This window comes from Lagopus leucura, unplaced genomic scaffold (assembly GCF_019238085.1).
Source record: "Lagopus leucura isolate 7727_CA_CO unplaced genomic scaffold, USGS_WTPT01 Super-Scaffold_100004, whole genome shotgun sequence".
In the NCBI taxonomy this organism is placed as follows: Eukaryota; Metazoa; Chordata; class Aves; order Galliformes; family Phasianidae; genus Lagopus; species Lagopus leucura.
Window position 1 is genome coordinate 4407830 of NW_024962264.1, and position 288358 is coordinate 4696187.

At 38.1% G+C, this 288358-nt stretch overlaps 1 protein-coding gene across 1 annotated transcript; it reads right to left on the reverse strand.

The window, feature by feature from the left end:
- Positions 1-7029: 7029 nt before the first annotated feature.
- On the reverse strand, positions 7030-167773 carry SPOCK3 (SPARC (osteonectin), cwcv and kazal like domains proteoglycan 3). Its single transcript, XM_042871495.1, has 10 exons — positions 167594-167773; positions 110082-110127; positions 96258-96372; positions 67338-67464; positions 48461-48575; positions 24782-24901; positions 16122-16343; positions 10642-10704; positions 9546-9683; positions 7030-8539 (listed from the first exon to the last, which is right to left on the reverse strand). Exons 1-10 carry the CDS (start codon positions 167771-167773, stop codon positions 8367-8369), a joined length of 1299 nt encoding a protein of 432 aa, XP_042727429.1. The 3' UTR covers positions 7030-8366.
- Between the last annotated feature and the right edge of the window lie 120585 nt (positions 167774-288358).

Here is a 288358-nt window from a genome sequence, read left to right on the forward strand (position 1 = left end):
TTACAGCCTTTGATAAGGTAATGAAAAAGCTCAGTAAATACTGGTATCTTTGATCAGCTGTGTCCCAGCATAAGCATGCTGGTATTCTTACAGCATGCCCAGAAATATTCTAAGAGCCGAGTGCATTTGCAACTCCAAAACTCAAGTGGATCTGAAAATCTTACACCCACTTTCTCTAAGTCTCCAATGACTTTACCACACTCTAACACAACTCCAACTTGGATACATTTACACCAGCACTCAGCGTGCTAGCTTGTTTCTGTCTTCTACAAACACCTCCTACCTTTGAATGGCCTCTAATTTACCTGTAACTTTTTTAGACCCACTCTATCCTTCAGTAACAGGGAGGAGCTGCAAATCAGCACAAAGAAGCAGTATGTAACAAACTGTTCTTTGGGTTTTGCTCTCATTTCTTTTCATTCCCTCCCAAATAATTCCTCATAGTCTTTCTTTGTCATTGAGCATTCAAATAACACTCCTAATGAATTCTGTGTACAGATCTAACTCATTATCCAGTTCTGAATCAGAAATGTTTAATTTAGATCTTGCCACGAGTGTGAAGTCAGTGCATGAAAGAACTGATTCTTTCATATGAATTGATTCTTTCATATGTCTACGTAAACGCAGCAGATATTATTACTAAACATCCCTTAAGCTTCAGTTGGGATAATTTTGAATTTAAATTCACCTTGTTAGTGTGCGTATTTTAGCAACACAACTATGAAGGCATTCAGAGAGCTCTGGAAGTTTTTCCTGCAGTGTTTTGATGCAGTAATCATTTCAAGATCAACATTTTGGCTCCAGGATCCAAGCAGTGGAAGTTACTGAAAATCAGAGCTTTCTGAGGGAGTAGCTGACAAGCTCTAAAGTCAGCATTCCAGAAATAAAGCATTGGCTATGGACAGGTGCAGACAGATGACAGGACTAACAGAGCCCTTAAGAAAAACACTGTGCAGGTTCCATACCTTCACTAGAGGACTATTTTTCAGATTTCTGCCTTGGTTTTTTTTCCCCTTTTATGTCACTTTTTTCCTTTTTCTAACATCTGCGCCAAGAACACTTTGAAAGTGAAGCAGTCAAATTAGAAGCCAGCCTTATAAGCACAACATTTGTTTCTGTTAGAGGTAGACAATCTGATGGGGAAAATGAATTTATTCTTTTTCTACTGACCAACCACAAGAAATGTTAAGTTGGTGCACCTGTCAGAGTAAATGTCTTTGAAGAAAATAAAGAACACAGAGATGCCACAGCTGTGGGACGACTATCCAGTTTACAGCACATTCCTTTTTCCTCATGATCCAGGGAAGTAATAGCAGCAGCAATACCACAAAGCGTCTGGGGTCATGCAACTCTCACTCAGCAAATCCCTCCTCCATGACAGAGCTGATCCCTCCTTAGAGAGGTGACAACACAGTTAAGCGGCTGTGGGGATGCAGTGGGCAGCACAGCACAGAGATGGGACATACTGCTCAACAGGGTTCTGAAAGCCCACACTGCTCACCTTAGTGGCATTCACTCTGATTTAGAGCAACTCTGACTTAAATGGCCATATACACAGAATAAATTAAGGTTGGAAAAGACCTCCAAGATCATCCGGTCCAGTCATCAACCCATAGCCACCGTGCCCACTAACTACACCCCTCAGTGCCACATCTCCACGGCTCTTGAACATCTTTGGGGACAGCGATGCCACCACCTCCCTGGGCAGTCTGTTCCAATGCCTCACTACACTTCCTCAGAAGAAATTGCTCCTAATACACAACCTGAGTGTCCCCTGGCACAACTTGAAGCGAATCTCTCTCATCCTACCTGAGAGAAGAGGCTGATCCCCAGCTTGCCACAACCTCCCTTCAGGGAGCTGTAGAGAGCAGTGAGGTCTCCCTTGAGCCTCCTTTTCTCTAAACTGAACAATCCCAGCTCCCTCAGCTGCTCCTCCTAAGACTTGCGCTCTGCTGCACCCTGCACACCAAAGGAGATGTGGGATGCACAGCAAGGCTTCTATCAGCACAGAGGAAAAGGCCTGTCCTTGTAGTGTAGCAAATAATAGAAATTTCATGCTTTAATTCCTGTTGCTCAAGATTTATAGGCCTTTTCCCAGTTCTTATTTAGTGGTATTTCAACAACACAATGAAAGAGAATTTAACATAAACTGACCTCTAATTAGCAGTAAAAGACACATAATACAGATTTGAAAAGGGGAACAAAAGTAGTTTCTTTCACTCACTTTTTCATTATAATTGGAATCTGAATATGACCAGGGAACAGTTAAGCAGGCACCAGTGCTTGTGGTCAGATCTATGAATCAAAAGAATAAACTGTAAACTGAAGGATCTATTCATCAGCTGCTTGACTTTCAGACATCCCATGTGCCAGAACCATTTCTTTTATCTTTACAAAGCCAATACAGGATACTTACTTACGTGGCTATGTTTTTTTCTGCTACTGCTGGTTGAAATGAAAATTACTATGATAAGAAAAAAATAGTGATGAATTTATACGATGTAATTATCTGTCTTAATGTACACGATACGTGATTTTCAATGGCATTATTTCAGTTCTGCCTCCAGAATTTAAGTAAATCGACATTGATGTAAACAGCACCGGGCCATTCCCTGCACTCGGTCAGGCAAACATTTGTAATGGATGCACCAGGCTACATCTGGGCAAAAGTCTGCTATGTTTTCCTTCTGAGGAACTCCTTGAAGTGTCAGTAACATCTTCAGCAACTGCCCACAGGTACTTTGTGCCACGATGCTGCTGTGGTAGCTGCATTGGTGTCAACAGTCACATGCTATTCTTGACGTGAACGGCATGCTACAGGGCTACAAAGCCTTACAAAATTTGAATGGCCCTTAGCAAAACAACAAACCCCTCATTTACTTGGAGTCTTCAGAGACCTAGGTTCCAACAGAGAGAAGGCAAACCTGTCACGACCCCTCTGGATATTTCTACTCCTGATTAGGACAAAGTGAGGTAAGCTCAACAGACCAGGCTAATGCCCCTTTAGTTGCCCTCCATTCCTCAGACTATGAAGCCACACAAGCTCTTGGCTGCCTATGTGAGATAGCCCACGTGGTTTTATTTATATACATAGCTTAAAAGTCATAAGCTGGTCACTATACTATCTGAACCCTTGAACCTTCTTGCTTGCTTTACTGTGCTTTTTCACTCAAGTTCGCTTGCACATCAGCTACCTGGCATTAACATCCTGTGCTGCTGCAGATGCCATTTCACACAGTGCAGCCAGCCTCTCATCTGAGTTTGCACTAATATACAAACTTGTAAAATCCATTTGATCAGTCAATTGTAACTCGTGACTGCAGCTTTGTACAAATCTTTTCATCACATTCAGCAAACATGAAAGCCTCCCAAGTCAAAACAAATAAATGAACTTAAACATACAGCTCTACTTGCTAGGCAGCTGTCATAGATGAGGTATTAAAGACTGTTAGTTTTTAACCACTTCTTACTTGGTGGGGAAAAAAAAAAAGGAAAAAGCATGCCAAGATTATGAACCAAGATTAATTTTATAGTCATTTTTTGCTTTGGGAGATTTGGCTTGAAATTATCATGGTGACACATTTAACTATAGATTCTGTCTTCATCAAGAACTCATATTTACACCAGAAAACAGATGAACTTCAACACAAGCAGAACACAGATTTTTGTCTTAAAGCCAGTTTTAGTTCCTTATCACCAAGAAGCACTAAGGAATACAAATGTAAGTGTAAAACTGAGCGAGCCCCAAATAAGTTTTACATAATACTTCAACGCAATTGATTCTTAATCACAGTGCACTTCCAAATAACCACATTAGTCTCCACCAGGTAGAAAAAATATTTCAGCATTACGTCTGTAAAACTGTGCTCTTAGTTACAGCTACTGCTTTATTGTCAATTTCTGTTTGACTGTTTTGAAAGAAAACATCAGCCACCTCTGCTAGCTTTGAAACAAGATCAACAAAGTGTCCAACACTACTTCAGTAGTGCTTAAAATTGTGCAAACTGTAGCTTGGCCCTCCAGCCCCATCAGACAACTGGAAACTCATCAGAAAAATCACAGACCCACGGAAGAGACCCAGTCCTCTCTACTTCACACAGACTAAGCCCAGCAGACAACACAACCTCACCAAAACCCATCCTTACCTAAGTGGGTGAGGTAAACAACGAAATAGGAAAGGTGTCTGAGAGTACTCCTAAAAATGGGTATCTCATGCTAATAAAAAGACCTACAGTGCACACTCTCTGCCTTAATGGGTATAAGCAGAGCTTTTAAGTTGTTATTTGCCTGATGAACAATACAATAGCAGGATGTGCTGTTGGCTTTTCTGCAGTCTTGGAAAGAATAATTAACTTGCCCTACTTTCAGACAGTAACTAAAATGGATACCACTCTCTGAAGTTTTAATCATAATTTTCTATGGGGTCATATGGGAAACTGCTGAAGAGATATAAAACTGTTTCATACTACTAATAAAGCATAGAGATTCCTTTTAAAAATAGGGACACTTTTTAAAAAATAGGGCATTTCATTCGTAAAACTCACCTCTGAGACATCAGACAGATGGCGTACTGAAGTCGTCTGTTCAGGAAGCAGTTCAATCTGGAACACAGCAAAGATTTCAAGGCGAGGGATCACCTCTAGTGTGGGAACGTTCCTTTTCTCTTCTTGCTCTGGATCCATAACCTCAAAGAGTCATTTCTTTCTACTGCCATTTCACTAGCTCAACTAACAACTTGGCAAACCGCATCTACTCCTGTACAACCAGTACAATCAGAGTGGAGTTCTACCCGTGACAAAAGTTTACCCTGTTACTTCAGCACACAGGTTGGTCACTGTCTTCAAGAGTGGGATTCTCAGTTGTTTTGCTCACTTTTCAGATATCAGAAATGACAAAACTGTTAACTGTTTCAGCTGAAGATTCTTCCAATCCATTAGACTGTTCTTCACTTCTATTTAGATCTGTTTCTTCAAATGGAAACTTGGAAACAAATGACGCAGCATCCACTAAACCAGTTGAATCAAAACTGTAGACTATTTGCCCATTCTATGTTTAAGTTGGTAGAAAAAGAGTAAAAATGATTACTGCATTTCAAGTAAACTTGAGCTACCACAGCTCTGAATGAAATTTTTAACAGCATTTGGAAATAAAAGAAAACATATGCGTTATTCTAATGAAGAAACTCTGCAAATACAGATGTTTTTAGTTTCCTATGAAACATAAAATAACTCTCTAATTTTATTATTCCACCAGGGCACTTGATTCTTAAATAATTATTAAAGAAATCCAGTTCTTGTAAAAAATTTCACACTATCATCATGGTTCACCTTCTCAGTCTTGCACAGTAATCTGGTTTTGTACAAGTGAATTAATGACAGTAATTCCCTTGCTTCTAAACTAAGCATATATTTCTGGCTTGACCTGAAAAAATAATATTCTCTTGGGTGATTATGTAATCATTTCATTGAACTCAGTATTCCTTTCCAATGAAGATGAGAATTATATTTTCACACATTCCAAGAAAAGCAGAAAGATTAATCACCGTCTGAAAATCCTCCACATTTATATATTTATATTTGCATATCTACGTACATAACAATGTGCACAACCATAAGAAAAAAAGAAATGGCAAAAGACACCATAAAAATCATTTATGAAGTTTTAAAAATCCTGGGCTCCCTATTTCTGCCTGCCTGCACTTGCATACGATAGAAGGAAGCAGCTTTTGATTAGCTTTTCATTTTATATTTTAACTCTCTGCCTTCATTTGTTATACCTGCTCTCGATTTCATGCGTTCCTTTCATGATGCAATGTGGCAGCTTACAGTTCACGAGAGCAGAATCAACGTCGTAACATTAATGCATAGACTCATTTACCTTCCACCCTGCAAAGAAAGATGCCTTCAAATAAAGTCTTGAACTGTACAGCTTTCCCCGCGAATGAGAAAATTCAGATTTTTGTTGTTAATCCCTAAGTTTTGGACCACAACTATTCTTGAAAATTACTCCCCAATCTCCACTGCTCTTTAGTAAATTTAGTTTACTGAGTCGTATTTGTATGACACGCAGTTGTGATACTCAAGGACTAAAATCCAGGTTGATCTCTTCCTTTTCTACGTGGAATTTTCAGGGAAGAAACAACACAAACTTATTTCACGCTCTTTTGTGCAACAGCTCATTTTCAGCCTTCAAACCGTAATTTCATTAGCTAAATAAACACTGAATTTTCTTTTTATGCTTTAATTCCCCGCATCACGGGATTTAAAGAAATGATTTTTGCTTTGCCATCTAATGACGTTTGGTTCTAACAGGAAAAAAAAAAAAAGACAACAAAAACAACAAACAACAGGATTTGCTACATCAGCCAATAATGACAACAACTTATCTTCAGCTTCTTTATTTAAAATCAATTTATATATCAGTTAATTTCATCCATAAGAAACTGTGCTCCGATAAAATCCCGTTGTATTTGACTGGCAAACCCCTAGCTATTTTTATTTTAAGAAAATAATACACCTATGCCCCACAAATTATCACGGAGTTTAAACAAAAGTACGTCTCTCAATTATATAATGAAGACAATGCCACAGAAGTATATAACAAATCTATAGAAAATTCAGAAAAAAAATACAGAAAAATAGAAGTCCATAATGGGTTTTGCCTCAATCCAAAATTATTTACTGGAAATAAAATAATAAAAAATGCTTATTAATATAAATAAATACATGTTTTTATAGATGAAATGTATCTGAAACATGAATTTTTCTGTTTCATAATTTCAAACTATGCAAAAATTCAAAATGATGGGCTGTGTTGGCAAAAAAGTTGGTTACAAGAGTCTTTATTTTGCAAACTATACAGAAACAGTAAAAAATAAAATGCAGTGTACTTTTCAATATCACATAGGATAAACATTAAATTTTGTATTTAATGTGTAAAAATTAATTCAAATAATAAACTGATTTTCCTTTTAATTACTGATGGGAAACCAGTAATCCAGTTTTGAAATCATACAACCTGTAGTATTACATTATACAGGTTAAGTCAACTTTATTGTGGGCAGAAAGCAATAGATGTGATATGAAGATGGTGGAGTCCCAAAGTTTCTACACAATTAATTAACATGCTAACATAAATACAGTGATTAAAGAAATTTTCTCTACAGTCAAATCTTAAGTGCTACTCTACACAATAATTATGATCTAATCCACATGGTAGTTACATAACAGTAGGAAAAAAAATACTCCGTTTTCTTCATTCCAGCAGCAGTAACCTATACTGGCATTAATTTGGTAATTGGGTGTGCTCAGCTATTGCCTAACAACCTATACTGGTATGCATGCTCAAGTCTCTCTATCTCTATTTTTGCAAGGCACCTTTACAATACTTTCGCTAAGTTTCTGCACTAGTAACAGAAAACAACATGAGTTAAGATAAAGATGCAAAACTATTTCCTGAATTTAGAAAATAAAAGGTATAATTATGCACTTCTTAAAAACTATGTTGGGCCAACTGTCAATACTCTGAAACACAGTCATATATAAAAGTAATATAATTTTACTCAATTTTTTCCCCATGTTAACTATTTTATGGTAATCTGATTAGAGAGACATACTGAAAAATAACAAAGGGTGAATTAATGTTTGAGTAAATAACCTTAAAGCCTAGACAACCTCGACGTGAAAAAAAAGAAAAAGAAAGTCAAGGAAATGTTTAATTTACAGAATCAGTGCTCATCTGTGAGACTGCTTTTGAAAAATCCCTTCAAGAACCTAGCCGTATCCTATTAAAAAACAACTCCAAATGCAAACACGAATGAGGACTTTGTTCATTTTTCCCTCCTGTTAATTTTTCTCCTTACCTTTGGTTAATTAAAGGCTGGTAAGATGCTACTTGTGCATCAAAGTTTTTCTCCTGCACCGTGTTTTTCTTGTGTTAAGCAGGCAACTTGCAAAGCCTGCTGTGCCTGACACAACTGAAGTTACAGTAAGTGTCCTGAAGAGGACATGCACAGGGTCCAGGTAAGGGAAATAACTTTTCACAGAAGTTTTAAAAGAACTGGTCTTAATAGTGTATTTTCTACATTATATCATTTATATGTTCAGTAGCACATAACATTTTCTTCTTCAGGCTACGCTTCCAATGTGTTTTCTTCAGCGCAAAGGCATTTAAAAACTCAAAAGCACATAATATAATTACTCTTATTTAAACAAAAAAGTCTATGACTCCAGCTGCAATGTTCGAAATAATCATACAAAATATACACATTTGTTAGAATCCTTTTGATCTTGAAGAGCAAAGGGATTTTGTGAAATGTCGTACTGTGAATTTTAGAAAGATACAATTCATCCACCCTCCTAATATCATCAAATATATCCATCGTGATCATCGTCGTCATCCACATCATCATCTCCTTCATCTTCATCATCGTCATCAATTTCATCTTCATCATTCATTATTTCATCATCATCATCTTCATCATCTGTCCAGTCATGGAAATCACCAGAAGCAAAATCCCCTGACGTCTCTAAATCAATAGCTGAAAAGGCATGAGAGTTACACAAGAGACACACAAACTCTATCATGCATTCATAGAATAATACGTACCATATTTATCAAGTAATATTCATAGGCATTCAAAAGAGATGCAAATTATTTAGTTTCAGGAGAATCACTTACTTTAAAAAAAAACTTTCACACAGAATATAATTACACAATAAAATATAAACACTATCTTTTTCTTTTTTGTCTTACAGGAAATGCACATCAGTAGGGATGAATTCCTCAACTTCAATAAATAGAGATGAATGTCACGGACTTGCAGAAATATAATAAGCTCCAGGAAAAGAAAAAAGGATTTAAGTCCTACTTACAGTTCAAAATAAGGACTAGTGACAAAACAAAGTTTGTTTCTCAGTTCTTACATATCATCTTTAACTACCTGGAACTGTACAACTACCCAGAACTGGATTAGATGGAAAATTGGCCTGAACAGGTATGTCAATTGCTGAAACACTGATATGTGTTTAATTTATCCAGTATTTCAGGCTACGCTCCCTTGCTTTGCAATGGAGAAATGGAGAAATGCAAGGCTTTAATTGCCATTTTTGATGTCTTGGACACAAAATAAAGGTGGAATGGGAATTCCTGGAAGTTGCGGGGCTTTTTAGAGGAAAAAGGAAAGACTTAATGTGCTGAAAACTTCTGGAATTCGTTCCAGCAAAACAAAAAATCTAGCATGCTGATTACCCAAAGAGATGTCACCAAGCATTTCAGGGTATTTGTCTAACACTGTTATAGGTAGTTAATTTTCCCTAAGTTTATCTACACCATGAAAAGCACAGACACGAGGTCTATTAACAACTGTCACAGTCATAGGAGTTACAAAGACCAAAGAAATAAAAATCACAAATTGTATTTACATCAAAACCCACGTAGTTGCATCCCATGCCTGTTCTTTGTGAAGAAATTTTTTTTTATAGCCTGGTTGGCCATCAAAGCACATAACATCTCCAAATCAAGTCCACAGAAGTTTCTTAACTTACCACATTCTGCCACACCGTTTGTTCTGGATCCTGTTACTTCATTGCCATATCTGTCAACGCACCAACACTGCCCTACACTTCCATGGCACTGACTTGGTTTGTAATATCCATCTTCATCACATAAGGGTATGTACTGTCCTGGAATATAAAAATATCAAATACAGACATAAATGCCCCTTGATCAATGTAAAAAAGGTCACTTTCTTCTGCCAGCTTCTGTTAAGCAGCAGTGACTGATAAGCAAGAGTACAGTGGATACCAGCTTTGAACTGGTTAGTCTCATCTAAAATCTTTCATTTTGGGCACTCTCATTTTATTTATTAGCTTAAATTCCAATTATACTGTATTATATTATGTTATCTCACATTCCACTATCATATTTCGTAAATTACTTTTCTCCCTTAGCTCGTTGCTGCTGTTTTCTTTTTAGGCCAATCTCCCTATCTTCTTCCCTTTTTCCCTTCCCCTCTGCCAGGATGTTGGTCTCCAACCCATTACTTAAGGAATCGGGCCCAACCAGCCCAAGAACAGTGACAAGTAGAGACGTGATCATGGACTTATCCTCAAAGGCTGTATAAGTCACTGGCTTTTAATTTACAAGGAAAGACATCTTTTTGAAACAAAGTTAAAAAATGGACAAACAACACTGTACAAAACACTTACAAGTACACAGTTACTTGAAACCATCCTTAGCAGAAATACAGTTTTGACTACTTTGGGTCAAGCCTTTTATTGCAGCTTTCACACTGAGGCTAAGAGCAAAACGAAGATCTTGCATTTTAGTGATATTAATACAATATATACTGATTAACAAGAAAGATTTCAATTGCTTAAAGAAGGATTCAAGTAAGGATCAGCAGAGACACTCTATAACCATAAAAACATACTTCCTGTTAGGTTAATAGAACAGACATTATATCTTTCAGTAGGTATGGTAATAAAACTAAGTTGAATAGCTTTCAAAAATGTCATAAATTTTGTTACTAGAATTTACTGTTCTCTATCTTTGCTGGATTAATATTGATTTTATGTTGCTGTTTCACCAGGATTATTTATGTAAGCAATAAAACCTTCAAAAGAATGATCTATGGCTCACCCAGGAGCTTCTTTCCTCCTTGCTGCTTCTGAATGTTGCTGAGTTCCGTCTGGCAAGGTGGGTCTAAAAGGACATGAGAAAGGTTGAACATATTACATGGTATCTAGGAAGAAAAGCAGATGGCTAAGTTTTCACAGTTTGCTACATTCTCTAACTGCTGATCTTAAAAAACACACAGCCCTTACCTTAGCAGTCACATTCTCAGCTCTGAAAGAGAAGAATTAATCCAGCTTGCCACAGCTCTGGAATTAGGAAACTAAGCACAACCACGAATTAGAGCAGAAAGCAACTGCCAGTTAACCCAGCTGTAAGTGAACATCTGGTCACCAGTACTGACCATTTCAAAATGTTATAACAAAACAGTAAATCTACCACACCCTACTTCATCAGTATACAGAAATCAATCTTACCCTTTCATCTCCGTTACAAGTCATGTTCAAGTTCTGAACTTCAAATACGGCATTAACTACGTAAAAATGTTCTTCACTGAAATTTGCAAGACTGGGGTTCTATTGCAACAATTAAAGACAAATTCCATGGGCATGAAGCTCTTTGTTTAGCAATCTAGTTAAAAACTGTGCCCAAAACTTCAGGTAAGAGGCAGAAGAGGTAATATGATTTCCATTAGTCAGAGAGATAGCTCCGAATCATTTAATTTTCTGCTCTCTATAAAGTCAGAGTACATTCCATGAACGGGAAGGAAATAAGACACAAATACACATCCATCACTGCTGAATAAATTTTGAATCCAGATATTGCATACATTGCACCACTAGCACAAAGGTATTTCTCACTCTGAAACAGTATTAATATTCATGGATTTACTCACATGTGTGTCTTCAGCTCTAAGTGTTCCCAGACTATAGTCTGATAACATCTCTACTAGAATCTCACATGCTGTTAAGTTCATTTTTCATTTGAAGACACTCTGGTTATTTGTAATATATCTTTTCCATGCTATTTACTCAAGGCTTCCTCGTGAAACAACTTCTGTCCACGCACACAGAAAACAAACCTAAGTTACTTCAAGATCAGTAAGATCACCTTAGCTTTAGACACACTAGCAAAAGACCTTCTGAGCAGAAATCAGTCACTGCGTAGGCTAAAAAAAACCCCACTTCAGTGGTCCAAGTCCAAAGCAGCCTTTCCTGAATTCCACCAAAGGAAAACAAGTATTCTCATCATGTAGTCGAGAGAGAAAGAATTTGGAACGCAGCTGGGAGAAGCAGAGGATTCACAAAAGGGTGAAGGACTGACAAAAATGTAATATCCAAAGAAATCTTTCTGGCGGGAATGCTCAAACATTAGTGATAATTACATAGAGTAACTGGATCAAAAATAAATTCATGGTCAATGCAGCATAGCCTGGATACACCAATAGGCTTTTGAAACTATTAATGATGTCTTATCTAACAGAACAAATATAAACTGCAAGAGATCAAAAACCGCTCATTAAGAACCACTTGTTAATTTTTCTTGGCTTTATACTTTAAATGCTCTTTACTTATCTCATACACTAAAAGATACATACAACTTTAGACTGCCCTCAACTCGAATGATTACAGCCATTCACACAAAGAAGTCCCACAGATCAGAAGGATCTATGAAAGAAGATGGGAACATGCAGATGAAGAACTAGCCTAGCAAGAAGATACATCTACTGTGTTCTATGGAAAAAAAAAAAAGTAAATTAGAAATGCATTCATATATTTTATAAAAGTGACAGGCTATGCCTACAAAACCCCTTCAATTACAGCTACAGATCAGGGAGAATTAGAAAAAAAAATACCACTAATCAAAAGGTAACAAGGCCATCATGACAAAGCTACTTACACAAAATTCTTTATAGCAGCTAAGTCTTCAAGATACACATTTAAGTTTTGCTTCTCAGGATAAAAGTGGCAAAACATTCTTAGAAATCAATATTAAAAACACTCTTGTGCTTAGAGCTGTCAAGAAAGCGGCAGGCTGGAAGCTCAACTGGTTTGTTGTAGTTCATAGCTCATAATTTTTCAACCCATCCCGAATGATAATGTTTCCCTCTTCATTTTCTTCCACTTAGATCGTGATTTTTGGAAAAGCTTTCTTCTAGGTTTCTGAACTTAATTCAATACAAAGCAGATTCAGTGGAAAACCAGCCTTGGGAGTCACGACCAAAGAAGATTTATTCCGTACAAAAATTATTGTTGAGTCTTCCTTTGAAATTGAAATGAATCTGACATCAGAAAAGCCTTTCTGATAGCCTGAATGCAAACAAGAGACCTCACCATCTCCATCCTCAACCTATTTCCAGCAACGTGACAGGAATTTTCTGACAAAATCACTGCGTTGTTCTGAGTGATTTATGAACCACTTACTGGCCACCCACGTTTATGCAGTCATCGAAATACTGATGTACACCAGAGTATCTCACGTTGTTAATACTGGACTTTGAGACATCAATATTCAGCTATGTCAAAAGGTGGTGCAGGGCTTGTATGATAAAGCTTTGGTTTACAAAAAGAGGTACGTTCACAAAGCAATGGGAGGAAAATTGATAGATGTGACAAAAAATGTCTAGGATACTTAACAGTAATGCCTCAAGGAGCTGCTGCTCAAATAGTGAGCCTCCAGCTTTCAGATCCTCTATCTTATTCAATTACAAAACAGATTTTCCAAGTATCAAGTAGATAATATTTTGCAGATCCCCTAGTTTTTGACATGAAAGTTGTCACGTTGTGTCTTGTCTCCAATTGCAGTCAAGTATATATAATTGATTATGGACAACTCAGGCTCTAGGTATAGAGATTTGAAGTGGTCAATATTGCACTTCCAGAAACCTTCCTGGGGACCTCATTTATACAGCCCACATTATACCTTCCTCTCAAACCATCTACACTCGTATTTAATACCCTGCAGGCTCAAGAGACTGATGCAACAAATAAAAATCACAACATTTCCACTATTCTGCAAGACAAACTAGTTTGAAGGTCACAAAGTAGTTTTTTATTCCTGATAGGCAGAAGAGCCTGTAGGAAAAAGACATCCAAGATAAATGCCAGACTAACAGACCCACACAGTGGCCTGCAGTAAATAAATATCTATGTTCCAAGCATTAATACTCCCAGCAAAAGTGGTTACTCTCCTACTCTATTTTCAAGGAGCAATGAAAACAAACAAACAAACAAACAAAAACTTGTAATACTGATGAAGTACTAGAAGAAATAACCAACCTGTAAAGAGGCCAACAGTGAAGTGCCTCAGCATTTAGTTAAGAAAGAAGTGTTAAATTAATGTCAAGGACCAAAGAAAAAAAGTTCTGAATCACTTGCATCAATGTTCGTTGAAACCAGAGGGCAAGAGGGACCAAAACAGGTGGGAAGACAGCAGAGCACTAGGAAGTCCAGATTCTGAAGTACTGCAGAAATGCTGAGCTGCATTTACAGCGGGATAAGGCCAAGAAAAAAAGCAATATGCATCGCTGGGCCTTATGTAAGAAATTAAGCAGCAGCCAAAGTGGGAAAGCTTTTACAGGAAGAGCAAGACAGATTAGATTTGAGTACTGAAAAAATTACTTGTATTGACTAGATGTGAGTACTGTGCAGTAATGGGGCTACTGCACTTTGACTTACCATAATAAAACTCGAGCAAAAAGAAAGCACAAAGAATTGCAAGTAATTGTCTGATCCAAACAGTCATGAACTGATAAATTAAATGACACAGTAAGAGGCCTTCTCAAATGATGACTTCAGCAAAGATTATGGAATTCAAAAATAGTAAAATACCATTTCCATCCCAGTGTGATACGTATAATTAACTAAGTTTTGTATTCACTTCAAACTTGGTTAATCAATACTTCTGTAAAACACTAAGTGTACCCAGAAAACACCTATTAAGTTCAATGAATAAGACAGTTGCCTTCATGATCTGAAGCCTTCATCTTATTATAGTGAACATCAGAAAGAAAATACTGAATTTCTCTACCTACCCACTTCCTTACTATCTGCAGCAAAGGCCTAGTAAAGGGCCTTATTTCTATTCTACTTGGGGAGGTAAAAGATAGTTAAACTTGAACATATTAAAAGATGCTACAACACAGCAAATAGTGATTAGATAATTTAGTGAGTCACACATACTGCAAGTTCTAACATTGTGCGAGACAAGAAATGACAAAAGACTACAAGCACTCAGCACTTTTTTCTCCTTACACCTTTAGAAAAAACAGATTTTGTTAAGTGTTAATTAGAAGAATTATGTTGCCTTCCAAAGAATAAAGACGTTTATTTATTAGGCTCATTTGGGGTTCTGTTTATTTTAAAAGACAACCAAACAAAACACTCTATGTTCTTTACTTAAGAACTACTTTGCTTGGGTAATGTTTGATTGACTAATTTTGGTAGCACTGACTACTTACAGAAATTAGTATTATTCTACAATAAAGCAAGGTGCTTGAAAGATTGTTAACTTTTTAGTGGTAAGACTACCAAAGGAAAGAAGCAAGTTACTGTACATCTAAAGAAGTGTAGTTTTATTTTTGCTCAAATCTACTCAACTGCTCAACGTTGCCTGATAGATCTTTATTTCCACAGAAATCAGAGCCAAACCATACGTAGTGAGTGTTAATGGGAATTTATCATGGAAGTTTTAAAAGCATAAGATATTAAAAAAAAAAGAGATATTAAATTTCAAAAGCATTGAACAGTTTCTGAAATTTTCCACTGCATCATCAATCTTCCCTCCTGCACAGTCAACATCTGTAGAGATTGGGATCTGAGTTGCTATTTATCCCTTTGAAAATCTCCCTCATATCAGCAAGAAAACTGAATGGGCAATTCTATCCAGTTTCAGCCAATATTTACTGAGTGAACTCTGTAATTCCTCACAACTTGTTTGAATATAACTCACGTGATGACTCAGCCAAATCTAAAAATCAATACTTACGCACTATGTTTATTTGTTTAAAGAAATCACATCAGGCCATTAAAAAAAAAAAAAAAGATTCTTGCAGACAGTGAAAATCAACTGGTTTTAGGTTCAAATGACTGAAAAAGAACTTTATCCATGATGTTAGTGTAGTTATTGTAATAGGCTTACAAAAAAAAACCCACTAAGATGCCCTAGTTTAGCAATGAAATGTTTATTTTATAACATATGCAAAGCAGATAGGGAAAGAACTAAAGTGAGTGATTCTATTCTTTATTTTGGTCTCTTTCCTCTGTGCGAATACCAGAAATCAGCAGGTAAAACAATACTGCTGTAAAAGCTTTTGCCACTCCTCTGTACTTTATCCTTGAATTTCCATCAAACTCTTCCATTTAGTTTCTTTTTCTCCCCCTTTTTTTTTTAGGTATTCACAATAGATCAAAAAGCTGTACACAGATTGATAGCAAGGCATTTAAAAAGCTTGTAGTTCACCGTAATAATCTTCCTACGTTAAAGAAAAGATGGAGCACTACAGTAAGATCAGTCATACAAATATGCAGGCTGTTCTCATCTTTTACCTTGCTGTCTTTGGAAGCAGTAGCACCACTCATTGTTAGATATCAAACTATCCTTGTATGTGTCACAGGAATTGAAGAACGCCCTTGTGCATGGCTCATTCTTGTCAAGGTAAATGCTTCCAAGTTCTGACTGGTCCAACAACAGGTCGTAGTTCATATCAAGCCTGTTGAACATCCAACCGAGGGAGTCTTTGCAAATTGGCAAAATGCTGGTATCAAATCCTAGAAGCCAAAAACAAAAATAAATCAGGTAACAGGAAAGATAAAGCAGGTACTGAGCTCAGCCACCACAAAAGCATGCTGTATAACAGACATTGCTCCAGTGCTACGAGGATACAGTACACAAGCAGTGGGCACCATTGAGATTCCATGTGTAAATTTCACTTCATCTTCATTTTAAAAAATCATTAAGTTAATCTGCTTAAAATAAATCCTGTCATCAGTCTTGAAACAGTTAGAAATATGAGCCTTCTTGTCAAATATTACACCTATAGCACGCGTAGTATGTGCAGTAATGAACAACCTACGATTTCCTGGGAAGTAATTTTTTGGAGAAATTTAGTGATGTTACACATCAGGAGAGGGAAGCAAAGCTGAAGTGGCATGCAAAGTTCACAAAACTAATAAAAGACTAAATAGCAAGCAACTTAGTGGAGTACACTTGTTTCTTCCCATTACGTATATTCAGCTGAATGAAAATGGAACTTCATATGGTCTCAGCAATGCCTAGAAAGTTCTGGTATCCAAGCCTTATCTGATGCACTCTACATATCAGGGGAGGCATGCAAAAAGGGACTACTAAGAGCAGCCTGTTTCCAGTGTAAGATCTACCTGTACATCTTGCTTAAACTGCTCCCTGGTAACCAGGCCACCAGGAAGAGGTTGAATTAATTACTCCTGTAACCAGATCTCAGATTTCACATACCCTGTATCAGCTGTGAAGTACAAGCAGACTTGCATATGGACATGGAAGGGAAATGCATGAACTGACAGGCCTCTCACTTAGATGTGAGCTGCGTTTAACACAGATTTTTTCTTATTTGTCACGGGTCTTGCCATGGAGAACACGGTAAAGCACTTGACTGTACATCCTAACAGACAACAAGATTTAGCTGAATACAAGATTCTACTGAATAGCTTTTCAGCTAAAACCAAGCAATGAAAAGATGAGACGAGACTGTGGCTATAGAGAAGTTGATGCGAGAGTTCCACTTAGCATACAGGAATTCCCAGCTTCTACTATTGTTAAAAATCGAGCTGTTGTTCTGAAAACAATACAATCCGAAAAATAGTTGTATACTTCTAAAACAAGTCAAACTGGAGAATTCAGAAACCTGACTTAGAAATCAGTTTACATTTCTTTAGATATATATGCATGTGGGAACATCCAGACTGTGGCAGAGCAACCATTTCAGAAAGGAAAATGCCCAAACACAAATTCCCTCTCCCTAAAAATTCTAAATAAATGTTTTTTGCTTCAGTTAATCTTGCTCCCTGTTGGCTTGTTGTATTCACTGTTATTTCTGCTTTACAGGAAAAAAAAAATAAATCACAATCCTTTTGGTACTGATTACATTGATATGTTTAACACAACGTAAAAACAACTATGAAGCATCCAAGAAAAGGACACTCTTCCTTACTCTCCAAGCTTCTGACAAAACAACTTCATTTTTCTGTGGACTACGGAGAGCAGAGACAGACAAGACCAGACCAAATGTCCAAGGGTATCCCAGTACATGTGTTATTCGCCTTCGCCTGTGAAAGACATCAAAATTATTTAACAAGTGTTCCAAATGTTCCAAAAGAACTTCGGAACGTTCTTCCACCTTAAAACATTTTTTTCCAAGGATGAATTTTCAGTATAGTATTATTTACCTCTCAGGCTCTGTTCCTGAAGGCCTCTTAACACTTCCCAGACACTTCTCTTTCCTCTGCTAGTCCTGCTTTCAGCTAGAGATCCTCCACAAGACATTGGATTCAGGAAGTGCTTGATATGAAACATACCATTTCCTATCCTGCCTTTTGTGTACCTGTATGTAGGGAGGAATCATTCTTGTGCTCAAGAATTTTTCTGATTTTGGCATTCTTGCTAGCTCACCAGACTGTAAGAAAAGTTGCAGAAAAAGAGCAACCATGAGGAGAAGACAGAGATTTTATTCAATAAGATGCTGGCAAGAATAGAAGACATAAGTCATTCTAAATGTGTATTCAGGGTTGAATGTTGTTGTCAAACTAGATAACTGTGCAGAAAAGTACATCAGTATGTGGAATTTCTAGCATCTGTCTAGTGAAAGAGGTATCATTCTCAAGTTTAGTACGCAGTATATGTGGTCCATGCTGGAAGAATGAATTCACTCAAGTACACCCTTAAGTATACTGCCTTCTAGGATACTAGGAGCAAGTGTTATATAAGCAAAAGAGCTCTTAAGGAAAACAAAAACAACCAAGCACTCTGGTTATTTCATTTCTAGTAGTCAATTTCAATTTTTATCATAAAAGGAAATAAATTTGTCTGAGGTACGTTGAAAGGCCACTTAAAATTTCAAAGGTTTTGTGCATCACTAAGTTATGGTGTGGAATAAAATTACATGACTTCAAGAGGTTGTATTCAGGAGGTTTTATCCATAAGCTAGCAATTTCAGTTCATCCTCTACTCCAATTCCTCAGAATTTTCTCTCTTCTATACAGCTTTTATATTTTTTTAAAAAAGTGTCCAGTAGTGAAATCTCTCTGGCTTTCCAAGATAATTCTGTGTAACAAAACTTCATAGGTTAGTTCAGAGCCTGAAAAATAACGTTTATTTTACATTAAAGCTGTCATAACCTACCTATTCATTAGCATCTGGTTGAAAAAGACCGCCAAGATCATCTTTTCCAACCATCAACCCATACCCACCACACCTGCTGAATCACATCCCTCAGTGCCACATCTCCCCTTTTCTTCAACACCTCCAGGGATGGTGACTCCACCACCTTCCCAGGCAGCCCATTCCAGTGCCCTCTCCTGGTGCAACCTGAGCCCATCACCTCTCATCCTATCGCTATTACCTAGGAGAAGTTGTCCTCTACTTTGTTACAAAATCCCTCCAGGTAGCGGTACACTATTATTTAAAATTCTTCCTTTCTTTGGTATTTACAAACGTAGCATTTTAAATAGAGAAAAATCATATCTCTTTGCTTTCATTTTGCTAAATGCAACAGGTTGCATTGCAGTGTTGTAGAGAAATGTTTAAAGTCTATGTCAAATACTAGTATAGGTGAAATAAATAAAAAAGGCTGAAGTACTTAGGAGTAGGCACATGTTGACAGAGATAAAAAATGACCAAGTTAAAAACAAGCTGTCCACCTACTCTAGAACTGTTCTACCCCACAAAGATCATTACCCGAGTTTGGTGTTCATAATATCTACTCTTAAAAGATTACTGTGATGTCAAGTAAGCAACTGGGAAAACTTGGGATGATCATTTCATTCTGCAATGATTTTCTACCTCTACTGTAACATTGAGAAATCAATACACCTCTTATTCTCAAAGGTGACAGACTTCAGAAAAAAAGAAGTCAAAGCACTTAAGAACACCTGATGTGGTTTGACGCAAGGTAAATTAACATTAAGTGACCCAGAACGAGAAATAAATTGCTCCAAATCACAGACTACCTATATTTTTACTTCACGAGTCAAGTGGAATGCTGCTCTTACACATTTTTCACAGCTGTGAAGAAAACAAACCGAAGAAAGGGGAAGAATTGCTATAGCAAAAGGATAGTAATTTCTTCCTGTTAATGTTCCAGAATATCATGTTGAAGAGAGCAAAACTGCTGCTCAGATGCCTGAATTAGTGGAAAAACTCTCTCATTTTAAGCACTTATTTGAAATCTATTTCCAGATATGATAATGAAGAGGGCTTTTATGTAGCTATTTCTGAACATTGTGTAAATCTAGTAAAAGTGAACAAAAGAAGTATTAAGGATTTAGCTTTATTTCATCTAATGCATATAACTGCAAAAGAACTTGATTTTTAAAAAATGGGAAGTACCAGCATAAGCTCCTTTCCCCAGCCAAAACAATCCCAAGGGAAACGCTACTGACAAACGTACCCCTCGGTCATGGCTTAAACATCAGCATCCAAAATGTTATTTTGAAAGAAACCAACAAAAACATGATCCATTTCTGATTATTTTTCAGGAGAGAATTTCAACTCACGGTAATCATAATCTGCTTTTCAATGTAGAAATATTATTTGCTTGGTTATTATGCTCATAAGAAATAAATCCTTGTGTATGTTGAGGAAGATAGCTTTTGTAATTGCTTATGTGGAAATCAAAATAGCATACACACGGCTCACGTAGTGCATTATGTAAAGTTGCTTATATGCCAAGGGAAGCAAAAGGCGTGATTCTTTCTGCTACCAGCTCACAGTCCAGCACAGTAAAAAGCACTGCCAAATCACACAAGTGAATAAACTCAATGTGCTCTATGCTTGAGAGCAAACTACTGTCTAAACCACAGTCTTTATTTGCTCAGCTAGCAAGCTGCATAGCAAGGTCCACACTTGTGATTTTATTTTTTTTTATCATATATAGGCTATGAGACAACTTTATGTTAACAGTACCTCAGAGCTGAAGTCTACACTGCACAAGCTGGGAATGACTTTTCCTTCCCAGTCTAGTTTTACCAGAACAGATCTGAGCAAGGACTAAACTTAAGAGAGGTATGGGAACTGTTGAGTCATGGCCTGAACCGCTCATTGAGTACCTGGGGAAAGGATGGGGTCAGCCTTGGGAGTGCAAGCAAAGGCAATTCAGCTGTGTGACCAGAAGGGGTGAAGCCTGGCTGAACCTAGACCTCATTACAGGCTGACGGCCAAACTGTGGAAGGTGCTCTGGTTGGAGATGCCTTCTTAGTGGAGCTTTCCCCTCTGCAAACCTACAACCTTCTGATACAGGTGAGCAATCTTCCCTTCCTTTATGGCACCTTTCTATCACGCCGGTCCTTCTGTCATCACACCTCTGTTCTATCTCCTTTCCCACTGTAATCCGTCCAATTCCTACAGGGGACAATTAAGCAGATTTGAAGGCTTTTTGTCACGTCTGCTGCTCACAAAAAATGCTGCTCTAGTTGAGACTCACCTGGCACCAAGTGGTAGCATCAGGCACGCGCTCTCTGTAGCCTAAAATTTTAGTGTATTCCTGATGACTACAATTACACAGGTGGGAGCAGACTCAGGATTAAAGACACTGGGAAGGTACCAAAGGTACTGATTCGTTTTACAACAAAATGCGGATGGAAAAGAAATAGAGCACTGTTGCAAAGTCCCTTAAACATTTGTGAAAGTTCAAATCCTGAAGTCTCCCCTCTTCCATAAAGTGTTTTAGAGAATTTTACACGGAAAAGGTAAAATTCAAGCTGAAGCCTATTGCGGATAGTTGTAAACATGCTCCAACGTGGATGGCATAGATTAAATGAGTTCTGCTAAGGCCGCATTTTAAATAAACAGACTGTTAAGGAAAAGGTACCTGAGGAGGGAGGAATAAAATTAACAGTGCTACAAAAAAACATCTATATCTGCTTCGCTGTGTACAAGAATAATCTTGCCTGTACATGATTGAAACAAATGCCAGCCAACAGTACAAATTTAGTTCATTTAGAGTCTTGATTTTAGGTGAACATGCATTAATTTAAAATTCCAATTCAGATGAGCTTCTGAGTAGGCTAATCTGACAATGCAGAAGGTCCTTGAAAGAACCTTTTCCCTCCAGGAAACGTAACTGCAACTTCGATTCAGCTCACCAGCCTCAGCGGCTCTGCAGTTAGAGGATATTGGATACTGTCAAAGATAACATCAGAAAGCAGGCAAGCTTACAGTCAAGTCAGTATTTTCAAGACATCAAAAACAATGTTTAAAACTAAAAGCTCCATCTCTTAGAACTACACAATGACTGTATGGGAGACAACCACAGTAGTAGTGGTTTACCAGTCTGCTTACCAGTTCTGCCTATTTACTGAAGTTCTGAAATACGCTTCAGCAAGGAGGTCCAGGGACACTTAATTTCTCTGTATGCCAACTGTATCACGTCTCTTCAAGAAGAAACTTCAGATACTTAAAATGAACTAAAGACCTCCACACAGATACCTGAAATTACTTACTTGCATTATTCTATATGAAATCAGTCAGATACTGCTTTGAGCTTGTAGAGTATTTGGCAATTTTAGTGTAACAATATCTCTTCATACCAGCTTTAGACAAGCCATTTACAGTTCTCTTTCAGATTTTTTTGCTGTTGTTACTTATTTTGCCTATTTTAACCAAATAACCACAATATTACCAACTCCTAAGAATATTCTCTATCATCTGGCCTCTAGTCTTTCAGTTCCCAACATTACACGGTGTACAAGTACTCCTCAGAAACAGACTGCTAACGCAAATATTTATGGGACTATGGTATTTTTTATGCTTTACATCTGCTGCATTAATTCCGCAGAGTTTTATCTCACAAAATTAATACAGAAATAGACTAACTTTAAATCTATGAGTAAAATCAACTCTTTACCTCCCTATGCATAAAGGAAGGACATAATGAGTATGACAGTGCAGTACAGATTAAGCACCCTTTTCCTGCTTACGTCATCTAACCAGACCATGAATGGGAAAAGGGAAAATATCTTCTTCTTATATACCATTTATAATAATGATACTTCTAGGGACATACTATCTGAATACATTTGAGCAGAAAACAGATTTTGGAAATGAAATTTATTCAATTACTACAAACATTCTAGCTTGCACAACTAATATGATACAAATCTAAAAAAAAAAAGTGTCAGTTAAAAACAAACTATGTAAGTCCTGGTAAAAACACAACATTGTAGATGCTTTATGTTTCTTGCTTAGTATCAGAATATTGAAGCTTGTAATGGAACAGTAATTTCAGCACCAGTGTTAGGGCTGTTAGGAAGCAGCAACCATGAATGTAACCATCAATGTGAACTTTAACAGCTGAAATAATTCCAAACAGCGTTATCAACTTTCACCCTCTCTACCTTGGTCGGAAGGACTGTGCCCAAGACTTTAAATAAATCCTCTCCCAAGTGCCAGAAAAGAGACTGAAACAGGTGAAAAAAAAAAAAACCTAAATGGAAACAGACATCCAGGAAGGATGTCACAAATTGCTGTTTAAAATTCAGAATCGTTTCTCAGCAAAGAAGGAACACTGACAAGAATAAAAGCCTGAGGGAGAGCATGCCATGACAGATTTTTAACTCCTCAATGGCAGTGAACAAGTCCAGGGTTCTGCTGAAATAATTAGTACTATGAATGCATTCAATAGCTTTTTTTTTTTTTCTCTTTGTTACTGTTGATATGTATAGGTCCTTAACTCAGGCAACAAGTATAAGGTCTCTACATAAGATCAACAAATTCTTTGCATGATTTGTTTCTAGACGTAGCTGTTACACACCCCTGAAATAAAGGGCTGGACTTTTTAATCCTGACATCGTTAGGAATTCAGATGCCTGATATTTTCAACCTACTAAGACTTTCGAGACCAACTTCTGAGGGACTTGATCAGACCTTATCCAGAGCTTACATCTTGAAGAACAGATGTAAGAATTTCTTAATAGCACCAGAAAGTATATTACCAGAAAAAGAACAATAATCATTCAGTATTTCTTATTTGTGTTTCTACAGGGACACAGAGGCACAATATTTCCTTACAAACTATTAAGTGACCACCTGATTTCAAAAGCAAACCAACCACTCCGGATACAGGTGATCAGGACTTGTCAGGAGCTTCCTGGGGAAACAAATGCCATCGTTCTCCATGTTCTACCTCCTCATTTTTCACCGCAGCTTTTAGTGCTGAGCATGACACCATGTGATACAGGACATCCCTTTGGTCAGTCCGTGTCAACTGTGCTGGTTTTGTCCCTTCCCAGCTCCTTGTGCACCCCCCAGCCCCACGCTGGCAGTGCAACACAAGGAAGACAAACGCTTTTGCCTCTGTGCAAGCAATGCTTGGCAACATCTAAATATTGCTGTGCTGTCACCTCTATTTTAAACAAAATCCAAAACATAGCATTATACAAGCCTCTAGTAAGAAAATTAACTCAATGCCAGCCAAAACCACGAAAGGCTCCTAAACAGTTTAGCTGCACTTTTGACCTCTTGACTTTTTTTTTACCCATCATCATTTTGTGATGATGGTGATTGAGTGAAGACTCAAGTGATTACTCAGCAAAAAATAGAACTCTATGTAGTGCTTGAGCTGAACTTTAACTGAGTGACGTGGTTACACCAGTTATATTATTAGGTACATGTATTACTATACAATAAATGCTTATAGAAGTGTCTCACTTTCTTTTTTTTTCCATTGCTCTTACTCCTAGTTAAGAGCATACAGCAGTTATGTGAACCAATTGGAAATATATGTTATGTTTTTCTCAGGATCAGTGAAGTAACATTCCTCAAACAGCTTTGAAGTTTCAAGTGAGCAACATGTATCTGAACTAAGCCATACAGCTCTGCTTCAGGAATAAGAAATTAACTTTAGAAAAGCACAAAGTTACGGCTTCACGCACATGCCTGTTTAAAACACAATGATAAGGCAAGTGTTGCAAGCAAACACCAAAGACAGCATCAAATAAGGCAAGTAGAAATCTCTTACTGGTTCTTTCAGGCCTTTGAACAATCCTAGTCTTCTTGTTCTGAATTCCGCTTTCATGAAGTGCCTTAAACCAGTCTCTCAACCTGTTTGCGATCTCCCTAAATTCCAGGTCACTGCAAACTGAAAAACAAAATGTGAAATGTTCAACTTTTTTTTTTTTTCCTCCTGCATGCTAAATAGAACTCTTCAAATTAATTATACTTAAAGTAAAACATGTAGAACAATACAGACACATACATTCCAGAGTTTGCTTTCCTTCATAAAACTCGCTTTCATTACTTAGGTCAGCCCTCACAGCCCTATTAGGGTCCTGAGAAATAAAATTATTATGTAAGTGTAAAAATATGTGTGTGTAAAGATGCATGAAATATAAGCTGATAAAGTCATTTGCAAGCTACTGCAAAGAACTGAAACAGCCCTAGCAAGATATTCTCACATCTTACTCTAGAAGGCTGTGTCATGAATCCAGGACAGCCTTTCTGAGGTCCATTTCTACATTCAGTGGGCAATGGTACAGTAAGCCCTACCACAAGATGCTGGACATGTATACAGTTAATGCAGGAACACTCCCCTTGCTTTTCTACATTGAAACGTGAAGAAAAAGAAACAGTGTTGACAGAGAAGGTGCTTCAAGAATGCCCTGAAAGCCTATGTGATTGAATTCAGTTTTAAAAGCAGAAGATCGTGAACACTTACCTGCAAAAGGCAACAGACCTTGGTGACTGAAAGGATGGTTTCTTTGATGAGAAACAGCAAAGACAGAGAAAGCACACAAAACTAAAGAGACAATCTGCAGCAACAAGAGCAAATGTAGCAGAGAGCAAGAGATAAGCAGCAGACTGGCTTGAGGACTGTACAGTAATGGCAGTACTGAGGACTGCAGAAGAAACAGATAACACAGCTTTGCATGGATGAGACCTGTTCCTTCACTATCAAGCTGCTGGAGAAGATGGCAAAGAGAATGTGTGCTTGGAGATGTCCCTTCCAGAAGTCTGCGCTTCCATTTTCAACTGTTTGACAATAAGTGGGTATACATTTCCCTCATCAACAGGTATAATTTCCAAGCGATATCAGCACAAACCCGTGCAAGGGGAAGTTCAGACTGAACACCAGTAACTGACTAAGCTACAACCTGAGGCATCAAGGCTCCACAGCAATGATCTTGAAAGTAAATCTCTCGTTCAGCTTGCCTTTCCTTTATTGTTGTCCCAGTTTTGTCAGTATTGCACATCACGCAACAGGCTGTTTGGGTGTAAAGGCACAGTGCGCTGCAGAGCTATGCTTCTCTAGCAACCTCATGTAAGTTCTGACTCTCCGAGAAGATACACTGGAATGTACTGCATTTTCCAAGAGCCTCCCCATGATTTCCAATTCTGAGCAATTTATTTTTGGGGTGTTTCGATTTACAACTCTTATTTATTCTGTATTATCTCACATTGCTGTCAATAAATTAGCTTCTCCTATCTCACTTTTTTCCTCCTCTTCCTTCCACCTCCTTTCTCTGGAGGAGAGGAAGAGAGAAGTATTGCGTGATTATCTCTTTAAACTGCTATAATTATGTAGCAATCTATAGTTCTTGGTGACATAACTTTCAGCACACTTCAATAAATTAAATAACACCTATTTTATTTGACTAAGATAGAAACAAGTCACCATGCCAGCAACAGAAGGCACCGCTGCACTTTATTTTTAATTTGCCTAAAACATCTCAAGACTTTGATTCTCTCCACCAAAGATTTAGGTGCAATATATGTGCTGAATATATGCAAATTGATTACTAAAACTTATACTGTGCTTTTTTTCTTGTGCATTAGCACCTACCTGTGTATTTTTTTTTTTTCCCCCTTGGATAATTCAACAGGGCACTAGAGAAAGAATTGTTAATGATCTATGGCCCATATATTCAAAGATGTCATCCTGTGACATCTGGATGAAAACGATCTCCTGAGCCAAGATCCACCTCATATGTCAAGCTCGTAGGATTTCCATACTGCTATAATGCCATCTTCCCTTTTAAGTCTCGCATCAGCTGACAGGCCAGAATAAAGAATCTGACTTGGAATACTGACTTCTTTAATTTTCCCTTCCATTGCATCATAACATGGTCTCCACTAATCACCCTTGCGAGGTTTCGCAGAAAAACTTTCAGAATTGAACCAAAGGAACAGCAGTTGAGCCTGGCTATTTTGGTCTACGTCTAATTAAGGAGCTCTGGATTTAAGTTCTATCTCAGTAACATTAACTGAAAGAAGCACATGACAACTGCATGATGGAGAGATGTACAATTTCTCCACTTTCTAGAAGCAGTCAAATAGACATCATTAAGCTAATCCATCTCATAAGTCAATTTAGATGTGAAAATGAAGCATTAGGAAAAGGCAACAGTGCTTCTTTGACTGCTATGTGTAAGATACTGCTCACAGTTTCAGCACCTGACACTTGCCACTGTTGTTTATAATATAACCTAAAATGGCATTTTCTGTGCTCTTGTGAATTGCCTTCCTTTCAAAATGGAATGTACATATGGCACATTTGGGGCATCAGACACATCCTGTATCAGTTCTCAGACTGGGAGCATTTTTTTTAACTTCAGTTTCTTACAACCCTCTTCCCAAACTTTGCTTGAAATTTTAAATTATGAGTTCTAGATCAAAATAAAGACTGAGAAAATGAGAATCTTTTTGTTGCTGTTGTTAATTTTACAGATTTTGGTATCTTGATCATAGATTATTCCCAAAAATCAAGGCAATGCAAAACAAGCTGATTATAACTGTCATTTGATTATTTTACACCCCATAGCTGCTCAAGAGCTGGAGTCAGCTCTCAAACACAGCAGGTAATTACATTTACCCTATTATCAATTTAAATGCACAGTGAATTTTCGGTTCATAACACTTCTAATATGTCAAGTAAAACCAGATGTCTTCTGTAAGTGAAATATACATGAGAGATGCAGCAGAACTACAGTGATATGGACAATTAATAATTTACATAGAGAAAGTGTGCTCTTACCAAGCATGAGCTTATAAAAATCTCATATCTTAATATTTGATTATCACAGGTGCTTTTTTAATCAACCAACATTAATTTAATAACATTTCAGAAGACTACTTCAGCACTTCAGAAATATGAAACAATCTTAAGAAAATATATACACTTATATCATACTAAACTAGGGGAAAATAAAAGCCAAGGCTACTCTAACATGAGAATTATAACATTTTTTTTAAAACCTTATCAGAAAATGACATTTTCTCCCAAAAAATGACAAAGCAGAAAAAAAAACAGATTTACAGAAGTATGTAAGGAACACATAAAATCAATAGAATCAGAACAGGTTGGGAGAAACCACAAAAGATCATCAGGTCCAACACACTGTACTAGGTGGAGAAAACAGATCCTTAGAGTAGCACAGATCATAAATCCCTTTAGGAGAAAGAATATTAGCCACCCAGGCTGACAGACAAATTGAAGATTCTTACTCATTTCTAAAAGCATTTCATCACATTTTGTTCCTGTTTCCACATCCCATGATTGTATGACATATAAGAACCATTCTAAGATTCTAACACATAAAAAAAAGCAGCAAGATCATCTTGAAAACTGCAAAATAAATTCCCACTCAGCATCAAATCAAGCAGTTCTCTTTAGCTTTCCAAGAACATTCAGATTAATAGACAGCACACTTTGAAAAAAAAAAAATTAGTCTAAGAAGTAGCTTTCTGAAGGTCCTGAGGAGAACAAACATGAGACATCATCACAATTACAAATTTGCAATTCTTTTTCACAGAAGTTGGGCTGCACAAAGTAATCTTAAGCTATGCTTAATTAAAATCGTTGTTTTGTAACAAAAATAAAAATAAAAAAACCAGGTATAGTTGCTGAAAACATCTACACTGGTGCGGGGTTTTGTGTCCTGTCTCGGTGCAGTACCAGCCACAGAACTCCAAATTAATCGTAACAATTAATGTGAATAAACTTTGCTCTCCCTGTAAGAGAGGATCAGCCTAATGCTTTATTCACTAAAACACTGCCAATGAAACAGGCCTGCTCAAGGTTAGGCTATACCATGAAAAGTTTTATTAATTAATGCTTTCTAGAATATGCTTAGGGACTTTCTGTCCCAGTGATCAGCTTCCTGAGATACCTGCTGCTGAAATTACTATACGCACTGGTATGTACTGATATAAAATAGGTCAAGATGAGGTAACTCAGATTTATTCAGACTATTATTTCATCTGATAGACTGGGAGATGAATCTTTAATGGCAAAAGACAGACAGTAAAGGTTGTAGAAGGTTAGACAGTAATCAGAAAACGCATATTAAATCACACAAATTCACTCAGGAACCTGCCAGGAAGTACTTCTGTTTTTGTCTAATGTCAATGCAAGGCACTTCTGCTATTCCAATCAATTCCAGCAGCCATTAAGAGAATTAGTATGAGGTAAAATGAAGCCACCAGCTCAGGGGTTACTAGAGCTCCCTATCATCTGAAGTATTAAAAACTGATTGAATTTTAAAAACAACTTACATAGCTAAGCAGAAACATGAAGGGATTTGAAAACTTGTAGATACCCAGTCCAGAAATATCTTTATAGTATTATTTAAACATCACGTGGAAACAACTGTTCCATTTATTTTCACGTACGGTAAATGTTACAACTTGTGTGGACATCTGAATGTATTTTACTGGTTTGAACTCAAATATCATAGAATGGCTTGGGTCGAAGGGGACCTTCTGACACAGCAGAGAAAAAGGTATTTTAACAGTGCATACTTTTCATATAAGTAGATACATATATAAAGTTACCTGGAATTCAACAAACAAATCATTATCATATTGAAAAACGCACACTGAAATACTGTTATATTACAGATAAAGTTCTGTTAAGAGTCCAAAAGCAATCTGAGAGAAAAATAGGGTACATACACCCCACACTACAAGCATCATTCACAATTGGACAAGGAACTATAAACCTGGAGACAGAAGTTGTGCCTCTATTTACTTTAGGAAGATGTACTTCCACCTGAATTTTCAACATAGCATAACTACTTACAAACTCAGTTCTAAGAACACATCAACTGACAGCTGTGAAGGAAGCCATACAAAATTGAAGGCATTATTAGCATACAGTTTAACGTAAATTTGAGTTTAAAACTGATCCACTGATCTGTCTTCTTCAGAGACCAACAGACACAAGTTTTCTGAAGACTTTATAGGATGCAACATAACGCGACTCTCTTCCACTTCCAAATTTGCTAATGGCCAGTTAGTTTAAAATCTATGGTTTACTGACCAAATGTTTTTATTGGTCAATGGAATTATGTTGTAGCAGACAGAGTAAGCTTTGTTTCAGAGTGAGACATGAAGACCCTGCCTTGCAAGAAGGCAGACCTCCAAGATGCAACGTGGCCCTAGAATATCCCATGATGTGGTTCTGTCCACCACATGACTTCATCACGTATTTCCTGGTACAGTTAGAAGTGCAGAAAAACTCATACAATCAATTATGCATTCAAGCAGAATTGTAACTAGAGAATCACATAAATACAAAAATAATCAGAAGTAAATATACACAGTTCATAGAAAACTTGAGAAGCAGGATAACATCTAACACCTCCTCCAGCAAACAAGAAAATACTCCTTGAGATAGCTAACTTAAGAATAACCGTGTACTAAAGCAAGACTTACCATCTCAGCTTCTTCAGTGAGTTGGAATCATTACAGACGATTACAGAATAACTCAGATTGGAAGTGAATTCCAGAAGCATTCAGACTTCTGCAACTCCAAATGTTTTTAGTCAAAAAGCCTTATTGCATCAGGTAGCTCAGGGCAGTGTCCTTACTGATCACTGTGCCATTCACGTGAAGGTTCTTCACTCTATGAAGGACTAACTCGCGTTAAAAGCAATAGTATGTGACCATCTCATAACGCTATAGGGCTTCCCATTTTTTCAAGGGAAGACTGCTACCATGCATCCAGGATCGCTGGACATCCAGCTACTGGCTACAGCAGCCATTCCAATTCAATTGTGAGAATGCTCACTTAGAACAGTTCGGATCCAGTGCTTGGAGAGTCCAATATTCTATCTACTACCTGGTCATACTACTGTATGGCTGCACAGTCAGTCTGAAATACCTTTGCTGCACTAATTAACTGCACATCCAGCACGTGCTTGTAAGAGTTTCTTATCAGGAGAGCCGCTTAAGAAAATACAGTAACCCTAATACTGCAGAGCAGTGCTGCCTTTAAACACAGCAGGTATTAAAGTGGATTATCACATAAAGGAGAACTACCTGGAATTGGTGTTCTGTGAGGCTGCCATTCTGCATAGGTTTATGAATTTAAACGTAAAGAACAGATCGTTCAAATTGTGCTCAGACTGAGGGCTAGGTAACTGAACACCTAAGAATACATTTTAAAAGTGGTATGCAAATGGTCTAACAATTCCTGAATAAACAGCAATATTTCTAGCTCTGTCACAAATGGGAAGCATTACGTATAGCAAAAATAGATGTGTTCACTAATAACAATTTGTCTGAAGGACAAAAAGCCCTTTGAACAAGGGCTGAACAACAGGACAGGCGTTTAGGTCAGCTCTTCACAGTCCCATATGTATAACCAGAACTTTATAAATAATGTAAATTGAAAAACTTCATATATATACTTCTATTTTTACAAGACGATGGAGTTTATTAGCCATCTGTTACCTCCAGGGCCCATGATTTTAAGAAGATACCTTGAAATTAACGAATAAAGGCATTCTGATTTCCTTACTATTTAACTAAACATAATGAATTTTCTACTTCACTTAGTCTGTGTTATGAGATAATTAATATAAATGCTGCAGATACCGTATCAGGGAACTGCAGCTGCTTAGTCCTACTGTCTCAAATTAATGTTCCATACAGACATTCTGCTCATGATTAATGTTTTGTAAAATTTAAAATGATTTCAATTAAATTACGTTTTCAAAAAATAAAACTTACATTTCTGTTTCCTCACAGCTTTAAAGACTCCACAGATTGAAATATAATGACCACTTCACAGTGCAGGAAAAATAGTAGTAACATACAGAATTTACGTATTAAGCTACTATTTTCCACTTAAAACATACAAGCTTTCTAAAGCATCACAAGTAAGACAATAGTACTTTCTTAATCTGTCACAAGTATCATAGCTCTGTTGAATTATCAATTCACTTTCTGAAGACAGTTGTTACATGTGGCCTCCTTTGCTAACTGCCACTAACCTAAAGTGTTGGTTATCATCATGCTCTGGTATTTTGAACAAGTAATTTCTGAGGATGAAGACTATGTTATTGATCTACAGTTTATGTAGCTATACAACAAAAAACCATCAGACAGCCAGGAGATGCTCCAGTATAACATGCTATATTCTAAGACCTTTTCATTCCCAAATCCAGTATTTTTCATCATTTAAGGCATAACAAGTTTCAAAGGATAGAATATCAATCATCTTAGTAGTGAAAGCTTTCTAGTCAACACTACTCTAACCATAATGTACTTTTTAAAATTTAGTTTCAAGTCTCTCTCAAAGCATTACACACCACTGGGAAGAAGTCAGGACATTTTCTTCCTTTCAAGGACAAGACTGACAGGGTCTTATAATGACATTTTTGTATTTGACATAAAGTCATTCCAATCAACAGACAAGGGTAAGAAATGACTGGACAACGACACTATATAGAGAAAACACAAATTCCTACACTGAAAAATCAGAATTTGTCTGAAATCAGATGCATTCTGTGCTTGAAGAGGCTTCAAAGGTCTACCACATTGGGTAGAAGGAGTGGATGGAAAATTGACAGTGTACTTTGATAGAACTATCCACTGGTTTGCTCTATTCTTCTTGCAAGGAAAGACAGCACAAGTGAACATGAGGCTAAAAAATCAACTTTATCAACAATAGAAACATTAACTAAATTCTGTTCTGTGTATGTCATAAAGGAATTTTATATTACATTGGACCTCACTAATGTCAGACAGATTAAGGCTACCATTGCAGCAATTTTGTTGTTTGAGGCCTTCAAAGGCAGATAAAACAAGCTCCTGCCCTACTACTAAAGGAATCCCTTATGCTGACAATATAACAGTAGGGCCAACTTCCATCACGTGCACCACAAGATGCAAAAATTACTACACTGTACCACCTCACTGAGAACAGAACTGTAGTTAAATAAACGTAATCTGCAGCTTGGACTTCACACAAACTTAGTACTCAGAAGTTGAAGGAGAAATGAAAAAAGCAATGATTTTTTTAAAATATATGATTAGTGTACAAATATCCAAAAGGCTCACACACGCAGACACCAAAGACATTAGCAGAGTGTAATTCCACAGCGGAACCAAATAAAGGACTATAAAACTATTGCTTTTCACCCAGTGTACAGAAAGCAGACCGTGGAGACAGCTATTCCCAGAGGCACACCTGAAAGTGGAATAGATAGTTCATGCAAACAGGGAGTCTGGCAATGAACCCACAGCAAACCAAGGAGAAGAGCAGAGAAGAAAGCCAATGAGCTGCAATATCTGACAGTGCATATACATCCTTCTGTGACCTCCAGTGCTCCTCCACCTCAAGTCTGTGTCCCAGAAATGGAGACCACTCACGTTTAGTGTAAGAAATGCTTACAGAACAAGCTAACAGAGAGGCATTCATAAAAGATATTCCCTATGGGTGCTCTCTGATTTTAAGGGACAAATTTAACATCATTCTTCAGGGGAGGTACTGATCTGAACTGGCTATCAAAATCAACTGCTTCATTATCTACCAGTTATGAAATAAATACATAGAAGCTTTCCGTTAGCAAAGCAAGCAATTTTCTACAGAACAGAAAATGAGACTTCCAGAGGCTGGAAACCTTTTTTTCAAAAGCAAAAGTTTTAAGAAGGAGTTAACAAAAAAGAAAAAAAATCCACCATTAAAAGTTTCCTTCTTTCATTTATATATATATATATATATATATATATATATATATGTATTTTTTCCCAATCTGTTCTGCCTAGTAGGCTAAGAAACTATAGGTTTTGTCTGAGCACACTGGATTCTAACAACATTGCTGTTTTCCCATCACAGATCAGAGCCCATGCATGTACTTACAGTCAAGTTGAACCTAGCAACAGCACATGCTCTTAGGAAACTTTATATCCTGCCCTTACATATCCTGTCTGTAAGCAACAAAACAGGATGTTTATATAGCCTTTCCAGTCAAGCTGAATGAAGACTAGAAGGGAAGAAATAAGAAGACATTTGCCATTTGACCTGCAGCGTCGAATAAATCTCAACTCTTTTAAAGGGTGCTTCTTAAGCATTTATAGAGAGTAAAAATTTGTCACCTGAGACACTAAAAAGAGAAACTGACTTGTGTGTTGGCAGCAAAAGATCCCATGTAAATTTAACAAAATGCAAGCAAACAATGAAGTTGATACACAAGGCCATTAAAGAGCTCATTGTTTGCAATGGCAAAGAGAGTACTTCAAAGCTCCAAATGCACATACTTCTTTAACCTCTGCTTGCAGGGAGAAAAAGTTTTGTAGAAGCAGAAGAGAAATTCTGACTGCAGTAAAACAGCAGCTTTCCATCATTATGGATGCCAATTTTATGCCTGTAAGCACGAGTGGCTTCAGATCAGTTTCAGATCAAACTCTATCAAGTCTAACGTCTTGTCTCCAAAAGCAAATTATCACAACTGCTCTGGAAAGAGAGCAGAGCAATATTTTTGTGGATCAGGCAGGGGGATGAAAGCTTACAATGGCTCGTAGACGTATTGGGTTCACCTAACTTAAGTTAGTAGTGAAGAATCTGACTATTTTTGACTATGAGCATGTTTCATGTTTTAAGCAAATACAGTCTTTATTTTCATGAAAGGGTAAGTGAAAAAAAAAAAAATGGATCTGTGCAATAAAGATCCTCCTGAAATCTATTCATTATTTACTCACTATTTTGTAAGGGTAAACTTGCCGTGTACAAGTTGCAAATCCCATTAAGAAAGTGTTTCGCTACCCAGTGATAAAACATCAGTATTTATAAGACACTGCTGTTTACCTGAACCCATCATTTTCCTCTTGTGAATTGGATATGGCCCATAAATATTGGAACCAACTTCTTTACAACTGACTAATTATGAAAGAATGTGACAGTGGCAACAGTATGTCACAAAGGTTCATCTAGCTCAGTACAACGTAGTGAGCACGTAACAACATTTGTCTTATCTCTAACCACTTGTGCATAAGGCCTTTCTTAAGCCAGATACGAATTTCTATAGTTAGCAAAAGTGATCTGGTTTCTTAGTCGAGGTGAAAACCTAGTTGAAGAACACAACATTCATTCTGTTGGCTCATCCCTGACAGCAGTAGTGGAAGGCAGACATATTCAGAACATTACCACTATTTCTGTGCTATAGAACCACAGCGTATGCAAAACCACTTTTAGCCACTTTAAGGTTTTTGCCACCCCTGACCTGTTAAAACATCAAAGAGAGCTGAAAGTGTCATCTGCTGATAACCACATATGAACACGTGAAAAATGAGAAGGGAAGACTGAAGTCTGCTGCAGGACAAAACGCAGCATGGCCAACAGTTGCCATTAACACTGGAACAGCTGCCCACAGAGGCTGTGGATGCCCCGTCCCTAGAGGTGTTCAAGGCCAGGTTGGATGGGGCCCTGGGCAGCCTGGGCTGGTATGAAATGGGGAGGTTGGTGGCCCTGCATGTGGCAGGGGGACTGGAGATTCATCACCCTTGAGGTCCCTTCCAACCCTGGCCATTCTGTGACTACCAGGACCTAGCGTAACATCCTGTGTAAGAAAGCACAACACAACTTCAACCTTTAATTTTTGAAGCTAGCCAGTAACTTCACTTACTACTGATTTCTTTAAATTATATGTATGATGTTCTGAATCATAACAGTTCCAAGTCGAAATGAGAATTTACAATAAGAATAAAGAACTGGAAACATTTCATTTGCAATTGTAAATAGTATAGTAATATAAAAATAAAACATACATTAAACTTCAAATAGTACAATAATAGGGTTTCCTTTTAGAGACTGATTAAAAATATTTTTAAATCACAGAAAATAATTTTACTTTTCTTATCTCCCAGATGCTACAACTACAGGGTGAACTTTCCTAGCAACAGCATGTATTTTTGAGACAGGACTCTGATAAACAAACTGTGATTAAAATGGAGATACTGTTACTTTCCTCCAGTTGGTAAACAAGTATTGTTTCTTCGCCATCTTAAAAACAAGTTTTAAAAGCCCATTTATGAATATACTTTTGCTTTATTCCACTACAGATCTAAAATCCTTCCATTATTCAGAGACAGTTACAAATCCCAGTCCCTTTAAATGGATGTAATTGGGATTTTTGTATGAGAAATCCTCTAAGGAAGAGCTGCCCATGAATCACCTGATCTGGAAGGGACCTTAAAGACCATCTAGTCCAACTCCCAGCAAAGAACAGGGACACCTACAGCTAAAAATTGACTCCATTAATTCTCATAAGCCTACACGTACTCCTCTGAAAGTCACTCCTGGTAGGCTAGAAAGCCTGGAAAGACTTAAATGCCATAAATATCAAGCTTTCTAGGAAATGTACAGATGCACACGGCCATTTAAAAGATGACAAGCAATTTTTCTGTGATAAATACATTTAGAGCTGTAAGTAACATTTTTATGATTACATTTTATGTTACATGCTAAGTCACACGCTTCTCGATTCATGACCACAAAAAGTAAGGCCAATGTACATTCTCACTCATGTGTTCTGGTCAAAGGAAGAATATACCATCCTTAAAATTGCCAGATACAAAAATATTAGATGTCCTTATGCCATAGTTTGGAAACTTTACTCCGATGCTCTTTCCCACTGCTTTCTTTGTTTTAAAATAAAAGAGTGGCATGTGTATTTGATTTTGTTTTTCTGAGCTACCACAGTATCCTATTCACTTGCCAAACAACCTGCCTTTTGTCCTCTCACTTCTGAGGTTAACTCATCAGAAAGAGGTTAACTAAATAACAGTATGTTAACGGACTCTGAAGCATCTTTTAGCATTGTTTTACAGCACACGTCAAAGTACTGCAAGAGAACAACTTCAAATATTAACCTTAAAAGAAAATGCAGAGGAAAAAAGAATCCTTTAAGACACAGTAAACTGGGTTATAAACCTACTTAAAACTTTCATCTACATCTAGATGCAGGTAAGGGTGTCACTGAAAAGACAAAACAGAAAAAAACCAAACACTCTTCAGTAGTCAGTTTCACCAAAAGCAAGGTTTACATTTCTCTTTTTAAATCACAGGAGTTTACAACAGACCTCTACTACAAACATGATACAAACACGATAACGTTAACATTTTTGACAGATTACTATCCAGTACGTATAAATACCTGACCTCTTCTGACTTCTTAATTAATGGTAAACACAAGGGTTGTTTTTTTTCTTCAATAATTACTTTTTACAAACAATATTTCAGCACTGTTAATGGTGTTACAGCTGGAAAGATTATTGTGGTGAAAATAGGAAAAGAAACAAACAGGGCAGGAATGCTCACCTGTATCCAAAGATGCAGGTTCACAGGAAAGACTCCACAGAGGAGGGATCCCCAGAAAGAGAGCCTTCCTAAGGGCAGTCAGCCCTTCAATGGGGTCTACAGCTTCACCTGTGCTCCCACGGCTGACTCAGCCCTTGTCTCAGGTGATCAATCAGTGGTTCAGGCCGTGACTCAACAGTTCCCATACAAGCACTAATAAATCCCAATACAAACCCGTTTTTCAAAGCCCCTTGAATTTAGGGGGTCTTTACGATTTTAACACTGAGTCCTTCTTATTAGCATTCATCATACTAGTGGCATCGTAACAGTGTCACCATGTTAATGAGCCAGAGCTTACAGTTTGATACAACTGAGCAACTGCTGATGCTGCATACAAGGTGACTATAGCACTTGATCTTGCAGTATCAGCAGGAGCAACAGTTAAAACAGATACTGCAGTTAATTACATGGATCTTTGTGCCTTCAGGGCTGAAGTTGGCTTTTTTACTTTTCACAAAGACTTTAATGTTTTATTGATTGGGTTTCTGATATGTGAGGTAGTCTCTGTCTGGGATATAAAATTAAGATAGCAAGAAAGAAAAATAAAACTAATGCTGTAATTCATGAAGCAGGAAAAAAGCATCACAGTTGGGCAATTACAATAATTGAGCCACAAAATACCTAATTATTTTACTAATGTATGTTTTCATAGTGCTGATTCATCAGAGCACACCTTGGTGGTTTTTTTTCCTCTTCTAGAAAGAAAATTTGCCTTCATGACAGTGAAACTCATGCAGATATAAAAAATATGTATCTCAAAGTAGATTTAGACGATGTCAAAATTAGTGCTACTAAAACAATCACTTCAGCAACTTAACAGCAAGCATGCATGATACAACTGAAGTTCTGAAGTAAGCAGGAAATTAAACTACTAAAGACTGAATTCCCCTTCCTGAGAACTATTTGCAAATAGGATGTCACACATTCTGTGAATAGTGGGTTTGCATCTGACTTGAAGACCACTCAGTGAACTCCACTGATCCAACCTTCACTCAGAACACTATCAATACATCACACCATGCCTGAGTTTCCTAATGCTCTCTTGATCACCCAATAAGCTTTGACATGATGACAGCACAAAACAGCTTGGCAGAAGGTTGCACAATTGCTAGCCTAAGTTTTAGCTTCCAAAAATAAGCAGGAGGGATAAATAACCTAGTTTAAAATAATTATCTTATACAGAAAGCATTTTTCTGGCAGTTATTTCTCACTGATGTGCAATGAATCACTTTTAAATGCAACTGCATATTGATGGTATAAAAACAGTATTGGTGAGAAAATGTTACAATCACATCAGTAATTGAGACAAACATAGCTGCACGTTGTTAGTTTATTCATGCGCTGCATGAACAGAAAGATAACGCTGATCCAGATGCTTAGCATATGATCTACATCTCTTTGGTTATTTATTCTCAATAGAATTATTGTGACACACTTCTAAAGCCTTTAATGTATCATAAGACTGTCACGGCCCCTTCATTTACATAATTAAGGCAATTATAGCCATTACAATTAAATGCAACACCATATTAATGGTCTGAGCCATATTTAAGCTTCTAGCTTCATAATCCATAAATGCTGGTTGGCATAGAACAAAAGATAAGGAACATATCCTAAAAAAAGCATGCTCTTATGACTGCCTAACATAGTTTTATAGAGAGATTGTTGCGCAGCACAGCCTGAACTTCCCTAACCATTTGCATGTTTGGGGGACCTCTAACACCAAGATCACTCATCAAATGTTTAATGACCTATATAAAAATTAAACAGCATTAATTATCTTTTTTCATTATGATGGCTTGCCTATCTCTTTCTTAGAACTGCAGCAGCGCACACAAGCAATATACTTGGTTACAGCAGAGTAACATGCTGAAATTAAAACCTTTGCCTTCCTCAAGGCATTCACCATGAGATTTCCCCTTTTTATTTATATAATGAAATAAGAGGAAGGAAGGTTTTTTAAAAAAAAAAAAAAAACATCAACCAGACTCTATAGATGACTTTAAAGCAAGCTATAGAGATGTTTTCCTTTGTGACAAGTGTATGAGCAGAGCATAGATTATTTTAAGTAAAGAAGAAACCAACTCTGAACAACTAATTACTCATATTGCACATAGTAAGTCTTTACCTCAGAAGCACTAGAGTGTCTAAATGGTCCTGTCTGAACTGTCCACAAAAAGAAAACAAGGCAATAAATCCTAAGCCACAAGTGTACTGTCCACTCCAAGTGTATTAGCTCACTCTCACCTACTTTAAATCTCATTTGAAATAAGACAAGCATTTCAACTAAGGCAAAGTTTAGGTCCAAAATTGCTCCCTAAGGTGGACAAGGCATAGAGTAACTCCAGCTATACTTATGTCCTCAAACACATGCATCTGTTGCCAAAGCCCCATTGATAGAGCACACACAAGCTGTTCGCACCTGGGAATTAAAACACCAACATAGTGAACAGAGATGCCGCAAAAACTCTTTGAGGCACTCAGAAAGGAAAAAAGCATACTATTCCAAAACCTTTAACAGAGCACCAGATCCAAAGTTATATCCTTTTGCTGCCAATGGAAGATGTATCTCAATGTGCAGTAAAGGACAGAGAGCCTTTCCCCAGGATTGCTCTCCACAGCTTCAACACCTGAGGAACTTTCCATTTAAATTGAATTGAGGACCAATACCATCCTGGCCTGCATTAGAAATAGCGTGGCCATCAGAGCAGGGAGGTCATCATCTGCCTGTACTCAGCACTGGTGAGGCTGCGTCTGGATGAGGAGCTACGGGATATGGTTTAGTGCTTGTGGTAGCAATGCTGACAGCAGGATGGTTGGACTAGATGATCCTGGAGGTCCTTTCCAACCTTGTGATTCTATAAGTAAATTTAGAACCTGATGTATATGGAGTTGACAAAGCTGCGCAGGTTTTAGTATCAAGGGTTGCCAAAAGCAACCATAATGAGTGGAAGGACTCAAATAACAAAGCAGCTTAAGGAAAAGCAACAGTGAAGTTGTTCTGAGAAGGCTGCTGCTGCAAAGAGGCTTCGAACTGTGAGCGACTAATTATTTCAGTGGTAGGTACGTAATATCTCAGCTTTCCCTTTAGTATTAGCTTGCTGAAATATTGACAACAAGCACTCAGCAAGCATTCTTTTCTAAGGATTTCACTTAATCCTGGCAACAATGAAGTATTCTTTTTCATAGCATTCTCACATTCTGTACTGCAATGGGGGTTATTTTCATAAATACAACAATAAACATCTTGGAATCTGGCTTGTTTTTTGGTGTTGGGTTTTTGTTGTTGTTCTTTTATACAAGTTTTACTATTATTGGGACCATTACTGTTTAATATCTTTATCAATGATGCAGATAATGGGATTGAGTGCATCTTTGGAAAGTTTGCTGACAACACCAAGCTGAGCAGTGCAGTCAACACACCGGAGGGAAGGGATGTCATCTAGAAGGACCTTGACAGCCTTGAGAAGTGTGCACATTTGAACCACATGAAGATAACAAAATCAAGTGCAAGGCCCTACAACTGGGTTGAGGAAATCCACAATATAAGTATAGAGAGAGTGAGGAATTGATTGCGAGCAGCCTGATGCACGTTTGGAACCCAGAAAGCAAACTGCATCCTTCTCTACATCACAAGAAACACGGACAGCAGGTCAGAAGAGGTGAATACTCTGGAGTACTGTATCTAGTTTTGGGGTCCCCAGCACAAGAAAGATGTGGACACGTTAGAACAGGCCAGTGAAAATGATCAGAGAGATGGAATACTTCTCTATAAAGGCTGAGAGAGCTGGGGGTTTTCAGCTGGAAGAAAGAGAAAGCTGCAGGGAGACTACACTGCGGACTTCCAGTATATAAAGGGGGCCTATAAAGGAGACAGGATAAAGTCTTTTTACCCAGGACTGTATTGACATGACAAGGGGCAACAGTTTTACGCTGAAAGAGATTTAGACTGGATATAAGAATTTTTTTTCATGTCACTAGTGCTGCCCAGAGAATTTGTGGATGCCTCATCAATAGTGTTCAAAGTGAGACTGGACAGAGCTCTGAGCAATGCTTATATAGTCTAAGAAGTCCCAGTGCAGGTTGTACTTCAGAAGTCTCTTCCAACCCAAACTGACAGTCTTCCCTTAATCCTTCACTTCTTTCTTCTAACTGTCAGGTTTTAACACGTTACAGGGGAATTACAGGGGAAGGAACTTTCTGAAAGTGCTTTTCTCTGGCACAAGCTAGGTAAGGTGGTCAGGAGACTGTCAGCCTACAGATGAGAAATGCCTTTTCATTCCAAATAAATTCTCTCCTTCCACACAACACTGCTACTATTCCCATTAAATTCCGTTCCTACCAATTGGGATAGAAATACCTCTTTTTAAGAACTCTTAATATAGAGTTACTAAAAGATACTGCTAACAGTTTCAAGTGGTTCCATGTCACTCAAGCAAAAACAAATGCTATTGAAAAAGCACCAAAAGATTCATGCAGAATATTTGTCTTAGCATTGAAGAAATAAAATCTGCACCAATAATTTTCTGTTACTACACAAATACGGTAATGAATATGAAATAAGTCTTTTCCAGATGAAGTAATACAGTATCGCAGTGCCAGGAAATTCCATCTATGTTATATCACAAATAAGTAAATCATTTCTAGATACAAATGAATTCCTGCTGACATTATTACTCTGTTAAGAAAAAACTAAACGCTTATAAACTACGAAGATACTAACGCAATAAAATCTGGTTAGACAATAATGCCTCCTGTTACAGATCAAGTAAAAATTGTCTGCAATGCAGCTTATATACATAAGAGTAAGGATATTCTTAACGAATTTGCATGACCTGGTGTATCAGCATAAAAATCTACCATGCCTCCATTTTCTCTTTACTTTACAATGGCTGTGCTGTGCATATGCTTACAGCTCACAATTATTATAAATGTTTATGATGAAAATAAGCAAAACAAAAAATAGTATTTTTGGTCACGTGGCTGGTCAAACGTAGGTCTAAGATGAACCGCTTTGAGATTTAAAAGTGAGTACTACATGTAAAAAGCAATAAAAGCAAAATGAACATGTACTGCTAAGTCAATACTTTCTAGAGGACTAAAATGGATGTACAGTAACACGTTACTTCCATAGTCTGTTTAAAATCAGCAAAGAACTCAGAATTATTGGCACAATAAGAATACTCACCCGCAAATAATATATCCTCCAGTAAAAACGAAACCGGGATACAGTGCTAGAACTTACTTACATTTAAATTAGTGTTAAGATTCACACTGGTGACAGTAGTTAAGACAAGAGCAGAAATAATAGCTCAGGACTCAATATATATGTGGTTAGACTACAAAGCAACACGTCACTCTCTAACAGTGAATGCCTGCCTAGATGAGACAAATATCTGGTTTTCAGTGCCTCCAATAATAGCTGTTCACTTGTCTTTCTGGATTCATTCAAAATCACTTTGAGAAAAATCAAAGTTTAATGAAAATCAAGTAACTGAAGAAGTATAGAGGTTTTCATTGATTTGATGTCGCACTCCAGGGAACTGCAGTAGCAATTACGTAACAAAGCATTTTACTGAATTATATAAAAATGCAGTTAAAAAGGGTGGACTAGAAATCTGACCATTGCCTAAAACAAACTTAATCAACGTGTATGTAATGCTTCCACAGTGTATACCCCAAAACTAGTAAGAAAACCTTCCATTTTTTCTGTATATGCTTCCGAGACAGTTAACAACTGACAGCAGCTTGTCCATTATGAACAGCACACTTCTCTTAGAACTTCTTTTTATAAGGAATTAGATTTAGTTTTTATTTTCTGAAACAGGTAAGGCGGTGTGAAGTATGATGCTGCGACTCGATGCTTTGTGGACTATTTTAGAACATACAAATTTATTTCTGAGTAAATGCCAAACACTGCAACGTATCAGCAAAAAAGCATTACAGTGCATTTTAACCTGTCAGCCATTTCTCAGGAAGGTTGTTTTTCTCACATTTGAAGTTTGAAAGTTACATTTTAATCCTGACCACACAGCATGAACTTCTGCATCTTTCTGGAGACAATGTTGCTTATTGTCTTTTATAAATGGCTTCTGGCTACTCCATATCTGAGCACCGATAACAGGAGGCCTAACTGGTCCAATATACAGTGCTCTGGTTAAAGATGTTACTCTATTGATAACCTGGAGTTAATATTGAAGAAAAAAAGCCAATTAAAAACACTGTATTTTTAGCTTTCAAGGACAGCAAGTGAAAAGGAGAGGTGAAGGAGTTAACACAAATGTTATTTTTGGTCCTAAATCTCTGAATTTGTGAACACTGGAATGCAAAGAGAAGAACAGCTCTTTTTGGCACCTACATCTTTACTATATGAAGCATGGCTGAGGTCATATATCGAGAAGATGGTGGTATGTAAATAAAATAAGAGGATTTGGGGGGGTGCAGTCTTGTTATTTGTTTTTCAAGCATTGGTGCACACAGAATGTTAACAGATTCTACAATGTCTTTAATCCTACTGCTATTTACCCTCATCTCATCACAGCAATTAACAATTCCGTGGTATTCAGCGTAAAATAGGATGCAGCTGAGAAAGCAGCTACGTTCTAAGATTAAATTCTTTGAAATATGCTAAATGAAAAATATTTTCAGCATGCAGCACTGCCTTTTTTACTTCCTTCCATCCAAAGTATAGACTTGAAGAGCACGGCATTTATAGCAGCTTCCTACATTAGCTATGTTGTACTCTCTAGATGGCCAGAAACAGAGAAGCCCACTCTTTTACATTTATGTCTACCTCTTTTACTTTAGTGAAAATAACAAGTAATCTCTTACTACAGGATTTATTTGAAAATCCCTCACAAAAAAATTTGAGAGCAAATTCATCTATTTTAGTAAAAAATGGATACTGAATATATCACCCACAGCATTGTAGCTTCTTCTGTCTAAACTGAAGGACCTTCAACTAATACTGAGCTTCTCGACGTAACTGTCTCATCTCTGGACTTTGTCTATTGGGACAGAACCCTACCCTGTTCCCAGAAAGAAGAAACCAGGAAGAACCTATAGCACACATCAGTCAAACTCTTAATATAGACTCTTTGGGAGTCCAAGATCCTGAGCATTCTGTGGCACATTTATCAGTGTTAGTGTAGCCTAAGAGAGACATGGAAGATAGGCACTCTGTCTAGGCCTCTGGTTTCCGAGCTTTTTGGATTTAAGGATTATTAAACCTTCCCCCAGTATCTGTAGAGCAAATTTCAGTACAGCAATTTCAAGCCAACTGACAACGGACTTCTTTCATCTCTAAAGGCAGTTTGTTCAGAGTTAGAGCTGTCATCCATATGCTTATCTGCTGTCCTTGGCATTCAAAACTTTCTTTTAGTATTTGTTTAGTATTTAGCTATTTGGTCCAGACAAGAAAAAAAGACCAGTAAAAGTATGACCTCCTGTAGACTTTTAATACTATTTTTGTATTCCTTTTCTTTTTGAACTTATTTAACCAATAGGCCTCCATATAATCTTCAAAAGAAGTAAAGGAGAAACAGAAGAAAATGTCTAACTGTATAAAAAAATTCCTACTGATGAAATGAGTGAGGTTTCATTTAATTTTGTGTAAACACTCCATACCTCAACTTCTAAATCAACATGAAACAATTTTCTTTCATGGACTCCTACATTCCTTCTCTCTTTGCTAGACTAAAGGTCTAGCCAAGAAGCTCTTCGTCTTCCATGATGAGAAAGAAAAGGCCTCAAACTGCACCAGAGCAAAAGTAAGTTGCTTTCTTAAGGAAAAAAAAAAAAAAAAAAAAAAGCCAAGAGGATAAGTCTCCTCAGTATTATAAAAAGCAGAGTGTGTCTGCTTTCTTCCTGTTTTCTAGTCCTGTTTAAATGCTGGGGAAAAAACTTTGAAGAGCTTGCAGAAATGAAGCCCAATAGATTCCAACTCAGTGAAATCCCTATCTGCACATCTGCACAAGCCACTGTGACCTGAATGCCCCAAATCCTGGCACATATTTCAGTAGGATTAGGGTGAAAGTGGGACATGTGGCAATTGATCTACCAGGAAAAGAATGAGCCCTGCAAATGGTTCCTCACTTCTCTCGATTAACACCTCTGTCACTAGAGATGGCGCCTTATCCTTTCACTCCTTCATTCTGGTTTACCTTTCTTCCTTAACTCCCTAACACATCCCACTATTCCACATCTCACACCCACATGTCTGTGTGTGACCCTTCCAACGACACTTCACACTTTCCCCACTCTTATGGCCATACACTAAGAGTCTTTTATTATTTTTTTTAAGCTTGTATCATACTCAGATTCCTTTCTCTAAAGTATAACCACAACAAAATAAAGATGAGCATGATGATATTTTCCTGCCCTTTTTTATTGCTTGTTTTGTCAACTTGTACTTCTAAGCCAAGATCAAGTCTTCTGCCATTTTGTGTTTGGATTCAAGCTAACAATCCCTGCACACAGGGCAGGTTCGCTGTAGCTGAATGCATCACTGGGTTGAGCAAGCTTTCAGAAAAGCGTGAACAGGGCACCCTCACTTGCCTCATACATTGAGCAGAGAGAGAGACTAGATAACCTTGAGAGTTTTCTTCCAACTAAGAGTTTGGTGTGATTTTATGAACAGATTTGCATACACACTGAAAAGCAAATCTTTTTTTTTCCCCCGAATACTGATTTCATTTTGCTTCCCAAAGGAGCATGGCATTTCATACTGAAAGTACGTTGGGTAAGTTCGTAGAAGTACTTGCTTTCTAGATACAAGAAAAGGGAGGAAAAAAAATAAAGAAAATATTCAGAACCTTTGAATAGGAATAAATGATAAATGAAAAAATGTTTTGTGTAGGAAATACGTTCTAGAAAGTCTTCATTTAAGTTATTGCTGAAAGTGGAGTGCTAATCTTCCTCTGTCTGGCTTTGTCAAATTTCTAAGCAATTCACAGATGCACGTGCAGCTAACACTTAATGGAATTCAGTTTAAAGAAAATATCGGATTCTTTTTCAGCACTTAATACAAAATTTGTATTCAAGTCTCACAATAGTGGCTGAAATGTCAGCAGTGATAGTCAACTCACTTCAGTATTTCTCACGTCCCCTGGCCTTTGGCCTTGTAAGGAAATTATATTCAGATTTCAATGTTCTGGTAAAATGTAGCATGTGGAAAAGCCCTGATTTTGCTTGCCCTGACAATCTGTCAGGACAGGATTAGTGCTAATTCCTGTACTCATATAGGCTCTTTCTGCCTTCTCTTTTACATAACTAAGCGTAAGTAATCTTGTTCCCTTGGCAGCACAGATCTTCAAGAAGAGTTCATTCCTACCAGTACTAATTACTAACAATTCTAATTAAAAATAAAACAGGTTGCTTTCAACGTTTATGTAGAGCAGTACAAAAAATAGTTCACTTGAGAAAACACAGACTAAAATAAATTTAAAAAGAAAACAAAACTATCAGGTGAAACAATTTAAAGCAGAGACAATGTCAATTTTTTTTTTTTTTCTATTTTTTTAATGGAGGCAGTGATGTATTCAAAAACTAACATAGAAAATGGCAGGCCTATTACTCAGAGAGATGCTTCTCAACTGACTGTCTGAATTTCACTTCCTACCCACTGTTAGGCTAGTATCCTTACATCTGTGCTGGAAAGCCAGAAATCGCTGCTAGTGCAAACTTCACTTATGCTATACTCTATGGGATGGCATTAACCACGTATGACTGTCTCTTCCATTATGGTTTTAATTTGTGCTGGCAATGTGAGCAAATAACAGATGTGCTTTTTTTTTTTTTTTTTTTTTTTTTTTTTTTTTTTTTTTTTCACCATTGCCACATGAAATTTTATAATAGATGCTTTACAAAATCATTTACAAAATGTAATATTTAATTACATAATCAGTAGTATTACAGAATACCATGAGTGTCCTAAAGGGATGTTTCAGAGCAGTTTTTTGACTGGCTTGATGACTGCACACAGCCCAGTGTTCACAGTGCTCATACCTTCATCCCCTTTAAAAAAAATTCCTTTTTTTTTTTTAAAATAGGAAAAAAAAAAAAAATTGATTTTTGGCAGCAGCCAGAACTTGTAAAAGAAGTGATAACAATGAATTTCTCAATAAATTTACAATGCTGCATCAAGCTTAATAAAAAAGCTTAAAAAAAAAAACCAACAATGTTAACACAAGTCACTAATATAGTTCTGGATTCTTTTGTATTCAAAAGACTGCCACAGGAAAAAAAAAAAACAACAAATCTTCAAACACTAATTCTGGTATTCATCCATTTAGGATACAGAATACTTGTGCTTCACAAATTTAGTGTGACTAAACATAAAGAGCAAAAAACAAATACACCTAGCAAAGTTCACTGCTAACCTCCAGTTTTGCTCTTGGAAAATCCAAGTCCATGGCTGCCTAACACACCATGCTACGATGGCTCTCCTTGCAGGATTACCAAATAATGTTTTGTTTAACAACATTCCAAAGTCACCTGGGAGTCACTGAAATACAAATACGCTTAGCCACAATTTTTTTTGTCAGCTGCATCAGTGGCTAAGCAGCAGCAGAGCAAAGCAACCAAACGTTTCCGTACTCATGAACCAAAAAAGTTGATACATTTCAATCCACTTTTCAAAGAGCTCATTTTTACATGACAGTCTTTACCAGAAGTTCCACAGTTTAAGTGCAACTGCTTTTCCCCATGAGCTCTAATGAGGACTTTTTAAGTTTCTTCCCCCCCCCTCCCCAATCACACTACATTCTCTTGCAAATTCAGTTGAAAACATTAAGGAGCAGAGAACAATTTTGTCTTTGTCTTAAGTACTGCCACAGGTATCATGAGGAATATTAACAAGCAACAAAAGAACAATAACTCGCACTAAAATAAACGCATTTGAAAATTACAGTGGCGCACTGAAGTAGGCGCAATTTCAAAAGAAAAGATCCTTGAATAAAATAAGACTTTTTATTAAAAAATACACAATGTTTGTATTCATCTATGAACAAAACCTGATTTCCTTCTAGACATGAGTCATTGCAAATGGTCATCACTCACCTCTCCTATCGCTTCTGCCTGCATTTGTGGATTTGTCAGAAGGGCAAGGGCAACGTCCTTCACATTTCACTGAGATCTGTTTTCCTGAGACACAAGCTTGATATTCTAATTTGCACTGCAAGAAGAGAGAACGACTGGCATTAATACGAGCATCTTTTACAGTAGAAAGTACAGCTCCTTAGATATTTTGAAGGGATTTTTTGTAAAGTACTTAAATTTTCGTAGACACAAGTGCAAGGAAAAATGTTTGCAGTATATGATAAAGAGTCTGAGTAGATAAACGTATAGGTTTTGCTCCTTAAGCTGCCTACAGTTTCGAATTCAATCCGGGCACTAATGCATTACTGGTTTTAGAGTGATTTGAGTACATGTACCAAACAGAATTAAGCTGCATTGGTTTTATTTATATTACATGAGCAAATAAACAAGGCATCAACATTCACTATCAATAGAAAGGAATTAAGAGAGATCTATTATGGGATTTACAACTTATTTTGCACTTTTAAAATGGCATTATTATGGTAAAAAAAAAAAAATAACAAGTAAAACAGAAAACTGTGGCTGATTTTCTAGTGGCAGTCTTTCTAATACAGAAACTGATTCACCTGTACGGTTCTGATCTGTGGATTTAGAGTTCTGATTCACAAACCTTGCAAAAATTAACTAAATCTAACCAGGATATGGAATTGTCTGAAATAAATAAAACTAATATAGTAAAGATCACATACACAGAAAATAATATTTTGTCAGTCTACTCAAAAAACTGCACTTCTATTTCAAAACAAGTTCTTGACATACAGATCTGTCTGTAAGATTACCAGCATACAATCAAGAAAAATGAAAACAAATAAAAAAAATGTAGTATTTAAAAATGCTCATAGATAAGGAAAGGAAAAGAGCCAAGTGCTTATGTAGAACACTTCATCCTTGAACAAAGGATTGAAGATGCCTCATTAGTCAGATAGAAGACAAATAACAAAAAATTGGAGGACTCAGAAAAACATTTCAAGTGACAAACAAAAATAAGAAATTATTTTTTATGCACCACAAAATTTCAGAAAAAAATAATTTAAGAACTTGTGACCTATATTCCCTGTTCTGTTTAGGTATGTAGCATCAGTTTAATGCAATCATACCATACAAATAACAGGATTTCTGGCAAATCCTCAAGTCCAAGTTTCTCCTGCACAAAAACGAGGAAGGAGTTGGGGCACACACTGCAGCTATATAAAAGATGTTTCTGAAAGGTCTGATGAGGTTTCCACTAGTATGCAGACAGAATGACTTGAACACGGTTCGTTCCTGAGATATTATCAACTTTTAACACTGCTGCACTTCTAATTTTGTCACACTGCCATGCAGTTCTCCCTCTGAACTTCACCACGCTGAAATACCTTTTTGCACCATTCCCAGTATCCAAGAGAGGACATATTAGAACACTGAGAGTATCTCAAATGTTGTGCACCTACACAAAACCATAATCGCAGCCCAGTTCTGAATTTGCTACCTTTACTCAAAAAAGGCACACCTGAAGACAGCATGGCTAAAATAATCTTAAATTCGACAAAACGAAACACGAAAACAGATTTGTATGTTCTCATACAGATTTCTCTGTATGAGAAAGCCAAGGATAGGTTTGCTCTCAGCATCAGAAGATGCTGAGAGGTGCAACTCTTCCAGTTGAAAGTAGTTCCTTACAGGAGCTGACTGTGACTAAACTGGCTACTCTACTGTGTACCTGGAAGTACTGGAAGGTACCACGATGTTCCTTTCAGACAGCACATGATGTAAAACCCACATTTTAATACATGAAATAATCTGCAGTGTCAGTAGAACAGATCATAGTCTGAATTCAATATATATTTCTGCTCCCTGCTTTAAGATCTGAGAATTTTACAGTCCTGTCTTAGTAGATTGGGAAGTCTATAAACACTTTGCTTTCAGGATGCTTACAAAAAAAATGCATCAGGCACTCAGTCCGTTAGCAACTGAATTCAATGAGACCATTTAAAACTGGGCATACAAATTCTGTTTATTTATTTAAAATACTGGCAATCAAACATGAGGAGTATAAAACAAAGAAATACATTTTGATGCTCCTTTGTTTAAGACTCCAGTATTCGCACTTCGTTTCACTCAAGTGTTGCTGAAGAAACTAATGAACACTTCAAAATCACCCCAGCCAACATGATAGGTATGAAGTATGAGTTGAGTCCTCTGAATTAATTTTCTTTAAAGGTGCTTGCTTCATTTCGTTTTGAAAATAACATCGCCCTCTTAAACGTAAGGAAAAATAGTGCCTTGCACCTGTCACGGACACCGATACCTGAGTGAGTGTAAGGTCAATACACACCAGTTCTAACTCAGCATTCCCATTCACAGTTATACCAGAATTTCCATGCACTGAACTCTTTCTATGGACAGGTGGGCAGAGTTACACTCTCCATCTCCAATAACAAGGCAAAATCAAAGTGCTTGCACAAGCCAGAAATAAATCAATAGGCTTTTCCAACAATTTAACAGCAGCAGCTAATGATTGCAGGAGTATGATTCTAGCTCAAAATTAGTGTCTTTGCTCACTAAACCAACAATGCACAGGGATATCACAAAGACAGCTCAGGAAACCAAAGGCAGGATACATATCTCAATGTTCAGCTCAATCAACTGGCAGCAAAGCAGGTAACACACCTGAAAAAACTTCACAAAAGAAATTTATGGCGTAGAGAATAAGAGCACACAGTGAAAAATAGATGTGCACTACCAGCAGAGGAAATATTAGGAACACGACAAAATCGTTTTGAGATTTTGGGGAAAAATATCTGAATACATGAAACAGCAGAGAAACACAGGAACATAACCATGAAGTAAAACATTACAAACAGAATCAAAATAATTTTAATTTATTCACCTTTAATATTGACTTTTTATATGGGGAAAATATATCACTGAGCATTTTTCAAGGAATTCATCTTCCGTAGAATTACTTAATTTGATTTCACGAACAACTATTTGTGCTATTTTCACCACAATCCATCACGTGCGTGAAAAGAATCCATTTTACACTGTAACACACCTAGCTTTTTATTTTTCTATCTTGATTCTCTGCATGGGAGTTTCAGTGTGTCTCATCTGTATGTCTGATTTTAGGGCTGTTTCAACTGTTTGAGTTCTTGCATATCTTGTTTCAAGACAGAAGAATAGCTAGCTATTTCCTACTCGTAAGCACTATACACCAGCATACAGCTTTGAAAACAGATGGAGTCTAAGTACCACGTCAGGGTCTCATAGCAGTGTATTTCAGGATGAAAAGTTCCTCATATCTGTACTCTTAAGTTTCCCATTTGATGATGCAATTTGTTTACTTATATTCTGTTTCAAAACCTGCTCAGTAGTAAATGGACCCAACATTCTTAGATTTACCTTAAGTAGTTGTTTGGTGAACTAGAGACAAGCAATTAAGATCCGTGGGAAGAACATCAAAGAATGTATGTCATCTCTAGACACGACTCATGCAGCTTTACTGTTATTACAGTAAAGATGAGAACAGTTATATTTCTGGAACAATTACTATGTACTTCATTTTGATATACATCAGCTCTGTTGTTATAACTACTCTCATAGAGTTGGAAAGATTAAATGACAGTAATAGATTTCATTAAGCTGTGCTACCTTCCAATCCAAAGAGCTACCTGTCAACAGCTGCCAAACCAACCTCTGTATATCCTGTATAAAAAGACTACTTTTGCCTCAAGATGGAAAAAAGTATTTTCCATGGCAAAACTATAAAATCATGGATATACAGGGAAATTTAAAAACAGTAAAATAAGAAGCATATATTTTGGTGTACATTCAATTGTTATGAATAGAAGAACAACATATATGTATATATATATTTTTTTTTTTTTACAGAGCTCACTGAAGAATCCCACCTTCTCTTCTATTTGTAGGTCAAAGAAGTTCCAGGTAGATATCACAGACTTCCATACATACTTAATTATCTTAAAATACCCCCAAATCAAGTTCCTCTGACCAACTGATGTAATTTTCAAATGTGAATGACAGTATGCATGCACACATACGTGGAAGACTGTGATCCAACCTGTGACTTGGGAAAACTTTTTGACTGAAAGATTGCAGTAAATCTCCACAGAAAGGAGCATTATGTCAATCAATAAACAAGTAAAACCTCTCCGTACAGTGAAAAATGAATATTCTGAGGATATTTTCATAGTTTAGAACATTGAAACTTAGTAGAATTTGAACTGACTGAGCAAACCTGAAGTTGCTGAGAAACTGTTAAGGGTAGAAAATGCACGATTAGTGCAGAAATGAATGAAGAAAAAAAAAGAAATAAGATTATTTCAGAAATTACAATATGATTTCTGGGAAATACACTGAAATAAATACTCAAATAACTTGTAAGCACTCAGAAGATGAAAGGAGATGAACAATGCTACAGAGTTTTGTCAGAGAAATAGTAATTGATCTAGCTTCATTCCATGGAAGCATTTCTAGAAAACAAAGATAAAATAGAATTCAAGTACTTTGATTTTGCCAGCGCTTGTCATGCTCTCTTGCACTGCAACCTTGTAAGCCACACCAGGAAGCACACTCACTATTTGTATAATAGTGCTGAATGATGGTGATAAAACTAGTTGAAAGCGATTTTTAGATAAAGCAATCGATGACTTGCAGTCACGAAAGGCTGCACTGGAAGCAGATTTTCACAAGAGTGTATCACAACCCTAGAACTATTTTGTCCCTTCTTTAATGGCTTAGGAGGTATCCTATAAACATGCAATACATTTTCATAACTTTGGAATACACAAATTTATTAAAAATATTCATAATACTGAAAAAGGCTGAAAATACAATGTAATTCAGAAAATTGCTGTTCCTCTTTCAAGCATACATAGTAATTAACTTGAACATTGAAGCTAAGAGCAACTGGCTAGAATTCCATTCCAAAAGGAGAAAAAAAGAATCAAGTGATCACTGTCAACAATTGCACAGACTTTAAGAAAAATGTCATACTATAATGTATAAACAAGACCGTAGCCTACAAAATGTGGAACAATTCTGTACAGTTCTGGTAAAGACTGAAAGAATGCACCTTATTGCAGCTTCATGACAAGATTTCAAACAGGTCATGAGCCCACATGAAAAAGTCAGAAAAAACCCCCACAAACTAACAGTTATAACCAAAGGCATAGAAAAAAACATAACTGGGAAACCAGCTCCAGCAATAAAGGTGTTCAGTCTTGAGAAAAGAGGACCCATGTAATAGCTGTCAAATAAAAGGTACCTGAAAGGTATTCAAAAAGAGTAGCACGGTAAAAACGTTACAAGAAATAATTGCCTCAAATTGATGCAGCAGAGTTTTAGATTAGATACCAGGAAGACTTTCTGATAATAAAGTAGTGAGATATTAAAATATTCTGTTGGAAAAGCTTATTGCATCTTAAGCATTGGGATCTTTATAACCACGATTAGATAAGTCTGTCACGAATGACACCTGTGTAGCTTACCTTGCTTTGAAAAAAATGGATCAACCAGGCAACGCAAAGCTTGCTGTATGAGAAAGCATAGGATAGGTTTGCTCTCAGCATCGAGAGACATACTTGCATGATGTGCAAAGAAAGAAGAAGCAGGGAGACTGCATTAAATTAGACTAAATTAGTATTTATTCTGGTCCAAGGATGCTTGATAATTTAATTCAGCAAAATTGATTTGTTTAGTACGAAGTCTGTATTTTTTGCTTTTCTGGACTCAAAATAAGGAAAATTCTTCTCTGGAAACTCAAAATATGATTTGAGAACACAGTAGATATGTTTAGATCCAACTAGAAAAGATAATAGTTGAATATACACATTCTTTCCGACGTAAAACGTGAAGAAAATGATCCTTAAATTGCACAGCCTAATCTTATGAATAATTGGCTTTAATTTATCTGCAACACAGTCTTCTGTCTGTAAGACAACACTCATATCACATAGAGGGGCTACGATGAGACAGTGTACGCTGGTTGCTATTTGCAGACTCTCAAAAACCACAGACAATAGAGATACATTACAAGGAATGTAGTTTAACTGTGCAACTACTGTGTAATAAGAGATGTTAGACTGTGCTGAACAAAGCAGAGCTAAGAAATGACTGATTAGATAATGAGACACAAGCCTACTCTTTGTTTTAAGTGAGGGAAAGACTTGAAAAAGAAACAATAACAACTTAAGGTAAGATTGCACTGTATGTCTATCCGAGAAGAAAAACAAGCAGTGCTTGCACATGAGCTTTGGCATTTCCCAGTCTGCTATCAAGCAGCTTTTTCTCATAAATTTAATCCTATCCATCTTCAGAATACTTCCTCAGTGACAAGATAATGTATTTTTCCACAACAACGTTGTTTACTTAAGAATATCTATCAGCTTTTTAACGAATTAATGCCAACTATTAAACATACATACAGTTGTCCTGGAAAGCAAAGAACAGCAACTCGTGCACTTGAGCGGTCTGCAGATACTCCCACCAACTCCTCCTTTTCTTCACCTTATACACACTGGGCAACTAGAGACAGATCTGACACACTGGTAGCATAAGATCCAACTCATTGATGTCATCTGCCAGAGCTTTCACCTCGGTCACCTATACTTATTGCATTCATCACACGCTTCAAGCCATGGCAACACTATTAGTCCTTAGTACTGAAAGCCTGAAGTCAGGTTAGATACGTCAACACACCCTTCTCTAGAATACAAACATAAATTTGCAGTGTAGAATAAGATATAAAGTCTTTTTTGATGCAATGAGGCATACATAACTTAAAAAGAGGCTTTTTACAATACTCTTCCATTAAATGCCAAGCACTTAGTAAATTACCTTTTTGACAGCCTCTAACTCACACAACTGTAAAAAATGTTTCATCTTTGAAAGATAGCTGTCACTTGTAATTGTACCTTATATGAATAATAAGAGCTCTTTAGAAGTCCACGACTCTTCTGTACGTTTAAAATTAAACAGGTTGTGCAATCTAAGAAAAAAATACACTGATGAATAATTAAATTCAAACTCATACGATACTAGTTAGTTCATATGCTAGAAATACCTGAGTACATACACTCACAGAGGGAAACAACAGTTGACAGATTTTTTTTTGCTATTACTACCAATTACAGTCAGGGATTATTGCTCTGACACCAGCCACTGAGAGAACAGAAGAGGCCTTACTTCTGACTCCTCAACTTTTCCACACTCTCATTCTCCCTGAGCTCTAACCAAGATTTTTAGAGCACAACAGGAGAGAATAAGGGAAACTACGGTTATCAACAGGGACTGGAGAATTCCAGAACCTTAATACTGTAGTCTACAAGCTGTAGACCGCAGCATTCAACACCCATCAACTGAACATCCATGGGTCAAGCAGAGAAACGTATCCGTTACAGTACAGACAAATAGAGAGGCTGAAAGGAGTGAATTTAGAATATCTACACATTCCTACAGTAAAAACTTACAGTTCTTCTTTCCATATTTTCTAGATGAACATGAATGGGTGATAGGAAGGAGATTTTTGGTATGATGCAGTCAACAGGATCTCTGAGACAAGATCTCTTGCTGGAATACAACAAAGAAGGCTACTCAAGAATGAAATGTTAAATATTTCTTCCAGCATAATTATGTGTCGTACTAATAGAAATCTCTCCCACAGAACTCCACATTACTCCATCTTCAGAGATCTGTTTTCTCTCCATTTTTAGAACATGAGGTCTCTGTCAGTTGAGCAGATAATTACTCCATACCACTAAGCAGTACTGATGATTTCAACTTCATTTTGTGCAATTTTTTCACCCCCAGAGTCCTATTTTCCGATTTTATCTCAATTTCAGGAAGACTACACTTTCTCAAAATTTTGCTTTTATTGCATTTTGTGCAAATCTCCATTGTGGAATTATGGCCTCAGATTTCAATGTCCTGAAGTAAAATAGGTAAGAAACTACAATGTACTGTAACCGGATTTGTCATTGCTATCTCAAATGGGGTGAGAGGAATAAAAAAGTGCATATTAGTCAGGTAACGTACTAGATGCAGTTCAATATGAAGTGTTACTTGATATGAAATCTGGCAGAGGGGTAAAGAAATTCAGTACTCAAGTGGCAGATACAAAGCAATACAGCTGATACCGCTTCTTTCTATTGTATTATCACACATTAGGTGAACTGAGAATGTAAGTAAAAACATGTCCAGATTTTTTGATATTATAATGGTAGGTCCAACGTGGAAATTGTTATTATGCAAATCTGTAATTCCTTAGGAAGAGCAGCTGAGAAGATATAATTGCAACAGAGTTTCAAACTAAAAACAATCAGCTAGACATAATGCTAAGATACAACATTTTCAAGTAATTCAAGAAACTAGAAACTAACCTGTAAACTTATTTGTGAAGTGTCACATACACATCTACAAATGCTTTCAAATTGTTTTGCCAGCAACTGATCTTTCTATAAAAAGATGTTAATTATTTGTGTTACTTACCCAAGTAATAGGAGTTTGGGTAAAAAAAAAAAAAATTTCCAGCCAATTAATTACTGTTTAAATGAAACTAACAGGAGAAGCACCAATTATGAAATCACGCAACTAGTGTTTTCGCCAGAGAACCAAAGGACTGGTATTTGTTGAACCAAGACTCTGGGCAGAGGAAATCTTCTGTGTTTGAAAGAACTGTTGATACACTGCTTCTGAAGCTATGAACTACAAAAAAGCCATTCAGATAACAAAATGACAATCAGTATATAGTTTTCATTCTTTACTCTTCTATAGCATTTGCCTGTTTTCTACAGCACTATACAGTGCAACACTGTAAAAACAAAAGCGTAAAATTAAGCCAACTAACCACTCAATCCTTTATTGGACTCCTTAAAAATATTAATTCACAGGAAGAAGCAGACAGATGCCTACTGTGATTATTTAAAATTAGATACCTACCTGCCTTTGCTTTCATAGATGCTTCTGAGGCACATGCTGCTCAGGAGCATTTGAAAATCCTTCTACGCATCAATTTGCTATTTAAATGACACACCTTTGTTTTATGCACAGTTCCATGTCAGACATCATTTTGGCAGACTGCCCCTCTGCTGCCATCTGTCACACAGCAGCAAAATGTAACGGGATGTTGTTGGGAAGGTTTTGCCTTTACTGCCATACCACCAACATCTGCCTCTCATCTTGTGGGCCAACTTAATAAAATAGGAGGCATTACTTTTGGAGCAGTCCCTCACCACTTTGTTTTACATGTTTTGCAACCTTTTTACGTTTTGAAAAAAAGAACATAAAGTTTGCTTAATGCTAAACAGCAAAACCACATGATATCCCAATTTAAAACATGCTATTTCCACTAAATAAACTTACAGGTTTTATTATAATTCCCAGAATCAGAATCACACGATTCATTACAATCATTTTCAGTCTAAAACAATATATTACCTAATTTTCACGTTAGCATTTCAATATTCCCTTGAGGACAAATTCTGCAAAAGACGAGATTCTTCAGATTTGTATTAGAACATACTTAGAGTAGTGGTTTTGTTTTCATTTATTTTTAACAAAAGGGGCAAAACCAGATAGCTATATTACTCCCACCTATATTTTCTTCTTCTGTTATTGGCTTAATCTCTATTATAATCTCTGAGAGCTTAAAAATAGACTAACAGCCTACTGTAAACACGCTTGAGGTTAGAAATTTCACTTTCTGAATTATTTCAAATTATTATTTACTTCAAACTCTAATCTCAATTGCTTTCGTCCATATTATCTGTTCAAATTCCAACATCTAACGAGCTCCATTTTTGAAAATTCGCCATAATTCCTAACAGACACAAGCTACAGATCCATGGAATCTCACTCAACAGGTACAGAAGACTCTTGGTCTACCTTCTTTCTGGCATTCATAGTTTAGTGACTTGGAAAAAGTCTCTGGAGAGACTGAAAAAATAAAATAATGCTTTGACAAAGCTAACCTCACATTTACAAGTTCCCACTTCAAATGAAAATGAATATTCAAAGAAAAGATAAAAGCGCAAGTTAATTCTCCCAAATCATCGTAGAAACAAATGAAAATTTGGGTTTAAAACCTACCAAGAAAGACTTTCAGCAATCCTCAGGTGACGTGCAGATTTCTGAGTAAAAGCAATAACTAAGTAAGAATACAGAGAAAGCATGGATTTTGCTTTTTATTTTAAAAAATCTGCTCACAGTTCATTAGCATGCATAATCACTTCATTTTTAATATCATATATTTCCTACTATACTAGCTGATTACATTACTAATTAAACAAGTTGAATTTATCTAATTATATCTAAGTTGAAATATTTATAAAATTATATGTGAGCTAAAATATCATCTGAAGAGTATGCTCATTAGACTTCAATTACAGGAAATATAATTAAATTAACATGTACAGACTTGGTTAGTCCATGTTAGGCTATACTGTCCAAGTCTAAGACATTTAAACTATACTGGGTCAACAGAAAAAAAACCTGTGTACTTATATACTGACAAAATCCTGTGCATTATAGTATCATCCCCTTTCAATCATACTTTTCAATTAGATATTCACAGATTCCGTGTTGTCATATCGCCACCTCAAATCTCCATTCTCTACATTTTGACCACCTAAGAATGTACGCTAAAATTCATACTACTTATTTCAGCCTGAAATATTAGGCTGCAAATGCTTTCATTAAAGGAAATTCCTTCATAAAATTCCATAATGGTTCATTATTATTTTTCATCCAGTCCAGGAAGAAACAGCCTTGTTGTATAGGTGGCAGTTGATTGTCTAGAACACAGCAGCTTTGCTCTAGATGACATGCATCTGCATTTGAACTGAAGGAGATATTTCTTGCATACAGCCACACAAAACTGTACTTAAATCTTTCTATTTCTTGCTGTCAGTACTTCATTTATAAAATACGGAACGTTTTCCATGTTCTAACCTCATCAAATACACTAATTAAAATTAAGACACAAAGCCTGAAGTCACGATCCAAATGAAGAGACAGAGCAGCAAGTCTTTCTAAGCCAACACACTCTCCCAATGAGTCCATGGTAATCTATGAATTTTCCGTTCTCTCCTTTGATACAGAGGATATGCTACTGATATTCAGTCACATTCTTCAGATCCCCATTTCTCAGTTTCACGTGGTGTTCAAATCTGTTCTTCGATTTTTTTAAATTATTTTACTTGCATATTTTCCTTCTGATTTACTTGGGATTTCACCCAAGAGTGCATTTGTTTAGTAAGAAATACTTGGTCTCCCTTGGATCAAGATTAATGTAGAAAAACAAACAAGGGAATAGAAACATAGGTTCGTGTCTGCAGTATTTCACGGCGTGCTTTCCAAAATTACAAATACAAAAATAGTGATCCTTCAAAGTAGGCTATTGCTGATACTGTACTTCACTGAGATGCACTAACTTGGCAGGACTAAGTCTTTTCTCTGACACAGCACGACTAGTAGACAGCACTGCTGGTCTAAATTTTACTTACGCTGTCTGATGTTATTGCTTTACACACAGTTATTTCAGTTTCTTGCTAAGTGTTAGAATGACCTACATGAAGAGTGTGTATAATTACTTTTGATAGAAGCTGAACACTTTGTTCTGTTTGATTACTAAATTTAGTTAGAAGTCCTAGTAAATTTTAATTTGAATAATTCCACTTTCTCCAGTCATTTTCACTTTTCAGTTCTGCAGCTTTTCAAATGCTTGCTGTTCTGATAATTGTCAGAGAAAAATCAATACAACTAAGTTAGCACAACTTCTTTTGGACCTGCTACTCACACATTGCTACAAAACCACTCATACAGGGAAAAACAGAATTTTTAAGAAAATTAAAGATTGCTCAGAGAAGTGAAATAAATTGCAGCCAATCAACACTTATAAGACCTCATATAAGACAGTTTTTTTAATAATTCTATTCTGTGCCTGCAAGATAGTATTTGGAAAATGACACCTTTTAAACCCTAGACTTATTTCTGTAACACATAACAAACTGATAAATGTCTTTGTTGATACAATCTCTTCCATTTCATTGCATATTTGCAGCAGCTGCATTATCTCAGAGGACAATTTCCACCAGTGATAACAGTCAAAGACGAGCCACGTTTTGGATGGCCATGCAGATATTCACAAGCATGGCATGCAGGTTCTTGTTCATCACTAGCAAAAACGCATAGTTACTGGTTGACTACGTTGAAAGATGTTTTTTGTAGCTGAGAAGTTGCTCTATCAAATGGTGTTATTGTGCTTTTTGCATCTGTTGTGGTTTCCACGTAAATAAATAGGAGGCTACCTTTCTGGAGCGACTTACGTATCCTCTATTACACTGGGCACACTGTTTGAGATCTTCTTTCAAAGAATTATCGCTGTAATACCTAAACTATTTCACTGGGCCGAGACCTATGACGGTTTTCTGATTTGTCATTTGCGACTTTCCATCTCATTTACTTTAATCCCATTCTTATCACAGATTGTCTGCCATTAATGTTCAGAATTTGTGCCCTAGGTTGACACCATCTTGCTTGATCCTCAGTGCCCTGAAGTGCTCCCTATTTTCCCTTAAGAAAAAGAAGAAAGCAGTCCCAAGATCAGAAAAATCCTCTAATCCCCTCTCTCCAGTTACAATTCTATACCCTTCTCTCCACTGAATCTAAGCCCACTAATGAGCTGTTGCTTGGTAAATTGGAGACAATCCCCTCTTTCCATTCCCTTCTTGTAACTGACACAATTCACCACCGCCATCTCAACTCCTTTTTCAGGTGCATGAATGTTTCCAATGGCCATATAAACACTATTTACTGTACCTTCATGCTCCAGATCCATCCTTCTGGTCTGCTTTCCAAACTGTTATCTGCTCCACACCATCACATACCACACCAGCGTAACAACACCAAGGGCAGTTCCTACATTCAGCCTCTATTCATATATATTTCTGTACGATGTATAGACTCTCTTCCAATTAGGTCTTGGAGCACAATTACCCTGTTTATCTCAGCTTTAATTCCAACTGCACCATTTTGAATCCTATTTTCCAATGATGAACTGCTGCTGGTTAAAAGCTGCTCAGGACGTTTCCAATGCAATCTAGCAGATTCAGAAAACTGAACTATCATTTAATCTTCACTTGATCTGCTTATTCTTGTTTTAATGGTGGTCTTTTCGTCAGTTTACACAGAAATGTAAAAATTTAGATTTTCATGAATAATTTGTGAATCTGAGCTCCTTCTGTATTCATTATTTTTATCAGTATACTGCTGCTGTGATATGAAAAATATTTAACGCTCACAGAGGTTTCACTTTTCCCTGTCAACTTATCCTACTCTTTCACTATTTTGTGCTTATAGCCTAGATTGTTTCTGTAGTAGAGAAAACAATATTGTTTTTAAAAATAACTTCAAGGCATTACATAGGTCAAGGCTTAAATTCTTTTTTTCAGTCCATAAAGCAGAATTTTTTTTTAGCTGAAGTATTAATGTTTATGTACACCGTAATGTATGTGCAGTACATTGTTCTATATTAAACTAACATAGTACCCTGGCAGTGAAAAAAAGAGCCCAAATTCAATTACTGGCAGTATAAACATGTCATCCTCATCTAAGAAATACTGAGCTACTCAGAATTTCAGAACACTGAATGTTCTATTAAGTATTTTATCATCTAAGGTGTCATTTAAGGTGTCACCTCAATTTCCTACAGCTTTGGCAGCTATTTGTTTTGAAAGCAGTTGATAAGAAGATATCAGTTAATGGATAATTTGGGATGTTTAGTACACGAACCTATTTGGAAAAACTGACTAAATGAAGTGAGTAAACCCTTCTAACACTTCTCTGACTGACTTTTTAAAATATCATATCCTATCCTATCACTTCTGGTTCCAAACAAAACTTCAAGCATTACTGGCAAAAGGCACTGATTACAAAGACTGGAACACCACACAATCTCCATCTGGTTTGTTAGCATTAGTCTTTCTTTTTAAACATTTAAATAATAAACATGGAGCTTCCAGCATTTCTGAGAAAATCAGCCTAACCAGATAAAGTTTACTTGATGCATCAATCAGACAATACACCTTTTATCATGCTGACTAGTAGTGAATCGTATTCAAGAAAGTGGCTTTTTCTCTCTTTCCAACTGCAAGTCTGTGGACCAGTATGTTTCAAAGAGATTTATTTCAGATTACATTATTTTGTTTCTAAGGATAGTAGGTAAAACTTAAAACTTATTTCTTTTGGCTGTGTTTCATTTAGGTCTACAGCTGAGTAACAACGCACATAAGAAATAACCAGTGTATTAGATTAGCTCTGTACACTAACTGACAAACACGCAGGTACGTGAATATTACTTCCATTTACCATAACAAATTAGATCAGTCACTAAAATATCTGATCACTCCTAACATTCTGATCACACAAGATAACAACTGGGATTAATTTGAATAAAATATTTATGAATATTTTCATAAGTACCTATGGCTTTAGAATAACTGCTTCTGAAGCAGAAAGGAATTGCCAGTAGTGCAGGCATGTGTCCTGAAAACTCAGGAAAAGCTAACAAATAAATTAATCGATTTAACGTTCCTAACAGGGTAATGATTAAAGTAAAAGCAAGGATTTGAAATGTTGATACTTTTACGTTCTCTCCAAACAAGCTCTTGTATCTAACACACAGCTTCGACGTGCAGATAAGTAAAGTCTTAAACACATCTGAAGTCAATACAAACAGCACCAATTTGAAAAAAGAAATAAAAAATGGGATGTCCTTAGAATTTAGGCTTATGAAAAACAATGAACAAACAAACAAGCATTAAGGAACCAGTACTAAACTCCCTCTTTTGCAGATGATCTGTTTCTCATCCACTTTCTCCCCTCTAAAAGACAGAGGGACCATAATTTGAGAGACTGAAGTACTTGAATAAAACATCCACAACTTTGTCAAGTTAAGGATTCGTATCCTTTCGCTTGCTCTTCTGTATCTTTTCTATCTTAGTCTGAGAATAAAGTTTAGACTCATTATTTTTGTGAAATAACATTTTTTTTATGCGACTTATACCCACAGCATTGTCATCAGTATTATGAAGTGTTCACATAAAGCAGAGAAAATACTTCATAAAAAATTCATTGTGAATATGAAAACAACTGAAGCAAGTCGTTGACAGAAGACCTAGAACTTACTGCCAAGATGATTCCATAATAAAATCATAGGCAAACTAGCATATTCCAATGAAATGACTTACATGATATTTTCCTTTCAAAATGCTCAAATCATTGCTCACAGATCTTTTTTAAGGATATGTTTTGTTACAGTGGGGCTACGTGCAAATCACCATTAGCCTAAGAAATATAGCTTCAGCCTATTATTCTGATGTGTGATCTTTATTTTTTTTTTCTTGTGGTATTTTCCAAAGTCCTGCTTATAATAGCTACAGCATTAGTGAATTGCTTCAAGCATCTCAGTCATCACCTTATCCACAGATACACCACCTTCATTCAGTGCATGAATAGAGAAACTCAGAATGTAAAACTAGACTAAGGCAACTTAAAACACACATATTCTTTAAAAGCTATTAACCACAAGCTGTGCATTAATGCCACCCTGGCAATAAAACTGTCGGGTCTCTTTATGCTGAATTTCTTCGCACGTAATAATTAATGTTCACTTTGATACATTTTAAACTGCAAGTTTTATTACAACATTCCTGTACTGTTAATAATTAGTATTTCCTAAGTGCTCTTTTTTCTCTATATTGACTACCGGTGAATAACTGTGGTCTGAGAGCACGGAAAGCCTTAATATGGCCTGTTAAAGATCAGTGTGAAACACAGCAACCTTACCTGACCTCAGATAAGCTCAATTCAGAAGTTAACCTTACTCATGCCTACTCATTATAGTCTCTTTTTTCCATTCCAAAGCAAAAAAACCAACATTCATGAAATATCCATAGTTGTATAATTTTATAAAGTCATTTGTATGGGTTTGGCCTGAAAAGGGAGATTATATGAACATGGTGTCCCACTCGGATAAATGCAAGTTGCTGGCTGACTTACCATTTACTGACTTATTTTCAGAAAATATATTGCACATTTTGACACGGTCATTGACAAATGCATTATAAGCAAAAGAAAATTAATATATAAACTCCTGCTGGAGTTTGATGACAGACACCATGAAAACAGACTTTGCCTGGAGTAAAACATTCATATTAACATCAACTTTAAAAATGACTGCCCTTGAAATAACCTTGCAGAGACCTCTACTTAGATGCAACTCCACCCCTGGATTTCAGAACATACCACCACTGAAAAAAAGACATGTAATCTTTATAATAATGCATAGCTGCTGTCATTAACTTTTTAATTTTTTTGTTCAGGCTTTCTCCTGCTGTAAATTTAGACGCTACCATTATGTGGTAGTGAAATATGAAAGGAAGAGCCCTGCAAACACACTCTGATGCCATGTTACCTTTGTCTGACATCCATTCAATGGGCACAGAGATTGAATAATATGTACTACTAGAATGACTGTAGCTCTGACAATGCACTGGAAGGGAAGCAGGGTACATCTACTTATTCCATTCTTTTCTCACCATTCTGTTTAAGCAACACATCCTCACCTTATCTTCAGTACATTAATTGAGTAAAAATGTCTGCAACTCATCATTATTTATAGACTTCTGTGAATCTCCTTCAGACCAGACACAGAGAAGCCATAAAGGTTACTTTTCACTCACAGGACTGTTCAGAATGCAACATTAATGAAGTTACCTGATTCTAAATGGATCAATTATTCCTGATTAGTTTTTCCCACACTTCCTGAAAAGAATGAATTAATTTCGAGATCTTCTGCTAGCATTTCAGAGTTTGTTCACACATGGTTTAACAATACGAGATACTGCACATCTCAGAATAATTTATTACGGGCAATAGACTGATTCTAAAAATGACCACAGGTTGCTTCACAGCTACAGAGACAATTTCTGTGCAAATACAGAACTGCTGGCTTCTTCTCTTCCTCCTCTACAATAAATACAGCTAGAGAAGCTCATTCTTCAATTAAAAGAAATGGGGGCATCCAGGTTTGCCTTTTCATGCTCACATGGTTGCTTCTTTTTTTTTTTTTTTTACCCTCCCCCCCTTTTTTTTTGTTTACTTTATAATGACTGCTCTTAACATTTTTAAAATTAGTTCTACAGTTTCAGCTTAATTTGTGAGAAAACACTCCTTCCTTTACAATACTTCTTTTTGAGATCAGCAACTGCTTGTGCCTCAGCATGGTGGTCAGAGAAAAGTTACAAAGAACTGCTTTGTTCCTTGCTTCAGACAATATGCCAGCTCCCAAAGGCAAGGACAAGGAAACCCACGACATCATGATAACTAAAGCCTGCTTTCATTCTTGTCCTGTGTTCTCCTCAAAGGCAGCAACAGTTCCTCCAGGGTCTCTGTGAGACATAAAATTGATAATACACAAAACTACCCAATAAACAGGAAAAACAGTTGTGATGCTTGTGTTATGTTATGAAGACTGTTGGGAGAGATAGTGATAGATAAAGTTGACAACACTTAAAAAAAAGAACACTTAAGTTTCAATATTAATTCTCCCAAATTACTAATCCTGTGTACTTAAACTACAAAATCACAGGGACTGCCTTTTTTTTTTGATAGCTATGTAAACGTTAGACTTGGTACTTCATGTAATGGCATGATCATGAATCATCACATGATTCAGCAAAAGAAATGGTAAAAATATAATCTGATGTCTAGTTACAAGATGCAAGCACATTTTAAGCTCTTGATAGAACACAGGAAATCACTGTGAATTAAAACAAGACCATATTCAAATACTTAAATTAAACCTCTAACTCGTATTGATTCTGAAAAGACAGAATGTCTGCTAAGCCAGAGAAGGCGTCCAAAATTCAGTGGGCTTCAGATACCTGGTATAGAGAGTATTTAGCTTAATTTTTAGAGAATTTTCAGTTAAAATTAAGATTCACGTACATTGTTCTTCAAGCGTTGTTGTTGTTAAATAAAAATACCAGGTTCAAGATAAAAGCACAAGAACTGTCAAGATGGAGAAAACATTAGTTATACCCTGATTTTTTCTTTCTTCTACTGAAAGTTGTAAGGAAGATGCTAAAACAATCCATTTGTTTCCAGCATTTTGAAGTCTCCCAATTTCCTAGTGACATCTGTAAGTTTGAGCTGAGCACCGTACAAAAGCAGGCTCATGGCTTTTTGAGCTTCAGCGTGACCAAAATCTTTTCTCTACAAAAAACAAGTTAGACTGACCATAGCCTTTTTGAATTATTATTCTGTCTCCAGATAGGTATGACAGAAAACTCTTAAAATGGGCAAAGTGCTGATGAAAGAAGCGACGACTGACAACAATTACTTAAATTACTACTTTTTTTCCTCTGCATATTGTACATCTATGCCTTTGGGCTTGGAATAGGAAGCATCCTGTCAGTGGCCAACAGGAATATCTGATTTATAAGGTTTACCTGACCACAGACTGAGGACACACAAGACTTTTCTTCCTCTTCAAAAACCATGCCTTGGTGTCTGTAGCAAATACATTTCAGTGGAGCTCTGCTACGCTGCAGAGCACTGCTGCACTGTGCTTCCTTGGGCACTGCTGTTCTGTGCTGCTTGGGATTTGCCACCATTTTGACTTTTTGTCTTAAGATGTGCTAGTGTTGCTGAAGAAAGTGAGGAATATATTTAAAACAAATAAACGTAGATTTGTTTTACTATACAGTATTTTATGTTCCAAGAGCTGGAATTGAAGTGAACATTGAAAGTATAATTCAGTTCTGTATTTAATTCTTACCTGAGAAGAATATGTGTGACCATCTGATCCACAAACAGGATTGGTATAAACTACTGGACACTGCTTGCAGTTTGATGAAATGGGACCACCCCTCCACTGTTTATGGCCTAAACCAGCCTCTTTCATACTGTAAGTAAACAAAAAGTATGTAATTCTGATAAGCAGTAGTAGAAAGAGAACATAAGCAGGGTATTTTAACGAGCCTTCATAAACAATAAGCCACATATTATTTCAGCCATTAAGTAAAGTGCTGGCAGTCTTTACTCTTCGCTACATGTTTTTTTGCTATCATACCATATTCACTGTAGCTATACTTGGTACCTGCATGTAATTTCTAAGACATCTTTGTAAAAAAGGACAATTTAGATGATGCTTGGCTTGTATCGTATTTGCTCATTTTTTTCTTATTGAATAGTATGAAGAGAGCTATTATTTTATCTAGAGTTTAAAGAGTTAGCATTTACATACGATTAGATGTTACTACAAGAAATTCAATAGAAACAAGTGGTCCTTCAGAGTACTGTTTAGCTTACTTTGACAACTGTCTTTCACAGATCGCATTTCTCAAAAGTCAGATTCCACCATCAAAGGTAGAGTTCAAAGTTAAATAGAGGCAGCTTGCTGGAACACAGATTTGAACCGCATGTGTTTGTATATACGTGCTTGCATGCATGCATCCAACCATATGCAAACATACAAAACCAGATTTTAACACAGACAAAAAGCTATACTGGCCAGTTTAAAGAATGAAATACAAACTAAGTTTTGACACTTCATCAAAATACTCTCCCAGCCTTCAGCAGCTCCTATCATACAGCTACTCTCTAAGAAAAATGTTTTCTTCTGGTTGCTCTAAATTAACAGTTATTTCACAATGTTTCCGTATGCTTTTTGCACCTGTGAAAGCATATAACAACCACTCTGCCCTGAAACACTTGTTTTATGAGAGCTGCCTAATTCACAGACTGACCTACAATACGCCTTATACACTAATGGCTTCCATATAAATAAGAAAATAGAACAGTAATTTTTTTCATTCTGTTTCCTGCTTGGAATCTTAGTCAAAAATCTAAAAATGATCATGCTTAGGACTCAGCAGTAACTTACCAGGATACAACAAAGCAGTTAAGTGTTCACACTCAAAAAATTCAAATCAAATCTTTAATGGAGCAGAACTCTTTCAGTTCAGTTCACCTACAGATCATCAGCAACTGTTCTGCTAATTAGTCATGAACCACCTCCGGAGAAGAACTTGTCAAGAGTAATAAAATGAAATGGAATGAGAAAAAAAAAAAACAACTTGTCCTCTGTTGTTATGATGTGCAGAGTAAACATAAGCAAATAGCTTGATGGTAAACTGGTAATGATCAAAAACAAAATGCCATCTGTTGGTTACGCTGATGTTTTTATGCTATCCTTAATTATGTCTGCAAACACAGTCTTTAAGAAGAAAAAGATCAGGTGATTTACATATACATGTTTACATTCGGATTTTGTAGTGACTATATTCCGAGCCGATTCAATTACATGTAGCATAATGAGTGGTAAAAATCTGTATGGGAAGTACAAGAAATGGAAAGAACTCAAAGACATTGCTAATTAATAATAACTAACAATACTTTCTGCTGGATTGCTTTGTTTGAAGGCTAAACACACATTTCATTTCAATTGAATTAAGGTACAGGTGAACAGTACTTTTGGTTATATATAATGTGTGGCAATCGTCTTATTACTGGGGCTCCTCTCACTTGACTTTTTCCAGCCTAATGAGATGGCTGCATCTTCCTCTTACTGCTTGTTTCTTCTGTAAGTTACAAATTTCCAGAATTGTCTCAGAAGCCTGAGATAACTGACAGGGTTAGGGAGTCCCAGCTATCAACCCATTGTAATTTCTGTTCATCTGAGCCAAGGTAACTGTAAAACACTGCATAAATCAATCGCAAAAATTCCACACATCAACAGAAAGAATTTTGATGTAAGTAAGAACCAGCAATTGGAAACAGGACTTCTGAGCTACACAGAGGCTGCTGTTGTGCATGGTTTCTCAAGACTAGTACAGATGACAGATTTTTAGCTTATCTGTCCTCACAATCATATCAATACCCTCAGTGGAATTTACAGAACAAATAAAGATGGCAATGGAGTGGGAGAAAGGCACTTCCAACTAAGGAAAAGGGATGAGTATAATCATCTAAATGAAGAAAAGATTTTTATGTCTCAGAAAGGATCACAACAGTGCTGGACACTGGAACAAGCAGAGAAAACAAATCACAGGTCTGTGAAGACAAGCAGAGTGGTGAGAAGAACATAGCCAGAAAGATCACCTTCTCTCAACCAGCCTCAGACATAAGATTTTAAATGTGAGCTATCCCAGGCCATTCACTCAAGGCTGAAAAGTTTCCTCTTCTACAAACAGCTCTCCTGAGACCTTCAGCAAATCACTCCCAAGATCTTAGCTTCCATGTAACTAGTATAAGTTCCCTATAAAACAGAAGCATCTGTGTTTTCCAAACTCTAGATAAATGATTTCAAGATAAATGAACTATAAATCATGTTAGTCTGGAGATTGTGAGTCATGCAAACGCTCTAGACAGACATATTTTCAGAAGCCCTAGTAAGAAAAAAGGTTCTGTACTATAGCTGCTCAGCTATCGGACCATCAGTCGATAACCTGGCAAGAAAATAAGAAAGTCAGTACAGAACACTTTGAGTACCAGGTACTCAAAACACTTCATAAAATCTATCAGTACTGACTTAAACTTACATATCCTAACATTTCATTTCTCCCTTATGTAATTCTATCAAGTTTGTTTCCCTTGACTATTCATTAGTGCTTTCACAGGTTGTTGTTTTTTTTTTTTTATGTGGGCTTTTTTTCCCCCAACCTGGGCAATGACCATACATACAAATTGCTTACATGCAAATAATTAAGAAATGATTATAATGATAAAAATCATCTTGAATTATAAAGCACTGTTGTATGAACGTGATATAAGGATACAGGAACACAGCTTAAAGACAACATAAACAATTTCAGTTACAACTTAACTATGCATTTAAAGCAATATATTTTTATACTTTAATATGTTAGAGGAAAATGATCAGTAAACAAATCAGTCATGTCACTGTAAGAAAACACTCTTTTTTCTTCCTTGTATTTGTTGTTGCTTTTTGTTGTTTTTGTTTTTGTTTTTCCATTTGATGAGCAAGGACATCCAGATCATCACAACTTGAAGTTACTAAAATTCTGCCACTGAATTTTGTGATTCCACTGCACTCACTAAAAAACTCCTTGCCCCTGTTAGTTGGTTGCCACAACAAAAATAAGAAGCCATATACAAGACAATCTCTTCCACTCACAGATTTTGTACTTCTTCATTTCCTGAAAAACCACTTGGGGATCTCTCTAGCAGTGAAGTACTAAATACAGAAGCTCTGCCCCCTCTGATACTGCTGACACCTAGTGATTATATTCAATCTATGGGTTTTAGTTCGCCAACAACACTTCTGATTACATTAACTTGCATAAACCAAATTGCACATATGCTTTTAGACTGCATATGCAACTGCATGTCTGGAAACACAATTAGGCAATCTGCTCAATTACTGAAGCCTATGTACCTGTTTGCATACATAAACTTACCTTTCCGTTTATACATTGATCACGCCTCCAAATATTTCAAGAATGCTAAAAATAACACTGAATATTTTGCTGCATGCTACTAACTCTTTCATAACATGACTTTTTTTTAATGACCTATAAAATGCATTACTGTCCAATTCACTTGAATGAACGTGATAGCTAAAAGCTAGATTTGAGAATCCTCAGATACAGATCTTCAAATGCAGACTGATAGAAACAAATTCGGGTTAGTAAAGAATTCATGTTTCAAGGAACGCTTGCAATTTTCCTCTGACAGCTATATTTGAATTTCTTAGATATTCTTAGAATTACTCTGATTTAGAGACTGATTACGTTCTGCAGCGGCCTTTGAGAGACACAATCAGGCTGTGTCACATTAACATAATTAGAAAAAGCACTTGCGTTGCCAAATCCAATTTGTTTTTGTTAGACTTGACTGAATTTCCTTCAAAATTCCTTTTTCGTGTGGAAGCATCCTAAAATAAAACTATAGCTCTCAGTGTTTCTCTCCAGTGACAAAAGCAACCAAGATGATATGGTGTGATGAGCTGCAGGCAGCTCAGTACCACACTGATATTCAATCATTCCCCTCAGAGGGACGACAGACAGAACTGGGAAACAAGTAAAACTCATAGGCTAAGATAAAGACATGGGACATAAAAGGAAGGGAAAATAACAACAAAGATAAAACAACACAGAAATTAAGTGCTGCACAACACAACTGCTCGGCACCCAGCAACTGATGCCCAGACAGTCCCATGCAGCAGTAGTGGTCCCAGCCAACACCCCCAGTTTCAGCACACCACATGATGCCATATGGTATGGAATATCCCTTTGTCCAGTTTGGATCAGGTGTTTTTCTGTCCCCTGCCAGCTCTCTGTTTACCTCCAACCCTGCATTGGCTGAAACATCCTTAGCTCTGTGCAGCACCTGCTCAGCACCAACTAAAACATCAGTGTGTTACCAACACTGTTTTCATCGTAAGTCCAAAACACAACATGGTAACAAATGCAGTAGACAAAATTAACTCAGTGCCAGCTGAAATTACAACACATAGCCATTACTTGAGTGTTTGTCTCTACACTATTTTCACTTTTTCATTACTTTGCATTATTTGTAACGCATTCAAGAAGAATTTGTCTCAACTCTTACTATCTCCTTCCATCTACTTGTAATAACAAAATATGTTCTTACTTCAATACAGTTTCTTGCCTTGTTACATAGTTTCACTACTTTCAGCAGTATTCTGTATACTTTCGCAAAGCAAAGACGTCATTATTTTATTCTAAATATCTATGTAGGTCACTCCGGAAGTAATGCCCTCTATTAGTTTTCTTGGAAACTACAACAGATAGAAAGAAGACAATATTACTATTTGACAGAGCAAATTCTCAGCTACAAAACACTATTTTTCAACATAGTCAACATGATTAGCTATGCATTTTTGCCAGTAGTGAACAAGAGCCTGCATGCTGAGCAATGCAAAAAACCTGCACCAGCATCGCTGCTAACGAAGTGTTGTCTATTCAGTCCAACTTTCATTAGTCTGAATAGACAGAAGTCAGAAGGTGCCAAATCCAGACTATCTGGTGGGTGTGATCAGATAGCCCAGCCAGGATAGCCAGTGTGCTCCATGGTCTTGAAACTAATATAGAGCCAGATGCTATTGCATTTCAAGAGAAATGCTGTTGTCTTCTCTGGCCTGACTGTAAGTTCTAGCCTTCAGCTCAGCCAGCATCATGATGTAGTGATCAGAGTTGAAGTTTTATCCGTGTTCCAGAAGGATCATGCCTTTCCTATCCCAAAAGACAGTGCACATCACTTTATCTGCTGAGGTCAGCGTCTTGAAGATTCCCTTCAGTGGGGAATTCACGCGCTGTCACTTCAGGGACTGCCATTTTGACTCCTGCCCATAGTAGCACCACCACGTCTCATCACTAGTAGTGATGTGATCCAGGAAGCCATTACTTTCGGCCTCCTACTGGTTATTACCTGCAATAGGTACTCACAAACTTGCACACAGTCTTCCTTCTGTTCCTGTATCAACATCCATGGGACCCACCTGGCACAAACTCTGTGATATTCCAGCGTTGCCACCATGGTTCCCAATGCACTGAAGCCAACGTGCAGCTCTGTGCACAGCATCCTGGTCACAACCTGCTGATTTTTGTGGATGAGCTGATCAACTTCCTCTTCATCTCATGGTGTCACTGCTGTGCGTGGCTGTCTGGAACATGGCTTGGCACCCCTGTCACTCTGCTGAAATGCACCACTGTCTCACTGTGCTCACATCCACTGTTTGGTCTCCACCAACATCTATCAAGCACCAATGAATGTCAATGGGTGCCATTTTTTCTGCATGGAGGAATTCAGTGATACACCTTTGGTTCAGACACGCTTGCATATCAAATGCCATCTGTCACACGGCAACGCTTAACTTTAACTGCCATACCACCAACATCTGGTGTTGTGAGCCAGTATAATAAAATAGGAGGCATTCCTTTTGGAGCAGCCCTCGTATAAGAAAAAAAAATTAAAACCTTAAAAATATTCATGTGTATTTTTAAAAAAGTTATAAGTAACACTGCTGAAATTTGCCCTCTATCTGTGCCACTGTCTGAAATTAGCTAGTATAGCATTTTAATGAGATGGAAAAGCAGTAAATGCACAGCAACACGGAAATGAGTTTTCATTATTTAACTTATCTGTAGTTGCATGAGAAGTGAAAGGAATTTTAATAGACAAATACCTGAATGAAGAATTTTGCACCAACCTTTTTTCCTTTTTTTAATCAAACAATACAGGCATTTCTAGAAGCAATGTGTTGCACATGATTATGTAAACTACTAAAAGCTTAGATGCTTTTTTTCATGGCTTTTTTGCTAAGCAAAAAAATATGATCTCAGATGTTGAAGCACGCAAAGATCCTATTTACAGGTAGTACTGTACATGTTTCTCTTTAATCTCCCCAACTACCCCACTTGTCACTTACATATCCAAGCACTGATGAGCATGTGTTTTCCTACCTCTCCATTACAATATGATTTACAAAGAAATAATATTAAAAGACTTAATTCATAATCACTACATGTTATGCTAGTTTTCTGTTCACCACTGTCACACAGCCAGATTTTTCAGGAGATACGCATGCACAAATATTACGATGAACATCCAAGATATCAAAATGAGGAGAAAAAACAAGACTTAAGGTAATGAGCAAATAATGGGAAAATAAAGAGAAAGAGGCCTGACTTAGAGACTAAGACTTATAAATAAATAAAGACCTTAATTTCCAGATGGTAGGCTGCATGCATATGCTGCATTAAAAAAGCCATTCCTTAGTGAGAGAATTGTGTTGCAATCTCAAGGAAGAATTGACCTCTTTAAAAATTTCTAAGTATTCCTTCCAATCTGTAACAGATGGTAACTCTTCTGAGCTTAATATCTCCCAGTCTCCCATCCCAGGTGCAGCTAGTCTTTTAAAAGTTCTGATTAACTTTCTTTTTTAAGTTAAAGATCAAAGACACAAAAGAGATGTTCAAATATTACCTAGAGACAATAGTAGAATGTAGCTTTGTTAAAGGATTAAGATAGTTGTGTGACACATTTTTCTACATGGTATAAAACACCATCACCCCAGAAGACATTTAAATTACGTATTGGTTAATCTGAAGAATATTTTTTATAGTTCTTTTGATGTTGGTTTTTTTTACACCCCTCACTTCTTCCAACTTCCCTCTTAAGTACTGTTAGCACTGCAGTAACAGTATCGATGCCACTTAAAGACTTCACACGCAGCTGATGTAAAGCAATAATCTTACTTCCCATTGCAGGTGATAGAATATGCAGGACACACATTTAAACTACAAAAAGAATATTTTTCTGAATGCCCCAGGTTTAAAGGTTCTTGTTTCCTAAATGCATTAATTTGCATCTATAGAACACTGCAATATGTATGACGTGAAAGTACAAAATACTAGTTATTAAAAACCTCCTGCTGCAAATTCTCTGTAACTGAGCAAAGCATGAACCACAACTACATTACAGCAACTTGCATTCCTAAAAAGTCTGCTTGCAAAGAGCATACCATTTAAACATACTGAACTACATGACTTAACCATAACTACACAGCTCTGTACAAGTCCATTCTCAAATGGCCAGATCTATTCCTTAAACTCCAAAAATGGTAACAACAACAAAAAAATAAATTAAAACTTTTGGAACAGAAGAGCTAGTCATAGCTGTAAGTCTATTAAGTTTGTTTTGCATGAAACATCAGATTTTCCTTTTCTTTTTTACAGAAAGGATCTCATTTCTCTAAAAGCTGTTTTCCATTCAGGCATCCCTTTGACACCTTAGGAATTTTCAGTATGTCCAAATCATTCTGCCATCTAGAGGCCACAATAAGAAATCTTATCCCAGACCATTATTTAGCAAAGACTATTACACAAACACACACACAAAACATGTTGGCAGATAAGCTGATTTCCAAGATGCTAACACCAAAAGCAGCATGGCCAGCAGGGCCTCCATTCTGCTCTGCATTCAGCCCTAGTGCCCTAATCTCAAGAAGTTCATCAACCTACTAGAGTGGGTCCAAAGAAGGGCCGTGAGGGTGACCAGAGGACTGCAGCATCTCTCCTACAAAGATAAGATGAGAGCTCAGGTAGTTCAGTCTGAAAAAGAGAATCATCTGGGGAGACCTCACTGTGGCCTTCTAAAGCAGAGCCTGCAGTAAAGATGGGGAGAGACTCCTCATCAAGGTCTGTACGATATGAAAAGGGAGATGATTTAAAACTAAACAAGAGATTCTGAAGTTAGATACCGGGAGCAAATTTTTCACTGCGAAGATGGTGAAGCACTGCAACAGACTGCCCAGAGAAGTTGTGGACATCACACACCTGGAGGTGTTAGAACAAAATGATCTTCGAGGTTGCTTCTAACTCAAGCCATTCTGTGATCACACACAAATATTTCTTACTGCACCACTTCTACAGTGCAGCAATCAAAGAATTCTCATTGAACAAATACGTCACATATTGAATATGTTAAGTTTTAAAGACTAGGTGAAATAATTTTCTCATCCAGTTTCATTATGAAAACTGTTGACTGCCAACAAATAACAGTTCGTTATTTTTGTGTTATACTTCACACGTCACAACTGCAGTTCAGAATGCCACATTTCTATAGCAACTAGGGAAAGATTTCTGAAGTTTATTAAGACATTTGGTGGTAAATCAGCAGTATTAAACATAGACCTTGATCATAGCATACTACAGAATTGTTCCAATTAGCACAACAGATATTTTCTTTCTTTCTAACAAGAAAATAGCTAAAAATCGGTTCAAAACTGCTACAAAACTCATCTTTACCATCACAGTCCACTCCTAACATTTAGAATCTACAGACAGAGATTGCCATGCAGTCTATCTTTCTCACTGCCTTCTAAGTGCAAGTTTCACTCTTGCTGACCAAGCTCCATGCTCTCATTCTTTACTCTTTAGTTTACTTTAGATAGTTTACTCTTTGTAAACTAACCAGTGTCAACATGCAGATATGCCACACGCATCTCATTTCACTTCCAGGTGATCTTGAGATATTTCAGCAAATTTCCAATGACTCCTCTTGCACAGCCCATTTAAATGCAAGGACAAATGATGATACTCTAAAAATCTAGTAGCATGCTCTAGTCATCCTTTTTCAAAGGTTTTAACAGATTTTTAGCTCTAATACTTCCTAGGTTTCACTGTAGGTCAAATAAAGGGATTTTGTTCCCCTCTCTCAAAAACTTTACTTTTGTTCCAGAAAACAAAACAAAACCTTAGAATTTGTGCCCACTGAATTTTGTTATCCTATAGCAGATATTTCATAATCTTTGTCTTCTGCTCTCAGAGAACTTAGAATACTTAATGCAGTTCTAAGAGGCAGCTTTACATTTAAATAGCGACAAACTGTGATAAAATTTGTAAAGGCTCATCTACATGACTTAAGATTTCTTTTGGCAGTGGTTTATGTACACTGCATTCTAATCACATATTCAAAAACAGTAACTATAACAAAAATTAAGATATTCCTATAAGCTTTTTCCAATTTTTATGGAATTTATGTCAACTTTTTCCCCACATATTCCCGTGATGAGTAGGCTAAAAAAGCTCTCCACTATCTCTACACATATTGTTGTGCTTTTATCATATACTACGTGTTAAAACTCACGAATCACACTGCTAACCTAAACTTCATAATGAGCTGGTCAGAGCTGGTACAGGTTAGAAGCGTCTACTGACAGGATGGTCTGCTTTGTTTTCAGCTCTTGGAATAAGAAAAAACCTATAATATTACCCAAAATCTATATCAAACTCAGTTTTGAAAGGAAAGAAAAACAGAATACTGAATGCTATCCAATATTCTGAGTAGTCAGTGAGAAATTAAAATAGTAAACATAGAACACAAGTACACTCCAATGTAAGTAATATTTTAACCTTCTTTTAGATTCACTAATTCATCTCTTTGTTATTAGTGGCTTTACAATACCAGCCCAAGCCATTTAAAATACTCTTAAATTTACTAAATACAAATTCATTTATTAGCACAGGATGAAACAGGATGAAATGTATTCTGGCACGAGCCAGGATACGTAAAGTACTACAGCTCTCTAGAAACTCAGACTAATATTTTCCAGCCTGAAGTGGACTGTGGTACAGATAGATATATGGTATAAGTAGGGTGGTTTTTGTTGCTGCTGTTTTTATTTTAAAAGAGCAAAGACAATTCAGGAATAACAGCCATTACTTGTCAGCATGGTTAGCCATACTTTTCCACAATACTACGAGTCCTAGGTACAGGAATGAGACACGAATGTGAAACGTAGACGATCATTTGCAGTTGTGTTCACTTCTAATAAAAAAATTAAAAAAATTAACAAATTAAAATCCAACCCTATTAGTTTCAGCACAATGTACGTAAGTGGGTACAACTACACATCAAACATTTGTGTAGGGAACCTGCTTTGGCAGGGGGATTGGACTCGATCTCTGGAGGTCCCTTCCAACCCCTACAATTCTGTGATGCTGTGATTCTTCTGGTTTTGCTGGTATCAAGATGCACTGTTCATATGATATCTGAACTACATGCATCTACATCCGCCAGAGAGAAAACTTACATTGAATACCTACTGAACTGCTAGCTAGAAAAACAATCCTATGGCAATATTTAATTCAGATTTCATGATCAACGTATGCATGCAGCACATCGCGTATGAAAGTGTATCGATAGAACTGGTGATATGTCCTGTTCAAAGCAAGTACAGAAAAAAGGTGTGACACTATTTACAGAAGACTACTTCCGTATCTGACTGAACTGATATCATTTCTATCATCACTTCTTTTGTAACAAGGAAGGGTTTTGCAAAACATACTAGGAAGCACATATTAAAAGGCTAGAAGAAAGTACCCTTACACCATCCCATTTAGATTCCTATGCTAAATATTAATGCTACTTTGCAAGCTTGTTGAAAGTATCTCTCCAAATAAACACTCAAACAGTGACTACAGAGCCTACCTGCCTTTTTTCCACGGTAAACAAATATAAATGATGCTCCCCTGCCTTTCAAGAGAAAATACGTTTTTAAACATACAACTGTTCTTGTAGCTCTTTTCTGAATGCTAACTCTCAGTATTTTGCCTGATTTGTGGATATTCTAACGGCACAGTACTGCGATACAGTTGTAACAAGACAGCTGTTGTACACTTAATTCAAGATTACTGCATTCCCCCACTAGCCAGCAGTCTTTAAAATCACAACCAACTCAAGGCTGACTGTAGTACTATAAGCAATATTTAGATATAGAACAAGATCATTACATCAGCCCCATGATTTCATTAATTCAGCTTTCTGCCAAACAGGAGCTCTAAAACAACCAGGAACAGACTGGGTTACTTCAACGTGACTACATTACTGCAACAACTCTCAAAATCATGACCATTCATTTTTACTAATACTCACAAATCCTTAACTTGTCCAATGATGTACCTGGCATTAACACTGCAGATCCCAGTGTCACGCTGCAAACTTATTTAAGTAGCTTTTAAGCAGTGCCCAATGTGGCAATTTGCTCCTCTCTGACACGGCACCTTTCTTTCTTATCTTTACAATTTGAATCATATATGCCAATGTTTATATTAATATGCATTTTGACATACAAGCACATGGACACATCCACTGTAAACCCGCTCAGAGTTCTGTAGCCTTGATTTATTAGTGCATAGCTAGTGACAATTTCTGACATTAAGAGCTGAATACACTATGTCTGTATACCCAGCATAAATGACAGGTCAATGATTTATGATCAAGTAGAAGCTTACTATTTTCTATCATATTCCATATTTAACTGACAAAATCATGCTACTAAAGGAAAATAAATGAAAACAAATATAGAACATCTGATACTAACGGATGCAGTTTGTTTGAGCCTTCTGTTTCTATACTGTTGCCAGAAACCACCAAAAAATTTCTTCAGTTGTCTTCATGTAGAAAGGAAAAAAAAAAAAAAAAAAGGAAGGCAATACAGAACACATTTTAATAGTTCGACTGGCAAAGTGATTCACTGTACAGCTTACCTTTGGATGTTTTCCTGCATATATATACATTCTGATGTGTTTTTACTGGTTTTAACTGAATCAGCTTTAATTTCAGCACTTCAACAGAAAATGGGGAAAGCACAATAAGACTTTTGGAAGAATCCAGAAATCAACAGGCTCCATTAGAGCCTCATAGTTCTGAACTTAAATGTATTTCTACTACATTCTCTACAGCTGTTTGTGTATCTCTGTCTCTCTTGTTCATTTATATTGATGATATTTATGCAATTGCCATGTCCTTTCTCACATCAACCCACACAGAACAGAAAAAAGAGAATAACCCATTTTTAGAGGGCAATTTTTTCATGAAATTCTTTTCTAACACCACCTACAGCAGTGTCTTTCAAGCTTAGTAGCTTATTTTCTAACCCCTACAATTGTGTCTTTCTGTCATCTTCTTATGATGCGTATGTAGCTACCATTTTGAGCAAACTGCAAAATACAAGGAGAGCACTCACTCTAGATTGTTTTCAGCAGTTCCATTACGTCTGCGAGGAGTAAAAAAACAACTTTTCTAAAGAAGAAATCCAGAATAGTCATGCTCACGAGTCTGAATATCCCTTGAACACAAGTGGATTGGGATTCCTTTAGAATCTTTACAGCACGCTACATTGCCAACCATTTCTTTTATTGGATGTTCTTTGCTCTGAAACAACAGCTTTAAAGCAATCCTTCCTGTTTTTTTGCTCCTAACCTGCTTTGCTTCTATGATACTTAAGTCCATTCATCGCTGTGTTCCATTGCCAGGCTGGTGCTGCTCCCACTACTTGACAGCTCTACTACTTCACCTGGCAGTTTTAATTACCTGATCTCCCACCACAAGAAATATCATACCTGCTTTACTTAAACAGTGATCACGTTTTTTACATTAACCTGCTATATTACAAATACTCTGTTAACCAATTCTACGTACCCCGAGCACCTGCTCTAACTAAACACCTTTGAACTCTACTCTACTCTCATTCTAGTTTAAATCAGAAGTAATTCCGCTGAACAAGAAAATCACGTAATAAAGAGAACTAAGCCTCTATACATACACTATTTGCTGTCTGGTGCTGAGGAGCAATAGGGCTCGAAATGAACCAGCTGTCTTGGTAATTCCTGCACAAGCATTACTTGTACTGAATTCTACTGCCAAAATGCTTCACCTTCGTAAGATAATTTCAAAAATACCAAAATATCATGCTTGTAGTTATAAATTACAAGCAGCTGCACACACTCAGAGAGAGAACTGCCTTATGTGAAGGCCCTCAAGGTTACAGATAGTAACTCTATCATATTTAAAGAAACAACAGAACGGTATCGATTTGAACTGGTTTTGCTAGCCTGATTAGATGAACTCATTTGTGCCAAAGCCTACGATGTTTTCAGACGATGCCGTTAAGAAGATGTTAAAGAACAGCTGCAAACATGAACACTTCACAAGTTTCTGTAAGTATAATGCACAACAGAGCTTCACAAAAACTAAACTTCTACAGTCTGACACTCATTGACAGCCATGGGATTCCCATGAAAAGCAGAATTCCCTAAGATGATCTAGCTAATTGTCAGCTTACTGCACTGCCATCTTTAAGTGCTCTCTATATAGATGGAGGGTCACATGTCAACACCTCTTTTCTTCTCAACTTCCTATCATCCTGATGTCCGTATGGTATTTTGATATTTACAAATGGTGTCAGATAACACCAGAAAATCCTGTTACTTCTATGAGTATCTACATATCAAGATATTTTAAAAACATGTAATATTATTAGTGCTGCTGCTTGTGGTGAGGAAATGAAACGGATTAGGAGTATGACATTTTCTTGTCTGCTAATTCACATGTATACATAAAATAGGTTATTTTAAAGATGAAGGTTAGAAATAATCAAAAAAACAGACTTGTGATAAAATTTCCGTGCTAGAATATGAAAGAGAAACTGATTGTCACTATGACTGCCAAAATATGTTTTATAAACTGTAACGTTGTCTCACATTATGTTTAAGATGACAGAGATTCTCTTATGTATGCTGGCGTTACATTCCTCATTATATCTTAGGGGAAAAAAAAAAATTCTACAAAGCATGTTGGTAGCCACATCTATTGTTAAGAAAGCTAAGGCTTCTATTTTATTCTGATTTTTATTCCATTAGAGCACGAATGCATCCTCAGTCACCACTCTTGTTTCTTTTCTTCCTTCCCTACTGTCATAAAGTTGGGTCAATAAAGTGGTACCTACAGGACAATACGTAATCTACTAGGCTCCATAAACTATTTCATATCAGATCTTACTTTAGATATGAAAGTGTGACAACGTGAACTAATTTATCCATGCTATAAGCGAAAGCACTGTTAAAGAAAAGGACACAGTAATAGATAAAAACAAAGAAGAATAATTTTCAATGAGATAAAAACATTAAGGAAAACCAGAAGAAAAATGTCTAGGGATCAAACTCAGGAAGAAACAAAACCATAGAACTGCAGTTTACATATTAGTGTTTTCTTTCAAGCTGGACTGTAGTTCCAAGCCGTATTTCATTCTGCATCATCTGGGATTTGGAAAACTCTCCATAAACATTTTGCAAATTGTTTTAAGCTCTTGAAGGAAAATAAAATACCTTAGGCCTCAACTTTTGCTCTGCTCTGCTGTTCACAGAGACTCTACCTCTGCCTTGAGCCCCTGCTGGTGTCCCAACTGTGGGGCCCTGGTATTATGCATACCAAAGCATAACACGTATCCTATGTTATCTCCCTAATTTCACCTTCAAAGGCATGACTGTGCAAAACAATAAATTCACTCTCATCTTCAAAGTTAAATGTATTTCCTAATATATTCCTTTAAAAGGAAAACCAGAAATCCAACTTTCAAGTATAAAGACTGCAGCATAGCAAGAATTAGTAAGAGGCCATGGTTGCACTGCAAAAGGCAGAGATCTATTAAAAGATGACAAATGCAAACAGTAGTATGGGAAAGGAATGATTTCATAATTTGTTTGGGAAAACATCTGTTGTCATTAAAAAAATCCTAATTGTTTTTTTCTCTTAAAACTTCTGAGAGCAGTGGTAGTTTCTAGTTCAATTTCTATTTTTGCTGCTGTTGTTCTAGCCTCAAGCATATAAAGATACAGATTGATTTGTGTATCTAGGTGGCTTTAGAAAGGAAGTATTTTGCAGTATTTAATTAAACTATTACACAGCACAGCATGCTGATGAAATGAAGCAGACATCTCCTTTCAGACAGCAGAAAGTGACCGTAAGCCATGGGAAAATTTTAACAGCTCTTTATTGCCAAGAAGAGGTTGCTGCATGTCAGAAAAATCAGTTGTCTCACCTGCGCAGTAGCTTAAAGGCCTAAAGGCCTGTTCCAGCTATCTACACTAATATCTACACCTTTATTTTAACCACAGTGCCGACCAAGAGCTCTGGTGGGAGCAATGCCATGTCAAAATTAAACAGGTTCCTAAAATTTGTTTTGAATCTGCTGCAATTGAGTGGGTAAACGAAAGCAACCGAGCAACAGTTCCAGAAATAAAATGCCATCATAGTCTTATTAAATTACCTTTCTACTCGATGCCAATTTTTTCAGTGCCTTTTCATCCAGAAGTCTCTCCAGCTCTTTGACCATATTTTTAACAGCTCTGCAGTGTTTCTGTTCCTGCTATGTGCTGTTTGTCAACGTGGCCAGTAATGACCACAACTTAACACGAAGGAATGGCAAGATTGCACTCATAAATTGATTCTGTAATATCTGCAGACCACTGAATTCACCATTCCTATTTTTTGGTTTGCTTTTATAACGACTGCATCTCCATACCATTTCCCTGAGTTCTTCGTAACACTACTTGGGGCTTGGTTCTCAGTAGAACATACAAGCACTATTCATTGTGCCATGCATTTATTTGTTTTACAACTTTAAGACAGGAGAAACAGATTAGCATGTGTGACAGAAGTACTGCAGTAGTTAAAAAAGTTCTGGATTTGTACTGTGAAGTAATTGGTTATATGATGTTAGTAAATTTCTAAAATATAAAAGGCAATTCAAGTTTCCTCACATCTGTGAGAGACAGGAGAGACTTGAGAGCCATCTCAGAACTGTTCACATTGTCGTTTCTCTATAAAAGAGGACGTGACCAGTTGAGGGGTCAGAACTACATGGGACCACAGCTTTAGCTTTAAGAACAATCAATAAAGGGACAGGACAGCAAGCCTTTATATCCTAATTCACAGCACCAATCTTCGTTTTAAAACCACTATGAAAAAGGGACTTAGCTCTGATCCAAATCATCTTACCTGTATATTCATGCCTTTTACAGACTTCATTAGCAGGCCCAAAAGATTTATAATCAACAATTCATATCCTCAGGATATGTTTCCTGGAGCGGTACGCTTATTCCTCTCTTCTCCAGCTTAATTAACTCTTCTCAGATAATCTTTCCTCTTCTTTGCCTCATCCTTCCATCTAACCTTACAGTGGATGTTGTTGTTTGGATGTTCAACCATAACACCGAAGGTCTGTCTTTGAGAGCCTTCCTCAAAGGAACTGAAACAGAGCACTGTGGAGTCAAGGCTCCTACGAGTGCAGGTTTCCTAAGCTGTAACTTCCTTTTTCTCCTTTCACCCAGAAGGTTCATCTATATGGAATTTCAGCATTTTTTTCTGAGATTTCCAGGGACGCGCATTCGGTTCATGCATTGTGTGGAAGGTCTGTAAACGTGCAGTATACTCACAGCTCCACTGAAATAATCACATACTGGGATTACAAAGAAGTTATTATTATTACTACTACTACTACTACTAAGAGATTTTGCAGAGTGGTTATAGGAAAAGTCATAGTGCCAGTGTTCCAACATTTTGGATAAACTATAAAATGGCAAACAAAATTTACGGGCAACAAGTAACTGGTACCAAATGTGTGGTCATTTGTGCGAGGAGACATCTGTGAGTTTAATACTATTGTTCTCTACTTTAAGACTACAGCATTTTTACAAAAAGAGCATAGTTTCGATTACATGGACATATGAAATAGTTCCTAATGTTTTATTTTAAATTAAAAAAAAAACATAAAAACTGAACATAAACATTTAGTAACTCACGACATGACTTTATTTATCATAAAGTATGTTGAATTATTTGGTTTCCAAAAGCAGCAGTATACTTTTCAATGAATAACCTCAATATACGTACAGACACCACACCATGATGACAAACGCTTCCAGCTGTAATTTATTTTTAACCACTGGGCCTCTCAGAAGCACTGTTTTACTCAAATGGAAATTAGTGGAATGACTTCTGTTATCCGAACACAGCTTTCCCTACTCTATTTCAAACATTTAGCAGCTTTTTCACCACAGGTTTATAAACACACAACCTATGAAGAAAGACCTTCACATGAAATGAAATGCATTATTACTGATGCTAGCCAATAATAAGAATACCTAAGTATAATCAGTTCCAAATCCACAAGAAAACATTTAAGCCTCTCACAGAACCATTCACCATCATCCCCATTTTATTATTTTCCATTATAGCAAGATATTGCAGTAACACCAAAGGACAAAAAAAATCCCAAATTAGGCACTAACTGATTATAAAATATTTACTGCAGACATTTTACAGTTGATTACATATTTTACTACAGCAAGCTCAAAACTAAAACTGACAACTACTCCATAAACCACTACACACACACAGAAAAAGTGCTTTTCTTTAGCTAGGTAAAAGAAGGGATACTGACAAGTTCTTCAATCCATTTTACGTGTATTTTCTGATGAAGTTGAAAGATTTTACTTCTATTACTTTCTGTTATTTCCACGCTTACATGGAAGTCTACAGTGAATCTTATTGCTACGAAGTAAAATTATGATTTCATTTCTAAAGAAAAAACCTTTTATAAGCACTATTTTCCCTAACTATTCTTATCAAAAAAGGCAATCTCTTGACTGCTTAGATTTTCAGGAATTTTGTGAAGGAAAATTAAAACAAAAGATCAGAAACCACTCCTGATTAATAGGACTCTGCACTGGTAGCAAGCTCTACGCTCTTCTAGCAGTAATCCTTTTCCAGATCAGATTTCACATTCCTATATTTTGAAGAAAAGAGTCTTTATTTATCACCATTTAGGAAGTAGTTCAGCTGAGTGTGCCTTCAATGACTGTCACCAGGATGTCAGCAAAAAAACTAAATTCCTATGTTATAAACTCATTGCAGCAGTGGGAAGTGGGACACTCCTGATCGCTGAAAACCTCATAATTCTGACCAGTTATCTGATGCCCACATAGGCTACTGAGAAACTGAACAAGATTAAAGGAGGAGGTTCAACATGAATAGGCTCAGGACTTACTAAATTGAAGTCCATCTGCGTAATTGTGGAGTCAGATCTGTATTTCTCTTAAAAACAGGCGTATTACAGATTTTGAAAGGGAAAAGTGTTCTGAGAAGGTGGAGTTCTACAAGTAAAGAGAATAAGTTCTGCCTACATCTTCTTTAAGTTCCCTTTGATCTCCTACAAAGCATGGTTTATTTCACATTTCTAGAGAGCTGTTTTGTTTATTCTTAAGCACAACAATTTTTGAGTTTAGAAGTCTGGCTCAAGAAGGCATAAATAGTTTATGGCTTAGTAGCAACCTTAGTAAACAGTAATGCTATTGTGGTAAACACAGGTAAGGCAGCGTACATCCTTGAAATCCCCAAGCGTATCTTTTGTTCTTGTTAACAGAAGTTACTTATAAAAGGAGAATAACATCAGAGGGTACTGTTTTTCTCTATGTATCCCTGAGTCCCATCAAAATCAATGGACGAAAGAGAAGTCTCTCACAACACATGCAAAACATCACACACAGTGTTAGAGCATCTTTTTCCGTTCCAAAGCAAAGAAGCAGCTAGCAACTAAGCAGCTTTCTTCCTTTAATGAATTAAATGACAGAGCATATAAAAATCTCCAAAATACAAATATTTTTACCTCTTATATTTAAGAACATAAAATCCAAATTATTTTCTCAGCAAGTTTAATTAACCTACAGCAAAGAAAATTTCCTTTTCAGTACTTCACAGTGTCGGTATGATCACAATGGCAGAGCTGCACAGTTACTGAACCAATCAAAGCTACATAATGTGAGCATGAGCACTGTGAATGAAGTAGTGCTGCTCATTAACCCATCACAAAAGAATTACTGTAAATTCATCCTACGTACAGCATCACTTCCTGAGCAAACAAACACAGATAACGCAACAAGCTTGAAACACTGCCAAGCTGGCAGACTGGCAACTCAAATTATGCAAAGAAACAGAAAACCTTCAGTAGATTCAACAGAGCTTGGAGCATAAGAATGATTAAGCGTTTCTTTGTACAACCACAAATCACAGTAATGAATCAGAATAAAATTTCCAATAAGAGACTTAACTACACCAGCTGGCTTTCTTCAGCAACGTTATAATGTAAAATGATGACATCCTAAAAGTGTTGCAGCTTTTGCACAGTGTGCCTAAAGCAAATCCTTTGCTTTGCTTCAGGTTTTTTTTAGACCTTTTTTGTAGTTACAAAAAAATGCTGCAGCTATAAGGCTATACTGTTCCTTATACTATGTTGTATTGTTTTTTGTGATTTACTTTTTTCTATTTTTTTCTGATTTAAAAGAGACCTGAACTGTTCTAAGTCGTAGTTTGAAAAAATAAAAATAAAAACCCTCCTCATCATTATGTTCCCCATCCTAACACACTCTTTCACAACTGCTTGAAACAACTACAGATTTGAACTGCAGCTATTGTTTTAAAATCCCAAACTTTGTAAATCCAAACTCAAAGCTCCCTTCTTTGGAATTCATATCTAACAGGAACTGTTGGGGCTAACAAAGGCATCAGCACATATGAATCAAACAGCAAAAACTATTACTTCTTCAGGGTAGCTCTGAATATAACAAATGTTTCCTTCACCACTTAATTCACTTTCAGCTATGATGAGGGGACAGAAAACATCTCTAGAGAGTACTGCAAGAATTCCAGTGTCATTACACACGACTCAAATACTGCAAGTGTTATATAAAATATGGTGTATTGATCTTCAGGAGCACCTAGTATTTTTCAAAAAGATGGATTCTCATCTGCCAAATTTAGCCTTTAAAGAATTCTTTTTCTTTAAAAATTAGCACTTGTGAACAACTATTATCTCCAGATCCGTAAAATGAGACTCCTCATAAAACAAATCCCAAGCATGGTGCTCTGGAAACCTGAGATATGTGCACATGGCACAAAGAGAAAAATGTGTGAGTGCAGATTTACTAATATGCAGATGCACGTACACATGCAGATGCATGTCTGTGCACATACGCATGTCTGGAGGCATGTGCATTCTTCTTACAAACTGGGTATCTCTCCTTGGACTAGATCATTTTTTATGACTGGGACAGAATCTTCTCAGCCATGCAGCTCCACAGTGTGGCAACAGAAGTTCCGCTTCCACTTTTGCAACAGAATCAGTGTCACGGTTCTGCAGCACTTGAAATTTACACTGGGCTTCTGTCACATCATTCATCACAGGGAAAGGTTAACCGATCTCATGCTTCAGGGCCCAACACTCATCACTTCTAAGTCGAGAAAGAACATTTTCCTCATGTTATAACATTAAGGTGAACACAGCCAGGGAAGATGAACTTCTGGTGATCCAACTCGCATAAAGAAGTAGTTAGATTGAATTTTCATCATCCCCATTTCCAATATTCTTCAAAAATACTGTAAGAGGGCAGGAGTCCAAGGAAAGATAATGGACTTGAACTGAATCTGCAGTTGGAAATGTCATTTACATCAAAAGCCTAAAGGAAGTTGTAATAAGATTAAGCATTAGCACAAAACCTATCAGACTGTCCAACTGCTTTGATTTAGTAAATTAGATTTAGTGATTTTTTTTTTTTTTTAAACACCATTGACTTCTGTGAGTCTCTAAAGAAGTGATGTTTTTTTAATGAGCATTAATAGGGAAAGCATGTGGAAAGACAGGTATATTAGAAACCTTCTGCTAATCACTACATGCATACTTTCAGAAGCTTGGGAATAGGGAATAATTCTCCCTAAAGCTAACCTTCCTTTGTAGAATTCTTATTTAACACTAGGAGAAGCATTTGACCGCAAAAGCACCCATCACTTACTCCTTAATTTTTGAAACAATTAATTCTGTATCATCAGGCCCTGCATACCACCCATCTCCTATCAAGATCCAAATTATACGGAGGCCCAGTCTGCAGATTTCTCTGAAACATGCCTAGAGGAAAGCTATAATTCAAGAGGAGCAATTAAAAATTTTTTGGCTAACCTTTTATAAAACGCTTAGTTGTTATGACTCCCTATCCATTTCTAGTGAATTGCCACAACTCTTGACTATAAACCAGTCAAGCTTTAAAAACAACCTAAATTGAAAGACTAGAATCTATCACTACGTTAGTATTTGTTGGTTATCTGTTACTCACAAAAAAATAACTGCATTCCCTTACGATAAGGCAATCCTAGTTGTCTTATGCACATCTTCCCTATTCTATTAAAATGACATACACAAAAGCTGCTATCATATAGAAGTAAACAAAGGAAAAAAAGAAAAAAAAAAAAAGGAAAAACAAGACAAAGAAGGAATTACATAAGGCATAATATGCAAACAGAGAGAAAGCCAATCATAAACAAATGTGCTACTCAAGGAAAGATCCCTTATTTCTAAGCATTTCTCTAGAGCTTTCTTATGTGTAATAAGTAGAATTAAAACTGATAGATTAAATATATCCAGCCTATTTTAGACAGTGCATTCCTTATGTAGGAAGAGAAAGATACTGTTTTATCAGATTCTATTGGGATCACTCAGTGCAAAGACAGTCAGCAGGTTCCAACGCATCAAAGACACTCAATTACTAGAAACATAGTTTTGGACCAAAACCGTCTTGCAATTCTCTGCATTTCCAAAGCTACACGAATTGCATGTCTAAATATTATTGAGCTGTACTAAGCAGTGAAATCTCGGGAAGGGCTGTGCAATGATTAGGTTTCAAGTGAATTAAACACACCTGTAAATTGACTAAAAAGCAGAGAAATGTTTGAAGAAATCGGGTATTTCCTCTCTTCTTTCTCTCATTAGGCTTAAACATTCTGACAGACAGTACCAAAAACGAATTTCAGCAGAAGCTTTTCAGTAAAATTTGAGACCACAGGTGCTACAGTCTTGGTCTTTACCTGCCACTAACTTGTTTGCTTAGAACTTGACTTATACACTGCTTAGTTTAGTACAATAGCCTATGATTCACAGGATTCCTTTTCGTGAAGAAAATTACATGATGTTACAAACGTCTTTTTCAAATCTAAGATGAAGTTCACAGACTATTTATCAGAACCAGCAAAGCTATGACAGGTGCTGCTAGATTAGCTTTACAGCTTTTCTGAGCCAGTTAGGTAAGAGCTTTCTTAATGCACTCCTATATGTTGCAATATCATTGCAAACTCTTTTGCTCAATGGGGCAACCTCAAGTACATGAAGATTTAAGGATTTATCTTTACCACCTGTTTCTCTGAGTAAATAGAGAACAATATTCCACTATAGGTGTTCTGAAATATCCATTACCACATAACCTGCCCTCCTACTTTGACTAGTTCCTTTTTATTTCCTGCTCAACCCTCTTCTGGTTGAATGTTTAAGCAACCTGTTTCTTCTCCCCTAAGGTCACAGTGCTTAACTCATAGTTTCCAGCCATTCTCACTACAGCAGATTTAAATCATTAAATCTCCTAAAATTGAAGTAATTGAAGACCAGAATGAGCAGGCAAATTTATACTAGCATTATGAACATCCTGCTTGTAGCCATAAAATTCTCATCACCATATTCACAGTATTGGCAATATTGCATTCTGATATCCTACAAGCTGGATTTCTAACTGAATGTGGTACATTCCAGAGCATTTCATTAATGCAAACATTTTATTTTTTCACTCCCACAAAGCTTATCATTTAACCAATAAAGAGAAGTGTGAAAGTAAAAAGAGATGGTAAAGCATCACTTAGGCAAAAAGACAGAAGTTAATGTCAATCCCCAGCAATTCAAAGAATGAATGAAAAACACTCAATTTCACATCAGATTTTGAATTACTTGCTTATCAGGCATTCTAGGGCAGGCAGCTACTCCCTTTCCCCAGCAATTCACATGGAAGTATTTGAATGAGTAATATTAACATATACCCTGCATGTTTCCCCCTTTGAAATATTCCCCCCCTTTTTTTTCCCCATAGTACACAGCTAAGAGCATAGAATACCACTTCCAACACAGTTCTGACTGGCTGACAGGCAAATAGAATCAGATGCTATCAGCAAACACCTGACAACTCTAATCACGCCTCGACAATTTCTAAAGCTTTGATATTTCAAGCTACTCTCATAATGAATGATACACAAAACTTATTTTCACCTTTTTGCCAAAACTGTTCAGTCTTCACAGTAGAGTACATACAGTTTTTGCATCAGATGATGCTGTACTGCAGAATCTCACTAGAAGGGGATTTGCCACTTTCATGGAAACAAGACCTACATGCAGTAACTCAGAACTGAGGGAAAACAACCATCCCTGCTGCCATGGAATGAACAGTAAACCTGGGCTTGACCAATACACAACACCATGAAAAGGACAGTGAGATGCAGTGGCTAGTTTTGGAAGCCTACAAAAGCAATCACATCTCAACAAACATCATCTACCCCTCACAACAGTTAAGGAAAGTGAGTTCTATAGACCCATACGGAGGCTTTTCTGTAACACTTTCAATTACATAACCAAGAAAGTAGAGGAAGAAAGCCTGTAAAAAAATCCTGCTGAGATCAGCAAGGTCAGAGCTAGCATGTTTCTGAACTTTGTGAAGAAGATTATTCAGTTCCAGTTTGCCTATCAAAATTTCACTGATCTGTAATATTTTCTCTTTAAACATTTGCCCTTTTGCTAAGTTTGTGAGCAAAATCATTTCTTCTCCGTGCCTTCTCCCCCCTCACTGCAAGAATGACATTGAGGCCCTGGAACGTGTTCAAAGGAGGGCAACAAAGCTGGTGAGGGGTCTGGAACACAGGCCGTATGAGGAGAGGCTGAAGGAGCTGGGAATGTTCAGCCTGGAGAAGAGGAGGCTCAGGGGAGACCTTATTGCTCTCTATAACTTCCTGAAGGGAGGTTGTAGTGAGCTGGGGGTCGGCCTCTTCTCTCGTGTCATTAGTGATAGGACCAGGGGGAATGGTTTCAAGCTACGGCAGGGGAGATTCAGGCTGGACATGAGGAAGTATTACTTTTCAGAAAGGGTGGTCAGGCACTGGAATGGATGCCCAGGGAGGTGGTGGAGTCACCGAGCCTGGGGGTGTTCAAGGAAAGGCTGGATGTTGTGTTGAGGGACATGGTTTAGTGGGAGCTATTGGGAACAGGTGAATGGTTGGACTGGATGAGCTTTTAGGTCTTTTCCAACCTTAGTGATTCTATGATTCTATGATTATTATAAATAATATATTTAACATCTTGATTTGTCATTAAGAATAATTAAACTTCATTTACAAATGAGTTAAAATATGGAAGTGTAATACTTGTACTTAATTTTTGTGGCATTTCATTAAAAGGATTATTAAATATTTAACAATATGTTTTAAGTATTCTTCCCTCTTTTCAATGAAATACAAGTGAAGATTACATAAAGCGTAAAGAGAAGCAATTTTTGAAGTAAAACATTGGCACTTGATTTAAAAATAGCTTCCCCAAAACTCAGTGGGTGATGAAACACTCATCACAGCAAGAACTATACAGCAAGAACATTTTCTTTTATAATAATCAAATAACAAGGAATCTAAAAGAACTCTTCAGCAGAAAAAGAGTAAGCCTTATTTGTCTGGCACAAGGTTCTCAGTGTTTTCCTGACTGCCTCATTCCCTCAGAGGTATTGTAGCAATAAAAGCACTGTCATGTCAAGCAGGTAATGTTCAACCTTCTCTACCAGACAAAAGCCTTTCAACACCCCATATATATCACTCCTAAAATTTCTCAGGCAGTTTAAACAGGATCAGCACACAAGTTGAATACTCTGGCACTGCAGAAAGAAAACTATCTCGCCTTAGGCATCTTCAAGAAACAAACTTCTTTTTTAAAACACCTTGTGGAAATCAGTGCTGTACACATCCTTATTAATTTAGTAAATCTGATAAAAACGTTGAAAAAAATGTACCAACAGCTGAAATGGACAAACTTTGCAGCACAACAATGTAATTCAGAATGCCATGGTAATCTCCGGATCTTACCAAAGCTTGTGAATTCAAAAGACACTTTTTGAAGAGGTTCTGGACTAACACCACTAACTCAGCCATAGCAGATATTCACTGAAAAAATCACGTAGCACCAACTAAGAGAGTGGGGAGGAAACACTAAGTTTCGGCACGTCCTAAAAGATGGTTTGGATGAAGAGCAGAAGCAAGGACAGGTAGCCTGGGGGGAAATACAGAGAAATTGTCCAAGCAGCCAGAAAAGTGAAAGCTCTGTAGAAATAAATCTGGACAGGGATGTGGAAGGCGACACGAAATGCTTATCAGTAAATGTCAGTGCGATGAACGGAAGAGCAGGGAGAAGGTGAGCCCTCTTCAGAAGGGAGATCTGACTGGTCAGGACATGGAGAAGACTGAGGAACTCAGCAAATCTTCTTGCCTTGGTTTTCACTAGCAAATGCTCTAGCCACACTGTAGTATGCTAAAGCAGGGACTGGGGAAAAAAATGACAAACTATCCACTGTAGAAGATCAGGTTTAAGACCACCTAAGGAACTGGAAAATGCACAAGTCCATGGAATCTGATGAGACGAATTCACGGATCCCAAGGGTACAGCAGATGTCTTTGCCTATGTTATTACCTCAAAGAGTGACAAAACTTTAATACATGAAGTTAACAAGGTAATATTGCTGCTTGGAAGCAGTGCTTCTAATAATAGGAAAGTCGGAGAGTTTCAACTAGATAACTTTCCACAGTAATCTATTCTGCTATACCAGCACATCTCAGGCCCAAAGGTGCTTATAAATCTTTCATTTGTCTTGGAGGTATGCAGTCTCCTCTTTACTGACTGTCTCTTGAACATAACCTTTGCCACTCCATTAGCTCGCATCTTTAAAACTAATTTTCACGTGCAGATGTCTTGAGAATAATCTCTGGAGTATCTACAATCTACACAACAAATATAGCTAAGTACATCCAACCGGCAAATTTTTTTTTTTAAAGAGTTCTCTACAATCCATACAAAATATTTCAGTTATTTTCTAGAAGATGTCTCCAGCTGCCTTTTTTTTTTCTTTTTAATTAAAAAGTGAAAGAGGCAAATTATTGAGATGAAGTTCGGTCAATGTTTAACCACATAACAACAACCGCAAACAGCTGATATATCAGAAATTAATACAAGTAGATAATGCAAACTGATAGCTTTGGTGATACATTGTTTTCACATTTAATATTTTACCAAGGCACATAGCTGTGTAGACCAGTTCTTTAGGAAAACTTGGAAAAACAGACAATGAAAATCAATATGCAAGTTACAGGCTTTAGTGAAGGATTATCACCTTGGGCTAAAGAAGTTAACAGACTAAGAGACCAGCAGACAAGACTGCCTGTGAATACGCTGCTCATACACTTGTATTACTACACCACATAAAGGTCAAAGACTGCAGGAAGAAAACCTCATTAGAAAGAAAGCACAAAGCAACTGATTTCTCCTTGAGCTTAATAATCTGTGGGGACAGATATCTATGCCTGTAGATCTGTGTCCTGGCTCAGGACAAGTAGGTGGTGAATTGCTTCATCTAGCTTACAAGACTACATCTGCAGAGCCTATGTTTCCTGTTACGGCTCTGTATAATCAATGAATATTAAGATGTTATAATTACAAAATGAAGTAGAGAGTTGGACGAAGCAGATTATGATAACAAAAAGAGAACAGATAGGAAGCTTACCCATATCCTGGGCTCACTTACAAAACACCAGCAGAGCAGATCTCCAGAAGAGAACCTTCCCCCCTGGTAGCCAGCTCTCAAATAGGTCTAGGAGGCAGCACAGCTGAATTGCCTTCACCTGTGCTCCTCTGGCTGACTCACAGCTCGCCTCAGATGATCAATCAGAGGTTCAGGCCGTGACTCAGCAGTTCCCATACACAACCAGTACTATATTCAGAGAGGCTTTGCCCGTTAAGATATTAAGATACCTTTCAAAATGAATGCTGGGAACCGTGGGAGGAATAATCTGGGTATGAAGGCAGATACCAATACATTTACTAATTCAACCATCATATCCAGTTTCATCTAATCTGAAGGGTAGATACATCTATTTTTCATGTAATATTCATCTAATATTTAATCTAAAACAAAGGCCCATCTTCAAGTATTCATAAAATTAAGATATCATTTTTTCCACTGCTTTCAACAGCGTGTGTAAAGCCCCAGAAATGCTGAACTATCAATGCTGACATACTCCCAAATGTTCACATGCAGTTGAAATTAACGTACCTGCCTTTGTCTGAAAATATTTCTTTCAACTTCTTATATGTAACATTTTATTAAACCAAAATGATTAGCTGTAGTCTGAGATTATTTGATATGAACAGCAAACCTCTACAAATAAGGTTTTGATAATTAACTGCAGCTGCAGATCTAGATAGTTTAAACTTTTCCTTTCACTGTGTACTACTCTGCTTGTTTAAAAAGACACAGATGGATGTATTTAAATGTAACTAGATGCTATGGAAGAACATTCTCTATATCATTCATGACACAGTACTGGCTTTCTAAAAAGCTTGAAATTATCTTTTTACATTACACAAGACTGTTTTTCCTCACCCTTTTAAACATTTAATGATTAAGAAACTTTAGCAAATCCTGAGCTCAGTCATGTTACTGAAGTTCAGTGGGGCTCTATTCTTTCTACCATGCTAAGCTTCCCACAACGAAGAGCAGCAAACTGACCAACTCCAAGTCAAAAATTCAATCTGACTCCAACTCCTGAGCAGACAATAATCTCACAATTCAACTATGAGTAAGCTTCATGCCCCCTACCTACATATTGTCTTCCCCAAATAAAGCCATAACAGTGCATTAACATTTGGCCACACCGAGACATACATAAATAGAGGACCTGGAATTGTTTGCTACAAAAAATAAAATACAATACAATAAAAGAAATCTGCATTCTGATTCTGAATAACTTTTTCATATGTTTGCTCCTTATATTTAATTAATCCAATGTAGGAAAAAGAACAAAAAAAGAAAATAAAAGGAAAACAAAGAAGCCTAAAAGAAAAAAGTTACACCACATAACGTGCAGCTTTGAAGACCTCTTGTTTCATATAAGCAGTGATGAATGCATAGCAGCAGGACATTATCACAATCATTAGATTGGTTCGGTACTAGTATGGTTGGTATTTGCTTAAATGCAGATGATCATCAGCTTGTGTTTTTTAAATATGTACACCCTTCAGCTTAACGGCCCATTAAAAAAATCAAATATTAAACAGTCTAATCAAATTATGCATGCATAATTACTTCTAAAATCCACTGCTTATATGTTGTTACATAACTAATTATAGCATACTTATGGTTTACAGTCAGTCATGAACACTACTGAAAAAGTCTATAGGATTAACTTTTAAAGTATTTACCTGTGTGTAAGCCTTCGGTGGCTAATGCAAACAGCAGTTTGTTGATCCTGTGCAACACAGACCTTATGACGACTACATTTCATCTTTAAACAGGGGTCTTTAGCCGGATCTAAAGCTAAAAACAATTTTAGAAAATTGTTAACGATTACCTAGAAGCAGGCACTTAAATAAAGAAAAGAAACACACCGCACACAAAACCCTCCAAGTATGGGGGGAGGGTTGGCCAGTTGTTTTTACAGCTCACCGAAATGAAAGGCTCTGATTTCCATCAGCATAAAAGGCAGGATATTCAATAATAAGGTCAAAGAAAGTTAGTTGTATGAAGTTCCTTACCAAGGAAAATGGATCGTCACAAATCACGTGTATTCATGTATATTTTCACATGTTACCACCGTCACTTATTTATAAAAACACTGAGTGCCCCATCCAACTCTCTCCTGGTCAGCATTTGTAACAAAGGCAATTGCAAGTAAAACACTCTTGCATTTATCATCCTCAGTAGCTCCTGATGGTTTATTAATTGCCACACACGTGCACACACATCACTTTCAATGAGCAGACAATAATTCTCATACACCAACCACAGTGCTTATAAAATCCGCAATGTTCCCATTGTACAGATGGGGAATGAGCAGCGAGCCCGAAGCCACACTGGGCATCAGTTAAAAATGGCATTAGAAGGCTGGTTCCCTCTTCCCATTTGTCTCCTTCTACAAAGATTTCTTCATTTTTGATGTTCAGTGTGCTTGATGAAACTCATCTCAAAATGACATTAGTGCCCACTGTTTCAGATAGAGAACAATCACACCAGGACGGACACGAGATCTTAGCCATTTTTCTTGGCCTCCAACCGGCTGTTCCCAGTGAATAATCCTGGTTTCTTAAATTAGTACCTTTCAAACTAGTAACAAAACAGATAAATATCACTGTCAGCAAATGATAATGTCATTGACTGTTATTCAATTGTGACAGGACATGAGCATCCCAGAAATCCAGGCAACAAAAGCAAAAATCATCACCAAAAGCAATTATCAATTATTGCAACATTGCAACCTATTCCAGATGATTCAGAAAACCAGTTTCAAATCCAGATAGTTCATGCATTGATCTTAATTTCATCTTCTAAGTTTCAAGTAAAGAGTTGTAAATCAGCACAGTGAAACTTTAAAATCTAATCTGTATCAAGTAAGCAGCACACCAACTAGAATGTTACACCTGAATTCTATTTTGTGTTTGCAGAACACGATTTTACTACTATCTTTTACAAGATTGCTAACTATGAGAGTAAATCTGATAAATGCATTCTGTGGGCAAATTTGTGTCTTTATATGCGCATAGGCTTGGGCATCTTTGCATTTAATTCTTTTTTCCTGATGGCTAGGAACCTCCATTTTTTGTTGTGCTCCTCTTGGCATACGCATCCACTAACAGCTCACTGTAATTAGAATTTTGTTGATAAATAAAAACATAGGTTTCCAAGTATCTTTCATGCTTTCACACCAGTAACAGTTGCAGGGAAAGGGCTACTTTTTTGTTGGTAAATCAACCAATGTTGTTAAATAAATATAGGAAACAGAAATACATTGTGGCTACTTTTTTGAAAGCACTTCTATTACATGAAGTTGTCTAGATTGTCTGGTAACACACATCCTAAAAACAAATTCATTTCTGGAACACCACCAACAATTGGCAAATTCAAATTAAAGTAGTTCACCCTCAGGTCCTTTGAAACAAGCGCCCTCCTACCATCTATGGAAATACATATGTACGCATACAGATATCAGATTGTATCAGACATATAATCAGAGAATGAATTAATACTTTATTTTGAAGAATACATAAATGAAATGTTTAAATCTTCTTTCCTTAACTTTCTCCTTTTGTATATTTTTATACATCGTTCCATTTTCAACAGAAATATATTTCTGAATACATAGATTGCTCAGAAATTAATGCTGCTCAAAGTAACGTTTGGTCTCTGTAAACTTTTAGCAAATGCCGATGAATGTCAACGTGTTCCTTTTTTTTCCCCATGTGGAAGAATTCGATGACACAGCTTTGCTTTATACACGCTTCCACATCAAACAACATTTTGTCAGACTGCCCCTGTGCTGCCATCCGTCTCACAGCAACAAAATGAACGGAACATTGGTGAGGAGATTCAGCCTCTACGGCCATAACATCGACATCCAGCTCTGGTGTCGTGGGCCAACATAAAATCACAGGCATTGCTTTCAGCCCTCATATTTTTCTAATGTTTCTTCATGACTTTTTACCTTTAGAATTCCATCACACACCTCAACTAGACGTATCAATAATACAGTGAAAGCCTTTCACTCCCTCCCTCTTCTTCCCTCCTCCCCCCCCCCATTCCAGTTTAAAGCTTTTCATGCTCCGGAGGAACTAGACTCTCCTTACACCTTAGAGAGATATCTGACTGACTCCTGTTTCCATGCAAAGTATTATTGATACCATGTAAGTCTATAACTCAAACAAGCTAATTCAAGAAAGATACAGAATAGAGTCTAATTCTTCACTGTATCTTCTGGTAAACATTGATCAAAAATGCTGGCATTACTCCCACTTTGAGCGTGCAGTCTTTCATTGGCAACAAATCACACTGCTATCATTTTCTGCTAAAACAGACACCTACAACACAGTACTACGTTCATACTGGAAACCGGCCCACAAGACATCATTTATGCCTATAATATACCAGCTGACTTCCAAGGAAGTCAGATTCAACCAATTTCTAAAGACACAGGTCTGACTGACCTTAGCTTTGTTGATTTGATAATACCCAACTCCATTTAGCTCCTAATAAACAGAAAAAAAGAAAAAGTGCTTGCCATGTGTTATTTAGGCCAGGCTGATGGGGCTGTGAGCACCCTGGTCCCTGTCTATAGCAGGAGGGTTGGAATTAGATGATCTTAAAGCGCCCTTCCAACCCAAACCATTCTGTGATGTTACACACATATTTAATACGCATTTCCCTAACGTAACACTGAATGTAGCCTTACTTAAATTTCAGTAAGTAGAAAAATTAAAATAGGGGTTACAAAAAGAATTATTAAATAAAAAAAATGATTTGTATCATCTAATCTTTCTCTAAGAACTCGCATTATTAATTAAAAATAATTTGCACATTTGGAATGGAATTAGGCTCGCTTGGTGACTTTTTACAGACGGATATGGATTTGTTATCCTCACATCCTGAGGAAGCAATTAATACTCATAAAAATTGATTCAATTATTACTAATGGATCTATTTATTTTTCAGATTTGGAACAGCAATGCAGGAAAGCTCATAATCTCTTCTTTAAGTCAATTTACAGCTAGCACTGCCAGAAACTGACATTAGCCAGATCATTTTTACTGGGAATACAAAAGAAAATTGAGTGAAAGCAAGACAACACAGTAATCCTCTTGACAGAAGCTCTGTGGTAGAAATCACAGTAAAGGACCATTATTTTGCAATCAGACAGATGGAGCTTTCATACCCAACAAAAACAAATAGGGAAGAAAGGTTAAATGGCAGAGTTTTCACATTTGAATTCTACTTTCGCCCTCTAAAGTTCTAGATTCATTTCTGATGGGTAGGAAAAAAAACCTGCACTTTTTGATCAACTACATCTGCCAAAACCTAAGACACATTTTGAGCATCCACTGATTGGTTTAATTCCTCCATTTTAAGAGGTAGGGGAGAAAACTGTAAATCAACTAGAATACCAATAATTAGTCACATGTCTAAGCTACAACCCTACGCAAAAAAACAACTGAGCTATTCATATTACTTACGAACACCTGAACTTATGTTCATATTACTTGCTTTGATAAACTACCTAATTCTTGAAGAAACCTAATCAGTGCTTTTACTTCTGGTAAAAGAGGTGGTCTGTGGGGGCAGGACAAGGTGAAACAGACATAAATCAGAGCATAGGAAGATCTGCACCAATACATGAAATAACTTCTTCGTGGTGAGGGTGATGGAGCACTGGAACAGGCTGCCCAGAGAGGTTGTGGATTCTCCTTCTCTGCAGATGTGTTCAAGACCCATCTGGACGCCCACCTGTGCAGCCACTCTCCAAGAGAGATCCCAGTCTTGATATGCAATATACCTGAGAGTAATCATGTTTCCATATGAAGAGGAACCACTGGACATAAACAGTCTCAGATTCATAAATAAACTTAAGAAAATAATAAGAAACAGTCTTCCTCAGTAACTTGATAGGAATGGTCTGAAAAGAAGAACCTAGAATTTTTGTTTCCTCTTCCTGGGATTGCACTTCGCATCATACACTAGGTAACATGAAAAGCAGCATGGGCAGCTATAGCTGAACCTTCAATGCAAAGAATCTTCCTGTGTATTTTTTTCATCTGATCCAATGAATGTGCAACCTCAGTAAGAAGCATAGAGAGAAGGTGTTTCTGTTGGTGGTTAAGTAATTAAGAGCTTGGATTAGACCCTCTGGAGGTTACAAATACTTTACAAGTTTCAGCTCATGAACAAATGATTCAATAAGTAGGTGTCTGCATGTATGAAGGTTGCATCCACTCAAGAAGCATCTTCTCATAAGAGTGCTCAGGAAAAGTCCAGCCTGATTAAGCAGGCTCAACTGTGTAAAACCTTTCATCAGGAATATGCTCAGGTGCACTACTGTTTCTGGCATTCTACACCACTAAGCTCAGTTTAGCATTGAGAACTGGGACGCTCTGAAGCATCTCTTTCTGAAGAAAGGCTTTAAAGACCAATCTTCCTCAGAAGAGCCATACCGGACTAGAAGTTATGCAGGTTTGCCAAATAAAATGATCCAGTTCCATATATCCTTTTCTCCATATACTGCCAGTTCAAAAGTTCTGCTCTCTCCCTCTAGCAAGTCACTGCAGCCTTCTATCACATTTTCACTTCCATATAAGCATTTTGGGGGTCTGAATGGTTACCTGAATGCCTGATCTAGCTGTGCTAAAAAGAAATTTAAATAACATACTTTTAAAATTTGTTTTATGATTATTCAGTATTTGGTGGCACTATGGACTCTGCATCAGGACATAAAGCAGGTCGGCAGGAAAACAGGACTAAGTTGGCACTGCTATCGAAGGCAAGATCTCGTCACAAGTTAGGTACTAAAAATCTATCATGTAGCCTTTCTCAGAACAGCTGTAAGAATTCAGACTCCATTCAATCATAGAACGGTTTGGGTCAGAAGGGACCTTTAAGATCACCTAGTTCTAACTTCCCTGCTACAGGCAGGGACACCTGAAATTAGGAACTCTTCACCAGACTAAAATGATGGCTCATAGAAAGGAGCACTGTCTTTTTAGGAGAACCTTATGAATTTCAATAAAGCAGAGGACTGAGAAACTGTTAAAAATATTTTGTGCTCATCTATTATTAAGACAAAAGTAGATATGTGATACAATTTAATTGAGAGTATGACAATTTGTCTTGAAAGTTGTGGATGTATACTTCTAGCTTTAAAACATCAGTAACTTTGCTACGTGTGCTGATGTTTCAGTTTTTATAGCAAAATAAGTTAGATCAACATAATTGTTGTCACAGTATTCAACTAATGGATCTCCATTAAAATTCATTATGATTTCCCAGGGCTTGCAAATGAGCTAAATCAAACAATTTTATTGAACATGATTCTAAATGATTTCAATTCACTGTACAGAAATGTATTCACGAATTACACAGATGTGTGTGCATGCATTTGCATATCCTTGGTTACCCAAATTGCTACAAAACTAGGTAGATGAAATAGCTAAAAGGTAAAGACACAACTAAAAATACCTGGCTGAAATCGCTTCAAAACCTTTTTCTGTTGTACTATTGTATACACAATACTTCTGTAAATAGGTAAACAATATAAACTAATACAATAAAAGCCAAAAATTATTCAGCGAAATGGTCTGTAAGAAATGTTACAGTTGTTGCAAATAAAACCATCTTCAGGGTGTTCATCCTCCACGGAAATGTCATTTCAAGTTTCCTCCATTACATGAAAATTCTCCACTGCTCCCACCAAATACTTCTATTGAGCAAAGGAACACATCCTCTGCACTTAAAAAAAAAATATATATATATACATACACACACAAACCAGTGTCTATGAGTATGCAACTTTACTCAACAACCACAGCCTCTAAGCTACTTATATCTGCAGTCTAAAAATGAAATGTCCTACAGTACGTTCTATTTTTATCTGATGTAAGGGCAGAATATGAAGAAAATACGGTTTATTTATTTTGATAAAACATACGTAAAGCTACTAAAAATACTCAGCTTCAAATAGTCCAAAGAACTGCTAACTGCTTGTTTCTAAAATAATTGTAAGGACAAAATGCACCTTTTAGCAGCAACCCAATTAATAAAATACTTTCATTGTTTTCAAAGATAATACCTGTTCCATATTATTTTCTAAAGTAGTGTTACATTTTTATACTCATGCAAATACTTACATAAATATGAGATTCAGAATTGAAACAATTAAACACATCTACATGCATACGTATATAATCACAAGAGTTCAATGGAAACAAGTACTCTTTGGATAAGTGTCAAATAATGTTTTAAGTAAAGGTATTGATGGATTGAAATACAGCTAATAACATTCTTCCCATCTTTTATGGTAACTTAGACTTTGCAGCAACACAAGTTGAGTATCAGTGCACATTTTCAGAGCAAGAGGTCCTGGAATACTTGGATATTTCCAATAACCAGTTATTAATACCCATAAAATTACACATTTGTCTACGTGAGCAATTCTGACATCTTAGATTAACGTAAGAACGCCTTTCAACATATACCAAACTATAAAGGAACAAATCCCAGCGCTGTTAAGGCAGCCATTTCATTATCATATGCAGAACTGTATTGATTCCTTTAACTGCCTCCTTTTCAACATCATAACACACTAACACTGAAATCCGGGATCAGATTAAGGATGTGTTTTGCAAAAAACTCTGTACACCAGCAGTCTAGGAGAATATTAAAAAAGCTTAGGATGGCTTTTCCAAATGTGATGCCTCTTGTGTTATCATGCTGGTGCACGACACCAGAGGCAGATGATGATGTTACGGCAGTAGAGGCTGAACCTTCCCACCAACATTCCGACCCATTTTGTTGCTGTGTGACAGGTTGCAGCAGAAGGGCATTCTGACAGAGGCATTATTTTCAGAGCACCTCGGAGTGTATGCATGAAAAGTGCTATTTCCTAAAAAAATATATTGCTAGCAAATTAATGAATGTTGGCTGAATATCATTTGCAAAGGGTCCCAGTATACTGTTGCTTTGGGTAAGAACACAGACACAGAACACAGTAAGTGATTAATGAGAAGACACTTGTATGATGAGTGGTGACTCTGACAAGGAGGCACATGAGTACCAAGAACTTACACCAAAGCCTGAAAGACAAGGGTGAGGTTGAGAGATAACAGATCAAAAGACTTTTAAAATTAACAAGTAACAATTTGAAAACACAGATACAAAGCTGAATATTCCACCGCTGCCCCTATTACATATGGGCAGCAGGGGTTTATGCAGCTTGAAAGTATTCATACTTCTGCAGGCTGGCTTTTTCAATTACTAAATTTGACTTGTAATTTCATTGTGTAAAACTGCTAAAACTTAATGCAGCCAAAAAAAAAAAAAAAAAATCTGTAGAAGCATCAGTAGTTCCTATAATCCATTTTTTTCCCCCACAGAAAATAGAAAGCAGAGCTGGAGTTCAGAGCTTCAATTTCAAGATCTGCTTATTCAATGCTTTCACAGACTTATAGGCAAGCTTCAGAAAAGCCTGATACTGACTCAATACAATGAAAAGAAGCAAAAGCCAACAGAGAAGGTTAGGAAACTATTTCTAACCTCAGAGAACCTGTCTGCCCATAACACGTTGACACACTGCCTGTATCACCTATCTCTATCATTATTATTTCAAACTGTGATGCAGCAGACTTTTAGTGGAATTGTTAATGCTCCTGTTTCAACGGGGTTTTTTATTGCAATTCTACTCTCTCACTGTAAGTTTGCATTTGAAAAAATAAAAAGGCCCTGCACTCATGAGCTTTCGCTTGGGAGAATACTTTTCCCATGGAATATTCCCACTTGATGGAGAGGAGCAAAAAATGGCACAGCCATAACAGAATCAAGGGGAAACCCCTCGTGAAGATTCTGTACCATGAACTGCAGGGCTTGCAGCCTGCCCCAGCAGAGCACACAACTCCACAGCCAGGCACTCACGATGCCCCATTCAAAAGATGGAAAAATCCCAAGTCTACATGCATGGTTCTCGAGGTGAAAAACAGAATTTATAGTTAGATCTTATTTGACTTTAAACTTTGTCAACTTAAAACTTTAGACAAGTGAAGTCTTGCTTACGGCACAGCCTTGGAATAATACTTAGGAAGAAGCAAGTGTTGGTAGACTACAGAAACTTCTCATGATGACAGTCTCCCTACCTCATGACACAAGTCAAAGAGAAGACGTGTGCTGAGAATCACTGTTGTATTTCCTTTATTGGCAAACACAGGGAATCCTGAGAGACATGATTTCTTTAGCCATCACATTACATTCACTCCTAAGCCACTGACTCATAAGGTTCCCTCACTTACAAAGTACGTATGGCTCTTCCCACAAAACACCACACAGTCATTCGGACTGCCCAGGGAGGTGGTGGAGTCACCGAGCCTGGGGGTGTCCAAGGAAAGGCTGGATGTTGTGTTGAGGGACATGGTTTAGTGGGAGTTACTGGGAATAGGTGAATGGTTGGACTGGATGATCTTGAAGGTCTTTTCCAACCTTGGTGATTCTATGATTCTATGATTTTTCTCATCTAAACAGAGAGAACTTCAGACATATAAACACGTACATAGTAACTGCATACTTGGTTTTCTGTGCTTTGTTGTGTTTCCAAAAATCACTTCCGAAAGTACAGGGAAGCCAATTCTGACAACGCAGACAACAAGATACTGACTGGGAAACCTTCTATCTTTCAGTACTATTCCCAGTTCTACTCAAGGGCATCATGTCACTCTCATAACCAACAACCAACCACCACCACCACACAAGCCACTGATCATAAAGAATATCTGCGTGACAATCAGAGTATAGTAAAGTGGGAGAAACTGCAGATCTTTTAACATATAGCTCAGTTTAGTATAATTGCTAAATTCAGGCTAAGCATTTCCCGCTGAGGTTAATTCACTGACAAAAACTGTGGGAGAACTATTATGTTATTAAAACTGAAAAGGTCTGCGCCGGCAGGTAAAAATACCTGATAATCTTTTTGCAAAAGGTTGAAAAATTAAGACAAAACTGCTTATATATCAGAATTGTGGCATACCTATTATTATTAAAAACAGTGCCCAGCTAGCGCTGCTTGTTATTCAGTTGTAAATCAGGCAGTACAACATGGATAAAAGAACAAAACAGCACTTGCATTTTGTTCTTCAGTGTTAATTTTCAGTTAACAAGTCTATGAAAATAGAAATCTGAAACCTGTAGGCACACTTTTGAAATATTCACCACCCAATAAACAATGCGTATTGCTAACGAAGTTTAGAAAGTAACCTTAACGTGTTCTCCTGGTTGGCCTGTTGCTCAATTCAGGCAAGTATCCTACAAACATTAGCATCAGGATTCCCAAATAACTCAGAGTAAAGTAACTAGCCTGAGCATGTAGAAGCTTCTATCTTCAATATCTTCAGCAAAACCAACAGCCAGTTGGGAGAAAAAAAAATAGTAGGTATGTGATAACTAAATAAATCACTAGCAAAATTTACAGTGCATTCTACTCAGTATCTTCTGATCAAGGGCACTGCTACCATTAAATCATTAATCAAAGTATTATTTATTGCTGTTCTTACACAAAAATCAAATCCACACACCACACCTCCTTGTCAAAAGCCAAAGAAGAAAAAAGCCCTAAGGTACTTTCTAGTGAAATGAAAAGCCTGCTTCTGAGATCCATGTCCTTCAATGAAAAGAAGTCACTGATCAAGGGAAAGCAAATCTTTCTTTGAGGTGTCGGGAGGACCAAAATCAAGAACTTTCCTAATGTATTAGCATACAACGAAGAGAGAACTATGGTTTGTGAAATCAGCACTGTCAGTCTGCCATAGATCTGAACTAATACTTACAAATTTCCACCAATCCACACAAAAATCACCATAATTCAGAGAGCAGTGATAAATAACACAAACTTGTCCTCCCTTCCTCTCTTACCTCTCCCACACAGGCTGTCAAAACAAGCCTGCTGTATTCAAATGGTAAACCTCAATTAAAGTGACAAATTCAAAGCGACAAACCTGGTAGGAAGTCCTACTCTAAGAGACATGGTCATAATTTACCAAACAAGTAACATAAATAAATAAATAGATAAATGAAATATGCCAACCACAAAAGATGAGAACTATTCAACGAGTCAAACAATACATTTTCAAGGTTTTATTTTCTCTCACCATATTGGCACTAACTCAACAAAAGAGTACTGCCACTCCAATTAGGATCTGACAAGCCAAGTCTGTGCAGTAATAACACTCTCTTATTCTCATACAGTCAAAATTTAACTTCCTTTTTTAAGTCACCTTGTAGAAAGTCAGCTTTGGGCTTCATTTCCTTACTATGGCTGTTCACTACTGGGCAATGCTACGATCACTTCTACTAGGATTTAGTTAAACATGGACGAAGAGTACTTGCAGTTTACTACTATGCCGTTTCTTTACAATACCTGCTATTACATATCATAACTGTAGTCCTTCTCATTTTAGAAAGGCTTCCAAATTTTTCAGTTGTTTTGATTTTATTGTTGGCTTCTTGGTTTTAAAGGGACATGGAGCAGGCTAGGAAAACCCAGGTAATGAGTAAGTGGCTGAGAGGCTGGTGCCACCACAGGAACTTTGGGTTTTTTGACCACAGGACAATTTACTCAGCACTGGTCTAATGGCTGCAGGCAGGCATCACTCGTCTCTAAGAGAGAAATGGATCCTAGCTCTAAGAGCTAATAGAGCACATTGAGAAGGCTTTAAACAAGACAGGAAGGGGAAAAGGGATACAATGAGGCTCACTAGAGTTGAGAGAGTAGTCCAGGGCTTTATACAAGGCTTCCAACAGGGGAAGAGAGTCGAGCAGGACACAGGAAGGCTTGGGTTACTGTCACACCAGGAGATTATGGGGAAAAACCTCTGAACTGTCCTGTGGGATCTTGCAGAGACTCCTCAGAGGAAGCAATGTTGCCAACCCCCCATCTGAAATCTTCTCTTGCTCCTCTAGGAAGCAGCGGCGGAAATCTCAGATTCCTCCCATAAGTTTGAGGGAAGGCCCTCTAGAAAGGTGGCATGTCAGAAAGCCCAGCTGAAGTGTCTTTACACTAATGCATGCAGCATGGGAAATAAGCAGGATGAGTTTGAAACCATGATGTGCTTGGAAAATTACAATCCGGTTGCTACCATGGAAGCATGGTGTGACTACTCCCTTAACTGGAATACCACTGTAGAGGGTATGCCTTTTTAGAGGAGTATTGCCTTTTTAGAAAGGATAGGCGAGGTAAGAAAGGTGGGGGAGTTGCCCTCTGTGTTAAACAGGGGATAGAATGTGAGGAGCTCTCTGTGAAAAATGGTGAGGAGCAGACGGAGAGTCTGTGGGTCAGAATTACGGAGAGGACTAACGTAGGGATAGGACTGATCAAGGTGAGCCTGCTGACAAGGCCTTCTTCTTTCAGCGGCAGGAGGGATCCCACTCCCAGGTACTTGTCCTGATGGGGAGATTTAAACCATCCAGATATCTACTGGATAAATTCAGGAAATTACTGGAGTCCATGGATGATAACTTTCTGGTTCAAGTACTGGATAGACTGACCAGAGGTGAAGTGCTGCTGGATCTAGTACTCACTAATGCAGAGGAGATCATTGAAGGCAATAAAGATTGGAGGCAGCCTAGGCTACAGCCACTATGTCCTCGTTGAGTTTGTGATCTCAAGAAACATGGGCCTGGCAAAGAGTGGGGCCAGGACCCTGAACTTTGGGAGAGCGAACTTTAGACTGCTGAAGGAATTGCTGGATGAGATCTCCTGGGAAGCTGTCCTTAGAGACAAAGGAGACGAAGAACGCTGGCCACTCTTTACAGATGCCTTTTTGAGAGCACTCTCCCCCTCTGAATAAGAAAGCAGGCAAGGGAAGCAGAAAACTAGTAGGGCTTGGCAAAGATCTGCTAGTCAGGCTGAGGGAAAAAAAGGGGTTGTACTGACTATGGGAACAAGGGCATGCCACCTGGGGAGAACACAGGATGCTTTCCAGACTTGCAGAGAGAGGATTAGGAAAGCCAAGGGGAAGATGGAAGTGAACTTGGCTAGGGATGTTAAAAACAACAAGAAAGAGTTCTATAGGTACATAGGGCAGTAGAAGCAGAGAGCCTTCGGTACCTCCTTCGGTAAATGAGAAAGAAGAACTGGCTACGACAGATACAGAGAAGGTTGAGGTACTAAATGAGTTTTTTGCCTTGGTCCTCACTAGTAGCCAGGATTCTCATATATGTCTCATGTCCCTGAAGCTCACATCCCTGAGCCTCCAGGTTGGAACTAGGGGAGTAAATCCCCCTTGCTGTAAGGGCAGAGCAAATCTGAGACTGCCTCATGAGACTGAATGTGTACAAGTTTATGGGTCTGGATGACATGCATCGTCCCAGAGTCCTAAAGCAGCTGATTGATGTGGGGGCTGAGCAGCTCTCCATTGTATTTGAAAAGTCACAGCTGTTGGGTGAAGTTCCCCGGCCCCCCCCCCCCCAAAAAAAAAAAGGTAACATCATTCCCATTTGCAAGTAAGGAGGATCCAGATAACTACAAGCTGGGGAGCCTCACCACGGGTGATCTGAGACAGCCAGCATGGCTTTACCAATGGAAACTCGTGCCTGACCAGTCTGGTGACCGGGAAGGCAACCGATATCATCTACCTGGACTTGTGCAAAGCACTTTACATGGTCCCCCACCACATCCTTATCTCCAAATTGGAGAGATAAGAGATCTGAGGGGTGGACTATTCAGTGGATAAGGAATAGGTTGGAAGGCCGTAGACAGAGGGTTGTGGTGAATGGCACTGTGTCCAGATGGAAGCCAGTGATAAGTGGTGTCTCCCAGGGTGTCTTGGGAGCAATGCTCTTCAACATCTCCATCAACTACATTGACAATGGTCTCAAGTGCACCCTAAGCAATTCTGCCAGTGATACCAAGCTGAGTGGTGCAGCTGACATGTTAGAAGGAAGGGATGCCATCCAGAGGGACCTCAGCAAGCTCAAACGGTGGGCCTGTGTAAACCTAATGAGGTTCAACATAGCAAAGTGCAAGGTTTTGCACTTGGGTCAGAGTAATCCCAGATACATATACAGACTAGGAGAAGGAACTCTTTGAGAGCAGCCTTGGGGAGATGGACCCAGGGGTCCTGGTGGATGAAAAACTGAACGTGAGCCAGCAGTGTGCTCTTGCATCTCAGAAGGCCAACAGTATCCTGGGCTCCATCAAACAAGGGGTGGCTGGCTTTAAGTATACTCGTAAAACAAAACAAGACCCAAATCCCATTAACTTGTTTAGATAAGAAAAACTTTAAGCAAGTCTGCTACTGCCCTCTTCCAGCCTCTAATCAATAAAAGCTTGCAAAAGTCATAGATGTAAAATAATTAGGCTACAAATCAACTTCTGCTCCCTTTTCATAACAATCATTTGAAGAGTGAGATGATAACAAACTCACAGTTTCAGAGTTATTCTAGAACAGGAACACATTTATAAGTATTTTAATCTTCAACCAAACAACAAAAAAATAGTAGCAGAATCTTACCTTGATCAAATGGTTTACCCGGACTCCATGTGCGAAAATAATCATCCTGGAGAGGGAGAAACAACCTACATTTAGTAAGATACAATAAATCAGCATGTACATCCAAAAGTCATTTGATCGTAGAAGACAAGATATATACCAACCTCTACTTCCTAGAAAAGGCAAGCAGTGAAAAACAAATGAGAAAAAGATTACAGTCATCATAATGGGACAAATTACACACATAGAATAAAACAGTGTTTTTCAGAGGTCATTTGCACTCATCAAGTAAAAAGGCTACACAAGCAATATTACTTGCTAACACTGAGAATAGTTATTTCTCAAAGCACTTATATATGTTTCTAGTTCTGCTTATAAATTATTACAGTAGCTTTATTGTACTCTGAGATATTGAATATCTTAATTACATCTTCCATGATTAATTTTTCAAACCTAAAGCATCAACGTCACTATTAATTCAATACAATGACATTCTAAACAATCCTAAATGAATTTGAGAAAGAAATTGTTTTAAAGTTTTCGACTGTAAAATCTGCCATTAAATAATTCTAATTAACTTGATTTCCTACAAATCGTTTTCCTAAACATCAAACATCCTTCTAATTACGTGAGACTGTACTCATTTGAATTTATGAATAAATTTGAGTTCACTAACTACAGTGAATCGCTTAAGTGTTTTATCCAGGAGTTTTATCCAACTGGCTGAAAGATCACCAAGAAACCTCAATTTAGAAAAATTGGAAGCACTGAGATAATGTGAGCTCACACAGTTGTCGAAACCACATAATCACAGCCAAAAGAATGATCAAACAGCAAGCACATTCACAAGAACAAAAAGCTCTTTGGTTTTTAGTAGGACAATAATTTTACTTCAAAGAGGGAAAAAAAGTGGTTGCATCCTGAGCTGTCTTTCACTGATTATGTTTTATTAGTAAAAACTGTTTTTATGGAACGCCTCCTTTGAAACGCAAAGAGACAAATGAGCAGCATCTGGAAGTACCGAGTAGAATCAAAGATATGAGTGCATTCTTTTACTCAATGCTGCATAGATGAACAATTATAACTGACTTTTTAATTACTATGTAAATAAATACTGCAAATAAAATGAGTTTAAAACACTGGAAGAGATGAGGAGAAATCACAATTATGACAGTGTTTTCCACTTTTATTCATCCTAGCAGTAAACTACAGAGGTAGTTTGAACAGCTTTGAGGCATCTCTTCCATGAATCAGATCGTATTGGTAAAGCTTCCAATCCTTGCAAAAAGAATTTGTGAATGTCTTTACTGGCTACTGTTCTATTTTTTTTTTTCACTTAATTTAAAATACATACATTACATTCAATTGCATTATACAGGAATATCGGGTAGGAACAGAAAATCTTCAATTTTCTGTTACCTTCCTTCTGCGTTTTTCCAAAGCATCTAATAATTATTTTCACTTTCTCATTTATTCTCTGGTGCTCACATTTTTCTCAAAATGGCCACACGTAGTCCCTTCTCTGTTGCATCAAACATATTGGGATTTTCTACAAAGAAAAGGTTTTCTTCCTACAATTGTTATGTTACATACAATCTAGCCGAATACTGAAGTAATAAAAAGAGAGACATTTTTATTTTGTGTATCTTAAAGAAAGAAGTTAGGATGGAAATGCCATTGAAACAGTAAAATACATCATTTTGATCATCTTTTCTTCATAAACTTTATTTAGACTGAAGAGTGCTATTGTAAGATTTATTCAGAAAGAGCTGGATCCTCCATCCATTTCTGCTAAAGCAGTAACGTTTGCCCAAAATTAACCTATTCAGATATTCCTTGCAATTAGAAAGCTGAAAAGTTATAAGTAGAACATAAGACTAAAAGGACAGAGGTTCCACCCATGATTTGGAACACACTCAGATCATTTTACTAGCCTTTTTACTAGCCTTCATTTTGTATTGGAAAAGACAATAAATCAATTCTTGTTAACCTTCTTCATACCACAGGCAAATTCACAAATCCCAAACATAATCTCAGATATTTCTAGAATCACAGAATCACAGAATCACCCGGGTTGGAAGGGACCCCAAGGATCATGTAGTTCCAACCCCCCTGCCTAGCAGGGCCACCAAACATACACATTCAGATCAGGTTGCCCAGGACCCCGTCCAACCTGGCCTTGAACACGTCCAAGGACGGGGCATCCACAACCTCCCTGGGCAGCCCGTTCCAGGGCCTAACCACTCTCCTAGTAAAGAACTTCCCCCTAACATCCAACCTAAATCTTCCCTCCTTCAACTTAAAACCATTTCCCCTAGTCCTGCTGTTATCAGCCCTTTTGAAGAGTTTACTCCCCTCCTGGGTGTAGGTTCCCTTCAGGTATTGATAGGCTGCAATGAGGTCGCCCCATAGCCTTCTCTTCTCCAGGCTGAACAAGCCCAACTCCCTCAGCCTGTCCTCATAGGGGAGGTGCTCCAGCCCCCTGATCATCTTAGTCGCCCTCCTCTGGACCCTTTCCAAAATCTTAATGTCTTTCTTGTACTGAGGGCTCCACACCTGGACACAGTACTCCAGATGGGGCATCACTAGAGCCGAGTAGAGAGGGACAATCACCTCCCTGTCCCTGCTGACCACCCCTCTCCTGATGGAGCCCAGGATCCCATTTGCCTTTCGAGCTGCCAGAGCGCACTGCTGGCTCATATTCAGTCTCTCGTCCATCAGGACCCCCAGGTCCTTCTCTGCCGAGCTGCTCTCAAGGACCGCTCCTCCCAGCCTGTACAGGTGCCTGGGGTTCTTCCGGCCCAAATGCAAAACCTTGCACTTTGCCGTGTTGAACCTCATCAGGTTCACCCGAGCCCAGCCCTCCAGCCTGCCGAGGTCCCTCTGAATGGCATCCCTTCCTTCCACCGTATCAACCGCACCACTCAGCTTGGTGTCGTCAGCAAACTTGCTGAGGGTGCACTCAATTCCCTCATCGATGTCATTAATAAAGATGTTAAAGAGCACCGGTCCCAAGACAGACCCTTGGGGGACACCACTTGTTACCGGCCTCCACCTGGACATAGAGCCATTGACCACCACCCTCTGTCTGCAGCCTTTCAACCAATTGCTTATCCATCGGGTCGTTCACCCATCAAATCCACTTCCCTCCAATTTGGAGATGAGGATGTGATGGGGGACCATGTCAAAGGCCTTGCTCAGGTCCAGGTAAATGACATCGGTCGCCTTCCCTTTGTCCACCAATGCCGTCACTCCATCATAGAAGGCCACAAGATTAGTTAGGCATGACCTTCCTTTGGTGAAGCCGTGCTGGCTGTCTCGGATCACATGCTCATTCTTTATGTGATCGACGATGGGAGTGACGTGACCCTTCTTCCAGTCATCCGGGACCTCACCTGACAGCCACGACTTCTCAAATATGATGGAGAGCGGCTCGGCAACCACCTCAGCCAGCTCCTTCAGGACCCTGGGATGCACGCCATCCGGCCCCATAGACTTGTATCCATTCAGTCTAAGGAGGCGCTCTCGGACTTGCTCTGCCCTTACAGTGGGGAGGGATTTACCTCCTTGGTCCCCACGTAGAGGTTTGGGAATGCAGGGCTCAGGGACGTGAAAAAGACTAGAATCCTGGCCACCAGTGAAGACCGAGGTGAAGAACTCATTCAGCACCTCAGCTTTCTCTTCATCTGTTGAAGCCAGTTCTCCTTTTAAATTTACCAAAGTAGGTACGCCTGTTTTGGCCTTTCTCTTCTGGCCAATGTACCTGTAGACGGTTTTTAGTTTTAGAATCAAGAGACCATCTGACACATTTCTGTTTATAAAAGCATTCTATACCATTCCTGTTATCCCACTTTCCCTACTTTTTCCCCCCCGACTTTTTCCATTACTCCTGCTGCTACAGGATTTTCAGCAACAATAAAATAAAAAAAGTGAAGTGTAATGAAGAAAACTTGACAAATCCAATATGTGTATCCAAGCACTTCTTTATTGTACAAGTGAATTAAGCATGTCATTCAAGTGTGTCACTCTGCCCTGTATCAACCGACAGAACTCAAGCCTTCAGAAAAATGGCTTCTACTTGAGAATTTGAGGTCTTACTTAATACATCACATTAAATGTCAACACAAATCTATTTCGATATACTACACAAAAATATCACATACCTCCACTGATTTTCCTGAAGACTTAAAATTTTCATATCACCCATTACTTGAAGTCCACTACTTTGTCTACTACAGTAAAACAAAACCTTCACACACCTCTATAAACAGGGAGAATAGTCAATTGACTCTCATTCTTGAGTAAGGCACTAGGTTCAACAACTTTCACAGTTTGATGCTTCTACAAATATTCCTAACGCTACTTAACCCACTAAAAAAGTGGTTTCCTGTTACATTCCAACCTTCCCTGACCTTCAGTAAATAAAACTTAGACTACTGAAATGTTCAATATAATTTTTAGGATATCATCAAAGGAATAATATGAATTTACAAATCATTTTTCATTATTGTAAGGTAAGATTAGTATTAAAAACTGAATGAACAAATACACAGTTAGCAGTGAAAGACAAATAGCATTACAGTATCTAGCCAATCCTTGAACCTTGAATAAACGCAAAAAAGAAACCTCTCTGGAAAGAATCTAACTTCTTATGTTCTTCAGGGACTTTCTTAGGTTTGTCCTGGGCACATTCAAGGCCCTAAAAGCACTGAAGCAACATGCAACGAAGTCACAAATTTGTCATAATATCCATAATGCTTTTCCAATGTTACCTACTTAAAGATAGCTAGGTATTTTAAATAGAAAATTCATCCTAAGTGCTCTTCTTAAAACTATACGAAATTAATTAAAGTCTCTATCTAAAGCATACACACTGCACTAATATTAGCTATGTATCATGGGGCTAATAGCCATGTCTAAAAATTATGCACTTTTAAGCATTATGCTAAGTCAGGGTCATAATGATAGAGCTACAACGTTTAAAGAAAAATATATGTATTGCTTGGATTTATCCTAGGTTTTCATACAAACTGGGAGAAAAAGCCCTTGAGAGCAGACCTGAGGAGAAGGACTGGGGGTCCTGGTGGGCGAGAAGCCGGACATGAGCCAGCAGTGCATGCTTGCAGCCCCGAAGGCCAACTGTGTTCTGGGCTGCATTAAAAAAGGGGTGGCCAGCAAGGAGAGGGAGGGAGATACACATTAGATATTAGGAGGAATTTTTTCCACACAGAGGGTGGAGAGGAAATGGAACAGGTTGCCAAGGAGGCTGTGGAAGCCCCATCCCTGGAGGCATTCCAGGCCAGGCTGGATGTGGCTCTGGGCAGCCTGATCTGCTGGTTGGTGACCTACACACAGCAGGGGATTGGATCTAAACGAGCATTGTGCTCCTTTTCAACCCAGTCCATTCTATGATTCTTTGACTTAACAAAACAACAGTTTTTAAGATTTTTACAGGGTGGCATAGAAAGCTGAGTATTGCCAGATTTGACATTTTTTCTGTAGCTTATGTCTCCCATGAGAAATACAGTTAGTTTACCTAAAAGAAGCAGCTTAGTGCACAAAACACCTCAGACACAGATAATAACAATGCAATTCATATCCAGTATTTATACCTTGGAATCAGGTAATCCTAAGGATGAGCCCCATGTATGAAACAATCAGCATGAGAGAACTATTTCCAAAACAACAATCAACCACAACTCTGCTCCTCTGGAACAAACTCTGAATGCCATTAGGTGACACTGAGTCTTGTTATACATTCCCTTCCTATTTTTCTGGCATCTAGCCTCTAGTAGAGCACAGGAATGACAAGTGAAAGGATGTTAGTTAGTCGTTCAGTGCCAGCCTCCAGGGAGGCTGCTGTCAGCTTCCTTTGCTGCTCATGGCTTGAGGGCCATGCCACCCGCAAGGCCTGCATTCACGGGGCTGGCACAACACAATTAGAATCAGAAACTGCTTCTAGCAACTCTGGCACCAACCTCCCTGTGCTGAATGTGCATCCCGCTCCCTTTTCTTTGCCTCACACTTCTCATACTGTTGATGAGGCTGGGCTAAGAGCCACCACTTTTCAGCCCCCTCTGTTTCACAGATCTCATTCACAAAGATTTCTTTGGAGGCTGTCTATTTGCTACTATCAGCGTTAATAACAGCAGGTTTCAACAGCACAGCTTTGCAATCATTTGCCAGGAAATACCAAATGCTCACTAAAGCTTGTATTCACAAATACTGAAAGAATATTGGACAACTTTTTGAAGAGGAGTGAATTAATACTAAAGCTGAATCTGCTAGATTCCTATAAAAATTAGAAAGCATTGTTTCTTTAAAAGTGCATACCCTAGAGATTACTATGCATAAAAATTAAATAAACAAGAATTGCCTTTTCCTTACAAACAAATAAATTTTGGTCGCACTCGTCCTGCTATGCTGTCAAGATTCAATATGTGAGGAGGACATTAATTGTACTACATGAATGAAGTCCAGAGTTGAGACAATAGATGAAAATAGATGACACAGATGCCTACTCATTAACATACAAACCATTGGTAACAAGAGCAAAAACTTATTTCCTGAGTTCTGTATACAGTGGCATAGTCTGGAGAAGAGAAGGGCAGATGATAGTGGTATTAAAATAAAGAACAGACTACACAGAGAGCTCATATCACTTCTTTTAGGGTGAAGACAATGGACCCACTGTTCTGCAAGAAATGGCCAAGATTACGGTGAGGCTATCACCTATGGTGAACTACATCAGGGTGTTCTTAAGAAAACAAAATCTAGCTTATTAAAAAATAAAACTTAAGAAGGTAGATCCAGGGAGCCACAAGCCAAACTATCTTACCTCAGTCCCTGTAAAGATCAATGAAAAACATTTGCTTGGAATGCATTTCCAGGCACTTGACTTCCAAGACGAAATACTCAGTATAGACCTGCCTACCTACCTACCCATATACACACACACACACACAGATTTTATATATATATATATATATATACACACAGATATATATATATATATATATACACACACACACACACACACACATATTGTTGTTGTTTTTGTACTTCAAGGTTATTCACAGTATATGCAAACCGTTCTCTGATTCAAAACAGGGACTCCCAGGAGTTACGATTTTAACTTATCAATAAAACCATCAAGTTCAAAGCCTTTCTGTGCCCTCTTGCCCCTACGGGTCCTTTTCCAACTATGCTATGTGAAGACACCTCAATGATACAAAAGCTTAAAAATACCATCAATCAGCACATCTCATGAATATATGATGCTAATTTACATACAAACAAACAAGTGTAGAAAAAAGCAGTCACAACTGACTATGAAAAACGGTAAGAACATTAAACATGCCTTGTTTTTCAACAGTCATTACATGGCTTTGTTTGTATGCAATCAAACTAATAATACAGAAATGATGTATTCTCTGATGGAAGCTATTAGCATGCTTCACCGATTCTACTGGCAATACGTTTATAAGATGTATAAGAACAGAATTTTATGTTAGATAAAACATTAAGAAGGTATTTTTTAATAAACAGAAAAGAAAAAAAAAGGCAATGCCTGCAAGTGCACTGGGAATTTTAGGGAGATAAACTCATTTCACAAGATTATCAGATACATAACAATAAATTTTGATCACTGACATAGTGCAACATGATTTTGATGGTTGAAATACCATTATAATCCTTAAATTATCTAATTCCAGTTATTGAAAAATGTTACCATAGGTATTCTAAGGGTAATTCTAAGGTAATCTAAATAAGATTCTGATATATCTTATTTAAAAGACAAATACTTTCTCCAAGCCTTTAGGAAAATCATTTTGTCTTCCAATATGTAGCTGTAAAAAATTACCCAATCTCTCTAATAGAAAACGAGGTATCTGAGCACCTCTTTATCATTTTTGACTTTTGACACTATATTCAGTCAGGTCCCAAAGTTTCTACTGTGGGTAAAAAAGAAAGAACAAGTTTGCATTTACTGAAAGTTAGTATTGCTTTGTATTTCTTTACAAAATTCACCTGTCAAAGGCTACTGCCTTCCCCCATCATCCTGTGCGGGACCTGTGAAATGTGAGGTAAAGGCACATAGCCCTGTCTGCAGGCCACTGCGCATCCTGAGATGCTAGGGCTGAGGTCACATCCTTACGTACAAAATAAGTACATTCCAGTTCTGCATCCCCGAAGTTGAGCTACAGATGCCAAAGGAAACTGAACAATAATATTAGCTTCTCAATGTACATACATACTTAAGAGTTGCTGGTAGACAGAATCTAACTGTTACAAGAAATAAGGTTCCAACTTTAAGGACAAACTAAGGAATATCATTATCTTCTCTATTTTTTTCTTCACTCTTTAACAGAGCTTAGAATTCACAATACAAAGAAGTTTTTGTTCATCAATGTATTTGTTCCTCTCTTTCTGGAACCATCTCCCTCATTAATTTTTGTGCATTATCTTGTTACTGAAGAAACAAATTTATTTTTAAATTAAGTAAGAGAAACTGCTCCTGACAGGTGTAGCTGTATATGTAAAACAAGGAATTCAAGAGGATCAGATAATAGAGCCCTAGAATACATGCACCATTAGCACCTTTGAGCTAATATTCCCACCAACAGTCCCACGATCAAGAAACTCTGAATACCACAGTTTCAGTGTAGTCATTAAGTAGAGAAAAGCAAGAAAAATTTCAATGTTAAGAAACAATCCTCAAAGAAGCCATCGTATCCTCACCATAACATTTTTTATTCTTATTTACACAGCAGCTACTTAAGAAACCAGTAAGACAGATAAGCCATACTACCCAAATGGCTGAGAACTTCTAAAGAGAACAGATCTGATCCCACAGCATGAATCTAGTTCTGAGTAACATATATGCACTGCTTTACAGATGAGCAGAATATAAACATATTTTCACTGTCTGCAAATGCTGCTTTTCTCAGACAGAGATGCAAACTTAATAGTTGTCAATGAAAATGCAAGAGGAACCCACTTTAGCAAGTTTAACTTGGGATGTCATTGCTATCTTTGCCCACTACAGGAAGAATTTATTTATGTATAATGCAAATATTTTACACCTAGTGCAGCAGTTTGTAGCTCATTTGTTACAAAGCCTATTACTGAGCTCTGGGGGAATTACAAAACCAGGAGTAAAGCATAAAAAATACTTTACACATGTGAATGAATAACCTGGTAGCTGTGTTTTGCCTTAGGTCAGTCTTGCATAAAAATAGAGGCAGATATTCAGATTTTCCTAATTCCTAGCCACAGCACAAACACGATAACAAGGCATCATACTGGAAATATTATTCATTCATGTGAAATCACAAGATAGTTTAAATACAGAATAATACTAACATACAAAATCGTTCAAAATTTCACCCTAAGACTGAGGGAAGATACTTGCTACGACATTCTAAACTACTAGCACACATGGCATTTCTCAACGCCATGTTGAGTTACTTAGCTGCAATATCTGTAGCTGGAAAAACATCCTGCCATCCCAGGACATGCTGGGAAGGGCTTAAACTAATGGTATATTTTCTGTGAATCCCTTCTACAGCCATTTCACAACTTCCTAAAATCTTCTGCTCCATCAATCTGGCACAAACCCAGAGTAACAGACACTGCATGACATAACAGGATGCTAAGTGTACTCTTTCTTCTTCAACTCAGAATTGTTGATATGTACACATGTCCACATACATAACATAATGAGAGAGAATTCTAAGTTAAACATAAGGATTATATTATTTAACAGTGAAACATATGTACATTGCTGAAACCACAACTAACAAAACACAGCTTTGTTGGTACTTGCTTATTCAAAACACACTATTTAACATTTTCTCACTCTTATTTTATCCACAGATCAGTATTAATAAAATATTTACCTCTAATATTTTGCTGGTTTTAGAAATAATCTCTACCTATATCTGCACAAACGCTAAGCGCATAAACTTTTGCTTGTGCATTTTAGAAATGATTTCTTAATTTCCATACAAAGACAACAGGATACTAATTTGGCAACAGGGCAAGAACAACTGTAAGATTATCTCCACTCTACAGCTTTAACCAAAAACTTGAGTTTCTAATTCATATTTACATAGAGTAAGAACGCTGAACTGGAGCATTTTTAAATTGAATTGCTTTAGCTACAACGTCAAGCATGCTGCTACTCCAAACCTTTAAAAAATACTACTAGAAATTTAAAAGCTTCCTCAAAACTGTTTTGGCAGTATCTGTTCAAGGGAAGATCATATATTCCTTGATAGAACCTAATCTTTGGTTCCTTGTAGGTTTACTTATGGATTGGATTATCTGAAATAAAACATCCCCAATGACAAGAACCTGTGTTATTTCATCTTACTCTGGGAATTAAACAAGATGCATCATTATCCAATAGAACTAAGAAATATCAGTCAAACAGATTGAACACACTGATACAATAAATAACCATTTGCAGAATGAAAGAGACCATTTGCCCTGTTTTAATTAACAGATCCCACAATGAAAGGAAATCCAAAGAGCCGGACAGTTTTGTTAGAAGTGAATGACTCCAACTGCTAGTCAGCTGAAACTTGTCAGCGACTCACAGGGTTGATAACTACAGCCCAGAGAAACAGGTTCAAAGAAGAGTATTTAAAAGATGGACTAAAATGGTTTAGCATTTAGTAATTGAAATTTATTTTTCTCCTGCAGCACTCAAATCAAGACAGTATGTCATTACATTAGGCATTACTCAAACATCACAACACTCTGCCTAATCAAAACATTTAGACTTAAAAGAGTATAGAATGTGCAAGTATAATGCAAAGCACAAGGAACTGTGAAAACATGGCTTGCATTGAAACAAAATAAACAGATAAATGCCTCTGTTGTACATGTCTGAAAGTATTGCTCTGAAGACTTCTGGAGTTTTTGGCTGCCTAAGCTTGTATGAGGAACACCAGAAATCAAAAGAAAATACGCAGTAGTTGAACTAAGAAATTCCCCCAGTCAGAACTGCTTACACGAAGTACATTCATTTCAGTAGCATGAGACTAAATTTTGTATAGTTGATGAGTAACTGTTTTCTTCTGGGCTGACAAGTGATTCTTCTCGCAGTAGCAGAACGGCATTACCAGAAAGAGGCCAGAACAGGGAGAAATACATCCCTTGTAGTGAGTCATAAATTAACGTTTAACGTGGTGAGCAACAACCATACTCATTAAGGAACAGCTACTGTTCCCAGATGATACAGAAAATGAAGAATACCCTGAACAGGTTGAAAAATGGGCTAAAGGCTGTATCTGTATCAATAACTGCAGTCAGCATTAAGATCTCCCTTATTAAGTCCACTGGCTCAAACCCTGATATCTTTTGAGCTCTCTGTGAGAAAGATGGGCTGCCTCCAAGGTACACAGTGCTGTAATGTAGTTAGGAACTGACCTTGACAGCTGGAATACAAACATAAAGCTCCTGGATTAATATTTGTTTGGTTTCCTGCAAAGTAGTAAACACCACCAGGCAGCAAAAGGGAAAAAAAAACCAACAAAAAAAACCCCACCCTACTATTTTGCTTCCTTCTCTCTGCAAATAATCCCCTACACTCCTCTGAAAACCAACTCTATAGACTGCTTTTCCAATATCTGAAGCTGTCAGAGATCTGAGTAGAAACTAGAGTCAGCTTTACATCTTCTACGTTCTGATTCAGATGTACCACAGAAGACTTGGAGAGTGTGTGTTCCACCCCAAAGAAAACTGATCATCACTATTTAGATTAATCTGAAAAATTAAGTAATCTTACTGCTTATGACAAAGTAAAAATGCATCATATAAGCAACTTAATAGCGAGACTGCTATCACTTTTGAGTCCAGGAAAAATGAAACAATTAACAAGTCCCCTTTTTTAATTTGTTCCCATTTTTAAATTTGCTAAAAATTAGCAAATTTAGATATTATCATGAGATCTGCATGAGCTGTATCTTATTCAGTACAATCTGAATGATGTAAGATGTGGCTTAAGAAAACTGAATTTGAGCAGCACGTATTCTATAACAGTATTCTAACCTTGCACGTCACCACTGGAATTGGGTTCCATCATTTGGGTAGCTAAGTTTGGAGATCACCGGCTTCATGGAAAAGAAGTAGTTACCCTGCAACTGGAAAAGGAATTTCGTACCTGCCTTGGTCTGTTTGTTTGTTTAAAGAAAATTTAGCCAGAGATCATTTCTTAGGAAAATATTTGCAAGCTTAACTATGTCCCCTGTGCCAAACAAGAAATGTAGGCTTTAGTTTTCATCACCACAGGAAATGCACTTCACAGCTACAGCATTAAAAATGTGCCACTCTTTCAACAAGTACCATTAAGACTGGGATTTGTTCATTCAACTTATATTTAAAAGGAAAATTAAATACAGAATTCACAATACCACTAATTACTTGCCGTACAATAAACTTTGCCTAATCAGTTTTCTTCCCAATAAAAGTTCTGTATTAGCTAATAAACTAATATAGTATTATGATATTTTTTTCTATCTCAAAAATCTCCTTGGCTATTCAGTTTCTCAGACGCTAGTTTTAGCATGACTTTGATTTAATTGCTTTTACTCATCCCTTAAGAAACACTTGTCTTCTGACTTTCCTTCATCCTACTTGCAGGTATTAAATAAATAGCATTGACAACACTGTACGGTCTAATCACTTTTTGCATTGACAGTAACTATTCAAAATGAAATTAAATATAATTCATATAGTTTCAGACAGAATGAGTTGTGATGATACCACTTCTATAAACAAGACAAGAAGTTTAAACTGAACCCACGCGAAACAACCAGAGATCAAAGGATCAAAGACAGATGATATCCCAAGAGAAAGAAAATTAATTTTTAAGAAACTTCGGATGTTTTCTTCTCTAATATACCATCATAGCACCAAACAAAATTAAGGTGCTCAGGCTATCCTAAACACTTGCGGATTTCTTTTTTATGTAGACATAACAGACAACACTGAAAATAAAACCTCACGTTAAGTAAATATATATATATATATTTAACTTCATTAATTAGGAAATAACTAAAAAAAGCTAAGAAAACCTGGATGTCACAGTGAAACATAAAGGAATGGAAATACCCTTCACCTAACACACATAAGCAGGAACTATAAAACAGCTGAGATACAGTGGCTTTACTTGATCTTCCAAATGATAGGAGTAGATTTACTAATATCAGAAAAAGCTCAAATCCAGCTTCCTCTTTTCTCTATTAATACTTCCAGGCACAGCTTACAATCTTCATTACGCCATGTATACAGATTCCCCTTATGTCCTTCCATTTCCATAGCAGCTAATCTAGCCCATATTTTAGCTGCATTTTGGAATAGCCCTAAAGCAGCTTCTGTATGTCAGCCAGGTATCGGTTTTGGCCCCTTCATTCCTCTGTTTACTTATACACATCCTACTTTCTTCTCTCTATTTGCTCAGATGTTTCTTTTTCTTATGCGTAATACAGCTCCTACCCTTAACTTCATTCTTCATCTCTCTATTGAGTAGAGGTGACTGGGCAAAAACACACTTTGGTATCATGTACTTTTTACTAATCTCTTCCATCATTGCATATTGATTGTCAATGCTGCTGCACATGAATAGCCTTCTTCAGAGAAAGTAACGAAGAACTTTCTCCAAAAAGGCTGTGTCTTCCAATGTTTCTTAAGAAAATAAGAGCAAACGGTCATTTCTGATAAGAGCAAAGACTGTGGCCTCAGTCTCATTGCTGGGAAAAGCAGCTATTCAAAACAAGAGCAACCCAGCATGCAGCTCTCACTAAGAGAATATAATCTGTCAACCCCTTAAAGTACAAACTTTCACCGATGAAACTTGAAGAAAAAGAGAACTAAATGTGTTCAAAGGCAGCTCAGCAGAGGAATTTCAAGCACAAAACAAAGTTTGAAATATGTGTACCTCATCAATTCGTAATGCACAAGCATGTCACCAAGTGCTGAATTTCTTGAAGAAATTGCTCTTACATGCAATTTAACTCAAACTAATTGGCCACTTTCTTCTAGATCATTAGTGACTGCATTGTTCTAAAAGAGTATATGACATCTGCACATGCAGTCTGATATGAAGCTCCTGCTTTGTATGGGAAACTCCAATCAACTTTGACTGCTTGTACCATCAGATGCTTCACAATGCATCCCTTGTAAAACAGCAAGAGGGAGCAAGAAAGAGCCTACTTCTAAATGGCTCCCTGAAAGTTGTAATGGATTCTCTCCCATTTCAGACATTCTGAATGTGCAACAGGACAAAGTTCTGCAGTGAGAAATCTCAGCAGACCAGGTGCGAGCAAAGAAAATCCCCTTCCCTTTGTTAGCATAATACTGCTAAGGAAAAAATACTACAAATTTGAGACTGACATCCAGTCTTCTGAAAGACAAAAAGTGTATTAACACTGCTTCAGCAGCATCTTAACACTAAATGGACACTATCACATTCTCAAAATTTACTGTACTAATCACCTAGTCTCTGAGTTATTATTCATCTAATGTATTTTCCTTGACATTTTTATTTTTTTATTTGAAAAGCACATTTTGCTTATTTCATTTTTATGACATACTACCCCATTAATCTTATGTTTCTTCTTTTCTTCATACTCTCTGCTTTCTTGGTATTTATTTTCCTTAAAAGCTAATATCTTTTGATGGTTGTCTAAAACTACATGCTTACGAATCTGTTACGCACAATACCACCATTAGCAAATTTTATTCCAATAATATGCGGCAGTTTCTACTTCCAGCTTTAAACACCAATTTTGGGTGTTACACCAAGTAATCAGTACTGCCCAAATTACTTTGTATCCCTTATTGCAGATCCTTTGCCAAAAATCTGATTTCCTCAAAGTATAAACACTTACAATTAAATCACATGGGCCCTTTACAGGAGCAGAAGACTAGACACACATCTCATAAAGGACGCTAATTCAGGTGAAGCTGAAAATGAGAAACATGCAACCCTATCTCTTACAAATAAAGAGGTGTACAGCAGAGGTAGGAAAACGAGGGCCAGACAGCGGGGGATCCAGCAAGTCCTATGGTCTAATCAATAAGAAAAACTGCTTACTATTACTGTATCAAAATCATTATCAAGTAAAACCGAAAAAATAACTGACAAATACAAGTGTGAAGTCTTGCACCTGGTCAAGGCAGCCCCCCATTACCAACACAAATTGGGCAATGAAAGGACTGAGGTCAGCCCCGCCGAAAAAGACTTGGGGGTATTGGTGGATTGAAAGCAGGACAAGAGCCAGCAATGTGCCCTCAAGCCCCAGAAAGCCAACTGTATCCTGGGGTGCATCAAAAGCAGCATGGCCAGCAGGGCGAGGGAGGTGATCCTGCTCCTTTACTCTGCGCTGGTGAAGCCTCACCTGGAGTACTGCATCCAGATGTGGAGTCCTCAGCACAGGAGGGACACGGACCTGTTGGAGTGTGTCCAGAGGAGGGCCACAAAAAATGATCCATGGAATGGAACACCTCTCTGAGGTGAGGACAGACTGAGAGAGCTAGGGCTGTTCAACCTGGAGAAGAGAAGGCTGAGAGGTGACCTCAAAGTGGCCCATCAGCATCCAAAGCAGAGCTACAGGAAAGAAGGGGACAGACTCTTTAGCAGGGTCTGTGGGGACAGAATAAGAGGGAAATGCTTCAAGCTCAGGGAGGGTAGATTTATGTTGGATATAAGGAAACAATTTTTTACAGCGAGGATGCTGAGGCACTGGAACAGGTTGCCCAGTGATGTGCTTGATGCCCTGTCCCTAGAGACTTTCAAGGTGAGGCAGGATAAAGCCCTGGGCAGCCTGACATAGCTGCGCTGTCCCTCCTCACTGCTAGGCAAGTTGGGCTGCATGGCCTTCAGAAGTCACAGAATCACACAACTCTAGGGGCTGGTAGGGACCTTCAGAGATCACTGAATCCAAGCCCTCTGCAAAGCAGGCTCCCTACAGCAAGCTGCATAGGGAAGGCATCCAGGCAGTTCTTGAATATCTCCAGAGAAACAGAATCCACAACCTCCCTCGGGCAGCCTGTTCCAGTGCTCCATCACTCCTTACTGTGAAGAAATTCTTTCACATTCTGGTGCAGAACTTCCTATTCTCCAGTTTATGGCCACTTCCCCTTGTCCTGTCCCCACAGACCACTGGAAAGAGGTTGGCCATGTGTCTTTGAGTCCCACACTTCAGATATTTACAGAAAGGATTCTATGAATATGAAATTTCTGGTGATATCTTAGAACTCTTTCTAGAAACACCAGACAATATAAATGGATATCTAATAGTTAAAAGAAATTATGTTGTCCTACTTTCACAACCTTATTGCACCCTAACATTTCCTTTCCAATCCACAAAAGCATTCTGTTATCTCAGTTCCTCAGGTCCTATGGCAGGTTATTATTGCCTTTAATCTCAAACTGAGGAGATTTGGTCCTTGCCAGGATGACTGACAAAGGATAATGCCAGTTGCTGCAGGAAACTGCTGATGCCTCAGTACGTGACACACAAAGTCAGTGTTGAACTTGTGCAGAAATGCTGTATTAGAAAGAACCGTGCTGCTAGAAGCCTTTTTTCTTCCATGGGACTTAATACCAAAGACTTGACTGTTTGGCTAAATTCTTGGTAGCTATAATTGCAACTGAAATAACTCTTACCATATAAAAATAGAACATTAGCTTTTTTAATGTTCAATTGGAAAATTACATTCTGTATTATTGAGATTCTGCAATGTTTCAAGTACAGTGAGTACCTTCAATCTGCCTTGAAATAGAATTATATTACTGAGCACTAAAATCTGTCTGAGAACGGGATCAATTTCATTTGTACAACTTAAAGTGCAATGTATTTTGGTATCTTTCCGAATAGAAGGCAACTTGTCAACTTCGACCTTTTCTTAGTCTTTCTTTCACTGTGTTAGCTTCTGAATTAAGCACTGTTATAAGTGCTCTATGCTGACCTGCTCTTCCTCTCCAAGCAGTTTTGTCTTTTCTGTTCTAAAATTTTCTTTACTGAAGCTTATTTTAAAGTCTAAGCTAAGGTAAAGGGAAAAAAAAAAACAAATTAAACACACTTTTTTTAGGACCTATAAACCAAATGCCTACATTTATCTCACATCTATTACTTTAAGTACCATTAAAGCATTATGCTAAATACAATAAAAGGTTTGCCAAAGATTATCCTGACCTTCAGACTAGACTTCACCATTAGTTTCTTTACTCATATTACAAATAAAGTTTATATTAATGACTGCACACAATATATGCAGGAAAAGAGACTTTGAAAGTGCAACTAAATATACCAAGTTGCTTTTCACACATTCAGCATAAGTTTAGTTACATTTTTCATATTGTTCTGAATTTTAACACAAAAACTGACTCATCTATTACTACAAGAAATAGGACAGTTACTGTTTACCACAGACCATCTGTACCTAGAGCTTAATTCTTCAAGAAACACTGAGGAGAAAATTTGTTTTATTAAAAGAAGTTCAGAATTAGGTTGTACTTCTATCACTGGAAACACAGTTTCTCAGCTTTTCTTTCTATAATGCTTTCACTACTGAAATGAAGCATTTTTCTAAATAACTGTTATTTAAAATGGCACTTCAAAGGCAATAAGATATCATACATTTGATTGCCAGTACGAATCTAAAATCCCTGCCCAAGGAAAACTCAGAGCTGAGAAGACTGCTCAAGCAAAAACCAGCTACAGCCTCACAGTTACTAACAGAGATACTAATGCTTTCAGTGAATAAAAAATACTATGGATAACTTGTTCTATTTGTTCAACTCTACTTGGATTCTACAAGAACTACAGTAAATACAAGATAAAAGAATCAGGCTTTTTCAGTCAGTCCTCTTTGCAGGACCTTTTCTGGAAATGTTGACATAATATTTGATTTTGATTTATCTTACAAACAGCATAGTTTTCATAGCTATTAGTTATAAAGAACATAACAGAACAGCACTTCAGTAGCAAAAACTAATATCCTTGCAGAAAATGATGGCTCAATGCAGCAGAAGCAATGCTGGTGGCATTTCTTAGTCAAATCTGATCTACTACATAACTAACCTCTAGAAATAATGTGCAGTATTTCCTTCTCTGTCGCTTCAGAAATAAACTACTTGCTTAACAGAATTACGAATCAAATCCTCATGCTTTTATCATGAGTCTACCTAGCAGCACTACAGTGTGATGTAATCTTAGTTGTGGAGACAAACGAGCATAAAATGCACACTTCAAATTCTACTGGCCTGATTCAGAATGCTTTTCTGCAGATTTACCAGAGAAGGATCAGAATAATAAGAGTAATACTTCAGAAAGTAAACAGCAAGAAACACCAACAAAATTATGTCACCCAACAGGCACCAAACTTTCCAATTCATTTCCAATATGATGGAATCGTGTAAGCTCTCTTATATACCAACAAATCGATACAAATCAAGACTCCAGATATATTAAAGACTCATTATTTCTCTGCAAAATCCTCTAAGGGCATTAAAGAAAGAAAGGAGGAATTTTGATGACATATAGCACAAACTTATTCAAAGCAAAAGAAATAAAGCTACTTGAAAATATCTGTATATAGTAACATTTCTCCTAGAAAGCAAGAAATAGGAGAAGCTGAGAAAACTTTGGAGAAAAGGAAGCTAAAGGAGGTTGCAGTGATGAGAGTGTCAGCCTCTTTTCTCTGGTGACAAGTGACAGCACACAAGGAAATGGCCTGAAGTCGCAACAGGAGAGGTTTAGTTTAGATGTCAAGAGGAATTTCTTCACAGAAAGAGATATTAAGTCATTGAAAGAGGCTGCACAGGAAAGAGGTGAAGACCCCATCCATGGAGTTACTTAAGAGATGTGGATGTGGCATTTATAGACACGCTGCAGTAGTGGACATGGTAGTGGCAATGATGTTTGGACTCGACGACCTTATGGGTCTTTTCCAACCTAATTAATTTTCTGATACGCATCTTAATTTATATAATAATTTTTTAATACATGCCACCAATTGTGGAATTTTTACAGCCACAAGAAAGGTTACATTTTATTTCTTATCACTTTATAAAAACTTGCTTTATAAAAACTCATAACACTCCATGCTCTGAGTTCCTTTCTGCCGTCCTACATGGGTTTAGTGAATTCACCTTACTGCCATAGCTGACAGTTGAGGGCCGTCGGTCAAACTTCCTCTGGCAATGCAGTCCTTGTAAGGGCAAAACGTGCATACTTTGCACTGGAAACTGATCATGTTTCTACAGAGGATGATCGTTATTATAAAATAAAGACTGTAACACTAAACTTCAAAAAGACATCCTTACAAAATCATGGTTTTCTGGCTCCATCTCCAATCAGACCCAAGAACAGATAGGTACACAGTCAGATACACATTCAGTTTTTCAGAAGTGAAAGAAGGGAGACCAATGACCCTTCTTCACTGTTTCTTCCTTCAGATGGAGAGTCCTAAAATATTAAGCAGCTTCTTTTGAGAATCCACCTTTTCATATAGTGGGCTACTAATTTTTCTGTTCTTAGTATTTCTTCTCTTTCTACTATATCTTGATGAGAGGAAAGAGGAAGAGTGACAATATGAACAAGGTATCATATAGAATTATACAGGAACTATGTCTTTTAATTTATTTTCTACCTTTTTTTTCCTGCTTTTTAATAGTTGCTAACATATAATTTGACCTTTTTTTTTTTTTTTTTTTTTTTTCTCTCCTGTCAGCCAGCATCTAAGATGTGAATTAACATAAAATTTTTATAGCAATCTTCATTTATTTCTTATGGAAGATGCCTACCCAATACAAAAACCACAGCTGGTGGAGAAACATTTACTTTTCTTTTACTTGGAGCAGGACCACTAACCAACAAAAGAAGCAGAGAAAAAAAAATGTAAAACTTTTATCTTCAGCATCACATTAGTCTCTTCATAAACAACTTCAGCATCACAGTCTCTTCACAAAGAAGTAGTTTCACTGTGCCCTTGAAAGACTAACATCTTGCTTGTCAAACAGTTTCTTGTTTGTTTTTTTCTAAAGGGAAGAAATAGAAATCAGTACCTATGCTTACTTTTTAAGAACATCGTAGCTTTGAGACAAGTTACTTTCATAACAATGCAATGAACACGTGTGATGCAGGAGACAGTAGTGGCTATGTTCTGTAACTCATAACCTGAATTTTGGATGCATGTTAATTGGACTACTTGCAGGGAAAAAAACAAAACATATTCAACAAAATGAACTGAAACTTTGTTCACAGCAATAAGCAGTTCCATTATTTTGCCCTCTCTTCACATTCAGTGGAATTATCCCACAAAGTTATAACCAAGAGAAAGAAGAGTGCAAATACAAGAGAATGCTCAGATGTAATTTCAACAGCATTACACTGCAATTGCAGTTATAAACAAAAGCCTTGAATATCCAGTGTTTTCAGTTCACTGACAAACAGCAACTGAAACTAGAATTATGAATACACAGCATCGAAATACACAAAGAAATACATAAATCACAACTAACAGTGAAAAGAATGACATCTCTAAAATTGCAGGATTTTTACTAGGATTGTACTCCTGGCAAAAGAACAAGGGTGCACAGTAACCTTAATAGCTAAGTACACAGCAAGGAAGGATTCCTGAACCTGGTCAGACACACGACTGCAACACGCCATTCATCATGGTGAAAGTTTCATAGCTCAAGCTCCGTAATGGTAAAGTTTACATGAAGTAAGAATCTGCCAAGTACTGCAAATAATGTGAAGTTTCTCCCTATACTCTGCTGTGCAGTAAACAGCATTGAAACCTAACTGTAGATGTGGTGTAGTTATATATTAATTACCAAAAAAATGAAGGAAAAAACGTCTGGTCTTATCCAACAGCATAATTTCAGAACTTCTGGAAGAGTTTAGACAACCGTTCTCAATTCAGCATCTTCAAGAATTCAGCAAGTTCCTATACTTGTTACAAATCACATTACTTACACACAATGTTTTTTTATATATCTTGACACACTGGAATTCAAAACACAACTCAGACATTTTCATTTCACCACTTTACCAAATCCAAGTGCTTATTTTGCAACAGAAAAAGGATAACGACATTTTTAAAAGATCACACTTAAGCTCAGGGTTGTTGAGGAAAGTCATAAAATCATAAACAGAGTTGGAAGGGACCCACAGGAATCACTGAACCCAACTCCGTGCTCCACACAGGACTAGCTAAAAATTAAACTATATCAAAGCACAATATCATTGTAGTAGCCCCCTCAGGGACTTGAGCTTCCCTCTGTTGTTCAGTGTTCTTATGAAACAACTGAATTATCATCCAGAAGGTATTTTGGTGTTCTGTGGCCCAGATTAGGTGGAATTAACATTTTGCATGCTATATCACTGCTTTGGTCATACTTCTACCTCTCGTGGCATTATTACAAGCAGGAGGGTGACTTGTATTGCTTTGCTGTCCTACTTTCAGCTATGGTACCCTTTCTGGGAGGAGGCAGGGGAGAAAAGCTGGCAATGTACCAGGTGGTTCCCTTTTCAACGTTGTTAAACTGACATTAATCACAAACAACCTCTGACCAAGTATGTGAATATAGACTAGAGTCCAAGATAGCTCTGACATATGACTGATTTGTGAGTATGCCTCTGGGGTTTAATCTTTTGTCATCTGCCTAAATTGGGGCAAATTCAGATTTGGTTTTCACACTTAAACGTGAAAAACGCGCAGTAGCAGGTAAATCTGTTAACTGGAGGAACAGATAAGAAGGCAAAACTTGAACCTGCATCTACAGGGCCATTTAAGTTTTGAAGTTATAACATGGTTCACTGATTCTGCAACGTGATCAAAGAACCATAAAATGGAAGGGATCTAGAATATCATCTAGTTGCAACTGCCATGCTGCAAGCAGGATTGCTTACCACTAGATCAAGCACTAGATCAGGTAAAGTTTAATTTCTTCCTAGCAATCTGTATAGAGGTGTGTTTCACATTTAGGACTGAAATCACACTGATAACACACCAGTGTCTTAGGTGTTACTGAACACTGCTCACACAGCATCAGTTAATCCCAAAACTCCAGGACTTGCCTGCACATTCTTTTTGCCACCCCCACTTCCCAAATCATATCCCCTTTTTCCCCTTCCCTTGATATCTCCAAACCAATTCTGTAATACCATCTCCAACTACCTCTATAGCAAACCTAAATAAGGTATAATTTCAAAGCACGTGGAGACTGCGTTCCAAAATTAAGCCTCATATGCATATCCAGTATGTGCACATCATCCCTAAGTTTAAGGAATTCTATCCACCATTATTTTAAAATATTTCTTCAGCTCACTATTTTGTAGGCCCGTTACATTTGCTAAGGTTTTGTTAATAAGTTCATTATTTTAGATTCTTTTACACCGAATTTAATAGGCCATTTAACTATCATAATTCTAGTTTTAATTAAGTTGTTTGGCATTTTTTCATCTGTCTTTCCCTTCTGAATTCACTGCTCCCTCCCAACATTATCAGAAAGTTTCATAGCACTTGATTTTTGTTTTGTTTTTTTTGAAGGCCATGAAACTGTGAAGAGAACAAAGAGCATTTAGCTAGAGTAAAACACTTAAAAACATGCAAGTGTTTAAAATTTCAGCTCAAATTATAGTCATGAAAGGAAAAAATGAAATACACCCTTGAGTATAATGGACAAGATCAATGTAGAATGTACTACAGGAATTCATTTCATTTTTTAACCTGATTTACTGCATATGTCTATCCTGATCATTGTAGCAGCAATAGCTACAAAGCTACAATAGGAAGCTACAATATGCTACAATACAATGTACAAGTACAATGCTACAATAGTAAGTAGCAATTCAAACAAGTGTGAACCAAGAAAAAATATCAAGGAGACTTGTAAGCAGAAGAGCAAACTATATCCAGTCCAATCCACTACAGTCTACTTTGTGTGTGTGTGTGTGTTCATAAAAGCATCTATATTTATGATATACAAATATAGAAAAGTTACTACAATATACATTTTTTAAAATTTATGAATCAAGAGTATGGAAAAGCTATATCTACTTCTGTGCACATATCTGCTGTTCTAGGCGTTGTAACTATCAGCCTTTTGTAATAAGTTGCTGAGATAGTTAAATGTTTGGCTTGACTTATGTATCATTTCCTCATTTTTCATACATCTCAATTATTATAATGCACATGATAGGAGAAACAAAGTTTTAATTGAGGTACTACAACAGAACAGAAGTGACACAGCAAACAGTGAAGTGATGATATAGAAATAGAATTACATTCAGGAAGCCATCCAATTTTTTTGCAAGATGTTATGGATATTATGTTCCTGTCCATAATCAATTATTGTCTTTTCAATATCTATAAACCAATAAAACAAGAAGCTGAAGCAAGAGTAAGACAGAACTAATGTAGAAGACAAGTCAGTGACGCACATCTACAGAGACAGAAATAGTGTAAGCTGGGTGCAAACAGACAGCGTCTAGTTCAATCAAGTCACATTCAAAGCCATGAACCTATGAACAAGAAGTGCACCTCTAGTCAAATGGGATAGCTATCAATGAATATATAACAAGAGGGAGATGACACTGTAGGATAGAGGCCTCAACATAACTTGTTCATTTGTAATAAGAAAACGGAACTAGCAGACTTGAGATTCAGGAGTACATTGATAAAACAGAAGAAATTCCATAAGCAAAGCAGCAACAGAAGATTCGTAATTTGTTTTTACACCACTGATACCAGGAGCTAACTTTGAGGACCGTGGAAGGAGAAAAAACTTTGATTGATGGCTATTAAATGCCTCTGTAAACTCAATAACAGACTAATGAAGGCTGTAAGTCGAGCCACAAGACTGTTAGTTAATGGCGTCCTAAGATACAAGAAATTTCTAACCAGTCAGAATGTTTCAAGGAAGAAGTACTAGTGACTACATATTTTTAATTCAATCTGTACATCTGGCAATAGATACAGAAGCACAAATGATACTCAGATTTCCCCCCGCTATTTAAAAACTGCTTTTCAGACTTCTGTCCCTTTCCTTATTAAAAAGTTCACATTAGCACTTGAGGTGAGATGTAGCTGCCTAAATACTGTGTTACCTAGGAGATTCCAGACATCTGCACAGCACTGTCACATACGACAGAGCATCTAAAGGAATTCTCTACTCCTGCACTGTGAGATAGAACAGAATAATTTACCACAACTGAACTGAAACTAGATGTTTGTGCTTAGCTGAGTATTGCTAAGTATCTTACCTGCATTCATACACTGTTTGCCTAACATACATTTCTTCTTACATATACACCGGTAAACAGCTTTATAAGGTGCATGTAATGAACATCAAGTAAAGCCACTTCTCAACACTGATGTCTTGTACTGCTATGTTTCCAGAGCCCTTCAATACGACATATGTAAGTCGCATAGTTTATCTGTTAAATGCCTTTTATCTCATTCCTCTTCTAACTCTTAACAATTTAGTTATAAAATGAAGATAATTCTGAAAGAACAAACCAAAATACAAAAGCTTGCAAGCAATCTGATGAGAATCTAAACATTACATATAGACATAATCTTTAATACTGGGAACGAATATCTTTCTTTGACAGGCAAGAATAAGGCTGGATACAAAATTAATCTTTCTTCTCCACTCAACTCTGTGCTACTTTTAGAGCAAATTTGCCAAAGACATCACTACAGTTACTTTAGCTACTATTCTGCATAAGTATCAGGTGCCATAGCATTTTATTAGAAGATGAGTTGCAAGTGACTCTTGAAAAAGTCCAGATTGGAGTAGAAGAATCGCAAAACAGTCTGCCAATAGCCAGCACTGTAAACTAACAGGCAACCCCGTGTATGTGTTTGTCCATCAATGATGGGATTTTTTTTCTTCTTTAAGATCTGAAACTTTAATTCCGTTTGATCTATGAGATCAAATAGGCCAACCAGATTTTGACAAACGACCCACTTTGAAGACTGTAGAGAGACAACAGCTGAACAAGTGTAACTGCAAATATAATTCCATTAAGAAGCAAAAGACAGTTGTGAATTGAATGAAGACTCTTTTCTCCATAATAATTCATTAAGGTGCAGTCTATAATGCACTAATTGCCTATTATCAAAATAACGCTGAACACAAGACAGCTTGTTAAACAAACCAAACTACCTTCAGAAGAAATGCCATGTCACATAAACATATGTTCATAATGACAGAAGACTAAATAGTTCAGAATTATCTAAAAATATCATGTTTTTGAAAGATTTCTACCACAGAGCGAAATTACACATTCTGAGTCATCCAGGGTCAAGTTGTCAATATTATATTCAAAGCAGTTTCGATTTGCTATAAACTAGACTAATCTCACAAGGAATTAGATTACTGAAAAGCTTTCATCTTTTTCCTCCTGCCCCACTCCTTGAACAGTCATTTACCTTACCCAGTTGCAGTGAGAACTCTTATTTGGAATAGAAAGAGCTGAGAATAGGAAACCCATCTGCATCAATTCTTCTGATGGTGTGTGAACAGAACATTTACCACTGCCATTTACCACATCTGCCATTTACCACAGGGCAGCAGGAGAAGGGAACAGGGAAACTTAAAAGGAATTAATGAGTTATCCTGCAAGAAGGCCAGCTGCCCAGCTGAAGGGGCTCTACACCAACACACACAGGTTGAGAAACAAATGAGGAGTTAGAAGACATCAAGCTAGTAGAAAACCATGACACAGCTGCCAAATTTGAAACTTCCCACGACTGGAGTGTTGCTATTAAAAGTTGCAAGCTGTTCACAAGGGACAAGCAAGGCAGGAGTGCAGGACGCCTTACCTCCTAAATCAAGAAACAGTGTGTGAAGAGCTGCCTTTGAAGAAAGGCCACAAGCAACGCAAAACCTGAGGCAACAAACAGAGCACTACGGTTGGTTTCTACTAGAGGCCGCCTGGTCAAGCAAAGCCTGTTGATGAACCCTTCTTCTTCCAGCTACAGGAGGCGAGACGATCACAGTTTCTCATCCTGGTGGGGAACTTCAACCATCCTGACACCTACTTCTCCTGGAAGCTATGCTAAAGCGTGTGGAAGACTGGGAGGTGATAAGGGACAACCAGCACGGTTTCATCAAGTGCAAGTCTTGCTTGACCAACCTAGTGGCCTTCTACGTTGGTATAACTGCATTGGAGCCACTGACATCATCAATCTGGACTTCAGTAAAGCCTTTGACATGGTCCCCCACAACATTCTTCTTTCCGAATTGGAAAGATATGGTTTTGATGTGTACAGTGTTTGATGGATGAGGAACTGGTTGCAAGATCATACCCAGAGAGTCATGGTCAATGTCTCAGTGTTCAGATGGAGATCAGTTACAAGTGGTGTCCCTCAGGGATCAGTACTGGCACCAGTCTACTTTATTATCTTCATTGGTGACAATGGTAGTGGGATTGCATGCAAACTGAGCAAGTTTGCAGATGACACTAAACTGTGTGGTGCAGACAAAATGTCTGACAGACAGGATGTCATCCAGAGAGATCTAGATAAGCTCAAGCACCAAGCCCAGGAGACTCTCATGAGGTTCCACAAATCCAAGTGCCACAACCTCCACAGTCAGTGGATGCTGGGCGATCTAAGGACTGAGCGCAACCCTGCTGAAGAGAACTTAGGGTACCTGTGGGTGACAAGTTGGATGTGAGCCAGCAATGGGCCCTCACAGCCCAGAATACCAACTATATCCTGGGCCATATCATACGAAGCATGGCCAGCAAGTCAAGGAAGGTGATCTTGCCCCTCTACTCTGCCCTGGCAAGGCCAGCAGATGGGGTGAAGTGTTTTTAATTTGCTGCTCGTTTCTCACTGCTTTAGTTTGTTAACAGCAGTAGGTAATTAATTACACTTAACACACCAAGCCTGCCTGGCCTGAGATGGTAACTTGTGATGGACCTTTGGTCCTTATTTCAATCAGTCAACCTTTCCTCATCTCATTTTCTCCCTCTGCTCTGTTGAAAGGGGGGTAAGGAGGGAGTGTAGAAGAGCAGTATGGTAGACTTCAGCTGTTTATGAGTGTGAAGCCACTGTGCTTAGATAAGCACAGTGTATCTGTAGTTATCTGTAAGATAACTTCACCTTCTCACTTGCATGCTAGTAAACAGACAGACTTCCCAAGAAAAAAGTGGAAAGCAAATGACTGAGCGGTATCCTACTTCTTTCAAACAGTAACTAAGTCTTCAATTACACTTATTGATTAGATTCCTGTCATACAAGATGCAATGCAGCCCATCTATAAATGTTACACAAAACAGATTTTTATTTTCTTTCCTCTGCTTAAGGTTTATAAGCTTATCACAGTGTTCCTCCCCTGAGCATTAAATTGACCTGCTCCAGAACACATGTCAATCTCCTGAGTCACATAATAAAGGAAATGCAGAAGAGCATCTGAAATAGCCTTAGAGTCAGTTTTGAACATATGAGAATACACATCTTCATGAAATAAATTCTTGAAGCTTGTAATTTTGCCTGTTGTAAAAGATTTCAGTATTTTGCTTTGCTGCATTTCTTCATAGAATCACAAAACTGCTCAGGTTGGAAAAGTCCTTAAAGATCATCAAGTCTAACCACAGCCTAACCATCCTACCCTAACTCTAACAGCCCTCTGCTCAATCATGTCCCTGAGCACCACATCCAAATGGTTCTTAAACACATCCAGGGATGGGGACTCAACCACCTCCCTGGGCAGCCCATTCCAGTGCTTAACAACCCTTTCTGTAAGAAAAGTGTTTCCTGACATTCAACCTAAACCTCCCCTGGCACTACTTAAGGCCATTTCCCCTCATCCTGTCACCAGTGAGAAGAGACCAACCCCGTTCTCCCTGTAGGCACCTTTCAGGTATTTGAAGACAGCAATAACGCCTCCCCTCATCCTCCTCTTCCCCAGACTGAACAGCCCCAGTTCCTTCACTCTCTCCTCACAGGCCATATTCTCCAAGCCATTCACCAGCCCTGTTGCCCTTCTCTGGACCTGCTCCAGCACCTCCGTGTCCTTTCTGTACTGAGGTGCCCAAAACTGAACACAGCACTCGAGGTGAGGCCTCACCAGTGCTGAGTACAGGGCAGGATGACTTCCCTGGTCCTGCTCACCACTCCATTCCTGATGCAAGCCAGGATGCCATTGGCCTTCTTGGCCACCTGGTCACACTGCTGGCTCATATTCAGCCCACTGTCCATCAGCACACCAAGGTCCCTATCCATCAGGCAGCTTTGCAGATGCTCCTCCCCAAGCCTGTAGGATTGCCTGGGGTTGTTATGGCCTAAATACAGGACCTGACACTTGGCTCTACTGAAACTCACTCAGTTTACCTTGGCCCATTGGTCCAGTCACCCAGGTCCCTCTGTAGTGCTTTTCTCCCCTCTGACAGTTCAACACTCCCTCCCAACTTTCGCCTTCTGCTAACTTACTAAGTGTGCACTCATCCTCCAGTAAGTCTGCAGATGACACCATGTTCTTTTAATTATCAGAACTGTATCTCCACAAAATGACACATTCATTTAGCGTGCTCAATCTTTCAAAATAAAAGCTTTGTGAAACTTACATGATACGGTAAAGATGTTGTGAAAAAGTATCATACTCCCACCAAAAAAAAACAACAACAAAAAAACCCCAAAACAAACAAAAAAAAACCTCAGTAACAAATGCATTGCATATAGTTTTCAAGCTTGCATTCAATCTGCTTTAAATTAACAGACATTCAAGGTCTTCTAATTGAACTGCCAATCCTAAAATACAAAGTTATTGGTCAAAACATGGTCTTATAAGCCTCATTAGTAAGCACATGTACATATCGTTCAAAATAAAATTCACAGCCTCTGATGTACAAGTTCAAAGTCTCCCTCCACCAGATGGAACGAAAACATAATTACGTTACAACACAGAGCCTATAGAATACACCCAGTTTAAGATGTCTAATACTTATTTTACTGTCAGGATCATTTTTCAACTTAGTGTTTCAATTTAGTGGTTTCATTATTAAAAAATGTTAATTCTAAATGAACCCAGCTCAGATTTTTCTACAAGATCAAATGAATCTCCAAGAAAACACAAGAGATATAATCATTTTAGAAACGTTGACAAGTAATGACATATAAATTGTATGACAAGAATACTGACTACGTTAATCATTTTTTTGCAGAAAGCACTACAATGCCAAGATTTCTGCTTGTCAGAGGTTACTCAGTACAGAGCCTGTCAAAACATTTCCTTCCATCCTGCAGCATCTAATCTATTTTCAGTGGTTTGATCCAGGCCATACTGAAGGTCTGATTAAAAAAAAATAACTACATACAAAAATCCCAAAGTTAAACATAAACATGCACAAGAATGTAGACGCACGTATTCTAAAACAGGGACGTAAACTGTTAACAAATTCCTACTGTAAATAATAGGTATACAGAAAACTGTATATCACTGTAAGTTTCCATTCCAATATTGAAGGTATTTCATTACGTATTACACACATCATTTGATCATTTGATTCTGGGAAATAGGAAATAATCTCTTCAAAGGAAAACCAAGTTAAAAATTAAAATACATCTGTTAATACAATATGACAGGAGGTAATCTAAACTACTAAATGGTGACTACACCAATCGTCCCCTTAAGAAATAGGTAAGACATTATGGATTTGATTACATGTGCCACTGAAACCCAGCCAGCAGTAAGATGTACAACTAGCTTGTTCACATTTTATATTATTGCTTGAAAGCAATTATTTGCTGTTTCAGAGTGGGTTTTTCTGATTATTGCAGCCACATAATGAATAAAGACAACTAAGCTTCCTCAGCAAAAATAAATATTTGTTTTGAAAACCTGTTTTCAATTACTAAGGGGAAGAAGTAAGTTGAGCAATTGTAGTTGATCTTCAAGAACATAAAAAGGGGAGTAAGTATGTTTGTTTTGCCCCCTGGTGGTCAACTCCAGCCTCAGCTACGTTTACAGGACAGAACAAGAACACACGGGCTGAGTAAAATTAAAACACATTAGGTTCACATTACTAATATTTTTTCAGTTCTTCATCCCTCACACACATCGTGACACACAACTACAGCTGTTCTCATGTTGCTGTTCCCACAGTTACATAGAATATCTTTGTAAACAACTGGAACAGGTCCAGAATTAGGCCAGAGGGAAGACACTTTTACAAACCCTAAGAACGTAACTTCTTTAATATTCTACAAAGAGAAAAAAAAGGAGGAGGAAGGAAGACTGACAGTTTTGCAAGACATAACAGGCTGGTTTTAACCGCTGAACTTCAGCAAGTCAGAGCAAAGCAAAACACAACTCCAAGGAAGATGCCTGGAATTTCTCAGAAGTACTTGTTCGTACCAATAATTGATGGCTACTTTTCCAAAGCAGACTGTTCCACCTGTACATTTCTAAGTGCAGAGAACTTGATTCAGTATGGTGTTGTTTGTGGGTTTTTTGGGGCTTTTTTTTTTTTTTTGGTAGGGTTTGATGGAACAACCACACAGCAGGACAGAACAAAGATTAAAAACGATAGCTACTGAATTGTCAAATGAAGAAGGAAGCATTTTCGTATCTCGGCAGTGAATCAGGTCGTACTGTGCTGCACAGAAACACCACACAGAGTACCAAATCTCATTTTCTGTTTTAGACATTCACCGGTCTACTAAGCATTATTTGATGATACGGTTCTCAGATACAGAAAAATGGCACATCAAGGTGACCAGCATGCAACAAGACGTGCATGTATGTACATGTATTTTCTCCAGAGGTAAAAAAACAAATATATGCAGCAACTGGGTACTTGTCCTCAAACCCATGAGCACGCTGCCCCTTTTTGAGACCAATTAGCTTGACAGTCTCAAAGGGGCTTTCTTCAGTACAGAGAGTTCCTAGTACAGCAAAATTGAAAAGGACTCAAGACTTCAAGAGTCAGCAAATAAAGCTTGTATTTTCAGTAAATGACATTAACCTTAGCAGTTTATCCAGCGAATATTCTAGCAATCCCACAGCCCTATTCTTTCCATGTCTGACAAAAAAAGTATTCTGATTGCAAACACTCGAGCTGCCAATTCTGCCTGGCACACAAAGCAAATACACAGAGGCAGCTGCCTGAGCTTTTGAAAAGGATTAAAAGCAAGATGAGAATGTCTGTAACTCTCTAATGTTCATTTACCAACTAAAGTAATAATTCTAAGTATTTGCTTGTTATATTCTTTATAACATAGCCAAGGAAAGGGACTTCCCACGCAACTAAGTGAAAAAATAGGATTTGCAGTGACATAAGTACAACAGGAGTAGTACTAGTACCGCACTGAGCCAATTACTTAGTTTAATACAGCCTGCAATGAGTATGCTGCCAAAAGTCTTCCTGAGTATGTTTTATAGATGAATTGGGGAACTGTCAATAGAGCAATGAACTAATTATCTTTAGCTGCAGTCATCTCATGTATATCGGAGACAAACAGCATCTTTTGACTTATATCACTTTCACCAGTGTGCAATTATTTTTACTAAAATATTTACGAAGGAAAGAACTGATGCAATGTTGATAAAGCCTGTAATATAATCTGCTGTGCTTATGTGACTCATTCTCATTTTGAAATGACAGGAGAATTGCCTTTGTGGATTTTGCATTTCTATTTCGACAAGTTTTGATCCCCTCGTATATGTTGTAATAAATAAACAGTCTTTGGTCATAAGAAAAACAGATTTTGGATACCAAAGTCTGACAGTGCCTTTCTTTTCCATGTAGTATTTTTTTAATACATAAAATGCATCTTGCTTCCATGCAGTAAAAATATGTGTATAAAAGATACCGAGAGGAAAAACTGACAAACAAAAAAAGGAAACAACCTCAATAAATAAATAAATACATACATCACCAACTCCTTCTTCAGAATTCCATACTATCGATACAGATTATCTATAGGTATGGAAATATCCATATCTATAGACACAGAACTCCATACTGTAAATGCCTAACAGATGATCAGTGGACAGACTGTTCAATTAGTCCTGAATTCAAGGCTTCTTTGAATGTGCCATGAATTCTGGCATAAAAAATATATATATTTTTTAAACTGCATGCTGAAATATCTGAACATTTCTCTGACTTCAAGAGAAATTCAGCACTGTTTTCCTTCCTTTGCATAGGAGCTTGTCATGGTCTTAAAAAAAAAAAAAAGATTTCTTCCTGAACAGATACAAACTTCTGAAGAAAATAAAGAAAACGAAACCCCCACACAGAACCAAAAGTAATCTGTTCTTTCCTTTAAAATTCATACTCATTCACAACAATATGGAGTAGTAAATAGGCCCGTGATGTGTGATACAGAAGCAGTACTGAGTTCATCTTAGCATTACTGATTATCTGCACACATTTTAGAGAAGAGTGCAAAGCACTAAAGTCCCACATCACTGCAAATTTTCCCAAAAGAGGCGTTTTTCCAAGTATTTATTTCATAAATTTCAGAGGTTTCCCCCCCTAGAAAACTTCTCTGCGGTATTTAAAGAAATATGAAGAAATTACATTGACATGGTTGGAGCACTCTCAATTCTACTACCCAGAAGTAAAAAGTCCAGTTTAACAGTAAACGCAGCCACTAATGCCAGCAAGATCTTACTTCAACTGATAAGCCACTGCATGCGTACAAAGATTATCCTCTAACAAAAAATCTCAATATAATGAAACAACTGTAAACAGTACAGGCACGTTGCGTGTCCTTAATCATTAAACTTCTAATCTGTGTCAATAAAACTGGAGATATTTCAGAACCCCTTTGTCCTTTCTAAGCGGCAACAGTTGAAACATTTACAAAGAAGAGAAATAATTTAGCTCTGCATTACAGAGGAGTAATTATGTCTAGAATAATTAGGGAATTAGTCCTGTTTATGATCATTTAGAAATTTGAGGTTGCCCTTTAATAGTTTTATACCAGCCCAGTCATTAGCGTACTTTCTGCATAATTATATTGTCTTTACAAGAGGCTCCCTAGAAAAGCAAGAAAGAAAAGAAGACTGGTACTAAGTGGCTTAATTCGAACAAAGCTTTCATGAGCAGCAAAGTAACCATACTAGACTTCTGGCTGTAATGAGGATACAGGATATGTTTTTCATCCAAAGCAGTGAAGACAAAACAGAAATACACAAAGGCAGTTTCTGTTTGGTATACAGAAAGGAAGGAGAACTTCCCATCTTAACAAAGCAAACTTCATTTTCCAGGTTGCTGTTAAGAGGATGCGAGCATTCCAGATAAAAGTTACTTCCAGAAGTCTTCAGAACAGAGTTAAACACTTCTAAAAGGATTAGAGAATCATTAAAACTCAGTGGACAAAATACACTTCTGGAAAAACAGAATGCCTGAGCTTTATGTGTCAAAATGGACTGCAAGAAGAGCTGAAGGCTTGTCAAAAGTTAGCCAACTTAACATTAGACTGTGCTGACAAAGGTGAAGCCTAAGTCTAAGGCCCGAAGTTGCAATCAATACACAGTAGTCAGACTTGGGAGTAGAACTATTTTGCAGCAGAGTTCTAGAACACAACAGATAAACACAAGAACAGTCCTCTTGTTAGGGTGGGCTAACTATTCTGAAAATCAAACAATTGCACTTTCAATTATTTGTACATTACTATGAAAATGTACCAGATGTTTTTTAAAACAATAAACACGAGTTCTGAAAGAAACATCACCAACCAACACAGCATGTTTTTCAATTTCTCTGGAAAGAATAGGAGGATGGGAATAAATCTACTCAGAACCTATTCTATACTTGTTCTCAACAAGTGATGTTCCAACAGCATTAAAAAGCAAGCTGGTTGCAACTTACAACTATCAGCTGCAATAGAGCCTCATACACACTTAACCCTTTCTGGTGTTAATGTGCAGTAGAACCTAAAATGTTGCTGGGACACTGAAAATAATGGAAGGTGCCTGACTTGTCTGAAGGAAAATTAAAGAAAAAAACAATTCAAACTCTAAAATTTTTTTCCAATGTACACCACCAGCTATTCTTTGGAATTCTGAGTAAGTGCTAATCATTACCTTAATTCCTCTGCACAAAGCAATGTTTTTCATTCCCACCAGCACTTAGTTATTCCCAACCGCTCAAAATTTCTTTCCTTGCTCTGTTTCATCAACTATTAAATCAGACAGAGCTTCCATTAAGTGTACTTAAATGATTTTTAAAAGGTGTTTTACACAGACCATTCATATAAAATCATCTATGACTCTTATTTCTAAGAATATTTTCCCGAATCTATCCTGTGGTCTAAAGTGAGGACAGGTTCTCATAGTGCGTAATCAAATACTTTTTGACCAACTAGAAGAAACAAATTCAACGTATGTTGGGATGACAACTTTAGTTACACTCAGAGAGAGCTGCCTCTTCTTTCTGGCTGACAGATAAAGAATGTCCAGAAGTTTCAGGTGTTGATGAGTCAGCAAAAACCCTTTCAAGTCTAATGCTTCATTCCACAACAAAGCATTTTAGGTAGGATCCTACAGTCAGAACGTTTTTCCTTTTGAACTGTCACTGCCTCTCACAAAAGGTTATGTAAGGAAAAAAAAAAAAGTATTATTAGCATAAAAGATGGTTCATTTTGGAAAACAGGCTGAAAATAGTCATCACATTCATATCTCCTCAGTGTTTTTAAGCATTTGGGGAACTCCCAACCCTTGTCTCTATGCAGGCGTGAGCACAAACAATGACAGGGTCTTTTCCTCCACACTCAAAAATAAACAGTTCTGGTGCAAAGTCACGAGATTTACATTTTTAATTTGTATACAGAGCAGCAACTTTTTTTTTTTTTTTAAATTATCTCAGCATTCCTTAATAAACAAATATGGCATTTTATATGTCATATGAAAATCTGTTTTGCTTGCTTAATTTACCTTCAACTTCTCCTTGTTTTTGCTGAACAGTTTTACCTATACATGGACATGCATGCATCTTACTACTATTTTTGTCATTTTCCCTTCATTATCTATTTTCATTGCCTTGTTTTCTATAGAATTTACATCTGATCTCGCAGTCTGTTACTCCCTGAAACTACTGTACATGAATGGATGAATGGATGTAGTTAGCTGAGCAATAGGAGAACAATTCAGGGTTATACAGCTACACTTCCCTAAATTATATTGCCCTGAAAATGTCACTGCTTATCTCCCTGGAGAAAGCAGCACCAGGTCAGCAGATATTGCAGCAATACTACAAGAACACAATTCATGCCTATGTATATATATGCATAAACATACTTCAGAGAAAGTACTGTAATAGCATGGGGAGTGAGGGGTTTAATAGGAGACTTTCCTATCAACTGCATGCGCTGAATAGAACTTCATTTTCAAAGTCCAATCTAAAGCCCGCTGAGGCACCCCACAGATTTCCAAGAATTTCAAGCAATACTCTTCCTCTATCAATTCTACACTGAACAGAAAACAGGATGCAACATTCTACATTTAGATCTGCAAATTATTAAATAAATAGAAAAAAAACCCAGAAAATCAGAAGTACACAATGCATCTTCTCCAACACAGATGTGGTCATAAAAGAGTACAGTTTATCAGTAATCTTACCAAGAGTAGAAGGCAGAAAAGAAATACCAATTTTGAAACGGCCCTTCAGAGTCTAACTTTCAATGTTTACCTTATTCTTAGTGAAAAACCTTACACCTAGCGGAGGAACAAACAAACAGTTTTTACTTTCTTGCCTCAGTAGATCTTTGGAATAACAGGTTTTAGAGAAAGGTCAGGTAAGTACAGAATAACATGACATAGCAGGCTTTTAGTTTTTCCCCTAAAGTATCACGCCTCATTGCAATATCTAAAATAGTCTATAAGCACGCAGGTTCTATACTTTATTACAGTCTTAATTCACAAAAAAAATCGAAGTTATTTCTACCTCAACTTGTATAAAACATCTATAATCTCCATGTTGGTCTCTTGCATAAACTAATCTAACCCAGAAAAACTACACATAACTTAAGTCATCTAAACATGTTTGATCTACACAGAGCATCTAGGGCAAACAGCTTTCCTGATGGGAAAAGGGGGGCCACCTTAAAAGGGCAACTCAAACGCAACAGCAGAACAACAAACTTTTAAAATCAGAGATCTGTCTCCACTTATATCGGAAGAAGGATAAAGAAAAGCAGTTTATGCTGAGCTTCTAACTTCTCAACCATTACTGGTAAAGAAAAAATTACAACTTTCTCGGTATCTCTGTTTTGCATCCAATTATTCAGTTAAGAAATGCAGCCTTCATTATTCGCAAGATACATAAAGCAAGTAATTCTTGATGGACAGTAACAACAGTAAGTAATGACAGTAATAAAACAGTAAAGGTTTTCTTCACTTACAAAATTTACCCTAAGAGAACTGAACTTTTCCAAATCTACGTACATGGAGAACAGAGGTGGGTGAGCAGTATCACAGTAATTCCAACTCCACCAGAATCAGATTTTTGCAAAAATAGTTTGTTTTAAACAAGAGTGATCAAGGCAAAACACATCAACATATTCACTTGCAATACAGCAAGAGCTAATTCAAATTACCCGTCGATCCTAAGGAAAGCCAGTTTACATATCTAGTCTCAAATCCTGCATTAAGGATTTATTTTCCATTGGTCTGGTGTAAATGTCACTCAACTTAGAAGCCTTAGAGAAGAGAAATAACAGAAATTTTCACCCAGAGGGTGGTGAGGCACTGGAACAGGTTGCCCAAGGAGGCTGTGGATGCCCCATCCCTGCAGGCATTCAAGGCCAGGCTGGATGTGGCTCTGGGCAGCCTGGTCTGGTGGCTGGTGACATGCTCATAGCAGGGGGTTGGAACTAGGTCATTGTGGTCCTTTCCAACCCAGGCCATTCTGTGATTCTATGATGAAATTGGAATGAAAGGAATTGGGTGAGGGAAATAACGGGAAAGAAGTTTCTGATGCTTAAAGGAATCACAATAAACGCTCTGGCCTTAAAAGGCCTTCCCAGTCTAGTCAAAGCCATGAATATATAAAGATACAAGGAATGTACAAGACAGATCCTTCCTCCTTCCTCAAACTTCTTCCACTGCTGTCTGACTCTTAAGGCGATAGATTTACATGTCACGAGGAATAAAAAGGCACCTTACCTGACATTCTTTAGAGAAAATTCCTCTTGCCCTACCCCTCAACACTTTCTTCCTAACACAGAGCCATCTAATGAAGTTTGCAAGTACTTGAGGTATAGATCACAGAGAAATTTTTCCAGTGAAACAATTAAAATGAAGACAAACAACTCTAGAATTACAACAAGAACCTACAGTGAAAATGCAGGAAACCTTACCTACAGTTATTCAGCCTGGAAAAGTTTTTACACAACACTGCTACCACAGAGCCTGCAAAATCCACAGTTTCTGAATTAAGACAGATAGAGTAACAGCTGGTCAGCAAAACCAGCATGGTCATCCACACAGCTTGAAGCCTTTTCACTCCTCTGACGATCATGTTAGCAATTTACCCCTGCCTGGACTGTATTGTCAATTAGGATAGAAGGAAAAAGCAACTTACACAAGGATCTAAAAGGCCCAAATGGGAGGGGAAACAAAAACAAAACAAAACAGAAGCAAAGGGAAAAGAAAGGAAAAAGGACTCTTGAGAAGGAAGCCGAGACAGTGGGTAGCAGAACTTGTACTGATATCAGTCTTTTAATCACATGCAAATCACGTAGAAAAGGGATGACCTTTCAGGAGACAGAAACTTCTGCAAAAATTTCTCCCTTTTCAACTGTCACATTAATCAAAGTTGAAAGGCTCAAATGATAAATGTCTTACTTAATTTCTCAGTTTCCAGTCAGTGCCACAGTGGAGAAGGAGGAAAAAAGTAACATCCAGAAGCATGTTTAACAAAACACAATGGTAACTGTAACATTAACGGGTAATTCCTATTACTGTAATTCTATTACAAGAATGATAAAATACTTAAAAGACCTGAAGCTTATCTTAAATATTTTCATAAAGCTGTCATGCAGCAGTGACAGCTATGTCCAGTCACAAGCATTTCCAAGTGAGCATGATCTTGTTTCAATACTTTGGAGTCAATGCCTCTACAGGAAAAGAGAAGACGCAGTAGTTACAAAAAAATTATACTTGTGAACGGAATTTTAACTCAGCTCTTTATTTCCCAGAGATTGTTTGTTTTTTCCTTTGAAAACCTTGAAGCACCATATGGATGTAAAGAGGCTTCTCTCACTTTGCTGTTAAAGGGTACTTAAATACTACATGCATACATAGCAGAGGACATAAGCAGCATCTCAGACAGTGCTTCCCCTTAGTTTGTCTGAAGTTTTCTCACGTCTCTTGTCGCGGTCTGAAATGGATTAGAAGAAACCCATCTCTCTGCTCTGTCATTCAATTAACATACTCTTTTATTTTCCTGTCTCAATCTAAATCTTCTTATTGCTCTTACTCCTTAAGTTAATATTCAGGTTAACCACGGCTGAAAGGAATTTGTCCTATGGATCCTTTTTCTCTTATCTAATTTACTTGGTATATATATAAAAAAAAAAAAAAGTAATTCAAGAAAGAATGTACTCAGGGAATAAAGGAGAAATAAGAATAAAAATCACTTCTAAACCTTGGGAGTCCTGAATTGAGTCTCAGCTGAAACAACAGAAATGCTACAGCAGCACAGTTGATTTATGAACACCGATCTCCATGGGGTCTTTCACTGGTGCCATAAGCATTCAGATACTCTGAAGCATTCTTGAAAGAGAAAGCAAAATTCATGAAACTTGCCATGTTTGTTTTGCTTTGTTGTATTTTTTTTGTTGTTTGTTTTCAATAAAATACCACTGTCTTCTTTAGTTGAGTTAGAAAAGTAGTTACCAACTAAAGAAAATAGGTACATGAGCAACTGAAATAATTTTCAAGTTTGGGGATTCAAAATTCATGAGCTAATTCCACACCTTACAGATAAGAACAGCATCTTGCCTCACAGTCACTCAACACCAACAATTTGTTTTTACAGTACTGTCATGGAATTTTTGTTTCAGGAAGCTACATCAAGAAACGTTCTGACAGCATAACAGACAGCTGTTCTTTTTCTTTAAGACTGTGGTGGAATTAACTAACTGCTGCATACAAGCAAGTGCACTAACTGCTGTGCAAGGACACCTCAAGCAGAGATACTGATGATTACCTTCACATTATGCCATCCCACATAAAATACTGTTCTGCAACCACATATTTCAAGCAAAGTACCGCAGAGATATCTCCTTTCTGCATACAAGTTCAAGTACCACAGCCACAAAGGTGTAGGTATGCAGTGCTTTTTGGAGGCTTTGCTCAGAAGAAGTATTAATTGGTCTGCTTACAATTCTGCATTACTAGAGCTACACCATTTCTACATCTCCATTTTTACCACCATTCATAATCCAGCTCCTGACAGATTTGCTGTACAGATACACTGTAAGTCCTTCCAAAGGGAAGATATCAGAAGGAATTGCTACAGCATTGTACTTCGCTCCCCATCCCTACTTTTTCTACACTAATGTTCTCATACACATACTATTGACAGCCATTTTATCATCACAATTTGAATCAGTAGATGGTTTGTGATTCCAACAAAATGTTATCTCCATCAGTTGCTCATTTCACTCTTTGAAGTAAAACTCCATCACTAACAGAAGTGCTCAGTAGAAATTAATACCCACAGGAGTGACTCATGTTCTGCTGACAAATAATTCTCTGAGCAAATGACAAAGACCTGTAATAAGAGCTTCCATTTTAATTTAAGGAGACAAGTCATTCCAAACTTCTCTCTCCTCTTATTAAAACTTACATGGAAAGGATGACGCACCATCCATTTATCACAAGCTCATTTAAGCATTAATAACTTGCCCAAATTAAAGGAATAAGAAATATTTATATAAGCAAAAGTCCTTATAAGTAGATCTATAGTAACGCGTTACAGAAATTTTAACTGCAAAAGAAAAAATAAAATCAAAAATGCTTTTAACTTTCCTACAACCTTCACCTATACTTCCCATCCAATAAAGAGAATCCAGAACATCCCTTCTTCAAACTTAGCTCCATAATGAGAACTGAAGAAGAAGTAAATCAGCTGGTCTCATCTGTTCTCTCTTCTAGTTTACAGAAGAAGAATAATTACCCAGTTCTATAATTAGCAGTCACAGGACCTCTTTGTTGAAAAAAATTCATCATGTTCACGCATATAAACCCAGCTCCTGCTGCAGCCACATGCTTGCATTCCTGTTCCACTCCTCAGTAAATCTAGCACATGATACTGACTTCAAAAACGCAGCCAGAAATACACTATCACTGAATCAATGATACTTGGGGAAGGGTGGAGGGACAAGCACACTGACAGAAACAACTACGAAATGCATCAACTACAAATAAATTTTAACTTTAGTAGATAACTGTAAGAGTTGGGAGCACGTAACATTAGTGGAGCATAAATAGCTATATATCACACATGTCATATTCACTCTACAGCTCTCATCGTGTATTTTTCACTATTTTTTCAGTCAGTTGATCAAACACATCATTTCCATCCTGCCTTGAATTTACCACATGACCCGTGACAACCGTTCACGGTACAAACAGTATCTCTGATGATATTTTTCCAGATGTTGCTGCACAACACTTAAGCCTTCGAACGTGCAACTTTTCCTACCAAGTATATCTACTGTTTATGACCAACAAAATAAATGACTCTTTACAGTCTCAAATATTTCTGTGTAGATCATCTTTTTACAGTGCAGACTTCACACACACGTCTGACTTGATTTTTTTTTTTTTTTTTTAATAAAAATAACCAGACAAAACAAATCCTATAGGATAAGCTTCTTTTCTAAAAACCAACTGTTTCCTACAAGCCTTTAAGTTAATTTTCATCTTCAGGTGAATTCATCAGTAGACCTAAGGAATGAGAAACACCAAAGTCTATCTTTAGGAAAGCAAAATCAAGTTTAACACATGGTGAATATATGACTTCAAAAATGCACACTGAATGTTTCCTGTCTTAAACAACAACAAAAAAAAAGGCATTCATGTTGAGCCAGCCATATCCATACCAAAATAAATAGATTGATAAATACATAAATAAAAGAATGAGTGGCCCTAATTGGGTTAAAGACTATCTTTAGCAAGCATTTTTTTTTTTGTTTGCACTGTTTCTGCTTTGACTGCCTCAGAAAAAAAGGGTTTTTTTTAGAGGCGTCAAATTTGTGTTTGCATTGTACTTGCACCGTTTTTGTATCCTTAAAACCTTTTGCAGGAAAACAAAGAGAGACTGAAAAGGGTTTCAGCCATTTCTTTCTTCTTCCAGATGGGAATGCCCAGCAGGACTGCATTCAGAACACAACTCCCTAACTCAGTCAATCATCCAGATTCCACAACATCTCACCTCCACTGGAAGTGCAGGTTTTGGGTGGGCACAGTTGCAGTCTGTGGAACACTATTATTCTGAAGCTGTCTCTTCCAACTAATTTTCATTGGAATACTTCCCGCTTATGTTTCTCATTCTTACCATTACGTTCCTGGGCAGATCTGTTTTTGACACCACAATTCTACAACTACCTCAGCTCTCCTTTCACATCTTGCAAATAGAAGTTAGCAACCACATCACCAAGAATGGTTCCTTGACGTCATTTCGTTTCATCATTCTCTCTAAAATGCCAAAAGCTATGCAGAAAAATACTGTTTTAAGATTAAAAAATAATTAATTCAAATATCGCACAAGTCTCTAATTCTGTTCTTTCAAGCCAGTCTCCCTATAGAAAGAACCTTCTTTCAAAGGAGGCCCACATACTTAAAACCACTATGATTTTCCCCAAATGACTGGTTTTGTGCACTATTTTTGTATTAGTAGTACACTCTTCTACGGTCAAGGAATGCCTGCTCTCTTTATATATCAACAGACAGCTAATGCTGTCTAAGGAACCTCTAGCTCTTGCTAAAGTAATAACTGCTTAAGCTGGCTCATAAGTAAGGAAGTTATTAAAAGTTTATTTCCTTGCATAATCAAAGAATATTAGGATGTTATAATCACAAAACAAACAAGAAAGTTAGGCAAAGCAGACTACAATAACAAAAAAAGGATAAATAAAAAGCTTACCCCTATCCTGGGCTCACTCACAAAACACAAGCAGCGGCGATCTCCAGAAGAAATCCTTCCCCCCTGGTAGCCAGCTCTTAAATAGGTCTAGGAGGTTCCAGCAGCACAGCTGAATTGCCTTCACCTGTGCTCCTCTGCCTGACTCGTTGCTCGCCTCAGGTGATCAACCAGTTGCTTTTAACTAACATCCACTGTATAATCCATGAATATTAAGATGTTATAATTACAAAATGAAGTAGAGAGTTGGACGAAGCAGATAAGGATAACAAAAAGAGACTAGATAGAAGGCTTACCCCTATCTGGGCTCACTCACAAAACTCCAGCAGAGCAGATTTCCAGCAGAAATCCTTCCCCACTGGTAGCCAGCTCTTAAACAGGTCTAGGAATTGCCATCACCTGTGCTCCTCTGGCTGACTCATGGCTCGCCTCAGGTGATCAATCAGAGGTTCAGGCCCTGACTCAGCTGTTCCCATACACTTCTGCAAGCTTTAAGTGAACTTAAACATTTCTGTATTAAACCACAAATTGCTGTTTAATGTTAAATATGAGAGGGGGGCATATGTAAAAAAATTGAGTATCATCTTCCTTTCTGGTTTCTTTTTAAACATGAAATTCTCAAAGCTGTCCCAAATAAGACTACCCATACCAACTACTGAAAAGGCATATGTTTTCAGTTTGTTTTTGTATATTCCTCTTGAATAAAGTTTGTAATATTGAAAAATTATTGTTTGCCCAGGAAGAGTATCTACAAATAGTTACCTATAATTTAATTTGCTAGTTTCTAAACAGTTGATCACACATCACCAAGCACTAGAGCAATATTTTTCCTGCACAGCAAATTCCTCCACAAATCACGTTTGGGATAGTTATATTACATATATAACTGAACTAAAAGAAATTTGCAAGTTCCACTGATCCTCACAAGCAGTGATACTATTATTTTCCAGAAGGAAAAAAAAACTGATTTCAGACACTGCTTTTCAAGTAGCTTACTTCCCTTATTGTAGCATATTAAACCATAAACTAGGTTGTCAAAGAAAATGGCACAACAATTAATCTTTCCAAAGCAAGGAAATTTTACCTTTCTGAAGTGTCCAGAGTCATCTTGTAACAAATAACCCTATGCACACATACACATCAAGCAGTGCAGAAAAAAAATAATCTTAAGCCCTGCAAAATCAGACCAAAAACATAATTCTGAATACTTCTGCTTGTTCAATTAAATTTAATATCTGACTTCCCACACAACTAACAATTACGGATAAAACCAGTTGTTCTTCAGTAAATGAAATTACTGTGGAAGTCAAAGAAATGCAACCATTTCTTCTAAATGCTAATTTAGAGCTGATCTCAGGAAAGTTATTTCAAAACCATGTAGATTACATTAAAGTAGTAGCATAATTGGACAGCTATAGCAATACACCAATCTTTGCTACCACCAAAATAGAATGGCTTAGCTTGCTTGACAACCTCATGATCACTGCCTCCAACTTTTGTTTTCTTTCTGCTCTAACATTTATGTTCAACAACACAAAACGTGAGTAATCAAACTAAATCACTCTAAAATATTTCCATAAGCATAAGTCACAGAATGTTTCAATCTTCACAGTAAATTATATTTACACAACAAATAATAAGTCATTACATATTGCGCAGAGCTCTGCTAATCAATGCTCTGACCAAAATAAACGATACATTTTTAACCTAAAACAGAAAACTAAAAAGGTTGGATTTTAGTCATCACACCAAGTTTCAAAACTTCACATACCTTGGTAGTATCACCAAAATACCTAATAAAACCTTCGGCTGTGAGATGAGAATACCACCCAAAACCAGCAAACCCTTAAAAATACCAATGGGAAAATTAAGTGCTGCTGACTACACAATATTACCCTCTTTCCAGCTTCCAAGCACAGAATTCACTACCCAAGTCTTAAGAGAAGTGTTCTGTTAATGAGCACTTCAGTACATCTTTCTCCAACAGTATGTGTAAACATTCACATGTATTCTCATAATATGTTGGCACTTGAAAATATACTTTTTTTTTAATTAAACATCATCTATCTTGAAAAAAGTTGATTTCATTAAAGGCTTTATGGAAAGTAACAAGACATAAATATGAAGATCACCAACAGCAGCTTTATCTATACTAGACGCAAATGAAGTCAACAACAACAAAACCACAGGCCAGACAATAAGTCTTGACAAAAAGGAATCACAGCAATGGGTTTCAAACTCTACACCTTACAGTAACCACAAGCCTAGCCTTCTTGCTGGATAAAAAACAGAGTACTCAGGACATGAGAGAATCAAATTTGTAGTGTAGAATAGCAAGTATGATTACACTGATAGTTTGGTTCATCTCAGAAAACCAAGTGGCAGAACTAGGATTGACATCAATTACATAGATCAATGACACTGGACTGCAAATGAACCTTAATGTTTAAATGCTGTATTAACAATCATCTAGATCTCTTCTTCCTTTGTGGCTAAGGATGTGACAATCATGCATTAATGACCATTGTAAAAACTAAGAGTTGGAGTTTATGAACATCTCAGTCTGGTTTTCACTAGATTACTCAAAGCTTTCAAGGAAAAGCTTTCATGGACTCCTGGAAACAAACCTGAAATCTGTCAAGTAAATTTTCTTTCCCTAAATAAGCACGCACAGTAGCTTGTCTAGTTAGGAAAACCAGACATAGATGTGATAAGAACTCAGGGTACCCACAGGCCTTCGGGTAAACTTGTTCTCACAAACCTGTGCTGTTGCATACTCACAGCAAGAAATCCTGAAACATGGTATTCTGTTCTTCTCATGTAATCATAAAACCACACAGACCTTTTCCTCTAAGAGACCTCTATTCTCAAAGTCTTCTCCCAGTGTGTTGATTTAATTGCTGTTTGTATTAAAAAATAAAAATTAAAGAAAGAGTAAACTGAATATGTGTATCAGATCAGTAGAGAAACGGTACATCAAACGGCAACACCGGTTACTTCCTTCATATTTGTGGCATCTATTTTTAACTTTAAAGCCAAGGTTATTTAGGTGTGGTAAAACTATTTCATATTCAACAAATAAAACACTTCATTGTTCTTAGAAAACTAGGACATAGTATTTGCAGATCATCTGAGGATTCTCCCTGGTCACATAAATCTACTGGCAGCAGAGATGTCAGTCATTTCAAATGCTTGTTCCTAAGTAGCTCAAGCCAAAATCATTTAAACATCACACAGCTAAATCATACTATTAGGTCCTTAACTAATTTTATACCACCGGAGCAGAGCCCTTAACCCCTTCTTAATCCCATGTAACTGGATCAGTTCTTAAACCCTTTTCCCATTGAATAACCTGCATTGTCCTTAGGATGTTTTCCCTGCATGTTGTAACAGAAGTTTGTAACAATTTAACTCCTAAAAAAAACAATCAAACCAACAAAAAAAAAAAAAAAAAAAAAAAAAACAAGAAAAAACACACGAAGAAGCCAAAAATGTTTGTTTTTCATAAAAGGCTACATACACACAAGCAATGGAAAAGAACACTTTCTTCTTATGGGTGCTGGACTTAAATTAAGCACAACGCTCACTGAAGTCCTTTAAGGAACTTAAACTTGCAGAGGCAAGAAACAAGACCTCAAGATTTACACTTTCTACTGCCAGAAAGGAGAAAAATATTCCAGTTCTGAATTCTTCCTTGACGTTTAAACCACAAACACTGGAAACATCAAGAGACCCAGTTACTTTGTATGAAAATAAACCCAGGACAAGTATAACAGAACTTCAGAATTCGTAAGACAAGCGGACTAAGTGCATCATCATAAGAACAGCAAATAAACTGTAGATTTCCAAGAACTTAACCCTCTGAATTACAATATGATATTTCTTACTTAGTCAAGGTTCCGATTTGAATCTCGACTTCTGATTTCTTGGTACATTCCAGCATGCTCACAAGAGATTTTTGACAAAAAGTAATACACTCCTCAATCCATAATAAAGCACTGCCCACAGTTTTGTGCCTTGCTTCAGGCATCTCAGAATTACTATGTTAGATGATTAATCTAAACGAGAATCAGATCTCTAAAGAAAATTCAAACAAATCTGTTTCAGATTAAAAAAAAAAAAACAAGTAGGTAAATCCTTCCCACTGCTTAGCTTTACCATGAACTCTACTAATTTCCCACAGAATTAAGCCATGCGGCAAATACCTTAATACCTCTCACAAAATAGGTTATTCAGCTTTAGTTTTAATAATATTATCCATATAAATGGTCTTCCTAACCCAGCCTGAAAATCTAGTCTCAGTAACATTATCTTGCAATGCATGTCAGAGCTTTCTTTTCTTTTTCTTTTTTTTTTGGAGTTTGTCTGATTTTCCTTCTCCTTAATAATTGCCACCCTCTCATTTAATTGAATCTCGGCACTGTTTTGCACACTGCAGCACATGATTCAGCTAGAGGGGTAAGCAGAGTGCATCATACAATATGCATCTCATTGGAGAAGCCTGCACCCAGGCATAAGGCAGTGCAGAGGCACATACCTACACCTCCAGGAAGCAAGGCAGCAAACCAGTGGACGCGGGCTATAAACACGCATGCAGAAACCATATCAGACAAACTGCCCCCAGACAAAATATTTTGATGCAGGTCAGCGAAATCGAAGGATTGTTTCCTATTAAATGAACAACCAAGTGAGGAATTTACTCGTGAAAGTTATTTGCTTTAAAAAAAGAACTAACCCCCCCCCCCCCCCGCATCCCCAGTCAAACACAGTAGCTTAAGGAATTAAAATGGGACTGTTTTCACTGTGCTCCAAGAAGTAGCAACAAATTTAAGTCTTCCCAGTGTGCCCAGGCAGCCAGGAAGGCCAACCACAGCATGAAGGAGCATCAAGCACAACGCTGCCAGCCAGCTGAGGAAGGGACTGCTCCTATCTACAGTGCACTAGTGTGGCCTCACCATCAATACCGCTTGCAGTTTTGGGCACCACAGTAAAGCACCACAGAGCTCTACTCTGTGTGACAGCATCAGGGCCCGAAGAACAGCACAGAGCTGTATCAAGGGAGGGTCAGATTGACAGGTTCTTCGTCAGAGGGTGGTCAGGCACTGCAATAGTCTCTGCAGGGGAGCAGGCATAGCCCCAAGCTGCCGGAGCTCAAAAAGCATCTGGACAAAGCTCTTGGCCATATGGCCTGTTTTTTGGGTGGTCCTAGGCAGAACCAGGAGTTGGACTCAACGATCCTTACGGACCCCATCCAAGTCATGTTATTCTGCAATTCTATGATTCAATTTCTATTTTTCAAAGCGGCATAATATATTCAGAAGTCTATTTTGTAGCCTTAGTTTACATACAAAGATTTTAAACAAACACGCTGGCATAATGAAAGATATACACCACCTCTCACAAACACTGGTGAGCACGTTCTTAGTGACCTCAAATGAAAAAGGAAAGACTCCACACAAACTAAACTGTAGTCCAATTTAATAGGACATTCTGCAAAATTCCTTAAAAACATGCTATTTGAAAGAACTCCTACAACAACTCATACACTACACGGTTAGCTGACTGCACGTCACTGAGGTATTCAAATTTTATGATAGTCATTAATTCTGCATTATGAAGACTTTTTCCTGCTTTTCTCCTTTTTTTTCTTCCCTTCATTCAAGCACTTCTCTTGATAAATGCCAAGCATAAAACAGTAAATCACAATGTCTTTTGTTTCATCCCTATGCTTGATTACTCTTGGCAGGTTTTTTGGTCTAATGAGCAAGCTGTTTGGCTAAAGCAACTGAAAAAAATCACTTGTCAAAACTGAAAATACATCTACTTGATTTTCAAGCTCAGTTATGTTTTATACCAGCATAAGTAAAAGCTGAACACTGGTATATTTCAAATCAGTTGTATAAAGGATGTGCATAACTTTACATCCATAGGAATTTTAGCTGCCACTAGAAGTGTACTAGAAATGTTTCAGATCTTTAAACGAGTGTGAGTTACTATCCTTTGCCTGCACTACAATAAAATTTTTAAAGCAGAAATAGTTGTGAAAATAAATCTTAAAAGGGTGTTATTTGCACGTTGAACTTTATTACCATTAACATATGATAGCAGCTTGCTATGTTTTAAGACAAATGCTTCCTGACATTCATGCTGTTGAATTGACTGCAGCTGAACAGGGAAAGTCACAGTCTAACTTCCTAAAACTTTTAGATCCCCTCACGTTCAAATTAAAAGCCGACCCGCTTCACAGGAACTATGTAAGACAGTATCACACTTTACAACAGATAAGCACTCCTGGTGTCTCCAGTTTTGCTTCACAGAATAATGTGATGAATTTCCTTGGGACATATTTGATACCTTCTACTACCTTTCTGTGAAAACTGGAGTTTGACACAAACGTTTTCTAGTAAATCTCTAGCTATTTGCAGTCATACTTGTCATGTTCTTATGCGATACATAAAGACATGTAAAGAAATCAAGTATTTCTTCCCGCCAACTAATAAGTCGCTTCAGACAACCGTGACACATAACAAAGATATTAACCAATAATTACCATTTTATTCTGCACTTCACAAGCATAGTTAAATACACATCACTCTCAGTGTACAGCAAATACTCCATGACCAACAGAAAACTTGAGAGTAAGATAAGAACAGCAGACACGATGAGGCTGATCTACAAAACACTTCTAATACTGAGTATTTTGCTCCTCAACTATGAGACACAGAGTAAAATTCCTACCAATTGTCACCAATCTGGCCTGAGAGCTTACGTGAGGGCAGGTGAACAAGCACAAGGCATGCATTCCTATTTATTTTTAAAAACATGGAGAGCTCAATCCTCCACTTGCTAAACTCCAAATAGTCCGTATTTCAAGTTTGTACTTGAAATCTTCTGGGGAAAAAACATTACTCATGTCTTCAATTTACAAAAGCCATACTGCAACTCTAACCCAGGAAATCTGAGGACAAGGAACAAGAGTGTCACACACCCTAGGAAACTTATCATCTTTATGCAGGAACATTAAAAATAGAACTGTAAGCATTCAAAATATGAAAAAAGAGACAGAAAGGTGCCACAGCTTTGGTCTAAACACAATGTGGAGGTCCCTGCAGATTAAGGCAGTATGGAATCCCAGTCTGTTCCATCGTATACATTAGGTCACATTCTGTTCCAACAAACAACTTGGAAACGCTTTGAAGTTTTCTACATCTGTATTACTTTAGTCCATAGTACAAAACATAGTACACAGATCAGTCTAATTCCAGATGTAATTTCTCCTTCCGTTATGAGACTACAACTGTAAATCTGAGAGCTAAGTCCCATCATCATGTTATGTTTTAACTTCATTGAGGCATTGCTTGTGACAAATTCAATGAAGTTGAGGCCATACATCTCGCCATTCTTTGAGAGAATGTTTTCTTTTGAGCAGGCCTGGAATATCACACCGCAGGTAGAATCCCTTAGTCTGTTTTCCTAGCAAAACTGAGTCTTTTTCTTAACAGTGTGAAGTAATCCTGTTCACACGTTCCCCAAGTACCAACAGTGTAACTTCCTGCCAAAATTTCTGAGTTTAAAAATTTATTGAATTTAAAAGTTTAACAGCTTAGGAGGGAAATGCAAGACGTACTAAGGTTTTGAAAAACAGATAAGCAGTTAGCGTGCTTTAATCCAGTTCACATGAGAAAACACATCCCATTTGCAGTACATTGGGCAATCTGATAGAAATTTCACCATCTTCCTTAGGATTTAAAGTAGTTTGTACTCCATTTTTTGTGATTTTTTTTTTCACTAGCATCATTTCACATCAATTACTGACAATATACACAAGATAATGACATGAAGGTGGTAGGAAAGTGAAGTGTGAGAAAGACAAATGAAGCACCATTTCTAGTCACTGTCGTATTTGGGCCTAAGCAGGAAACACCCCAGATGCAACTGGCACGAATTTAAATGTCATTCTCCCTTATCCTACTGCAAAACATCATAGATATGCTGCTTAGATCACTACTTCCCTTAGAAGTCAAGTCTTTCTTATTCTACTCCAGTGGCACACAGCCTCCTAAGGCCTAAAACACTTTCGCCCAACTAGAATTTCCAGGTTTAATACAATGTCTGGATATAAGTTAACGAGCTACTATATTCAGACATAAGCATGTTATCAGATCCAATAGCCCCTTTTGGCCCTACATTTTATGAATGAAAAGGTCTCTCAGTGTTCCAGACTGGCTTCCTAAAGGTGACCAAATGGGCTAATGTATTCTTCTGGAAGGGCACATTATACAGTGGATTCCGGGTGTTGAAGCTTTGCATACCAATGGACTGATACTGTTTACAAGAATCATTGTTTGGGTTTTCTGCAACAGTGATCTTATAGTCATGAACACTACCATCAAATCCTCAAAGAGACAAGCATCAATAAATACATCTACACTTTGCATATTGATAAATTTCCCCAATTTCAACAAATAGCTGTCAAAACACAGGATATTTTCCATGCTCAGAAGCATACACAGAGGAGTAAGTTCTGTCCTTATCACTGCTACGCAGGTCTAGCAACAGAATGAAATTCGCCATCAGTGCAAACTCAACAAATGTCAAAGGAGTTTACTTTCAGCTGTAGGCAAGCTTAAGGATAAGTGCAATATACAGAATTATTTGATGACTTGCAGACTTTTATTAGAGAGATGATGAACAGACTGAAATAAACAGTCCACTTTGAATCAATGATTACACATCACTTGAGAAAATAAACAAATAGCTTTTTTTTCTGCAAGAGAAAAATCAACAAAGCCTGGACAGCCTTTAGTATACAGTGTATCAAGAGAAGTTTTTCCATAATTTAGGAAAACACAAGCCATCCAAACTTTCTGGTACCTTTTAAACCCATTCTCTTAGCTCGTGAAGTTATCAACGGCGTGAAAATATTCTCACTGAAATGTAAAGGTTTTGTCACAGGTTGCAATTCCACATCAGACCTTCATGTTCTGTCCCTAACTCCCAGCACACACTGCACCACCTTTCTCAGGTAAACCATTGATTGTACTAGTAATTTTCACTATTGTAAGGTACCCATATGAAATGAAGAGAAATGAAAAAGCAAGAGCAAAAAAATCATCAAAAAAAAATCTAACAAGTAACTAAAGGCTGTTCAGTAGAGCGTTTGATCACCGAAATTACTAGCACAAGTCTCTCTTCAAGAGATTTAATACAAAGCACCTACAAAAACAACACTTAAATACCATGTAGTATGAGGGCTGCTCTGAAAGGAATGTCTCTTAATTTATTACGCTGGCCTGCAACGCCAGAGGTGAATGTTGGTGGTACAGCAGTAGAGGCTGAACCTTCCCAATAGCATTCCAATCCATTTTCTTGCCCTGTTACAGATGGCAGCAAAGGGGCAGTCTGACAAATTTGTGCCTGACATGGAAGCACACTTGAAACGAGGAATAAACTGCACCCACTGACACTCATCAATGCTTGCTGAACATTTATGGTGACCAAAACTGGATTCCATATTACCACAGTGAGGTGGTGGGCAGTGAGGGCATCGTAACAGCTGTGGAAACACCTCCTCTGGCATAGATTGTTACAAGTGTGATATGCATGCTCATAAGGCAGGGCCCTATGGAAGTCACCTAAGCCAACCCCAGCTCAAGCAGGACCACATCCAGGCACCTTTTGAATATCTCCAAGGAGGGTAGTTACATCAGATTAAAACATATATCTATATAACAGCACAGATCCGTTTGTCAACTCAGTATTTTTAAAAATACCTACGATAGGAAGATATCCATAAAGCATAATTGAAACTATTAAACAAAAAAGTGTAATTCATGTACTGATAAGAAAAATAAATATATACATTCCCTAGAATTCAAGTCTCCTTACGCTTGAAAATTCACGAGTCGTTCTAAAACTACCTATGAAAAAAATAACCAGCTACTAACTGGAAGGAGATTGCTTTCCTTATTTCATGAATGGGAACTGTAGGTATCTAGCAGCTCTCGGTGGGTGTTATTTAAATATTAAATATTATTAAATTTAAGTAGCTAGTAAAGGAAAGAGTTAAACTTGAAAAGTGGCCAAGAACTGCAAAGAAATTGAACCAAACATTACTCTTCCCTTCCACAGCTAGTTGGTTCAAATGCTTCCATGATTATGAAGTAACAGGACATAGAAAAACATAAAAAAATAAAGAATAGATGTTTTCTAAAAGCAAAGATACTCTAATTGCACTTAGGTTCTGCTGTTTTCTACATTCATCTTCCTCTAATAATATACCTCTTGCTCCAGCCATCTTTCCATCCTGATTATAAAGCAAAGGCAGCCCATGCAGTTGCTATTACTGCTACCACCTATTAGTGTATTACAAATCTATTTATACTACACCATAATAAGCACAGATGGATACAGTCAATCCCAATAAGATTTAACGGTAAGACAAGAGAACAGTGGGTATCCATACCCACTAAACAACCTATCGCAAATAAAATAAAGATTATTCTTCACAGAAAGGAGATAAAGATAAGATGAAACGACGTTATCAGCTTTCCCTTAGATTATGAGGCCAGTCTAAGGAAAAGCACATTACAGTTTACTTAACTCCTCATGTTAGCTATATAAAGAGCTTCCAAGCTAATGCCTTCCAAGAGACAGAGCTCAGTATTAACAATAGTTTGAGGCCAGCAAACTCTACAGATAAACAACACTCATTACCAGAAACAAGCAGCAAAAAAAAGACTAGAGGAAAAAACCAACCAACCAAACAAAAAGCAACCTGTATTTGAAATCAAGCAAAAGCTACACACAGAAAAATTAGAAGCCTTTATCCAAAATACTTAAGGAACCATAAGTTAAGATTTCCAATACAACTTCCCATGTTTGGTCAACAACTGGTCAACAATTATAAAGCTTCTTAAAACTCCCTTAACTTTCATGCAAATTCCTAATATGCTCCTGTATTTCACTGTTAAGAAAACCAGGGTCAATTCTTACTCTATGAGTTCCATTTCAAAAGTAGCTATCATTGCTGAAGGTATAAAACACTCATTCTTCCTATAAGATCTCTAAAGTTTCTGAAGTCTTTCATCCTTTGCCACATTAATAAAAACAAAAGATTATGCCAAGTCAATTCAAGGAGAAAGCAAATAAAAAAACAAAACCCCGCAAAGATGGACACCAGAATAGCTGATAACCACTTGTCCAATAACCAACAGGCTTGTGGAGAAAAAAATAGGTACTAAGACTCAGTGCCCTTACACGAAAAGGAATTTGAGGTGTTTTACTGCTCATCCTTTTACCCTTCCTCTAACTTAACTGTATGGCAACTTAATGAAGAAGTTGATCATTCCTGCTCTGCAACTCATTTCTTTTCCATGTTTCTATAAATATACAGCATAAGATGTAGCATAAGAGCTCACCCCCCCACTCACCGAGGAAGAGATATCTTCATGAGCCAATTTCGACAGCAAATGAACAAGTTAACATTAGCAATGAAAGACTGATGAGTGCTGTACTACCCAATCCAGAAGTTTGACCTTCTCTAAAATACTTTCATGATCCCTTTTTCATTCCTTTCCCTTCTATCATGCGCATATTAGCGACCTACATACTATCTGCAATCCTTTTATTTTCAAGCAAAAGCTCATTTTAAGACTACAACTGGCTGCTGGCTATATTTTAGTTCTAGATGACAGAAGCAGCAAAACTACCTTCTGAAATTACTTTCAACTGAAAAAGAAAAAAGCCTATCAGTGAACAGATTGTAGAGCAGCTAGTTTCACAACTAAGTTCAGCAGTTTGTACCTTTAAAGAAACTAACATTTTTATATCATGACATAACCTCTTTTGCACTAATTGCATATGGCATCAAAAGCTAACAGACCATTACCTTCTCATAGACAGACTGGAAAAGATCAATAAGAAAAGAAAAAAAAACATAGACAAAAACAGACCTGGACGAAAGCATAGGCAGCAAACGAAGTCAATACTCACAAGTAATATATAAAGAATCACTAAGTAATATGTAAGTAACAGTAAATACTGTCCACAATAGAAGAAAACTGAGGGCCAGCATTCAGCCAGATTGGAGACCTCTGGATTACACAGGAGAAAAGTATTTTACCATAGCCACAAGAATCACAAATTTCCTAATAAGCTTTTCTTCATTCATTACTATGAAAGAAAAGCAACTTCTTTAAGGGATAAATGTAAATAAGCTTCCAGTTTTCACCGGTCAAATAAATAACAAAGCATGTACCAGTCACCCTGTATAACTGTGCCATGGTGAATTTCTTTGGAGTTTATATCTGACAAGCACGTTGCCTTTCAAAATACCTCGCACATCTTTGATTCACAAGTTTAAATTAGCACCCCACTGAAACGAGCAAATAAATCACTAATAAGGCAGCCAAATAAAAAAGAATGGTGCTCTTCAGCAGCAAGTGAAGTCTAGTACGTAAGACATTTATTATGCAATCTTCCTAAAGAACACCTGAACAGGACCACGTGACACCATTAACCAGTTGTATTAAAATAGGAGAAATAATCTTCACTTTAGAAAACCCAGTTTTTCAATATAAAACATGTATCTAGTCCAGCCTTCGTAGATGAGGCCACAAAGAGCTACCTATACAACAAAACGTGAAATCAGACTCCCTCACCACAGCATTTATTACAGAACCTCAAATGCCAACAAGGAACGTAAGCACAGGGGGTAGGCAGGACATCCTACTGGCAGCTGAAGCAGCCTTACCAGGCAGTTTGAAAAGTCATAAAGAAAATCCATCAACTCCGAGACTCATTCGCTTAGTGACAGACTGAAGAGCTGCTGGTACTCAGCAACTGCACTACAGGAACAAGCAGATAAGGTTAAAATATCTTCCTACCGAGCACCTATGGGCAAAAAATGAGCAGGACTCGTGACTCAAAGCGTTAACTTCACAGGTACAAGTTGGAGGAGCCGATCTCTGACATGACAAATACACTTCCCCTGCGCTCATCCCACCAAGTTTCAAGATGTGAAAAGACAGTCTCTAACGAGCGCCCAGCTTCCCACTGATCCATATTTAGGCAAAGCAAAGCAAAATCCTTGCCTAGATTTGTTTTATTATTTTCAAAAGATTTGTCAGAATGATCAAGATCTTTCAAGAGAGCTGAAGAGTCATTACAGTTTCGCCTGAACAAAGTACTAAAGAGATGTCTGCTAATATTAGCATCACGTTAATATCAAACTTTGCTGGCAAGTCTGACATTTTATGGAATGTTAAGGCTGTTGGGTTCTAGTTTTGCTCTAAATTTAACATAGTAAGTAATCGTACTGCGGCTTCGTTTTTGTAGGGATTCCCTTTCTCAATAACTATACTCTTTCTCATTGTGACCTAAAACTCTTAAGAAACTGAGCCAATGAGCCAGAAGTCAGGGTCATTATCTTCCACATTAATCAGTCTTGTCAGCTAAGCCTGAAGTTAAGCCGTTAAACACTTCTTTTCACACCAGAATTCCATCTCACCCATGCATCTGCAGGGTACTTACAGCCCACAAAACACCCTGTTCAGCGAATAGAGAATAAATTACGGACACGGGCCTGGCGTACATTTGTTGTAACTCCGCAGGGCAGCTACTTCCCCACAAATTCAAAACCAACAAATTACAGCCATACATGAAGATTTACTAACTGCCTAAACCAGAGAACTAAGAAAATGTCTCCACCATCTTATATCTACAGATGATAACCGATCGGTACATCTTGAAATATATTTTTTCTTGAGCAAATGCTTGTGCAGGCAGACTAACTCATAATTTTCATTTATTTTTTTTTTTTTTACAGCTATGAATTACTGAAAATCATCCATGCTGTAAAAGGGATCACCTCGTGCAGTATGAGGATCATCTGTAAACATTCCACCTGAAGTAGTAATCAATAGGTTATAAGCATCCTGCTAAGTACCAGCTGACTCCTCTCTGAAGTACCAGCCTAACAAAACTTCCACAGCGCAGAAATAAAGAAGGCTGCCTATTTGTAAGGGGCTTCCGAAGAATCAGTATGCAGCACTTCCTCAGAGCAGTCACTCCCAAAGCCCTTGGGGACACCTACTTGTCACAGAATAAATTATCTGGCTAATATCCAGCATTACAGTGTACCTCAGCGGGCACCCGGGAGACAGGCATTAGACAGCACTTAGCCTCTTCAGCCTTGCAGGGCAGTCCTTGCATCAATGACTTCACCCAATTATAAAACGTAACTCAGGCACTGATTTTGGTGCTTTTCAGCAGCACCGTTTCGCCCTAAAATATTTACGCAGCACTGCATGCTGCGTGGTTTTTCATTCTTTCCAAAAACGATGGTCGCAAAGCATGCTGTGCTGACCATTTTTCACACGCATTTCCAGATTTTAAACTACTTGATGTAAACAGAAATATCAGACCGCTAGCGCGAGTGTTCCCAAACACTGAAATTATTCTGTTTAATGGGAACTATTGTGGAAATAGCTCTCCCACAACTCCAGTAGTAACTCTTCTTCCCCTGTTACTTAACACAAATAGCCAAGTTTGCATCCCACACGTGGGATACGTACAGAGCTGTCGAACAAGAACACTACAGGCGTGTTCCAGCCCTATGAGCAGAGCTGCTGCTTCTCAGAGCTGCTGCCTTCAGTTCCCTGCAGCAAACCGCGGCCACCGGCAGCCGCAGCACGAGAAACCTGTTGACACAGAAGTTGCAAACCAAACCCAAGGACCCCAGCAAGCAACACAGGGAGGCTGAGAAGAAAATTACTTCTCCCACTTGGAATTCGGATATCCAAAGCAAACATGAGCACAGAGCACTGGAAGATGAAGGGAAAACGTTTTTCACCATAAAAAGAGAGACGGACTTTTGAAAATCCGTTCCATTTTACTAAACTCGCCACAAACCACGCACGGCAGCGAGGCATCCTCAAGGACGACGGCCACCTGCAGGCTCCGGCTTTCGTAACCGAGGAGCAGCACGCTCCGGACACCGATTCTAGCAAGTCGCTCGGCGGACCTCGCTGTTCTCACACCCCGGGTCGCCCGCGGGGCTCTGCGCTCCTCTGCAAGGTGAGCACGGCGGCGGCGGGAGGGGGCTCGCGTCAGCCCCGCCCGAGAGCAGCCCCGGTACGGGGCGGGGGACGCGGCGAACGCAGCACGCAGCCCCGTTCCGAGCGCGGCGCCCCGCACGGCGCATCCCGCTCAGCAGCGGCGGCGGCGCACCCGGAGCTGGGCGGCCAGGGCTCCCCCCTACCGCCCCCGTGCCCGGGCATCACCGGGAATTAAAGGCGCAAAAATAACACTGGGGATTGGGGGGGAGAAAGTTGCGGTAGTCCCCAGCCCTCGCCGCTGCCCTCGGGCCGCGGCAAAAGCTGAACTTACGTCTCGGAATTTGTTCCACTGCCCGACCTCCTTGTCGTACTGGGAGATGGTGGTGAGCCATTGTTTATCGTCCAGAAAATTGCCGTTGTCCGCTCTGCCCCCGGCCGCCGCCGCCGCCGCCAGCGCCGGGCTGCACCAGGCTGCCGCGTACACGCACACCAGGGCCGCCGCCTTCAGCATCTGGGCGAGAGGAGACACGAGGAGCGGTCGGTTAGCCACCCGCGGGCGGCCGGCGGGGACGGGAACGGCGCGCCCACCCGAGAGGGGCAGAGATGCGGGAGGGGAAGCGGGGAAAGGGAGCCCGAATCCGCCGGGAAGCGGGAGAGACGGAGGAAAAAGCCGCGGCAGCCGCCCAACCCGTCACCTTGCCGCAAGCCCCGCAACTGCGCTCCTCGCCGCGGCCGGAAAGGCGGCCCCGCTCCCTGCCCGCGCCGCCGTCTGCAGCCCCGCGCCGCGCCGCGCGCTCCGCCCGCCTCCGGCCCCGCCCCGCGCCTCCCCGCCCCGCGCCCGGGCTAACGGTCTGCGGGAGGGCGCTGAGCGGGGTGGCTCGCGCGGCTCCCGGCTCCGAAGGGGGTCCCGAGGGGGGCCCGGCCCCCTGCCCTCCGTTGGCGTCTTCGGGTTTGCGCCGCTGGAAGTTTTCTCCAGCTGTGCCGGTACCTCGCTTCCCAAACTAAGGCTGCGACAATCCTTGGACGGCTTACGGTCATGATAAACTTTAAGTGATTTCGGGATAACGCTTCCCGTGGTTGGGGCTCGCCGGTCGCCTCTGAGCGCTGCCTGCGCTATCCGTGTTGTTACGCTCTGTGCGTTCTTCCCTGCCCGCGTGCACTTCGCGCTGCAGCCGTGCCTGGACTCGGACTGCAGGGACGTCTCTTTTTCTTCCCGAACTAGTTAAACCTAATTTAGAAATGAGCCAGCTGCATAACTAGTTCAGTTCCCTCCGCGGTGTGGCTCACTCCACGTTTAATTTCGAGTTCAATCTGCAGCCCGTTGACCTATTTCACCGACTTCCCTGCATTTGTTCTATTCCCAGGTCTGAGCAGAGCTCCTCTCTTCACATCAGCGACGGGTTCTGCAGCAGTATCCGGCTGTCTGGGCCTTCCCACATCCCAGCACCGAGCCAGCTGCCGCTGATGGGGTCTCTGGGAGCACATGGATAGAACCGAAAGGTGGAAACGGTGAGGAAGGAGTGAATGCGAGGGCAGAGAAAGGAGGAGGCACTGCGATGCTCACTGCAGCCCACACATGACAGAGGTCATATCCAGAGGAACTGTGGCCTGTGGAGAACCCGTGGTAGAGTACCTCTTGCTGGAGAACAGTGGCCCTTGGAGAAGCCATGCTGGATCAGAGGGGCTGTGTGAGAAGGAACCACGGGGAGAAACCACGACTGACTGCACTCTTCTCCGTTCCCATTCTGCTGGTTGGGGCTTTGTTTCCAATGAGGTGGAGCCTAGCTAAGGGAAGAAAGAGACATCCTTACCAACATTTATCTTCTTGTTTCTCACTATCCAGATTAGCAATTAACATTTTTAACTAGCAGCAAATTGTTTTTCTTCAGGCCTTTTTTTGTCTGCAAGAGCAATTGGCAAGCCTCCCTGACTTTGCCTTAATCCAGGAACTGTCTCATCCCTGCATATCCTTGTTCCCTCCTGGTCCTGCTGATGGGATGCATAAGAGACTGGGTGCAAGTCAAGGCTGCTAGAGCTACATGACTGGAATACAGCACTCCTAGCACAGCATCTGAAAGTATCCTTCACAGCAAAAGCAGCTACTTTCAGACCTTAAACTATCTCCACGTCCATCAAGACATTCTTAGATTTGAGAAGCAGAAATAATGCCACTTTATGTGAAGAGGTGTGAATATGAGATTGTCATTGAGCCTACCAAGTTTTTAGTTTGGTCCTCATTTGGTAGTGAAGTATGAATTGAACCCACTAGCCTGCATCTTACACTACGTAATATGTACCATTCCGTTCCTAAACCTGTGTCACTGAAATCAATGAGAATCTTATCACCGGAGAGATGCAGAGGATGACTGCAAGATTAGGATTTATGTGCCTGACTGAAAATGCAACCTACCCAGAATAATATTATATTTTCTAATAAATGAATCATAAAGTTCAAAGCAAAGGGATGGAAGGACTGGACAGAGGCTAAATAAGAATCAATAGAACAGTCGTGTTGTTCTCAGGGGGGTTATAGAGTCAGTCCCTTATACAATCATTTTCTGACAATCCAGTTTGTGTTTGTCAATCTTAATGTTAATTTCCTGTAAGTCCCTTTGCCCTTTGGCAAAGATTTCTTTACTGATGATTTATCCTCTCTCATTTTTATTTTTTTTTTAACTATTAAAACTTTTAAAGAAGATCCCAACCCCTTATTTTGTGCCTTCATTCACTTAGCAATCCAGGTAATGCATTTTGGTTTTCCTTCATCTGCATTCCACTTCATCAGCTAGGGCAATGTTACTCAGTATTTTAACTTACGGTGCATCTTTCTGTAGCTCTTTTTGAACAACAGGAATAAAAGTGGTTGGGATTTATTTTCATTAAGAAGAGGAAGCTCTGATGCAGTTTGGGTTTTACAAGAGTTTAGTTGTGATTTATCTAGAAAGCGCTCTTCCACACCTATGACTGCAGCTTCTCCTGACAACCCATACTAAATGATCAATTATATGTAATTTTGCCTGAACCAAGCTATTTGAAGCCTTTAATAATTCTAAACGTATTCCTTATAATTTTAAGCACTCTGATCTTCACATAATTGGTTTAAGAGCCTCATTCTGATCAAGGACTTAAGACAAGTTGGTAATTCCATTGCTTCGAGCGCACAAAAAATGATGCTTGATTGAAATGGCATTTTGAAGATGCAGAACTAAGTTTCCTTCTTAATAATTTCACTGCTCTTCGAAGATCTAATTTTTGTATCTCGAGAGTTATTCTTTCCTGTACTTCAAATCTAAGTACAATTCTCACAGAAAGTGTATCTGCGTTGTTACATACTGATGTGCCTAACAATGGTATCTTCAAGATATGACAGGGAATCCAGTTCTGCAGCAGCGATAAGAGAATCATACTAATGGTAACAGTTACATAATGTTAAGCTAAGATCATAGAAACTCTGAGTTACAGCTCTTTTCATCACTGTACTGTTAAGAAATATCACTGTTTTCAGAAAAAAAAAAAAGCCTTCTCAATTTCAAAATTCAACATATATTTTCCTAGTGTTCAGAAAGACAGATTTTTCAAATATTAAAGCTGGCTACTTGGTAGAGTCTACGGAGGGATGGCAGAGGAAACGCTGTCACTGGCAATGAACACATCCAAAATTCAGTGATGGTCATAAACACAGGTGGAAAATGACGGAGAGTGGAAAAAGGGGGAGAATACACACAATACCTAAAAGGGTGCTGGAATCTGTAATTGGGATGCCAAGAGCTGCACTGGAAGAAAAGTTTATATGTACATCTCTATAAAACGTGCTGAGAAATTAAGAAACGCAAAGAAACTTGCATCCTGGAAAACTGTCTCAGAAGTGCTTGACCCCCCTCCTGCAAATGAAAGGCGCTAATGCCTGAAGCTCATGCAAACATAATGATGTGGCCCTTGCAGACGATAAAAATGATGTAAAAATCTCTTGCTGCAGAAAATCTCAAGGGAACATCTAGCCATCCCACAGCCCACAAGCAAAACCAGCTTTAACTTGTCAATCCTGGCATATGTCGATCTAAATCCATTCTTAGACCGTCAGCAGAGTCTGTCAGTGATGGAAACAGCACACTTAATCTATGTCAGTGACTTTACTAGTCTAACTTCAGAACATGTTTTCGATACTTGAAATTAGCTTTTCTTATTGCAGTTCAAGCTTGTAATTTCTTACAGTGAATCCTCTTCACTGTAAACACGAAAAACAAATTGCTATCTTCCTTTGTTCCATATTTTTTTTCCATATTAGAAGCTATTTGATTCTCATCAAGCATCTCCTCCCTGTAATGTATTTATTTATTTATTAAACCATATTTTTACCCTATTCTTTCAATTTTACGCCATGGTACTGAGATCTCTGTTCACTTCTCTACTGTTCTGTTCCACCTTTCAAATCAGTCCTTCCTGTTTCTTCATCATCGGTGCTCTGAAGACTGGAATACCTCTCTTACACCTACCCACTGTTGATTACAGCAGAAGGATTGCTTCCTAAAAATAGTTTGGCTTCATATGATTTCTTGTGTCAAATCTATGCAGTCTGCTACGCATCTTCTTGTTATCATCCAAATGCTTACAAACAGTGCACTGAATTATCTGGTCCTGTGTTTTCTAGAAACTGAGAGTTGGAAAACAGGAGTTGAATTTTCTTGTCCCCTTTTGACCCAGCCTCCTTTTGAAGGCACTTTTTAAAGAACCCTTTTAATTTGTTTTTTTTACTGTTGTCCGGTACCCTACTTGTTCTCCACAGCTTCTCAAAAGCAAATGCTAGCAAATCTGAGACTCTTCCAAAGAGTTGTGTAAACAATCAGTGGAAGAGTTCATAAAATGATGAAGATGATCGCATTTTAATAAATAATTGTAAAACAGAATGGTTACAAAGCCTTAAACTCCTCCTTTTTCCTTGTCATTGCTGTGACAGCTGAGCTAACCAGCTACATGGCTTTGACCTTCGGTACGCAGGTTTTAAATAACTGTTTCTTCAGTTTTCTGCTTGCTTCGTTCCTTCTGCACAAAGGGTACTTCTCATTCTTTGGCCCTTTTTATATTAATACAGTGTTCATAATGATTTCTCATCAACCTTGATGAGAAATCAAGGTTACCAGCTACACCTCAGCTTCACCTTGGCTTGTGATACTTGTCTCGAACTGTGTGAAATATTCATCTCCAGTAATATTCTTTGACTTACATCTTCAATTTCAGACTGAGGCAGACCTCAAGAATTTAATACATTTAGACTTCTATGACTTCCCCTATCCTTTTGCTTTTATTGCAAATTAATCCTTAATATTTACCCTTTTGAGTAAATGCTCTGAGATGCTCACTGATCCCCATTCTTCAGGAATGTAATTAGATAACTAACCGTCTGTGCATCTCTACTGACACAACTACTATCAGAAAGCACAAATGAGGATCCGGGCACCACAAGAACTCAGGTGATTAGCAAAAAGTACACATCCATACAGTATTATTGACAGTCTATGTACCCATCAGAATAAGGCATTGATGGACAGGCTATCGAGGATAGGGGCACAAGACCATCTCAAGAAGGGCTGGGCTAATTCCTCACAAGTTTAGAAATGGAAAGGAGAATAGCTGCTCATGGACATGTCAACCCTGCCTGATATCTTATGTCATCGTTCTGCAACTCTGTACAGCCCCATCAATGGAAGAATTAGTACGTCACATAGCTGCGTACTAGAATGGAACTCAAGCTTACACAAACAGAAGAGTTTCTGAGTTTGAGTTCAACATCCAGGGCTTTTAAACACAGAAGGATCTCACTTTCTATATAATACAAAATGCATTAACTTATCCTTTAATTTCTACATTAACTTCAGCATTTAGTTTAGAACCTATTCAACCTAGCCAGAACCTAGCAGTTGTGACCAGAACCTATTCAAGATAATATCTCCTCCGGATCTCCATTTTCTACTTCAACTAATGAGTATTTTCAGTTATTGTCAGTGAAAGCTAAGGTTAAATCTATAGAAAAATCTGTAATGAAATTTTTTATTTCCAGATATTAAAAAATGTAAAATGCTCTTCATATCCTGCAAACAATTTATTGTGTTTTAGAATTTAGAGCACAGTAACAGATGGTGTCCCACTGGCAAGACTGATCTTGCACGTCAAATTTCTTTTGATGATGTTTACTCATTATAAACTGAGAAGTCTTCTCACCTATCCGTTCCAGTAGTTCTGTAAAAAAACAGAAACCTTTCCTAATCAGAGGTAGGACATAATAGGAAATAATATATAGGAAATGATAATTTGATACTGTGGATGAAACTATGACATGAAAAGTTAATTGTTGCCAGATTCATTAGAAAAAAAAAGTCCATTAATTGTGATGTTTGGGTCTGAAATATATTATAAAATTGCTAGAAAAAGAAGCATGGAGTTGAGCAATGGTACTGAAAATCCACTTCTGTAACTTATCTGGGTGACTGTTTCTATTACAACCAAACCTTGAGGATAAAGTATATAATGAAACACTTTTTGACAAATCCCACGCCAAGTAGTTACTACACAAGCTGGGTCTTCCTAATTTTGAATAACAGTGAAAATAAAAAATGGAAAATGCACGTGACATACCCGCAGAAAACTTTTTTTCTCCGTTTTCTCTCCTCTGATCTGCTCCAAAACCACCTCTACTGCTCTTCCTTACTCACCAAGGATCTCACTGGCATCTCTTAAGAAATGCCTGCTCATCACACAATTCGAAAAAGCCATGAATTATTCTAATCACCGCGGTTGGTTAAACAGGTGGGGGTCCTTTTGGATTCCGCATTTACTACTTTTTCCTCCTTCCTGATAGTTTCTCACAGCTGGAGATTTTCAGCCTCATTGTAGTCTCCTCATTTTAGCAAAGTTCTTTTGGCATGCTAATTAATCTCCTCTCTAACGTTTACTCTCCCTGACCACAAGCCATTGTCTGCTTTTACATCTTATTTTGGAGAGACTGGGCTCTTAAAATCCTCAAATGTCTCTCTTAACAATGGCTCTAGCCTATACATGAGGTGACAAACACCGCAATGAGTAAATGCCAAATAAAATTCTAACACTGCAGCGTGTCTTTCTTCAACATTCTGCACGATTCTATTTATGAAGTGAAAGTTACATGTATTTAAATAAACTAGGAAAATATTCTTGGAGAACAAAAATGAGTAGCTACAGAAAATAGATACTAATTTGTCCTAGCTTCGTGCCCGTGAAAGAAGGAAATCTTCCCAAATTTAAACAACATGAAGATTTAAGGTAATGAAAAAAGAGAAAAGTAAGCGTTAGTTGCTCAAACAAAAGCACATTTCCTTGTGCTAACAACAGCACAGAGGCCTTCCCCAACAAGGACCTTGTGTATTGTAAAGATGATGGATTGACCTGAAATGCTTTATTTTGACTAACCATTTAACTAATCAACTGCAGGTTGGTTAGTTAAACTTTGGAATTAGCTAGCAACGGTGATGCAGTTTACAGTCTGGTTGAACCCAATGTTCATCATCCACTCAAAACAAATCTTTACCTTGATGCATGTCTGGAGGACTACATGTATTCAAGAGATGTCTGCTCTAAAATTCACTGGAATTTAGGGAGTGCTATTATGAAGATTAAATGATACAACCGTATTTTAATAATAATCACCATTTTCTTTTATATTACACTTAAGAGCAAGTGTAAGTATTAAAGGAACTTGTACTGCAACAGAGGAAGATGAATCCTACTCACTTTCACAGTCAGATCACAAACCACATCTACTCTTTGGCTTTGCTTCTATATTTTCAGAAGATATTTCATAATTACACGGTTGTACTTTACTGGCATATTTTTCTTCTTCAAAACCAGTTGGAGCCAAGTCCATTTCTAATAAAACACATAATTTGATGAGAGTACTCATTGGAATCCATTACATTATTATGCTTTGGTCCTGTAGGCACTATTGCACATGCTGTGTATCTTAGCTTGATACTAAATCATTTAGAGTCAAGACAGGGCTATTGTGTGCAATTCCTTTACAAACAGCTGTGATACAAAGTCTAGTTCTTTGAAGCTGTCTCATTTTTTTTTCCACAACTATGTGCTGCACCATTTTAACTTACAACATGATTTTAGATGAAGTGGATCATCGCAAATATTACGTTTGGGTTTTTTTGATATAACTCAGAAAAACTTCTGGGCACTTGCATCTGATCTTAAAATATTTTTAAAATATGTCACTGCAGGACAAAAATCTTCTCAATAACTTATTGCCTCATGGGCCCTGCTTACAGAAATATCACATATTAAAACCACTTACTCCTTTCTCATCTTTGCCACTTTTTGTCTTTCAGAAATAGTGAAATCATTCCAATTCATTGCCCTCTGTATATCTGGTCATTATTTTATTTATTTTGATTTCTTCTTTCCTCCCTCGCTTTTTTTTTTCTCCAGCTGACTGCTTTTGGCTGTATCTTTAACATAATAAATAATCAATCGTGTATTTGATCTATTTCAGAAGTGGAAAATGGCTGTGAAATGAGAAGGATACAACACAAACAACACTGCTGTAGACTGATCTCTTCTTCCAGATTACCAGGGTTGGTAAAACCAAAGGGAACATATTGGCACCAATTTGCAAATTACTGCAGCATTCAGACAAATCTCTCTGTATCCAGCCTGTCGTTTGCTCATCTTGAATAGGCAGCAGCGTTTCACAATTAATCTTTTAATCAGACACTTAGGAACTAAGGCAATATTTTGCTATATGATCATTCTTGTTACTATTTCAACTTTTTCAGCTCCTTCAATACATGGACAAGTCTGAAACATGACAGTCAAAAGGAGAAAAAAATAAAACATAGTTAGGGAATTTAGGAAAGGGTGACCCAGCTACAGGACATGCTATGGACAATCCAGTTAGATGTTGCTAGGGCTTTTTTGTCAGTAAAATCTGCTTGTTTTTTTCTCCTATGGGATACTAGTTCTGCTTATGTCATGTGGATTTTCATATAGCATAATAAAAATTAATCACTTTAATTAAACGAATTGAAAGATTCCATTTTGTCAAAAAGTAACTGAGCAGTAAGTTTGCAGGTTGGTCAGAATTAATTGTCTGCAATATATAGTTGCTATATTTCAAAGACCAAGCTAATCAGATTTCCAGTCTCTATGGTCCAGGTGTACGTCCATACCTCAAAGGAGATCACGATGGATTGTAGAAGCTGTAGTTCAGCCACAGAGCCTACCTAGAAATTCCTACAGAAACTGTCAGGACACAGACTTTGCATGTAGATTAGACATGAAGTAATACATGAAAAGTATGTTTTTTTGTTTTAAACACATAATGAGGAGACTGGAAGGCAGTTTAAAATCTGTTAGAAACTTGCACGCCCTTTACATAATGTTGATTTTCCTTCAGGGTAACATGGCTCAAAGGGCACAATACACTATGGGGAGAATTACCACAAATCCAACCTCAAATCTATATTTCTCTAATACAGTGACTTCTGCACATATTTAGGAAACATAGACCTATAAATGTTTGTGACATGTGTGCTTTAAAAAGGTGGATTAAAGCTGTTTGTCAGTTAAAAAAAAAAAAAAAAAAAAAAAAAAAAAAAGACTACAGACTTAAAATTGGCTCAAGTCCTTGTTCTGGGCTTGATTTTATAAATCAATTGTACTGTTTCAATTCTGCTTTAGTGTTCAAAGTTGTTAAAAATAAATGCTGCCTTTAAAAAATTCCATAGTCATGAATGGAAAAAAAAAAAAAAAAAAATCAGTAAAAAACCAGAAGGCATTACTCAGCTCTCCCCCTTTCACATATACATGTGAATGAGCACAGTCCTTCAAAGTTTGTAATTTATTCAGACTTTAATCCAAGTAGATTTGACTAGATGAATAAGCTAACAAGTTTAATGTTTCTGCTAAAGTCTGTGGTCTAGAATAGGGATGCTATAGTTTCTCCACAGCATGTTTTGTACGGTGAGATGCTGCCCCAAACAGCAGTGAAGTTGTGTCACATTTCTGGTAATACACTGAGCTACAGACCAGATTCAGCAGGCAGAGCCCAACCCACAGGATCCCATTTCCTCCAAAAAACACTATCAAAACTAAACAGAAGTGCAGATATTTAAGGACCCAGTCAACAAACCTTCCTTCCTCTGTTGACCTCTCTCTCCATATGCAGTTAGGCTATACAGCAGACTGTAGGTTAATCAGCAATTAATAGCTGGAAGTGTTCTTGTATGGATATTTTATTTAATGCCCAATAGTTTTCTATTTTATTATTGTAAAATAGTAGCTAATAAACAACACAGCACTTTCAAATATTTAAATTACTTGAATTGTAATTTTCCCATATCTACGTCACCAAAATCAGTTGTTATAACTCACATGTAGTAAGGCTGATCCCTCAATATTACATGTGGGCATTTGTTTTTTAAGTTTCTGTATTTCATGTCACAAAATAAATACCAAGGATCTCAGACTTCTATCTTCAGACCTGGCACAGGCCACAGATCTTCCCTGTATAGAAATTACAATCTGTAACATACAGGGCCTCCCACAAGGTCCTGTGTGCACCTCCAGGAGGCTGCTGGTGTTTCAGAGAGATTTAAGATACGCAGCCCAGTCCCTCCAAATACCAAAAGTTAAAATGGAACTATAAGAGAGGGAAAAAAAAAACCATGATGATTCTCCAAGGCTTTTTCACTTGCTGGTACACGCACAGCTCTGGTTTCTGTGGATATTCAGTATTCACATGCAACTCTGACTCACAGCAGAAGGAAGACTTAAGAACTTAGGAGTTTAATAATTGTCTGCATCTTTGAGAATCCAACCCCCAAGTTATGAACATCCTTGAAGGAGGGATTATGCTACATTTATTAAATTACACAAATACTGCCAAACTCTAAGAAAACACCTGGTTTTTCCAAAATACTGCATAGCATCTAGCCTTGTGTTTATAAGCACTCTATCAAAGAGCCTTCTGCTCCTAACAACAAGGTTATTTTCAAGAATTACAGGATAGGAACAGTTTGGTCACAAGACACAAGACCTCGTTTTAACCAAGAATGAGGAACAGCCCCAATTTTGGTCACTTCCATCACGTTACACTGACATGAACCAGCACTGTGTGCGGTCAACAGGGTCCTGATGCTGAGATGAGCCCGTCCTTTCCTTTTTGTGAGAGACTCAAACAACCATGCTGTCATCTGAAGTGCTCTTGGCAGGGGGAATGACATAGAGCTTTCTAATTTTTGACATTTTGCTGAAACTACCTCAGGAGCATGAAAATTAGCTGCACGGTTTTTGAATTGACATCGGTTCTCAGACCGAAATGGAAGCTAGGGTGATAGGAAATATTTTGATGGACACCGTGCAGACATTTTCAGACAGTGTCATAGAGCTTGTGCGTATAAAATTTTCATCTTGACATTTCCTGTCCAGAAATTGTTCTGAAAAGAGTTCATAGAATTGGAGTAACTGAATCAAATTAGAACTTCCACACAGAACATTAAAGGAACTGGTACATTGATTGATGTATGCCAGGCTATGTTAAATATGCTAGCAGCCTGCACTAATCATTAAGGACTTGAATTATTTTTGAATCTGATTATCCCTGATCCTAGGCCATGTGCAGAACAGGTATAAAGAAACAGGCAGCTATAGAACACACAGTTAATGCTTTTCTTGTAACAGAACTTGGTAGTTGAAATATAACTTGTTCTCTGTGTTTTTCCCAGCCTGAAAAAGCATGAGTATATTGACTGAAGTGATAGTTGTTCTAATCCTATGTTGTGTTATAGGATGAGTTTTGCTAAGAGGTGATAGCAAACTAAACCGAAACATGAATACTGCAATCAACTACTTTTGACTTACAATATCATTTCATGCTTTGTAGTGTCAACACTCCCCCTTTCTTCACTCCTCCCTTTCCCTAACCCTATGTGAACTGCCTTCCCAATTGCTTTATGGACGATAAACTAAGAATATTTTGACCTACAAAGAGTGCCAAGGTCCTTGCAGAGAATTATAGTACATGTTTGAGTTAGGATCTGAAGAGTTAGCAATGAACGTACATTGAATATTTGCAACAGTTTTATACAAAGAATAGTACACAATTTTCTTCAAAAAGATACGGATAATAAATTCAACAAGGATTGACTAAAATTAATTATTAATTCTGACAATGAAGAGTAACAATGTGGCAGGCCTAGGGCATCACAGAACTCTAAGCAGGAATAAGATTTTTAATAACAACCTTCCTGGACTGACAAGAAATCAAGAAAAAGATACTAAACATTCAATTTCCTCAAGAAAAAGAAAAACTTTTTTTTTTTTTTTAAAGGAGAAACCAGAATTTCTAAAATCAATTTTAAATAGAACTCATTCAGATCAAACAGTCAGGGGAATGTGACACGCAGGCAATTACCAGTGTCTTTTACCTTTTCAGTATTTACTTCAAGAAACAGAGAACTCCAAGCAGACCCACGGGCATGTCCCTAACACTGAGAAAACCTGATACGATTGCACTTCAAGTTCCTTTTTCCTAATGTATTTAGGAGAGCAGTGCCCCCTAGTGATGTCTGAATTTTTTTTTTTTTTGAGATCAGTCAAGATGTAGTAACTCAGCTTGCAGCTCTAAAACTCCATTCCTATACTTGCACTGTGTCCTAACATTGGTGTTTCTGTTCTGCTTCTACTTAAGCTATTAATTCTTACAGTGGATAGCACTTGACAACGGGTGTTTCTCTTAGTTTCTTGCACTGTAATACCTGTAAAAATCTTGCTCCTGGAAACCTTGCAGATGTTAGAAATTGTGCCCTTAGAGTTATCCAAAGCTCTTCTGGCACTCCAGTATAATGCTCATGAGTTTTAGGACTGCTGTTCTTTGAGAAGCTAAGGGAAGGGTGGCAGTCAGTTCTAACAGCAACAGGCATTCTCATCTCAGTACAAGTTTTTTTTGTGTGCGTTGGTCTGTATTTGCATCTGAATCTCTTCCCAGCACCTCATTTCCCTCCTATATCAGTGCAGTAAGAATGCAAGTAGTGCCATTACATTGCAGCAACACAATGCTAAGCATGCAAGTCTCGCAGTCTCCTGTGCAAATGTGCTCCTTAGAAGACAATAGAAGCTGGAATTCAAGTAGTGACAACGAGCACTCATCAGCTTTGTAGGCCACTTGAAATGCAAGCACAATTGTTTCATGGATCCCAAGGAAACAGGGCTATTTCTAAAGCCTAAATTAATAGATCTGTATGCATAGCCAACCATGTTGTTAGCAATGCGAACGTCTTCTCTTTAATGGAGAATACGTGCAGCCCATATCGTCAGACATTGTTAGTTCTGGTTTTGGCAAATTTCACACAGAATGGCAGAACATTTTTAGCCAGTTTCCTCCAGGTATTATTTCGTGCAAAAAAAAATTTAAGCAAAAACCACATTCACTGCTCATCATAAATTCACCTTTGAGAAAACAAAAGGAAAACTTAAGAAAAGAGTGTCTAGTGTCTGCCCCATCCCTAGAGAACGTAGTATGGCTGTTGAAAAGTCATAGACCAAGGATGACCAAGGATTCTCAAGGATGCTTGAGAAAACCACTTGTACTGCAAGCAGATTGAGTGACTCCGGGTTCCCCAAACTGAGGGGCACCAAAGCGTCGGCCTTTTGTTCAACTTCTGCCTGAAGGCATTGGTCTCAAACAACTTCTGGTTAGCAGAACTAAGCTGCTTTTTCATCTCCCAGAGAAGTTGAGCTAAACACATTCCTCTAAAATGTGCCAGCGCCAAAACACCAGACCTTCAACCCTTTTCTCTGATCAAGACACTTTAAGTGATCTTCCTAGATTTTACCTAATAGAGCTGAAAAATGACAAATCTCCAGAAGTACTCAAGCACAGCAAAAAGGTTTAGCCTTTAGCCTTCTTTCCATAAGTCTCCTCATAAGATCACGGGCAGACTTGTCTTTCAACAGTTTCTTGCCTGGACAGTCAGGCAGCTCATAAGGTGTGCTATATCAAGATTTAAAAAAAAAAAAAAAAAAAAAATCAGAAAAAAAGATACCTTGAAAAGCAGTATCAACCTACAGAAGTGCTGCATTAAGTTTCTGATGTTTGCTACTCATTGTCTCACCTTTGGTCGTCTTCTGTCTCTCATATAGGCTTGTTTATATATTCATTCTTCTGAGTAAGCCTCATTTTAAGATGAAGGAATTCCACTTCTACTACCTGATACAGGCAGAGCAGTCTTTACTTTCATGGGCAGTCCCATGCATGCCATTGCTTGAGATAACAGTCATGTGCAAGGCAAGGACAAAGTAATTTATCTCCTTTAAGAAGCAACGGCAACAAGATGGAATAAGGGAAGTCTGGAAGTTGTGAGCAGAAAGAAGACATCTGATTTTTCCTTTTCTTACCATAACTGGAAACATACTTACCGCCAAAGGGTGAGAAATATCAAAACAGCATTACTCTCTACAATAACAATTGTTTACTCTTTAGGAAAACGTGCATTATCACAGAATCACAGAATTGTAGGGGTTGGAAGGGACCTCCAGAGATCATCGAGTCCAACCCCCTACCAAAGCAGGTTCCCTACAGTAGGTCGCACAGGTCGGCATCCAGGCAGGTCTTGAACATCTCCAGAGAAGGAGACTCCACCACCTCCCTGGGCAGCCTGTTCCAGCGAAAAGCATTATCTGCTCTTCTTTTCCACGCAGCATTTGGAAACAGCTTAAGGCCAGTAGAAATACCGCTGGCCAGTACAGCTTTCAAGTTTGGCTTGATTTTCTCCTTCAGTCCCAGTATTTCCTTATTTAACACATCTATATTAATAGTATGTGAACTGGTCTGGTGGTCAAGGCATGAATTTAGATGTTTCAGTTTTGTAACTCACTATGAAGTCAATAACATCCATATAAAATATGCACAGTAATATTGAAGTTTTCTAGATAAAAGAGTACTGCTAGAACTCATGCTGTATGCTTTTTTCCCCCCTATAAAACCAGAATTTTAAATGAAAATCACTAGTTTTGAGTGTAAAGTCATCAAGATCTTAAATTTTTCTCTTTTTTTTGCCCCACGGTATTTATTTGTTTTTCAATATTTGCTTATCTGTTTCAAAGAGAATTTTATCATTTCAGATAGAACCAAAGAGTCTAACTTAAGAGTAAGATCTAGGAATATAATTTCTTGTTCACTCACTGGTAAACATGAAATGTAATAAAAGCTGTAAACAGTAATTAAATTGGTTAGCTATTTATCAAGCCTGCTGTATGACTGAAGTCATTGTTAGGTTAATTATGCTCTTCAGAACCCACCTCTGATGAGCTGTTACTTTATATATACAGCAGCCAAAAAACTTACGATTTCTTTTTGCAGTTTCATGGTTACTATCACCTTCCCATTGGAAACATCAGTTAGTTTGAAAAGTCACACATCTTTTTCTCCTTCACCCATTTTCATACATATGTAATTAACAAGGAGATACAAAAGCCCTTTATGTTTGTTTGTTTTTAAAGTTAGAACATAGAGTGATATTACAGTGATACAATATAAATTTATAATTATATTTTCAAAGTCATTTTGTAGGCAGCAGTAGGAGCAATTTAAGTTTAAATCCTATTACTAAGGCTATTAAATTTCTAACTGAATAAGATAATTATTACTGAAGGATGCTTTCATGGCAATGGACATTTGTAATTATTATTTCAGCACTGGAAAAATAAATCCAGTCTTTCTGTCATTACTGGGCGTATCTTGACGGATAATTTGCACAGAAACCATAAGAATGATAAATTTTGTTTGCTTTTTATTTCTGTTCAATCTAAAAAGATTCCTTATAAATACATCCACAGACTATCTTCATCTACAAATGTACATTGTACCTGGCTCAGTTCTGGTTCTAGAAGAACTGGGCATGTTCTAATTGAATAGCCTGTATTTTATTTTTTTTTTCATGCCATATTTCTTATTGCCACAGTATTTCACTTCCACCTGTATTCTTTCCTTTCAGGTTTCACAGCAGCTTCCAGTGGCCAACATGGGCTGTCTAACCAGGATGGAACGCCAAGAGAAATCAAGGTAAGAGCTTGTGAATTCTATTTAATATGTAAGCACCACTGATCACATTGAAGTTACTGCTCTTAAGACATTGGTGAGCATAATTTGGAAACAAATCAACTGTCAGTCAAAAGTTACTCATTCAAGACAGTTTATCTGATTCTTTGAGTTACATTTAATATCTTTATTAATATCTTGCCATTATTTCAGTAAACCCTCCTAGGTTCAAGTGACTTCCTCCATTTTGCTTATCTTGTAAACGCTGTAATTTTTAAAAATGCACTTGTGAAAATCCAAACACTTTTCGTTTTCAATGTTTGTTAGACTACTTCTTGTAAAAATATTTTAACAAACTATTTTTTCATTAAAAATACATAGAAGGACTGCCATTGGTCTTTAAAAGGCAATTTATCCCATTAACATTTTACTACTACTTTATAAGAAGGCATATCTTCTAATGGTCCCCATAGGGCCCAGCCACAAGTACAAGTAATTTCTCACCTCCACAGTCCACATGAAAATGTTTCCTCTATGTTGAGTATTTCAAGTACCTCGTGGAACATTCAAAAGATGCAGAACATCAAAGAAAATCGCTTCCCTTACAACCACATCAAACATGAGAAATGTTGCATAAAATAATTTTCAAGGTGAGAAGCAGAACAGATGCATGAAGATACAGCATCATTTTTAAGAAAAAAAATATACATATATTCTGAGGGCTGGAGCACCTCCGCTGTAAGGACAATTCAAGAGCTGGGCTCGTTCTGCCCAGAGAAGGTTTCGGGGAGACCTTACTGCAGCATTCCCGTGCCTAAAGGTAGACCTACAGGAAAACTATTAGTATTAATCTATTAGCTATAATACATTAGGAAGTATTACTTTTCAGAAAGGGTGGTCAGGCACTGGACTGCCTGGGGGGGGAGGTGGTGGAGTCACCGAGCCTGGCGGTGTTCAAGGAAAGGCTGGATGTTGTGTTGAGGGACGTGGTTTAGTGGGAGCTATTGGGAATAGGTGAACGGTTGGACTGGATGATCTTGAAGGTCTTTTCCAACCTTAGTGATTCTATGATTCTAAAGCTAGGAAAGGACTACTTATCCGGGAGTGCAGTGATAGGACAAGGGCTAATGCTTCAGTTTAAGATATGAGAAAAAAATCTTTACTCTGAGGGTTGCCCAGAGAAGCTGTGGATGCCCCATCCCTGAAGACGTTCAAGGGCAGGTTGGATGAGACTGGTTTATTAGGTGGCAAACTTGCCCATGATAGCAGGGCTGGAACTAACTGACCTTCAAGGTCCTTTCAACCCAAGACATCCTGTGAATCTGCAATTCTGAGAAAGCTTAAAAGATCTTCAGCATATTGTCTTACACTAAGAGCATACACTCCCAATTATCGCAACCAGACTGTGAGCAAAACAGATTTTTCCACATTGCTAGTTACCTGCTTTGTTTGCGAAGGTCATAATAATATCCACAGTCCAGTCTCTTCTAGAATTGTTAAATGCTGTATTTCTTTTATTTTCCACAACCGAATGACCAATAATTCAATATACAATGGTTTCCAATGCATAGTCTCTGCTCTGAGAAACCAACAAATACTGGAATACTGATTTTGAAACAGTTCTTGGTATATGTTGTGAGCAGGTTATATTCCCTGAAAGCCTGAAGGTGAAAGCTTGTGGAATTTCTCTCACCAAGACAAACATGAAGTTTAGCCAAACAGAACAAACGAGTCATTAGGTCAGTAAATCATACTGAATTGGTTCACTCGAGACACAGAGGCAGGCTAGATCCAAAACAATTTACTTTCCTTCAGGGAACTAGAAGTCAACTTGGGAAATAACTATGATTTGCGGAGGAAGCAATCCCATCTTTCTCAATTCATAACAGAATTTAAGCTAACAATTTGATCCTAAAGGTTTTGTTTAATAAATAGTTGTGAGATGATATTCTACGCAAGGATGTTTATCAGAACATTTGTAAACAATTCTAGAAAAGAGACTGCATAGTACCTTCCAGTAAGGACAGTTACCTGGCTATACACACCATCTAACTCTTTCTATTCTGACTGCTTTCTTTTTTTTTCCCCCCTTTATCAAAGCCTATTTTTATTCACTTGAGTTTCTCTCTCTCTCTCTCAACAGGACAATAAGATAAGAGAGCATGGAGTGCTTAGTATGATTTTATCTTTTATTTCTCCTTTTCTAACTTGTCTTGGGACTTTTAATTTTCCTCAGTTAAAAAAAAAAAAAAAAATCCACTTTCCTAAGAGTGTAAAAAACCATATTTGACTCTAATTGCCTTCTACTACTTTATACCTAAGCAGAAATAAGTCCAACTAAATAAGTGAACCTACACATGCATTAGACTGATCTGTTTGAAAGACAAATCACATCTGTTCCATCTCATTCTTGTCCTAGCTGTCCAGCTACTTTAACTGACAGAAACTAGCAAATTCCTCTTTTAGTCCATAGTCTAAGAGCATTTAACATCCTGATGATGAAGGTTTACAATCATAATTTAAACCTGCATATTAATCTTCTATGTGTAAGGACCATAAAATATTTTTTTTCTTACAAAAGTTATTGGAAAACTATGCTGGGGCCCTGTGGGGTAAGATGGCAAATAGAGAAAGGTAACCTTCAATTTCTGAAAGAAAAATCCATATTGAACATTGTGAAATTAAACTTCTCAATGACTACTCATTAGTTCAAAATAACCAATCGGATACAATCAAACATCTGATGTTCCTGCTTTGCATAACAACCATGGATAAAAATGTTAGGTCACTGCTGTAACTTGTGAAATCGAAAAACTTTTTAAAATATGGGATAAATTAAGAAATTGGTATCTTTGAAGTTTCCATAAATCTTATCTCAAGACCAATAGCCATTGCCTAAATTCCTTACATAGCTACATACAAATGAATTTATCCTGAATTTTGTGTTACATGCATAGCAGCAAATCAAATCTGCAAGCAAAACAAATCCAATATTCTATTTGAAAGAGAAGACTATAACTCAGTGGTCTAGCACAGTTTGTTTTTACCCCTTAGTGGGACATCATTCTCAGGATTTTTATCACTTAGTGCAATTTGACTTTTTTTTCTTTGTCTATTTGAAGAAAAAAATATATTCTCCATTTTTTTATTTATTTATTTTTTTTTAATCTGACATAGCACTTATCAATAAAAGAAAAAATACTGATAGGGGATACAAGAAGAATTCACTGCACATAGAGGGGCAATATGGATTACCAAACCAAGCTTGAATTTATGGAGTAGGCTGAGATGATGAAAAAGAGAAACATGAAATGTTTAAGAAAGCCAAAATATATCACCCAATAAAAAATTATGTTTAGAAGATCTCCAACCAGGCATGTGAAGGCACAGCTCTGACTACAACAACGTCACAGAATAGAAACAACAGAGAAGCAGGGAAAAAAAAACAACAGAACACTTATGTCATTCAACATGTGGGACAGTTGCTGGAGCCTAGTGGTACATGCTGTGATGATGAGCATGTATGGAAGCAAACCCAGAGGTCTCAAAGGCATAACACATAGATGAGCGAAAGCAGCACAGCAAGATCCTTCAGAGTCTTGGAGCTGATCCTGCAACGTGCTAACATCTCCCTGTTCCGTGTCCAACCTGATTCTCTTGCATCTGCTTGAGAAAGGCTGCTTTAGTGCAGAGCTGTTGCATGGGTTTGAATACAAAAGCTCTGATAGCAAAGCTTCACACAGCTCTACCCAAAACATCACAATCAGAGTAAGCGTATAAAGCTAGCTAGCATCATAACAGATAATTCTGTTCTACAGAATGAGCTGCTTCTGTCACTACATTGAGGGAAGTGGCTTATCCCTACCCCATCTACTGCTTACAATGGAATGTTCTCTTCATCTAGGTTAATACTACCTGCAAAGAATTTATCCTAGAGAATGAAACCATAAAATTAGCTCCATCTCTCTTGCAGTTTTCCATCAACAAATGGAAAAGTTTAGAACCTCAGTCCTGAAATATGGGTTTTCCATTACCTATTTAGAATTTTTACTCTCCCATCTTTTTTCATCTTTTCAGGTATTTTTTCTATCAGTTTTTTTTTTTTTTCCCTGAGATTTATTTCCACCTCTAAAGTAATGATTTGGTGTTCAGTACATGAATTATATAGACCAAGCAATTCTCCTCTGTAGTGGCTGGTGATGATCAGGGATTCAAGGTCAGGTGCAAGTCACCCTTAGATGGCATTACATCGGATTAAGACTCGATTCTGAACTTCTAAAATGAACAAGGTTGTTTGGAGCCCTAGTTTTATTCTAAACATTCCTTATTCAAAAGCCACAACTTTTAACTAACATCCACTGCATAATCAATGAATATTAAGATGTTATAATTACAAAATAAACAAGAGAGTTTGGCAAAGCAGATAATATTGACAAAAAGACAACAGATAGAAAGCTTACCACTATTCTGCACTCACTCACAAAACTCCAGCAGAGCAGATCTCCAGAAGAGATCCTTCCCCACTGGTAGCCAGCTCTTAAATAGGTCTAGGAATTGCCTTCACCTGTGCTCCTCTGGCTGACTCATGGATCACCTCAGGTGATCAATCAGAGGTTCAGGCCCTGACTCAGCTGTTCCCATACAATCCACCAACTCCAAAATGCTGAAGGAAATAGGAACACACACTGATCTCTTTCCATGTACACACATTAACCCCATTCAACATTATTTCTACATCTATTACATGCTTAAATGCTCATCTTGCATTTCTTCCCCATTCTCTTTCATGGTCGCAGGATAGCTGATGTTAGCAGGGACTGCTGGAAGTCATTAGTCCAGCCCACTCTGCTCACGCAGAGACACACAGAACAGCTGCCCAGGTCCATGTCTGGGTGCCTTCTAGAGATCCCCAAGGAGGAGAGAGATCCCACAGCTTCCCAAGGCAGCCTGTGCCAGAGCTCTATTGCCTGCATAGCACAGAAGTCCTTCCTGGAGTTCAGACAGAACCTCCTGTGCTCTGGTCACCACTGAAAAGAACCTGACTTGACTTTCTTTGAACCTTCCCTTCAGGAATTTATAGACATAGATAAGACTCATCTGAGCTTGCTCTTCTCCAGGAAAAGCAGACCCAAATATCTCAGTTTTTCCTCTTTACAGAGGTGCTTCAGGCCCTTAACCACATCACAGTCTTCAGATTCTCTCCAGAAACGCCCATGAAGGAGCTCAATATGTTTATCACAAAGGGGGAAAAACTGGAAAATCTCCTGATTAATATACCACCATATCTACATCTCACTTTCTCACGTCTAATGGGCTGATCATTAATCTCAAACACTATACTTCTCTTTAGCTTCCTCAACTCCTTCTAAAGAAGTTCAGACACCATTTACTTTCATTTAGCAATATGTTGTTCTCCAGAGAAAGATGCCTTCTCATTTAAACCAGTCCCCATACTAAAGAGGCTGGAGAACACTGCAGAACTCTTGTGAAGTTTGAAAAGCAGAAAAAACTGTTCAGTGCAACACAGTTTCCTGCAGTAATAAAGCAATTAGAAGGTATAGAAGGATACATATGAGTGGACAGAGAAGTTCTCACTAACCTACTTCCTACAGGCATTAAGAATAAAAAACAGAAAAGAAAAAAAAAAAAGAGGATATTTCTCTTTTCACTACTGAAGTGAGGAGATGTAATTCTAAATGGACTGCTTTTACTCCGTTGCTTTATGTAATAGATGAGAGAAAGTTTTAATGCATTAACTGATTGCACAGTTAACAAATGTAGTCAGAAGAGCAGAATGGTTAGAATGGTATTTTACAGGTTCACAGTTAGAAAAATGCATGGAAAAATAAAAAACAATGACAAAAAAATGAAATCTCACCTGTGTCCTAGACTCACAGTAGAAAACTCCAAAAAAAGAGGATCTCCAGAAAGAAACCTTTCTCCAATCACAGTCAGCCCTTAAATGGGGTCTAGGAGAGGTGGAGCAAGGCTCTACCCTTTCTGGTCACACAGCTGAATTGCCTTTACCTGTACTCCCAGGGCTGACTCAGTCCTCACCTCAGGTGATCAATCAGTGCCTCTCCAAACCCAGGTAAGAAAACAGGAAGGACAGAGCAAGACTACAGCCTTTCTCCCATTGAGTTAGGAAAGAAATTTCTGGTTAAAACATTTTGATGACTGGATCTGTTTCCTGTGGTGCTTGACTAGAATTAAAGGCCACCATTTAAAAAGCATCGAGCATGGTTCATGAAACACACAGTGCATTTACAAATCACAGATACACTCTTCTCAATTTCCATTCTCTCAAAAACCAGTTTTTACACTCCCAGTAACTACACCAAATTTTGTAGCAGATGAGCACCACCAACAGTACGGCAGCATCAGATGCATTACTCACAGCCATTTCATGAGTCACCAATACTGGTTGAAATGATGAAAGAAGAAACAGTAGAAATGTTACCTATCAAGCTTAAAGCTAGAGTACTCAAATGCTGAATGAAATTATGGAAAAATTATAGAGCAATACAGACTTCTATTTGCAAAATGATATTCTAAACATTAAGCAAAAAAGAGTTCTCAACAATCCAGTGAGAAGTAGTAAAATGACATAACTTCAACTTTCCTAATCCCTTCCTACACATTTCCACAGGGCTGAAGAAACTTCCACCTTAAAATAAAATAACATCCTAGTATAAATTCTATTGCATTGTGAAATGTATTTGTGATAAATCAGACTGATCTGATTTAATAGTCTGTGGTGTAGTGGAGCATTTATCTTGAGAAGAGTATCCCCTAAAATGCAACAGCAAATCTGACTCTGTATAAAGTGATTGAAATATTTTCTCTTAGTCCAGATATTACTAACTCCAGATCTATAGCTGACTTGTTTTATGAATCACCTTACTAATACACTGTAGAGACCCACAAAGAACAAAAATTACAGAGCTGTCAAACTCTTCTTATAATTAGTACTTACAGAGCTCTCAACTGTTAGATGACTGCTAGATGCAGGAAATTTCAGTATAAAGAGCTGGTTTCTTCAACATGATTTGCTGGATTCCTTAGGCTTATATTATCATAACAGCTTTAAGTCATTGTATACTGCTGGAGGGTTTGTTTCTGAAGAGGACACTTTGTACAATGCCCTTGAAATATTAAACACAGTGGGTTATTTTGATCACATTAGCATTTATATACACCAGTCAACAGAACAATTTCACATACGCATGCTTATATTTTATATCTAACAATGAAAAATCAAACTAGAAAAAAGATCCCACTCTGCATCTTCTGCGTTTGACAGTGTTGAACAAAACCAGAATCTGGCAAGATAATCCACAGAATGCTTTCTCACTTTATGTATCACAGAGTCTTGAGTTCAAACAACCTCCTGTCATGACTGTTACACAGCACTGCTGATAAGGTTCTTTGCTGAGCAAAGTCATCTCTATCAAGCTCGATGAAAAGCACTTGGTCATTATTCTGAACTGCAGTTATTAAAATCTTCATTTTCAACATTGCAGTTGTCATTGCCTTGGCCTGTGTAACACTATAACGTGTTGGGAAGCACAGCAACAATAGCAGGGTAGCAAAGCCCTAAGCTACAGCTGTGGGATACCTTCACCTCCACTACCAGCCCTTAAATGAGGTCTGGGAAGGGGTGGATCCTGGCTCCAACCTTCCAGTCACTCAGCTGTACTGCATGTATGTGAGCTGTCCTGGGTTGGCCCTGCCTTCCCACCAGGTGCTCAATCACTGCTTCAAGCTGTGACTTAGCATTGCTGCTACAGCCTTTCACTGTAAAGTCTCCTGCTGCTGGCCATTTCCTCTGCTTTGAGCTTCCCTTTTCTCGTCTGTAGAGCCTGCCCGTCTACCCTGCAGCTTTCTATCTCCAGACAGGTACTGCTACCTATAAAGACCTCAGGAGGATGTTGGATTCTTAGTTTTCCCTTTTGCAGGGCAAAATCCTGAAATCAGTAAACATAAAGCAAAATTGGGACTGTCTTCTCTATCCTATGTCTCAGATAATAACCATGTTATGCAGTGACTGAATTCAAGGAGATCATTCCAGGACATAACAACATATTCATTTTCTTTGTATCTGCAAGAGGAGCACCATGATAAACGAAGTACTGGCTCTTCTTCCATGCTTTAAGTCAGTGCTACAGGTAGTTTTTATACATGCTTTAAATGAGCCACTCAGCATCGTTAGCAAGATGCGTTCAGCACCCAGAGTGCCACTAGGTATGAGGATACCAGCAAAGGAGAAGGGCTCACCAGGATGCTCAAAGGCAAAAGCAGCACACAAGCTGGGGCTTGGAGTTGCCACTGTGCCAACCCGGGCTCCCCATGCCCTCAGTGAGCCTGGGAGTTCTGCACCCACCTCCAGGCTGGCTCACACATCTGCAGTCAGGCTATGAAGAACAAGCTTCACATAATTAATCCATTTCTTCAAACAACTCCTTAAGAACATACTTGCGTTACTACAAAAATGTCAGCTAAGAATATGAAAATGAGAAAAAACCTTGTTTTCATAACTCGTTCCTTGATAAACTGTTGTTTCCTGTTCATTTATTATAAGCTAACTGTTTTTGTTGTGTTTGGGATCACTTATTTACTTTACTTTGAGAGCAACGGACTGATGATTAGCTGTTTAAAAAGTAATTTGAATGTCAATATTGTAAATCAAAATTAAAAATTGCGGTACATTTTAGTATGTGTAATCTGGCCCAGATCCAGACTTCACTTATGCAGTCATCAGCATGCAACAAATATGATTTAATGGATTAGTCCAGAGTCATACTAAAGACAGAACAGAGTCTCAATCTCCACAGCTGAAATGCTACTTTATGTGCTCCCAGCAGCACATATCTTTACAGAAAAAGATAAAACAGTTCTTAATTGAATAAAATTAGGTATGTTATGCAATAATTAATTATAATCATTCTTTATTTCAACATGTCATACAGTGTTTTTATTGTTGAAATCTCAAGTATTTTAATCATCAGGAATCACCAAGGCATTGTAAAAACTCTGCAAGTGATTGCCATTCTATACTATTCTGTATGCTTTGCCTGAAGAGCATATTTTTTTCTCCCTGATCTACGCTAAATTCCATGAAATGAAAGAAATTGTACAACATGATTTCCCTTATGAATTATCGTATTTGCTGTGATTAAATTATAACATGATCTGTTTCTTTTGACAAGCACAATTATTGGTGGCATGCACACCCAAATTGTATTCTGCTTTCTGAAGAAGCACGTCATTATGATCCGTGAAGTCTCCAGCAAAAGGAAAGCACAGAAGTACTTGATAGGTTTTGACTTGCTCTTAGTACCTGTCAGAAAAAATGCAGGTGACCACAAATCACAGCTGGAGCACAAAAAAAAAAAAAAAAAAAAGCCCAGAAATCAACAGGAAGTGACACTACAGACTGACAAGTGTAAGGAGACTCTCAGACATCAATATATATGATCTGAACTGGAAACACTTGCAATAAACAAGTAAAAAATGTTCCAGATGGACATTCTGGTCCACAGTTAAGGTAATATCTATATGTAATCTGTACCCTTAAAGGATGCTGTTTTCTATGTTCATGTCTGTTTTACAAGCTCTCTTAAAAGAAACATATGCTTCATAACTGTCCATTTCTTTTCCTCACCCAGCCTATGGAATATTAGATTTAATACATCTGAGCATGGTAATACATCTACATTCTCCTGTGTGCTCCACAACGTGATCCTGGTAACACAGGACCAACCCACATCCCTATTGTTCAAGTTGCATCAACTCTGTCCATACTACACACTGTATAGAGTGTAGAGTGACAATGAATATTCTATAGTGTGTCTTCAGTAAATATATAGGGGCAGCATACAGCGTGTTCTGTGCTCAAATCCCTTCTACACTGGGCAGCTAACACATTTTATTTGTTTCCACACCACATTCAAGGCAGCCTTTTTAAATCACTCATGACCTGAGCACAACCTGATTTCTGATCTGAGCTTCCCACTGTTGCTGCTTGTCTAGAAAAATCTCAGCAGGGATAGCAGCAAGCAGTCAGCAAATGGATCCTGCCTTCTTGGAGGTGATCCTAGGCTTAAGAAAACCTCCATAGAAAGTGCTTTCACTTTTCAAAAGCTTTAGAATGAACTTAGTCTTTCAGCAATGAGGCTGGTAAGAAGGAATCAAACTCCTGAGGCCACCATGGAAACGAGCTGTTTTGAAACTCATAATTTGACTTTATTTACCAGCATAGGATACCTGTATCCTACATATAATATCCATTCACCACCAAATTGCTTTTCTACAGAGCAAGCTAATATATCAAATAGTGTAATTGGCTGCAGTATGTAAGAATGCCTTAGATAAATGTCTCATTCCCATTCTGGGTGCCCCAGAACAATCAGGAGTGGCAATTGGCTTCTCAGGTGAAATCCTGGCTCTGCTGAAGCCAAAGAAAGCCTTGCATTTCACTAGAACTAACTTTCTGTGCTGAGACTACCTGGCACATTTGGCACTTCTGTAGCTGATCTCTGAATTAGTTTACGATTCTTGTGACATTTTCAAGCCTTCAGTTAGTTGGTTGTTTCCTTTTTTTTGTAAATTAAAAAAAAAAAAAAAAAACAACTACAAAATGCAAATCACATACACACACATACACATACACACAGAGAGCTAACAAAACATCGGCAGCAACCAACCAATAAATAAATAGAATCAACAAAGACCCAGAGCTAACTAGAATTAGGTTTGTTCACAGAGATGTGTCTTGTCCCACTCAGTAGGTTTCGAGGGAGCTGAATGTTTCTCTGTCTCCTGAGCCGTGCCTCCACAGTCAGAAGGGCTCTCAACCACGATGGAGTTGTTGGAGACTCAGAGGAATAATACACATCCATTCATGAAGTGCATTCTTAACAACTAAGACTCGGAGGTAAAATTGGCTAATTTCCTAGTTACGATTAATAAGCCTTACAGGTAGGGCAATATTAGGCAATGGCTACTACAAAGAGTAAACAAAAAATTAAAAAGATAAAGAGAAAATATGAAAAATGGGGAAAGATAGGCATGTCATGATGTTAGGTGCTGACCTTCTGTAGTGCTTGGTCCCAGAGGTTGTGTTGTTCAGTGGACGATGACTAACGATGAGCATTACTCATAGTCCAACGCAGTCGGGCCTGCTCTTTTGGAGTGACAGCTTCTGGCTTTGGGATCTCAGCAAGACTCCTGTCTTCCAGGCCTTGAAAATTTAAGTCAGCAGGTAGGAGAAAGCAGGAAGACTCAGCTTGTATCTTGCCTTCGAAGGATAAAATGGTATCATCCCCCAATCTCCTGTATCAAGCTGCTTTCGTTTTCTCCCAGGCCAAGTCTTTAGTCAACAAAGCACTCCTGGGTGCTCCCATTCAAAGGCAAACAACTCCAAAGAGATGCTTTCAAATGCAGAGTTGTCCCAAAGTGATGGTGATTGGCTCATGTTGATTTAAGACACTCCTTACCAATCTCAGACAAGGTCATGCAGAAAAGAAAGATTTCCAAATACTTCTTGAATCTTCTGTATTATACTCCATCTTCATACTCATAGTTGACACCTAACAATTTAAATCTCTTCCCAGAAATGGCATATCTGTACAGGACAGAAAATAAAATGCATATATTTTTATTTTGTTTTATTCACAGCAGTTTCAGGCTTTTACTGGGCTATCATTGCAGAAACACAGCCATTAACAGACCTCATATTTTTATTGTGAAGTCATTCATGCTTTATCTACAGACATAAGCCTTGCTACACAGATAGCAAAGACTGGCTCGCCTTTTCTCCTCCATGAAAGCATTTCACTAACTACTTTAAAGAACATAAACAAAATTTTAAAAAAAAAACCACGTACATCTACACATATCAAAGACTGACTGAAAGAGAAATGTCATATGGAACAAAAAATACCAGAGTGCACTTTTTATCAAATGCATAGTAAAAGACAATGTGGGAAGAGGGTGAGAGGTAATGGAAAAGGACAATAAACAACAAGAAATACAGGGAAGTTTCTTAGATGTTCACTTTGCCTCTCTGATGAATCATATATACCATTCTGTGTCTGGAGAAGATGAGAAGTTTCAGGAGACCTGTGAAAAACACAGAGGGAGTTTCTGGGAGAAGAACAGCAGCTGTGGAACATGGAGATAAATCCAGGGACATCTACAGAAAGTTTCCATCCTGCTCCTGGATAAATCAGAAGGATTTCTGCTTTCAAAGGCCATAGAACTCATATTTCTGCTTGCTACTTAGGAAACATGGATGAAGGTCAGCCATGAGAAACTTGTACATAAGAGGAGAGATAGGAACAGGCAAATTTCAAATTAGGGAATGCTTAAATAAAGCACTGTCGTTCCACACAAATACAAGTGCAAGCACTATCGCAAGAAACAAAGTTATTTATTTTAATACAAGTACCTTTGAAAGAATGTAAAATAAGGAAATGTGATCAAAATTCTACAGTGTAAAAGAAATCTTTTAAAGGAGAGTGCAAAGGGAATTGGAGATAACTGAACCTCAGCCAGGCTGAAGCTAAAAAGAAATAGGGCAGCACAGACCAATTTTATCAAGTAATATTGAATAATCAAGAGGAGAAGCAATGAAAATTTTTGTAAAACTTGGACAGTCTAAAAATGGAAAGGAGTTAGAGGCCCCCATGTGAATCAGAATCAAGCTGAAGAAAGTAGCAGACTGTTTTTGTGTTGTATGAGAGGGAGATAAACACACAGCAATCTCGTTGCAATAAGACCTTGGATTCTATTTTGCATACCTAGTTCTCTAAGAGACAGTACATTAAGAGGCTGTGGCTTTGATGTGTGTCTGTGATTTGATTGTGGCTTTTATGACACTTTGTCGTAAGTTTAGAAGTGTTTTTGAATATGCTTTAAGATCTGCAGTCTTTGAACCTCTTTCCTCTGTACATAATACGTTTTCTTTCCTTGCTATGCTTGTTTGTCAGCATCAAAATATTTTCCTTAAAGATCTGAATTCGCCTCCCTATTTGGATCCAGCATGTGTCGGACCACACACCCCAGGAAGCCCGATTCGTGTCTCACACTCAGCATTTGGTCCATTTTATGTTTAAGATAAAAAGTACTGTAAGATCCCATGAAGAAACATTTGTTCATGTTTCACTGAGACAGTTTTTGCCTTATTTATATGCTTCCCATTGTTTTGAAAATGGAAAAGATAAAACAGTAACTTTTCCACTGTATATTCCCATATGTACCTCTGCTGCCTTAGGAATACAATCTCCCAGATTCCCTGCAGCAAAAGACTGAGCCTATGTGTCACATCTGTGTTGTTGCACTCTATAAATTGATTATTCCTCTTGCTTTGGCACACAGCTGAAAATAAATGAAGGATTTTATATCTTTCCTAGATTGTGCTGTTGACTGTAACAGTAGCGAGCAGCAATTCCTTCCAACAGCTCAACAGGAGTCCCTCACAGATTTCTCTTAGTATTTTCTAGACATTCATTAAGCAAAGTAAATAGAGGAAAACATATACAGTATTTAACAACAGTCCTTCAGGAGTGCAGGCAATCACTGTCTTGGTTTGGATTGGTGTCTTATTTGCTTTTTAAGGATTTCTTTTTTCTTTTCTATTTCTGTGTAATTATTCCAGCAAGGGCAAAGTGTAAGGAGAGGATTTTACAAGATTTGTGATGGTCCAAAGTCCCACTGTCAACTGTCATAGCCTTATGAGATTTACAGTAATCAGAAGTTAGATGCAATCCTATGGAGGAAGCTGCAACTATGAATTATCCAGTACAGCATTTATGCTGCAATTTTTGGAATTCTTTTAGACACCTGGGAGCTCAAGCTATGGAGCTCCCACTGGATAAAGATGGGGACTTGGAACTTACTTTGACCTTTTCACGTGAGGAGCAGGGTGAGCAGGATGCATCAAATGTGTTTAAACAAACACACAAACAAACAAACAGTTTAGCTGATAAAATATAAATTATGGTTCTGAAAATGCTCATTATTGAATCTGAAAATCTACCCAGTAGAAATTCCTGTTCAAAAATGATAAGCAACACAAACAAGTAGGATCAGCAATAAATGTTTTCTTGCTAAACCTCCCTAGCACAGAACTTGGACAGCAAGTTCAGAAGGCAAATGGTAAGTAGAAAATTAAATTTCAAAGAAGTAATGGCATATTCTTAACTTGATGCTGCACAGAATATAGTGTAGGACAAGACTGTAATAAACAAGATCAGAACCTTTACGTTTTTTCTTTTTTCTTTTCCTTGGCTTAAACTCTTAGGTGCCTTCAAAGCAAACAGCCAAGAGCAGCTCTTCAGGGCTGGAGCTATGCGCGGCATGAACAATTCTATCAAGATTTACTGCCTATTATTAATAAAAAACATTAATTCACCATAGAATCCTATTGCTTTCTGTACTATAAAAGTTAGCTATCATCATCCTGACCTGGTTAGATGACCACCCAGCCCTAAAGATGAAACTACTAAAAATGCAAATGGAGGATTGGAGATTGAGATAAAGAAATGGCAGATTTATTAAGCAATTACTATATATTTTGCCTTTAGATGACTAAAGAGGATTGATGGACTGCTGCATACCATATTCCATGGTATAATACATCTAGCAATTGTAGTGCAGAGACAGAGGTGGAAATGGGTCTGAAAAGATTAGTCACATATTAAAATAGACACAGCACTACGTCTAGCTATACACTGCTAAGAGACTGAAAGGAAATGAAGAGAGAAATGAAGAAAGTTTTTTGACAGAAATAAAAAGATTAAAATATTACAGTATCAGACCTATTCATGGAAATAGCCACAGAGAAGACCCTGGTCACTTTATCCGGACTGACAAAACTATCATGACAATCTCACAAATCAGAGCCAGGAAAACAAAATCAATCTTTTTGGAGAGTAAGGCTCCTAGCAGTGCCTGAAATAGCACAATAAAGAGGGTATTTGCAATGTAGGTGATATGCAAAAAATCAGAAACCTCATGGGTCAGCATGGTGTATACTTACTTGCTACTGAGGCGGATTTGGGTACATGCACTGACCTCTAGCCTCTGATACCAAAACTTTTTGCTTTTGAAAGTCCTACGACTGGAGAGCAAACACATTCGTACCATATCCTGCCTTAAAGGGGAAGCAGAAATGAAGAAAGCCCTTAGCTAGATTTTCTTTTGCCTTGAACTGTCAGTATCGATTTTGCCATCCTATTATTTTCATTGTGAAGTAAATGGAGGTTAGGGGCATTTTAACAGTAGAAGATCAGGTCATGTAAGTTAAGATCTTCTCCGTCAGAAAATAATGCCTCTCCCACTAATAGCAGAAGATGGACTTTTCAGAGAGTGTTCTTAGAAGAATAATGTCATTTTCACACTACACAAATAAGCTCGGTGTATCTGTAAAGTAGCTGAAGGACGACAGATTGCTATTATGCAGCACACGGTTATTGTCTAGTTAATTTAATACCAGCTCTCAGCATATAGGATGTATGGAAAACATCACAGTGAATGATGGTCTTGAAAAATATGCTTTGACAGTGCTAAGTGATAAAGTGATAAATGTCTCTTAACTAGCTTAATGGGTATCTTTTTAAGACGGTGCATGCAGCAAGCATGTGAAAACATCATACACTTTGTTTTTTCAGAAGAATTTGTTAAGAGAGCCTACTCTGAAGATCATCTAACAAAAAAATTAAAGAAAGAAGCAAGCAAAACGAAGAAACTCAGGCCAAATACACACTCATGAGAGCACAACAGCAGAGCTGAAGCGAACAGAAGCCACTGTCTGGACGGGGGGACGACCCATGCATCTACCTGAGGAAGCAAAGGAGCTCTGAGTACTCAGAGCAGGGAATACCTGGTTTTCTGCGAAGCACAGGGATTCTACAGTGGACAACCTCTTGTGCTCACAGACAGGGAGGTGAAGGAAAAATGGAAATGAATTAAGAAGGGTGACACAGGATGACCAATGAACAAGAATAACAAGATTTACTTCCCCTCGGATGCTAAGCACAAGTGAGTTGGGGATCTGAGTCAAGGTCTAAACCCTGCTTTGTTTCAGGGACTGTCCTCCCAGGACTTGATGGATCATCAGGGCTCTGCACAGAGCCACACCACACCTGCCAAAGATGGGTTTGTAAGATCAAGTAAATTTCTTAGAGAATACATGTTTAAAAAACCAAAGCAAAAGAAAAATACGAAATCCCACAGCTTGATGCTTGTGCTATAATTATATTCAAAGTTCAGTACCTTTAGATTAATGATTGTCAAAGTAAGACAAGTTGTATTTCAAATGCACTGAATGCATTGGAAAGGTTTTACATTTCACATCCTTTCAGAGAAATGTTCTTGGATTTATTTTAGCCTATTAGGGAATGGGGACAACTGCTGGGCAAGAGACAGGATTCACATAAGAAGCAGAGAGATGACGGCGTGAGCAAGATGGCATTACCACAGTAAGCAGTGGAGTAAGTAGATTTTAGTGAGAAGAGGATTTGAACAAGGAATAAACTGGGTGAGAAGGATCAGAACTTCCTGGCTGCACGGTTTCTTCCAGAAACCCTACTGAACAAGGTCAGTATTTTCAAGTCAAAAAGCCTGCAGAAGTGCATGAAAATCAAAGCTTCCAATACCTCGTTTTGAACTAATTTATGCACGCTGTTAACTATACAGGTGGACATGCCATCTATCAGGCCCTGCATTATGAGGGTTAGGATATGTGTAATGAACAAAGACAAGGACATTCACAAGACAGAAGCTACTCTTATGAACACAGGAGTTAAATGGCATCACGCAGAGCTGGATTCTGCTGCTGCATCTGATGCAGGACACAGCTGTGTAGCACAATGCGGCACTGTGCACAGATACTTAAGCTGGATGACATCAAGCTCCACTGAAGCTAAACAAAACAGTTCCTTGTGAGCCAAAGTGGGAATGACATACTAATGCAGATCTGCTGGCTTAGGTATTTAAGCGACTGGAGACATAACTGTAGAGCAGTGCTCTAATGTGAAGTGTAAAGCATCTCTGGTGTAATGTTTGACTAGTCCTTTAAATTAAGCTCCGCGATCAGTTAGCAATATATATATATAACATCAACATTCATCCTGAGACTGGGTGTCTGAGTTGCAGAGTCACAACTGTGACTAAAGCTCACTGGAACTGTGTTTTCAATGCATACGATTTGCCATGCTAACATGGAAAGAAGAATAAACAAAAAGTCAGAAGCTGCTTCAGGGGGAAATAATCCTGATGCTTTCCAGCATCCCAGGTATTCTATCTGTAAAACGGAACTAAAGAAAAAATACCCCTTTTCTCAGACTTGTGAAAATTACAGTTCGTGTACCCGGATATGACAATGAAAGTTCACAGATAAGCCTACAGAGCAACTGTTTTTGTATGTGCAGTAGTGCTAGAACAGTGAACAGTGGATAAAGCTGAGCACCTTATACTGTGCTTGAAGGCTAAAGGTTGCAAGTACTGGATGTGGGTCTTGCACTTTCTGCACAGTGAAAAAGCAGTAATCAGCTTAACTTCACTGCAACTTGCATCCTCAAAATAGCAGTGTTGAAAATATGCTGGCATCAACTTCTTTCAAGTACTTCACTTGGCAATCCCAGTGATAATGTTAAATTCTCACAAGAAGACTCCATGTTAGGCTTTGACAAATGCAGAAAAGCCAGTCTGCTTCATTACACATTTTTATCATACTCTGTTCCTCATTCTATACCCTTGTATTTTCCAAAAGGGGAAATATTTTCCTATTATGTCCAAAATAGGTCAATAACCCAGATACATAAATTATCAGCGCAAGCTTCCCCTTCTAGGAAAGTTCTGACAGAAGAGGCTCTGATGACGAAGATCCAGCTTCCACACACAACCAGGCCTGAGGAAGTTTTATCACCGCTGCCTGAGAAAGCAGTCGTATTGCCACAGCTTCATGATTATGCTTGGGAGCAAGTTAAAAAGACAAATCAATTCCTATCAAACTTTCAGTCCAATAGATTCCTACTACAAAGAGACAACAATATGATTATGACAAGACAGCTGGATGAGCTTATGGCCATCAGTCAATTATAACGCTAGGATTCCCTTACTCCCTGACAGATGACTCTGCTTTTGCAATCAGCTTAATCACATGAAAATTATAACCTCATCACCCATCAGTATCAATTGTGCATGATGCCAGATCTGTTTGAAGAAATAATTAGTTTCTGTGCTGCTGTACTGGGATTCCCCAGATTGAGCACATTAAATGGAAAGTATGTACATGTGTGCAAAAACAAATGATGTAAAATCATAAACACTTGGGAGCTGAAGTGCACAATAACTAGAAATAATTGAGCAGTGCCATATATCCAGATATTTTAATTACCCTCCTGGCAATCTATCAATCACAGAAAACGTATGCTTCCTCCTCATTATTTCACAGGAAGATGAAGAAAGAAAAAAAAACACCTTTTTTTCCCCCTCTTTCCCCCAAGGAAAAGTTTTATCTGTTAAACTTTACTTCAGGAAATGAAATTGGTTTTTAGGCCTAGGATTACAGCAGAGGGACCCATCTAGATTCCCAGAGGAATGTTCTGCTTGGATGACAGCTCTGTCCACTAAAACATGATGTAAACAACAAAGAACACAAGCCTCCGTTCATCTGCTCCCTGGCAAGTCTGGAGTAGGAAGGAGAGTCACCATGACCAGCACTGCAAGGAGCACACCTAGGTTCTGTGAAGGACTTCTGAAGGATGTAACAGCACCTGCCCTAGATCCTGCATCTCTGTCAGGTTTCAGGAAGTCAGGTGGCAGCTGTGTGGGTGTATCAAGTGAGAACTGAGGTAAGCGCTTGGTCAGATAAGGAGGGGATCCTGTTTGATTTGGGAAGTTTGGGTGGAAGGAGACAGCTGAAGGGGGCTTTCTAAACTGCAACAGGGGCTAGAAAATGCTCTAAGTTTCATTTTAATGTTCAGGTCTTTCTATCTTCTTCTTGAGAAGACTTTTAGATGCCTATGTATTATTGAGAGCTAGTGAGACAGAAGGCTAGAGTCACCAAGGTACTTTTCTCTTTATTGTTCTTTACATTGCTCAGTGTGATATTATTTTTGCCAAGCACCACTGAGAGATATTTTTATAGCAGACTTCATATTGACGTTATATGAGGAAAAATACAATGTTACATGAGTTTTATGATCCCAGCAGATAGAGAAGTTAAGTATTCTTTTGGACCCTCGCAGCCATCTAAACTGGATAAAAGTATTAAATCCAGTGATTAGTTTACAGTGTCTCTCACTTCTTCTCTGCATACATAATCACTTTTTTGAGAAGCAATAGAAGTTATTTCCTTTTTTCTAAACATCTTTTGTTCATTATTATTTGGTTGTACTAAGGAAAAAAGGATTTGTAAATTGCAGTTGTTCTTTCAAGTATAGCCATGTTAATTACACAAGCAAAAATATGAAAATAACATACTTTAGTTTTTTTTTAAACACACACAAAAGCACACTTTTTTCTTTATAGAAGCTTTCTTATCTGCATTCTGAGCACATAACAGCAGTCCATTGCTGCCTCCAGACTTTATCTTAAATAGTATGTAAATGTTGGTAGTGCACACTTTGGAATATGAACCAAGGTGTGCACCTAGGAAGTGGCAGTAGAGCATGACTCCTGTGTAAGCCTCACCACTGTTCTGAGATGCTACTTTAGTGCCAGAGCCCTGCTACTGCTAATTGGGGAACTGTGAGAGTGCAGACTAATATAAGATGTATAATTTTTGTTTCCTTTTCTTACTCCTTCTGCTGTTGGAGAGAAACTACTGCATTGAAATGTTAACTCTAAAGTAGATAAATAAGTAGGACATCCATTTAAGCGTTAAGTCTCAAGCATTTCCTACATCTGTGGCTAGTGATACAACTTTTAGAAGAAAGGAAAAGATATCAGATCTTCCTCCTGCAACTGGATGTATAACAGAAGGCAAACTTTGCTCTGCAACTATCCACAAGCTTGCACAGTCAGGAAAAGCAAAAGACCCAGCACAAGTAGTTTTTGAACACAGTGCAGAAAGTGAAGTCTGCTTATGGAAAATTTATTAGGTATGAAAAAATGTACAGACAGATACAGTAGGGAAGGGAAGAAAGCAAACTGGTCAGCTACCTGCCCAATTCAAATCTCTCCGTCTTTCCATTGGAACCCAATTTCCATTCAGTTTGCCACCCTGTAATTTTCCACAGAAAACAAATATTCTCTTTTTCCTCTGCAAGTCCCTCAGTAGCTGCAGGCTCCCCCCTGGAAGCTGAAGGAGGATGCCTGCTCAGCAGCAGATCCCTGAGATACTCACCCCAGGAGCAACCTCTGACCAAATAAATGAGCTGCACAGAGCCTCACTAACATTGCCTTTATAGTCATCAAAGTCATCAAAAGTTTACATACTTTCAGATGGAGGCAACTGCGCATCAACATGTTTTGGCTGCACCAAGGAGACAACAGCTGATGTCTGCAGGATACGAAATTAAGATGGCTTGGATGTACAGACAACTTTGGTAGACCCCTCACGTATTTAAGTGTTTTGCAGCGCTGACAGGCAGAAACACAACAACTGCTGCTGTCGGTAACAGCAGGCCACATGCAGACAAGACCCTCTGGCAGCTCCAGAGCACTTGACTGTCACACGGCTGTGGTTCCCCAGCAGCATGACAGCTAGCAGACAGGTTGTGCTGGGAGGTGAAGGGCGGTACGTCCACTGCTAATGCGTTAAGTATATCCCAAGGCTTAATGCTCTCCATTTAGAGATGCTACAGGAGCTCCAGCCCTTACTGCAGCTGCCAGGTGGTCACAGAATTTTCCCTCCTAATGTGCTAGATGTCAAGGGGATGGCAGCTTCCATTCCTTCAGCTTCTACCGCTGCTTTGAGCAAAGCCTTCTGTACATTGGCACAGTGAAATAAGGAACAATTTCACTCCGCGACTGCAGGACGCAATTTAAATGCGTGCCTACCACTGAGAATAAATTATCTGGAAAAGTGACTGGAGGTCCTTAGGGCTATCCTGTTTATCATTACTTCTTTTTGTTCTGTATCACCTAGATTTCGGCTTTTGTTTTATTTATTCTGCCGACTGAATTTTGTTTGCATCTACTTCTGAAATTTTGCCACGATTGTCCTTGTTACAGAATCTATACTCTTCAATAACATAAAATGTCTGAGGCCAGAAAACAAAGCATTCTGAAACAGAGGAGGTTACCTTTCCACACGGTGTATTGCAATGCACATTCACATTCAGGGACTATCATGCCCAGTTAAGCATCTAATTATGTTGATCAATGCCCTTGTGCCTTTAAATACATGTGTCTGGAGTGAGGTCAGATTGTGCCTTTTATTTAGCTACACAATTATTGATTTCTTAAAAAGATTTCATGCATTGTATGTGATCTTTCTTTCCACTTTCCTATTTTCTTAAGTACCTCTACTAATATTTCTATTTTCCCACATATCGAATATTGAGATCATTTACATGCAGAGAATAACTGCGTGCTCAGCTAAGTGCCCAGTAACGCAGGCAAACACACAGTCCTGGATACCTTTGAAATAACTCTATTGCTAAGTAACAGGCTTTATGTTTGTAAATTACTGATCTGATAAAATTATAGTACCGCTATGCATTTCTCTGTGTTTTCAAGTCATTTCTGGTAGGCTCTTAGGAAGAAACCAATGACTAAGGTATGACATATTCCAAAATACTTGGATGTATATTGTCAAGAAAGAGTAACTTCCACGGTGGCGACTTCATTTTATCGTAGGAGAGCAAATTATGTCAAATACTTTTATTTCTGATGAGATCTTGTCATGGTTTTATGTCACGGCTGAACTGTCGCATTTTTCTATATTGTGTATTTAATGTTTAGTTAACTTTAAAAGTACTTTCTATTCTAAATCTTGTATTTTGAGAAGTGGTTGTTTCTTTGGACTTCAGCTTCAAAGCAGAGCTGTATTTCATTCATTCTGAAAATAGAAAAATCTGCTAAGCAATGTTGCTTCTAAGCACTTAGACATCCTGAAATGAGATGTCTTGCATATAAAAGCTCACACTTGGTTATGTTGATCTGAATATACCTCTAGTAGTGCCTTTATCACAGCTTGACAGTTTCAGAAGGCATCCATTTTATGTTTTACGTGCAAAGTTCAAATGCTACATCACTCAAGCCAGCCAATACGCACAATGCACACAATGGCTGATCTCTACTACATTCATTAGGAGTTTTATGAATCCATAATAATTTAAATTAAAGAAAACCATTTATATCGATAATCTCAAACAAATATTGTGCTAACAATATTAAATTGCATTGTAAGCCAACTGTTGAGAAATACTTCCCACTACAAACATGATGCAAATAGTCACACAACAGAGTCAAGGCGTCTTTTTTAACGTGATAAAACTGTATTTCATGAAGAATGTGTTTCACTATGATCAACAGATACTGCTGGTGAGTTAAAATATATATATACATACACATATAATATTAAATAATATATATAATAAAATATGATATATGTGATAGATAGATAGATAGATAGATAGATAGATAGATAGATAGATATGACTTCAAACTTGCTCAGTGTAACAATCCTCAGAGGGAAAATCTACACTATGAAATTGCTACAAGAAACATATACCCTATGGAATACCATCTGGATGTACTATATAGTAAATATGCAACACGGCCACGGATCCAAAACAGAGCTAGTCACTCATTTAAAAAAAAAACAGTTCAACGCAGTCTTCTCTCATGACACATCAAATATGACGGGCAGAAGTGGCAGGGTGCTAATTACTCTAGTGACGCGATCCATCTTCTAAATAGTGAAAGCATCAATAATTCATCAGGAGTGGCTGCTAAAAAATTTTATGTCTGACAATCCATGCTCAGAAAATACAAAGATAATCTTTGGTGTCTACTAGTTGGCATTCAGAGTCTTCCTTTTCATTATAAAATATAAATGCATTGTTCCTACTTGAGGCAGTTTAGTTTATGAAAGATGGCAGATGTATAATGTGTGTAGCTTTGATTGTTTGAGGTAGGAAGGCAGAGCCCAGCAGACAGAAAAGCAGATGTCAAATACTTAATGAAAATGAGTTTTACAAATACGTTTAATAAAGTCTGAATGGTTTCTGCTAATAGTAGCAGCCCAATTACACGGAAGTGAGCACAGCTAACTAAATATAAAAATACAAAATAATCAGGTGGTTTTGCTGACTCCATATTATACTTCCAGTTAAGAAAAATCCCTTGCTTATTTAAAGAGCTTAATTTGGCTGCATCAACACTTCATGAAGAGAACATTAACGGCCTCTAATTCAAAGTATGCTGCAGAAATGAAAAGGTAATGTTATCTTTGCTGACGTGAATTTCTAACTTATTTCTGTCCATTGCCCCAGAAATACAAATAAACGATAAAAGCCTGTCTACTTAGCATTGGTAGAAAATAATAAGCAGATATATATTGTTTGAATGGGGGAAGTTAGAAGGGCGTTGCTGCATCTCTCAAAAAAAAAAATAAAAAACAGAATATAAGTATCTGTATGAACTCCAGCTCCAAAGGAAAGCCCCATGGTTCAGCTATTCATAGGTATTTAGGCACTCAAGTCCAGTTCTAGTAAGTACGTTCTCTTAAATCAGTGACAATTAGATGTTCAAACAGAAATTGGATTCTTAAATGGCTTTATGGATATGGGCCTGTGTCCTACACTGGAACAGGTTAAAAGCTGCACTTAGAATGTAAGTGGGTCGTAATCTAACAGTCCAACTACAACAAAATGGACTTAGCAATGCTATTTCTCTCCTTAACTGCTCAAACAAAATTTTAATGAAGATCTTATGAAACAATCTCACCATACACAAACTGCTTAAGCCCTCAAATCCTTGAATCATCAGTATTTCAGTCCCCAGGATTTTTCTCACCATAAGCCAACAGCGAAAGCTCTATGTTGTTTTCTCAGTCCCTGATGTAAACCTTTATTAAAAATTTAGATTGATCCCTAAAAAGATGCTTCACTTTTGAGCATTCTTCCCTCTCAGAACCAGTAATTGAATTTGATCAAGCTAATATTTGTAAGATAGCTGCTGAGACTACACTTGAACTACTCGTGTGGTATTCTTGCATTGTTTCTAAAATTTCTGTGGCATTATCAGAAACAATGCATTTCTCATGAGAATCACTGTAATACACTTAATCTTAGATAGCTCAGATTAATTTCTGTCCCAAACACGAGCTTCCTATCTGCAATGAGTAACAATCGGTCCAAGGCTAAACATTTCATAGTACTACTAGTGATCTGAAATGATTCAGGTTTAGGCTTGAAAAGGAACTTATTTTCTCTTACTTAACCATATATATCTTTGGGAGAGCTTAAACTAAAATTCAAGACATGATGCAATTATTCTCTTCTCTGTGAGAAAAAAAGAGCAAATATTTCATTTTCTAAGAGTGGGCCAGGAAAATCCAGAAACATTTTCTCAACTGAGAACTTTACTCAGAACAGCTTATATGAGAAGATGTTGATCTTGTAACACTCATCTGCCATGCAGCCAAAACCTAAATGGGTTCTGTGCATATCAAAAACTGTATCTGTGAACTCAACCAGAAGAACAGTTCTCAAGGAACTGTCAATCATGCCAGGAAAGCCACTGGAAATATCTTTCCAAACTCAGCTTGTAAGATGACATAAAATACGCTCACAAAAGAATATATAACTCCTCAACTAAAATTAATGTACCTAATTTTATTCCAAGTAAACCATTCTCAAAATTCTCAAAATTTAAAGAAATTAATTCATATGTTTCGTATAGAGAAGATAGTTCAGCATAAACTCCCACCAGAAATGCCCGACCTCTACAATTAAAGGCTGATTTCAATCATTTACTTTCTGTCTGAATCATCCAAGGTTTATTAAATACTGTGATCAAGAGTCAAGTCAACCAGCTCTTATAATTCCTTTTCTCTGAAAAATCAATTTTCTTTTTTTTTCTTTTTTTTTCCATTCACTGAATCCACGTCTGGGAAAAATAAAGATTCATGCTTTCAGATATATATTTTTTTTAATTTAATCTTGAGAACCATATGATATCCTTTCCATATTCCATTTTGCTGGCAGTCTCATCTTTAACTATTAGGTATTATGTTGGGAAGGCTAAATATCTATGCTAATAAGGGAAAAAAGAAAAAAAAAAAAAAAAGGATAGCCTCATCTGAATAGAAAATGCAGAGATGAAAAATAAGAAAAGATGCCCACTGAAGCACTTGCTGTAATCCTATTACCTCTAACAAAGTAAGCAAGGCCAGGAAACGATAGGTCACCCAAGAACGCTAGTAGATACCAGCATGTGGTAGCTTTTGAGACTACTTATTGCTTGCAGGGCAAGACTAATCCATGTCCCCAGCTAGTGCTGGGACAAACACATTTCTGCAGGTACCAGCATCTACACAGAAAAGAAAACATGAATTCTCACTGTGGTTGATTCAAGAACTCCAAGATTTTTTACAGAGAAGTCCAGTATTTCCAAAGTCGGGCAAAAATGATCAAGAGTGGAAACAGTGGAATACAATAACAAGACACAAAAGTGTCGTATCAAATGAACTGTTTCATTGTGACAGAATTATGCTGTATTTTTGTGGATATTTATAATATGTGGAATTATGTTGGTATGTCTGCATATTACCTATATCTAAAGGTACCTGGATTTTAACTGAAAATACCATAACGTTCCAGAAAAAAAAGGATTCCATTTTTTACCCTTGAAAAAAAGTCTACATAGACTCCAAGATTAGTAATCCAAACGTTAGGAATGCCAGACACTGTCCTGCACTCATTTTAATGGAAGGCTTCTGTAAGCACAGCTTGCAATTCAGACATAACTCACAATAATTTCCAGAAGGCATCTCCTAGTTTGCATCAGCCCAAACCCACCATCACCTAGTATACTACCCACTGCTGCCTCAAGCTCTTCTAGCACGGGTTTCTTACTCTGTACTGGTCATTACTTTGCACTCTTACTGAAGTCTAGATAACTTTTAAATTATCTTTAACGTTCTTTTCTCAATTTGCAGATGAAACCCATTGTGCCTGCTCAAAGTCCTGTTTACCTGGATATTTTTTAAGATATTTATTACTTACTGAACATGAATTTAATATGCAACAAGTTAACTGAAAAGTTCCTAGCATCCAATTACCAGCTATTATACAGTTTGAAGGCTTATCTAAAGAATTTTTTAAAATTATTTTCCCCCCTGCAGTAGTTAAAACATTTACTGTGTAAATATCTGCCTTTTATTCATCAGCAGGTGGTTAAATCTTTGCTTTTGTGATAACTCTAAAGGTCATCTTCATCAGGCAGCATTAAAGAAAATAATATTTCACAGATGTTTGTTTCCATAGCAGACTAGAAAGGAGCCATCAGAATGTTAGTGTGATTTTGTTACCTTTGGGGAGCTTTTATTATTTAGCTGTCATCATTAAAAATTGAAAGCAGTGGATTGGCGAGGCAAGATTAAACAGAGTTCCTACCCCTACTTTTATGATAAAACAATTTTAAAAAGAAAGGAAGAGAGGGGTGGGGGAAGGGGGAGAGAAGAGTAGGATTTAAAGAACGTGAAGAGATAAAAGCCATGTATGAGGCCTTTTTAGGATTTTCCATTTTTATTCGAGACTGGATTTCTTATTCATTTCAAACACTATACTTGCAAACAATTGGTAGGGACTAGTCTATGCTGGCCAGTGAAAGATACTACTAAGAAGAGTATACCCAAAACCTTAACCTTTCTCAGGTTTAGACACTAATTTATAGGATGCAGAAAGGGCACCTCTGAGCGATTAGGTTTCTCAACCTACATACTTAATGGTATTCCCTATTAAAGTAACTCAAACAAAACAGAACATAAAACAAACAGCTCTATTCACTATCTCACCTTTGTGTGTTCTGCAGTTCAGTAGATAAAAAATTCACAGAGAAAGCCAGAAATGTGAGTTTAGCTAGAAGAGCCGGGAAGGAACAGAACCTGCTGGTAAGGTCCTGAACAGTGTTCTAAGCCTCAACTTCCTTCTAGGCAGGTCCAGATAGAAGCAAGTCATGCATGGTATATTTCAGAGCTCTCTGCTGAGCTCTGTACTGTTAAATGGCTTCATTAATGACTTGGGCAACACGATAGTGTACCTTCAGTAATTTCACAGACTATACAAAACAGGAGGTGTAGCTGATAAACCAGAATGTAATGCCTCTCTTGGAAGCCAGGACAGGCAGGTGAAATAGGCTGACAGAATCCTCATGAAGCTCAAAGAGGGAAATGGTTTGGGACAATCCCAAACACCAAAACAGGATGGCAAAGAATGGATCAAGAGTAGCCCTGAGGAAAAGGAATTCGAGGTGTTGGTTGGTGAGAAGTTTAACATGAAGTGGTAGTGTGCGCTTGCAGCTCGGAAAGCCAACTGTGCCATGGACTGCATCAAAAGCAGTGTGACCAGAGGGAGGAGGAGATGACTGTCCCCATCTACTTTGCTCTTATAAGGCCTCACCTGCAGCACTTCACTCAGGAGTTCAGTGTTGCACATGTAATTTCACAAAATTTTTCTCCTGTAGGTCAGCTTCTATTTTGGCCTCAATTTCTTATTTGCAATATATGGTCAAAGTCATATCTTCATACTCCTTAGGAATGCTGCAACTTCAATTCACTAAAGGTTGAAGCTTTCAGATATGATATTGATACAGACCTGTAAATAAAACTATAATTTATATTTATAAACACAGTTAGGGGAATAATCATACAATTATCTTTGAAGTCCACTTTAAAAAATAGGGTATTACATAGAATCATAGAATGGCCTGGGTTGAAAAGGAGCACAGTGCTCATCCAGTTCCAACCCCCTGCTGTGTGCAGGGTCACCAACCAGCAGACCAGGCTGCCCAGAGCCACATCCAGCCTGGCCTTGAATGCCTGCAGGGATGGGGCATCCACAGCCTCCTTGGGCAACCTGTTCCAGTGCATCACTGCCCTCTGAGTGAAAAACTTCCTCCTAATATCCAACCTAAACTTCTCCTGTCTTAGTTTAAAACCATTCCCACTTGTCCTATCACTATCCACCCTCGTAATCAGCTGCTCCCCTCCTGTTTATATGCTCCCTTCAAGCACTGAGTGAGGTCTCCCCAGAGCCTTCTCTTCTCCGAGCTAAACAAGCCCATTTCCGTCAACCTTTCCTCATCAGAGAGGTGCTCCAGCCCTCTAATTATTTTAACAGCCCTCCTCTGGACCCGCTCCAACAGCTCCATGTCTTTCTTTTGCTGGGAGCCCCAGTCCTGGACACAGCACTGCAGATGGGGCCTCACAAGAGCCGAGTAGAGGGGGACGATCACCTCCCTGTCCCTGCTGGCCACCCCTTTTTTAACGCAGCCTGGAAGGCCAACTGTGTTCTGGGTTGCAAGCACACACTGCTGGCTCATGCCCAGCTTCTTGCCTACCAGGACCCCCAAGTCCTTCTCTGCAGGGCTGCTCTCAAGGAGATCTTCTCAGAATGTTTCCTCCAATTTATCTCCTGCCCGCTCATACGCTCAACTTTTGAGAATGCAAAACAGGATGAACAGATCTCTCTCATTTATCTTCTTCCTTCCAGATTTGCCAGTTCTGTTCTTTCATTTTTAAACGAATCACAGAAAATGGAATGTTGCGGGGCTAACAGGTCAATGGTCAATATCATTGCTCCTTATTATCACGTGTTCCCAAAGTGTGGAAGCATGACTGAAGAACTTTAAAAAGCATTCCTAAAAAAAAAACACACTACAAATCTATAGCTGCATCTGGATCAAGAGCAGAGCCTCTCATGAACTTACATGTCTCAGACTCTGAAAGCCTTTCAAGCTGAATAAATTCACATCTGTCTGTGGAACAGGCAGACTATTATGCAGCAGAATGCAACATGGCAATTATATGCAATTGAATTAAGATTAGAGAGCCATATCTAGTGTGCTTACAGTAATGTGGAACAACTTTTTTCTGGAACAGACAGAAATGAAAGACAGTCTAGAATGGTCTAATGTCTGCTGGTATCTCCTCCTTGGGAACTTGTCCCTTCCCCAGGAATGGCTTCTGCCTGGCAGGAACCAGGCACAGCCTGCTGCTGCTCCCAGGAAGCTGTTTATGTTTTTGAAGCCCAAGAGCAATCATTTGGGGTTCTTGGCTACATCTTTACTGAATAAGATTATCTGCTTTCCTGCCTGCATTCCTTCATAACATGCAGGGTATACAAAAAGCAAGATACATGCTGTTTCTGAATGCTAATATCCAGTGGAAATCTGAGTCAGCAATGTGCTCCATGCCTGCTGAGCTTATTTCAGACTACAGACAGATACTGCAGACTGTGTGACAGAAACTGCAGTCTGGGAGTCTGACCTGAATTCCCACATGAGTGGGGCAAACCTTATCAATGCAGTCAGCATCAGGAAGAAACCTTCCACAGTGAGGATGGTTAGGCTCTGGAACAGGCTGCCCAGAGAAGCTATGGCTGTCCTATCCCTGGAGGCATACAAAGCCAGGGTGGATGGAATCCTGGAAAACCAGATGGCAGGGGGTTGGACTAGAAGACCTTTAGGGCTCCCTACCAGCCCAAACCATGCTCTGGTTTTATGCACATTCAGTGTTTGGGCACATTTGCCATAGGAAAAGGAGCAGGGTGGAAGGGAAAGCAAATCCTTGCTGCAGCAGCACCTGGCTTGCTGATCGGTCAGTAACGAGACGGGTCTGAGTCATCAGCACTGTTAAGGCATCACACACACTGCACACTGCCTCCATACCCAAGTATGGAGTACTCCATACTGCCCTCCATCCTCAATAAAGAATCACCTTACTTTTAGATTAACTTATCTTCTACAGCACTGTCTCCTCTTTCCCTTCCTCAGCATTGCGATTCACTGTATTAAGTCTTTACATTAACATATGAATTAAAATGAATATGGTATGAAGTTCTAAGACAAACAGGCAGATTTTAAAAAAGCAAATTGTTCTTATTCTCTTTTCACAGTAGGGAAAAATTGATATTTATTTATACCAAAGGAAAGTAAAAGATGAAGTATTTAACTCTTTTTCCTTTAGGAGCTTTTAGAAATTACAACAAATTGTGTTTCTAGAGTTTGGGCATTTAACAAAGAAGTACAAAGAACTCAAAGAAGCCCATCAAATTTATCTACCTCCAAAAAGCCTAATATCTTTATGAAAGCCTTGGCTTTTAACATATGAATGCCATTATAGACGAGCATGGCACAGTCTTACTCATCTTGACAAGATCGAGGCAATGATGGACGATTTCTGAGAGAAAATCTGTCACTATGGTTTGTATAGTACTGAAGAGAAGTGCCAGTAAATAAGCCATTGAAAAAATATGCAGAAACACAGCAATCCTGTTTGCATATGTTATTTATAATCATTTTTAATAACTGCCAAAGAACGCTAAGCTCATCAGCTGCCATAATAGAATGACCATGTATTATGCACAAAGGTGAAGTCATATGATTTTTAAAATGAGCCTTGCACAAAAAGCAAGAAATTAAAGGCGAGTATATATTCTAAATTCCCTTTTGTTCCCAGGTAGGCCTGCATGTCTGGTAAACTGCATAACTGCCTGGTAAAACAACTTCATAACATTTCCAGCAGCTCAGTGAGACAGCAACTGAATTGCTATCATGGCATAAAATGATTATCTGAATATAACTGGCAAATTTCTGTGAACTTCTACTTCTGTTATTTGACTAGCAAAGTCCTGCAGGATCTGAGCTGGTGCAGTGGAATGCTCTCAATACTGTATTTTTAAATAATTGATGTTAAAAGCAGATGTTCCCCAGGCACAAGGAATGCTGAGTGCACCCATGCTGAATGGATATATTGGTCCGTGTGCTCTGAGCTGCCCTAAACTCCAGGCTAGGAAATAAAGTAACCGAAACATCCTTGATCCGAATTGCAAACAGCTTGTTTCATTCTGCAGCCGGGACAGGCTGAGGAGATGCACGCTGTCTTCTCCTGCAGCTCAGCTGACAGTAAGGACCTTGTCAGGCAGCAGAACCACATCCAGGACCTAACACAGGCTGATACTATACCTCGTGCAAGGGTTTGCTCTGCTGCAGCTGGAGAGCCAGAACTGTGCCCATGACAAGTGTGAAAGGTGATTTTGTACTGCAACTGGGGTCAGACTGCTGCATCTTACTTGGAAAACTGTTACTTCTTTCATTCAAGGGTGACCTTATACAATGCTATAAGTGGTCTGTCCTTTTTAGTGAACACAAGGTAAACTAATGAGTTCAGGATAGTTAGTGTTCTAAGAAAAAACTGTTTATTCCACAGCTGTTAATTAGCATCATGAAGAAGACTGGAATCCTCAAAAGTAACTTTGGAAGTGATGCTATTAAAAAATTATGATGTTTTCATCCCTTAGCTCCTTACTTCTGATGGAAATATTTTGCTTCTTGAAGCTGACGGTAGAAAACTCCAGCCACTTCAGAGAGGCCACAGTTTCCTTTCTAGGATGAGTAAACATTTCTAGTCTAAAAAACAATATAAACTTCTGCTATTTTCACACTGTATTTTTTTGCATTTCTCTCCTTGTGTCATCACTAAGTATATGAGTTCAGAGTGATCTCACAGCCAGAAGATACTGAAGCTGATATTGGCAATGATAAATATAAATCTCCATAAAATATGCTTTTCTGAAAGTCACCACAAAACGATTTACAAGTTATCAGACTCTTGTGAGACTCCTCAAATCAAAGGAATTATCAGATAAAATTTAGAGTGACTGAAAAGCATATTTTACAGTGCAGTGGCCAACTCACCATTGGTCTTTTCATCGACATGCAACTAAAATCAGGATGCAATTCTAATTCTGCATAGAGCAAGCCTCTCAAGTGCATCAGGGTGAAAGCTACTCAGTTCTGTCTTATAGCCATGTTTGAGCACTTTTATTTAAAAAAGCCACAATATGTGCTGGTCATGAAAAATGGCTCAATATCTGCTCAAGTTACATCAACTCCCTCCTTCATCATCCTTCTCATGACAGTTGTTGCCCATCTCCCAGAGCTCTGGGCCCTGCTGCCACACAGTCACCGAGCTGTGCAATGGGAGCAGCTGGGGCATTCCCACCCCACGACTCCACGAGACAGGTTTAGAACTGAGTATCACTGTAGGCTCTTCTGGTCCATGCTAATGATCACGATAACTCCCACAAACATGTCAGATAAGAAGTGAGCTATCACTCCACTACTAGGGAAAAAAACAGTCACCAATGGGCATACACAGGCTTTCATATCTGGTTCATAAAAATTTAAGGACTGAAGCTTGTAAGGAAGAGGAGAATTTGGCCAAAGGCTATTAAACTTGTATACTAACAAAAATGTGAATATCAATATGAAGTCACTGCTATGTTTCAGGAATGTGGGGAATGTTATATCAGATGAACAGAAAACAATCATCAAAAAGATATCTAAAACCGCATGGGAAGAAAACTTAATATTGAAAACAAAACCAAGCAAAAAATAGGCCTAAAAAACTTCTGCAAAGTCCTATAAAGATGTACTTTAACAGTGCATAAAGGGATCATACGTACTAAAATCAGGATCGTAGAGTATTCACATGCAGTGGAATTTCATCTTACCTAACCCTTACTCCTTGCTGCCAGCAACGAGTCCATCTGGTTTGCAGCAGTCTCTAGGAGATCATTGCCTTCTCAGCTTCACAGCAAGTGGCCTGTGCAACATAGTGAGGGTTCGAGCTGAAAGCACTTTGGAGACATGCAGTAGGATACCAGGCATTTCTAAATTCTGTCAGAATCCTCGTTCTAAGGGTTGCCAAAGCAGTATTTCACAGTTCACATCAGTTAAGGGCAGCAAGGGATCCAAAACAGAGTGTGAAGGGAGATTATCTTACTCTGCTAACTTGAATCACTGCTGATGAGGGAGTCTAAGGCAGAAGGAACCTAAGTTTGTGTATTTTGAGTTCCGTAGATGGAAACTGACAAAGATGACAGCTTGAGAATATAACAGATATAACCTATTAACTGCAACATAATCGCCTTTGTCCCTTCTGCCTCCAGCTGACAAACTACAGGCACTCTCATAAGAATTTTGGGGCAAAGACCTGATCCCAAAGCATAGTGAGCTCACTGAGGTTGCATTTTTCGGTGAATGAATGTCAAGACCATGAGCTTCAATTGTCAACTCTTGTCATCACTGCCCTTTCTCACTCCAAATAGCATCAGGAGGAAATTTGACCTTGGATGTCAGAAAAAAGACCGTTCCAGTGTCTGACTGAACCCTGCAAAGGCAACAGACTGGTCCTAAGAGTCCGAACTTTGAATTCCACTTAACCATGTTACATAATAATCGTACTGTTATCTAAAAGGTTTTAATCCATGTGACAAACTACTTGGTTTTTACTGATCTAAAGCATGATGGCAAACAGAATCTCAAGAGTGATTACAGAAATGGAGATAATAATCCATGGCTTTTCCTTTGAGAGGTGGAATGACAGGTATGTTTAAGCATAACTTATTTTCAGTTGGTATGAAGACCATGCTTCCCTGAGAAGGTGCACTGACTGCAAAGAAAAAAGTTTCAAGTTTTGCCTTATTTAACTAAAATACAAGAAAATATTATTTGGAGTGGATGTCGTATTGTATTTACTTGGAATATTTTAGCTTAAAAGAAGTTTTCAGTTCTTGAATTCCTGTGCACTCAATAAAGATCTCATGTTAATTTATAAAACCTGTAAGCAACTTGTATATTTTAGTAACCCAGAAACAAGTTCCTGTAGAGTTTTGTGAAATGGTGCATCTCTATTCCTGATTATCCCATTTACTACATGAAGCAGTCTTCTAAAATTTTCCAGGCTGAAATGCCTTCAGGCAGAGTTTAAGGTCTAAAAGAGGGGACTCAGAGCAGACCCTTACTCCAATGAACACAAAAACTGAACCCATGACTAATTAGGAAAGATCACCTTCTGAAGTAGTTCCTCAATTCCTACACAGCTACGCCAGTTTTCACTATTTTTTCCCCCTGCAATTTCAGAGAATGATGCTGTCACCATTCCCTAGTGACTCTGTTAAGATACACCCATTCTGTCTTTCAGACAAAAACAAAAACATCACCTTGAGGAACAGGTCTTGAAGAGCTGAGAAATTAAAAAGGCCCTTCAAAACTCTTTTTTTTTGTTTTTAAACCAGCTGATTTTCACAATATTTTCAGTACCGTCCTTAATCTTTGCCACATGACCATGACAGAAAGAAGTACTGACAAGTTTCACAAAGCCCTGCAGCTCAACATGCTTTCAGGAGCCCAGCTCAAAGTCATCCACATGTCCCCATGAGATGAGTCTGAACTGTAAGTAAAATCTGGATATTAAAATGCACGGCCTCTCCTACAACTGCTGTTGCTCTGCCAGTGTTTCCAATTAATAGCTCCTGATAAAGAAAGCACCACTGGCAGCAATTACCTATGCATCTATTTCAGCTGTCGATGTAACAAGTTCTGCTCTTCAGACACAAGATCCCCTCTAACAGAGCTGTCCCACAAGTGTCTGAAAGGTACTGGCCTTAAAGCTAACAGCTTGAACGCAAGGAACAGGAATTCCTACTGCCTACTGCTTCTTTTCCCCCCCCCCCCCCCCTTTTTTTTCTTTTTATAAATGCAATTGAGTTGGTTTTTCAAGCAACTTCATGCTCTTAGATGGTGTCCAAAGATATTCTATGTAATATCTAAATGTATTTCCTCAAACTAAAACACTACAAGCAAACTTTAATTAATGTGTTACAACACGTGCCTAACTCAAGAGCAGGGCTGCTTAGCTATTAAACAACATTATGAACAACATTTTTGAGTAAGATCCTCAATATAGCATCATGAAAATTCAAGAGGATGATTCTTGCTGTTTAAAAAAAAAAAAAAAAGAATTAAAATTAAGTCTTCAGGGAAGGAGACAATGTTCTTTAAATTTATGCAATTTTAATATTTTTTTTAAACAATAAAATGATTGTATGAGACCATTTCCATGGTTTCTCAGCAACAATACATACTATAGAACTGGCATTACCATGAGTCATTTGAATAGCATCACTGTGGATTCCTTCATTACAGAGAACTCATTAAGCCTCATGGTTAGAGGGACGTAATAAGAGCTCCCAAAATAAATAAGAAATAATATTACTTATTATTGGTAGATCGTTGCTGGGGATTCTCAAAGGCTAAATAGGTCTTACTATATAAATACGAACTGAGTAAAAATGAGTTAAAAAAAAAAAAAGAGTAGGAAGCAGCTGCTGCAATGAAAAGTTTATCAAAACAAAGATTTGGAAAAAAGAAATAGATTCAGAAAGCATCTTACATATATATTGAATATTGTTGGGCACCATCAAGATGAAGCACGGCTGGGATGGGAGGAGCATATCGAAATAATAAATAAAACAAATAATATCAGTGTCAGTAGAAAATACTACGTGCAATAAGGAAGCCGAAGGGCTGCCTCAGTTGTGACAGCAACATGCTGCATTGCTGGACCAGCAGCTTTCTATCTACAGATGTCTTCCCTTGACCTTTTTAGTTTGGCTCTTACAAAGAAGCAGCTGTCAAATAGACAACAAAGATGGAAAAATATGATCCTATCATATTATTCTCTAGTACACTGTCTCCCTTTCTTGTTCTCCATGTCAGCACTATTTTCTATCAAATTAGTCTTCTAATGCGATTTGCAGAATAATAAAAGAATTACTGCATGGAGTAAAATCAATATAGTAACATAACTTAGTATGCCTGCTTCTACTTGAAAAACTCATGCTTTTAATTCAATCTTGTGCTACAGAGTACCTTTCTCTTAACTCCCAGATCTCTTAGATGATTTCCTACAAGATTAAATAATTATTGCAAGAGTATTTTTATTTAGTATGCAATGCTATTATCATTAGCCATTACACAACCCCAAATACTCTGCCCTTAACTGAACTTACCAAACCAAGCTCTAACAATTGTCATTAATTATGAAGTGGGTCATTCCACAGATGGGTAACAGAAATGCCTATCACTCTCCTGAAAGGAGACTCAAATTTGGCCTGTGGGCTTTCTTTTGCTTGTGTTTGTGTAGCAGTCTTAAATCTCTGGATTCACAAACGCTCTCTTAGATACCATCAGCTTTTGCTGGAAATGACACTTTTGAGTCATAATCCTTTCCTTAACAGCCCCCCAGGACTCAATTTAAATGATGTTGTTTGACAACCTAAATTAAGTTTTCCATAACTAGTGTAGATATTCAGATTATGATCAAGATGCCCAGTGTTCTCTGATCCATTCTCAGGGAACAATCATCCTCAAGGAGATGAGAATAAGGCAAAGGACACTCACATGGTCCTGCAGCAGTGGCTGGAGGCCAGGCAGGATATTTTAATACATCTAACCTGTCACCAGATGCCAATGCTTTGGGCAAGCAAATTTCACCTTTTGTAACAAAAGCAAAGATGGAAGAATAAAGGAACTTGACCTGCTCCCTCACCTTCAAAAATTATCTTTTCCAAACGATGTTAAGGAACATGGAGCACTGAGTCCACAGTAGGAAAATGGAAACCTTGGTTGTGTGTACCTGGCAATAGCTGATGAAACCCAAGCTGTGCAGACCTGGAAATAGCTGATAAGTAGGAAAGAGCCTGTGAGTATCTAGAAGCAGATATGCATCAAGAGCACATAGAACACAATGGAGAAAAGTTTGTGTGGTGCAGGAACTGTAACTAAAGATTGCTGAGGCAGCAGAAATTTAGAATTATATTAGAAAAACCTTCCTGATCTGGACAAGAGTCAAGTTGTCATATAGCCTTTCAAAAGCTGCCTTTTGATCCCTATTGTTTGAGATTCCTGCGTGGATAAAGCTGGGAAGGTTTTATGGAGAACAACCTTGCACCAGAAGAAATAGACCTCTTGTCCCAGACTTCTTCCAAACTCTTCTCACTACATTCTATACAAAAACATCTGAAGGCAAATTTTCTCAGTGTACTTCATTAAAAACATGATTCGCATTCTCCTCTTTCAATTGCTCTCTCAGCTTTGTTCACCATTTCTTTACATACAGAGACAGTTTTCACAGGAACTGAGAATCACGTATGAAAGCAAGCTAAGTACATTTCATTTGGTGAGCATTTTGCACACTCCTCAGGGTTCACATGAACTGTTGGTGGGCGGCATAGTATCTCACACAGCCTATAGCTTCCTGACAGATAAACCAGGTTTCTTGACTTATTAACACAGAGAGAGGCCAGAGAGTGAATTCTACTTCCTAAGTTCACCTCTGTTTCTCATATAGGAATTTCTCCTAGTGTGAAGACAAGATTTTCCAGCCTGTGAGGCACAATGTTAAGCAAGCTAAGAAGCACGCAGGTTGCAGGTAATGTGCTTCAGCTTCTTCATACAGAGGCGAGCTGACTCTAAGAATTCACTAACTTTTCAAGATGCTCAGATGCCCACAGGATCTTGATCCATGCTTATGTGCCAAAGTAGATGAACAGCTGAGCAGCCACTTGTCCCACTGCCCACCAACGACTCTTAACTCTTGCTAAATTCCTGCAGGCTGCACAGAGCACAGCCGAACTAGCACAGCCTGCTACCCCTGCTTCATGTCATCATCTATCACTAGTCTCCAAAGCCAATGGCAAAGCATGGCTTTAAAAAGAGCTATCTATATTCATATCTAGTAAACTATACAGTTTACTGTATAGTTTACAGACAAGGTATACAACAGTCCATACTAATTAATTGCTAACAAGCTCCATCACACAACTTTAGCCTCCTTGGAGAGAATTTCTCTCCAGCAACACCACAGCAAGATAACAACTGCAGAGCGGGGAAAGGCACCCTGCTTCGGTGAAAAGGCAGTTTGCAGATGCAGGCCATATTGCACTACTTGTCCTCAGCTACTTCTCTAAATAATACAGATATTATAGACAGAATTATAAGAACCTGAAGAGACAATAAAGCTGCTGTTACAACCGTTTTCTTTCTCCCAGCTGACTACTAACGCTTGCTGAGAGTGAGATATCCCTGAATCACTGTTTGTGAACTGAATAAATGTGACTGCTATGTTTGGATGCTAAAAGAGATGTACTGCAGACAACGGTAAGCATGCTAAATAATAGTTTTCATTAGCAAGTGTTATTAGATTTGCAGATTTGTGTCTTAAAGTCAAACCAGACTCTAGTACAGAGTGTACATAAGCAATTAAAAGCGGAAATGGGCCTTCAGCTACCGGAGTGCTGTAACTCATGGCTTCTAAATTACTTTCACAGGACATAACAGCATTATTAATATTAAGGCTAACCTTTGCAGGACAGTACTGAATCCCATGCTTCAGGGCACAAGCTATCATAAACCCAACATGGAAGAGTAATGAGCTTTGCGTATCAAGCCCTAACACTTTCCTCTGAAACCTTGGTTCTGGCCACGACAATTAATCTGATTGTTTATTTCCATCCAATTTAGGTATTTACTCTTTCCGAAGCACACTTCCAAAATTAAAATTCTTTATACATTTTCAGCCAGAGCCCATTGTTCAGTATCGCAATGGTTTTAAACTCAATTTAATCCAAAAGTAGGACACACTGCCTCTGCAGCAGCCAGCCTGTAAACAATGCAGTATAATAAGAAAATCACCTGCTGTAAAGCCAGATAATTAACTAAACGAGTAGCCAGGCAATTCCTTTCTATGGTTTTGTTACAGTTGGTATTACAGCTGGAAAGACTATTGTGGTGAAAACAGGAAAAGAAACAAACAGGGCAGGAATGCTCAACTGTATTCAAAGATGCAGGTTCACAGGAAAGACTCCACAGAGGAGGGATCCCCAGAAAGAGAGCCTTCCTAAGGGCAGTCAGACCTTCAATGGGGTCTACAGCTTCACCTGTGCTCCCAGGGCTGACTCAGCCCTTGTCTCAGGTGATCAACCAGTGGTTCAGGCCGTGACTCAACAGTTCTCACACAGGTTTAATCTGTGAAAACATTTTAATCACCTTTAAGTTGGTAGCCCCCATGCAAGTATTGCTCATGTAGGGTGAATTTTCAGTTTTGTTTTTTAATTTGCATCCTTTATAATCGTCATCTAAAAAAAAATTAAACATGAATGAAACAGATGAAGTACATCTAAATGTACTTTTTTTTTTCTTCCTCCTATTAACAGTGGTTTAAGTCATTATGTACAAATGGTACATTTCAGGGTCTTTTTATTTTTAGTACAAGTCACCTGTGAATCATATTTTCCTTAATACTTGAGTGAAGGTCTACCATTAGGAAGACTGTAATAAACATGACTTGTTATCAGAATACAAATGGAACATAAGCCTATGCTTTAAAACCGACTAGACCTCTGGGAGGAGTTAGACCTTGACATATATTAGATCCCTGAAGAATGTAATGCTCTGACAAACAGTTCTCATTACCTATGCGCTATGTTTTATCTGTGGCAGACTTCAGGGCACAGTCATATAGTTACAATGCGCTCATTACAAAGCAAGAGAGGTAGATAAAATCCAATAAACACTTACACAAACTTATCTGTATTCAAATAAGAATTTGAATGCTCTTCCTACAGAAATTATCGTAAGTTCATTTACAGAAGCAGTGATAATATTTTGGTTGGAGGGATGTTACTGCAGCCATCACTCATGGCAAAAAGGCTCTCCTCTGAGCTCCTCAGATAGGAGTGAAACTGAAGGAATGACTGCACCTGATGATCTTCTCACCCGAAAACACAAATTTTGCTCAACAGATTGCTAACTTCATCACTACGCCAAATTACTTTATTAATTTCTAGCAGCAAATCTTTCAATGGCCAGGGAATTCTCCACCTACTGTTACAGGAAGGTTGGACTTCCCTGACTGCAGCAAAATCACCAGCAGTTGGCTGTACGTGTCTTTGGAAGAGCCCAGCACCCACCAGTGAGCATGGCCAGGTCAGCAGCATGGAAAAGGGGATGCAGACAACTGTTCTGTGAAAATAATAATTAAAAAAAAAAAACAAACACAAGAAATGCTCTGTGCAGAAAGCTGCCATAAAGCAAGATGATGACAAGACATGACGAGCTTCATCAGCAGAATGTCTAAAAAGCAGATGAGAGCTCTTCTACATCAAGGTTTCAGCAGTTTGCCAGACAGTGGCTGGATTGGATGAAAACAGGATCCTGCACTAATAAGACAAGGATCCAAACCACATGCTCACGGGGACGCTTATTAATTGCCTGAGAAACTTAATGTATTTCTCTTGTGTTGAAGGAACTTCAGAATACGTTGTCACTCACTCTTAAACATCTCCATTTTTCGTGCCACTTTCCTGAGTTGTGAGGAGGCAGAATGGTTGGAGAAGGCTCGAATGTACTATGCTGCTTTGGGCAGACAGCATTTTGGTCTCTACATCAAAAGAGACTGCATCTTCTGGGAGTTTTCCAGAGTTCCTTGTATTTCTCTCTCTCCTTTTGTTTTTTATTCTCTGCTATATTTTCTAATATTTTAATATCCCACATAGGAAGATAAGAACAGCAGAAAGGTAGAAATGAAGAAAAATCCTGCCAATTCTAAATCCATTAAGGTACCAGAAAAAGCTAGCAGAGGGGGTGACTTGTAAGCTGCTCTTTAATACAACACAAGGCGACAGTTTTTAATCTGAAATATCCCACAGAAAGAAACAATGAAACTCCAGGCAACATCTGACTGATGGGAATTTCCACCAGTTTGTGCTCAGATAAAATAGAATGTATTCCTAAAGAAACAGCAAGAAATTAACAGTATTTGTTGTTGTAGGAATGCGTGATGCACGTTTCATTTCCAAAGAAAAAATGTCCAAGTATTTCTCCCTTCCCTTTTTATCATAATCTGACATCACAACCTATTTGGAAAGTACTTTCTAGCCTCAAATTGGGATTTTGCAATTGCCTTTCCAATAGAAATTTGTCCTCCAGGGACCATTTTGTTCTCATTGTGCTACATCTCAATCAGCAGCCAGTTCGCTGAGGAGACTCGGTTTGAATTCTTGCTTCATCTAGTCACACTCAACTGAACATAGATATTGGTGATCATTCAAGGCCACAACTTTCTTCTGACAGTTCTGTGGAAGAAGTCCAAAACCCACTCAGTGTCTGACTTTCCTATTTCCCTGAAATGAGAGGTGTGCACAGCGCAGTGAGATGACCTCCTCTTACTTTCCCTGCCATACCCTCACATTTTGACTTTCTCAAACTCAGAGCAAAACTAACCTGTAAAACATCACACAGCATAATAAATGCAGTAACGAACATTGCAACAAAGACTGGATACTCACAGAAAGTAGGTGTGGATGAGTTCCCTAGCTTATCACTTCCAATATTGAAATGCCAAAGACTGCTGAGATTTTTCAGAGTTCCATTTCCAAAAATTGCAACCTACTGAATCTGTTAAATAATAAAAAGAGCCAGCTGTTTTTAGTAGCCAAGGAATCCTAAATGCTATATATAATTTATGGCAAATATTTTGTGCCTGGAGGAAAGCAGAGGCACTGCCTATTGCTGTGGTGGTTTGGCATGGCTAGAAGGCATGCCAAAGACAATAAAAATATTCCTTTCAATTTTTTTCTCCAATACTTTCTTATATAACTTTAAAAAGATCAACCAATCAACTTACAACAACAACAAAAATTATTCCTAAATAACTTTCTAGAAAACTCTGCAGCCCATTTCATAGCACACCACTGTCTGCAATTGGGAGAGGAACAAGCAAGGCCAATACACAGCATTTAGAACTTCTTCTAATAGCTGCTGGAAGCCAGTGAATTTTCAGCCATGAGTTTTAAGGTGAGTTTTAAGTCCATAGTGAGTTATGTGTTCTAATATGCATGCAACTTAATAGCATAAATGTCTCCTTTGTGTGTATTCTCAAAAGACCTCAGCCATTTCCCTCATCCACAACTTTAAATCAGTTTTAGAACTGTTCCATCAGTGTGAAGAAAAACTCTGCTTTGAATTTACCAAGCAAAACTCCAGGAAAGTGCACAATCACATCTTTAAAATGAGTATTAAAAGAGCCAGGGAGGCTCAAAACTTCATGTAAGTGTGCAAAGTCAATGTCTTATGTTCTCACTTCATCAAAAATAATATTAATTGAAAGACAGTGAAATGGAAGAATGGTCCAAGTATAGTGGAAATCAAGTAAAATAAATTGTGCAAGACAGTAACAGAAGCACGCTGTAGCTTGGCTGTTGTTATGCTGACCTGAGAGGAGAAGGTAGGTATGCTTTATCCAGAACAATGGAAGGGGAATAACAAAGCAGGATTTTTTGTTCTTCCTAGTCTTACCAAAGTATTTCAGAGATATTAAAAACAAAAAATAGAAAATGTGCACTAGGTCATGCATTCCACCTCCTTACCAGGCCAAGATATTTTGACTGACATGTAAGCCATGTGGAAAAAAACCCACAATTTTCATGGTTACAGTTTTAGCTTGCTTAAATAGTTTTGAAGCGAAAGTATTGAAGCACAAGGTAATACATTTCATACCTCTCTTCTACTATTCAGCTGAAGAATTTTTGTAAAGGAAGTTTACTGAGGAAGAAGTGCATCAGTTCATGCTATGAATACTATTTTTGCAATGCAGGAAGCCTGTTTATTTATTTATAAATGACAGCTTAGAGTCTACCAAATAAAGAGCTGTCAGGCAGTGATAACCAGCTGACTCAGAGGCACCAGGACCAGAGCATTTCCTGGCAGCAAAATCCTGCCCACACAACCTCTACCAAGCCAGAAATCAGGCTGAATCCAAACCTTACCATGTCAGGTCAGCTTATAGCTTTTTGGGAAATGTTTCCTCTAGAATCACTGAGCTAAAAAAAACACAGATACGGTTATCTTCCCTTTGGCATTACAAGGATGGAGGAGAGTAAACATAGCGTTTTGCTCTACGCTTTTCTAATGTCTAAGGCTTTGACTGAGGATTTCACCCTCGGGCAATGGTGACCAATCTTTAATGTAAACAGCCAAGCCCACTAACAGGACCTACCCAAGCACACTGCAATAGCAGGATGCCACTTCACAGAGCATTGCAGAGAACAGTCTGTCCGCATTACCTTTGTCCTGCTGCCTATTCACAAGGCAGTGAGCTAAATGCTCAGTATCTTATACAAAACTTCAACAAATCAGTCATTCAATAAAGTATTCTGTGCATTTTCAGAATGCATACACAGTCACTAACAGTAGACATCGTACTTTAGTATGGATATCGGGCAGCTATTTTAATTCGTAATAGAACTAATTAGCAGGAACTTAAGGAAGTAAACAATGAAGTTATTACATCTGCTTATAACACTTAATGATCTGAAGACCTAATCACCCTATACATAATGCATCTAAACAGCATCTCTGCAACTGCTTCTAATTTGTCCTCCCATTTTTAATACGTATACTTAAAAATATTTACTTCCAGCAGTACAAACAAACCTTCCTGTATCCAGAGTGATCACTCTGCAAGCCAGGCAAACAAAAAAATACATAAAGCACTGAAATCACAGAACGAACGCTAATCTGACGTCAGTTTTGTTGTAAGATTATAGGACATGTAAAAAATATTTATTATCCTTCACATAATGTGCAAATGGGGTAATCTGTGAGGACTGAAGACTGTGGAGTTGTAGACAATATGCCATTTGTATCTGCAGCTACTCAGAGAACAGAGCACTTTTTTCCACAGATTATTTATATAGTACACAGAGAAGAATTTGAAATGATTGAAGAGCCTGCCAAACACCATACTTTGCCTTCAGGATACAGATGATACCTTTAATATGGGTGAAATACAAATTAATCTTGAACTGTTGGTGGATAATATAAAAGAAAATGTGCCCTAGCCTGACGGCATTTTGGAAAGGCAGTCAATTAAAAACTGACCTACAGTTTTCTTGGCAAGAGAGCCCACACAGAAAAAAATAAAATAAAATAAAAACAAGATGAGAGAGTTTAACACCCAGGTGCAAGAGAATTTAAATGCCACTTGAAATGTAACTTGAAATTCAGTCTTTACTACAAACATTATAGGTAGCTACAGGGCAGCCAACTTGAGCTTGACAGAACCCACAGCTCCTGGCCCTTGAATGAGCATTTTTCTGGGAGAAAAGGCTTTTTATTGTAGTATCACTTTATCACAATAAATAATCTGCTACCTTCTAACAGATGCAACTTTCATGGGAAATTACTGTTATAGTCTTCAATTTTCCCAGAGAGTCATCAAGATGTATGCAGCCCATAACAGAACGACAGTCATCTCTGCCGTTTCACACTGATGCATACCTGTCATTACCTACTCTTATTCCTCACCTTGTTCAAAATTAGAATACAAATTTCTCAAGACAAGGACTATATCAACACAGTAGTCGTGACCTTATCCTGAATGAAATGTGAGTTGAAGATGCAATGCCAATGACGTGTCATCCAAAATCCTATGTCAGTAGTTGAAAGCTGGAACTAGTAGCATCCAACCACAGAGCTCCAGTGTGGAGCACAGTGAAAACTAAATTACTCTGCTTTCCAGTTGAATTTTGCAGCTCGCTCTGTACTTAGTGTCTAGATTGCTTCCTGTAAGTGAGCTAAGAGGTTTCAAGTGATTGACAATAATCAAGCTCTTTTGTTCTACAAAAGTGCCTGGCAACTGTGTGAGTAATAGACTGCAATAACCACGTGTGAGACCTGGGGCCAGAGTGTGGAGCATACTGGTAGGCACTAAATGCACTTCTAGGGACTGAACTCTAAGACAGACGGTATACCTGAATGGCTAATGATAACATCATCTGACTTTCTCCAGTTGCCTTGATTGAAGGACATCGGACCTCAGCACCTCAAAACCTATCTGCCAGATATTTTTTGCAACAACTCTCAGGCAATGCAGGGGAGGACAAGGCAGAAAAAACAAGGATCAGTCACTCATGACACCAGGTTCTCTATTTCCCAGTATAAAGAATTCTGCTCTTTTCTTATTTTGTGTCACCTTTCCCCATCTTGCACTAATTCTTGCCATACCTGACACAACCTGAAACACAACCGCAAGTAAGGCTGCATTTGCTTTCACATTTGAAATGTTTTCTCTCTTGCACATGGTATCAGGATTGGTGCCTAACTCGTGATTAAACCAGCAGGAATCTGATTTCTGCAAACTGAATGGTGGTTCCAGGTAGCAGATGTCTTGTGTGCCTTACACATTTTTAGTATGAGTCCATAATGGAACTCTTCATCCTTACTTATGCTACCAAGAGCACCTATTTCTATGGTTTAATTATGCCTTCATTTGCATTGGAATCATAAAACCAGCATATTTACTACCAGAGAAGAAAAAAATATCTGCTCTTGCAGGTCTTGTATTTGACCTCAAATTTGTCTTCTTTTTTCTTACAGAAATACAACATCACATCTCCACTATCTCATTTTCAGCTGCTCAGCATGACAGTGAATAGTAAGGACACATGCTGCTAAAACAGACAACAATCTTTTATTTATCATTCACAAATCTCCAGAGCTTCAGTACCACTCAGGTTTACATACTTCTCATACAAATTATTTAACACTTAACTGTTTGGGGGATCTACAATGAAAGCAGACACCAAATACTTCTCAGGGCAACTCACCACTGCTGAATAAATCACTTCTCTCTGCAGTTCTCACTTGCCACATTTTTATATCTCTTTATCTAGATAGGAGGCTCTATATGAGGCATCTTTACTACCGATGTTTCTGGAAGGCAGAACTGGAATTAAGTACCTGCAGTGAGCAAATGCTTAATTCTGGAAATTGTCAGCCTAGGATACACTAGGAAACACTGCTCACCCAATGATGCAAAGAGGAAACAGACATGACATCACTCTTCTGTTACTGTTGGTCTTTTAAAATTCTCTGGTTTAGTTTCCTAATTTTTTCAAGCCTTGTTCTAGGGACCATAAATAACTCTAAAACTGAGATACAGATTGAACATTTTACAAATCAAGCTTGTGGAAAGATCTCATTCTTGTAAAATCAATGTAACTCCAATATTCTGAAGCAAAACTGTATTAATGATCTTTTTCACAGAACCTTACAATAACAAAACATGCAGCACGATATATTAAAAATACACCTATGTTGCTACTTTCTAACCAGCGAAAACAGAATTCTTAACTAGCAGAAACATCGAAGGATTCTTCTTTGCCATTCTGTCATTGATTGATGGGTATTTTTGCAAGAGTTCAATAACTCACATAGTTGCTGTGAGGTTAATTACTGCTGGTAAAATATTTTGCAGTTTCTGAACAGAAGAGATTATATCCCATTCTAAGTGCTTGAGATTAATTCGCCCTGGGGTTGGTATACAAATAGCACATAATCCCCAAATTAATCAAGATGGCCAACCAGACTTCTGCTGTAATAGAAATACATGATACCTTGAAATTCAAGTCAGTTTTTAGACTTGTGTAATGCTGCTCACAGAAACTGAAATTTGAAAAAACCAAAAGAGAAGGAAAGAAAAGCCAGTGTCTTGCAAAGAGGAAACTAAAACACTGAAAACTGAAAAGACCCTCCCACATCAGCAAGTCTAGTCTCCTGACATCAAGCAAGGTAAGTAACTTCTCTTCTGTAAGGAAATCAAATAAGAGCAATTAATTTTTGGTGCTTGCTTCCCTACTGCACCAGTTTCAAGACTATACTGAAATACAAATCCTATGGTATTTCTTCTTTTAAAAGAATTTCCAGCTAAGGTTACTGGGACCTACTCTTACATTTTGTTTGCTTTACCTTTTCCCTTAAGTAACACTTTTGTGTTAAGCTACTTACGCTCCTGATGTCATCATCAGGACTTCCATAGACAGAAACCCTATCTTCCTGTGGACTCAGGACTTTTAAGCTGAGCAGAGTTCTTTGAGCCTCCTGCCAAAAGATATGCTCTCTGTCACCCTGATCATCGCACATACTCTTTTTTAAAACCTTTATTTTAAAAGGTCACTGTTTTTCACCTACAACCTCCACTTATTTCCAAGTACCAGCACGTTTAAAATAGTAAATGACATAAAAACAGAGATCAAGCTGGAGCAGGAGCAGTAGCCTGAAGTTATAAAAAGCTCGAGGTGTAAAAAGGTTAAGGGAGAAAAGCATCTGCAGTAAAGAAAGAAGATTCTGAAGGCACCATGCTGTGATTTAGTGCTGTCTTTCAGAAACAAACGTAATCTGTAACGATAATGACAAGGGCATTTGTTCTTGTTTGGTTGTATTGGTTTTGTTTGTTGTCTTTTTGTTTTGTTTTTAACCAGATGAGTTATACGCATGAAAGCTTGCTGGTATTTTTGGAATATGATTGGCAAGTATTTCTCAAGACTTTTTACAATGGCACAAATACTTTCCCAGTCTCTGTTCACATACTAGGAAGACTTTATTCTTTTTCAGAGCTACATCATATAATTATTCTATGATTAACTGCCTCTCTGTCTTTATCATCCATTTTCAATTTACAGTAGATTTCTTATTAGCAGTTCTTAAGTACCTGACATTGTACTAGAACATTTCATTCCATTTCTATTAACGCTGTTTAAGGTCATCCTGAACTTCCAGTACATTATTCTCATCATCTTATGTACTGTCATCGTATCTCATATTTGAATCATGACTACAGTTTGTTTTTGTGGCCCTTAACATCTTCATGATTTCACACTGTTTAGGATAATGTGGACTACTTGGAAACAGTGGGAAAAAAATGTAGATGCAATATGTGAACCTGGTGGAAAAAATAAAATAAAATAAACAGTTTTCCCTAGTACAAACATAGAGAAAAAGCTGGAATTTGCCACTATTTCTAAAAAGCCCACTTCAGATGGGCTCAGATTTCCCATCACTTCATTTTCCGCCTTTAAATGTAATCTTCTATTGCTTCTTGTATGACTGTGATTATCAAATGAAGCAACTTAATGCGACTGTGTCCACGTGAGACCTCTGCTGCCACACCACCACCATCTGCCTTTGACATTAGGGGCCAACGTAACAAAATAGGAGGCACTATTTTCAGAGCAGTCCTCACAGTTTCTGAGATATATATATATATATACATAATTTAACTACGACAACCAGGTAAGCAAACTTAAATTGAATTATTCTGAATTTTCATGACTTCTTTCTAAATAATACAAGTAAATTCTTACAAACTTTGCCCTACAGATTGGCATTTTAAAACATAAAAATGAAGCAGTTTTGATCTATTCCACTTCGTAATGTTCTCTATCTAGCGGATTTCATTCTTATCATTTGAAACCAAACACCGAAACTTTGAATACTGCTCTTCGAAAGTCTCATTTGATGTGACTTTGCTGCACAGATTCAAGGAAAAAAAGCTCATCAAAAAGTGATCCTATTAAGAACAGAACAAATATCAGCTATTTCAACATAATTACTTAAGGTACTTCCAGAAAAGCAGTAATTTACTTCATCTGTCATTTTTCGGGACAAATATCTCTTTCAGCCCTCTTGAGAGACTCTTATAAGTCGGCGCTTATTTACATTTTAAACACTCGAATTCCACTTAGATGGGACCAGGGGATCCCCAGACTTCATGCTATGAATCTTTGTTTTACCCAGAACTACAAAATTACTGACTAAGAATATTGCTGCCCAATAACATTAATCAGATTCCCTTCAGTTTTGAGGACTTGCACACCTGGACAGAAATCATTAACTGCTCTAAACTCTTCAGTGGTTGCAAGGATCACTCCATCTAAGGACCACAAGCCTCCCTGTTTCTCCTGCAGGTCCTGGAGCAAAGATTGAACAAATTCAAGGAAATTAAGGAGATGCTAAGGAAGAAAATGCACTCTTACAGCTTGTAGGGGTGCAAGACAGTCAAGCAGCACCTTGCTATGGCTGGAACAAATAAGAAGCATGTGTTGCAAGATAACTGGGGAAAAGGTGAGTGGGAGTTGGGTATTCTTCACATCAAGGGAATCAGAGACTGACTGGCAGAGCCTTCAGGGTGAGAAAGACAACGCAGGGACACGCATGCAAACCTCTTCTTTCTGTGGCTGCACACACTTCTGAGAACTAGTCCTCTCCTCTTCCAAAAAAGATACACAATCTGGAAGGTTGTAGGTGTTTCCTATTGGACCAGGCTTTGTTTCTCCATCTGCATTTGCCAGGTACTATTTTTGTAGTGAATGTGTTTTTCAAGGCAATCCAGCATTGTTCAACTCACACATATTTCTGTTTTATATATGTCTCTAAGTAAAAGAGATGAACAACATCCTTCAAGCAAAAGCTTAAAGCAGAATCTCATAGGTAATAGATCTGAATAAGAAATATAGTATTTTCTTTTCATGGGAAAATGAAAGCAACCACTCTTCCACAGAACACCCACAGAATAAGCTGAAATATTAATGAGCTAAAGGGAATACATACCAGAGCCCTTGCCTGCTTTATTGGCTCTGCTTTTCCATGAATGGCAGATGATATAAATATTATTGTTAGCCTTGGGGCTCTCTTCAAAAATGCTTGTCTGTATCAACTCATATTGTGAAAAAGTGTCAGTAGCTGTGTTAAACCACTGCAGGCTGAAACTGAAAAATGGCACAATAATTTTTCCAACCAGTGCATGCAAGATCAAAGCTGTTAAGAGGGGACGACAGGTGGTAGAAACGTTCCAGGGCCCTGACTCACTAGAGGCATAACAGCATCCATTTTAAGTCTAATAAAAATAGTCCCAGTAAGAACAGCATAAAAAGCTGCAAGTAGCCTGTTAGATCTTTGACCTGGGGGTCACTCTACCAACAGATCAGCTGGCAGCCCCATGAGAAAAGCGTAACAGCATTTTATTTCACACACACAACAAAAACAGTCAGATAGTAAAATAATGGAAAATGGCTTTTAAAGACATATTTAAGCAGACTACAACAGTAAAATCAATGTCAAAGGACAATTGCTATATGGATACACACCTTCAGAAAGTGGCATGCTTGTATGGCATTCCTCTCGTCTGTTGCAAACTAGCAATTCTGTTAACATTCTTTTATAAAATGCTTTTCAGGCTTGTAGCTATTCCGTAAGTTAAAATAATTGACTTCTGTTATAGCTAATAGATAATTAAGACTTGAATGCATAATCTACTTGTGGCAACCAAAAATATTTTGCAGCAGCATAAGGTGTCAAAAGCTCCTAGTAAATTATATTAATGGTTGTAATTTAAAAAGCAGAACTTAGTTTTGAAGAAATTTAGTAAAATAAATACCCTTTTTTTTTCTTCTAGACTCTCCTGTATACCTCTCTGTTATACATCTGTGATAATACCTGAATAATCATATTGATGCTGCTAATTGCAGCATCCTGAAATACGTAATAAATTTCACAAACCACTAATAGTTAGACACCTACTTTGAAAAGAAGTACAATCAAGAGAGAAATTAACAGAAAACAGATGTTAAATATCAGTACTATGCAGACTAGATTTAGATATTAGCAGATAGGATAGAGGGGAACAACCTGTCTCTTCCAACACGACACGTAAAGAGTAGCAGTATTCACAGTGATAATAACCTTCAGGCCTCAAGAAGCACCAAAAAAATTGAAAGTTCACATAAAAATTCACAAAAGAAAAAATAAGGCCAAGGCATTACTTATAGGGATGTGCTCGGGCACATCCTGTAAATAACCTGTAAATAAATAACACTGACTTTTTTTTCATGTGAAGGAAGCCTCAAATCTATTTCTCCAGAGAAAGCCATGAACATTTGCTCTGCTTTGTGAGGCAGACCTAGTACAACAGTAGCCTACAGACTGAAGAGAGTTCATTTCAATGTTATTTAAGTATCAGCTGCAGAGGGTTTAAAGTGAATTTGCATCAGTCTCTAGAGAGCTTCTAAAGGCAATCCAGCAAAGCTTCAAAGAAAAGGAATAAGCAGAGCTGCAGAAAAAATGGCTGTACTCCACAGGGAACAAGGGCACTCCCAAACCAAGCTGTGAAATCCCACATGTCCTTAACAGGGCAGCAAAGTGGTCACCGATTCATAGGCGTTGTCAGGCACACGCAGTATGCAATCAGTGATATGTGCTGAGCTACAAGTAGCAGAGACAATTCCCAGCTCACTGCTAGTCAACAGCCTCAGGTACTGCCTGCTGAGTACGACAAGCTGGGCATCGTGAGTTGGGAAAAGCTTTGCTTATCCAACCTGTTCAGAGGAGGTCAAGGCCAAGAGCTCAGGGCCACTGTGCCACCTGCACCATCCTGAAAGGGCTGAAACAGAGAGGGCAAAGCCTCTGCCTCACCTAGACCCTGCCAGAAGACTGGGTCGGTATGTCTGCATGGCTTCCTGCTAAGAGCAGGCAGCGTAACGTATGCATGAGCCAGCATCCAAAGTAAAGACAGCTCCCAGACATCTCCAGGCTAATCATAAACTACATTATGAAAAGCCTAACACAGACTGAATAAAACAGCTCCTGCACATGCACTAACCACCACCAACCACTCCAGCACTCAGGCTGAACTGACAAACACTTTCAGTGTCTGTCTGTGTGGTGTTGGTGTTCCTTCACAATCCCAAGCAGCAAAAGAAAAAAAGGAAGAGGGACTAAAGCAAAAAACTAAAAGGGCACTCTCTCAATTCCAGCTTACATGCCAACCAATCCAGATTTCTATCAAACAACACGAATATTTCCATGCAAGAGATACTTCTCATCTTTCTTCTTCCCTTCTGAAGTGAATATGAAATTAAAAGAACAGACAAGGAGAGGTAGCAAAGGTACTTTTCTTAAACTATCACTGTTGAGGTGACATAGTTCATGTAAGGCAGCAGTTCTTGCCCCCAAAAGAGCTGGTTGGTAGAAAAAAAGAATTCCATTCCACAAGCACATTGTGCTTCCTGACATTTAAAGAACATCAAATCATAGGTTTTAAAAATAAATCAGGTATAAAGAATCCTACAGGCGGGAGGATTATTACTGTAATTCCAGCAAGTGGAAGAAGAACATACATACCTTACCTGCTGTGTACTGCATGTGCTGATCAGGTTTTTAAAGAGCAGATACAGCTTCAGTATCTGATTTCCAAGAATTCCCTGCTTGTCACAGAGATTACTTTAATTTCTCTCTTTGGAGAGATGTGATTATTTCCCTGCTTTATATCCTTTTATGTAATATGCTACTTGTCCCTTATCAGATGCCTCCTTGAAAAGGTGAATGCTAATGTCAAAGAATTTACATAAAAGAAAAACAAAGCACTTTTTTTTCCTAGTTGTTGGCACAGAACAATTTGCCTTTTGAAGTAGTAAAATTCATTGGTGACAATATTGTTACAACATATTTAAATTAATAAAGCATTGATCCTGCAGGGGAACATAATTAGCTCTGCAGAAATACATGCAGGGGGACAGTCAAATTGTTGAAAAGTGACTTGAAATGTAAGTAAGGGGCGCTGGTATTTTTACTGTACATACAATACAGGTGGATCTCCCATGTGTTAAGGCACTCAGCTAAATGGAATAAAGTGAAAGGGAATGAGCAACGTCTTTTTGGTTTTTTTTCTTTAAAAATATGTTGTTTAACTGCTATTTGGTCTTTGCATTATTATATTCACTCAAGGGACTTGAAGGAGTGTTAAGAGGTGCAGCCTTGCACGTGGGTAACCTGAAGTGCTACTTGTCAGATCCTCCTGCTCCACGGCCCTGAGCTACTTGGTGGCCAGAGCTGAAGGCAGTAAAAGAGAGAGCAGGATAGCACAGCAACTCCAGCCCAGGAAAACAGGTAGGAGAGATATAAGGAGCAGCAGCCATGACGGGCACTAGGGATGAGGAGTAGGCTTATCTGAAAGAGGAATGGAAAGAGAGATGCACACATCCTGCACTACTGGCCACTTTGCAAGAGGATGACTGCCTTTATATCCGCTGAGGAGAGGCTAACGCTGTCCATGTGGAGCAGAGTCAGGCAGAGGTAAGTGGGGCATCTTAGTAGGAAGGGCAGTTCTGGCTGTGGCAACACCTCATCCTCTGATTTTCACACTAAAGGAACACTAGCTCATGTTCAAGCTCTTGCTGAAGTAAAACCATGATTTTTTCAACATAAATACACAGAGGGAAACAAAAATAACGTGCATAGGATAGGTCCTGTCCAACTCCATTCTGCTCTGGCAAATTCCCTGTAACGCATTAATGATTAATAATTAATAATCTGTAATTAATGCATAATTAATTGTTATACTAATTTTCCTAATTTTAAGTAAGCACTGTGACAACACTGTCTACTACCACTATCGATTTTTTAATAAGATTGAATATTCCTTGGCACAATGCTTGGATTAATAGAAGAAGCATATTCTGAGTTGCCTTATTCAAGCAGGTAGCTAATTACTGTAAGTCATTACTGCATAGGCTGAAGTATGAACTGAAGTGGGGTGAATCCCATGATCTCTAATCTATCCAGGAACTTTGGTAACCAGACTTGTCATCTACTGATATTACATTCAGCCAGACCTCTAAGCAAGGCTGGCAGCACATCACAATACGTAAAGACCGAATGAAAAGAAAAAAAAAAGAGAAATATCTCATAGCTGTTGTGGGTGTCACCCCTGACAAAGACATTTGCATTTTTATTCCTAAAAATCCTGGGAAGGAGAAAGCATTACAATCACCTCAACAATACTTATCTCAGCATTACAGACATCGGTATTGCCCTGAAGTGGACTGCTTTTGTGCTTGATTATTAAAAACCTTCAAAAAATAGCCTTATCCTACACAAAACAAAAAACAAACCAAAAAAAAAAAAAAACAAAAACAACATCAAGATAAACAAAGAAAGCAAGATGGAGTAAAGGAGTTTGTCTTGTCTCTTACTGTTTATCTAAGTACTCCCAGTGTAGAAGTGGTACATGGAAGAACTTCTAAAAAGAAATCTCGGTGCAGTGGTGGATCAGTGTTCTCCATTGGATTTAAATGATTATGAGATATACAGAGTATGATGGGAAGAAAATGTTTAAGATAAAATTCACTGGATATTCCTGAACTGAAATTCTAATTCAATGGTCTTCAAGACAGGGAAATAGTTTCTATCACATTTGAGAAATAAGTAAAAAGGTACTTGGAATGAATGACAAGTAGCTTCCTTTGTCCTTACATTCATTACCTCCTCAATGTCTACTGAGCAACTCTTGCTTGGTTTCTGCAGATCTTGTTGATCAGAACGCAGACATGTGGACTGGCCTGATAGCAACTCCCATTCTTACAACAAAACACAAGCTTAAACTTAGCTGTGTTCTTACTGCTTTGATGGATTTTTTGTACCAAGGGGATGAGCTCATGCAAACACAACATATTCCTGCAGCACCTACTCACTGAAAGCTTTCACTGAAATCCATATGACAAGTCAGGTAAGTGCAGACCCTTTAAAGGAGAAGAGTATCGCTAGGTCTTGCAATTTTTAAATTATCTTCTTAAAAAAAAAAATCTTAGACCCATTACAACACGTTATTAAATGAGCACGCACTGCACGCGTGAGAGCAATTTCTGTTCACACAGAGCTTCCTGCTTTCATTCATTATCTTATTACACACCACACATCAAACTTTAAAGAGTAGTAATAGTAGTAACTATAGTCACAGGCCAAAGAGGTTCTTTCCCAGACTGAATTATCACATTATTTGTTCTATCTTGGGGAGAAGCAGCACCTTCCCTTCCCACACCTCCTGCTGAATTGGCCGGGATTGGTGTGAGGTTGGCTTGTGCCCCATCCCAGAGGAGCCCTGCCAGGCTCCTGTTGCCAGCATCTTGTCCAGTGATGGTCTCACTGAAACTGGCGTGTCCCTCCATCCAAGCCATCACTGTCAGACAAAACAGCCACAGTACTGGAAAATCACTGCTTTGCCCTATTAAATTTAGGATGCAGACAAATCAGCTTACCCAAAATGAGAGGCTTTTACAGTTACTTACAAGCTATCAGTGAGCAAATCGCACGCCGGCACATTTTTTGAGCAGTTTAAACTTATTCCTGCTTTTAAATTAAAGCTGCAGATAAACACAATGTTTCACGTGTTTCTTAGAGAGTATAGGAATTAGAGGCTTAATGCCATTGCCATAGAGTGCCTTTCTCTGTCCCGCTTGCAAATAAAGATATATAGATGCTTTTTTCAGCTTATGAGGAGACCGTACAAAATTGATTGTGAGGAACTTCATCCTGCACTGATTGCCATTGCCTCTGGAGCCTTTTTATAATCAGTGTCCAATGCTTTTGAAAACTTAATAGACTTAATGTGGTCTCCCCTTCCCTGACGAATTTGCAGAATTTGCATCTTTGAAATTTCATGCAATTAAATTTCACCCAATTTCTTACGCTTAAATGGTGATGATTCTGAAACGCAGAATTGAGAGGGATGGATTAAAAAAAAAAAGTGCCTTGAGACAAGCACCAATACGTGAATGAGTATACATTTTAGGTAGTTCCATCATGATCATTCTGGTGGCAAGCAGGATTTTCAGGCAAACTGCTAGAGATTTTTCAGAGAGAAACTGCCATAAATGTGATGCCTGGCGTTCCTACACCAACACTACACTGTAATACCAATTATGATCACCTAGCTATAAAATTGCTAATACACAGAAAATGGAGAAAAGGAAATAAAAAAATACTGAATTGCACAGAACCAGGCCTCTTTAAAAATGGAGAAACAGGAGTCAGGAGAAATGCAGACTATAGAAAGTATGCGAGTGATTTTAGTACCTTGTTCACACAGCCTGACTGAGAGAGATGCTCATCTAACAAATCCCTGCCTTAAAGTTACTCAGAAATAAGGTACACATGCTAAAGTAGGAAAAAAACAAATGCAGCACTATGCAAGTATTGATAAATTACAGCTTGACACCAGAACGTACACTCTGAATCTCTGCTTTGAGAATCTCAACAACAAAAACAAAACAAAAAATCTGACAGGCTTTCTTTTGGCAGTTGTGAATGCACTCCATTTTTGGGTTTAGGTGAAAGAAACTCTCTGCTAATCACGAACCTAATGAATAATGCAGCTAATCAGAAGCTGAGTTTTAAAAAAAAAAAGTTGCTGAAATTAACTAAACAAATAAAATGAACCATACTGAATGGCACCAATCATTTAACTCAATCACTAACTTCTTAACAGCGCCCTAACACATGAAGCATGACAGCCCACCCTGCCCTAACCAACACACCCAGCCTCACCAACCCAGCAGCTCAAGGGGAGCTCAGGCTCACAGACCCCTCGGTCACAAGCGTTTCAGCAGCTCCTGCACAGCTCTGATAAGGGGATGAAGCTAAGAGGAAAAGGAGAAGCTACAGGAGAAACTGGAACTGCAGCGAGCTTCCCAAAAATTACACTGCAATTGCAGCATTTCCTAGACCAGGATGCCACAGGGTGAGAGCAGCTGCAATGCAATTCAGTGTCATAATCTCAGTGAATGAAAAATTAATAGATGGAAAAACATACATCTCCACCTGAATACATCAGTGATACAATTAGGCGTTTTCTTTTGGAAATAACACTGTGCACATGATACTCTGCATTATTATCATTGTCCTATGCACTCTACAGAACTCCAAGGAGATGTCTCATTTTTCTCTCTTTTATTTTCTTTTTTTGGTCATTATGCACTGCCTCGGTGATGTCAGCTGGCTTATTTAAGATTCATAAGATTCACAGTAAAGGATGGTAAATGTGATGCTCAGTGAAAAAATCCCACAGTGTTTATTATCTGTGCCGTGAGCATGGCAAGGTGTTCCTAGGTGTGGATTTTTTTCTGCAGTCCATGCAAACACTGAAATAAAAGCAATACATAAAAAGGAGAGAGAAAAAGGCTCATGCTTTGTTATTATACCAGATAGCTTGCAGAGTGCTGTAAATCTAGAAAAAGAACAGATGAAACATTTTAAACCAGGATGGTTCCTTTGAGATAGCATTTCTCACAGCAGTCTTCAGCATTTAATAAATAAATAAGTAGTTTTTAAAAATCACCTTCTGACAAACTGAAAAACAGGATAACAATACCTTACTCTATCCATAAAACGGATTGCATACAGTAGCACACAGAGGACAGTTCAGACTGGATTCTATTCCGCCATATTTGCAAAATGGATCAGCCAATTTTCGCTTTCAGAAGTTTTTAAATATTTTTGGCTATTTTTTTTTTTTCCTACTTCAAAATACGAGAATCAAACACAATATAATTCCTATTACTAACTGCAAGTGTTGTGAAACTTCAGTAATTTTCTATATTCCTCATTTGCCACCATAACTTTTAAATCATATTTTTATGGCAATTTAGTTAGACAGGTCAGAACTAACACATAAAAACTGGCAGCAAAGAGAAGGGCTCATGAGACTGGTGGTAAGTACATTAAACTTAAGATGAGTAGGAATGAAAGATGCTGACTTCATTGTATACTACTGGAAAAAAAAAAGAACCTGTCCTGAAGAGCAGAGACTTGGGGCTTTGTCACTCTTATCTATGGTGGCCAAAGGGTCTGTTAGCCTCAGCTCCAGCTTTGGCCAGATTTAATGCTCAGTGCAGAGCTGATTCAGTCGTGTGGCTCTTGGTACAACTCTTCTTGGAGGTTTGCAGTCCGTGAACATACCCACATAGCAGGAAATCTAGTGGCACTAGGCAAGCTGTCAAGTTTAAATGTGTGTGTGAAAGCTTCACCCACCACTGGTTCACAGGTGACTCATCACCTTACAACTCCTTCTGCAGTTGAAAGCCTTTCTTTCCCAAATCAGCTTTTCCATATTTTGTATTGTCAAGAAAAGGTTGCCTTCCTCCTCTGCAATCCACTACTGCCAGCAACTGGAGGTCGTTCTCTGTTATTCCCAATGGCACATTTAACAGACCTTTGCCTTACCGATTCTCACAGTGATTTAGGCTATCCAACCACATAACCCCCCGTGAGATTAGGAAGCATTACAGTGATTTGATAAATGTGAACTTGCATCAGAGAAAGATTACAGAATAAAAGTATGCCAGCCTCTAGGTTTCCTACACAGCGTATGGAAAAGACCGGTTTTCCAGGTGGGATGCACAAAATGGTAAAGTCATCATTTTACATTTTCAGTTGATTAACTAGATTAAAGCATTGAGAACGTTCACTACACGTAGGTCCTGTAGTATCCAGAGTCCAAAACTTCTCCCAGACAAACGGCACCTTCTGTCTCACAGTAATACTGCAGAGATAGTTTTGACATTTGAAAACAGCAAGGTTGGGCTATCTGGTGCAACACTGCTTTTTCTGTTATGCCTTCCCCTCTAAAAACTACAGAGGAAGAGATGAAACTGCATTTATGAGATAAGAAGCCAAGGAGGAGGCCACTGTGTGAAAACCTGGAAGCAGACCAGGGGTGAAATAATGTTATTTCTTCAACGTTTCCAGTACAGGTCTGCTATCATGTAAGCACCGTTGCATTGAGTCTTCCAGGGAATCACGTATAAGACAACCCAGCTGGAATCAGAGCTGCAGCAATTCAGCTCCACACACACCTTACTTTCAGAAGGGAACGCAGAAAACAGTCATTTTACCTCTGATCTCTCTGTCCTAATCCTTAAGGGAGACATACAGCACAACTTCAAAAGGTAACTGTTTGCAACGCGATTTATAACTCTTGGATTTCAAATATCAGGGATCTGACACAGGTGTGGGTTTTATGGCAAATCATCATCTCTCTCAGCATTAACCTCCCAATGTTTCACAGCCTGTAAATGAAATTGCCTCCCTCGCAATGGAAAGATCATCACCTTAATATGTCTCTCCACGTAGTGTTCCACCTAATTCGCTGGATACCAGACCTTTTTCTCAGGCTAGTTGATACGTATCTGATGATTTCTATCTTTTCAGACTGCATATAGCATTAAGGTCTCTTGCTTCCCTTTCTTACTGGAAGGGAGGCACAGGTGCCCAAGAGCTTTTTGCTAATTCTTTTTCCAGTTATGCTGGTTCTGCTACGTCTATCATGACCGTAAGAACATTCCTGCAGAGATCTCTGTATCCAGCCTTACCAAATACAGATCACTAGATGAGCACTGAACAATTAAAATGTTGTAGATAACATCTGGAGATTATTATTATTTTTTTTTTTTTTGCAGACCCTGTGTTTGCTGTCAGTTTTGAGTTGCATGCGAGCTAAGGTGAGTAAAGAAAATTCATTCAGCCTCTTCAGGATCACAGGAAATTGAATCATCCAAACAAAAGTGTAAAGAAAACTGTAGTTAAAGAAATAAATACTCTCTAAGCTCCATGCACACTCAAATACTTCATCAGATTACATATATATAATGCCAATGGATAGGACATGACATGTATTTGAATATCAGATTATTACTTTTTTTCCTTTCACTTTTCTCTTTCAGGAAGTTTTGATTTTTTCACTGTTCTTCCCTTCCTGTGGGTAGATAATTCAATTATCTGCAGCTGGTAAAACCCACATCTGGCACACACAGGCACTGATGTGATGCTTCTCTCCAAACACTGAGCCATTTTAAGAAGTTCACGTTCCATCCACACCTTTCAAAAGATCAGTCCCCAGAAACAATACAGCAATTAAGCCAATGCTTAACATTCAGTACTCTTTCATACTTTTTGGGCAGAGGGACACTTTGCTGAGCTTTCTGCTCCTGAAGCTGCATCTGAGAGTAAAAACAAGTCCATGGCTTTGAACTTCTCTGCTCAGTTTCTGCCATAAGGATTGGTGAGGGCTTTTTCATTTACACTGGGAGATGTGGGCTGTATTTTCCAGTGGTAAATTCTAACATCCAAGAATAGAATAGCAGGAAAGTTTTGCTGTTGCTGATCCTCAGAAGATCACACATCCTTGACTTGATGTCTCCTGAGGAACTACTCCCAGCTGTCCACAAGCCAGGTGAGGATGAGCATCGTTTAGCTGAAATAGGTGGTATCACTGTGCAGAACAGGTTCAAGTGTACAGCCTGATCCAGGAAAATGCTTGGAGAGACTCCTATCACTGTTCCACTCAAAACACTGCTTTGTACAGTACTTTTCCTTCTAACCCACTTGAGAGGTGAGGAAAGAGACTACCTGAGAGAGACTTGGATCATGGAGCTGGGAAGGGTGAGGAACAGCTCAATTTAGCCAACCAAACTCCAGACGTTTCTCTGAGTTACAATAACTGAGTCAGGAGAGAAGCATATTTGCTTAGTGAGTAAATTTGGAGAGAGCCAACTGGAATTAAAACATGTATATGTACATATCACATAAGCCACAGTCTCCTGGCCAAATTTACTCCCACTCATTGTATAGGTTTTATGCTGAAAATGTATTTAGTTGAGAAAATAAGAATGAGCAGCTTTATGAGATGGCTTCTGTAACAGATACAAACACATAAAATGGGTTTGCCTATTAAAATGTCCTTAAATTAAGTGCATTTAATTCCCTATGTCCCTACTCAAACAAACATATTTTTCATATAATTCCCAGAGTTGCTTTAATTTCTAAACACAGAAATACTTATGCTGTCTCCAGGCAACTGGCCTTGATGCTATTAATTTGCAGGACACAAACAACAAACCGTGTCACTGGTACAGATGTTAAGAAAGCACTTCAGCATTGAATTTTAAGTTTCAGCCTTCCATCAACACATGCAAAAACTCTCATTTTATCCTATATAACTTCCTTGACACAGATATCATATCTTAATTTACATAAATCTGTGGAGGAAAGCTAGCCTAAATCTTCTGGGAACGATACTGACTTGAAGCTAATGTCCCTGAAAGATTTTTCTACTATTGGGTTTAACATCCATTACAAGAATGCTTGCAGTTTTCAGGAAAGGTGTAAAGTTCTAACTTACTCATAACTGCTTTACACAGCAGTAAGTATTGTATTTAGTTAGTATAAGGTAATTTGGCATACAATACTTGATAGATACCAGAGATATAAGAAGATAGATACCAATTTAGCATAACACAAGGCTCAGTTTACGTCACAAGCAGCTTAATTCAGACTACTTTCAGTTAGATGTCCAGGAAGTCAGATGAGGTAAACATGGGTGATCCTCAATACAAGTGAAGGTGGGGAACAGAGAAACCTTCCCACAGGCAAAGATCAGGCAAATGAGATTGTTCACAACGTAGGCTATGCTTACAAGATCATAGAATCATAGAATGTCTTGGGATGGACCCCAAGGATCATCAGGTTCCAATCCTCCTGCCACAGGCAGGGCCACCAACCTCTAGATCCGGTAATAGACCAGAAGGGGCCTCACGAGGGCAGAGTAGAGAGGGACAACTGCCTCCCTGCCCCTGCTGGCCACCCCTCTTCTGATGGAGCCCGGGATACCACTGACCTTCTGAGATGCAAGAGCACACTGCTGGCTCACATTCAGTTTTTCATCCACCAGGACCCCACGGCTGCTCTCAAAGAGTTCCTTCTCCTAGTCTGTATATGTATACGGGATTACTCTGACCCAAGTGCAAAACCTTGCACTTTTATCAACTGCACCACTCAGCTTGGTGCTATCAGTAAACTTGCTGAGGATGCTCGAGTCCATCACCAGCGTTACTGATGTTGAAGAGCACTGCTCCCAAGACAGACCTCTGGGAGACACCACTCATCACTGGCCTGGTGGGAGACACCACCTGGACACAGTGCCATTCACCACAACCCTCTGTCTACTGCCTTCCAACCAATTCCTTACCCACTGAATAGTTCACTCCTCAGATCTCTATCTCTCCAATTTGGAGATTAAGGATATGGTGGATGATCCTGTCAAAGGCCTTGCACAAGCCCAGGTAAATGACATCAGTTGCCTTCCCTTTGCCCACCAATGTTATCACTCCACCACAGAAGGCCGCCAGACCAGTCAGGCATGACCTCCCCTTGGTAAAGCCATGCTGCCTGTCTCTTATCACCCACTCATCACTCACGTGCCTTAACATGTTTTGTAGGAGGATCTGTTCCATGATCTTCCCAAGCACAGAGGTGAGGCTCACCAGCCTGTAGTTATCTGGATCCTCCTTCTTTCCTTTCTTGTAAATGGGAGTGATGTTACTTTTTTTTGTTGTTTTTTGTTTTGTCCCAGGGAACTTCGCCCAACAGCTGTGACTTTTCAAATACAATGGAGAACTGCTCAGCCACCACATCAATCAGCTGCTTTAGGACTCTGGGATAATGCATGTCATCCAGACCCATAAACTTGTACACATTCAGTCTCATGAGGCAGTCTCAGACTTGCTCTGCCCTTACAGCAAGGGGGATTTACTCTCCCAGTTCCAACCTAGAGGCTCAGGGATGTCAGCTTCAGGGACATGAGACATATATGAGAATCCTGGCTGCTAGTGAAGACCAAGGCAAAAAACTCATTTAGTACCTCAACCTTCTCCATATCTGTCGTAGCCAGTTCTCCTTTCTCATTTACCAAAGGAGGCATGCTCTCTTTGGCCTGCCTCTTCTGCCCAACGTACCTATAGAACTCTTTCTTGTTGTTTTTAACATCCCTAGCCAAGTTCACTTCCATCTTCCCCTTGGCTTTCCTAAACCTCTCTCTGCAAGTTTGGACAGCAGCCCTGTAGATCATCTGAATTAAAATAAAGTCATAGTATATCTGATGACATCACATAGATTAAGGCTCTTTTTTCATGATAAAAAGCAGTGAAATCAGGATTCAACCCAAAATCACGTCATGTCACTCCAGCACCAAGGATGTCCCCATGCGTGGGTCTCTATCAACAAACTTTCTAAAATGCCCTTTAAGCGTATATCCTTTTAGCCCTAATGAGTTAATTTCTTGTTAACAGTCTTCAAAATAATCGTAACTCCTGCATTTAAAATTTGGTGTTTTTCTTTTAATTTTATCTGAACGTTCACCTACAGCATATATTCACATGCCATGTCTATTTCTGAGTCACATTTGAACTGAGTTTTTCCAGTTACGCATTTAATGGACTGTTTTTGAGTAAAATCATTTCTTATTTATTGTTTTGAAAATCTGGACTGTTTGGGTTTCTCTGTACTCCCCGTTTTCCTCTGTAGATTACCAACAGCTACAGGTTTGCATCCCCAAGTCACTAAACCTTACTTATTACTGTTATTGGAAATACTGGCTACTGTACCTACTCTCATTCCCTCAAAAGAAATAAAATAAAACTCCTATGACAGATTCCAGCAGAGAAGATTAAAATTTTACATGGTTCTGAAAACAGTCAGAGACAAAACAGAATGACAAATTCAGCTGTGGGAATCATCATCTCTCCTTGCAACCACGTTTTTTTTCTCCGCAGCTCACGCCTTTGCCAGGCTCTCTGGAAGAAGTTGCAAGCAGTATGTCTGATGAATAAGGTTATATTATACCAGCACCCATCAAAAGAGCACTGTTCTCTTTTGTTTAGAGAATACCTTATCTTTTTGAATGTAATGACTAGAAGAAGTGCTTGAGAGCGTGAGAGATAGAGTGATACCGTTTCCAGAAATAAGAGCATACTAGAAACTGAATACTGTAGGTGTCAGGTAACTCATAGTCGTCAAGTGGCTCAAAATGAGGTTCCAAGTATGTAAGAGATTGGCATACATAAATGTGATAACCCAGATTCATAGATTTCAGGGTCCAAAAGCCCTATCAGTATGATATTGCTTAGTTTGACCTATTGCATATCACATACCTCCCTGCAGCAGGACATACAATTTGTGACCAGCAGGAGTCCATCCTCCAGGAAGGCATTCTGTCTTGAACTGAGAACATCAATATATGGAAAATTCATTTCTTTCCAAGAAAGTTGATTCCAATAATTTTCACCACTAAAAAAAAAAAAAAGTAGTGTATATTGCCAGTTTGTATACATAAAAATATCTTCCAGCCCTGTGGTTCACGTAATAGTTCTCTTTAAGATTCTTATTCACAATAATAAAGCCTTAACCACATCCCTAAAGAAAGAGATGGCTCTATATCTTGCCCTAAGATGTATTTTAGAATTAGCTTTGTGGTGTATGTTTACATCGTCTGTCACCTTTTGAAAATGTGGATAATTGAACTGTATGTGCTACCTTGGACACATAACAGCAAATAAATCCATACTTATTTTCAGAATGAACTCTCATCCTGCAGACTGTGTTTATGTATCCAAAGGAGCACTTCAATTCCTTTTTGTACTCCTTGGCTCCACTGAACGCACTGCATGTGCTGCAGGACCACTCCAGAAAACAAATTAATGGGAAAATGGTTGCAAAAAACACACTCTTCATCCAAACTAAGGTACAAGCACAGGTATCCTGTAAATCCTTAACAGTTTCAAGATCACTGCTGGATGGAATTCTTAAACCTGAAGGTGAATGCTGAGTTTCCTGTCCTTAAATATACAGTCCATATTTGGTTCTGTTCAACTTTAAATTCTGACCTTAACCTACAGCCATCAAGTGCACTTGCCATGCCCTCACCACACGTTCAACACTAAGTTATCTGACCACTGCAATAACCAGCTTTCAAAACACATCAGTCAAATCCTTTGCTGTATGTGTGCTAAAAACAATAAAATAGTAATAATAATAAAAATCATCCATCCTGGTGAACACTCCTATTTAGAATCAGTCCCAAAAACAGACGTACATAGTATGTCCAGATTTGTTCGTAAGTTCATTTTACTTGAAAGTAAACTTAGTTTAAGCGTTCACAAACACTTTCTGAAAGCAGTCAGAAATATTTCTAACAAGCCATATAAAAAAAAAAAAGCACATGTAAGTCTTGTTTGCTCAGCCTCCCGCATACCAGTGCAAGTGCATCGTCCTCCTTTCCTCCCTCCTCTTGGACAGCTTTGTCTTACATCTTCCTGTTGCCCACGGCTTCAGAATTATTGCTTTTCTCTTATTTAAAATTAAAAAAAACAAAACACACTAGTTTATCAGGTAAAAGCAGATGCTAAAACAGATTCTCCAATTATCACATGAAATATACTTATACATATGTATGACTTTATCAGGTAGTAACAGGTACTGAATATTTATGCCTCCAGCCACAATGGCGACACATTACAAATGTATTACCCTTCACTATCTACTATACAGCCTCCTCCCAGTAGTCTCAAATGGCCAAATATCACCTACCTCTGCTGGGGATGAGATTTTTTTTTTTCCTTTTTCCTTTTCTTTTGCTTCATTTTCACTACCTTCACCACAACTAATCGTGCCAGTGATGTCCTCCAAAAAATACACGTGTATTAATGCCCATTCATTTCCAATATTGCTGTCAAGGGAAGCGTGTGTGTCAAGAGACCAATAAACATACAAATCAGAAGTAATAAATAGACAAGCTAGGCCTCCAAATCAAACATAGATGCATTCTAGGTCACCTTCAGATACACTTTAAGCACCTCCTAAATTTCACATCATTATGACCTGGGATGAAATCTCCTTAGAAATCTCTGTAATCTAAATCATTTTGTTCCTAGCCAAGTATGAGAGCTAAAAGCTTTGTTCCTCCTTAACAAAAGGAGAAGCTTCACAGCATGAAGCTGAGCAAAACCTTAAGGAAACTAGTCACTTCATGAAGAACTTAAAGTATAGCATGTATGTATTTCCTCACTTTATCATAATCTGAGAGTACAGTACACTCATAAACCAGAGAGAGCAGTTCAAGCTTCTATTACAAAGATCTTTTTCAGGTCACTAGCAAAAAGCACATAAGAGATTATTGAAAAATCCAACATCAAAACCACAAGTCAGAAAACTGCATAGGCAGAACACCAGGCAAACAAGAGAGAAAGCACTGGGATCAGTGTTCTGCTATCAGCATCCTACCCTCAGAATCCCATCATCTGGTAACCTCTGAATCCAAATCATAGCCAAGCATCTCCTCGATCCATGAAGTCCTGGATGACTGAGGACTTGATCCAAAATTATTAGAATAAGCTCTAATAACAGCTCAGATTCCCATAAAATTGTGTCTTTTCAGCCTCTATTTCTTAACTACAACTTCCTTTTCCCCCTCCACCTCCTCGCTTCACTCTGAGCAACAGCAGTTTTGTGACTGAAAGCTGTAAATCTGCTAATGGAGGAGCCAATACATCCGTGCTAATTAGCCAGCTGGCTACCACTAAGCAGCATCCACAGTTGGATTTTGTGCGCCTTCCTTGCATGGCAATGCTTCTGCTGCCATTTGTTACCAGAGGCTTCAGTTTTATCAAAATACCACAACATTTTCTTGAAACTGAAATTGCCTCTGCTTCAAGGATGCACATGCACAGCTCTACCTGATGACATAGGAGCTGGGCTTTGGGCCTAATTCCTTTCATACAATGCAAAACAAAACAAGCTGTACTTCTGTTAAATATTTCAGCCATAATTTCAATGTATCTTTTCACTGAAGTTTCACTTCCGTGAAATAGAAAAATAGCATATACCTTACTTCACATAAATTGTACAAATATTTTTTTGTGTGTGTGTGAAAAAGACGAGTGACCAGAAAAATAAGAAATCACTGGTTTTATCTTACGAGTGTAGTTTGTACAATGTCTAATAAATTAGGAAAAGGGCCATTCGCAGAACCATGAAAGGAGAAACTGTTCATTTAATTAATTCTCCCTGTTTGTAACCTTGTAAGTCAAGGAGGCTTTGGAAGATAATATATGAATGTTTAATTCAGGATAGAACTATGTTAGCACGGAGTCTGGGTTTTTTTTGCTCCTCCTAAAGGAAACATTTTCTACACATTTCAGTGAATGCTTGGCAATACCTGAAAACAGGCAAGCAAAGCTGGCAGGCAATAAATAGCCTGAGCCATCAAAGAGAAACAAAGGGAAACCATTAACACTTGCATCCATCCTCAGCATTTTCAATGCACTCATACTCACCACTAGGCGCTCCAGCCAGTGAACTCTTTCCCTTTATAAAGAAGAGGTGAGTCACATTGAGAGTGAAAACCTTGATCAGAGCAAAAGGTGAACAGCAGCTTTCTATCCCTAAACTCCTACTGCAAAAACAGATCACGAATAAGCTGTCAGTTAATTAAATATAGATGACAACTTCCACAAAAAGTCTCCTCTGCACAGTATCCATTCCTCTGAAGAGCCACATCTCTTTTTCTAGAACTGTATACAAGTGAGCAAAAAGTGAAAGTCAGCTTACAGATGGCCCAGAATCCCTAGGAATATACTCAAAATACAAGCATACAGCAAGGCACTTCTCTGTCTCAAGCCTTTCAGCTGTTCTCCTTTGGTCTAGAAACGAGTATTCCAGATTCTTTAAATCAGGATTTTTCAACAGCAGATCAGAATTTTCTCTCACAAAAATTAAAACAGCATTCTGGTCCAAAGAATGTTTGTTGATTCCCATCTATTATCTTAACCTCTCTCTGCTCGTGACCTATTCTCACATTAAGTGGCATTACAGAAATCTTCAGCTTTACATCAAGAATCTCAGCTATTGCAAGACTCTCAAAGTGATTATGTGTGCATTATGAATTGTCAAGAGTGAAACTGTCAGTCCATCCTCACTCCTCACTAGGATGAACAAGGCATCTTTTGAACTGAACATGGCAACACTGTGAATGAACTCGGCATCCTTCTGCAGTCTGTCTCCCTCAGAATGCCAAACCATCTGCTCTTCCTAGATTTTTTTTTACTGTGTTTAGTAAAGTGAAATATGATATTTGCAATGCATTAAATGAATACGCAATTACAATAGCATTCTTATTACTCAAGATACAAAGCACTCTTGAACGCAGGCATAAAGAAAGAGGTATTCAAACTAAGAATCTTCTGTGAAAGAAAATATTAAACAGCTGAAAAGAAAGAGAGAAAAAAAGGCCATCCCAGCTTTCTTACGTACACAATGGGGATTGATAGTTTTCCTCTTCATTAAATCAGATAGAAATATCCCTTGTCTCCTTTTTGGTCTTTGGAGAGTGGGTAGATGATAGAAAATAGAAAAAAAAAAAGAGTGCGTCTTCATCAGATGCGTGTAGCTCTTTTTGCTTTCACGTTGTTACTCCTATCCTGTGGAACACAACAGAGCACGGGTAAAGTGAGAAAAAGTTTGTATTTGACTAATAGAACTCTAAACTTCAAAGCAAAATTGAGGAATTGACCTTTTGTTGCTGAATGTCAAAGTTATTTGCTCAAATCAAAGCTGATACACAAATGTCATCTTTAGAATATGATGGCAATAAACAAGCAGATATAATAAATTAAACTAGCTCTGTCTTGTTATCAATCAGTGAGAGCAGTCATTTTACTCAAACCAGTATGGCACTGCTGTGAAAACAAGTTCCATGTAAAAGGAAATGAGATTTGTTTCAGTAAGCAGGTAATTTTCTTAGAAAGATAGCTTGGGGGGCTTAATGTTTCCATTTTATGCATAAGAACTTGCTATCAAGAACATGCAAAAGCCAGGGACCAGCACGCAACACCCTGCTTAGCCTTAAACCTCCAGCTCCAGCAGAAATATCTCCTCACTCCAAGAGGAATTCTCCCCAAAGATGAATACTAACTTTCAGAAAGTCAGATCTTCAGAGGCCGCAGCCATGAGACAAATTTGACCAATTTCTCAAGAGGGCACTTTACTCTTTTCCACAGGCTACTTTCATTTTTTGTACTAAGGAGTCTTCTTATGAAATATATGAGGACACAGCAATTAGGGTTCGGACTTTGGAAGAGCTCTGCAATCTGCATGTCCTGTGCTGATGCCGATATTTGGAATTTTGCAACACGCTAAAAAAATGCAGCACCCTGTCAGGTGCTTTTTAAAGTTCTGCAGTAACAATTCCTTCATGTACATAACCCAGCACTTTTATTATTAATGGTCATGTTAAAATGCTAATAACTTAGCTAAAAGCTTAGTAATGAAATATGCATGTCGGTACATGAAGATACCATTAAAGTCAATCCACTTACAATACGTCACATAATTTGTGGCTTTATAGTTTGTACCAGCTCTCGGCAAAGTAATTAAAGAACAATCGACTCTTTCTCACTAATTAACATTGTCAGTACGTCCATACGATATGTAAAATGTGATAATGAGTTGAGAACTTTCAGCATTTGGGATAACTTGTGCTTTTTCTCTGGCCTGGAAGAATTTAATATAGGAACACTTGGAAGTGGAGGCATCTTCCTATGCAGTGGATATCAAGGAAGGATAATGAATGGAAGAAGAGGTTAGAAATCAGGAGACATCAAATTATCTTCCTCATTATGCTTCATTAACGGAATCCAAGCTATCAAATAAAAATTATTTTTAGCACAGAGGTAGAATGTTTCATTCCAAATAACAGCATCAGGGTCAAGAAACACAAGCTTGAAAATACAGACACTAAGCAAGAAGCGAGAGTAATCTTTTAAATGCCTATGTGTTGGCAAAATGACTTCCCTTTCAGGAATAAATGAATACGAAAATGCCTCAAGCAACTTCTAATGGTCTGACATATTTAATTTCAGGTCCAGGTGAGAAGTACAAACATTGTTCTTTAATGACATCACCAGAGGATGAGCGATGCCACGTTACAAAGAAGAAATCAAAAACCCATTGTTCCTTTTTTTCCCACAGTGTCTAAAAACTAAACTGACACAGAATATATGTGTTTCATCTAGTGGAACAAACAGTGCCTCCACATCACCATCACCAGATACGTATGGGAGCTATTCCAGTTCAGACCACATTTTCTTCAGAGAATATGTAAGAGTGGTAAAACTCACAAGAGAAACTGCCAACACTTCAGCTTAAGCACATCACAAAGAAAACACAGATTCATAACTTTAATGGCAGCATACTGTGACAACATAAATAACACAGGAACACAAAACCCACCAGTGATTTGCTATTATGAAGACAGTTTTATTCTCTGAATTCTTTACTTCTATTGTATTTATACATGAGAAAAGTTTTCATGTTCTTCTTCATACACTCTTTCCTGTGGTCTGCATTGCTATTTCCTCAACATACAACGGTTTATTTATTCTGTAGCACTGAGATGTTTTTGCAGTTTCTTCTTTCAGTGTACCTTGCAGACAAGTCACGAGGCTAGATCAATTTTTCTCCTATCAATTAGCATCAGTTGCATCATCTTTGAAAATGTCACGTTTAAATCATCTCCTTTACAACAGACACAAACAGACCTAAATCCAAATAGTCAAACATTCCTCCACTAGGGTTACAACTTTGGGAATGTTTATATGTTTGAATTGCACATGCCACCTTATTTGGGTAACTGAAGGAGCTGTAACAGTTAACTGCCTTTCTACCAACAGGTACTGGGCTCTGAAATCATGTTACAGAACAAAATGTATGAGCCGTAGTGTATTTCCTACAGTAACATTCTAAAAGTTATGGTATCCAAATTAAGTCCATGACATATTTTAGTTTTTTACTGCATGGATTTGTCCTTTGCCTTTTTTCAAAAACTCAGTCATAAAAAGCAATACTGATCTTTCTATCCATCTATCCCTTATGAAGAGAGATTTCATATGCTTTATCTGTGACTTGTCTTCCATGCTTGAATTGTGAAAACAACTGCCAAGCATTAACTTTGCATTCAAATTATATCTATGTTTTACTCATGAGTTTTTCATGCTTGGAATAGTTAGAGTCTGTTTATAACCAAAGGGTTCAAATACAGTGCTATGTACTTGGGATAACCAATGAACTGGAAATTAAAACAGCTGTCCTTCAGATCAGTAACTAATAATGGATTTGGAGTGTTCTCCCTGGGTTTAATGCAAAGTTAATGTATAATAAGAGGGTTATGAAGGAATCTTGGTGAAGAAAGAAGGGTAACAGTGTTTGTACAGACCTAGAGAGAAATAGAACTCTTGCAATACTTCCCCATCTTTTTCTGAATCTAGAGATTGTGTATGTACTAAGTGCTAACGCCAGAATGTGTGCTACAGTACCACCACCTCCATCCCCACCTCCCACCCCAAAAAAAAGGGATAAAGACAGGAAGAGATCACAGACTTAGCAACTCACCATACCACAATACTGAATAATAGATAAAAGTAAGTCATACTTTTCTTTGGATAGCTGGAGGACTGCCAGTGGGATTCATGGCTTACTGCACTGCTGCCACGCACGTTTGCTGAGGGCTTTATGCGAGTGCTGGAAATTGCAGCTAAAGGAGATAAGGCTTTTGGTTTTAGAGGATTATCTTTTTCACCCAGGATTTGGACAGGAGTAAACTTCCACGCCAATTTGAACTTTATATTCAAATAAATATCTAGATGTACATTTTTTGAATTCCTGGATTCTTATTAATTTTAACATAAGCTAACAGTTACAACAAGCTTAGCCACTCATAAGCACAAAAACATAGCATGAAATGATACTGACATATTTTTGGAGAAGATGGATACCATCTAGTGAATGAGGTAAAAATTGAAGAAGCCGAGATTGGGTAATGTGCAAGGAATGAGAAATTAAGGTTCCTAGAGGACGAATTTTACATAGAGAATTGAAAAGATATCTTAAGTAATGCATATTACCTAAACAACAGTCTAAGCAAGGCAAAGGTCTTTTTGCAAACACTAGCAGGTAGCTAAACCCTTGCAGATTAACCTCAGTATCAATTCATTTTAGATCACAGACGATACAGCATTGCTATCTTGGCCTCAAGATAATTAGCTCATAATTTTCAAGATCTAAATCTTATTTCCAAGCACACTTAGAAGCCTTTGCTATCTGCCAACAAAAAATAACATGGACTTGAAAAGAAAAAGTGTTATTTGTCTATCAAAAATTGCAAGTTGGCATTCAAATATATTATTCTTCTTATTGTGGGAGGACAAGGTAAACATAACTTTTCCTTTTCATTTTAATTAGCAGATACAAATGCAAGCACTGAAAAAGAGCACTTAAATCAGAGAAATTAAAAAAACTGCCACTCTAGAAAGCTATGGCACTGTTTCTATTTCGTTTGCAGTGCATAGGAAGACTAAATGCCTCAATAGGTACCATTGAATTCCACGCCTTAAATGAAAACAGCAAATTATCTAAGCACTCTAGGGTTTCCCTTTTCATTATTAAAAAGTCAGATACACAGGCAATTTAATTATGTCAGTAAATGCAGTGTGCGTTTCCATGCACAAAAAGAATAATTTAGACCATGTATTTTTTAACAATTCTCTTTCTCATTGTTTCAAAAATGTTTCTGAATGCTAAAAGTAAGCCCGTATTATTCTACTCAAATTTATTTAAGCTGATTAGATGGTCAAATATTACCTACTTAAATGAGATAATGACTGTGAGATTAATCTAAAGCAAGGCAATATACTGCAGATGGGAAAGCAAAGGGTTGTGAGATGATTGCATGTTACCAGGGCAATAAAATCTAGAGGAAAGAACTATGTACCACTAGAGGTTTGCCAGTGGGAGTGAGAGTTAAATCTGAGATAATTTAATGAAATATTTATTACTGACTGCAAGATACGGCTTTTGCATTACCCCTAATGAGGTTCCCTTGAAAGGTATATTGATTAAACCGTGTGCATTATCGTACTCGTGTTCATAGCAAACTCAAATGGTTTCTCAAAGTTTTTACATAATTACGAAGCTAGTACATATTTTTATAGTTATGATACACTTCTGAAAGTGTTTTATTTATAAATGCGAAGTTTCAATCTATAAAATGCAAAAAATGTCACCAAGTAAAGGAAAATATACAAATGCACAATATTTACAATAGGGCTTAGTTTAGTACCAATAAAGTGTTTGGCAAGTAGCATTTTATGTGTACTTTGTGCATCATAAGAGCTATACTGATTCATTTGCTGGTGTAACTGCATCTTATTTCAGCAAACCTAGGGCCCTCACAGACTCTTTTCATTAGTAGAGCTTGCTTTTGCCATTCTTTCTATTTACATACAGGAACAGAGGTGGATTTTCTGAGAACACAAAAAGGGCATAGTTATATCAAGACCCTCACTGCTGCAAAATCTGAGCATCCCACCTTATCTGTATTCCTATTCTCATAGGACTCTCCTGCTGCTCTTTAACATTTAAATATGACCTGAAGCATGGTAAGCCAAATAAGTGCCACACTCAAATAGGGATTGCCAGTATGCATTTATGCTTTTAGGAACAGTACCATAAAGGAGTCCATCCTTTTTTTGCTATCTGATGTAAAAAAAAAATAAATCTGAAAGCTAGAATCTATTAATGTATTCAAGGAGCATCTCAAAAACTTTAAATGCTGAGCTGTGTTTAGCATAAGCTCTGAATAAACTAAAAAATTACAGAAACGACTCAGATTTCGGAGTGTTGCCAAAGGACTGGAGAAATTCTATCTTCAAAAAAGGTGAGAAGGAGAAGCCAGGGAACTACAGGCCTCATCTTGATCCCTACGAACGTGATGGAGCAATCTTGGAAACCATTTCAAGGCACACGAAGAAAATCATCAGTAGAAGTAAATATGGACATGGCATGGGGCACTCTTGAGCAACCTGATAAGCTTCTACGACGCAATGACTGACCTGGTAGATGAGAGTGGAGAGCAGTGGATATTGTCCACCTGGATTTCAGTGAGAATTTTGACACTGTCTTCTGTAACATCAGCACAGAGAAGATGAAGGATGGGCTGGATGAGGAGAGTGAGACAGACTGAAAATGGGATGAACAACAGGACTCCAAGAAATGTTATCAGCTGTACAAGTCCATTTGGAGGACACTAGCTCACAGTGTACCCTAGAGATCAGTACTGTTGAGTATCTTTGTTAATGATGACAGGGCAGAATGCAGCCTCTGCAAGTTTGCTTGGTGACACAAAACAGTGTGGAGTGGCTGATAAACCAGAGGAATATGCTGCCATTCATTAGGACCTGGACAGGCTAGAGAAGTAGGCTGACAGGAATATCATGAATTTCAACAAGGCAAGATACAAAGTCTTGCAGCTGGGAAGAAAAAAGAGATACATGCTGCAGCCCACTCATTTTCTGAGTCATCACTGCCTTTAATTCAGACAAAACTGAAAACACAGCTTTCTACAAAATACTGCATACATTACACAGAAATAAACTGTGAGATTTAAATATAGCTTCGATCTCAAAAATCTGCCCTACATAAACCTAGACTTGAAAAACATCACTTGACAGCACAACACAAGTCGAACACACACAATTTCTTGTAAACCAACAATACATTTTTCTAAATTTGTTTCTTTTTTTTTTTTGAAGTGACTGAAGTCACAGCATCTTGAGAGATGCATAAGAATGTAATGATTGAATGCAACCTCAGTACTAATTACCTTCTGAATGCATTCTGCTACAAACTGTTCCATCAGGTTTGAAACATTTTAATCTAGAATACTGCCCAGGTCCCAGTGAATGTACAGTATTTCATCCAGTCTACACTCACAATTGTGAACATTAATAAGGCAAGACAAAAAAAAATGGCTTTCACGTCCCAAGCAAATCTCTGAGCTAATTAAAAAGTTTCTCAGTTCTCAGAAGAACAAAAAAATCTATTGCTTTTCTTCTACAATATTTAAAATACTTTTCTGAAAAATTATTCAATTAACATTTTTAATTACTTTCACCAAGGTCATGAAATACTTCTAAGTAGCTGAAAAGTTCAAGCAAATTGTAATAATTACATCTACATTTGCATCTTAACCTTTTTGTTTAACATTTCTGATTCTTTCTTGGCATTTCAGTGCAATCACCAATGAATTTTCTCACTAAAAACATCTCATGCTTTTTTTGTTTTGGGCTCCCCTCATGAAGGTATCATTCCGTAACTTTGATTAAGTTCTGATGAACTCCGTTATAGGATCAAAATCTTCATTCATTTACTGAACATAATTTTATCATATTTCTATCGTACAATGACTGACTGAGATGTTACACAGCTCAGATACCAGCAGGCCAGCAGTAATAATTCAGAGTACTGACATTTTCTCATGCTGTATTCATAGCAATTTTTAATGCAACCTATTCACATCCATAATATCTCTATAGTAACTCTTCTACTAATTTTTTTCCCCAGACTCAGTATGTGGTAATTTAGGTATTACCATCTGTTTTCTCTCTTCTGATGTATGCTCCCATTTTGGTATTTCTTCCTTCTTGTGCTGGCAATACTTCATTCAATTTCTTAACTATTATTTTCCTTTCCTCTGGTGTTTCTCAATGCATAAACTTGGCACGGCTAGCAGAAAAGTCTTCAGCAGCATTCAGCTTGGAATATTTATCACATAGGCTGATTTCTGGGTTTATGTATCAGACATGTTAAAACGAAGACATCAGATGAGAACAATTCAGCTTGCTGGTGTTTACTATTAAATTGGCAGACAAAATATCAAAATGGATGTATCTACCCACACCTACTCAGCTAATGAGGATGAGTAAGAGCAAGAGGCTGAGAAAGACAGCACTTGTTCCACCACACTGTTCTTACCAACAGAACATTCATTGGCATTTGCAAGAGATTGCAAGTGTCAAAGGAGAAGTTAAATTCAGATTTACAGCCTTTGAGATATCATGTCCTCCAGGGTTACTCAGAAATACTCCCTTGTAAAACTTGACCACTTACTCACATTGGTGATGCCTTGCATTTGCTCTTGAATACCTGGTATATTAACGTTTTGCTTAGACCCAGAGGTGGTTTCTTGTGGATGAACAAATGGGATCTGGGATCACTGCTCCGTCTATCTCCTTGGATCTGTAAACCGTTTCACTGTCCACTTACGGACAAAAAAATTAACTAAGGAACTCTCTGCTAAAACCATTATCATCCAGAAGAGTACTGCGAGCTGGCTCTTCTTTCATACAAGGCAACATCAGGCTGGAAGTGTGAGATGTTGACATAACCCTTCTGAGCAGTAATGCTATAATCCTACATCAGGGTAGCGCATTCAGGAAAAGCAGCAAGCAAGGCTGCCTCACGTTATACCCAGTATGTGGTTATGTGGAAAAGCCCACAGGCCTTCGGGGGTCAGTTTTCAATGCCATTTCAGACAGCACAGACCTGTTATCACCTGCTGCCATTAGCACATACAAATCTTATTTGGCTTATGAGGCTCTTTTTTTTCTTTCTTTTTTTTTTTGCAGTTACCAGGTGGAGAAATTCTTCCTTTAGTGATTCTGTATGTGACCTCCCTAAGAACCCAATCTAAACACAAAATGGGTTTTCTTGACAGTTTTCTTCCCTTCCTCATCTCCTGCCAGTACTCCGTTCTGCACATTGGTCCCTTCAGAGCTTACTCCTAATTGCTGCTGGAGTTAATTATTTTCCTGCTATACAGGGCTTGCAGACCAATTGCTCCAAAACACAGTCATTTTACTGGAGACTTTATTAATCTCCTCTGCTTGTGAAGATGCCAAAATCTATAACATCTATTATTTTTCTCTCTTCTATTTGACTAATTATTGCAAAAACGAAACGTGATGGATTTTTCAAGAACCAATCAGTGCTTTTACTTAAATTCCAGATATTTATAGGTTGTTTAACAACTTGTTCAGGTATTTTTAGTTTAACAAAACAAAGTAGTACGGTTCACAATTTCTTGACCTCTAATGTTCATGCCACCTGAACCTCGAAATTACAGAGAACTTCCATACTAAAATTTCTTAAGTTTTCTTGCATCTAACCTGATCTCCACCACCTCTGCAAAATAATCCCTAGAGGCTTTGGAAACTCCTTAACTACTCCTGAACAGATTTCACCAGGCTTTACTACCTTAAAGATGTACCACCTAAATGTTCTTACCCTGTTGAATCTTATTGTCACCTCCTTCTTCAAATGATCATAACCTATAGGTCCTGGCTGGGCTTTTTTATTCATGTATGGAGACATGCAAAAAAAGAAAAGGAAAAAAAAAAGTATTGAATACTACAGTGTTTCTTCTGCATTTTGTTTCTCACTCTTTCCTTATTAACTACCGAGGCATCCCTCTTCTGCTTTTATGAGTTCCTTGTTGACTTTCACATTTCATAATACCTGCAATATTTTGTGTCTTTACTAACTGCACTTCTATACATCTCTCTCCACATTTACCTCTTATTTTTGCATATTTTTTCTTCAGAAGTTTTGCTGTTTAACACACGAACTACTGATCCAGCAGCAAATATCACAGGACATATTTAGATATTGCTCTCACTTTATCAGAAAGATTAATTCCTTGATAAGCTAAGGAAAAACTTCAAACCTCTCTGCCTCCTATCTTACAACCTTGTGCTTTAATACCCTACTGGGAAAGGCTCTATACCGAGAAACACTAATAAATCGCTTCCTTCTTTATCTACACTGAGTTTATCATTATCAACTTGACATTGTTAATACTTTTTTTATATTTGTTCTTTTTATAACATCCCTGCATTCCTGAGCTGCTTTCTGTTCTCCCTTAGCACTTTTTCCCTGAAGATCCTGCATAATTTCCAGAATTATTAATAAGTTTTATTGTCCTTATTCTTTCTTCCCTGCAAAGATGCTATTATTTATGCTGTCAATTTCTACTGAAAAAGAAATTTTTACAGTACGTAATTGAACAGTTTATTTCATTGATAACTGTCAACTTTGGTCTTAATATTGCACCCTAAAGGAGACACGAATGGACACATGGGAAAGCTTGCTTGAAAGAGCCTCCAGAAAGGTGGAAGTGTTGTTTGTATTCTTTTTTACATTGGTATACTGTTTGGTTTCGTAAGTTGTTTGAGTTTTCTTCCCACATTATAAATACCACAAAGCTCTTTCAACAAAACTTCAAATTACATTGCAGGATGGGTGAAGACTGCAATTCACCTCATTTAAAGAGGCCTGACTGCCAAAGGGTTTTTTTTTGCTTTCTAGCCTCAAAGCTGTTTACTACTCATAACAGAAGATTTAAAAAAAAAAGAAAGAAAGAAAGAAAAACATTTGCTCTTCCATTTCACTCTACGAAATGGCGTGTAACTGTTATTTGGGTGGTAGGTTCTTTTCTAGTGAAATTTACAACTTCCACAGGCACTGCATGCTTTTGTTGCTTGTTTGCTTTAAAGCAGCAATGTTTTTAAGAAAAGTTTGAAATTTGTTTGCTGTTACAGTAGCAAGTGATGTTCCATAAAAGAAAGAGCATTATGGTTAACAAGTACACGTGGGGTGGTCTTACCCTAGTAAAGAACATCTCACGAGAACTGTGTGCTCTCAGTTGAAACTTCAATAATTCAACTTCAGTAATTAGAAGCACACCTTGTTCTGGCACAGTATCAATTTTTTCATTGGCTACAATTTTATCATTGTTGGCAGCACAAGTTGTTGCATTGCCTTGCTTAGTCCTACCGAAGGCACTGTTGAGGAAAACTGAAGCGATTTGGCTCTGACTGGATTATGACTGGAACTACAGATGCAACATCTTTCAGCACACATAACATCCTTTTTCAACTTTCTTTTCCTTATCACATGCATCTAAGTCACAGTTGAGGTGAGAAAGGGCGTGAGAGTAGTTTGCTAAGAAGTGTCTTCTGTTGCAACTAGGTAAATGATGAAAATTTATGAGAAGACAATACTGTACTCATCTGCCAAGGGCTGCCTAGAAAAATAATTCTCTTCCTTATCAGTGTTATATGGCAAGGCCTTGTACTGAGGCCAACATCTTCAGCAACAAATCATCAGGACTACAGATTGTATGTGCTTTAGTACTAAAGAGCATCTTCACTACTAAATCGTATAGATCACCTGAAGTAAGCTTTGATAACATTACTTCCAAGTTCCAGCACTGACACTGATGCTTGAAGACATGAGCACACCACCACAGCACCTTAGTAATGTAAAAGCCCACTTATTGTTTATGCAGCGTAACACGGAATACTGATACTCACAGAATAGACTTCTGTTTGGGACAGTTTCAAAAAACATTCCCTAGACAGCTTTTTTTGTTTGTTTGTTTGTTTGTTTTTATATATCTTTTACTGACTCGATGAAGAGAAATGACAGTTGGGATTATTAAAAGAGAAAGTATATCAATCCTATCTGGCTACATCACATTAGTCTACAGAGGAAATAATAAAGTAGAAAAAAAAGAAGTAAACAAGTGTACAAAAAAATATAAATACTTAAGAAATCTGCTACTCTTTTCCTTATTTTTTTCTGTACAAGAAAAAAACTTCTCACTTCTGACAGGACAAGGGGGAATGGCCTCAAGTTGTGCCAGGGGAGGTTTAGGTTGGATATCAGGAAACACCTCTTTGCAGAACAGGTTGTTAAGCACTGGAATAGGCTTCCCAAGGAGGTGGTTGAGTCACCATCCCTGGATGTGTTTAAGAACCGTTTGGATGTGGTGCTCAGGGACATGATTTAGCAGAGGGCTGTTACAATTAGGGTAGGATCTTAAAGATCTTTTCCAACCTGAGCAATTCTGTGATTCTATAAGAAGGTCTCTACTCTTTCCGACTTTCTTAAGCAAGAAGCACCACAGCACATCTCAATATTTAATTCTGTTGCTAAGTGCTGTGTCATTTCTCACAAACACATCACTGGCAGAGATATATGTAGATAGTAGGCTATAACATCTGCATTGTGTCATCCATAAAAAATGCTTTTGAAGCAAGAACAAGAATAATCATATGTATGCTGTTGATATTATAGCATACAACTGAATTTATCCACGGGCAAAAAAGTTTTCTGGTCTTATAATGTGTGTGATGCTGAAGTCACAATCCCCAAAGCGGCTGCTTCTGAAAATTCCAGCTGGTTTCAACATCATTTCACCCCTATTGAAGTGCAGGATTCTGCTTGCTTCAAAGCCCTAGCAGGTCAAGACAGCTTAAGCAGGAAAAAGAAAAAAAAAAAAAAAGATAATGTGACTGTGTAAACTATCACTTTCAAGTCTCATTCTTGTCTCTTCCACGACCTGATGCACACCTTACTGAAGGTAGATGGGAGGCTGTTTCTCAACTGACCAGCTGGCAAAAGCAGACTCCTGGCTATGTCTATGTGGCTGTAGGGATAAATAGGCAAAGTGCTGAAAGCACACCTTGCACCAGGCTGAGTGCTTGGACCAGGGCAGAGCCCAGCTGTGCAGCTGCACTGGCAGAGCCTCATGCTGGCATTCCACCCAAAAAAGCTGGTCCACTGAGTTGCAGGTGGCTGCTGCTCCTGGAAGCAAGAGATGGACTGTGGGATTGGTCCAGACCATAACCCTAGCTGAAACATTTATGGACTTATTTTTAAATATATATACATGAATGGCCCTTTCAACAGGGTTATAAAGAACTACACATCGTAAGCACTGAAGTCCAGTCCCAGAATATTGTTTTCCTACCACATTCTCTGCATCCTGCAAAATCTATTACCGACATGACCCTAGTGACACCAGATATTATTCACCATTCATTATTTTTGTTTCAATCTCATTTCATAGAAACATTTTTACAAAGCTCATCATTCTAACCCCACAACTGCACGTCAGAGTGAATGCCTTCACTGATGTGAAATGGAAATAAAAATATATTTTATGCTCTGAAGAAATATCTGTTTTATAAATATACACATGGATATTTCTTTAGGATTTTGCTTCCAACAGCTCAGTGAGATGAATCAGACCTATACAAGTATCCAGATCACTGCCAAAGGTTTCGACAAGTGTATTTATAACTATTCTGTATAAAGAAAATAGAGTCGCAACCTGTCTTCAGATGTCTTTATCCACACATCACTTTAATAAGGAGCCATCATTTAACTGGCAGCGCTGGCAGGATGACTTCATAGTGTGATCATTCATCAGGCAAACAAAGCATTCTTTAAAGGCTCTGCTTTTTTCTTGTTATAAAAGGGCAGCCCTTCAGACAAGTGCATACAAACATACTCTTGAAAAACTAAGAGTAAATGTAACTTTCATGTTCTAATTCCAGTGAAATTAGAATGCCAAAGCTACGTGACAGCCAGCCTCTTATATATTAAGTACAAAACAAATAAAATAATTCTTTTTTTTTTTCTCTCTCAGGGAAATGTGTCAGGGAAGAGCCTACAGCTGTATACATTACATGCACTGTGAGTAAATGAGCTCACATGTTTTCAAAGCCCATTGTGGTACAAGGGCTAATTAACGAGCTAAGAACTAACAAACACAGTGCCTCAACCAGTTGTGAAAACAAGAAATGTATACTACTCATAGACTCATTTCTTAATATGATAAACAAGCAGGGGAATGAAAGACAGAAATGTTGTTAATTTCAGATAATGGCTACAAAACTTAAGGTCATCTCAAAAACTGTAATGAATTTTTTTTTTCGAATATCTAATTATGCAATTGTTCCACGTGTAATAACGAGCAGTCATAAATGGAGATGAACATTTTACATATAAGGACGTCTGCATTTTGCTCATGTGCTAAATAATATCCTACTTAAAAACGCATACGACAAAAATGTATAACACTTCTTATCAAAAGGTTAATTTTTATTTTTTAAAAGGGGAAATGTTTCTACTTTATCTGTTCAGGAAAGGTAACAAAGTGTTTGGCATGTTTGCAAAGTAGGTTTTGAGTTTTTCATTCCAATTTGTTATAACAAAGACGACCATAGCACTCTTTTTAAATAGCATAATATAAAACATAAAAACCTAGAAGTATAAAACATCAGGATAGCTTTTTGTTGTTGTTTTTTAAAGAGCATGTTTTCAAATTAAACGGTACATTTATAAACGAGTGAGCATTTAGCCATCTTAATCCATTTGCATTCTGTTGAGATAAGTTATCAGTAGTTCAGTAATTGAATTTCTTTCAAATTCATACAGAGCCTGCCTGCAGGGGACACATTAACTGCTAGGTCCAAAATTACATAAACTTTACAACGTTCCATTAGAAATCAAATAACAGAATGCCAAAACAAACACAAACACCAGAGCTTTGAGAAAATCAAATGTTAAAGCATTTTTAGAGTATGGGAGGGGGACAAACTCAAAGTTTATTCTTGAGTTCAACTTATCCAGCTTACTCAACCGCGCTAAAAACTGTTTAAAAGCCATCAGTACATTCATGAATGATCCTAATGGCATTGTAAATCAGGGCAATTACTCTATAGTCCAGCACAGCACAGTGACATTAGTGGGGCTAAGAGGCTGAAACACCACCATTCCTCTGCAGATCACTTGTGAACAGCCAGCACGAGCTAGTCATGGAACACACTGTGTTGAATGGCTATATAAGGTCTGGTATTAAATGTGGAGGTTGGTGGCCCTGCATGTGGCAAGGGGCTTGGAGCTTGATGATCCTTGAGGTCCTTTACAACCCGGGCCATTCTGTGATTCTGTGATAAGAGGAGACATACCTACATAGACAGTGCTACAGCAAATGCAGATTTCTATAGCATTGCAGCCTACGGCCATCATTTCTTAACTACAGCTTTGTCAAACAGTTTAGGTAGGTAACAAATTATAGAGAAATCACGTCAGACTCTCAGTTGTATAACACAGTGTTTGCAAGTTTTCCACCAGTACACCTGCTTAAGTTAATGCCATATGTGGATGCTGCCTTCTAAGAAAATCATCAGCATTAGATGATATCTAATAAAGATATCAACTCAATTCCTCCTTCCTCCTGTGCACATCAGGACTGAGGAGTCTACCAGCAGAGTACAGCACCAACCAGTGGTGTCACGTTAGCATGTACAGCCTGAAGCCTGCAGCTTCACTGCATGATCATCAGTCATCCTCACACGGCATGGGATTCAGCTGACTCTATTCCTCTAGTGATGGCTATTCAACTTGTTTCACATGGGGCACAAAGTATTGCTGTTAATCATCTCGAACACGTGACAACACATAGAAAAGCTTTGGGCTAAATAGTTCAGTGGAGATGGTCCTACTGGGATGGCATCCAGCAAGCATCAGACCTGAGTTGGATCCACACTGTAAGTGGCTAAGTAACAGCACATTGCTGGAATTTCTCTATGTTTTTAACATTATGTGAGATAAAATTCTGCATTTCTATTCATCAGCCTTGAACGGGGAATGACAGAAGGGAAAACTTAGAAACTACAACGAGTGCTCCAACCTGAGGAGACAGAATAGGAAGGTGAGGGGAGACTGTTCACTTTTGTCAGCTCATTTAAGGCCACTGAGCCTCAGGAAGAAAGGGTGCAGAACTTGTGATCTTGCACATCTAGTAGACTAAGTTCGTTGAGATCTGATCAGTACTTTCATAGCAAGAAGTTCTATTGCTTCCTGAAGAACAAGGTACCCATACTGAACTCCTAATATTGTCAACATTAAAATATTACAGATCAGAGATTTGACATGTCATGCTTTAAGATCACACCATGACTGTCAACTTCAGTTTTCCTCAGAACTAGAAATACTACATATCCATTCAATATTCTCGGAGAAGCCCTGGTTGTGAGGCCTCAAAGTCCTTCTCAGCCTGCTGGTGAGCAGCGCTGTGCTGCAGACAACGTACACATCCATGCACCTGCTGCAAAAGGGCTTAGAGATGTACATCAATACATCTTACATTAAAAAAGCCTCTTTTCCCCATTTTCTCTTCCATGCCAGGAATACTTAAAAAGCAAGTTTATTTATCTCTTGTAACAGAAATATTGAAAACTTTTGCTTTTGCAAAAGTGCTAGAGTACAACACCTGTTCTTCTCCATGTTATCCTAGTAAATATTTGCAACTGGGAAGGTGAGTAATCCAGTTTTTACTTTCTTCAGGAAACAGGCAATATGCACAGGGTCCTTAGAAGACAAATGCAGGCTTTTCCTAAAAGACTGTTAGTTCTCATCCTTGCAACATCCATAGCGAATGCTACTGAATCAGGAAACTAAGCTGAAAAGGACATGTGAAATGCTGCAACAGTAATAACAAACAGTAATAATTCACAAAAGTAAAAATGCTGTTGAAAACTGAAGTGTGTGGTGCCTGCAAACCAATTTTCTATAATATAAATCTCATCTTCTCACTTCTGCTGAAAACCAGAGCTGGTGCCCATGGAGTCACAAGTTTCTAAGACTCAAGTGCCACCTGCCCCTGAACCTAAACTCATGCTTCTCCATAAAAGGCTGGCTCTTCTACCCTTTTGCCATATTTTAACTCTTTACTTGATGCTTACAATTTGATTTATGCAGCTCACTGCAACACAAACTAAACAGCATATGAAGAAATGGAAGATGAAAGGTACCCTTATGAGTAGCACAGGTTGTATAAGATAGTCAGTACAGATGGCTGTAGCAGCAGCCATGTGAAATGTGAGTTTGTGTAAAGGAAAGAAAAGCCTACCGAGATAAAGCAAAGCAACAAACCAAATTAAAGCTGTTAACTAGATATTGATGAGCTGGTTTATCAGTTATTGCTGGGGACTGTGGGAGAAGAATGACCAAATAAGTTGCTACATCTGAGAATGGGAAAATAAAGCTTGCAAGTTTTTCACTGTCAGAGATACTAATTTAGCTGTTTGCAATCGATAAATTACTCTGATTTCTTCTTTATATTTTCCTTAGTGACAAAGTTCATAAATTAGGCTGATTAATTTTCAGGAATTGATTCTGCATGACTACAAAGGACACTGATTTTTTTATTTTTAAAACTGATGCCCTGAGCATTACTCATACTTGTTTGTTCAGAGCAGCTTTGTTTTTCACATCATTTAAATTACCATTTACTTAGATTCCTGCTAGAGTTAATCTACTGTGCATAGCAGGTTGTAGATCTGTTTGAAATAATTTCTCATTTGTTTCTAGCCTGGCTATTTTTATGAGAGTTCCTTGCTCAAAAAGCAAACAAACAAAAGAAAGACAGATTGGGACAGTGGGAGAGCAAGATCACTATTTCTAGTCAGTAGTTCAGGCTGAATAAAATCAGAGATTAAGTGATCTGGATCAATACGACAGCGAATGGAAAATTAGTACTGAATTTCTTCTCATTTGCACTGATTAAACAAGAAAGAATGTGCAAAACTATCATGACAGAAGGCTGAAATTCTTAATTTCAGAGAGGATTTTGGAACATTACTAAGAAAGGAAAAGGAAAGGAATTGACTAAAGGAATGATCTGTCAATGGGAACAGAGCATAATAAAATAAAAGGTGTGTAAATGCAAAAGATTCTCAAATCCCACTGGCTGGGGGGGAGTGGGAAGATTAAAAAACAAAACAAAACAAAAAAAAAAAACACAAAAAAACCCACACCAACATGAAATATAAATATTGCTCCAAAAATAATGCCTCCTATTGCATTATGTTGGCCCACAACACCAAAGGAGGCTGCTGCTACTAATGGCAAGAGGTTGAACCTTTTCACCACTAATCTGCTATATTTCATCACCACGTGACTGATGGCAACAGAAGTGCAGTCAGACAAAATGGTATCTGATGTGGAAATATTTATGAAGAAAAAGTGCGTCAGTGAATTCGTCTGTGTGGAAGGTGCCCATCAACATTATTACATGTGTCAAAAGTTTACAGAGGCCAAACAGTGGATGTGAGCACAGTGGGGTGGTGGGTGGTGCATTACAGCAGTGGTGACAGTGATAGCGAGGCACCTCCACCCTTGCAGATGTTTACTGGTGTGGCATTTGGGCTCTTGTTCATTGCTGGCAAAAATGTACAGCTAATGAAGGTAACTGTTGAAAAAATAGTGTTTCGTAGCTTGTTTTGTTTTGTATCGAACAGTGTTGTTGTGTTTTGTGTTGTAGTTTCCAAGGGAATAAATAGGAGGCATTACTTTTGGAGTGACATATTTATGCTTACACTTTGTAAATACAGTCATTATGCTACAAAGCTTAACCAGGCCAGAAACTTAAAACAGTGTGAGAGATCACCAAAACAGAACACCATAGATTTGCAAGAAGTTATGTGTAAGGGTCTCTACAAATTAAGATATCTGCATAATTCTACGGCAGACATTAAACAGCAAAAATATTCAACTATCAGGCTTTGGCGTCAAAGCTATTAATGGATTATCATCAAAGAATAGGGAAGAAAAGGAAAACAAACACATACTGATACCACAGCTCACTATGAGAAAAAAGAATGAAATAAAAAGATTTCGTAGAAAAATTGAAAATGGCCTTTCCCAACCTTAAATTCTTAGAACTATGCCATAGCATTTGCCCATATGCACTCCAGCTGTGACACAGGAGAGGAAGACATAGCATATGGAATATCTGAGGAATAAAAATGCAAAGATATCTGAAGTACTTGGAAATGGATCCGCACATGTAGTAGATGTTAATACCAAGTAGATAGGATCAGAGACTCAAGATAATCCCAGTAATTCTGACTATGAACAACTACAAGCTGCTTCATTCTAGGAAAGTAAACAAGAACAGCATGCAGAAGGACAATATGCCTTTTGTGCAAAGGTTTTAATGAACAGCAAAGTTGTGAAGAAATCCAAAAGACAGTCTCAACACCTAGGATCTGAAAAGTAGGTATGGACAAGTTTTCAGTTAATTATTAGAGAACCAGGGATAAGCATAATGAAAATCTACATCATCTACAAACTACTGTTGTTAATTTGGAGCTTCATGTAAACTCTTATAGTCATGCTAAGATTACACCCTGTACCTGCTTTTTAGCAAAGGGGAGCAAAGTGATGCCCTGTCCCTGGAGGTGTTCAAGGCCAGGTTGGATGGAGCCCTGGGCAGGCTGGTCTGGTACTGAACGTGGAGGTTGATGGCCCTATATGCGGCAGGGGGGTTGGAGATTCATGATCCTCGAGGTCCCTTCCAACCCTGGCCATTCTGTGATTCTTTGAGTGAAACATAACGATGGGAACTGTCTCATTTTACTGTATACTACCCAGCTTCAAACTTTTATTTTTAAGAATTACTCCTTGCTCAAACATCATGTGGGAATATCAACAGGATTCCAGGCAGAAAGCCTGCAGGGCATCAAGTATTTCCAGTTACAATCACAGAATCACAAGGTTGGAAACGACCTGCAAGATCATCTAGTCCAACCACCCTCCCATTCCTATCAGTACCACAATACTTGCCTTTGAGGGCAGTGTGCTGAAAGCGGATGCACCAGACAGGCTGTAACTTCTATTCTTCAGGTGCTCCAATAATACATTGAAGGTAGTGAAAGACTGAAAAATCCAACCTGCTATGTCACTGGAAGAAACTACTGTGTAACTATTTGCTAAAAATAGAATTAAGGTAAAACAATTATGTTGAAGTCTGCATTGTATTACAAATTCAAATGTACCTTTCTCTTAAAATTCTCATTAAACTGATTATTTTTATTTCAGATAATGCATGCTCTATGATAACAAAATATATTTTTCCTCCTATATTTAACACAATTTGGAAAATTTATCTTTGGTTCAGAGTCCTCAAGGAAAGGTGCAGCTCATCTTGTTCCAAATTTGCTCTAAAATTTCTCTAAATTTGTTCTGTCTCAAAAGCACCTCATCTTAGAAACTGAAGGTTATTTGAAAAAAAAAAAAAAAAGCTTTTAGCACATTAGGGCCATTCTTCAGAGAAAGAAAGGTTTGTGTAAGAAGTTATTTACCAGGAAAGCAAAAACATCAGAATAAACTATCAGGCACCAACATAGCACATCAGTATTTGAACTTGCAAATTCAAAGCAAAAAGGCAATATGTGCACAGCAATGCCTTAGCTCTCACTGTGAGCCACATCTAATGTCTCAGGCATTTCCAAAAGACGATTTGTTTGATTAAGTAGATTACATACATGTTTTGCACAATGAAGTGCTGGTTCATTATGAACCCATAGTGGAAGGTACTCGGGCCCTGTGTAAGTTATCCCTTAAAATGCAACACATTGAAGCTAAAGCAAAAAGAAAATATCCTACATTTCTTCCGATGCTGAAATCCCAGAGCTGCGCAGCACTCAGCAAGATTCCAAGCAGGGCATGGCAGATTCCATCTGTGGAAAGGTTACTAAATTTGTGTCAAGATGTTTTATGGGAAACAAAAATCTATTTGGCATTTCTACCACTAAACAAGAAATACATCATAGTTTAACTGGTTGCTACACTCCCAGGTAAACGCAGAATAGTTGGTACTAGGTGGGAGCTTCCTGCAAACTGGACCTTGGGATCAGCACCTGCCCAAGGGCCTTGCTGTATGTGTGTGCAGCCCAGCACCACACAGCACAGGGCAGCACTCACTGGGGCTGGCTGTTATGGAGACAAGCAGCTCCTCAATGCTTTCTGATCCAGAGCACAACAACAGAGATTACTCATTTTGAATGAAAAGGAGGATGAAAAGCAAGAACAATCTCTGAGCACTCAGTCTCTGTTGACGGGACCAAAGTCAGACACATCTAAGCATAACACCCTGGTTTCTCAGTTTCCAGACCAGAGCCTGGCAGGCACCATTTATTTCAGTGATATCTGATAATTCAAAAGAAAAGAAAAGAATACACATAAAAGCAATTTTACTACAACCTTATACTTAGTTCACATGAAGATTAATCTTCAGGCTTTTTGTGACACATTATCTATTTCAGGATGAAGATTGGTATACTTACTTCATTAAGTCACAAAACACTGAATAATCCTCTGTATCCCAATTGCTGACTTAAGAGAGACACACATTTATTAGCTATGCAATTCTGACATGAAAACTGTATCTATGATTTTCTTGCTGAGATGTATTTGTGGTAGAGAGACTTTACACAGCCCTACAGTTTATGAATTACTGCACTGTTTCCATGGATACTTCTCAATGCAGGCACAAGTAGCATCATTAAAGGTTGAAATTTTCCAACAGTATCACAACTAAACGTTTCCATACTTCAACACCTCAATGATTAAATTCAAATAAACCATCTGAAATGGAAACTATGTTTCGAGAATGTAAAAGCCTATGGGAAGCTACCCTTTTCCTCACCTTCTGAAATAAATACAACAGTTTGCTTTAACCTATGGTCTGCAGCCATTTTCAAACCACGGTCCCACTAGGAAAAGGTGATTCAATGTGTTACAACATCCCTCTATTTTTTTTTTCCCTTCCATGAACTACCAGCTAAGGATACTCTGCATTATTTGGCACTGGCTATGTAATGAGAAACATACACGAGAGCTCAGCTGAATTTTTTTCCAGTCTAGAAGACCTCACTGCTCCTACAGAATCCTCTTCATCGCTTCTCTGTCAGCTTTGGTGTTAAGAAGGCACACAGCCTTAAACAAAAGCCTGGTGTGATCTGCTGACCTCCCTGTGGCACAGCCACTCAGGCAGCCCTTCAAAACCACCAAGGGTGCAAATAATTCCCGCTTTCTTGTGTCCCAGCATCAGGACAGAAGTTACACAGGAAGAACACTGTGTGTTTAGAAGTTTGTGTGTGGAGGGGGCAGGCTTTCTCCTTCAGCTACCAGTCCCACCCTGCACTCAATCAGCCTGTCTACTTGTTCTTCTTACCTTGCCCAACACCAACACAGTGCAGTCAACCACATATACACAAATCCCATACGGTCACAGCTGAACACTTCTGCTGTCAGCAAAAAGGCTTCACAGAGGAAGGAGTCAAAGCACACAAAAGAATTCTGAATGCATATTAATACAGTCACAAACTAGCCTGAACAACAGGAAGCGTAACTGTTGCAGCTTAAGTGGTGGGTGCTTAAGGAGCTGATTGATAAAGTGCTGGCTAATTGACTCATGAGCAACCTGTGTTTGCCCAGCTGTGAATTAGTGAAGATCCACATAAAGATGTCAACTATATTAGGCAATGAGAATGCCTATCTATTTATACGGCATTTGAGGATGTTTCACATGAATTGAATTGCCAGAGTGCTACTACAACCAGAAGCCTGAGTATCTGTTAAACTTCTGGCTAAATTAACTAAAAAGGATAAAAGCATAAAAGTTGCATGGCAAAAGATAATCTTTAGGAAAGAAACACAACATCTAAAAGGCATCACCGGTAAAGGATGGATGTGTACAGGGAACACACGGCTTCACTCCTTTGATCCTGGGCTGTTGCAAAGATGAACTTTACCAAATATTCTTGTGTCCCTGTTAAGCGGTGTTCTGCTTTTCTTTACTATTATTTTCTGAATAAAGAAGCATGCATGTAGAATTTTTATCTCTAGTTGCAGTCCCTACCATATCCAGATATAAATAAAGGTTGACATCTATTTAGAGTAATGCAGTATTTTCTAGAGGAAATTACGTAACACTTTTCAAAGGAAAGCTGTGCAGGAAAAAGTTGGGGAGGGGTGGGGAGTTTGATTTGTTGGTGGTTTTTGAGTGAGTATGCATGGTTTCTGTTTATTTCCAAATGGGATTTCGTTTGTTTTTGCTTCTGTTCTCTTCCTTTAGCAAGAAGCTTGAAAGTGACTCCAAATCTTTGACTAGGTTGCCAAATATTCCTCTCCTCACTGCTGTCTTGACACATTGGCCATTCCTTCTGGCCAATGTTTCTTTCAAGTCTCTTTAAACAGAAAGCAGATGGGCTGCCTTTGCTCTGAGCACGGTGTGATGTGTAAACTTCTGGCACTTACTAAATCAGATATTCATTAAACTGCCTAGCTACACTGACTTCCACAGCATCATACTGACCTGTTTTAACTATACACGTGGTCTCACCGCAACACTGGAGGATAAGGGTATGAGCTTCATCCTCCAACGGGTCAACTGAAGGTGCAACAATAAAAAATTTGTTTGATTTGTGCTCTTCTGGCAAGCTCTTGATGTTCTGCCTGTCACTTCCGTGACCACAATCTTTAATTCCTAGCAGCACATCACCTCCCTAGAACTAACAGGACTAATGTGAGATCTGCACCCTGGAATAAATAAGATCTAGCTGACTGGTATGCAAGACACTATCTTCGCCTTGAGAAAGTTATCAGCAAGAAGAATCTATGAGGAAAAAAGAATAAACAATACTGTGCAGCCTAATCATTTTCTTGCCCTCCCTAATAACAGATTAAAATCTTAATCATCTCTGAGTATTCCCAGTTCAGCCTCCACAGTATTTTTGCTAATGCAATTTTAAGCAAGCTTCTTTCTCTTCTTTTCATTGTTACACTGTCAGTTTCTCAGATTCTTTATGCTCTGAGCAGAATTCTGGCCAGGCCAGACCTCTTGAACATCTCTTTCCCACATGACACAGTTGAAGCTATTAGTTCCCAGGTGTTTTCAATATTCCACAATTTAACAGCTATCAATTCAAAGAAAAGCTATTCTAAAACTGGTCCAAAAAAATGAGTGGGTACACAGCTGGAAGCTCTGTAAATGTCCTTCTCTGACTCATTCAGACTTCTGTGATTTTCTGAGAGTAAAACAAAACTTTGAAAAACCAGATCTAAAAAAGAAGTAGTACAGGAAATATACATAAATTCTATATAAAATTCCACCGGAATCTACTTGCTCTGCTTATTTGTTATGTCACTGGTCAGAGAGCAGCACAAGTGGAAGACAATTTCACCTGAGGATCTAGGCTCAGCCATTGATTTTTCCTCAAAGATAATACATGTCTAGATATCCCACATCTTTACACGCATCTGTACGGGAGAGTTATTGAATGTTTCGTATGCTGAGATTCACAAAGAGAGAAATCTGGACCTTCTGCACCACTGGTTCTATTAAAACCAGTACTGGGAGAAAAATACAGACAATAAGCCATTTTGTACTTTAAGTGTAACTAGCACATAGTGTAAAATAACGGCAAGCATCTCAGTGAATGAAGTCAGCCTCTGTTAGGCTATTTATTTCCTGAATTTGTGCTCCATGCCATCTTCAGGACATGCGAGGAATCCTTATTTCAACAGAAAAAAACCTCTGCGTGGCTCTCATTCACATACAGTCAGATTTCAACAAACCAGAAATACTGAACTCACCTGACTTTCAGAGGACTATCTGCAGATTCGGAGTAGGCTTGAACATCTTTTTACAGTTTAAAAAAAAAATCCCATTTAAATATTCTAGGAAGTCTCCTAGGAAGCCTTTCACAGTTTGACTTCCACAGGATCATACTTTCCATATCAAGTAGCAATGTTCTACCTCAGAAACCAAAAGGATCAATGCATTTAATAATGCAAGGCTGCACAGAACTGAATATTTTTACATGACATTTGTAAATAATAAGGCACTGAGTTTAGAACTGAATATTGCATTGTATTTCTTTGCAACTTACTGGTGAAAGTTGCAGCCTAATGTAGGTACTGCATTACAGCTGTCCTCTGATTTAGGGCATCTGTCTACAATTGATAGTGATGACACAGGTATACAATCCTCTCCACTAAGGCACCGGTTGGTCTTACAAAGGAAATGCCTGGAAGGTGAGGCTTTATCAAGTGCAAACACTCCCAATCCAGATTCCTCTCTTCTTCCCAAGCTCCAGCTTAGAGGTTAGGCTTCCATTCCAGCTGAACTGAAGGTTTTTCTACTGCTACCTAAAGCACTGTTTTTCTACAAACTGTCAATGGGTGCCAGACAATATTCCATGGATTCTTACTCCTTTAAAATCCGGTGTTTCCAAGGTAACAATACTCAGGAGACCTACGAATAGCAGAAAGTGGAAAATAATGCAACTTCTATTTTAAAATTACTTTTTTGAAGGGAAGAGAAATTGCATTTCCCACAAACTTCTTCCTTCATAACTCTGTCACTTTTTTTAAAAAAAACAAAATCAATTCAGAATTCAACACCAAGGATTTTTACATAATTATGTTGGCTACAGATAGAGAGAATGTATTGGAATGTATTGTATTATACTACTGAGTGTTAGCTCAAAAGAAGGAAACTGGGTAAAACTAAGTTATGTTTTATAGATAGTAAGAGTGTTTCAGATGAAAAAAGATCCAGTACAAACTTTTGTCCTACACTCAAACTAAGTCCTGCACAATGGTTTTTTTTTTTCAGTTCAAATTTTTACTAGTTTAAAAATCTTGCACAATATTTAAAAGCCTTGGACAATATTTCAGCAAAAAAGGAAAACAAGCCAGAAAAATACATCATGGTTTAGAACTCACACTGAGCCTTGTGAGGGTTTGTGTTAGACTGCCTCATCAGAACAAGACCATCACACAGGCCAAGGCTGCCAGCACGTTAACCCTCCTTTGATGAGTAAAGGTACATACAAACTAAGGAACTGCAAATGCAATTACTAATGCACACATTTACTCAATTGCTGCAGGGAAATGTGACTTTCTGTGTACACAATCACAGTGCTCCTCACGTAATGTAAGTCTTTAAACAGGGTACTGCAAATCCTTAGGTTCCAGTAAAATGACACAAGTCATCAGATTAGACATTTGAGTTTTGTCTATGCTTGTGTAATATATAATCAATCACAATTTTTAGTGAAATATTAATGATGAATAAAATAGGCATAATATGAATAGAAAGGCAAAGTAAGTTTTTAACTAATTCCTCTGCCAACGATCGACAACAGTAACACAAAAAAGGTAGAAAATTAATACTTCCTACAATAGGAAGTTAGTAGAAATACAGCAGCTGAACTATTAGAAGTGGGCTAAACTGAACTTTCTGTACATACTAGGATAAGAACTAAGGAGAAAGAGAGAAGAAAATTATCTACTAGTCATTTTTATGTAGTTAAATACCTGATTTTTAATAGATATACAAAATAGAGTATTTTAGATGCTGGATACTCATGCATTTGCTGTTTAAAACTCCAATCTACAGCAGGTAACAGAATGAACTGGATTCAGCTTTCAGCTCCAAGCAAAAACAAAAACACCTCTGTAGTAAAGGACACGTACCATTAAAGGCAATATGTAACAGCTAAGAAGATGCTATGTTTTAGTCTTCCTCACATCCCCCTCAGTCTGATCCAGTGCTGTCTTTGCCTAAAAGCCAACTTTCCAGCAGAGATCTTCCTGACAGGCACCAATGAGCTCAGATCCAGGCTGTGGCAGGGCTGACGGCAACCTGCATTTCCACTGCGCTGTAACACATGGGAGGAAGACAAGGCAGGTTTGCAGCCTGCCCCTGCAGCCCCACTGCCAGCTGACTCACTCAGCACCGATAAACCAAGCGTGGTGCAGCATGGCTGTCAACTACAAGCAGGAACAAACTGCTGCACTGAAGCCACTGGGCAAGCAGAACTCTTTTTTAACTGAGATGTTGCACTCAAGAGCCAATACACAAGCTGGACAGAAAATGATGCTTTAAGAAGCAACAAGAGGACTTAATATATGCTGGTTTTATGTGGCGAAGATAATTCTTAATAGATTAGATTTCATTGGATTTGTGCTGACATCCTGGAGCCTGATCTAGGTCTTTCCAAGAATATGCAATAAAAGTAATAAAGCAGAAGTTGAAGAAAATGATGCAGCGTTTATTTTTGAACCATGGAGTCTCTCTCAGTGTAAAAACCTTAACAATGCATCTAGGCAGACAACACACAAAGGAGAAAAATTACTTGCCTATAATTTAGAAACCATTTTTGCATCCCAGATTCTGATGAAAACACAGGTACTGCAAATGCAACGTGCAAGGATGCAAGGATCCAAGGATCCAAAAGCAACGGTGAGTAGCAGGGCTGTGGTGCTAAGTGATTCTCCTTGTGTCTACGGAGACAATGGAACCTATACAAACATCATAGACTAGCAAGAGAGCAAAGTCTTCTTCTAAACAAGAAAACAGTATAAATAACAAATGGCAGTGATAGAGAAAGAAATTAATAGATGAACCGAGTTTAAGGGAAAAGGAAGCAGGAGATACAGGAAGAAAGGAAGGACAATCAATTTGAGGTTTGAGCTGGCACTTCAGATATCCAGCCATCAAGATAGGATATGCATGCACAGCAGTGCAACAAAGTGATACCTGCCAAAGACTGCAAGCTAGCATCAAGAAGATCTACAGGGTAAGTCCCATTTGGGACTCCCTGTCTCCACAGTCAGGATGCTCCACAACCAGGATGTCAACCACCACAGCTGGCAATCAGCTCAACACATAACTGATGAAGCATTATAACTCCTTTGGCTGCACACTTCAAATTAGCAATCTCCTCATTCTCAGATTAGGGAAAACTATAGAGAAGAATCTAACAGCAGTTCACATAATGAAGCAGTAATATCCTATTACTGCATTATTTTAAACAGTGTGATATTTATCTTTCTTACTGTAAATCAAAACTATCAGAATCCTTTACTCATACTCTTATCATTTTTCCTAGTTGCTACATTCAAACTTGGACCCAGCAGAATTTCTATCACTTTTCACCTCACCGTAAAAATCCATCATTCCATCCTCCTGTTCATTTTTCTACTTACACTCCCCCCTGAAATCCTTCAGGAACTTCCCCAATCCAGCAATTTGTAGCTATCTGTTAACAACCCCTGTCACCACTCAGTTAATGCAAGTTCCAGATTACTAGTAATAAAAAAAAAAAACCTCCTGAAATGGGTAGGTGATTTGAACCTTCTGCTGGTACACCAGATCTTCTCAAAGGAGAAAAGAGTACACTCCTAACCCCTTAAGCCCCAGCTACCTCAAACAGTGGGGCTGTGTGCAAACAGCTGAACTTACTGTTTTATACTGCAAAAAAGAAAAGCTACAATGGTTTTAAGATTTTTCCGTATTATCCCTTGAGAAAACAATCCAAGCAAAATACAAATGCACAGAGAACTGATGAAAGAAACTTCTTCCATTTCCATGCCCCGTTCATCTCTTTAACCCACCACCCTGTTAGAACTGATCCTACTACTCAGTGCTTAGACCAGCAAAGGTAACAGCAGCAGTGGCATGAAATGGCACAAAGCTGTCAGAACTAGAGGTCCTTAGCGACAGCCCTTCCTACCATCCTGTTAAGGGTTTAGATGATGGAGGACAAAACATCCACTGGCAAAATCTAAAGTGCTGTAATTTTATATGCAGAAGATCCTCTTAGAGTACCTAAAGTCTGTTTTCACCACTTGTTGCTGGTTTTTATCAGAGAGCTTTCCAAAAGTCCTTAAAAAACTATCTGGTTGCAGCAGCATTATATTAGATGGCAGATATAAATTGATAACTTCCCTGTTGTTGTCCTAGAGTTGCCATGCAACTGGAGCAACCATACAAGAATAAGGATTACATCAAGGTTACTACTGCTTATTAGTATGTACAGATGTTTGTCTTTTTTAATTACTTGACATCAAGTATCAATGAACTCACTAACACAAATACTCAGCATCCAGATAAAAGGGTAGGCAAGTCTCCAGAAACACGTTACTCTCAAGAAAAAAAAAAAGTAATTCAATTGACTTCACACAAGAAGAGATATTTATATACTTAAATAGGAGATTTTTAAGAGGCGTTTCCCCCATGACATATCAGCAGCAGCCGGACAGCAAGCCTTTGATTCATCAAGCTATTGAACAATGAAAGGAAGAAAAAAAAAGAAGAATTGAGACTGATAAAGTTAAGCATCCTTTGAAATAAGGTAACTTGTAAAACAGAGCCCCTATAACATACTAATAATATTAACGTATAAAATAATTCGTAACTGGAGGAAAGAAGCATGACACATTAGTTCTGCAATGGGTTTTTGCAATAAATAGCAATGTATTTCACTGTTCTTCAAATGCTTCAAAGTGAAGCTTCTCCACGCTATCAAGTCAATAGGAGGGCTTTGGAAGCATCATGCACAGTTTGATGACCACTGCTTTTTGCAACTGGTCCTTAATCTAAAAATTAAAGTCAAAATTTTAAAGAGTAACCCAGAAAGCACACGGACAAGCACATGCACACTATTAAACCATACAATTCAACTTGTACACTACAACTGGCCATAGCAAAGAGCTCCTGCAGAGGTGCTAGTCCAGAATCAGGACAGAGCTAGCAGGGACCTCAGTTGGCTATCCAGTCCATTCTATTACTCTTTCTGTTCTGCAGCTGCCTTTTGCTTGCTGAAAGCTCCCACCATGTGTTTCCTCATTTCTTCTTTAATTTTTTCTTTCCTCAATTAAGCTACTCCAGCTCTTTCACTCTCTGCACACAACTCACTTATTCTCAGTTCTCAAATTGCAAATTCTTACTGATATCTCGATAAACTGAGCTGCTAGAAAAAGCTCTTTCATGTCACAGACATCCCTTTGACTATACCTGCTGCTTATTGCAACAGCATGATGCTGCTGGTTTACAGTCAGGCTTGTGGGTTGTCAACTTACATCCTTTCCCACAGACCTTTACTAGCCCTCCTCCAAAAGAGTTTGTGCAGTTGTTTTTTGGTTTTTTTTTGACCACTGCTTTAACAGAAGACTGCATTTATCTGTATTACATTAACCCATTACCACTGTTGTTTTTCCTATTTTATTTTTTACAGCTTTCCAAGAATATACTAAATTCAAGTATTGTCCTCTAATGTTTATAACCTTAATAGACATATCCCATCATTCTGTATTTCTTATGGTCCTCTCAGATCACACTATATACACATATTTACACACATATTAGCAGTAAATCAATGGTCCCTTTGAGTATACTTAATCAATGGGTTTTACACTTGCTTCCTACTAGTTTAAGCAGGACTGTGTTTCCCCAGCCTACTTATGAACATGTAACAAGAGACACATGCCTCTTACTATATTCAAGATGAATAACTTCTATGGCTTTGTAACTCACAGCAAATCCTGTTAATCTGTCAAAAGGAAATTAGTTTCTTTTTGACAAATCCGTGTCTCCTGGTGCTGATTTCCCTGCAGCCCTCATACGCTTGCAAGCAGATTAATCATATGTAAGACTGAAGTGGAGTGGTTTGGTCTAAAGTTTCTTATCGTGGCTCCCTCTTTCACCCTTATATTTTCCCTATACCAGTATTCTGGTACTTCCACTTTGTTCTGGAAGATTAACATCCTCAAATAGATAACAGCTGACAGCTCTGAGATGGCATCAGTCATCGCTTTCTGCTCTGCATGCCCAAATTACAATGACATCAGCCTTTCCATTCCACGTGATTTATCATGCCTCATACTTGGATAACAGCCACTGTCATAAAAATTAAAGATATTTTTGAAGTCATGCATGTATTTAAACTCTCACTGAATTTACCATTATCAGTTCACAATGAATTCTTGATTGTGTGGAACAAGACAAAGCAGTGGCATGCTTTGAAAATAAAATCTCTTCTGCTTAAAAATTACTTACTACTGCCTAATGTATTCATGCATATGTAATGAAACAGGTACTCAGAGACACTAAGATACAGAAGGCAAATGATAAAATGATAAAAGACGACAAAATAACTGGACAAGACACGGTAACTTTGATTGATCTTGTCCTTCTGTTGTTGGTGCATATCAAACATAAAATAGAACTCAAGTTGATGCTGATGAGCTATTAGAAACTAAAGAAATTCCCATGCTTACTATATTAAAAAAAATAAAAATGTGTCATTAAAAGTTACCTGGATGGTTCTACTGCCACTCTTCAACTGCTGAGATACATAATGGATGAAGGAATATATATACATATATATATATATATATATATATATATATATGCTAAGATATATATATATATCTTAGCAATAAACATATGCTGAATTTATGAATATATTTTGAAATTTCAGAGAGCTAATTTCAAAAGCAGAGGGATAAATAATCAAATATAGAAGTACAGTCCATGCTTCCTGCACATCAAATTGTACCTTATCTCTAATTAGGATGAAGTAACTAATCAGTGGTAGAACTTAACCCCACCAGCAAGACCTTATGTATTTCATTATCATCCAGAACTTCACAGAAATATGAAAATAAATGTATGGCTGATACATTTTAATGTTAATTTGTATGCAAAGTGAGATCTAAAAATATATTTTAATACGAGTTTTCTAACAAATCAGGAAGGGAAAACCTACTGAGCTTTCTGTTACACCTACCTTCCCTTCATATCTTCTTTAAATGCCAACAGTGAATTAACACAAAAACAAAGCTGCCCCAACCTAAAGATTCAATCCAGGTGAAGATGCGAGATTGTGAACAATTGCAGAAGAAGTCAGATTCATCACTCACTGCACTACAGATTTGTGCTCAGAAACGTGTGTAATAGAAGTAGATAAGAAAGCCACAAGGAAATAAAATACCTCCTCGTGTGCGAAAACACAAGTTTTGGCATCTTAGTGAAATGGGAGAGTCTGGTATAATCCAAATGACACTTCCAGGTTACCTGCAGGTGAATGTCTGTGGGTTACAGATTTGGAGGTTGTTAAGCTCATCCTAAATCTGTTTTTACCTTCCAACTCCTGTACAGGTGTGGAAGTAAACGAACCAGAAGATACTGCTTACCAATACAGGTATTATCAATTACTCTCATAATATACTTCTGCATCTTTGAAAAGCTTCTCTGCTACAATTTCACTACAGCAATCACTCAATGAAATGCCACACCAAGCTGTCATACAAAACGCTTGGCAGCTTCAGACTTGCCCAATGCTGCTTTAACTCATATCAGCAGAATCACACTGCATACCTACTGTCGCCTTTCCCTCAACCACTGGTCTGATTTGGCTGGTGCAGGGTTGGAGCCTCTGCCTCGTGGTTGTCTCTCACAGACAGGTGGAAGTTTTCAGATAGGAACCTGCTGCTTGTGGAGCACCGCTGTACATTTTTTGTTTTAATCTGATGCTGTCTGTAGCGCAGGTGAAGTGATTTATACTGGGCTGGCTTATCTTCCGGATGCAGTAAGGAAAGCAGGACAATAAAAAATCCTAACAGAATCTCCACAGATTCAAGAGAAGGTGCAACACTCACAGAAAAGTCTGGTCTTGAACTACAGCATCTTTTAAACAGTGAGCTCTTTTCTAGCCAGAGCAGACGGAGCAAAGCTGACACTTGATTTACTTCCCAAATCAATCACAAGATTTGTTTCACTGCATGGAATTATCAAATGAAATTACTTAATTCTTATCTGCTATATTAAGGGAATGGAAATTCAAAATGAATGTGAATATTTTAGCTAAATGAGGTAAAGAGCAACACAATTGAAAATGTTACAGTGAAAAAAATCAAACAAAATTTGTATTTTCATGTACTCTGAGAGTATAAGCTCTTCCCTTTGAGTGAACAAGAAGAAATCAAACAAGGTCCAACAACTCATGAAGCATGAAAAAGCAAAGCTGAAAGCCCCTACTAACATAGTTGACAAAACAACTAAGAAATCTTCAGCTCTCTGGCACCAGCAGGCAGCAGCCAGGGTAAATGCAGGTTGTGTAGAGGAAGAGCAAAATGTCTTACAGCACAGTATTCAAAAGAAGTTCAGTTTCCATTCAGCAGGACACCCATCTACACAAATGCCACTTCCACTAAAAGGAAGAAGAGTTTTACTTTTTTACTTTACTTTTACTTTCAGCAAGACCTGGATAGGCTGGAGAGCTGGGCAGAAAAAAAACGGATGAGGTTTAACAAAAGCAAGTGTAGAGTCTTGCATCTGGGGAGGAATAATTGCATGCACCAGTACAGGTTGGGGGATGACCTGCTGGAGAGGAGCTCTGCGGAAAGGGACCTGGGTGTCCTGGTGGACGACAGGTTGGCCATGAGCCAGCAGTGTGCCCTTGTGGCCAAAAAGGCCAATGGCTTACTGGGGTGCATTAAAAAGAGCGTGGCCAGCAGGTCAAAGGAGGTGATCCTCCCCCTCTACTCTGCCCTGGTAAGACCTCATCTGGAGCACTGTGTCCAGTTCTGGGCTCCCCAGTACAAAAAAGACAGGGATCTCTTGGAAAGAGTCCAGCGGAGGGCCACGAAGATGGTGAAGGGCCTGGAGCATCTCTCCTATGGAGAAAGGCTGAGTGAACTGGGTCTGTTCAGCCTTGAGAAAAGGAGACTGAGAGGGGACCTGATCCAGGTCTATAAATATCTAAGGTGTGGGGGGCAGAATGGCGAGGCCGGACTCTTTTCAGTGGTGAGTGGTAACAGGACAAGGGGAAATGGCCGGAAACTGCAGCATAGGAAGTTCCGCACAAACATGCGCAAGAACTTCTTTACAGTGAGGTGACGGAGCACTGGAACAGGCTGCCCAGGGAGGTGGTGGAGTCTCCTTCTCTGGAGATGTTCAAGACCTGCCTGGATGCCTACCTGTGCGACCTGCTGTAGGGAACCTGCTTTGGCAGGGGGGTTGGACTCGATGATCTCAGGAGGTCCCTTCCAACCCCTACGATTCTGTGATTCTTCACAAACTGAGGTACATTTCTTCAAGCACAGAAACTGCTGTATCATCATTTACACATTTTCTTCCTCCAAAATATGGGCTGAGTAACAGTTGCACAAACTGAATATGTATACAGAACCGTTCACATGCTAATTCATATCTTGCCATAACAGCCTGAAATAATACAAGTTTCCTGCTTCTTCTGTCAGCAAACAGAGATGGAGGACAAGGAGGAATGGCTAACTGAAAGGGGGAGATTTAGGTTAGATGCTAGGAAGAAATTCAACTTCCAAACGAAGCCATTCTGTGATTTTATGACTCTACAAATATAGACAGACTGAAATACCAACAGCAACATTGACTGTGTCAGTAACAATACGTAAGCTCTTAACTCCCAAAATATCAAGCATATACGTACTATATGTTCCATCATGGCTATGTTTTTGATTAGTTTTTTTTTATAGCTTCATTTGAATAAAATATACAGGCACTGGAAAAAGTACTGCTTCTAGTCATTATTCCCAGATTTCACATATAAATAATCCCCATGTGGCATTAACTACAAGAATCCCCCAAACCAAACTTCAAGCAGAGAAAAGGACACTGCTCTGATCTGTTTAAGTGATCATCAACAAACAATTTATCAGCACTGACCTGGCGATCTCTGAATATGATACTTTCATAACACATATACAAAAACCCAGATTTAAGTCTCAACTTTTCCTTGGTCTGCCTCCAGAAGAAAGAACTGTAGGAACAAACTGCTTTGGGCAAAATACAAGTCTACAGGAATCCTCACACTTTCTCAGAATTCAAATTCAGTGACATTGCTTTTTGAAAATATCAAGTGTGGTTTTTACTGCTCATTTCCAGTTGAGCCAAGAAAAGAGCTACAGAAACACCAGCAAATTTTGTTTCCGAAGTACTTCCAGGCCACGTTTGAAAGAAAAGAAGAAAAAAAAGCAAAAATTATCACGTAGAGAGCTCTTCTCAAGAACTACTCTGGAAATACCCATCTACACACATACACTGTATGTGTCCTTCAGGCTTGTATTTAAACTCTTCAGTGTGCATCTCAACACACAAAGCAAAGCAAACTGATCGAAGAGTTAGAAACCAACATTTCAAGAAAAAAATCTGTATCACATTAGGACTGTTTTTAACAATAAACACTGTGCCTTCACTTCCCATGTGTTATAGATAATCAGCGTATATGCCCAACCACAACCCTTGCATCTCTTCAATAACATCCTGCCCATACTCCTACAATTCAGATCCTCATCAGCAAGCAGCTAAGACAAAACCGTCATTTCTTTACACTGGCACAATACTTCTTTGGGTCAGCTTGTCACCCATATGTGCTTTGGGAGGTAAGGTGGAACACTCAGGCTCTGCAGCCAAGGGAATGGGTTCCAGACATCATTACATATGAAAGCCAATGCACACTTCTCCTTAAAGCAAGGCAAATGGAAGAGAAGTTCCTAGGGTAAAACTCAGACAAAAGCCGTTGTCAGATGGACAATTACAGAACTGAAAAGCTGTGTCTCATCTGGAATTTCCGACCAATGTCACGAGGCATCAAGTGACAAGGGAAACTATCAGAATTCTCTATTTCAACACCAGCAAGATGGACCTGGCCAGAAGTAAAAAGACGTTCTGATATTATATACTCTGTCTCTGGAAATAGTTCATGTGAATAAAGCAAGCTACACTAAATACAGATGGGCCCACATGCCAAAAAGTAACTGCTCAAGCACAGGAAAGTTGTTAAGTGTAGGACGTAACGGTTCACGGCAATAACCTTAAAGTGCATTACTAAAATAAAATACTTTTTCTTCCATAGCTTGTCTTTTGCAGACAACTATTATTAAATATTCTCAAAACGTAAATAAGAAATAGAATAGCAATTGGTCTGATTCAAAGCCTGCCTGAATTGGTTAAGCTGTCAAGGTTGAATGCTGCCTATGCAATTTGCTCTGCAACAGAAATATAGAATACTGATCCTTTTGTCTGTGGCTCTAGATTTACGGAAAAAAGTTTTCTTTCTAACTATTATGGAACTAACATTTTTTTCCTAACAAAGGAAAAATATTTCAGGCTTTACTTCTGAGAAAATAGATACAACACATATATACAACAGAGTGTGGCCAGGTCCCAAAACATCACTTCTATTAATAACAGCTACACAAAGACATAACAGATATTGCCTAGTTCTGAATACAAAGATTTGAGATTCTTTATGTGACTGTTTTAACATCTAATTCTAGCTACAGAAGTTTTAAGCAGAAAATTGTTAAAGCAGCCATTCAGGCTAACCATGAACAGCTCATCTATTAAATCCTAGTCAGTGCAGTTTCACCATTAAGCCACAATGGTTTATCCCTGAAATTGCTTCAGAGAAATCAAGACAGTTACCTGATGTAACACAGTGTGTTAAAATTATATTTTTAAGTACCGATATGACTTCAGAAGTTTACCAGAGACCTGCTGAAGTAACCTGAAATGGAGGGCATGACATGGAATAACCTACAATGCAGTCACAATAAAATCTTGATCATCAGTGAGTCCCTGTCAGTCACATATGTCTCCGATTCCTGCAGCAGGGTTAATATTTGCTCAGATTCTCATGTTTATGTGTCAGCTGTGTTTGTTTTGATAGCCAGCTGACAATCTGCATAGAATGACTGGCGCAGGCAAGTGCTGAGGAGCATCAGTGCCGAGATGACGACTGACTGCATTACCATCTCAAACGGTCTGTCTGCTGAGTGCTGCGACTTCCTTCCTCCCTCACCTGTCACACTTCATTACACAGCTCCCATGGCAGCCTGGTGCTGTGGACAGCAGTGCTCAGCCCATCGCCTTGCACGACAGCAGCAGGCTGTTTTTGTCCTTCCCTCAGCATGTCCTAAACCTCAAGCATGCATCCGTATGTGTGCAGAGATGCATACAAACACTGCCATCCTCCGCAGCGCTGAACAGAACAGGGCTGTGGGAGGCTGCTTGCTTTTAGCTCATTACAAAGCAATCCTCCAGCGCTTTGAGAAGCGCTCCTAGGCAAGTGCACTGGAGAAAAACAGTTGTGCCTTGCTGTGCCTCCAAAGGCATCTCTGAGGACAGTAAGACAGACCACCCCACAGCCTGCGTGCCACCACACTGCCCACAGGAACAGAGGAGATGATCTCTCATTATGTTCATAATTCATACGGTGACAGAAAAATTAAGCAGCATCTTAAAACAGATAATAGAGAACATGATAGTTTAGCTACATGATGGTTTAATTTATTGTTTTCAGTATAAGATCCAGGAGTGGGAATACCTTCTCCAAAGCACAAGCAATTCTGAGACGTGTAAAACCAAGACCTGGCTGCATTGTTCCAACTTCAGATGAACACTCGCAAATTCCTCACTGACATTTTGCATAAAATCATACCAAATATTTACTTTTCCTGGTCTTGTGTACCATAAGCTTAATCTTATGAGTTATTAACACTTGGTCAGTTGGAAAAGGTAGGCAGGACAAGCAAGGCAGTCATTCCCCAGTCACCCTCCCATCTCTAACACAACGCCAATAATGAGGAATAAACACAGGAATAAATAACTCCACAAATGAAGCAACCGTATTTTGGAAAGTGAATTAATCACTCTCTGCAATTATTAAGACTGCTCCTCCTGACAGCAAGCAGGAGGCGTTTTCTTACATCTCTACATTTCCCCCCAATTAATATGCAGACACTACAAGTGATACCTATTGACACTTGGAACAGAAAACTATGGCTCCAGTCCCATAGCAGGAACTGTTTACGCCTCTGACAATTCCAATTTGACAAGATTTTAAAGGCTGATATACATGTTTTAGCCACTGTTGCTGTCCATTCTTCTGAGTTTCAAATATTTCAATTTGCTCTAACTGGGTTAAGCCCTTACACTGCAATGCTGCTACATCACTAAGTGTAAAATAACGCATGAGGAAATTGAGAATTTAGAACTTCAAATTTCTTAAAACACCAGGTAAGAATTAGTACTTGATACAGCACAACATGCAGTATTTTAGTAGTATG

Bases quoted from the DNA above. Each gene is read 5' to 3' on its own strand.
- SPOCK3 (XM_042871495.1), bottom strand. From the start codon at position 167,773: ATGCTGAAGGCGGCGGCCCTGGTGTGCGTGTACGCGGCAGCCTGGTGC. The intron at 67,465-96,257 runs GTAAATACTTTA...GTTTACTTACAG, and splicing joins CACCGAAGGCTTACACACAG to TATGAAAGAGGCTGGTTTAG. The intron at 10,705-16,121 runs GTAAAAGATGAG...ATGTCCTTTTAG, and splicing joins CTGCTTCCAAAGACAGCAAG to ACCCACCTTGCCAGACGGAA.